General features: G+C 38.3%; 2 protein-coding genes across 10 annotated transcripts in view; one reads left to right on the top strand and one right to left on the bottom strand.

The window, feature by feature from the left end:
- The first annotated feature begins 6,382 nt into the window (after positions 1-6,382).
- On the top strand, positions 6,383-210,028 carry BMPR1B (bone morphogenetic protein receptor type 1B). Of its 6 annotated transcripts, none has more exons than XM_087875291.1 (14): positions 6,394-6,500; positions 83,032-83,110; positions 86,623-86,694; positions 127,728-127,922; positions 170,529-170,688; positions 177,273-177,375; positions 178,442-178,544; positions 183,394-183,490; positions 187,450-187,597; positions 188,893-189,085; positions 192,449-192,746; positions 195,336-195,511; positions 199,182-199,312; positions 208,292-210,028. In XM_087875291.1, exons 4-14 carry the CDS (start codon positions 127,850-127,852, stop codon positions 208,415-208,417), a joined length of 1,608 nt encoding a protein of 535 aa, XP_087731417.1. In that variant the 5' UTR covers positions 6,394-6,500; positions 83,032-83,110; positions 86,623-86,694; positions 127,728-127,849; the 3' UTR covers positions 208,418-210,028. The 6 variants fall into 6 exon arrangements, with proteins under 6 accessions (XP_034296392.1, XP_087731417.1, XP_034296394.1 ...); XM_034440505.3 differs by lacking the exon at positions 6,394-6,500 and adding an exon at positions 6,631-6,953; XM_087875292.1 differs by lacking the exon at positions 6,394-6,500 and adding an exon at positions 7,250-7,371.
- Positions 210,029-214,873: 4,845 nt separating this feature from the next.
- Positions 214,874-288,358, bottom strand: part of UNC5C (unc-5 netrin receptor C) — a 377,791-nt gene continuing 304,306 nt past the window's right edge. For 2 of the 4 annotated variants that reach the window (XM_034440509.3, XM_034440507.3), the window contains 10 exons: positions 272,252-272,308; positions 269,219-269,410; positions 265,574-265,918; positions 262,628-262,715; positions 253,757-253,925; positions 247,828-248,061; positions 241,860-242,009; positions 239,914-240,078; positions 230,112-230,290; positions 214,874-226,927 (listed from right to left, as the gene is read on the bottom strand). In XM_034440509.3, the coding sequence (XP_034296400.1) occupies positions 226,762-226,927; positions 230,112-230,290; positions 239,914-240,078; positions 241,860-242,009; positions 247,828-248,061; positions 253,757-253,925; positions 262,628-262,715; positions 265,574-265,918; positions 269,219-269,410; positions 272,252-272,308 (1,745 nt within the window). In that variant the 3' untranslated portion in view covers positions 214,874-226,761. The remainder of the gene's footprint in view (positions 226,928-230,111; positions 230,291-239,913; positions 240,079-241,859; positions 242,010-247,827; positions 248,062-253,756; positions 253,926-262,627; positions 262,716-265,573; positions 265,919-269,218; positions 269,411-272,251; positions 272,309-288,358) is intronic. The other 2 variants (XM_034440510.3, XM_034440508.3) reach the window with 1 other exon arrangement.

Here is a 288,358-nt window from a genome sequence, read left to right on the forward strand (position 1 = left end):
CAAAGACTAACAGGTACTTCTGGCTTGCTGGCATCATGAGTTTAAATACAATTTTCAGAGAAAAAACATTGGGAGAAGTCTCCAATTTCTGTATAGGAGCATTCCGGAAGCATCTGGTTGGCCACTGTGAGAAACCAAATGCTGGATTAAGCTACTTACCCTGATCAAATCAGGGCTATTCTTAGGCTCTAATGTGATGGCATCTAGATTTGCGAACATCTTTCCAAGCTTGCTTTCTGTGGGACATTTAAGACCTATTACTTTCTCCAGGCATTTTGTTGCAGATTTAACTACAATCTCTTGAGACTTTTGGTGTTCTTTTTTTAAACACACGCTGCTCTGTGAAAGTTGAATATGGAGAAGCAAGTAAACAACAGCATAAAATGTACTATGAGGGGAGAGGCAAGGATAAAATGCCTTTTCTTATTTTCTGCTCTGGCTTGGCATAAAACTGAATAATCCTTCGCTTCCAACACATTGCATTCTTCCAATTATACAACAATATTAATTGTGGTCTAAGTCTAATTGTGGTCTATAAGTCTAAGTGCTATTGCTGTTGCTATTGTGTAATAAACTTGAACCATTGTTTATTTAAAAACAACAGCAAGCTAGAACTAAGAAGAAATTTAGTTAGAACAATTAATCAGTGGAACAACTTGCCTCCAGAATTTGTGAATGCTCCAACACTGGAAGTTTTAAAGAAGAGATTGAATAACCATTTTGGTATGGGGCTTCCTGCCTAAGGAGGGGGTTGGACTAGATGATCTCCAAGGTCCCTTCCAACTCTGTTATTCTAAATATAAGTGGGAAGATTATTATCTCATTTTTACTTTGCTAGGAAATGAGGCTATCATAAAATGTCAATACATTTGGGAAAAAGTAACCTGTATGAGACAGGTAGTAATTGTAGGTTGCATTTAGTTTTAATACTTACATAATGGTTTTCAATAAACAAAAGTAACACAAGGTAGAGTAATATCAGAAGCTGATGAGATAATACTGGCATCTTAATGAAGTAGGATAAGAATACCCTAAAACAATAATCAGAATAAATTAGCTCTAAAGAAATAAAATCTGTCTGAACAAACCAAGGTTAATATTTAAAATAATTTTGCAGAAGATGAAACAAAGAACTTAGAACTCAGAATTTTTTTTCTAAAAATCTCTGGACCAGGGGATAAGAACACTTGTTGCTACCAGTACAGGTTTATCAATCTTCAGATGTTGATAGAATATATATTTTTAAAAGGTGTTAATGCATCTTGTAATCTTTAGAAAGAGGTTAAGTCTCAGCTTTCTGGAGCTGTGGGTGTTTGTGTCAGCAAGTGCTGATATCTCTTTTATTTCATTTTTATGGCTCTGGGTAGGAATCTTGACTTAATAGGACATCTGAAGGAGCTCAGAATACCTCTCAACACTTTGAGATCATAGAGGTGAAATCACTCAAAAAAACAAACAAACCAAAAACCTCTTGAGAGCTTGAGTGTTTTTTCCGCTTTTGTCTGATTGCTTTGGAAATCATTTTAGATTTAGATAGTTCTTTACTACTTTTGTAGCTGACAACTCCACCACCAGCAGCAATGGCAACCAGTATATTGTAAATGAAGTAGTCCTTCAAGAAAATAAAACAAAACAATCACAATCCTCTAATCACACAAGCAATTTCCTTGATTCAGAATCTTGTGTGGACAAGAGTTTTCCCAAGGGATAATGAAAGTGTAGGCATGAACTTCATGTGTGCATGGATGGATCATTTCACTTCATTTCAGGCACAGAGGTGCCTTCTACTGTTCTTATTTTTCTGTCACTATAAGCAGGAAGTGTGAAGTAATGTGATGAGCTTTAAATGTAGAGGCACAGTACACATGTTTTGTAGTGCTTCACGGCACACGTTTTCCATGCTTCATTCTACAAGAGAGATGGGGAAATCAGTGTTTGGAAAATAAGTGCTTCTCATTAGTAATCTCAAAGGTGCTTTTCCAAAAGGCAACTGGACTTTCTTGTTTTTCCTTGAAGATGTTTTGCTTCTCATCCAAGAAGCAGTTCTGAATACTGGATGAGAAGCAATATTTGAGGGGCTGTCACAAAGAAGAGGGTGGGGGTGGGGGTTCAACTTATTTTCCAAAGCGCAAGAAAGCAAGACAAGAAACAATGAATGGAAACTAATTAAGAAGAAAAGCAATCTGGAATTAAGGAGAAATTTCCTAACAGTGAGAACAATTAACTAGTGGAAGAGTTTGCCTTCAGAAGTTGTGAGTGCTTCATCACTGGATGCTTTTAAGAAGAGACTGGACAGCCACTTGTCTCAAATTGTATAGGGACCCCTGCTTGAGCAGGAAGTTGGACTAGAAGACATCCAAGATTTCTTCCAGAAGTATTCTGTATTCTGATTGATCTTCAAGGAAAAACAGGGAGGACCTCCTTGGGGTGCCGTCCACCCCAAAAACAGGAGGCCCTACACAGGGAGGGCCTCCTTGGGGTGCCATCGGCCAGACAATGTCGGCTGACGACCCCTAGGGAGCAGGCTTTCTCTGTGGGTGCACCTACCCTGTGGAATCAGCTCCCCCTGGAGCTCCGGGTGGCCCCTAACCTTCACTCTTTCCGCCGTGACCTTAAAACATGGTTATTTCGCCCGGCTGGTTTGGACTGAAGGGGTTTTAAAGGGGATTTTAATGGTCTTTTATAATCTTATTGGGTATTTTTAACATTGATTTTGCTTGTTTTTATTGTTGTGAGCCGCCCTGAGTCCTTTTGGAGATAGGGCAGCAGTTCAAATAATAAATAAATAAAAACCAAAGAAAGTCTAGTTGCCTTTTGAAAAATCACCTTTGGGACAAATCATAACCTGGATGACTGAGAATCTCCACAGACATTCCCATTGGTAATGAGACAACAGCATCTCTACTGAAAAAGACATATGATGGTATTTTTATATAGAAAACAAGGGAGGCTGCAGAACATTTTCCCCAGGATTGTAAAGATAAAAGGGACCTTTATTTTTACTCACTCTCTCCCTCCCTCCTTCCCTCCCTCCCTCCCTCCCTCCCTCCCTCCCTCCCTCCCCCCTCTCTCTCTAGCCATCTCCTAACTAAATATATACAACATCACATTTTCTGCAATCGAGTTTGGAGCGGTTTACCTTGAGTTTGTATCTCAAGGTAAACCATGCTCGTGTATTGTTGTGGTTGAAGCTGAAGTAGGCAAAGAAAACCTTCTGGGAGACACCAGAGCTTCTGAAATAATGCATGAAGATAACGTGGGAACTCAGATTTTGCCAACATAAGACTCACAAATCAAACAAGAGCAAATTTTCTTGTCATGCTTCCAGTATTTCCGCTTCTAGGCTCAGTCAATGTTAAACTTTCTTTGCACGCTTTGAACAGTCCTGGCTTGGATCCCAACAGGTAAGGCCTACAAGCTCAAAGGTGCATGAAAGGCGAAGGCAAACAAGATTTCACTGAACATGTCAAGGACTTAATCAAAGGCTTAGTCCTCAAAGTGGGTGACAGGTCAGGTAGAGGCACTTTTTGTTTCTCTGTGTTTGCTTTTGAACTGGTTTGCACGCTCCTTGGTCTGTTTCAGTATCCTAAAATCTTGAGACACCTTCTTTGTTTCCTTCTCAAATTTCCTTCATCACAGAGAAAGGAAAAAAAATGATTTGTGTGACTCGGACCCGTATCAATAATGCTGTAAGACTAGGTGGGTTAGAACAGTGGTGAGATTCAAGTAATTTAACAATCGGTTCTCTGCCCTAATGATTTCTTCCAACAACCACTTTGCCAAACTGCTCAGAAAGTTAACAACCGGTTCTCATGAAATAGTGTGAACTGGCTGAATCCCACCACTGGGTTAGAATATGAAATCTCAAATGAGTCTTCAATAATCAATCTTTTGAGAAAAATTCCTTTCCAGGTAGCTTTTACACTGAGAACTAATTGAGTCACTATGGAAAAGCATGAATGGAAATTTTGGCACAAGGTAGGGTCTTTGGGGAAAAAGCAGTTTGGAAATGAATGCACCACTTGGGTGGGACAGTGATCCTACTAAGTTAGGAAGACACATTTTCTTGTAAAGGGAGTATTGCTCCAAGGAAAACCTGAATAGACTTATGAATGCAGAACTGGAAGGTTTCAGATTAACAAAGTTGGAAGGGACCTTGTAGGTCATCTAGTCCAACCCCCTGCCCAAGCAGGAGAGCCTATACCATTTCTGATAGATGGCAGTCCAGTCTCTTCTTGAAAGCTTCCAGTGATGAAGCTCCCACAACTTCTGAAGGAAAGCTGTTCCATTGGTTGATTGTTCTCACTGTCAGAAAATTTCTCCTTATTTCTGGGTTGAATTTCTCCTTGTTCAGTTTCCATCCATTATTCCTTGTCTGGCCTTCAGGTGCTTTGAAAATAGCTTGAAAATAGTTTAAGAGTCTTACACCTGTCCAGATCGTGTAGGTTAAAAATAAGACTTCTCCCAAAAATGCATTACTGGTCTAAACAGCACCCAGCCCAAATTCAGACCATTGATTTTTACTTCTAATTCGGTTGGCAGGAGCAATACAGAAGACAAAAGACAAAATTTAAGTTTTTGTGGCTGGTCACACTCAAGAAGCTGAGATCTGAGAAAGTGAATGAATAAAATCGTATTAGATTTGCCGTGCCAGAATTGTTCTGCTGGCAGAGAGTTTAAACGAGGTATTAAACTGATTGGCTGCTCATTCATGTAGGTTCTTCTGCCATAAGTTATCTATGCATTATTTTCTCCATGCAAATACAGTATGTACAAATAGCTGTGCCAAACTCACATCCATTGCATTATGTGCTCAAAAACAAAAATACAGGTAGGAGAAGAGTTCCCATCTCTCCTAAAGGATCAGGGAGTGCAATAAAATATTTCCTGGGTAAAGTTCAGCATCTTGGGGTTCTTCAGCACAAAACACACAAGGAGGTAGCCAAGATTGATTGAGGTGAGAACTCTACCATATTAAGAATGCTGGGGAATGAACCTTTATCTATTATTTAAAAAAAAAAAAGGATGAAAAAGAAAAATCAGCAGAGAACTGGGGTATTTTAGTTAAAATTGAAAGTGGAAACTTGCAGTTTCCTAGATGTTCCTAAATTGTACCTCTTTGTTACTCAAACCTGCATAGTTAAAAGTAGCAACTGACTCTTGGTAAGTTCTGGAAAAACTACATATGTTACCTCTTGTTATTATTCTTATTATCCAAATAGCTTATGGCAGGGGTGGTTCTACTTACCTCTGCTACAAGTTTGCAATGGGAGCGTGCTTGCGCACTTCTCCGCATGCGCAGATCGTTCATGATAACGTCCGGGTGGGTGGGCGGAGCCTCCCACCGCCATTACTACCGGTTCGGAAGAACCGGACCGAACTGGGAACAATCCACCACTGGCTTACGGTATAAGATTGCTTTTTTAAATTGCAGTATTTTTGCAGCCCAATTAGATTTTCATCAAGAGTTGAAATGAGAGTGCTACTGTTTCTGGCTGCACAATACACGTAGTCTTTGACTTACGACCGCAACTGAGCCCAGCATTTATGTCACTAAACAAGAAATTTGTTAAGTAAGTTTTGCTCCATTTTACGACTTTTCTTGCCACCTTGGTTAAGTGAATCACTGCCGTTGTTAAATTAGTAATAGGGTTATTATGTGACTCGGGCTTCCCCTTTGACTTTGCTTGTCAAAAGGTCACAAAAAGACCTGACCCTGGAACACTGCAACCGTCATAAATATGAATCGGTTGACAAGCATCGGAATGCAAATCATGTGATTACAAATCATGCTGCAACGGTCATAAGTGTGCAAAATGGTTACGGGGCACTTCTTTCAGTGGCGTTGTTAACGTCCAACGGTCACTAAAAGTACTGTTGTAAATCGAGAACAACCTGTCTGTAGAGATTCTCCGTCATCCAGGTCATGTTTGTCCCAAAGGTGCTTTTTCTGGAGGCAACTGGACTACCTTGTTTTTTTTTCTTTTTGAAGACGTTTCCCTTCTCACCCAAGAAGCTTCTTCAGCTCTTCCATTCCCCATTAGCCTGCCAGAACTGAAGAAGCTTCTTGGATGAAAAGGGAAACCTCTTCAAAAAGAAGAAAAAAAAAAACAAGAAAGTCCAGAAAAAGCACCTTTGGGACCTCTTATTCCACGTATTGACTACCTTCACTGGATCCTGGTTTATTAGCAGAGAGCGGGTCAAACCTGCAAAACACAAAGCCAGCCACGCAGATTTTTGGCTTTTAACCTCTCAGCCAGCAGGGAAACCCAGGGAGGCTGCCTAACAACCCAGCTGACCTCCCCGCTTGTCCGCGCCATTCCACGTTTTTGCAGCCGCCGGTCTCCGACGCCCGCCAGTAGCCTAAAAAGCCACAGAACCAGAACGCGGAGCTTATCCCGAAGCGCGCCACCCGGCGAAGTTGCTCGCAAGCGACAGCGCTCGCTTTCTCACGGCGGACGGCGCGGATTCCCTAACACGTGCACCAGCCCTAAGTTAAGGTAGCCGCCTGTTCTCAACGGGGTGTGTGTATGTGCGTGTGTATGTGGGTAGAAGAAGCCGAGCCCGGCTTTAAAGAGACTTTTTCCCTTTGCAAAAAAAAAAAAAAAAAAAAAGCGCTTGGCTCTCGGCATTCACTAGTGGGAGCTGCAGAGGGTACGGAAACCGAATCCAGCAGCGCTCCCTCTTTCTCTCTTTCTGTCTCTTTCTCTCTTTCTGTCCCTCTGCACCGGAGTCCGGGAGCAGCTGCGAGAGCCGAGCGGGTGAGAAAGAAGAGAAGCCAGAAGCGGTGCCGAGACCAGCTCAAGGATCGGGAGAAAGGGAGGAGGGGGGGGGACCCAAAACAAAACGCCATCGCTTTTGCCACGATCTCCCTTCTGCTGGCCACCGGGGTGTGTGGAAAAAAATAAAACTCGGCGGCTCGGAAAACTTTCATCAGCTCCTCAGATTGGCAAGTGAGTTTCGGCGCTCGGGCGTTTTGGTGCGGGCGGCCGGACGAAACTCGCCTCAGCGTCCGTTCCCTTCGCGCGGTTCGCGGCGCCTTCGGGAGAGTGGGGGGGGGGGAATGGCTGCTGCTCCTCCTTCCCTCCCCCTCTCCGTTTTCCCGACTCTCCCCCCATTACCTCAGAGGGGGCTTTGGCATGGGGGCAGCTGGGGGAAGGAAGGGGGAGGGGGCGAGGCCGGGTTCTCTCAGGGGCCGGATTAGATGCACGTTGTGGGGAAGGGAGGAGAATTTTTGAGTCTGGGGTTTGCGAGGGGTTTGTTTGAGGGGAAAGTCAAGCCCTCCGGCTTGGGGGGAGACGGAGCCTCCTGCCTTTCTGCACCGACCCAGAAGCTCCGCAGGGTCGAGAATGGCAAGAGGTTTTTAGGCGGGTGAGTAAAAACGCGAGGGACGGTCGAAAGCCCTTCGTAAGATGAGGGGGGGTGTTTGAGACGGCGCGGAAAGTTTGGTGGACGTTGCTAAGAAGGGAGCGAAACGACTTCAGTTGCAGAATCACGTGGAGACAGATGTGAAATATCTGGAGTGCGGGTTGGAAAAGAGCGGGACTTACTCTTTTATGTTTTGCGAGTGGAGCTCCCTAAATTGGGGTGGGTGGGTGGGTGGGGGAGAAAGGGGGGACTTTTTTTAACCGGTGGAAAGGAATAATCTAGAATGCCTCGGGGAATTCGACTTTGGAAATGGTATTGAAAGGTACCCTTGGAATAGCAGAAAGCATCTATCTATCTATCTATCTATCTATCTATCTATCTATCTATCTCTACCTACCTACCTACCTACCTACCCCTCCCAACTGGGATAAGAATACTGGGATAAAAAGTACATTTTTGGGGCGTTATTTTATTCCAGGGGCCAATCACATGCAGAGGGAAAAAGACTAAAACTGGACAAGTGACAGTAACTCTCCATTCTGCAGTTTAAATGGGAGCTTTCTTGTCTTCATATTTTTAAGAGAAAGTTGCTTTTCTTGTTCCCCTGCAGTTGACTAACAATATTAACCTCCTTCACGTTGCATGGGTGTGTGTTACATGAATTTGAGAGAGATGGTGCTCTCTGTGCGGTTTTTTTTTAAATGTCTTTTAATTGTTTTGGAATTGTAATTTGTAAGGCGCAAGAGCCCATGGGAGTGGGCAACTATGATGCTTTTAAATAAATAAGGCTTAAGCAGTTTCAGGAAAAGCAAAGCTACATCCTGCAGGTTGGACCTGTGATAGTAAATAGGTTGTGGTGTGTATGGTAGGTGTAGTTTTGTGTAAGGAGAAGAAAGAGAAAAGAAAATACGCTGGATAAATCAGTACTGTAAACTCCAACTGTAGTTGCAATTTGACAGCAGTTAAATCAGGGGTGCCACATTTCAAAGTTACAGTTAGAGTACTGGGACTGCAGCTGCTCTCTTGCAGGTATGTGGGAATGGCATGAGACCCACAAGTTTTGCAAAGTGAAGAGAGGAAATTGGTCACAGCTTATTAGGAAAGATAAAATAGACAATTGGGAATGCTTTACTGATCATTCTTCATCCAGATTTTATATTAGTTGCATCTGCTGATACAGGTGTTCGGCTTCACCCTTCTCTGTTATTTTCAGCATCTGATAAAACGAATAAGTACTTTTTTCAACAACCTGTAAAATCCAAGGCAGTGTGCTTTCATTGTTTAATTCCTCTCCTTCAAGGAGCAGAGCGAAATTTAAATTGACTGCTCTTTCTGGGGTTAAAAACCAGTTGGGAGAACTAAACTGTTAGTTCTTGAATGAAGATTGTTTTGAGTACAAGGGAGTGAATGACTTCATATTCATAATTTCACAGTGATGAATCTGTGAGACGAAGCCGTGTGAGGAACATCTTAAAATTGTCATAAGTAGCTACAAATAAACTGGTGGGGGATTATTATTTTTTTTATTTATTGAGCTGTGCCTGTTTATTGATATTTAAAAGTGGACCTGTGACTCACTGCTAAAAGTACAGAAATTTCAAGTTTAATCTGCCAAGTGTCCAAACAAAAGGTAACAAAACGGAGAAAATGTGACTTGGACCTGGGGAAGCCTCTGGTCTAAAGGACAGTGGTGGGAAACATGAACATGTCCAATTTATGCTGAATCGGTTTCTGGTGTTTAACTGTCCAAAGTGCTATAAGGGTGTTCTGTGTTTATAAGGGCAAAAGTGTTATTTTTAAATGTTTTAAAAGTCCTACTATTTGTTTAAATTCCACATGTGTTTTCCAGAACACTTTCTAACATATAGAAAAAAAATATAAAGGTAGCAGTTTTTGTGGAAATAGCTGGAAAAGTTATTTTTCATTCCTGACCTAATAAGTTTATACAAAGTTTCTAGCTAGTGTAATACTAGAACAGATATATTAGAATAGCATGCATGGTTTGATGTTGTCTCTGTATAAAGTACAAAACCATCGCTTGATTTCTGAAGAGTTTATATTGCAATAAACGTAGAAATCTTGTTGAAGTTTGATCTGCTCAAGATTGCTATTTTCCTGTTGCTGTTCCTTGTGGAAGGGCATTAATCCAGATATTTGGGGAAGCAAATAAAATTTCTTCCTAATGGTATATAAGTTCGGCTGGTGGGATAGGAGAATGAGAGTATGTATAAATGATTGTGTACGTGTATAGTTATGCATAGTTGCCCAAGGATTATATAGGAGCAACTGTAATCTTCGCTCTTTAAAAAGTTGCTCCTATCTGTTGTTTGGGAACTCATGAGTATTTAAGTGGAAGAGTACTTTCATACTGAGGACCCTGACTATATACATGAATCTCAGGCCCCCAACCAGTGCAATATGCCATATTTTCATTCTGGTGATTCTTTTAGTTGGAGAAAAATAAAGTTATAAAGGGCAGATGTCATAATCTTGATTATCCATTACTTTTTATGTATGAGACAAGGTGATTGCACAATATAAGCCATGCCTGGTAACATCTTCTGCTTTGCAAATTTCTGGTTTCTCATTGATTTACCAGTTCTTTTGACTCACAGGTTCAGAGAAATGGAGATATAATACTGATATAAAATAATATCACTAATCCTTGGTGGTGCAGTGGTTAGAATGCAGTATTGCAGGCTAACTCTGCCCACAGCCTGGAGTTCGATCCTGATGGGGCTCAAGGTTGACTGCCTCCTATCCTTCCAAGGTAGGAAAATAAGGACCCAGATGGTTGGGAGAAATATGCTGATATTGCTGGCCTGCGGTGCTTCTGCCAGCAAAAACGGAGCTTGGGGCTGCAGGTTCCTCTCCGAGCTTAATTTTTGCTGACAGAAGGCTGCAGGAGGCCGTTGTGGCCGAAAACGGAACTCGGGAGCCCGTTTTCATTGGCAAAGTGCTCAGCCACCACAGGTGCCCCCAACATGAGTGACGTCGACTGGCCAAGCCAACCATGGCATGTCCACCTCAGCCCCCCCCCCAAGGTCAAACACAACCCTGATGTGGCCCTCAATGAAATTGAGTTTGACACCCCTGACTTAGATGAATGCTTCTGTTACATTGTAAGGATATGTGAATACATAACTTGATTCCCCTCTCCCCATGAATAAAATAAGAGTGGGAGAAGGAAACTTAGTACCATTGGGGACAATTTTCAAAATCCACACCTGCCCTTATATAGAAATTACTACTTTAATACACTTAAGGATTCCAAGTGTGGTAAAATACACAAGATCCTATTGGTCAGTATTAGTTAGTTTTATTGGTTTTACATAGAAGAATACTGAAATATTCTAAACTGTTAATACTGACACGCCATAATTTAGAGTCATTTTATAATAGACTACTTGTTCTAAAAAAAAGAGTGGCATTTATTGTATATATAGAGATTCTCAATCATCCAAGTCATGGTTGTCCCAAAAGACAACTGGACTTTCCTGGTTTTTTTTCCCTGGAAAACATTTTGCTTCTCATCTAAGAAGCTTCTTCAGAACTGAAGATGAGAAGTGAAACATTTTCAAGGGGAAAAAAAGCCAAGATCCCGGTTGCCTTTGGGAAAAGCACCTTGTTGTGGCATTTATTACTTCATAGAAAATTTCACAAAAGCATACGAAATATGCTCATCTTTATGAGTTCTGAAACCCATAGTTTTTGTAAAGGCAGTTGAATGCCAATTTCTAATAGATTTTATAGAATGATTTCAACCATGATTTTATAGAATGATTCAATCTATAAAACGATTTCAATCATGAAATCATTTTATAGAATGATTTCAATCAATATAGAATGATGGCTCAGAGGTTAAACATACTGAGCTTGTCAGCTGGAAAGCTGACAGCTTGGGTTCGAGACCCTAGCTCTGCATGTTGGGGTAAGCTGCCGTCCTTGCCCCAGCTTCTGTCCACCTAGTAGTTCAAAAGTATACAAATATGAATAGATAAATAGGTACCACTTCAGTGGGAAGGTAACAGTGGTTTTTGCACTTTGGCGTATAATCATGCTAGCCAAATGATCATTAAAAGAGTCTTTGGACAGTGATGGCTCCCTTGGCTAAGAAATGTAGATGAGCACTGGCCCTTAGAGTCACACACAACTGGACAGGAGAAACCTTCATCTTTATGGTTTAGATCTACTGTACTTCCTTCCATATGGACCTTCTAATTCTGAACAGTGGCTAGAAGGACCCTCATCTGTCACTTACTTGTGATAGAATCTATTGGGATGACAGGACATTGGATTGTCTCACTCATTGCATTTAGTCTTTTATTGTGAGATGAGATTTCTGCTTACCTTACATTTGTTAATCTTTTGTTCTCTGAGTGTTTCAGATTCCATCAACCTTCTACCAGTTGATCAATGGCAAAAGGTTGAGGCAACCAATCAAAAGTTAAAATGGGAACATTCATGAGGCTTGTAGTAGGCAGGGATTTCACAAAAATATTAAATTTTACTATTGCATAAGAAACAGCCAGAATGAGATAGCATTTCTTTGAAGAAATAAATGGTATGTTCTTGCAGTTGACTTTAATCAGAATCACAATTTTTATCTTCCTGGTTTTGTATTCATTTCACTGATATCTCTGACTTGGTAAGATTAACCAGACATGAAACTACCTGTTTTGACTACAGTTCTTGTCCATGATTCTAAGGATAAATATTATATTTTGCTGGAAAGCTGATGAAATGTGAATATCATTTTTATTACAAATGAAGCTTCTAGTATGTCAAATATATACAGAGCTCAGAAAGGAAGGAAATTAATCTAATGGCTGATAAAAATTCTGGAATTTTCAATTTTTTCTTATGTCACCTTTTTTGTGCGCAGATAATAAAGTTACTCAGAATACTAAAAAGTGGCTAAACTTGTTAAAAACTTTTTATGAAAGGAATAAATTACGATATATCATAGATTTTATATCTTATATAATTTCTACTTCATTGGAGTGCAACCAAGTATAAAAATGCCTGGCAGAAGAGAAATGGAACAGCCCTATGCAATCAATATGGTAACAGGTTAGCCTCTACTTCCCTCTGTATGCATTGGTACAGTTTCAAACAAGAGATTATACAGTATATAATCGGCATGCACATGAAAATCCAAATATTGGAAGCATATCTAGGTTTGTTCTTATTGCAACATATTATACAACACGGAAGAAAACATCCTAGATCTTACCAGATGAATATTTGATACATTTAACCTGGGTAAAAGTTGAGATGGAATCTCAGTTTTTACAAATTTTTATGGGCTTGCTAACTTCAGCGTAAGATTTTGATATTATACAGGGTTATGCTAAGAGATGATGCAGCTACAAATTGCAGTTCGTTTGTTGTATTAGTTCAGTACCTGGTTTGTTTATTTATCAGAATTTAGTCCTATCTAGTGTGTGTGTGTGTGTGTGTTTGTGCATGTGTCTATACATCCATCCATCGATCCATCCATCCATCCATATATATATATATATATATATATATATATATATATATATATATAAACCCATCTAGTGTGTATATATATACTGTATATATTAAAGACATCATGAAACAGCTATTTTCAGTTGTACACAAATCCAAATACTATTGAGAATGTCCAGACCATCTGTAATTTTATTATTTTGTTCCTTAGAATCACCATTAGAAAAGAAACGAGACGCAAACTGAATAAGCAAAATAAATCTCTATAGTAGTTTTGACTCCATGGGCCTTTGGGACTAATTCAGTTGTTTCTGAATTATTTCCTTGCTTACAGCTTGGTTCATTTTCATTTTTCAGTGCATAATTAAAAGCAGAAGATGGAACAATCTCTTCCTAACAAGGAAAACTTGCACGTATTTCTTAATACAGGAAATGCAGATGTATTTCAGTATAATCTGTATGGGGTCAAGTAGCACAAGCCCTATTTCTATGTGTATTAAGTGATCAGCTGTTTTCCTGACTGCTCCAATTTCCAATCCTTTTCTAAAAGGGATTAACCAACACAATGTATCTTCTGTTGTTCATCTGTTTTCCTTTTGGATTCATCTTGTATCCCCTGAGAAACTATCTATATATCCTATTTTATAAAGGCCTTCCAGAGGACAGTCCATTGTTTTGAAAGTACCTTCCATCTGAGGGACCTTTGAATTTATTTATTTATTTATATTTTATTTAGTTTGTCAAAACATGTATGAGATAACAGGTATAAGTATAAACATGGATATGAACATTGGAAATGGGTATGAATAAATGGGGACAGTAGAACAGGGATAGTAGGCACGCTGGTGCGCTTATGCATGCCCCTGACAGACCTCTTAGGAATGGGGTGAGGCCCACAGTAGACAGTTTAAGGTTAAAGGTTAAGGTTTAAGGGGCCGTTGATCTCGTTATAGTGATCTTGCGAGACCTGGCCACAAATTGGAGTGTATGTGTTTTAACGTTTTAATGTTTTAATGTCTTCTTTTAACTTTTGTATGGGATATTGTTGCATTGTTTTATTCTCTGTTGTAAGCCGACCAGAGTCCCTTGGGAGTTGGGTGGCATAGAAATGTGACTAACTAACTAACTAACTAACTAACTAACTAACTAACTAACTAACTAACTAAATAAATAAATAAATAAATAAATAAATAAATAAATAATAAAGTAAGTAAGTAAGTAAGTAAGTAAGTAAGTAAGTAAGTAAGTAAATAAGTAAATAAGTAAGTAAATAAGTTATGGGGGTTTCAGGGTATAACAACAGAGTTAGGTAGTGCATTCCAGAAGTTGACCACTCTGTTGCTAAAGTTGTTTTTTCTGCAATCGAGTTTGGAGCTGTTTACCTTGAGTTTGTATCTATTGTTTGCTCTGTATTGTTGTGGTTGAAACTGAAGTAGTCATTGACAGGTAGGACATTGTGGCAGGTAATTTTATGTACTATGCTTAGGTCACTGAAGGCGGTGTAGTTCTAAGTTGTCTAAGCCCAAAATTTCAAGTCAAAAATTTCAAGTTGATTACCGGTATATACATTAAGAACTAAAATAATTTATTTGAAACACATACTAACATTTGTCACCCCCTCTAATATATGCAATATTCAGATATATGCAATATTCATTTCAAACCTCTAGATACAGTAAAATGTTATATATAGAATAAAAAACCAAAACTGCAGGAAGCAAAATTCTATTAAAATTATTTGAAATAATTAAATTGAATTGTTGAATTGTTCCGTGGTGAATTGTCCCATGGCAAGTTGGGCATGGTGAGTTGTCCCATTCTGACATGAAAGATGCCATATGCAAAATATTTTTCAGCTGATTTAAAACAAATATTTAAAAATTCAGACAGCATTAAAATAAAATTTCGAGTTACCAAAGGCACATATGAAATATCTTTCAACCTTCATATGCATAGCTTCTTTGAATGTAATTTTGATAAATTTTATGCTATAGATAAATTACCTTTGTGAATTAGGAACATGCAATCTTTACAACAGCATGTTTTGGGCTTAAGGAGAAAGATGCCTTAAAGTTTGCTTATTTAGAGTAAAATTTAGAAATGCACAATTGTTATAATTTATCTTAATGAAACTGAAATTAAAATAAATAAGCACCTGGACAGCTGATTGAGCAGACACATACTGGTAAATTGCTTAACAATCATTTCTAATTGATTGTATAATAGGATATGTTGGGGTGATGTTTGAATCTACTAATTTATATCTACATTTTAATTTAAAATATAAATTAGAATATGCCATGCAAATGTGTCTGCTTTTGCTCTTTCTTCCTGTCTCTTTCTAAGTGAAAGGCACTATTTCATGAAATTGTATACATTAGTTTGATTAAAGCCAAAAAGCAGGAAATATAAGCTGAGTCATCTGTACATATTATTAGAGGAATAGTGGGCCGCACATCCCATGAATTGTTTTGGCAACATTTGTCCAGTGCTTCTTAATTAGAATGGGGAAGAATAGGGCAATAAGAAGATACCATCAAAACTGAATTTTCTTTTTAAAAAAATATTGTAGCGTGGCAAGACACTGAAGCATTACCACCCTCCTCTTCAGTAGCAAAAATGTGATCTAACTTTTGTTGACAGTCTTGAAGATAGGAGTGTGTGCTCTATTGAAAGGAACATACTATAGTAATTAAATAAAAATATTAAAAAATAAAGTGGTGGTGCGGTGGCTCAGGAGTTAAGATGCTGGCCTTATCATCTGGAAAGCTGACAGCCCAGATTTGAAATCTGAGCTCCGTGCAATGGGGTGAACTCCTAGCAGTTTGAAAGCATAAAAAAATGCAAGAAGATAAATAGGTACCAATTTGGTGGAAAGGTAACAGCGCTGTGTGATGTCATGCTGGCCACATGACCACAGAAATGTCTTTGGAGAGCACTGGCTCAATGCTCTTGAAATGGAAATGAACATTGCACCCTATAATCATCAACAACTAATGGAATAAAATCCGCAGGCTTCGCTTACTAAGGATAAAACATCTGGCCTTGGCTATATAACATGGAAAACTTGCCAAATTTCATGGGCAACTGAAAGAAGGAGAGTCTCTTTCAGACACTGAGTAAGAAATAATGAAATATTTCATATGAAAGATTAATCCATATTATGCCAACCAGTAGTATTCGAGACGTTGAATTACAACTCATGTCTTCACTACAGGCTACATTTCCTAGAAACTTGGCAAGTTGAGCCACATCTGGAGTGTCACTGGTTTATCTTTTATACTATTCTACATCGTGGCTTGTTTTGTTTTGACGTAGCATTTTCCATGAACTGAGCTTTTGTTATTTGTAAATCATGCTTTATGATTAGGGCATGTATGAACCCAGCCAGTAGTAAAATATGTCATGGCTCAGTATATGAACCTGATAATTTTCAAATAAATTCTTTGTAGTCCTGATGTAGGCAAGACAGAATTTAGGAAAAGTTTGTATTTACAGTGGTTTGAATTCTTCTGTGAATGAGTTGGTAAACTTCAAATTGATTGCTAAATGAAATAGCAATCTGTTTATTATGCAAAAGAGATAGTAGATCTTTGAATGAAGAAGAAAAGTAATGCCCTATTCAAATGGCACACTTCAAACAGCTCATGGGTTTGAAGTTGTTGTGAAAATAATTGAATTATACAAATGCTCATGAGTGTGTTGTCATCATTTGTACTTTCCTTGGTGACTTTCCATTTTCTTATAGACTTCTCTGTAATTGCTCAGCTGTTTGGCAATATTGTAAGTCATCCATGTCCTTAACTATAATGCCATTATGAGATATGAGATAACTATTTAATTGTATCTTATTTTAAACAAATATGAGGAGGCATAATGGGAGCATCCACTAAACTGTCTTAAAACCTAGCATAATAATAATTTCAGACAAAAATAAAAATATAGGGGTTTTCCAAGGTTCTTCCTAGCACTCCTGCTTAGTTTAGCTGCTCAAGAAGCTTTTTTCATGGGGAAGAATCATTCAAATTGTTTTGAATACCAGAATATCAGGACATTGAAATTGTAGCAGTATAACAATGAAGTTTTTGATGTAGGTTAATAAGATGCTCTGTTTTTAATTATATTGCTGATGCTATGAATTATAAATGGTGAAGGCATAAAATTTTAGTCTTGCTTCATGACTAAGGAGACCTTTTGAATAATTGAGTCACTGTCTGGGTGAGTTCATGGAGGAATATTTGTTGGAAAATGTGGTAATAGCCTTAACTCTGGTTTTCACAATTACATCATCCTTCTCAATAATCCAGGTCAAATATACACGTTTTAGAGTGTATACAGCTAAGGGAAAAGACTTTTTAAAAGCAAGCTTTGTACTTTGCTTCTTATATTTGGATCCATTTGTGAGAATATACTTAAAACTTTTTGGATAGTGCAATTAGGCTTAAATGTGACTTTTGTTTAAAAATTTCAAAGAGTTCAGAATGTGTGGGCTACAAGAATCATACATTGTGTGTTTTAGGAAAATATGGACCTCCTTACACTTAGGGAGACTTAGAATGATCTAGAAGCAGTGGTTGGCACTGACTCTTAAATGCGAGTATTAAATGTTTGGACATGTATGAGAAACACTAGCATAAATCTGGCAAATGCATCTAGTTCTATAAAATATGAACTGTCAGTATGTAGGTTCAAACATTCTTCCTTCTTTTTATGACTACTAGCCATAATAGTTGTCAGATGGTGTATTTTTGGTCAAGTAAGACCTGATCTTCAAACAAACCTAAGCTAAAGCTTTTCCAGGTGTGTTGTGCTGTCAAGCAATGATCAGTCCTTCAGACTGTGTTGATTAGAATAGCTTGTATCTTTAACTATTGTTATGCCATTTTTATGTGTAAGACATCCTGAGGCAGCTGAGGTGAGCATTTAATGATAAATAACAAAAAACACTAACATTCAAAGCCTAAAATGACAAATGGAGAAACACTGTTCAGATAATGAAGATCTTGGAAAAACAATATGGGAGTGAATTTTCGAGGGGGGGAGAGTGTCCCCAAAAGTTTGTAACATTGTGTGGAAAATCCATATAACTGGAGACTGTAGCGCAAGCTGAGACGGATTCCGGTGATTGTCAATATCTCTCACAGACAAGGAATTTTTCCTCAAAAGCTTTGTCTCAAGTAGTTCAATACCTCAGATGCTTTATTTGCTGATTTTTTTTAGAGGAAGAACACACTCCCATAAGAAACTTCTTGATCTTTGATTTGATATTCAAAGGTGAAATGAGGATGACTTCAGAGGATGACTTCTCGATGCCTTTTCACAGTTTAAAGAAGTTTATTCTCCGCTGAATCTTTTGTGAAAGAAGGATTAGATTTTGAATTGACAGATAGGGCCTACTATAGAGGTAGAGGCAGGATCTTGTGATGGATGGCAAAAGGCGTTTTATTTGTATTACATTTATACAATTGGGAGAGGCTATTAACATCTCTTTTTTGCTCTGGCTGACTCATGTAAGATATTAGCTGCTCAGATCACTGGGAACAATTGCTTTGCATAAACTCCCGGCTTAAGGATCTTGTCCAAAATGTTTTATATGTGAGGTTTGCATGCACTCAAGTAGTTCATGGATATATTATCTGAAAATTACATCGATTTTAAGTATATCTCATATTTTCAATACTATGTATTGTTTCTTCTAATTATGGGGTTTTTTGGGGTCATATTTATGCTTCAGAGCATTTTACACAATTGAAAAGCAGAAAAATATAATTAACAAAAGTTCATAAACTGTCTCTCAGTAGGAAAACCCAAATACCATGGTATGTTGTAGTAGGGGAAAATATATGCTGGAAAATGATCTGATACTTACACTAATTAGACATGGAAGACCAGGGGTGAAATTCAGCTGGAGAACCAGTAGTAGAAATTTTGAGTAGTTTGGAGAACTGGCAAATACCACCTCTGGCTGGCCCCAGAGTGAGGTGGGAATGGAGATTTTGCAGTATTCTTCCTCAGGAGTGGGGTGGGAGTGGAGATTTTGTAGTACCCTTCCCCTGGAGTGGGGTGGGAATGGAAATTTTACAGTATCCTTCCCCTGGAGTGGGGTGGGAATGGAGATTTTGCAGTATCCTTCCCCTGCCACGCCCACCCAGCCACGCCCACAGAACCGTGGTAAAAATTTTTGAATTCGACCACTGTGGAAAACTCATAGCTTCATTTTGGAAGGTTGTCCTGTAACTTAAGTCCTCTTTCTCTCCCGTTCCAACAAATTAAACATTCATAGGTCACACAGTGAAAATTATCTTGATTGATAATGTATTTCACAAATCCTACCAATTTCCAAATAGAAACTCCTTTTACAAAATAATGCTTATTTATAAACTAATGCACACATACAAAGAGAATATGGAATTAAAACTTAAATTATGGAGTTATGCTAGATATTTAGCTAGAAAATTTTGATGGATCAAGACAATATTTGAGCACTTTTCTTTCATTTGATGCCAACTTCTAAAAATTGAGGTTGAGTTCACATATACTGCCCTAAGCCATATTATGGTTTGCTTAGATTTGGCTTTGAGTGATCCATAAATTTAAGTATGTTTTATTGAGTAAATCATAGTTTATGGCTTTGTGTGAATACAGTCTACGTTAAATACTCACATTAAACCAGCCAAGCTGTGTTTTTCTGGATAATCTTGATACATATATCAACAATTCTGAGAAGAAATCAACTTAAAAAAAAATAAACTTATGGTTTCTATAAACTGTTATTTTTAGAAGAGACTGGATTCCATGACAATATCAGCATCAAACAGGGCTTCAAATACAACTTTAAAGTTAATACTTTTCCTTTCTTCTTTTACATTGTGACATTTTCAATTAACCAGCAGATCTTCTCTTTAGGGATTTTTTTTAAAAAAAGAGTATTATGTTTGAGATTCCCTTAAGTGAAGGTGTGTCAAATTCATATTGCTATTTTAAGAGTTTATTTTAAAAGCTTGTTTGATCCATTACAGAAGATTGTAAGTAATTTATTGTTATAGTTGGTTCTTTATTTGTGTTATATTTTTCCACAACTACCTAGCTTAACAAGCCAAACCTAACTATTTTTTGGGATTTTTTCCTCTCTTAATTTGTGTATTTTATCATTCATTAAGAATCTTACTAACTTTGTATAAAGTGACGCTGGACCAAATCCAGCAGAATTGAAATCCCATTGTTTTAATACTTATAAATTAAGCATATGCTTTTTCTTCCATTGAATCAATAATGAATTCTGTTTGATTTATTCCATTAGCAGGAAATGGTGCATGAGCCTGGGTATGACTAAGGCTGGTAACCTAGTTTCGCCTTTTCTGTAGTATTAAAAAGCCATATAAATGCCTCTTTTGTCCAATGCTGTGATTGGCTATGGAAGTCAATACCTTTGGGCTCATTTGGTGAGGATTATAACAAATGGAATCTTTCAAGTTGAATGAAAGAAGTAAATGGAATGAAAAGAAAAAAGTAGAATAAGTGCCGTAGGAATCTATAGGTTGATGATGGTTGCATGTCAACTCCAGTAAATTCTGATGACAGAAGAACCCAAAATAAATGTTGGGAAAAAATATGCAACTTGAATGTATTCAGTGGGTTATTTTTTTTTGGGGGGGGAATGTATTGAAGGATAGAAATAAGGAAAAATATTTATAAAGTGATCAACTATTTGTAGATTCAAGAATACAAAGGAAGGATCACATAGGTAAGAATTTAATTTGAAAAAAATGTTTTAAATGTCTGCTTTATGTTTTTCTTTGCACATGTAACAAATTAAGATTAATATAAAACTACGATGTGCTTTTTTAAATGAAAGACAAAAGAATTGTGAAGGATATAAGAATCAGGAGGAAGTTCTGAAGTTAATCTTGGGAAAATGGATTTGGAAGAAGAAAAGAAGTGACCCCCCCCCACAATACATCCAGGAAGACAAAGTATGAATCCTTTATAAAAAAGGATTAGAATATATGAATGCTGATGGACACTAGGAAAGAGAATATAAAAGCTGCTTGGAATAGAGTGACAATAATCCAGAATGCCACAGAAGATTATGAAAATTCATCAATTCAAAATATGAAAAAGGAACGATAAAGTGAAAGAGTCTGTGGATGAAAAAAATGCATGTAATAGAATTATAGCTTCAAAAATTATGAAAAAAGATATACTAAGATGGATATATAATGAAAAACAGATGCAAAAATATGTAATCTGATAGAGTAAAAGTTATTATTAAGAGACATAGAAAATGTGGAGTGATTTAAATTGGAACAATTATTTTGATAGTGGATGAAGTGTACTGAGCAAGGAGGCTTCTGCAGAAAAAGAAAGGTTTGGACCATGATTTATGAAAAACTTCCTTCAATAGCATTATGTTCTTTTTATTATTAATGTTGACCAAGCTCTTAAAAAAGCCAGTGGAACATAAACTATGCTGTGTAGGGTACCTTTGGCTTCAACCCTTAGCCTTTGTTACACCTCATTTCTCTGTCTTGATGTCTTTGCTTTGCGTATTTGTATTTACTTTGGATTTCATTACTTGCTTTTGGCATATTTGGCTCAGTGAACAGGTTTTTTTTTTTTGTCAAATTTGCATGTCAGTGCAAAAGGTTGTATACAAGGAATGTATGACCAAGGCAACTGGTGGCCTGTGCTGTTGACGGAAGGAAAGGTACTGCCAGCCAGGTTGCTGATTTATTAGTAAGACTAGCATCCTTTTCCAGGATAGACGGTTTCTGATGTGGTTTTTAGCATCATCCAAATTAATTGGCCTCTCGCTGTGTGTGTGTTAGTGTTACGTGGGCTGACATCTTTGGAAACAAGGAGAAGCAACAGGCACTGAATGCTACACCTTTCTTCAGGAAGGTCATGTCTCATCTGTGATGAGTCAGTGGTACAATCCTCATTTTTTGCAGCAAAATGACCCACTGCTACACTTTGTCTGTTCCTGAGACAGAGATGCAATTTTGCTTCTTTTGACGTTCTTGATTTTCATTCCAAGTTTTAAAATCCCATCAATATGAAATAACCTATTTAAATTGGTTAGAACCCTGCATGTCTTCTGTATCTTGACCAATCAGTAGAACTGCTTCTGTTAGAGGTAGCCTTCTCCTACTTAAATGGGAGAAAAGACAAGCTCTATATTTTCTGAAGTGCCATCTTTTTAATTCTTTAGCAACAGCAGCAGTTGGGATATTAATAGTAATACTGTCATCCCTACACCTAGGAAGCGTTGTTGTTGTTATTAGTTGCGAAGTCGTGTCCAACCCATCGCAACCCCATGGACAACGTTCCTCCAGGCTTTCCTGTCCTCTACCATCCTCTGGAGTCCATTTAAGCTCACACCAACTGCTTCAGTGACTCTATCCAGCCATTTCGTTCTCTGCCGTCCCCTTCTTTTGCCCTCAATCTTTCCCAGCATTAGGCTCTTCTCCAGTGAGTCCTTCCTTCTCATTAGGTGGCCAAAATATTTGAGTTTCATCTTCAGGATCTGGCCTTCTAAAGAGCAGTCAGGGTTGATCTCCTCTAGGACTGACCAGTTGGATCGCCTTGCAGTCCAAGGGACTCGCAGGAGTCTTCTCCAGCACCAGAGTTCAAAGGCCTCCATTCTTTGGCGCTCAGCCTTCCTTATAGTCCAACTTTCACAGCCATCCATTGCAACTGGGAAAACCATCGCCTTGACTATACGCTCTTTTGTTGGCAGGGTGATGTCTCTGCTTTTTAGTCTGCTGTCCAACTTTCACATCCATATATTGCATAGGAAGCTAGGTTAAGGAAAATTAAACCTGCATTTCTTCTTGAAAATCATATAAAAGTACACAGAAATCATGGTTTGATATAGGTAGGCAGTCCATTGGTTGGCAAACCATTGGTTGCCCCCTAACACCATTGGATGACGTCACCAGATCTTGCTGTTTCAGCAGAGAAAGGAAGATACTTAGGGATGATTCACACCCTGGCTGGTGTCTCTTTTCACTTTTACCATCGAGCAGAAGACACAGAAGTATAGTCATCTGGACAAACAGGTTTAAAAACAGCTTCTACCCATGGACTGACAGACTCCTAAACACAATATAGCACCACAACCAGATTAATATGATGAATTTCACTGGTGCTAGTGTAGTGTGCAATATGTATATACCATGATATAAGATCATACACCAGAGTAATATACATGTTGCACAATATGACGTACATATGGAAACGTATGACTAGTTTTTTTTCCTTAACTACTTGTATAAGGATTATTCTTTATATTATTCATGTTGTCTTGTATGGACTGCACCAGTAGAGGCTAAACCCAGAGGAGGGCTGCTGCCAGTTCAGACCAGTTTGGATGAACTGGTAGTTGCGACCTGCGAATCGCGCCCCCCCCGGCGCTATTCTGTCCTATATTGCCGGATTTTTGAAGCTACATGCACGTGCGGAATGCATGCGTGGAAGACGCAAACTGGTTGTTACAACCAGCAGCAGCCCACCACTGGCTAAACCAATTTCATTGTATACATGATGTATAATGACAATAAAGACTTTGAATTCCAGTTATGCTATGGGGCAAATCATGGCATTAGTGTATGTTTTCAGTACAGCTTCTAACCTCTTGCTATTTTCCCTATTTTCCTCCACTTTAGTTATTTTAAAAATTGTATGTTTGAGCATGGGAATGATTGAAGGATGTCCTTGGAGCCCCAGATGAGCATTCATTTCTAGGTGCACATATACAAACTTCTTAACAGTTATTTCTGTTTAATTCTACAATAAACTTTATGACTTTCCCAGTTTAGCATCTCTCATAGTCTCTCACTGTTTTATGTGTTAAAATAAAAATAAGAAGTATATGAATGTTACTCATAAATTGCATGTATGTAATCTTTACGGAAAAGTTGATACTGTTAGAACAAACAAAATTTCCTAGCATCAAGCTTCACTTCTCAAACAGCTTGCATAAATTCACAGCCAACTTGTTGGCACACTTAGCAACCCATTATATGGTGGCCTAATTCAGAAGCAAATAGCAAGCAAATGTACCTAGGTGTTTAGAGCAAATACAGAAACATTAATTTAAAGACCATCTCTTTCCTTCTGACAATTAAGTGAAAATCTTCAATTCATCCCATTTAGGAAGTCTCTACTAGTTCCTTCCAGCTGTCACAGTGCGAAATTCTTATCAGAAATCTGTTTGCAAAAAGATAACACTGTGATCTTGATGAAAATTTGTCTTTTCCCCTACATTTAGAATGATATATTTGAAAAACCTAGACAAGGATGCAAACCATACATTTAATGAAATACATGATTAGATGTATAGTTTGTGAAAAGAAACATGCTTTCCTTAACCCTGAATTGGAGTTCCTTTGCTGCAAAGTCCAGTTTATATATGTGTTTTTTTAAGTCTGAAAATAATTGCCAAAATTGTAAACATTTTCCTTTAGCAAATAAGGTATTTGGAACTTGACTTTTTTGATGTAAGAATCTGATCGGCAATATTCGTATGAAATTCATATACTCATATGAAAATCTTTGCTGAACTTCTGATATCCCTAGTAATAAAATCAGATGTTATAATCCCAATGTATAATATTCTTCTTATTTCTTAATATGAACAATAAAAATGGATTTCATTGCAGTAATTCAATTCAAATAAAGGACAAGACCTTTCTAAAAGAATTCATTGCGACAGTGGATCTCTGATGTATGTAGAGCATGTAACCATCTATCTAATGCCTACCAGCTACTTTTGCTCATGAAAGGCTCTTAATATCTATTTAAACAATTTAAAAATTACTAAAACAATATGTGAAAGGAGACATGTATAAATTTCAACAGCTGTTCTCTTTGGCTGAAGTTTCTTAGAGAAGACAAAAATGTACTTTTCCTTTCCTTGGCTCAGACCTCCCTTCCTTTGATGAGCTCACCTTTAAGTAGTTGGTTTTAAAATTATCTTTAGAATCCAATATTGTGTCTCATGGATAAGGCAAGGCCCTATCACAACGAATATATATTTAAAAAAATAAATAAAAGAAGGCTACCTTTTCACTATTCCTTTCATCTTAGCATTTTCTGCGCTTCTTTTTCTAAAGGTTCAAGGTTTTTGAGTTTGTTTCAAAATTACTATAATGAAGAGTGTACTCAGCATTTTTTAAATTAGTTCTAATTTGAGAGTAGCTGTGTTGCTGCCAATGTATGTGAAAATCCAGGAAGAATGCAATTTTTTGTTGTATATTATCGTATCTTAGGGTTTATGGGAACAGCTGCTGTGCAGATTTGCTTAAGAGCCAAGATCCAGCACCACCTCTAAGAGCACTCATGGATTTGCACTTATTCTTTGCGATTGTCAACATTGCAAGATCCAATCTTGAGTCAGTCACCAGGACCAGAGACTTTGTCTTCAAGATGGGCTCCATCATGAGTCTGAAAGCTCAGAAGACAAAGCCTCTTGTCTTGGTGACCAACCCAAATTGGATCCTGCAACATTATCCTGGGACACGTACATTTGTGATTGTCAACATTATAGTGTGAAAATATATTATAATGATAGGTTCCTTCTGATATTTTTAGAAGTGGTTTGCTATGTGAAATAGAGGTCTGTTGGCAGTAAATTCAACCAAAAATCCATTGGCAGGTTGAAATTTTTAATTCTAAGGAAGGGGTGTTCCTTGAAAGCCATCAAACATCGTCACAATTTAGTTTCTTTTTTTTCTTCTCTTTGTGACATTTCTATACTTGCGAGTGAGTCTCAACTAGCTTTAAAGCAGGAGTGGGATTCAGCCGGTTTGGACTGGTTTGACAAACCAGTAGTTACGGCCAGTGGCTGGGTCGATCGCCCCGCCCTGTTGCTATCCCATCTTATACAATCACTGTGCTTTTGACGCAGCGCGCATGTGTGCAAGGCACGCAGTCTCTCACATTTTTGATTCTGGCTGAACTGGTTGTTAAATTATTTGAAGCCCATCTCTGCTTTAAAGAGAATTGGGGTTAAGCCTACTATGATAGCGATTTTGTTTTCTCTTATTTAATGCGGCCGCGTGGGTGGTTACGGGAGCGACGTGGCGCTCCCATGTGACTCCGCTCCTGCGCGAGCTGCACTGGCTCCCGGTAGTCTTCCGGGTGCGCTTAAAGGTTTTGGTTACCACCTTTAGAGGCTTAGGACCGGGGTACCTACGAGACCGCCTTCTGCCACCAATAGCCTCTCACCGACCAGTACGCTCCCATAGAGAGGGTCTTTTCAGAGTGCCGTCGGTCAAACAATGTCGACTGGTGGCCCCCAGGGGGAGAGCCTTCTCTGTGGGGGCACCTGCCATCTGGAACAAGCTCCCCCCGGAGATACGGAGGATCCCGGATCTGCGCACTTTCTGCCGCGCCCTGAAAACATTCTTATTCCAGCAGGCTGGTCTGGCCTAACCTCCCTTTCTAATTGCTTTTAAATTGGTTTTATAATTGGGGTGTTTTAAATCTGGCCAAAGTTTTGTTTTTTTTTTAATTTGATTTATATGCCGCCCTTCTCCAGAGACTCAGGGCAGCTTACAATGCGTTAAGCAATAACCTTCATACTTTTGTATATTTTATACAAAGTCAGCTTATTGCCCCCACAAACTGGGTCCTCAATTTACCTACCTTAGAAAGGATGGAAGGCTGAGTCAACCTTGAGCCTTGGTGAGATTCGAACCTGCAGTAATTGCAGGCAGCTGGATGTTAATAACAGGCTATTAGTCTGCTGCGCCACCAGGCTCATTTAATGTATTTTAAATGGTTTTTAATGTTTGTATTATGTATATTTTACTTTCTGGCTGCTCTCCGCCCTGAGTCTTTCAGGAGTAGGGTGGTATATAAATTTAATTATAAATAAATAAATAAAATAAAAATAATGTCTTGTCAGTGTGTTTGCAAATTGTGTCTGAAATATTTATTGGAATACAAATTCCCAATGGCATAACATATTGGACAAAACATAATTTTTTGGTCTTGTAGATTTAATACTTCTGGGAACAAAGACATTGAATTAGATATATTTTTTAAAAAACCTAAGTATCACAGAATTGCAACTTCAATGGAAGACTTTAAAGGACGTGTCTGAGGAAGTAAAATATGCTTCTTGTCAGGCAGCAATCTGTATGTTCAACATAATTTTGATTTATATAACATCTTTCCCTTGTACTTCAATCTTATAGTGGTATCCCTTTCTTGCTCTTATTCTAATATTTTTTTTTAAAAAAAGATCAACACACCAATCTATTTGAAAGTTAGTTTCTATAAGTGCATATTTTTAAAAAGTATGCAAAATAGTTTTATTGGGCATTCTTAAGAGATGTTCTTTGATCCCAGTATCTTCCGACTGATGTTTTGCAGTACAGATAAGGAATAGAAAGGCAAAGATGAAAATATTTATGAAATACTTCATGTCTGGGGAGACTGTCAGTTCCTTAGGAATGTGTCTGTGGAACTGGAATTGGCAAGACATCACTGCTCTTTTAGTTGCATTAAGACTCAGAATTTTGCTTCCATGTTACTGAGAAATATATTAGGTGATAACATTAAATATTGTACATGTTGTCCTTCCCTATATCTGGTTTTAATTTCTTTCATTCCTTAAAGATTGGATTTAAAAAAAAAAAGAACAACAACAACTGCTTCTGAGAAAAGAGAGAGAGAGATTAGGATTGCTCATCCTAATGATGAGCCCTCATGCCCTGTTTTCATGCAGTTAAGTAAACCAAAATTAAATCTGCAAAAGAATAGTTGGATTCAATCCATTTTTGAGGGGAAGGATTTACCATTTTGGTTGAATCGTAATCTATCAACAGTGTGTAGATTTATCTGCCTTGTGATTGGTTCGTTGTGGTAATGGGTCTTCCAAAACAGATTAGTAGGCTTTGCAGGGTTAGTAATATTGCCTTGGAAAACTGATTCAGACTTTGGAATGTTTTTCCTAATTCAGCTCCCCTTTGTCAGCATTTCTTAGTTTAGTAGTAGTAGTAGTAGTAGTAGTAGTAGTAGTAGTAGTAGTTGTCGTAGTCGTCCCCTACCCATCAACTAAAAGAACAAAACAAAAACAAAGCCAGATAAACTATAACCTTGGGTTCAGGCTAACATGTTTTGCAATGATACACATTGCTATAAACACAAGCCATTAGTTTCTAATCATAGGTGATGTAAGTTAACTTTACTTTATTGTCATTGCACCTCGTACAACGAAATTAAATGTGACATTTAAAATATAAATTCGCCTCTGAACAGAACATTGCCATTATGTCTCCCACAGTTTTATGCTTACAGGAAGCTCGGAAATAAAATTAATTTGGAAATACGTATCGGTGCTGAATTGTTAACATGACTTAACCATTTCTTTAAGAATTTCATCATCACTTCTAGAGAAGTTTTTGAGTTACTAAGAAGATAAAGGTGGAATTAATGCTTTAATTGCTACTTAGAAATATGACAGAGAATACCTGATTTACCAGTAGAAGATCTGTTATACTTTATATAACAGGAACTGGTTATGTTTAGTTTAGTGAAAAGAAGGACTAGGGGAGACATGATAGCAGTGTTCCAATATCTCAGGGACTGCCACAAAGAAGAGGGAGTCAAGCTGTTCTCCAAAGCACCTGAGGGTAGGACAAGAAGCAATGGGTGGAAACTAATCAAGGAGAGAAGCAACTTAGAACTAAGGAGAAATTTCCTGATAGTTAGAACAATGAATCAGTGGAACAACTTGCCTCCAGGAGTTGTGAATGTTCCAACACTAGAAGTTTTTAAGAAGATGTTGGATAACCATTTGTTTGAAGTGGTGTAAGGTTTCCTGCCTAAGCAGGGGGTTGGACTAGAAGACCTCCAAGGTCCCTTCCAACTCTGTTATTCTATTCTATATCAGATATATCAAGTTGTACTATACTGTAGGAAGAGCTTTCAGCACATTTGAATTGCTAGCTATATGAAATTAAACTTTCCTGGTATTGAAATTGATAACATTTATATTATAAATGAAATCACTTTCTTGGCACACTGAATTTCAACTCACTGAAAGCTAAATTACAATATAATTAGGCATCATTTCATTGTAACTTCTGTATATCAGATTAAAAAAAGAAATATTATATCCAGAAGTTAAAGGTGAAAAATTACAAAGATCTGCTTGCAATAACACATAACTTTAAACATACACCCTTGTGTTTCAAATTTGGGGATTTTGACTAAAGAACAATCGGTTAACATTGGTGCCATTCTCTACAGAAGAAAAAAGATCTTATTTAATATTGTGGCTGTTTCTAATCATGTTTTCTTCTGGCATCTTTGTACATTTACCTCCACAAGCTAGGAATATTATAAAACACAGTTGGTTTATGATTATTATTTTTACTGTTTCCAAAATTCAAAAAGAAAAGATTGAAGTGAAATACAGACTTAACTTTATAAGGGGATGGACATTTAATATTTCTTCTCTGTCTGCCTTTGTCTCAGTGTATTAATGACTGAGAAATCATTGAAAGGAGTCAGTTGATCATAAGGTGCACATTTTCAAGAAATTACAATATTGTAGAGCACTCAAAGGTCTGGCAAATGGATGTTTTCATATTTTTTATTACTTTTTAATTTAAATTGCAAGGTTTTTTTAGAATGAAAATTGTAGTTTTGAGAAATAGTATAATATTTAACCACTACTCCTGAGCTTCCACTAGTGAAGTCCCATTATTATTTCATCTGTTTGTGATAAACAGTGCATGTGGTATATAACTGTAAAAAAAAAAGCAAATGAAATTTCAGACTGTGTCAGTAAAAGTCACACTTTAAGAAGAATTCTGAGACATTGGAACAGTTTCCAATGGAAATTGGAATAAGTTCAAGAGTCCTAGAAACAGGAAAAGGCAACAAGGATGATGTAGATGCTAGAAAGGGGGGATATGATTGCACTCTTCAAATATCTAAGGGGACATCATATAGAAGGGAGGTCAAGATTTCTAATTCAAAATTCCAGGATATGGAATAATGGAATTATAAAATGCTAGCTGCAATGAAATATTAGAAAACAAATGCTTATCACTATGATCAGTTTGAGATTGGAACTAATCATCTAGAGCAGTGTTTCCCAAACTTGACCGTTTGAAGATGTATGGAGTTCAACTCCCAGAATTCCTCAACCAGGCATACTGGCTGGGGAATTCTGGGAGTTGAAGTCCATGCATCTTAAAATAGCCAAGTTTGGGAAACACTGATCTAGAGCAGGAATCACCTATTCCGTTGAGAACCATTCCTTCCTCCTTACCACTGCCCCCACTATAGTCTGCGGAACTGGAAAGGCTGGGGACCACAGATTGCATGGTGAGTTTTCCTTCTTTGATAGGCTGAAGCTACTCTGATAACTGACAGTACAGATGAACTGCAAGCTTTATAAAAGTTGAGCACAGTAAGAAAATGAAACTACAATTAAATATAAAGACCAAATTAATGACAACAGTTGCAGCAGTCCTTACAATTGACAATGAAGTGGTGGATAGCTTCTGCCTTTTAGGACTGACATTGACAATAAAGAAATCAGCAGCCAAGAAATAAGTCACAGACAAGCTCTTGGTAAGGTAGCAATAAAAAGATATTCAGATGCCATGATACAATAATCTGTATCTATAAAGTTCAAAACTGTACATGCAGTGATTTTCTTTGTGACATTGTATGGGATATGAAAATTGGATTTTAAAAAAAAAACAGAATAGAAAGGTGCTTTTCAACTTGAGTGTTGAAGATTGTTGAAAATACCATGGATAGCCAACACACTAATGGAACATCAAACAAAAAGTGTTCTCATTCAAGGCACAAATGACCAGGCTGTAACTAATGTGTTTTGGGCATATTAGAGCAAACACCCACCTTTCTTGGGAAGTCTATAATACTGGGAAAAGTGGAAAGAAAGAAAGAGGACAACCAGCAGTAAGGTAGATAGTCTCAATTACAGTAGTTATGGATACAGTATTGAATTCAAGGACCAGATTGGGAAGAGATGATCGTGGAGAATGTTATCTATGTGGTTGCTAAGAGTTGAGACTGACTTGAAGGGATATAACAATCAGCAGGATATGGAAGCCAAGCATTAAATATTACATTTAGTTGACCAAATGTATTTGTTGTAAGCAAGATCCACATGCTAGAGGGAAGTACGGGACTTGAAATTGTAATTTAAATTTTCCATCCTTATGTTCCTTGCTGGGCTCAATAGGATATTGCTGCTTCAATTCCTAATTAGGTAAATTACCCAATTTGTAGTTGGGTAATTACTTTATTAGGAAGTATCAAAATGGCACAAAAGAGTATAAGGGTTTGATCTCCCAGAGCCCTTCACACACAGCATATTAAGAAATACAGTTTGATGAAGAAATTCATATAGTTACAAAGTTCAAAAATCAGGCTATTTCTTTCAGTCATTTTCAGAATGAAGGCTGTAGACTGGATCCATTTGTTCATGGCAGGTGTCAGGGGTGTCAGGCTACACGTTCATGGATTATTTTTTTTTTTAAAAAAAACAGACTACCCCAATTTTGATTTTTGTATATGACTAAATAAGCAGATTGTACAAAGCTTGATTTCTTAACCAGAACTGCTGGCTGAAGAATCCTGGAAATTCATATTAAAAGACTTGCCTGCTTTGCCCTCAAATTACAAGCATGACTTTTCAGCGTGCGAGAATAATCAACGGCTGTTTAGTGTGATATAATCAAATCTGTCATCCCTTAAAAGAGATGTTTTTACTTTGACCTTTGCTTATTGAGCAAGAAACATTTTTGATCCTTGGGTAGACTTTTATGTGAAGAAAGGAGCTCTTGCTGGAGGCATTCACAAGTGTAATCCGCAGTGCTTCAGCTCTGAATACTGTTCAGTATGCTCCAGCAGGCAATCATTCTCCTTACAATGAGATATTATATTGTGATTTTTCTGGCAGCTGTGACTATACCCTTTTAATTTCCCAGACTTGGGAGCACATCTGTTTCTAAGTGTGGCTGAGCTAGAGGTAATCCTATATATAAGCTGTTCATTCGGCCACCCAAGTGACTGTTCCAGAAAATAAAATACAGACACTTGTGATCACCTATTTGCCTTTCCTTTCCCCATCTTTATACCCCTTCCATCCTTATTGGTATCTGGACATAGTCTATGAATCGTATATTTTTAATTTTTTTAGCAGAATCCTCAAGTGTGTTTAAATTTTGCAGAGGTTTTAATTATAGTGCATTGTTGGAAAAATTAACTCCTGCTCAGCTATGTCCCCTTTGGAAGGGTAATAGGCTTTTTAAAAAGAAATTATGTCAATGATTTGGTCATCAGGAACTCCAATTCATTTAGGAGTGGTAGAAAAGGTTTGATATAGAATTGCTTTTACCTGCCCCTTAAACTATTGTAGTGTTATTTCTAACAATGATTTTAATCACAGTAAAAAGGTTTTTAATATATGGTGTAGTGTTGAAACAAGTGTTTCCAAAGGCTAAGTTGAAGAATTCACTTTTGTATAAAAGGGCTTAATTTTCACTTTATTATACTGTGTGGACTATACTGATAGAATGAATATATCTCATCACTGAAACCTTCTGGTGGAAAGTTATTTCTATAAAATATACCAAAGGAAATACAGGTAGTCTTCAACTTATGTATGACCAAATTTTTGTTGCTAACTGAGACATTGGTTAAATTAGTTTTGCCCCATTTTATGGCTTCTCTTGTTACAGTTGTTAAGTGAGTCCTGCAGTTGTTAAGATAGTAACAAGGTTATTAAATGAATATGGCTTTCCCATTGACTCTGCTTGTCAGAAGGTGGCAAAAGGCAATCACATGATTCTGGGGCATTGCAAACGTCATAAATATGAGTCAATTGCCAAGCAGTCAAATTTTGATCATGTGACCATGGGGATGCTGCAAGAGTCATGTGACAAACAGTTACGGTACGTCATTTTTTTCAGTGCTGTTGTAACTTTGAATGGTATCTAAATAAACTTGTAAGTCGAGAACTACCTATAATTACTTTAGATTGGGAAACTAGTGACTGTTACTGCACTACATATCTCCCAGGTAATCAAGGTAACCTGGCCAATAACAACATTACTTAGACTTATATACCACTTCATAGTACTTTACAGCTCTCTCTAAGCCCGTGATGGCGAGCCTATGGCATGCATGCCAGAAGTGGCACACAGCGCTCTCTCTGTGGGCACGCAAACCATCACCCCAGTTCAGCCCCGCTGCGCATGCGCGCTTGCCTCTGCCAGCCAGCTGGTCTTCAGGTCTCTGCCACGCATGCGCAGGGTGCATGTGGGGCCACGTGTGCCGCACACGTATTGCATTTTGGGGGTTTGCTTGTGCACGCATTCGCACACGCATGCTTTTGGCACTCGGTTCGGAAAAAGTTAGCCATCACTGCTTCAAGCGGTTTATCGAGTCAGCATATTGCCCCCAACACTCTGGGTCCTCATTTTACCGACCTTGCTAGAATGGAAGGCTGAATCAACCTCGAGCCAGTCAGGATCAAACTCCTGGCAGTCGGCAGAGTTAGCTTGCAGTACTGCATTCTAATCCCTGCGCCACCATGGCTCTTGCAAATTTAGGTATCTGAAGAAGGACCAACAGGAACAAATGATAAAATGTGAATCATGTCACAGATTCTGTTGACATTGTCTTCTGCTTTCACATGTGAATACATAAAGGGAGGAGCTTGTGGTGTGACACCATGATGCAAGTTTCATCACTTCGGGTTGCTGTGGATGCCTGTATGAAGATTAATGTGGAGAACAGAGCGTTCCCAAAGAAAGTGGAAAGGTCAGTTTGTGCACAAAAGTTAGCAAAGGTCAATATGCAAAGTATTTGAGATGACCTGTTCAGGCAGCCTTAAAGGTCAAAGGCAAAAAGCAGAATTAATGGCTAAATTGAAGGCAAGCTAGGGCAAGGTACCAAGAGCAGTGTTTCATTAGAAAAAATGTACAATGTATGAATCCTTAGCATTGGCAGAAAAAGTGGATGTTACTAAATCATTTAAGTGACAATATATGAGGAGTTAGAATTGGTAGAGGTTTGTCCTTTTGCAGCAAAGGCTCCATGTGGGATGAATAAGGGTTTGGATGTTCTTCATAATTTCCCTTTTATAAGAACAGCGGGGAAGTCAGTTTGACACAGCATTGTTCTACAGAATTATTCTATTGTGTTTGCTCATAGTTAAGGTTTGAAATGTACTTTTGATTTCTGGACGGCTTCCCTTTTTGGATCACTAGAAACGGTCACTGATCAGTGCCTTGGCCACTGACCCGATTTGAAAAGAGTGCTTTTCTCTGCTTGATAATCTATAGAAGTTTAATGTGCGTGCAAAGATGAGCAGGACGTACAGGTGTAGCAACTTAAGTTAAGATTGGCAACTTGGTCATTTAAATGGATCGTTGGTCTTACCTGATACGTTCCTTCTCGTTGAGTGGAGACAGCAGCCAGCGTGGGTAGTGCCCATCCAATCAGCTTGAAGGACTGAGCCTGCCAATTATTCTTAGTCCCGCCTCTGTTGCCGGGCAGGCCAGCTTTGGCGAAGACTGGAAGACAGACTCGGTGTGTGGGACAAAGAAGAAACCAAGATAGAAAGACAGAAACATGCCGAGTCCAGCTCAAAGGAACAAAAGGGGAAGGGTCTGGCTGCTGTCTCCACTCAACGAGAAGGAACGTATCAGGTAAGACCAACGATCCTTCTCCATTGAGAGTGGAGACAGCAGCCAGCGTGGGATGTACCCAAGTTCACTGTCCCGATGTCAGGGGGGGATCACGCTGGACCGCATTGTCCTCCCCGGCAACAACCCGTTGTAGAACCCGGCGACCAAAAGAGGCTTCGGCCGACGCAAACTGGTCGAGTTTGTAGTGCCGGATGAAAGGGCTAGGAGAAGTCCACGTGGCTGCCCTACAAATTTCTAGCAAGGGAGCCTGTGTTGCCCAAGCTGCCGTCGTAGCTGCGCTTCGGGTGGAATGAGCTGTCAAACCTGAAGGACGCGGAAGGGATCTAATGTCATAGGCTGTGGCAATCGTCTGGCGAATCCAACGACCGATAGTTGAAGACGAGACCTTACTGCCTTGAGATGTAGGTAAGAAGGAGACAAAAAGTGACTCCGAACGACGGAAAGGGGCTGTCCTCTTTAGATAAATTCGCAGAGCCCGCCGGACATCAAGGGAGTGCCAACGACGTTCCCGAGGGTGAGAAGGCCGGGGGCAGAAATTTGGCAAGACCAGCTCCTGTGCACGATGAAAGACGGAGTTCACCTTCGGCACGAATGTCGGGTCCAAACGGAGTACCACTCGATCTGCGTGGAAAACACAAAGGTCCGAACGAGTGGACAAAGCGGCGAGCTCGGATATACGGCGAGCCGAAGTGATGGCCACTAGGAAAGCAACCTTGCAGGTGAGAAGTCTGAGACTGGTAGTCCGAAGTGGTTCGTACGGAGGACTCGTAAGAGACTGTAAGACCAGAGGGAGATCCCAGGTCGGGTAGCGATGCAGAACAGGAGGGCATAAGTTCTTTGCTCCCCGGAGAAAACGCCGGATCAAAGGGTGGTGAGCCAGAGACGGCAAGGAGCCGCAGGTAAGTACTGAAGATAAAGCCGCAATGTGTCGGCGGAGAGTGTTGGGGGAGAGACCCTGGGAGAGACCCTTCTGCAAAAACATCAGAATATGTATAATAGACGGTTGTAAAGGCGAGACACCGACCTGACTACACCAGCTGTAGAAACTCCGCCAGGTGGCAGAGTAAATGCGTTCCGTAGAAGGCCGTCGGGAGGAAAGCAAGGTATGCACAACGTCTGCCGGAACTTGAACTTCCCTCAAAGTGCACCGCTCAACCTCCAAGCGGTTAGATTGAGCCAGGCCGGGTCTGGGTGCTTCAGGGCGCCTTGCGAGAGAATATTGTCCGAGAGAGGAATGCGCCACGATGGGGTCACCGATAGGGACACGAGGTCCGCAAACCAGGGTCTCCGAGGCCAATGAGGAGCCACAAGGATCACTTCCGCTCACTCGGATAGAATCTTGCGTATGACCCTGGGAAGGAGAGCCGTCGGGGGAAATGCGTACAGAAGGCCCGACGGCCATGGAGTTCGAAGAGCGTCGACACCGGCTGCTCGAGGATGAGGGTATCGCGAGAAGAACAGCGGAAGTTGGGAGTTCTCGTGAGTCGCGAACAGGTCGATCACAGGATGGCCGAAGCGGAGAGACAGCTCCTGGAAGAGGAGCGGAAGGAGACGCCATTCCGCATTGTCTATCTGACGGCGACTCAACCAGTCCGCTTGAACATTCTGCACCCCGGAGATGTGTTCCGCCCGAAGGGAACACAGGTGACGCTCTGACCAGATACCCAACGCGACTGCCAGGGTCAGAAGAGACCTCGATCTGGTGCCCCCCAGTTTGTTCAAATGAGCCTTTGCGGCGACATTGTCCGTAAGGACGAGGACGTGAGCTCCGGAGACCAGACTGCGGAACGACTTTAGAGCCAAGAAGACAGCCTTCAGTTCCAGCCAATTGATGGGATGTCGAGCTTCCGAGGGGTTCCAAGTCCCTTGAGCCAGTTGACCCTGGCAATGGGCTCCCCAGCCCAGGAGACTGGCATCTGTCGTCACCACCACCCTCGTGGGCTCGAGGAAGAAGCAACCTGCCGAGAGAGTGGGGGAGCGCCACCACCGAAGGGATCTTCGTACCGCAGGAGGGAGAGGGATCGGCTTCGATGAAGTGCCTCTGCCGGCCTTCTGCAAGGGTAAGAGAAACCATTGGAGTTCCCTGGCGTGCAGTTGAGCCCAGGGAACAATAGCTATCGCAGATATCATCTTACCTAAGAGTTGAGACAAAACATAGGGAGAAACCACCCGACTCCCCTCAACCCGGGAAACCAACTGCCTCAGACTAGCTTGTCTGTCGGGAGAAAGAAAAACTTTGCCCTGAACAGAGTCAATCAGGGCACCCAAATGTACTAATCTAGTGGAGGGAGAGAGATGGCTCTTTTCCAAATTAACAGAAAATCCGTGAGCCGCCAGTGTCTCAACCGTCAGACGAATATCTAAAACAGCTTGCTGTACAGAAGGGGACAACAAAAGAATATCATCTAAGTAACACAGGAGACGAACTGAACGGATACGGAGTTGGGCCGCCAAGGAAGCCAACACCTTCGTAAAGGTGCGGGGGGCCGAAGAAAGGCCAAATGGGAGAGCCCTATATTGGTAGTGAGCCCCGTCATAACAAAACCTTAAGAACCGTCTATGGGAAGGGAGGATAGGGATATGAAGGTAGGCCTCGGTTAGGTCAATGGAGGAGAGGAGATCGCCCCTCCGAACACCGTCCAGAATTGATTTTAATGATTGCATTTTAAATTTTCGGTACACAACGTATCTGTTTAAACGTTTGAGGTCCAGAATGGGACGCCACCCCCCCGATGACTTAGGGACTAGAAACACCCTTGAATAGAATCCCAAACCCTCTTGACCGGGAGGCACAGGTTGGATAGCCCTGATGGTCAGGAGATGCTGAACCGATGAGTCCATAAGGGACTTCTTGACTGGATTACGAGAAATCGGACAGCGGACAAAGGTGTGAGGGGGGGGGCAACAAATTCAATGGCCAAGCCGGATCTTAAGGTGGCGTGGACCCACTTGTCCGAGGTGGATTCTTCCCAGATAGCAGCAAAGAGACCCAACCTACCGCCAATGGGAGGATCCAAAGGGCAATCAGCGACGGCGACGGGCGAAACGACCTCCTCCCCCTCGAAAGGGCCGCTTAAAGTTAAAGGGGCGTCCTCTGAATGATCTATCGGAGGAACCCCTCTGCCTGCTGAAAGACCCATCTCTCCTAAAAGTGGGAAAGGGAGAAGAAGAGGAGGACCCGCCATCCGCACCTCTTGAGTAAGAACGAGAAGGGTAGGGTGAGAAACGGGGCGCTCCTCTCCGGAAAACAGCAGCTAAAACCTTCTTTTTGTCCCTGGTTTCTGTGAGGAAAGGATCTAAAGCATCCCCGAAGAGCTTCGTGCCTTTAAAGGGGACCGAGGCCAAACGCCACTTATGTCTGGCATCAGCCTGCCAGTGACGGAGATACAACAAACGCCTAGCCGTGACTGTCGAAGCTAGAGCTTTCGCTGAAAACCTGGCAGCGTTCAGAGTAGAATCGGCTGAAAATTGGACGGCAGCTACGATTTTATTCAGGTCTTGTCTGATACGAGCATCTCCGGGGGCAAGTTTATCTTGTAACTGACGCAGCCAAAGCAACGTTGTTCGATTAAAGAAGGATGCTGTAGTGGTAGCTTTAATCGTCCAGGAGGAGCTTTGAAAGGCCTTTTGAAGAACCTGATCAGATCTGCGTTCATCAGGACGGAGACCTTCGTCCGGCTCACCCGGAACATTGGAGTTAGGAAGAAGAGCAGCAACCGGGGCATCCACTGAAGGAATTTGAAGAAGAGCCTCCAGATCCGAGGAAACTTGAAAATTTCTCTTGTCATTAGCCGAAGGTAGGGGAGCAGAAGCCAGAGATTCCCACTGTCGTTTTACGACGTCCAGAAAGAGAGGAGGGGTAGGAACGGATGTTATAGGCCTAGCTGGTTCCGCGAACATCGGGTCCAGAGATCCAGAGGAAGACGAGGGAGGTACCGGATCCGCATTCGGAGAGGATAAACGGGCCGTATTGACGGCCTTGAAGAGCAACGATTTGAACAAGGCTTGAGGAAAAAGACCTGTGAAAGCCGGCTGATCCGGGGGAAGGTTCTCATCCTCCGACAGGTCAGAATCAGGATCTCCTTCGTCGATGAAGGCTGAAGGATGGCTGTAATGGGAAGAAGTAGGAGACACGGAGCGAACAGACCGTGAACATCCTTCCTCACTGCGGCCAGCCGAAAAGGGGGAAGTCTCTCTCACCGAACCATGTCGACTGGATAGGCCCGAACGGGCGGCCAAGGACCGTTGAACCGCCGCCTCGATCATTTGTTGCAGCTGATCTGGAAAAAGGGAAGGATCCAAGGATCGGGCAGGAACAGGGTCAGATGAAGGAGCCTCCTGTACTATTGCTGGATCAGGAACCGGTTGTTGAGAAACTGAGTCAGGGCCCCACAAATTTTCCTCGGAAATAGTCACTGGACAATCTTGCAGGGAAAGCTGGTCAGGAGAAGGCGAATGAACGGCGACTGGAGGTTGATTAGAAGAGGCAGGAGGTTGAAGAGTGGATGGAGACAACTGGGCACATGCCTTGTCACATAACCTGGTCAAAACTTTGTCTCTACGTTTTTCCACTTTAGAAGAAGAGGATGACACCTCACGAGTGGACGACTTGTGATGAGAACGTGAGGATTGAGAAGTTCTAGAATGAGATCTGGAATCTTCCATGGCAGAATGCTGGGTAACAGACGTGGAGTCTGATTGGCCAACTTTACCTGCACTGGCCTTACGGCCGTGCTTAGACTTAGAAAGGGCCTTAGGCATGGTAGCCAAAAAGGATAGGAAATGTAACCCCTCACACACCAGACTGTGTCTCACTTATCAACCCTGAATAGATAAGAGGGAGCGAGAGGAACTCCACACGAGGAAGCCTCGAATAAGCTGTAACTAATTATTATAGACCAAGGCCAGAGAAATCAAATGGGAGCGTAGCAACTCCACGGTCTGGAAGTGTGTGGGAGGGGAGAGGGGCCTGTAGAAATGTCTCAGGAGGAAGAAATCAATCAATCCAGCCAATAGACCAATCAAGGCCACAGTCTTGTGACCGTTATAAAACAAGAACACAAGCGGGGGCGCGAAGCTCCACTAATCTGTTATGTCAGACAGCGCCCCAAACCACAATGGCTGCAATAAAGAAGGGGGCGTAAAGCCCCACTGGGCAGAATTGAAGGCCTCCGAATCAGGGTCTCTGTAGAACAAAAAAGGGGGGGGGAGGGGGGCGCGAAGCCCCTCAGCTGCAGAGCGCAGCCAGCAATCCGATTAAATTGCGCAGAGTGGCCACGAGGTAAATTCAATTAGCCGCAGATGCCAGCCGCAGTAGCGCAGAGGTGGGGGCGCGAGGCTCCTCAGCAGAATAAACAGGCCCGCCACTCTTAAATACTTAAATCAATTCGGCCGCAAAAGGAGCGTTTCGGCAGGAAATGAGGCTAGCAGGCCGCAAAACTGGTGCTCTCCCCCCCAACGGTTTGAAATTAGTAATTCAAAATGGCGGGCGCCACTGATTGAAAGCCCGCCGAAACTGCCGATCACGAAAGGGAAGCGAGGAACGGAATTGAACAAGGGGAAGGAGGAGATCCTAATAGGTAGACTGTCCCTCGAAGATCAGATTAACGGACAACAGAATCTTCCTTGAGAGGACGGAGGGAGAGGAATCCCACGCCCCTGGCAAGGCCAGGGGAGGCCGATGTTAACGAGGCCTGTTATCGTACTCACAAAACCTTCCAACTCGATGTCAGCACAGTCCAGGTCAGCCGAAAAATGCAGAAAAAGCCCAATCGAATCACCAAAGAATAGCCAAACAGTCCAAGTCAAGAAAAACCGAAGGAAATCCAACACGAAAGAGGTAAAAGGAAAATTTTTAGCAGAGAGCAGTCCCACACACCAGCCAGCGCTGAAGGACTGAGCCAAAAGCTGGCCTGCCCGGCAACAGAGGCGGGACTAAGAATAATTGGCAGGCTCAGTCCTTCAAGCTGATTGGATGGGCACTACCCACGCTGGCTGCTGTCTCCACTCTCAATGGAGAAGAAACAGTTCAGGGGGGTATTCACTCACCTTCGCTACCGGTTCTCAAATGGGAGGGCGTGCGCGCTCACTTTGTTTGTGCACGCCACCTCTGCATGCGCAGGACCTGCGCATGCACAGAGCATCAAAAACGGGACGTGATGACATCTGGGCAGGTGGGTGGAGCCTCCCGCAGCCGCCGCTACCAGTTTGCCCGAACCAGATAGAAACAGCTGAATACTACCACTGAAGCTGTTGCTAAGTGAAATTGTGATTGTCCTTTCCTTTGGTTTACAGAGCTGTGAAGGTCAATATATGTGAAGATTGGTAGTAAAGTTACTTTCATCACTGTTGTAACTGCTGTAGTTGCTGTACAAGGCAGTCGCTAAGTAAGGACCACATGTATTTTATGCCTCTTCTGCTGGTTAATAGACAGCAGTTGTTTGTAATGGATTCTCTTCTCTTTCTGCAAAGGTCAAGGGAAGATTCTTCTAGGAAAGGATCTCTGGTTTGGATAAATCTCTAGTTGTTACAATAATTTTCCCATAAGTAAATTTATTTATTTAGTAAACTTATATGCTACCCATCTCATCTAGAGATTTAGCTCTTGTAAACTGGAATTAAACTGTACTTGGTATGCTTCATTCAAAGGCAGCCCTCAGAACCATAGCTTTTCAAGTTCAGCAGCAATGATATATTCAATATGAGTTGAATTCTGTTCAGTGTAGTGGTTAAAGCATCAGGCTTCAGACCGGAAGACCATGAGTTCTAGTCCTGCTTTGGCCAGGAAGCTAGCTACGCGATCTAGACCTAGTTACTTTCTCTCATCCATAGGAAGGAGGCAATGGCAAACAATGTCTGAAAATCTTGATAAGAAAACTACAGGAGATTGTCCAGCGTTCCCCCAAAATTGGACACGATTGAAAAGAAAAATATGTGTATATGGATAAAAACGTAAATGTCTAACTGCAAAGAAAAGAAGGAAGAAGGGGATTTTGGAGTTGTTTGGGATATCATTAGCTTTACAAATCCTATTTGTAAAATACATATAATATACATTAAAATCAGTGTATGAAGAATGATCCTATTCATGTTGCACTGCTAGATTAGTGTATAATTTTATAGTTTATTATAGCTATCTGAAAATTTATTTCTAGTTAAAGTTGGAGAACTTTATATTACATTTTATACTGCATTTCATTTTATACTACACAGAATTAGAACTAACAGCCTTAAGAGATGCTGTATATAAGTAAACATTTCATCTATATGTATTTAAACAGGATTAAGAAAAAGTGTGAGTAATAGGAGGAGAGAATTAAATTGTGTTGATTGGATTAACTAAATTTCAACTGTAAATATTTGTTAAGGTAAGAAATGTCAGGATGTTAGTTGATTGGCAATGGAATACTTAGGGGCCACAAAGACCAACTGATACAAAAAAATATAGAGTTCACTATACACAGGTATACATACATTTACACCCCACACACACATTGTTGCCTAGGAATTAATGAGAATTGATGTCAGTGCATTTGGAACATACTGATATTGTATATTAATTTTATTCCCAGTGATCAATGCTTGTGTGTATATGTGTCTGTAAATACCCTCATCTTTTTACAATCCTGCAATCCCTTAATTCTGGGTAGAATCGTGCAACTGGATGGACCTGTGGATTTACTGGCCAGATGCCCTTCCTGACACTACACGGAGTTGGCAGCAGATACTTTTTCTTTGTACCCTAGGAGATAGAAACATCTGACACTATCTAGGATTGAACTCTCAACCTTCCAAGTGGGAGGCGAGTGTCTTAACCACTGCTGCTGCTGAGTGTGTATGTGTGTATTTGGGGAGGCAAATGTTGACTGGTCTCAAATCTTATTAATTGTATACCAACATTTTACTCATCTGGGCAAAATTTGAAATTAGTAGCTAATAGCTTTATATTTAAAGAAGTGACCATACGAGTGTCTGCAGATTCGGTCCACAGTAAACAGTTTATACAGGTGTATATGTGTCTGAAGATGTGGAACAAGCCTACCTGCATGCCAAACATTTGTGATTTTTTTTTTAGTAGAGGAACTATTTCAGAACAGGTTGTGCTTATACAAAGAATTGTATTTATTTATTGTAGTTAGATGTTGAAAAGATAATAATTGGAGTTTTGACTGTATCACATTTTACCGCATTTCCCTGAAAATAAGACCCTGTCTTATATTTTTTTGAACCCTGAAATAAACGCTTGGCCTTATTGCCATGCGCTCAAAAGCCCAATCAGGCTTATTATCAGGGGATGTCTTATTTTGGGGGAAAGAGAGTATCTTCTAACCTCTTATTTCTTCTAACTCTTAATGTAAAGACACCTTTTCATTTTTGCCATCATACGTGTGATGTAACTGCTGGAAGCAATACATATCTCTCATATCTGTGCCTATTTCTGTAAATGCTTCAACCTTACCTTACTCCATATAGGACTCGGATCACAATTCCAGCAATTCTATATTGTATAGAAGGAAAGTCAGAATTACAGTTCCATACACCATTTAGAAATTTTGCCTTCACGTAATTAAATTGATTTAATTAAACACATATCAACAGGTTCACACATAGTAACCTTGCTTATTGAATAAACCACGGTTGGCTAGTTTACACAGTATATTATACACAATACATTAAGAAAGTCTTTTCCCAGTACACCAAGGTTAAGCGTTTAACTACAATAAGCACAGTATCAATATCACAGTAAACTAGACTAAGCTATTTATCACAGTTTATAGACCAGTGCTGGGTTTACACTATGCAGTTAAATTCAGTTTGTCTCGGCCATGATGTTTTCAGCATGTTGCTGAAAAGCTAGTGTTTAAACTTTTTCAAAGATCTTGGGTAGATATCATTTTCTAACTGATCAGGAAAGGATAAAATTGCCATCTTAGAAAGTTTTATACTTTAGGGGATACAGGATTAGATTTGGAACAATCCCTGTTCAGTTATCAAGTTGTCATTGACTTGGCATTTCCTTTCTTACTCTCTAATACATTATATGGATTCCAAAAACAAACAGGGAAAAGATGAGGTGTCTTAAAGCCTTGCCTTGGCAAAGAAAGTAAACTAAAACAACAATAAAAAGAATGAAAAGGAAGTTAATGGGTCGATACGAGTACATTTGGTTTTGTCCCTGAACTTATAGTTACTTATTTACATGTATTTAAAATCATCATGCCCAGTAGTGTTCCTCAGTATTTTGAACAGGACACTGTTAAATTAGAATATACCTTGCTAGCTTCCTTCTTCAGTAAATAAATCATTTTGATAATAATATAGTGTAAAAATCAAGAGGTTTTTCTTTGCAAATATTTAAATATTAGTAGAGAGAGGTGAAGTGAAAACTTGGCCTTATTTTTTTTATTGAAATGAGGACTTCAATTTCTCCCACTGGACTTACTTTCTTCAAGCAGTTATTACCAGACCTGGCCAATTCGTGTGTTGTGTGTGTGAGAGAGAGAAAGAGAGAGGGAGGGATGGGACGGAGAAAGAGAGAGAAAAGAAGAGGAGGATGAGGAGGAGAGGGAGGGAGAGAGGAAGGGAGAGAGAGAGATATTTACGCCTTTACGGAAGGCCAGGTGAGTGGGGGCCCACCTCAGCTCTGAGTGATGCATATTCCATATAAAGGGAGCATTTCTTTAAAAATGAAAAGGTTGCTTCTAAATGTTAACATTTTGGGATGCAATGGAATTACAAATGGAATGCTAGAGAATTGTATAAAATCCTCAGACTGAACGTGGGATGTACTATTCATGTGGGCACATCTCTCCAGGCTACTAACAGATTTTGTATTTTGTCATTCCCCCACTTCCAACTAGTCTGTACATTGAAAAAAAATGTAGACTGTGCCTGGGCTAGTGTTAACAAGAGAGATAAATGACATCTATTGACTTTACTGTTGATTGTATGTCAAAACATTAATGGGAAGAAACCACCAAGCCTAATTTACAGGTCTCTGCTCTCTATCTTAACTGTTAGTTGTATTTTGTTTAATGGAAGTTCCTGTAAACAAACTCAGAAAGAATTGAACTTCATTTTAATCCTCCTCATTGAAATAATAATGTTCATTGGTTAATTTATGTATTTATTATCCCATGTGTCATATAGGTCAACCTGCCAGAGAGCACTTTTAAAGGCATTGCCAGTACTGACATGATAAATTTCATTTAGAGAATGATTACATTTCCTTCTCAGGGATTTTTAAAAAGGTTAAGCTATTGTATTGAGAAAAGCAACTGAAGAGCAACAGCAACAGAAGAATTCAGTATGGTATCAGTGGTGTCACCCTTTAATGCTTAGGGCGCCATCCCCTTAATGTTCATTATGCTTCTCATATCAACTGATGTAAGTTGGGTTTTTAAAGGCTGTTTTACTTTAAAAATAAAATGGGAAGGTAGCATATTGTTCCCCTCCTCCTCCCCAAATCTGCATGATCTTTATTTCCAGAACTTCCTCTGACCCTAACATGGGCCTAATAGGTATTCTCCTAAAATGGAAAGGATCGTTGTTAGAACCATCTCAGCTTAATGGGATTGGCTCACCCAATTTATTTCAACAGAAAGGGGCCTTTTGAGGACCCAGCTGGTCAAGGAAGCGTTTTCTGCTGTGGCCTTACTCCTTTGGAGCATCTTGCCACTGGAAGTAAGGTCCACCCCCCACTCTGTTGGCCTTCTGGAATGATCTTAAAAGTTGGCTCTGCTGGTTGGCTTGGCGTGCTTTACATTGGAGGTAACTGAAAGGATCGCTTGTACTCTTGATTCTTAATTGTATCTAATTCTTGTTAATTTTTTATCTTTATGATTTTACTATATATTGTAAGAGTCGTGTTGGATAGAAAGATGGGCAAATATAAATTCATTAAATAGATAGCTTAGGTCAGGGGTGTCAAACTTGATTTCATTGAGGACCGCATCAGGATTGTGGGGGCCCGGAATGGGAATGGCCAGGCTGGGCATGGCCAGCTCAATGTCACTCGTGTCGATGCCTGTGGTCGCCCAAGCGCTCTGCCAGAGAAAACGGGCTCCCAAGCTCTGTTTTCGGTTGGGACGGCCTCCTGCAGCCCTCTGCCAGCAAAACAGAGCTCGGGAGGGCTGCCCGTGGCCCTCCTGAGTTCTGTTTTTGGCTGCAACGGTCTCCTGCAACCCTCTGCCAGTGAAAACACATGCCTCTCCTGACCTCTCTCTTTGCTAGCAGAGGCACAGTAGACCAGTCTCTCGTTATTTCCAGGGTGTTCCCATGGGCCAGATCTAAGCACCCCATGGGCCAGATCCGGCCCCCGGGCTTTGAGTTTGACACCCCTGGCTTAGGTAAAGCCTGGTGGGTGCCTGGTTTTGGATTCCACAGGGACTTGGATTCAACTAATACTGGGTAGGACAAGAAAGGTCAGAAGAGAGGGTCCTTAGCAATTCACTTTTTAGTACTATAGATAAATATATATGACTGACCATACCCACCCTGGTTAACTATTTTGTGATTTATTGGATCCCTCACCATCCAGGTCTTTGTGATGCTACTAAAACATGCAGTCAAAATTCTAAATGTGCCCATGAATTTTAAAAAAATATTGGGAGAACTCTGATCTAATAATGCAGTAATAAATAGAGCAATATGCTCATCTTTACTGTTTCCAGGGGAAAGAGTCTGTGTTCATGGAACGTAAATAGTAAATCAGTATGATTTATGACTTTCCATATCTGCTGTTATGGATCTATAATGAAAAAGAGGTAATTTAACTGGTCTTAAATTACAGGGCTTTTTTTAAACTGGTAAAACGTAATTTGCTAAATAGTTTTATTTAAAGCTGATCCCTTCATCATAAATTAATCTCATTTAAAAAAAAAAAACCTGAGCTACAGGTAGGAAATTGCAAAGTTACATAATGTTTTGTTGCCTGTTGGCTGCACCAGGTTAATTTATAATTTCAAGCTGTTTAAAAATAAGATCAAGTTAAACCTTAAACTTGGTATTTCATGCTAAATGATTAGGGAATGCAAAAATGATCCCAATGAAAAAGCTGATTATTAATAGAATTGTTGTAAAGAATTACTGCCTTTTGCCTTGGAAAAAAAACCCAAGAAAGTCCAGTTGCCTTTTGAAAAGCACCTTGAAGCAACCTTGATTTGGATGATTGATAATCTCCATAGACATTAGACCAGGGGTGAAATCCAGCAGGTTCTGACAGGTTCTGGAGAACCGATAGCAGAAATTTTGAGCAGTTTGGAGAATCGGTAGCGGAAATTTTCAACAGTTCGGAGAACTGGCAAATACCACCTCTGGCTGGCCCCAGAGTGGGGTGAGAATGGAGATTTTGCACTATCCTTCCCCCAGGAGTGGATCTGTAGACTTTTGCTTTCCTCTCTCTAAAATTTATACACAGGATGGGGTATTGCAGACACTTACCTTTCACAATTGCTGCTATAATAGCTACTCCAAGGAGATTTCCATGACTATCTCTACAACAGGTTTTCAATCAAGATAATATTTAATTATTCATTCAGTTTACCTGTACAAGACTCAATACGAAGGAGATTAAGAGATGGTTGTCCATATAATGGTGTTTAACCATAACCATATGCCTAATGATCAAAGCACTAGTTTCACATGCCTCTCTTTTTGTTGAATAACTAGACATAGAATGTCTACATTGGGAAAAAAAAATCTTGAATAGCTTGGAGACCAGTTGAATACACACACACACACACACACACACGTATACATAAATATATATATATATATATATATATATATATATATATATATATATATATATATATATGTCTTCTTAAGTTTTTGCGGGTGTGCATATGCAAAAAATTAAAATCTTGGGTGTTTTCCCATGTCATTGTAAATAAATTGGTTAAAATATTTAAAATCCTGGTTAAAATCCCAGCTTAAGATCTTCTAAAAATCCTTACAGAGCACTCTGCAAGGTCCTTTAAAACCTCAGCTAAAATCCTACCAGTGACTTTAAAAGTTTTTCTTAAAGCAACGTTTCGACAGGCTCACAACCCTGTCATCTTCAGGCTCTGTTTCATGTAGAAGCAATGGGTTCTCTGTTGCGAGGTCGGAGCTGTCGCTTATCTATATTTGCTGCTGCTGACGTATGCTGGCTAGCCTGCAACTCTGTGTTCCGATTGAAGGACAACAGTTTTTCTTCCTGCTTCCTCATCCTAGCTGCTTGGCTTCGTGTTACAGGCCCAGCTTTCTCAGATTCTCTATTATTATCTGTCTGCTGTAGAGGGAAAGGATTCTGGTAGGCATCACAGCACCCTTGATTGTTAGTTGAGATCTCAGCCTGTTTTCTGGCTCAGTTTATTTATTTACAATGATGTGGGAAAACACCCAAGATTTTAATTTTTTGCATATACATACATACATACATACATACATACATACATACATACTTACTTTGGCAACTTGTACAGCAAGTACCCCAGGATAAGAAATGCAGACTACCCTATCACTTTAGAAAAAGTACTGATAGTAGGAGATTATTCTCCAGAGAGTATAATAAAACTATAATAAAAGTCTGAGGAAGACCCTTATGGGAAGGAGCGATACCTTGTCAACATTGTTAATCTCAATAATAGTTTAATTTGCTTGTACTTCTAGCATGGCAGCAGGTTTTGCTCCTGTGTGTGTTTCTCTTACCTTACCTATTTATTTATTTTAATAATTTCATTAAATTTATCCAAAATACAGATGAAAATGAAAATAGTAGGAAACTAGGGAAGGGAAAGAGAGAAATAAAGAAGTATAGGATAAAAGGGGAAAAAACAATGAAAAGCATTGACTTCTGATATGGAAGGATGCTGTCAGTAGAAACAAATGTTAATTTTATATTATACTTGGCATGATCCTAAACAATGGTTCTGTTTCGGTATTTGATTAATGTGCATTGGCATTGCCTGTTTGGGACATTGTACTAAAATGGACAAGATTCTCCGAAGCACCTGAGGGCAGGGCAAGAAGCAATGGGTGGAAACTAATCAAGGAGAGAAGCAACTTAGAACTAAGGAGAAGTTTCCTGACAGTTAGAACAATTAATCAGTGGAACGACTTGCCTCCAGAAGCTGTGAATGCTCCAACACTGGAAGTTGTTAAGAAAATGTTGGATAACCATTTGTCTGAAATCGTATAGGACAGTGATGACGAACCTTTTCAGCACTGAGTGCCAAAAAGGGAGCACTTCGTGCACGCTTGTCTGGACCGAGACCAGGAATAGGAGTTGTCCAGGGGCGTGCACGCACCGGAGAATGTACTTGCGGTATCTTCAGATTACTGCCAGCAATTCTACAGGTTATTGCCGTGCATGCATATGCGCCGATCTGCTGACGAGCACATGCTGGAAAATGTATTTACGGTTTCCGACTGTCAGCAAGTCTTCAGGTTACTGCCACCCATGCGCACATGCCAATCAGCTGGGCAGCGCACATGCTCATGCTGGAAAATGGAAGACCAGCTCTTCTGATTTCCAGTACTGATGCATGCACAAAGGCCAGGTGATCATCACACACGCATACGTGCCAGAAACCTGGAAGAGGAACGGGTGACGTCGCACATGCCAGGTGACATGGCTCTGCGTGCCACTTCGGGCATGCGTGCCATAGGTTCGCCATCATGGATATAGGGTTTCCTGCCTAAGCAAGGGGTTGGATTAGAAGACCTCCAAGATTCCTTCCAACTCTGTTATTCTAAGATTAATTTATTTTCCTTTGATAATGATGCCTTACATGTGTTCTGATTGCTACAGGATGTGAAAAGTGTGTGCAACGCTTTGGCAACATCAACTGCTGTATAACATTAGGATCTTGCAGTATTCTTAAAGGAGGAAGATGGGTGAAATTAGTTGCAGTGAATTGTAACACTTCAATTGGTAAATAGTATATTAAATTATCTTTCCCCCCATCTTTAAAAGGAAATAAATTGGCAAGCCTGTGGTCTGCGGTCCATTGGGCATCATTTCTAAAACGTGATGCGAAGCAGGCAGAACAAATTTTGAAGGCAGCAAAATTAACTTGGTAATGATTAACTTTGAAGCACATGTAGTTGTTTCGTGTATTTGGAGTGGTTGCTGTAGGTCAGGGGTGTCAAACTCGAGGCCCACGGGCCAGATCACAAGATGAGCATAGAAGTATCAACGTGCTTCTCAATCTCTTGTAGTTGTGAATAACCTATAGTGTAATTGAGACCATTCTTCTTTGTTTAATCTCAGCACACCTTACCAAAATCAGTGACTCGAAGTTTTTGTTAGCTTATTGTTACGTGTGCCACAATATTTTGAAATATGGCTGTTTTAGCAATCAGTGTCTTTATCTGTATTTGCTTTTATTTTATTTTTTACCTAGAAGCAGACTTATTATCTAGTATTGCTACAATGATGTCTAATTGATTAGGCTTGGCCAATATTTGTATAAGGACCAATTCGTGTTTAGATTTGTTTAAAAACAATACTTTAATTTAATTTTATTTTTTTAAAAACAAATATACAAATTTTATTGTGGATGGCCAGCCTATTGGCTGAATTACTCTCTCTGAATTTTTTGTTATTCTGTTCTTTGTAAATAAGGAGGATAAACATTATTTTTTCTTAATTTTCAATTTATGGCTTATTTTGGAACAGCAGAAAAGGATCCGGAATTTAGATGGCGCCCCAAAATTTTCAGATTTCTGATGAAGTTTTGTAAATTGGCTACATTCAACAGACCCATTTTAATATAAACACTGCAGAATTACCTTAAGCAATACAGAAAAGAATTACACCATAAATATTCAACACTGGTTAACTATTAACAATACATCCAAAATAATCCAGCCATTCCTAATTACATTTTAACTGTATTTTTGTTTGATTTTCACTAGCAAAAAGTTGCAGTTTGGGATCTGTCAGACAAGAACAATGTAATAAAAATTAGATCTACCTGATAATAATTTTTAATTTAAGCCAGATCAAATCTTGGTGAATCTCTATATAAAAATAGCAGACCAGGAGAATATTCTCCAGCAGTTTGCCTTTTTGCTGTTTCATGAACAAAATCTTTGTGCAATAGAGACCTTTTGCAAATCTTCATGTAGTGTATGGGATCATATAACATTTAATCTAGCCTTTGTAAAAGCAATCCAGTATTTACCAGTGTAAGATTATTTAGATAAGAAACCATCTGGAAGACGTATTTAAAATGATGCCTAAATTCTGTATGAACAAAATGGTTTAGCTTTGCCGATTGGCTCCAGTTCACAAAATAGACAAAAGTATACAACGATACCTTGATACTCAACTGCTTTGAAACTTATCAAATTTAGTACTTAATGCACTTTGACATGAAAATTTTGTCCTAGTAATCATTGTTTGTTTGGTATTCAACATACAAGCTTCAACTTGTTGTGTCAAATGCTTTGGGACTCACTACATTATTCCTTATGGGAAAAATTTGTTTGGTACTCAGCATTTTTGGTACTCATTGTGCCTCCTGGAACCAATTAATGATGAGTAGCAAGGTATCACTGTGATAAAAAATGAAGAAACTAAAGTGCTCTGGAATTTAGAATTCAAACAGACAAAGACCTGCCATGTAACATCCCACACTTAACAATTATAATAAGAAAGACAACAAAGTCTGGATAATGAACATTTCAGTACCTGGAGATAGCAAAAAAGAAGAAAGAGAACTGGGGGAGGGGGGAATCACAAAATGCAAAGACTGTCAAATACAAGTAGAAATATTATGGACAAGCAAAGCAAAAAAGAAAAAAGAAAAGAAAAGAAAAAGGAAGTAATAGATAACTTCAGAATAATCACAAAACAACAGGAGCACCACTTCAGTACAATTAGCATTGACAAAATCACCATCAGTCAATTGCAGAAGGCAGTTTTACTTGGAACAGCTTACATCCTGAGATGAAACCTTTAACACCATCAAACAACTTCTGTCTGTCCTAAGTCTTTGGGAAGGACTACATAGATGGATAAAAATGCCAAATTCAGTTTAAACACATTGACGGTGTGACCAACTATAATAATAATAGGAATGATAAAATTCTGTGAATTGGGTTTCCCCCCCCCATTTGGTTATTGAAAATTGTGATGTGGAAAATAGATGTGGAAATTTTAGTAAAAATATTAAATATTTAATTACAGTAGAATTGAGAGGGTTTCACTAATTATTTCCCACATGCTCAGTTAGAATAGTCCTTAAAATTATAGTTATTATAGGAGACAATTTTTGCTGTCAAGAACAATAGATTTTTATTCCTTTTATTTATTTATTTTTTAAAATTGATTTTTAGACCAAAGAAAAGAAAAACAAAATCTGGTATTGTTTTCTGGAGATGCATTGTGCCTTTTCTTTCTCCTACACCCTCACACACACACAACCTGTCTAAGTGTCTTGTGTATTATAATGCACACTTCTTTTTGATACAAACATTCTTACTTATTTTGGTGTGTAATGGGAAACATTTCATAAACTACCTGGAGAACCGTCTTCATCTTGTAACACTTTTCTTGTAATTTGCTCTACTCTCAGAAGTTTAATGATAGATTCTTATCATTTCAAATGTTTTTTTGAAGTCTATCGATTTTAAGTAATTTCCTTAATTACCTTAATGCTACCTCCGTAATTATTCCAATGTGTTCCTCTTTATCCGAATTTGTCTGGTGGGGCATGTAATTGGCCTAGCAGGATAAAGGCCAATTTGCTTTATTAGGTTGCCTTGATTTCGCTTCTGCGGGATTATTCACAGCGGATTAAGTTTTAAAGGCTGGCATTTTCTTTTCTTTTCAAATGTTGTTTGGTGAGGGCCCAAAAGCAAACCTCTAATAATACAGAAGTACACTGAGAAATCTCTGCAAAACATATCTGTCTGCCTTCTGTGCTTTTGAAAAAGTACAGGATTAATAAAGAGGCTTTAATCATTATTGTTTTGGTGTTACAAATGTTTGATTTTACCTGAGCTTCTCTAATATTTGACTGCAGGGAAATTTGGAGGAATTCAGGCTACCTAGGTGGTTAATGAAGTAATTTGTTCCTGGTGTTAGAACTTGAAAGCTCAAGTGGTGGCCCTTTTCCTGTTAGTGATGCTACTGCTAATACTCCTGCCTCTTTGTTCTATTAGAGAATTAGAAGTTCCTTCAACAGAGAAAACAATTTCAAAGAAAGTGCGTTAAAGATTCCTGTATTTCATTCATTATGAAGAAGCCAAGAGTAAGTGGTGTGTATTTGATCTGGAGTTGTGGCTTCTTCAGTACAGGTACCCCTTGACTTATGAGCACAATTGATCCTAAAATTTCTGTTTCTTAACATTTGTTAAGTGAGTTTTGACCCATTTTCACTACCTTTCTTGCCACAGTTATTAAGTGAATCACTGCTGAATCACATAGTTATTAAGTAAGTAATACGGTCATTAAATGAATCTGGTTTCCCCATTGACTTTGCTTGTCAGAAGGTTGCAAAAGGTGATCACGTGACCCCAGGACACTGCAAAACCGTCATAAATATGAGCCAGTTGCCAAGCAACTGAATTTTGATCATGACCATGGGGATGCTGCAATGGTTCTAAGTGTGAAAAACTGCCATAAGTCCCTTTTTTCAGTGCTGTTGTAACTTTGAACGGTCACTAAATGAACTGTTGTAAGGACATTTCATTTAGTTCATTTAGTTGTAAGAACAGTTCATTTAGGGATGTGGTGGCTCAGTGGCTAAGACACTGAGCTTGTCAATCAAAAGGTCGGCAGTTTAGCGGTTTGAATCCCTAGTGCCGCATAACGGGGTGAGCTCCTGTTACTTGTCCCAGCTTCTGCTAACCTAGCAGTTCGAAAGCACGTAAAAAATGCAAGTAGAAAAATAGGGACCACCTTTGGTGGGAAGGTAACAGCGTTCTGTGTGCCTTTGGCGTTTAATTATGCCGGCCACATGACCACAGAGACTTCTTTGGACAGCACTGGCTCTTTGGCTTTGAAATGGAGTTGAGCACCACCCCCTAGAGTCGGGAACGACTAGCACATATGTGCAAGAGGAACCTTTACCTTTACCTTTAAGAAGGGGACTACCTGTAGTGGTGTTACGAGCACTGTTAAGAAGGAGCCTTGCTCTGGAGAAATGGGTGGAGAATTTCTGAAGAAGACATTAAAAAATTCAATTAACCAATTTCCCTAGAGAATTTTGAAACCCTATTTGCTTTCAGCTGTAGCTTCTATCATTGCTGTAGCTTCTGTAAGTACTGTAAGCTGATGGACATCGTGGGCTTTCATTTTTATCTCCTTTCTTATTCCTCAACACTAAATATACTACAAAAACAAAAATAAGATTGTATCCTGAAAATCCTGTGTATAAGGAGGCTCATGGATTGAATTTTTTCCTCTTGTTTCCCATTTTATCACATTTCCTACAGAACGTGAGGGGTATTGTCCAAGAATTTGTCATGACCCCCCCCCCAATTTTGGATAGTCTCTTACCCTCAATAGCTGCCCTAGTTCCCATTATTCAGGAGATTCTTCCCCCAAACCATTTGGAAAAGATTTTCAAAAGAATGAAGGTGACTGAGGGAAACTAAATATTATAAAGCGCAGTAGCGTTCAAGACAAAGCAAAAGACTTACCACCTGTTTTTCAGTCAACTTGATACTGCACTTAACTTTTCTTGTGGCAGACTATGGATTAATGCCCGAGTTGTAATAAGCAAAAGAGAAATAAATGGATAATGCTAAACGCTACCGAAATCACTCAATCATTGTAAAAGATGGATAGCATTTATTTATGTATTTATTTAATTTGTACTTCACTTTTTATTTAGGAATTGAAAGCACCATGCATAACACTCCTCCATCTATATTTTTTCACAGCAGGATAGGTTGTGTCAGAATCACCTAGCGGGTTTCTATGACAGAGCATGGATTCAAACTTTGGTCTGCCCAATGCTAATCCAACTTCTTAACCACAACATCATACAGGTTCTGCAAACTACTGGTTCAGAATTATTTTCTTTCAGGGGTCTTTTTTGTGGGGTCTTAGTTTTAACACAACAGAAATCTCTTAAGTTTCTTATTTGAAGCACTCTGTCCTAATGCGATAACCGTTAATCAGGTGCTTTGGAATTCTGAGTATTATAGTTCTATTAGAAAAGGTTAAGTGAAGAAGGATTTGTTCACGCCCCTTATCTTTTCTTAAATTGAATTTCAATTAGCCCTTCATAAAGCACATATTATGCTTAGTGGTCTGTTTAAAATCCCTAGCACCTTCTGTCAGGATTACCTATTTAATTTCTCATGCTTTTTTTTTAAGAAGGAAAAAAACCGGCTTTAATGTTTATTTAAATAAAGATCTATGGCTTAGCTGGCAGTTGTGCAGCAGAGTACACAATAGGTTCAGTGTTCATTATGTATATATTGGTGTTCTTCACAGATTACTTTAGAGCTGACTCATAATCTCGTGAACTCCCTTTCTTGTTTTAAAAGTTGTGATTCCATCCAGATACTTCTTAAACGTTTAGCTGCACATTCACTTTCCTCAGATCTGTCTACCTATTTAATCTGCCAGTCAGTCAGTCAGTCAGTGTCACTCAGTCAGACCGTCTCTCTCTCTCTCTCTCTCTCTCTCTCTCTCTCTCTCTCTCTCTCTCTCTCTCTCTCACACACACACACACACACACACACACACACACACACCTATCAATGATCTACCATTTGCCTAGTTGTTATCCAATTCCAACTCTGTCTGTCTGTCTCCATCCATCCACCCATCCACCCACCCAATAGAGGGTGTAATTCTTCCAAAGATATCTTTTGAGATAAGTAAGTGGCTGTATTTAGTAAATTAAATGAATATTATTTGAATATATAATCAGTTCTGGGCATTTCCACACTCTGTTTAATTTTAAATATTGGCCTTATTCAGAGTAGTCATAAAATTGTATGGGAAGCATACAATTAATATGTTAAATATATTTGTTGTTAATGAGGCACTTTAAATCAGATTGGAATGGAATATGGAACTGTCAGTGCTTTAGTAAACAAAAATGACTGGTTTTCTCAAGCTAATAGGTGAAGAATACAAATAGCTGTTTCAGAATTTTGTCAAATTATAGCATATGTTCTACAATTTTGGCAAAAATATCGTCTACTTAAAGTTTTTTTGGATTCTATTGAAACTGGTGTTCAGATTTTTTTCTAGAAGCCATATTATTAAATCTGATTGGCAAAAATACCGACTGCCACTTGATGGCAGTAGAAACCTACAGAAACTTCTTACTCTTTCCTGCCTTCCAGTGGTCATGCAGATTGCTACAGTCCAACACTAGTTTTTCACCAACAAATAAAGGGTAAACCACTTAAAAAATCTAAGCAAACAAATCCTACATCCCAAAAACACATTATTATTTTCCAAATAAAGGAAACAGAATACTCTTCCAGCAAAGCAAAAACCACACCTATCTAAAGTAATATTAGATTGATGGTTGAGTTGACTTCAACATAGGTTACCAGCTTAAAATACTTTTTCTTTTTTAATTTAAAAATTTGGGCAACTGGAGCTTAACAAGCACTTGCATTTCCAGTTTCAACATTAAATAGTACTTGATGCTGAGAATCTTCTCTTTTGCAAAAATATTTTGTTTTATTTTCAGCAGGTTAAGTTTGCTCCTGATTCAGAACTCTTGGAATCCTACATGTCTGTCTGACAAATGTTCTTTCTTGTAATTTTGTCAAGCAATTTTATTCTCATTTGCTGTGACCATTTACTTGGCAGGGAAGTAATGACAGAGATACGGCACATGACTTTCTGAATGCAATGGATGGATTGCTGCAGATCACAGATTAGAGATTATAACTTGGACATTTCTTTCAGAGCAAAAATCATAACTGGCTTGTTTCGGGCATTATTCTAAAACCTGTGTAACCTTGAATTATGGAACAAGTCCTGTTGGCTGAGTTAATGTAACATTTAAACTATAAACCATGGTTTAAAAGCAGATGATTTAAACCAAAACTGTGGAAAACATTTTTTGGCTCAATGCAATGTGTGATCCCAGCCAGCATGGTTTAAATGTTAGCATTCATAGAAGCTTCATAATTATGGTATCCTAGTTTATGAGATGAAACAGGTATTCCTCCTTCAGTGATTGTCTCATATGGTTCACCATTACAACCAATTCAATCAATCCTTGCCTTTACAACTTTTGCTAAAGCAAAGGAAAGATGAAGTAAAACCATAAAGACAGTCACTGTTTGACTTAGCGAACACTTTGCTTAACAACTGAGTTTCTAGCTACCAATTGTGGCTGCTTGTATGAATAGTTATGTACAGTAAACCAGTTGCTGCTAGAATGGAAACTACTGTATTTTTCAGAGTATAAGATGCACCAGAGTTTAAGACGCACCTACCTTTTTTGGTTGTTGTTTTTTTAAAAAAGGTTTTTTTTTATTTTTTAGACAAACACACATACAAACATACAATGTATTTTCTTTGAACAGAGTATTTGGCTGGTTCACAAATTTAAACAGTGTTTAGTCATTTCAATTAAATTTACAATTTCTATATTTCCTTTTTGCCATATTTATTCCTCATCTATTTTTTTTTAAAAAACCAATATTACGCTTCATTCTCATCTCTAATCTTAATCAAATTCAATTTTCCCCTTCTATTCTATATTATACCCCTTCCCATTGTCATCTATTTTTATATCCATCCTCACATTGGTTAATTATTTAATATTACAATTGTTTAATACAAATTCAACATTTTTATATAAATCAATTAGTTATAACTATCTTTTTTGTATATTAATCAATATGAACATGAATATTCCAATTATTTCCATGCAATCCAATTTCTTACAAATCAATTAATTATATTTACCAATAATAATAAACCAAATAATTTTCCCCATATATTCCTCCAAACCACAACTTAACCATTTCTGCTTTCAACACAATGTACAATTAATAGTATCTCAATTATTACAATTCCCTAGTTAAATAGAGCTTTTTTTCTTTTGTGTTTTAAAATCTTGAACTCTCCTCTTTTCCCCTAAATTTCCCATTGTTTGCACCTACCTTTCTTGGTGAGGAAAAAGAAAAAGAAATCTCTTTCTGCCTCATTTTGTCACGTTGTAGCAGAGCTTGCTTTACTTTGTTTCGTTTTTTCAGCAGAGTTAGAAAAAAAAAATCTGCTCCAGCACTTTTTGCAGCTAGCAACAGAGCTCTGTGCAAATCAGCTGAGAGCAAATCAGCTGAGAGTTGGGAGGCCAATCTAATCAACTTGTGCTAATTAACCTATGCTGAAGCTGAAAGGGGCTGTTTTTTTCTTGCTGTTTGCTTGCAAGAAGGTAACTGCTGCGAGGCACAGGCCAAAGGGTGGAGGCCAGTGGGTGGGCAGGGCTACATTCGGTGTATAAGACGCACCTAAATTTTCACCCCCTTTTGGGGGGTAAAAAGGTGCATCTTATACTCCGAAAAATACGGTAGCTGCATTCAGATGGATAGTAACATTAATTACATGGTCAGTTGGCCAGATGTTTAGACTGCATTTGGCATTTTTATCTAACTATTTGGATCCTTCCCTGGGTTAGGAAGATGTTGTTGTTTGATGGTGTTAAAGTTATTGTTGCAGGATGTAAACTGTTCCAAGTAAAGCTGCCTTTGCAATTGGCTGATGAATTGGGGAATAATAATATTGTTACCTCAAGATGAGAAATAGCAGAAATAGGCTCTCTTAGGGATGGAAGACCATTTTTCAAAAACTGACTGGGACATATAAGTGCTTGGATAACAAACAGTAATTACTTCCCATTTGGTGCTCCAAATTAACACCATATGGAAGCAGCATTCATGCTTTGATGCTTCAGTATGTGTTTGTTTACATATTCATTCAAATTTTCACACTAGATCTTAGGATCTAGTGTCCCTTTACTTTTATTTACCTTGTCCCTTTACCTTTATTTTTCACATCTGAAATGGGACAAAAGAAGAACAAGAAAGATATTTTATTATTCTCCAGAATGAAGTGGTTTGGTTGCTTGCTTGCCACTAACTCAGAGGAGGTAAATTTTGCAGAACTTCATGTTTTTTTCTTGAGTGTCACATTGGAGTCTGATATTAGATTGTTAGCTTTAAGCATACAAATATATATTATTAAGTAGTTTCACTATGTATTTCTGCATGAATCTTTGAAATATAATATTGAATCTCTGAATCCAGAATAATAATATGGAATGCATATTTATAATATACCTTAAAACACATAAAATGGGTGGGGGAAAATCTATTTCTCTATTTTATATGTTTTAAGGTACTTTATAAACATTATTTTCCCCCTCCCTGGAACTTTAATTTGGTTCTTGCTTTGTTTTGTTTTTTTGGTCCATAGGACATTTTGTGATTTACAGAAAAGTTGCTGGGTGTTATGTGCACACAAAATCTTTGACCATTTGTTTGAGAATTTTACCATACCTTTTCCAAGTGTTTTTTTCATTTTGGAAAAGAAAAAAAAAAGTGATGCCCCAAAATCACCATTTACCACCAGTAAACTTACTTGGCATTCTTGGAAGGGGAATGGGTGGGATATTGCAAAAATTGGGTTGGAAATTCAACAATGTATAATTTGTAACTAAAATGTATTTGGTCAACCAATGAAATGTTCGCTATTGTGATGCAATATAATAAAATACTATCTATAATTTAAGGATCAATACCATTACCGGGTAAAATCTTTTGAGTGATGAGAATCTTTTGACATCTACCATATAGCATATTTGATGGCAACATATTTAATTGACTTTTGAAAGGCTACTCTGCATTTACTTAATTATAAACTATTCAAATATTTAATTATGGCTACAAAAACAAGGCTTTTAATAGCAAATTAATGAGACTGATATCCCACTTTTCAGCAGCAACCATGGACTAAAACTATAGGAATCCATACTCCACAAATATCTGCAGTATCTAAAGTACAATTTGTCTCTGGCTACTGTGGAAATTTGGAGGAAATGTGATACTCGAAGTTGTAGGTAGGTATAGGGGGAGCCAGTTAAAGTACTATATCAAGAGTCATTGAGATAGTGATTTATATACTTTATAAATATATTTTATATTACACATGATCTGTATTGTTTAACTCTTCTTCTTCTTGTGCCACATTTATCATCAGATGTTGGCGATCATGTTGGCAATCTTATTTTTATCTACAGCCAGACAAAAAAGTGCTGTTGAATTTTGTCCAAACCAGTCCCTTAGATCTTGAAGCCATGATGTTCTTCTTTTACCTGGACCTCGTTTGCCTTCAATCTTTCTTGGAAGATTAAGTGAAGTATGTCGTATTTTTCTGGGTGTTGATCACCTGTCCGAAATATTCTAACTTTCGCTTTTTAATGGTTTTGATGATTTTCCTTGGCTTTCCCTGTTTCAAAAATACAGAGGCCTTTTGGGGGAATGGAAATCAATTTCTAATTAGCGTATCATTCCAATGTACAGTTTAGAGCCACCACTGAAATCAGTGCTGAAGTTTCCTGTACAATGTAGGTGAAATACATATGGGCTGATATTCAAGATAATAAGAACCTGAAACCTGCATACTTATGGTGGAAAGCTGGAAACAAAGAATGAGTTAAACTTTACTGCTTACTGATGAGAGTTCCAGACACATTTTGCACAGATTTAGAAATTTACCAGTGAACACTAAAAGTCATCTATTCATGATTGATTAGTAGTAGCAAATATATATTTCCTTTTGAACTAAACTGAGCTCATCCACTGTAGACTGGAGTCTTAATTGAAAAAAAGACCACCTGCATATTTCTGCAAAACACAATTTTTCTTTAGCAGCATGTTTAGACCTGAGATTTTCTTAGATGTTCAGGATGTAGTTCCTGACATGGAGAATATTGGAATATCAAAAAAGAAGTTCCCCTCGCACATATGTGCTAGTTGTCCCCAACTCTAGGGGGCGGTGCTCATCTCCGTTTCACAGCCAAAGAGCCACCACTGTCTGAAGACATCCCCATGGTCATGTGGCCGGCATGACTAAATGCCAAAGGTACACGGAACGCTGTTACCTTCCCCACCAAAGGTGGTCCCTATTTTTCTACTTGCATTTTTTACATGCTTTAGAACTGCTAGGTTGGCAGAAGCTGGGATTCGAACCGCTGAACTGCCAACCTTTCAATTGACAAGCTCAGCGTCTTAGCCACTGAGCCACCGCATCATTGTAAATAAAAATCACCTTGAGTTGGAGTAGAAATTGGTTTGAAAGTTTTTCAAGATTCTCAAAGCAAAATAAAAAAAAATACTAAAATATCTTCTGTTTTCTATTTCTCCTTTTCTAGAGAAATGCTTCACATATTGTTTATTCCCATGTACATGTAGTGATACAATCGAAGGATAAAATGCCAAAAACAACAACTTGAATTGGAATTGGATTGGAAAGCAGAAGAAAATAATGGTTTGCTAGTTAAATATTTCACAATGATTTGAAAGAGAACATTGGGTTAAGTTCAGTTATCTATATTGGGTCCAGGCAAACAATTCTAAATCAATTTATTATAAAGATTTCTTATACTTAAACTGGAATAGGCCTTTTTTTTTTTCAGAAAATTAATGTTGACACATTAACTACATTTGTCAGATTGAGTTGTAGTGGAAGTTTTGTACGGTTAGCTTTATTTCTCCACCACAGTGTTTGATGCACATATACTTTCTCATATTCAGTATAATGATTTATTACCATTTTCTTTTTTAATGAGCAACTGTAGAAGGTGAATGATTGGCATTTTTAAATGTGGGTGGGTATTAGGTGACCGTGAGCTGTCTGAAAAGAAAAAGCTGGAGCAGCAGGACTAGAAATAAAATACTATATGAAGAAGAGAACAATTCAGGCTATGTTTCAAAAGCAAGTCTACCTCAGAATGTTTGACAGGATATTCATTTGATCACTGTCATGCTGAATTTCATGTGTGAGGATCAAAATACAATTGAGTAAACTGTGTAAAGAGTGGTAACTTTGGTGTCCAGAATATCAATCTTGCCAAATTTAAACAACAGATAGGATTGGAACCAAGATTAAGATTATAGAATTTGTTTGTTTTATATATTCATCAATCTAATCACACATTTCTAACCAATTCTGGGTGTCTTGTCAATCAACAGTTAAACAATGTATAAAACTACAAGTAGTCCTTGACTTACATTAGTTTGTTTAGTTACCGTTCAAAGTTACAACATCATTGAAAAATGTGACTTATGACCGGCTTTTATACTTATGACAGTTGTAGTATCCCCATGGTCACAAGATCAAAATTCAGATGCTTGACAATTGGTTCATATTTATGATGGTTGCAGTGTCCCAGGATCAAATGATCACTTTTTGTAACGTCCTGAAAAGCAATGGGGAACCCAGATTCACTTAAGAACCATGTCACTAACTTAACAACTGCAGTGATTCACTTAACAACCACAGCAAGAAAGGTCTCAAAATGGAGTAAAATTCACTTAACAAATGTCTCACTTAGGAACAGAAATTTTGGGCTCAATTGTGGTCGTAAATTGAGGACCACCTGTACATTAAAACTAAGCATATTAAAACATTAAAAGAGATAAAACCATGATGCCAAGTCAAACTGACCTATCCAATCTGTGCTTGGGGGAACCCCCCCTCCCACTCCCAGATCTTCAAACTATAAAGAAGGCTAGGAAGGTAGAGGCCTGCCAAATTTCAGGAGACAGAGTGTCACACTACCAAGCTCCCATCAGATGGCAATATTTAGGGGAAGGGACTAGGAGCATGCCTATCCTATCTGTCCTGGTAGGATGGGTAGATGTCTTTATGGAAAGATGTTCCTGTAGATAATCTGGCTTTAGGCCATATAGGAATGAACTCAGGAACTGTATTTCCTGTATTTAATGGTGATAGAAACAAAGTTTTTGTTCTGAGTCAATAAATGAAAATATGAAGGTGGGGGGGAAACCCCAACAAAATTATATATTGCAAACCTTCTTCTCCTCAAGGTTAATTTGAATGGATAGTTTTTACTAATCTCCAAAATTATTATCAGGCAACAGTCATTTATATAAATCTGTTTTTGTGTATACCAGGGGTGTCAAACTCAAGGCCTGGCGGCCAGATCTGGCCCTGGGGTGCTTAGATTTGGCTCACGGGGCTGCCCTGAAAACAGCAAAGGACCGGCCCACGGTGCCTCTGCCAGCGAAAATGGAGCAAACCCGGTTTTGCTTGCAGAGCGCTAGGGCCACCACAGGTGCCCCCAATACGTGATATCAAGCTGACCATGCCCACCCTGGCCATGCCCCCCCCAAGGTCAAACACAACCCTGATGTGGCCTTCAATGAAATTGAGTTTGACACTCCTGGTGTATACTATTCTGCATATAAAACAAATATAGCAATGTTGGATGACCAAAAAACTAAAACTGGGCAAAACATTTATTGGAGCAAACCAAACTTGGTTGCAAGATTTCACATTTTCTAGTTCTCTGTAAGGTTGGATACAAGTATAAAATGCAAGGCATGAGGGCAAAGCGACAATTGTTCAGAACAAGTTGAAATCTGACATTGCAGCTATGAGTTCTGCTTTTAGTTCCTTTTAAATTTGATCTTAAGACCCCTTGTAAATTGATTTAATTAGACTTCCAATTTTCCTGTTAGGGAAATTAGGAAGAATTTTCTAGTGTTGCCCTAATTTTGGATCTGGTCCCAAGCTGGGTGGCTATCAATAGATGCAATTACAGAAATACATAGATGCATTTGAAATTAGCTTTTTTGTTATATTTCACAACAAATGTAAGATTACTGTTAATGATTCAGAAGCCACAATAACAAATACTCAAAGTTTTAATTTGAAGTTTTAATTCTGAACAAAATTAGCAATTTTATTAAATAGATAATGTAATATTGCCTCTGTTTCAGCATAAATATTAGATATGCAAATATGCTTATAGACATTTTACTTCAAGGCAAATATAGATAGAGCTAAAATCTAAATAGAACTATATCAGCAAAACTATATAATGTTATAGTGGCTGGAAATGTGAAAGTATTTAAGATAAGGTTAATGTTAGTGGTTGAATACCTTTGGTCCTTCTTAGAAATACATTTTTCCTTCACAGGTTAACACTTGATATTGTACTGAATGGATTTAGTGTCAAGGAAAATGGCTGTGAATGTATTTTTCTATTATGCATTTTTCTTAGCTTCAAAACAGCTGTGTATAAAGGCAAAGGGTATTACTCAGGTTGCTTTCTGTCTTTAAAAAAGCTAAATATAACTTCTTATTATTTTAGTCTAGAATTTTTAACTGGATATTGCTTGAGTGATTGTATTTGTTCTGGTCTCTGTTGTTTGATTATAATAAACTTAATTTGATTTGCTTTGAAGTTCCTTGTGGGAAAATTGTTTGAGAAAGTATTATGATTTAGAGGCTTTTTATTTATTTTTTTAAATATATAAATGTTCTAAATAGTGACTTTTATAGTTGAATAATTGGTGCAAATATAATCAGTGTAGATTCAGACTTGTAGACTGAAAAGGAAGCACTGTTTGATTCAAAAGTCAAGATATCTCTATGCAAAATGTATTAAGTGTTGTAGTTGTTATTTTGTTATACATATATACAGTATAGCAGTGATGGTGAACCTATGGCACGTGTGCCGGAAGTGGCATGCTAGCCATTGCCCATTGCTCTTCCGGGTTCTGACGCATGAATGTGCGCTGGCTAGCTGGTCTTCGCACATGCATGCGCTCCAGAAACCGGAAGAGCAGGTGACTGGCACGCATGCACTTGCCAGAAACCAAAAAGTCAGATTCCTGGCGTGCGCATGTGTGCTGGGGAACTGCTCTTCTGGTTTTCTGTGCTTCTGCGCATGCATACTGGGGAGCTGCTCTTCCGTTTTTGGCACTCCCCCATGCGCGCGCTCCTGTTTCAGCTCTCGGTGCCGAATAGGTTCACCAATACTGCAGTATAGTCCAGATATATCCATGCAAAATGTATTAAATATTGTAGTTGTTATTTTGTTATACAGGTATACAGTATAGTCCAGATATATCCATGCAAACGTTGTAGTTGTACAAGGTTAAGGGTTGTAGTTGTTATTTTGTTATATACATTTACAGTGTAGTGTAGACTAAGCTAGTCTTTCTGTCTTGGAAAATAAGATGTTGGAAACCATCATATTCTAAAAATGGAACATGAAGAATGCCTTTTCTTTACACACTCTTCTCTGATCTCCTTTATACCATTTATCATGCGCTAGCTTTTAACCTTTAGAGGTGTAAAGTTGGAGTAGTATAGTCAGAAAATAATTGCGCCATGTGTGTGGCTGATCATCTGGGTTAGTTCTCAGACAATTGGGAAAGATACGTAGGCATTTAAAGCAGACTTCCTGGGCTTATGATTAATGTTGGCTCATTAGCTCTGCTTATTAACTGGAGTCAATAACTTTTCTGATTCAGAAGGCAGTTTGACCAATCTTGATCTAATCTAGGCCACATCAAAGAAGCCCTTGGGCAGGAAGCGACCATGATATGAAATGCTAAAGGAACCCTGGAGATTTGTGAAGGAAGAATTTAGCAAATGCAAAGTCAAAATAGTTTTGCCTTTCTAAGCGAATATTAAGATAATTCAGAATCAATTATATTTATATTGAACAATTAAAATATATTAAAATTTATTTAAAAAAATATACAACAATATATTTATATGCCACCTGATTTCCAGCAACCCTGGGCAATTTGCAGTTGTTAACATTTAAAAACAAAAAACAGTACAAGACAAACAAACAAACAAAGGTGGCTAAGAAAGGCATGTTAGTGCCATACCAACTGATCTCATCATGTTGGCACATCATACTGGCATATATTTATTATCCCAGTAGCTCATAACAGAGTGCAAAGAACAACAAGCTTTCCAGCCCACCATTGTTTCATGCAGGGGTGGGATTCTACCACTTTGGACTGGTTCAGGCAAACTGGTAGCTCCAACTATCAGTGGGACCGCCTACCAGCCTGTGTGCTTTACTGACCTATATCTTGTCAGCTGATTCGCGCGGCAGAGCAGATTGCTGTGCCTCAGCTGTGTTACTTCCCAGCAGCAATGCAGAAGGTAAGTTTTCGTAAAAATGCGCACACATGTGCAGCGTGCGTGATCACCGAACCGGTTGTTAAACTGGCAGGATCCCACCACTGGTTTCATGGTACGGTATTTTGAAGAATAGATTAGGTTATGAGGCAGCTCAGTATTCCCCCACCCCCCCAGGCAATTTCTGTGTTTGTTAATTAAGAAAATAAATATTGCTCCTTCACAATCTTCACCATTAAGTGTGGTGGTGTTTAAGCTAGAGCCTGAGAGAAATATACAGTTCTTTGCTACAGTTCATGACATCACAAAGAATGCTATGTTTGTTAAACCCAGGAAAAGTAATTTTAAAAGCAATTTGGTTAGGTACATTTTGTGCATTTTAGTTACCAGATTCTAACCCCAAAAAAGTCATTATTTTTAAAAATATTAGTTCGTCAAGAAATGAAAGTTTTGGCCTTTAAGTGACTGACTTCCTTGTAATACTGTGTCACTGGTTACACAAAGGCTTATAATGTCCCTAAATCTTTTCTTTGGTACTTATTTAATTTTGCTCATTGAAGCATTTGACATTCAAGATGGAAGGCATCAACTTTGGGGTTCAGGGACTCTGGCTATCAAAGGATTTTTTGTTAGCATATGAAGAGGGCTCCTGCTGCAGGAAATGTTGTGACAAGGGCAGACATTTGTTCCTTTACGTTGGGTCCGTTAGTTTGAATAGTCTTCAGTCTTCTCTTTATGCAAAGGACAATATGATATATGCATGCAGCTGGGTTAATTTTCTTGTTTGCTAGATTACTTACATCCTAACTTTTTACCTTAAAAAAATGAAGGAATTCAGGGCGATTTTTAATATAGACTACTAATAGAAGAGAATATTTGTATTTCAGGGTTGAACTGTGAGGTCCTTGTTGCTCTGAGCTTGGTTGTTTTTTTGTAGATATTTCATTATCAAACTATGTAACATAATCAGTGATAGTAGAGGGTGGGGTTTGCTCTTATTTTATATTCTAGTGGCTTGCCCTGTCAGTGCTGGTAGGAGTGGCCTTGGTGGTTCCTTGATTGGGCTACTGTGTACTGTTAAATTGTTCTTTTATTGAGTTATTGTTTGCTTCTTGATTGTTTGTCTAATGTTAATCTTGATGTAATCTCTGCTCATCTGGGTGTTGTTTATTGGTGAGGTAGTGTTTTCATCTTTTTGCTTCCTTTTTGGCTTTTTGATTCTTTTTTTAATGGTATGTAGATGTTGTTTAATTCTATGTGTCTGTTGATGATTGAGGCTTCCAGGAATTTTATAGCGTTTTTGTACTTGGCTTTGTCTAGTTCTTAGTCTACTGTAGTTGAAACGATGGCTAAGAATAGAATAGAATAGAATTTTATTGGCCAAGTGTGATTGGACACACAAGGAATTTGTCTTGGTGCATATGCTCTCAGTGTACATAAAAGAAAATATACATTCATCAAGAATCATAAGGTACAACACTTAATGGTAGTCATAAGATACAAATAAGCAATCAAATCATATTAGGAAACAATCAATATAAATCGTAAGGATACGAGCAACAAGGTTATAGTCATACAGTCATTCAGTGGAAGGAGATGGGTGATAGGAACGATGACAAGATTAACAGTAGTGCAGACTTAGTAAATAGTTTGACAGTGTTGACGGAATTATTTGTTTAGCAGAGTGATGGCGTTCGGAGAAAAACTGTTCTTGTGTCTTCTTGTATGTAGTGTTCTATAGCATTGTTTTGAGGGTAGGAGTTGAAACAGTTCATGTCCAGGATGTGAGGGGTCTAATCATGTTTTGTGAAATTAAGGCTTCTTAAGCAGTCTTGTGCTAGTTTCACTCTGCTAGCATTAAATTACATCAAATATATTTTTTGGCATAAAAGTTTTGTTATGAATGTTTCTTAGAAATTTCAGTTGAGGGATTTTAAAGGCATCTTTTACATACAGTTTTCTATTGATTCAAACATGTTTGTAGTTAAAACAATGCTATGAACACAGGCTCACCTTGCAATGGCATTATAAGCATGTTGTGGTTAAGGATCTCCCTTTTTTGTGTAAGTATGATGAACAAATTGTCATAATAGGGCAGTGTCTATGATCTTCTCCAAACTCCAGGTGAGGTGGGACGCCCATAATTTTCATATTGGAGAAGAACGTTTAATTTTTTTTTAATTCATAGCACATGAAATGCTATATCTGGGTATACAATAACTTTTTCAAATAGGAGTGGTGCAGTGGCCTAGAGGTGGAGCTCTGGCCTCACAATCAGGAGGCTGTGAGTTTGATCCTAGGTAGAGACAGATATTTCTCTCTCTGGGCACAGTGAGACTATATCTGCTGAACAAAACTCTGCATTGGCAACAGGAAGGGGATCCGGCCTTTAAACACTCTACTAACTCAATTCAGTTGCCCAGACTCCACCCGGCAAGGGATTATGGGGTCATTGAACGATGATGATGATGATGATAACAACTTTTTCAAATAGTTGAGTCTCATTACAAGTTACCAATTTACAAAGGCCAATTCAGAATGATTTCCATGAGTTGAAATTCAATCTGATGCACAGATATTGATTATAGTGAGAATTTCCTCTCCTTCTGTGACAATCTTTCTGAAAGTTTTAATCATAGAGAGATTACTAAAATAATATCTCAAGCCTCATTCCTCTTTGTCTTAAAAGTTAATTTTCTCAGTTCAGGGCAGGTCACCAAACTGGGAAGAATGAGCAGCAAACAAATAAGCCAGTGAAACTGCAATAAAGATATAATCAGTCCAAATCTTGAGGATTAGTTTAGTGTAAAATTAACAGACTGTGTTAACACTGGAACACTAGGAAAAAAAATAAAGTAAAATGGCAAACTACATTAATGTGGCCAGAACATGACATGATGTTGGTTACATGATGGACATGATCACCTCCAAACTACTAAAAGTATGGATATCGGATAGAAGTCTAGCGCTGCCACTATTTAAGGCATGGAAATTGAAGTGTGAAACCTCATGTGATTTATGCACATTTTGGTTTATAAAGAACATATTTTGAATATCTTAAAGTATGAGCTTGCTTTAGTTCTTAATAGTGTTCCATGCCTCATTAATCAGCTGGCATAAGAGAAAGTGTGATTTTGTAGGTTTATATGCTTTGGATAAATGGGTAATTGAGCAAAAGTTTAAGCCATTGGTTTTGATGTAGAACTGATCTTCAGTGCCAAAATCAAGTGTTTCATTTTTTAAAATTAATAATTGTGATGCTACTGGTGCCAAGAAAAAAAACCCTTTCTTTTATATCATGGTTTTGACATTTAACTGGAACGTGCTATTGAAAGCACGATGAATTTTCACTGCCTTTCTACTCTTAAGAAAGATGATCATAGAATCTAACAATTGTAGAATTGGAAGGGACAACCAATGTCAGTGGCCCCCCAATTTTTCGGGCACAGGGACCGGTTCCACGGAGGGCATTTTTTCAGTAGACTGGTAGGCGCAGTTTTGCGTATTGCCTGGATCCCGTCTGTGTGTGGATAGGGCTTCACTTACTTGTGCGACCCAGTTCCAGATGGGCCATAGACCGGTGCCAGTCTATGGCCCAGTGGTTGGGGATCTCTGATTTGTCCAGCTTTGTTCAATGGGCATGACACTATACTCAGGAGGTTGTTGTTTAACCCCTTAAAAACATCAAAAGATGAAAGAACAATCTCTATATTCTTATATATAGGTAGAGTGTTTGTCACTATTGTATAGATATTATTGTTAGGAATTTTCTGATACTTAAATGACATATAGGTTGCTGAATCTTATACCTGATATTCTTGGTCCTTGTTGTTCCAACTGTGGAAAATAGTTCTTGAACATCTTCTCTGTGACACCCTTCCTACAAATATGCAAAACCAATTTTCTTAGCTTTTTTTTAACCAATTTGGAATCATACCAACCTAATTTGACAGTTCAGTTCAGACACCAACATTGGATCAATTTTCTGAATTGGTTTGATTCATCAGATTAAATCAGTAATCAATTCAGAACCTTACTTACATACCTATACTCTGTGGTAACTTTTCATACGAACATACCTGTGCATTACAATTGAATTAAGATGGATTTACGGGGGTTGTTGGGCTTTATGAGTTATTGTACTTAAACTGAAAACATTTAAATTTTACCAGGAAAAAAATAGTGTCTTCTTGCAAATGTTGATGTTTGAGCAATATCTTAGCAATTTCCATAGGAAATTTGTCATGTTTTAAGTACTGAAACTGATCACTTTTTTAATACATCTTTTTTTGTAATTGCTTTTTAAAAATTAGTATTACAAACTAATTTCATTTTGTTTACTATGATGAATCGTGCACCCGCATCAGAAAGGTGACATGAAAGTTTATACTAACAACTATTCTGTGGTAGGTAAGACTCCATATCTACATGCATTCTTCAGTATTATTTTCCTTCTAAACTTCATTTTTTTTAGGCTAAACCTTACTTTGAAGGGTTTTAGCAGCTGTTCAGGGTTTTATGATAGTTTTAATGCAAAAGAATGCTGCATTGCCACACTAAGATCTCATTCAAAGAATTTATAGAAATAGTTTAACCAAGATTTATTGCTGAAAATGTATTGAAGATTATGCTGGACACCTCAAAAATATATTTCATTCTTCCATATGTTATGATTAGAAAATATTACATTATTTTACTTCGGGAATAGGAATGAGTTGGCTCACCCCGCGTTTTTTAAAGTTCTGCATAAACTTGTAAAAATCTCCCCTGCTGGCCTCTCTTACAACCTACTGTTTGCAGTTAGCTGTATAATATATCCCATATATTTTCAGTCCACAGCTCTGGTGATAATATTGGCTGGGAATCATGAGTAGTGTAGTCCAGGGGTCCCCAACCTTTCAGACCTCAGGGACCAGTAAATCAATTATCTTAAATCCCACTAATATGATCTGCCTAATGACCGGCTGGGTGGGTGTGGCTAGGTCGTCATTAATTAGGGCATCTTTCAGAAATTTCACAGTCATGTGACTGGATGGGCATGGCCAACTCGATGGCCAACTCGATGTCACTCATGTCGAGGGGCGCCTCACCGGCCTCTATTTACCCCCCTCCTGCTAGCCATTCCTTGTCTCCCCGCCCAGCCCCCTTAGGGCCCCAACAGGAAGCAGTTGTTGGAGCTAAGCAGCTACCACGAGAAAGAGTTGGTAAAACAGCTGGCTCAGTTCAAATTGGATCTGACCGAGAAGGAGGCTCAGCTGATGCACCTCACTCAGGATTACGAGCATAGGCTTTCCAAGCAGAGGGAATACCTGAGGAGTGCAAGGCCGGGTACTGGGACCTGGAGGCTCAGCAGCTGAGATGGTCAGCCAGTTCCAGGCCATGATGCAGTCCTACTAGAACAAGGCCCTCCATCTCCTTGCCACCAGCGGCACTTTCCTCCAGCCTTCGCCCAAAGCCCCACACCAAGGGGCTGAAGCAGACCCAAAGTTGGAATTTCTGGCCCCCTCCAACCAACACAAGAAGACCCCGAAGGGGGAGACTCTCTGCAGCAACACAAGTGTTCATTACACGTATCCGGCCCAGGGGCCATGGTTTGAGGACCCCTAATTTAGTGCAATATAAAAAAATGCAAATAATTTTTCTGTGGACCACCAAAATTTTCTTGCAGACCACCAGTGGTCCACGGACCACCAATTGGTGACCGCTGGTGTAGTCAGTATTGGAAGGTGCCAGGTTTAAGAAAACTGGCACCTATCTAATTCTATCTAGTAGAAGAAAAAAATGTTTCATCTGCTAAATGAAGGCAGGTTTGATCTTCTGAATGTATACTAATGCTGATTATGGCATAATTTACTGTCAAAATTCTAGCAGTTGGATTTTATGTATGATATGGGCTGTTTCACCGATTCACTATATTCTTGGTAACACAGTTGTCTGTGCTTTTCTCTGTATGAAGAATAGAAGCATTCAAGATCTTTGACTAAGTAGGATAATGATACAAAAACATTTGTACGCCTTTCGTCGCACCTGTCTTAATCAGGACCTCGCAGACTGTTTTGATTCATGGTGTGCTTAAACTTGTCTTCCAATTTCCTGAAAACTTTTCCAGCAAAAGAGACAACAGGTGTCATCCTATCTTATTTCTCAGAGCAATGGAGAATTTCTTTGGAATCCTTTGGTAATTGATTTTAAGCTTTTAATGTTGAAATTTCCCATTTGAAAAAAAAAATCTCTCCATAAGACAACATCCAGTCTGAATGAGTTTGTGAAATAGAGGTCAGTGCCTGTAAATTCTTGGGAGTATGAGAAATTGGGCCTGCTTAGTTGATTGCATTACTCAAATGCCTATCAATGCAGAGGAGCATTTAGCTGTAGAAAAGTTATTTCTAAAGGTCTGTGTGTGTTGCAAATAATTTGGGAAAAAATGCTTGTGGTGTTACTTCGTTGGCTAAAATGGACATACATTTCTGTGTCACTATCATTTTCTCTTAATTATTGTTTTTATATGTTTTCAACATTGCACAATGCCGGGAATTGGACAAACCCACAAATCCATTACATAAATTTATAAAACAATATAATCAAAATTATGTTTTGAATAAATAAAATCAGTTTTGGCCACCATATAAAAATATATATTGAGACTCTGGAAAGAGTTCAGAAAAGAAAAACAAAAATGATTAGGGGCTAGAGGCTAAAAACATACGAAGAATGGTTGCAGGAATTAGGTATTTGTATCTAGTGAAAAGAAGAACTGATAGCAGTGTTTCAATATTTGTGGGGCTGCCACAAAGACGAGGAAGTCAAACTATTCTCCAAAGCACCTGAGGGAGGACAAGAAGCAATGGATGGAAATTAATCAAGGAGAGAAGCAACTTAGAACTAAGGAGAAATTTCCCAACAGTGAGAACAATTAACCAGTGGAACAGTGTGCCTTCAAAAGTTGTGAGTGGTCCATCACTGGAGGCTTTTAAGAAGTGACTGGACAGCCAGTTTTCTGAAATGGTATAGGGCCATGATGGCGAACCTATGGCACCCATGCCAGAGGTGGCACGCAAAGCCCTCTCTGTGGTCACGTGCGCCATTGCCAGCTGCTCTTCCAGGTTCCATCGTGTACATGCACGCCAGTCAGCTGCTCTCTTCTGGGTTCCGGCGCTCCAGCACGCACTCCATCACTGGTATAGGGTCTTCTGATTGAGCAGAAGTTGGACTAGAAGACATCCAAGATTCATTCCAGCTCTGTTTTAAAGCATAAGCATATAAACTTTCCAAATGAAAATATGGTAACATTTTCTCCAAATCCTGAGATTTATTACAAATACTGAAACAAATATTATCCTTTGGTTAAAAGCTCTCTCCCATACTGGCAGTAGTATGTATGTATTATGTATGTATGTAAGTATGTATGTATGTTATTAATTAATTAATTCATTCATTCATTCATTCATTCATTTCTCACATTTACATTGCAATATATTAAATGGACCGAAGTGGGGATTTAGCTGAAAGCAGAATGCTTTTCAATATTTCACTTGTGGCAACTGTGACCTCACTGTACAGGAATTGATTACCAAAATTAAATGTTGAAAAAAAAAATACTGTTTCTTGAAGTAATCTTATAGGATTACTGAGAGTTAGAAGAATTGTGTAATCTCATGAGATTTCAGCATTTTTTGTCATTCAGAGAAAAATTCTGCCTTCTTGGTAAACTGTGAATAGCTGTAATCTCTGATATATGATGGCCTGCATGTACTGCTCTGTATAGTAAAGATATTAATTATTTAAAAGTATTTTTCAAGGCTGTCTTTGTACCACACTACAATTACATATTTATGCAGAGTAGACAAGAATGTCAAGATAACTATATCACGTGAATTTCATACAGAGCATCCTTTCCCTTCATGACACCCACTAGATGTATTAGAATGTCAATTTATTTGGAATCCTAGGAATTATAATCCTAACACAGTTAAAAAACACCATTTTGGAAGAAGTCAGTGAATGATTAGTAGCTCTTTTGAACTTCCTAGATCTGCCAGTCTTTCTTTCTTCCAACCAGTTTCCTGATTGATTGCTTTTGCTCACATATGGTAAAGAAACTAGTAATATTCTTAGACTAAGAGTCTGGAGAGATTTCCTACTCTTTAGTATGTCATATCATTTCAATGATTTTGCTAATGTTAATTGACTCCCAGTTGAGTATTCTCTAGCTAGGAATCCCATTTACATCTACTTATCATTTCCTGTCTCTTTAAGGCTGATGTATGATGGTTGAGAGAAGCTCTAAGGGAAATATAGCTTCTCTGCTGGATATTAACCTTAGCTGTACTAGATGTAATGTGATAATTGTTACAGATTTTCCTCATGGATTATGAGGAAAGAGTTTTGCTGACTTTGACAGAAGAATTATATTACACCTCAAAACAGATTCTGTAGAATTACTTTTATTGATTCAATACAGTTGCAGTTCGGTTGTAGCTTGATTTCTTGCAGTGTGCTCAAGAGAATTTATTAATTGGTTAATTTCTTTAGAGCCAGACCTAGTCTTCAGTCTTGCAGAGTTCCTATGCTTAAAGAACTAAGCAAGAATAGCTTTGAGAGAGTTAATTTTTTCTCTTACTCTCATGTAATACTCATCAGATGTGTTTGTCATTATTTTCTTTGTTTGTTGAACGTCTGTAGACTGAAATGAGACTGGAAAGGTGAAGACCCTTCAATACATTTGCAAAGACATAAAGATGAATATAAAATTTTAAAATGATAAAATTTATTTTAAAAGCCATAAATATGATTGCTTTTCAAACCAACCTTGGATTCTTGCTTGATGTAAGCAAAGTGCTAAAGTTGTTTCATAAATTGAAACAATAAGTACACTTTTGTAATAAATAAGCAGGATTGGGAATTCAAAGGTTAGACTTTTCAAATCAATTAATTCTGTCTGATTGTAAACATTTTTATTCCCAGTATTTCACCAGCTTTCTTTGGAACGGAGATGGATAATTCAACTTAAAAAACTCCCTAGAAGCTTCATGCATTGCTATAAACACATAGTACATGCATGTGTTGTTAAAAGTTAAAAGGTTGGCCTTTTTTTTTTCTTGATTGGATGATGAATGCCAAGCCACTCGTTTAACAGTTTTGAGACTTTTAGCTTTGCATATTTATTACTATATGGTTACAAGCAGAGTTTTATTAAATGAAACTACTAAAGCATGACAATTGCCCTCTCTCCAATGGTAATCTTTTAAAGGGAACTATTCTTCATTGCTCTGAGCTTTAATGCAGATGGTGGAATATGTGAACATGTATTGTTCAAGAGATTGAATAGCTTAACTGTCTTGATACATTTTAATCAATTCCAGATTTTTTTCCATGACATCATTGCTATAACATACTTTCCTAGCAAGTATGAACAGCTGCTGTGTACTTGTTAGATGTTTTATGTTACAGAATGTGGCAGCTTTTCTGACAGTGAGATCATAGAAGCCTAGCTTTTAACTAGGCAAAATGATGAGTCAGAATACTTTGAACGGATTCTGTGATTTTAAAAAGGATATTAGCATAAGGAGTATCTCTTAAATGCATTACAGGTTAATAAATTGCAGCTTCAACTGACATATTAAAATTTATTCTGCATGGGTCTCTCAACTGTTTTTGAAATTAAATGCAACTTGGAAGGTCACAACAAGTGGTATTGTATCAGAGATGTTCCAAAACCTTTTATCTAATTTAAGTCATGTGTTTTGTTTACACTTTTATGGAATGGTCCATCAAGTCCCACATGATGACTACAGGAATACTACCTTCTTCTTAGGGCTAAGAAAGTGACTGGCCAAAGATCGCCCAACTGATTTTCAGGACTAGAATTTATGGCCTCTTACTTTCTAATCCAGTGTCTTTAACTTTAACTATTACATTGGTTCTGTTTTAAAACTTCTATAATTTTTATATTATTTTAAGCTGATGTTCCATCACTGGAGGTTTTTAAGAAGAGATTGAATGGCATTTGTCTGAAATGGTTTAGGGCAGGATTGTCAAACACAAGGCCTGCGGGCTGGATTTGGTCCGCGATGTTGGCCTGGGAAAATGTAAGGGGCTGGCCTGCGTTGCTTTGGCCCGGTCTACTCAATGTGAAGAGGAAACATTGGGCCAGTGTGGCTTCAGCCCGATCTACCAAATGCAAAGAGCAATCATTGGGCCAGTGTGGCTTCGCCCCAGTCTACCCAATGCGAAGAGAAAACATTGGGTCAGCGTGACTTCGGCCTGGTCTACCAAAGAAGAAGCATGCCAGCAGTTTGGGAAGTGGCATCAAGTTGGCCATGCCCGCCAGTTGACTATGCCCGCCCGGCCCCCCAAGGTGAATCACAGCCCTGATGTAGCCCTTAATGAAATTGAGTTTGACACCCCTGGTATAGGGTCTCCGGGTTGAACAGGGGATTGGACCATGAAGACTGCCATGGTCTCAGCTTTGTTATTATTCTGTTATTCTTTTATATTTCTATCTCCTAAAAACAGGCTTCAGATTTGACTATCAGTGATATTGCAGTTTACTTCCTATGTCTTAATGTTCATTCCCTACATAATTACACGTGTGTAAAGAATACTCAGACTCTTCATTGATTTCTCTATATTTATAATGCATGGTAAGTTGCATTAGGTAACAATAGCAATGTCCATGTTTCTACAGCTTTTGCATTGGTAAACCCAGTGTTTTTCTGGGAGAGGAGTACTTGTTATTAACATATCCTATATACTATTATAATTTTAAGTTAATCTTTTCCTTCAGGGTTCCCATACTTTCATATTTCAGAACAGCTACCTTAACCACAACCTCTTTTAACTGTAGGTCAGTGATGGCTAACCCTTTTGCCATTGTGTGCCAAAAGCGGGGATTGCACAGGAGGTCGCGTGTGTGCGTGCCCACACATAATTATATGCACCCCACTCATGAGCGTGTGACCCTCCCGCACTCCCACCACTTTTAGCATGCAATGGCATATTGGGCCCAGTAAGCCTGTTTTTTGCTTTCCCTCTCTAGGAGCCTCTCTAGAGCCTCTCTAGGAGCCTGGGGTGGGTGAAAACGGCCTTCCCCACTCCCCGGACACCCTCTGGAGGCTGGAAATGAACCATTTGCCGACTTCCGGTCCCACCAGAAGTTGGCAAACGGGCCGTTTCCGGCCTCCAGGGGGCTTTCAGGGGAGGGAGGCCATTTTTGCCCTTCCCAGGCTCCTAGAGAGGCTCTGGAGCCTGGAGAGAGCAAAAAAAATGGGCCTTCCCCACCCTCTACGTCCTCTGGAGGCAGGAAACAGCCGTTTCGCTAGTTCTGGTGGGCCCAGAAGGCCCGAAAGTCAGCTGGCTGGAGCTGAGCTCGCATGCCCACTGATATGGCTCTGCATGCCATAGGTTCGCCATCACGGTACTAGGTTATTCATAGTAATGTCATGGCCACTGCCATTCTCCTTTATTCCATACATCCCTTACCAGAATGATGTCAGATATCATATCCTAAATGTCACTAAATCAGCTGGCATCATCAGATATGTGTGATTTAAACTCAAAAATTGAGGATTTAAATCCAAGATTAGTTTTGGGGAAGCCTACAGGAGATGATATTAGGTATAAAGAAAAATAGAAGATTGATACTAGTCCTCTGTTTTTTTTAGGTCTCCCATATGATTGTAATTCATGATGCAATTAGTGTAAAAATTGCTGTGAATTAGTTTAATTTTATTGTGATCTATACCATAAAAATTCACAAATGGAAAAGTTATTAACTTTGAGTATACTGTGACTCAACGATCTGCTATGCCATGGTACCTGTTTAATAGAGATCAGCTTTTGTTTTAACCAAACTTTATTGTTTTAACAGAAATGCAGTCTTTTGGGTTTGTTCTGTCTAATAAATAATTATAGAAAGATGACTTCAAGTACAGTTTTTTTTTTATTAGACATTGCCCTAGAAGTTTAAGAGCCAATACAGCTACGTAAAAAATAAATACTTTCAGAGTAAACAAAAGGCAATAGTTTTTCATTAAAAAAAAAGCTGGAAAATAGTAATACTCCTTCTAAAGGCTACATTTATATAATATTTTTCCCCAAATGCTACTTTTGTAATCCCTTTTCAGGGATTTTCAGTTTATAATTTTATTCATAAAGATAACTTGTATTTTTTATTTCCTGATTAATTTGTGAAAAATATAACATTACTGTAGGCAAATTTTCTCCAAGGAAAGAATTAAACATATCAGCACTTGATCCTGAGAACCTTTTTAGTTGTTAATATGTGTTGGGGGTGTAGGTCATTCACCCATTTTATGTTTGGAGCTATCAGTAACATCCATTGTTGCCACCATGAATTGTTATGATTTGTTTTGTGCCCTACTTTATCTTAGCTAATAAAAACAAAGCTTAAGGAGAAAAATAAATTCTTTAAAGTGCATTGATTTATTTCACAAGAAGCCCATAAAAATTCTTGAAGTCTTTTAGATATGGTTGTTCTGTGGTTATTGATTTTAACTTAATCAACTTTTAATGATTAGGATTTTGTTGCACTGAAGAAAAATTGAGATACAAACTTATAAGTAAATTTTCAGTGTCATGTCATCTTTTTTCCAGAAATAAGTATTGAGCATTTTAATGTGTATATCATGAGTGAGGGCTCATTATGCAAACTACATATTTCCCCCCAAATAAGACCTAACTGGAAAATAAACCATAGCATGATTTTTCAGGATTCTCATAATATAAGTCCTACCCCCAAAATAAGCCCCAGTTACAATCATCAGCCAGACGGACACATTTAGTACATCCGTTACAACCAGGGTGGATAAAAATCAATGATTTTTTTTTAAATAAAAAAAAACAGATTTTTTTGATTTAAATCGGATTTTTTTGATTTAAATCGGATTTTTTTGATTTTTATCAAATTTATTTTAATAAAAAACTTTTGGGGTAAAAATCTATCTTAAGATAGTTTTCTATTTAGGATACATAAATAATTTAGTTTATTCAGCATGAAAGGGAGCTTAGTTATGTAGCATGAGGCTGTATATTCTGCAACACTGGGACTATCTGTAAGTCAACAGTGGGTCAAAGGAGTAGCAGAGATGACAGTTGCTCTTTAAAAATTATGATTTAAATCGATTTGATTTAAATCAAGCCTTTTTACTAGTGATTTAAATCATGATTTAAATTGTGATTTAAATCAATTCGATTTAAATCAAATCCACCCTGGTTAGAACACATGACGGATTTATTGAATTATAAAATAAGCCCTTAATATGTCCCTTGGAGCAAAAATTAATACAAGACACAGTCTTATTTTCGGAGAAATACGGTATATATTGATGATTTGTATCTGAACATGGGTGTGAAGAAAATTAAAAAAAAAAAGTCAGTTAGAAACCAACTTGTTTTTTAAAATTATTATCATATTACCTATGGTGGCCCGGGTGGGGATGGGAGGATCCATTGTCTTCCTTCCCTCTTCCTTCTCCTTTTTTCTTTCTTCTTCCTTCCCCTCTTTCCTTTTTCCTTCCTTGCTCTCTTCCCATCTTTTTCTTTGTTTTTCCTTTTTCCCTTTCTCCCTTCTTGGATGCTCAAATGCAAAAGGGAAAACATTTCTCCTTTTGTTTTGTTTTGATTTTAGTTTGTTTTGCTAGCCCTTTGCCAGTGAAAACCGAGCTTGGGGGAGTGCGTGCCCTGTTTTCAACCACGACGAACTCCTGCAGCCCTCTGCCAGCAAAAATGGAGCTCAGGGGACCACGTGTGGCCACCCTGAGCTTTGTTTTTGCTGGCAGAGGCACCGCTGGCCGGTCCTTCGCTGTTTCCAGGGCAGCCCTGCAGGCCAGTTCTAAGCATGGATCCGGCCCACGGGTTTGTGCATTTGTGAAAGCGAGCGCACAAGAAACCATCGGGTCTCCCCCCCCTTCCGCCACCTCTACTGGTTCATCAAGCTGGAAGGGTTGGAGACCACTGGTCTATAGACATAGATTATAGATCAAGGATTTAAATCTTAAGATAGTTTTTCTCCTGTTCTCCTTCAAGTCACTGAATTATTGATCCTTCTTTTACTTTATGAAACTTTATTCACTCTATGTTTCTGCTTGAGGTGAGTTGCCATGGTTCCTGCTTCAGCTGTTATAAACACCTTTCTGTCCTTGTAAAACATCCTTGTCGTTCACCATGCCTGTATAAACAGTTTATACATTGCTTTTTGTTCTTTTGTTCTCAACGGTCTCTTTTAGAGGAGTCACTGCCATTCAGCTACAACTTTTTCCAGTTTTGCCCCCCCCTTTTTTTCCAAACCATCAACTGAATATTCTTGTTTTGCAATTAAGTTTTCTTCAGTTCACTCTAAATGACTAGACCACTTAACATGCTACTTTTGTAATGACTCACTTTGCTATTCAATCAACATTGATTCAGCATCCATTCACTCCTAAGCAGAATCGCTCTCCCTTTTCATTCTGCTACATGCACTTCTGCATTCCTGCTGAATTCAACTATTTCCTCTCGTGTACACAATGCTCGCTTCCACACTATAAAGTGTGCAATTGACTGCTCTTACACAATGCCATTTTCAGTTTTTGAACAACTATTGTGTGCAACAGGTCACATAATAACAAATACTTTTCTTCCAGCAGTCACAATTCATAAAATTTGTTTATCCAGTCCTTCATTTTTAGCAACATTCTTCCCATATTCAGGTAGCCCTTGACTTATGACTACAACTGAGCCCAAAATTTATGTTGCTAGGTGAGACAGTTGTTAAGTGAGTTTTGCCCCATTTTGTGACCTATCTTGTCACAACTGTAAAGTGAATCACTGCAGCGGTTAAGTTAATAAAATGGTTGTTAATGAATCTGGCTTCCCCATTTGTTTGTCAGAAGGTTGCAAAAATGATCATATGATCTCAGGACACTGCAATCATCGTCAATATCATCCAGTTGCCAAGCATCTGAATTTTGATCTGTGACCCAAAGGATGCTGCAACAGTTGTAAGTGTGAAAAAAGTCCTATGTCACTTTTTTCAATGCTATTGTAACTTTGAGTAGTCCCTAAATGAACTGTAGTAAATCGAGGATTATCTGTACACAAATGTATCTGTTTGCTAATTTTCTGGAACTTATATGTAACTTTCAACTGATTGTACCATTTTCCTGTCAAATGGTGTTTGATAAATTTACTGTATTTTTATGTCCTTATTTTGTTACATAATAACAATCAAAATCCACTACATCTGAGTTTTCTGGCAACAGCAATGCATTATTTCTATAAAAGTACATGCAATTTGTATCTCCAACCAGCAGCTCCCTTGATTGTAAGTCAAAAACTACCTGTATTAATTTGAACTATTATAATTCAATTCTTAATAAAATGTATGTATAAGTTCACTTTGTGAAGTGATACTTATTTTTCTACTCGCATTTGCGAGCTTTCGAACTACTAGGTGATCAGGAGGTAGGCGAAGATGTGTCGCACGACACTCGGGTCTCAAACTCGGGCTGTTGGTTTTCCTGCCCAGGAACCCAAGCATCTTAACGTTCCTCAATGTCATGTTGGCCAAATGACTATGGAAAAATCTTCGGACAGTGCTGGCTCATGGTGTTGTGGCCCCGCCCTCTGAGCCTATCTCATCGGAGGAAGAAAGCTCTGAACATGAGGGAGAGGAGTCAGCCAGGCCTCCCTCTCCAGGCCCCTCCCTTCTGGCACTGCCTCAGGTGCCGGCCGAGGGAGAGGAGATTAGCCAGGTGTCTCTGATGAGAGCGAAGAAGGAGAGCCGTCGTTCCTGGATGCACGCCAACGAAGGCGTGATAAACGGTTGCAGCAGTTAAGGAGGCGTGCTAGGGATTAGAACTGAGTCACTGGACCACACCCCAGAGACTATATAAGAGAGGGTGGTGGCTGGTAAAACTCGGTGACGAACAAAAACTAACTCTGGCTAGTCACTTGAACAACGTCTGAAGCTGCCGAAGGGATATTGTTTTGCTGGACTATTTGCAATGCGTATGTAATTTTATGTTATCTGTTGCAGTAAAGCTCTTGGCAGACGGTGCTTATATTGTTGCCAAGTTTGAGATAACGACCTGTGTGCGTGCCAAGTACTTTCTTAACCCTCGGCTGGCTGTGTTTGTGCGTGTGTGTAGACGGGGACAGATCACATGGTCCCTTGAAACAGGGATGAGCACTGTAATGACTAGTGGAGTAAAATCTGAAGGGGTCCCTTTCCCCTTCCCCCTTCTCCTTCTCCTTCCCCTTCCCCCTTTCCCTTCCCCTTCTTTCCCTTTCCCTTTCCCCTTTTCTTTCCCCTCCCCTTCCCTTTTGCCTTCCCCTTCATCTCCCCTCCCCTCTTCTCCATCTGGAAGGCACATGATTGAGAAAAGTTGTTTTGCAATACGTATTAACCTGGAACACGAACATTTGCAATGTTCCATTATTTCACAGATAAAACTTCGGGATCTTTTTTGGTTTAGTGGCCACTAGGGATCCATGTCTTGCGCTGTATTTCATATAATCTGAAAGTAATTTTCTGGGTCACTACAACTTGATGTATTGAGAACTGTGAATAGAAGGTGTTTTCCATACAATTTTTTTAGGGGGGGAAGATAAAACTATCGTAGTTCTTGGAAGAAAACACGCAAAGTCCCCAGCTGATCAATACTTTCACAAGGATCAATCCTTGAGGGAGAAAAAATGGTGTAAGCTTTTCAGTTCATGTAAGCTTTTGAGTTCTCAGTTGGTGAGGTATTTAAAAAATAGAGAGGAAGGAAAGATGGAATTTTATATATACCCTTTAGCCCTGTTGACAGTGGCATTATACATCCATTCAATTTTATGAGCCTAATTAATAATAATTATATATGTGAAGTTGTGAAGAGAATGGGAGAATAGCTAGTTTCCTCCACCTCCTCTGCTTTCTTGTTTTCCCCCTCTCCCCTGTTCCCCCACAGAGTTTTCTTTCTTCAGAGGAGTCTTATAATTAGTCTTCCGTGCCTGATCTGAGTCTTCATGAAAAGGCCTACAGCCTCTGTAAAACTGGCAGCAAAATGGTATTTTCCAGCCTGGCGGAAAGTGGCAGGTAGAGAGCCAATTCATGCCTTTGTCTGAGCAGCTGAGAGACTTGGCCACCGAGTCATTCTGAGGTGTACAATAACACAGACCAGTCTCACGTGCAAGTGAAGGAATGAGCAAGTGCCTGGAAATAATCTTTATAGACCTATGTAGCAGTACTACAAAAGAGGAGAGACACCCATATATGAAGCAATCAACAGCAACTATGGACTTAATTTTAACCTGGATTTGGAGCAGTCCTTTGTACTTCATTGGGCTTAAACCTATGTTCTTTTCCTCTATTAGGTTCAAAGGGCTTCTTATGGTTAAGGAGAACAGTCTTCTAGCAACACAGTAGAAATTGGCTAAAGGAAAGATTGTGAAGGTATGTAACCACTTTTTTATTTTGTTGTTTGTTTTCACTTCTTTCATCTAGCTGCCTTTGTAGGTTTGTGGTGTACTGCAGTTGTTTCCATTCATGGGATTACTGTATGAAAACTGTTTTCTTACACCTGCAGTTTCATAGCTTCTGCTTTCAAGAACCAGTTGTCATTCTTTTGCATATGTACTGGGTGCATCTGGATGGAATGGGACAGGGGTGAGAAGCTTGGTTTCATTGAGGGCTGTATCAGGGTTCTGTTTGACCTTGAGGAGCATGGATAAGGGTAGGCATGGCAAATTCGACATCACTCACCGAGGCTCCTTTTTTGGCTGCAACAGCCTCTGCAGCCCTCTGCTAGCGAAAATGGAGCTCGGGGGGGGGGGGCAGAGGGCTGCAGGAGGCTGTCTTAGCTGAAAATGGGGCTAACGCACCCCTTGAGCTCTGTTTTCACTGGTAGAGAGCTGCAGGAAACTGTCGCGGCTGAAAACACGTGGTCCTCCCAAGCTCCATTTTCCCTGGCAGAAGCACCGTGGGCCAGTCCTTTGCTGTTTCTGGGGTGACCCCGTGGACCAGATCTAACCACCCCGCGGGCCAAATTTAGCCCATGGGCCGTGAGTTTGACACCCCTGGAATGAGACAACTTGGCACAGTCAACTCGCCAAAGCCAATTCATTGCGGCTCATTGTGGCCAATTTGCAGTGGGGCAACTTGCTACGGCCAACTTGCCATGAGACAACACACTGTGGGACAATTCAACAATTTAAATTATTTAAAATAATTAGGAAATGATTTGAATTTTTGTCATTCACATTTAATTTTGTTCTCCCTTTTGCATCCTTTCTTAATGATTCTGTTCCATCATTTCTTTGGTATTAGTGCAACTCTTGTCCTGCGGGGAGTTGTGCTGTGGCGAGTTAGCCATGGTGATTTGACCCACCACATATCAATTTCTGGTAACCAAATCTCTTTTCAAATATCAGGTTTTTTTAAAAAATGGGAATAATGTCCAAAATGCCACTACTTTATTTCTTCTCAAGATGTATTCTTTTCATCTAAATTCCAGTGAACTTGACAGGCAAAAAAAAAAAAAAAATTCTTCAAAAGACTGAAGCATTCTATCATTCTCTTGCATGTATTTTTCTTTTGCTTGACTCAACCACTTACTAGTGTGTTTTAGACTTGATTAAGATTAAATTGAACTTAAACAAATGTGTCTGCATGTCTTGGATCATTTCTGGGTCTGGTGTTGTCAATAATGCTAATATAAATTGACCCTAAAGGATTGGAAGAATAGCCCAGTTATAGTAATTTTGGAAGAAAAAAAGAACCTAGCTTCATTTTATAGGATGTTGTAGGGAATATAGATTCTGTAGGAAGGCTTATATCAAAAGATAAGGCTAATAAAATTCATGTATACATTTCACAGTGGGAGAAAATCCACTCTTCATTGTGCAAATGTTTTAGACTATCTATTTGGATAGCCAGTCATTGTGAATTATTGTTAGTTACAGGTAGTCCTGTAAGTAAGGGACGTGGTTGCTAAGTGGCTAAGATGCTGAGCTTGTTGATCAAAAGGTTGTCAGTTCAGCAGTTCGAATCCCTAGTGCTGTGTAATGGGGTGAGCTCCCGGTACTTGTCAGAACTGTCCCAGTTTAAAAGCATGTAAAAAATGCAAGTAGAAAAATAGGGACCACCTTTGGTGGGAAGGTAACAGCGTTCCATGCGCCTTTGCCATTTAGTCATGCCAGCCACATGACCACGGAGACAGCTTTGGACAGCGCTGGCTCTTCGGCTTTGAAACGGAGATGAGCGCCACCCCCTAGAGCTGGAAATGACTAGCATGCATGTACAGGGGAACCTTTACCTTTATCTTTACAGGTAGTCCTCGACTTACGACCACAATTGAGCCCAACATTTCTGTTAAGTGAAATATTTGTTAGGTGTGTTTGCCCCACTTTGCGAGCTTTCTTGCCAAATTATTAAGTGAATCACTGTAGTTGATAAGTTAGTAACAGGGTTGTTAAGTGAATCTGGCTTTCCCGGTCAGAAAGTCGTAAAAGGTGATCATATGACTTTGGGACATAACAACGGTCATAAATACGAACCAGTTATCAAGCATCTGAATTTTGATCATTTCACCATAGGGATGCTGCAATGGTCCTAAGTGTGAAAAATGTCATAAGTCATTTTTTCAGTGCCATTGTAACTTTGAACGGTCACTAAATTAACTGTTGTCAGTCAAAGACTACCTATACCCATGATGGCGAGCCTATGGCATGCACAGGTGGCATGCATAGGCATATCGGCGGGCACGCAAGCTCAGCTCTGGCGTGCATGCACGTACCGGCCAGCTGATTTTCAGACCTTCTGGGCCCACCAGAAGTAGGCAAACAGGCTGTTTCCTGCCTCTGGAGGGCCTCAGGGGGTGGTGGGGAAGGCCCGTTTTTCTCTCTCCCCAGTTTCTAGAGCCTTTCTAGGAGTCTGGGGAGGGTGAAAACGGCCTTCTCCACCCTCCTGGAGGCCCTCCAGATGCCAGAAATGGCCCATTTGTCAACTTCCAGTGGGACCGGAAGGCCCATTTTTCTCTCTCCCCAGGCTCCAGAGCCTTTCTAGGAACCTGGGGAGGGTGAAAATGGCCTTCCCCACTCCCCCAGAGTCCCTCCGGAGGCCAGAAATGGCCTGTTTGCCGACCCCCTCTCCGCTTCTGGCATGTGATGGCAAAAAGATTAGCCATCACAGACCTTTACTATTGTCTGAAGCAGTCCCATTCATGAGACAGCAAGCAATTTTGTCGCCAAGATCTGTGACACCTTGACAAGAAAAGGTCTGAAATATGAAGAGGATTTAAAACTTCCTTTAATTCCAGTTAAAAATTGTATCCTGTAGAAAGTGCGATTTCAGAAAGCTACAGTACAAATGTGTAAAATACATTACAATCCTGGTGACTGAAAAATTGTCACTCATGACATTTTAAAATGCTGTATCACAGCTATTAATGGTGTTAAATCCTTCTTGTTTAATACTGCGTGCTTGTTGTGTTCTTCATTTTACCTTATGTAAGAGCTTTCAATTTATGGAAAACAATAGCAGCTGAAAAAATGGGAGCAACACTGTGATTTATTCAACTGATTGAAAATCAATTTTCCCTTCAATTGGAAGCACCGACATTATAAAAAAAGTAAAAAAAACCATGTGTAGAAGTGAAACCTTTAATTTGAGGTTTAATTTTAAAGTATTTCCAAACTTCTATTTTATCAAAATGGCAATAATGTATATGAGAAAGTAGGAGAAATTATCCTGTTCATGAAGCATCCAACCCATACCAAAATCAGGATGATAAAAATTGATGGTGTGAATACCCTTTTGAGACATGCATTTTGATTTGGGAAGATAAATTGCCCCTTGAGAATAACCATTTCATTTAGCAGAGATCCAGTTATGTTTCTATATTCTTTATGGTCCGGATCAACTTACCACAAACCCTTATGTTTAAAAATTTCTTCCCCACCCTGAAGGTCAGCATATCCTTTACTTAGTGCCAAAGCATTGAAGCAGGACCTGCTTTTGTTGAGGACTGAAATAAACCAGTGAGTAGCGGTTATTTATTACATATCTCCCTGCTTCCAGAAGTGTAAAGTATAAAGTATGACTTTTAATTAACAAGCACATTGTCCCTGTGCCTTGATGTGGAAAATTACATATCAGTTTCTGTACTGGTTAGCTGACGATGCCATCGTTCCCGGTGACAATGTATAATCACTTTCTTCGTTTTCCATCATCTGTTTTTGGTCTTTTCCCACTACATTGTTAATTAGCAAACTGTAACAAATGACCAAAGATGATTGTATGCAAGAAGTGACCATATTCCATCACATGCTGTTGGGCTGCAATCATTTGCCAGCCCATTGATGTTTGCTAATCTTTTGAAATGTGATTTCCATGTTTATATTCTGCTAGTAAATCGAGTTTGGCAAGTCAAATAACGTTGGCAAAGTCAAATAAGTTGGAGAAGCGAAGCGACCTGAATTTTGTTGGAAGCTTTTGAAGGCTGCTTCACTTTGTAATGAGATTCATTATAATGGAAAAAATCTGGCTAATTATTAATAGGGAGCCTTTGAGGAATTGTGGTTTATAAACTATTTCTTGGTGCCAACTTAAGAAATATGGTAGCTGCTAATATTTAGCTACTAAATCCCTAAGACAGGCAGGGGCAAGGAAGAAAAATGGAAGTACAAGCATGTGGAGAATTGAAAGAAGGTATTTAGGTGGAGTTGGTGTCATTCTTTCTTGAGTTTGTGTTAATTAAATACAGAAAAATAACATTCATGAATGCTACAGCAAGATTCATATGAGAAAATTAACCAAGCATAACATACTGAAAATCTACGCAGGTGATATTTAGAGCTATTGGTTGTAGATTAGATGACAGCAAATCTACTGCCTTTCAGATGAGCTAATATTCCTATACATTTTTGAGGGATGAGGGCACATTCCCTCATGGACCTTGGCAGCTATATGGACAAATATTGACAATTATTTGGGAAGTGGTTTATCTTTGCTTTCTTCCTAGGGCTAAGAGGAAATGATTGGCCCAAAATCATTGAGTTGATTTCCATCTTTAAGACAGGACGAGACCTCACAATCTCCTTACTTTTAGTACAGCATCTTTAACCTTTAAATTAAACTGGTTCGGTTTTTTAAAAATAATTCTGAGAAATACAGTCCAAACACATCAGAAAGTTTCCAGGTGTAGATTAGGTAGACTTCATCAGTAAGTAGGCAGATGGGAGAATCTGTAATAATATTAGGAATGAACTGAGAATGTGCTTCCTTCCAACAGATGCTGCCTGGGGAAACAGCTTAGTCCACAGCTAGATAGTGGGAGGGGTAAGAGGCTCAGATAACACCCTCCCTAATTTCTCAGGGTGAAAAGGAGGGGGGGCGGAATTGGAATTTCAGACGTGCAAGAATTTGTTAATGTGGCCTTACAATGAAGTAGAATTAACTCATCTGGTGGTGTTTCTTGTCTGATCCACCTGATCAGGCTGACAGGATCTTTCTAGTGGGCAGTCAGTGAGTACTAAGGACACTGTTTCAAGAATCATCATCATCATCATCATCATCATCATCATCATCATCATAGTAAAACTCTCTTTTTACGACCCTGTAATCCATTAATTTTGAGTCATAAATTTCAAAGTCATCATTTTTGAAACAGAACCAAGTTCAGATAATCTCTTTTAATAAAATTTTATACAATTTCACTAAGAAAGCGGTGTCTATTGTCTCTTGCAGTTAAACAAGGAGTTGTAACATACCATTTGGAAACAAGGAAACTAATTTATTTTTGGCTTATTCTGTCTGTTCTATAATTTAGCCTGCCTCCTAGTCTACTCCAGTTGCTTCTAAGTTGGTACTAAAAGAGATTCATAAGGCAAGTTGTCAGCAGAAGTCTGATCCAAGGGCTGATAACTGAAATGCTTTATATCAGGGGTGTCAAACTCAAGGCCTGGGGACCAGATCCGGCCCGCGGGATACTTAGATCTGGCCCATGGGGCTGTCCTGGAAACAGTGAAGGACCAGCCTGTGATGCTTCTACCAGCAAAAACGGAACTCCATTTTCACTGGCAGAGGGTTGCAGGAGGCTGTGGCAGCCGAAAACTGAGCTCAGGAGCCCATTTTTGCTGTCGGAGCACTCGGGCCACCATAGGCGCCCCCCAACATGAGTGACGTTGAGCTGGCCATGCCCATCCCAGTCCCCCAAGATCAAACACAACCCTAATGCAGCCCTCAATGAAATTGAGTTTCACAGCCTGGCTTACATCTTGTTCCTACAAACTTTGATAGTGAACCTGAATGATCTTTATGAGCTTTTAAATTCTCCTTTTTATTCTTTACTTTTAAGCATCAGTTTATTCTTTACTTTTAAGCATCAGTTTATTTTTTTACTTTTAAGCATCAAGTCTGCCTTGCAAGGTGCTGTAATTTTAAAGTTTTGGGCGTCCTCTACATATGTTATATTACATCTCTGAGATGTACCGTGTTTCCCCAAAAATAAGACTCTGTCATTTTTTTGAATCCTGAAATAAACGCTTGGCCTTATTGCCATGAGCTCAAAAGCCCGATTGGGCTTATAATTAAGGGATGTCTTATTTTGGGGGAAACGGTATTATGCTCCCTGGGAATTGTGAGTTAATCACGTTTACAAAGACAACACATAGGTCAGTGTTTCTCAACCTTGGGAACTTTAAGGAATGTGGACTTCAACTCCCAGAATTCCTCAGCCAACTATGGCTGACTGGGGAATTCTGGGAGTTGAAATCAACATGCCTTAAAGTTCCCAAGATTGAGAAACACTGACATAAGCTTATGGCTGAAAGCAACATTTAAGACCGAATCAGTGATTTTGAATTTGTGTTATATTTGAGCTTCTTTTTTAAAAATCAACCATGCACATTCACGCACACCCACATTATGTTTAATCAGCCTATTTATGACCTAAATAAATTGTAAATACACCACCTAGTGGTTAGATAACTAAAATACGTAAGTAAAGATACAGATTTGATCATAGAATTTTTCTTCCTGCAGTTTTGGTTTTTTACTCTATATATACATTCTACTGTACCTAGAGGTTTGAAATGAATATTGCATATATCTGAATACTGCATATATTAGAGGGGTGACAAGTGTTAGTATGTGTTTCAAATAACATTATTTTAGTTCTTAATGTATATACTGGTAATCAACTTGAAATTTTTGACTTGAAATTTTGGGCTTAGACAATTTAGAACTACGCCGCCTTCAGTCTGACCTAAGCGTAGTACATAAAATTATCTGCTACAATGTCCTACCTGTCAATGATTGCTTCAGCTTCACAACAATACACAAGCAAGTAATAGATACAAACTCAAGGTAAACCGCTCCAAACTCGATTGCAGAAAATATGATTTCAGCAACAGAGTGGAATGCACTACCTGACTCTGTGGTTTCATTCCCAAGCCCCCAAAACTTTAACCTTAGACTGTCTACTGTCGACCTCACCCCATTCCTAAGAGATTTTTAAGGGGCGTATATAAGCGCACCAACATGCCTGCCGTCCCTGTCCTAATGTTTTCTTTTATATGTATCCATCTCATGTGTTCATAATTATGTTTATATATATGTTATCTAATACATGATTGACAAAATAAATAAATAAAATAAAATAGATAAATTTTTATCAATTATTTTAAGATGGTGGAGATTTTACTTCTTAACTCCATATTTTATATTTATTTTTCTGAATTGTGATATCTTCATCACAAGCTTATCTGAAATTAAGATGCTTACCTTTGCAAAAATAAGCATTTGAGTCATTATGGTTTAAAAGTCTCCAATAGCAAATTACAATTAAACCTTTATATTCTTTGTGTGCTGGCAATTAGGGGTTGGGTGTTCATCATAATGTCTTCTACAAATTAAATTAATGACACATTTAGATATTTTGTGTTGTGGCCTGTCGGCCGCCGGCCCCTCCAGCAGCCGAATCAGAGGAGGAGGAGGCGTGGGAGTCAGGGTCAGCATCAGGGCAACCTGTGAGCTCCGAGGCGGAAGAGAGAATGGAGCTGGCAGAGAGAGAGAGACAGAGGCGGAGCCTGGGCCATCAATCCTGGCCCTCAGATGGAAAGTCAGCAGCCCCCAGGTCTGGAGGTGGTTGATGAAGAAGAAGAGGAACAGCTGGGTCCAGTGCCTGACGCGCGGATGCGCAGAAGGCAGAGGAGAGGAGAGCAGTGGAAAGCCATGGGCCGATCCTCGGGAAGGAAGAGCTACCGCTGCGAGTGAGGTCCCACCCTAACTCTGGGGTAAAAGGCAGGGGGCGGAGATGAATAGGTGTAGCCGACAATAGTAATCTTCCGGGCCAGCCAGTTTTGGTAGCCTGCGAGATAAACGTTTTGCCAGGGCTGCCAGTATTCCTAATAAAGGAATCTTTTGAGTTCATGTCAGAGCTGGGTCAAAACATTTTGTTGTTATGCCTTGGAAATAATATGGATGTCATTTTGTCAAAGATACATTTTGAAAAAAAGATGATGCCAATACAGTGACAGTGTTCTTTACATAACCAACATTCGAAATTACTTTGACAAATGACCACTCCTTTCCTTTTTCTTGACTGCTGTCTTGGACTTCAAATTGGCACCTTATTCTGTATCTTATTTTTCAGCTTTTTATGGTTAGGGATAGGGTTTTGCAGCTTTGATCCTCAATTACTTGATGTGGTGGTTGAATGTTAGTTTCATCATAACCGTGTATTTTGCCTATATTTTTGTTTTGTTTCCTGATCTAGACTTTGAACGTCTGTAGTATTTAACAGATAGGACCTCCCAACCTGGATGCCATCTAAATATGTGGACTTTACCCACAGAATTCTCTAGCCAGCAGGGCCACTGCTGAGAATTATAAGGGATTAAGTATAAAACTTCATTAAAAATGGAGTATGATAAAGGCTTTAGTATTTGAATGTGTGGATATTCTGCAGCTATCTCTGAATAGCTATCTCTGAATCCCAGAATTTTTTTTTCTGATAGTAAAGATGCCTTGGTAGAATTACTTTAAAAACTGGGTGGTTTAATGCAAAAGGCAGAGGTGAGGGAGGGAGCCAAGAATAAATGTCCTTTTACAAAACATAATACTGTGTTTAGAAAATCTATACTCAAGTCCTTAAGAAATATTAGCTGTTCATAGCTGTTTACTAAAGTCTTCCTTTCTTGATAGAGGTAGTACTAAGTTCTTTTTCAATACAGGTAGTACTGAATTCTTTTTGACCTTGAATAAAGCTATTAAACCACTCTCAATATAAATACCGTGCTTTTAGTTTTCAGAGATATATTGTCTATGCCAACAAATCTCAATATACATTTGAAAATGTTCTAAAATTCCATGCCACTTACAAACGATGATCTGTTTAGCACGTAATCACACACAGTTGTTAATACACTAGCTCAGGAAAAGCTTAAGTTCCAGTTGGAATTGGAACTTAGATACCTTGAACTTTCAAAAGTACAAGATATATTTTTTCTGCTTGTCTGCCAGTGGCTATTTATGCTGGAAGTGCAATACAGAATTCTTGTTTTAAAATCAAGACTGTCATAAATCAGAATTAATAAATGAAACTAATACTTAAAGACTAAATCAGTGTCTTGTACAGGGGTGGGTTCTAAGTTTTTTTACTACCGGTTCTGTGGGCGTGGCTTATTTTGTGGGCGTGGCTTGATGGTCGTGTGACAATTATTTAGGATTTAGCAGAGGTACTGGTCTACTAGGCTTTTAACTGCTTGCAGAGCTGTACCAATCTACCCATTTATTTTTGCAGGCACTGATCTACTCATGTATTTTTTTTTATTTTTTTTAAAAATTTGATTTATATGCCGCCCTTCTCCGAAGACTCAGGGCGGCTTACAGTGCGTTAAGCAATAGCCTTCATACTTTTGTATATTTTATACAAAGTCAGCTTATTGCCCCCACAAACTGGGTCCTCAATTTACCTACCTTAGAAAGGATGGAAGGCTGAGTCAACCTTGAGCCTGGCAAGATTCAAACTTACTTTAATTGCAGACAGCTGGTGTTAAATTACAGTGCCTTGTCTGCAGAGCTATCCAGGCTCCTCCTTTTTGCAGGCACTGGTCTACTCATTTGTTTTCTTTTAACACTGATCAGCTGTAGGGCGGCCCTTTGAAGCCCCACGGCAAGAGTTTAAACGGTTTTTTTTTCCTCTAGCCATCAACTGGGACTCAGGAGGCAGCAATAGATTGGGGGTGGGGCCAAATAAAAACTAAGAATAAGGGGGGTTGGGGGGAGCATGGGGGGGGCAGAACTGGTTCGGTGACATCATATCATCACTGCTACTGGCTCAGAAGAACCGGGCCGAACCAGGAGAAACACACCACTGCTCTTGTCGTTCACATACTTAGTAATATGCTATTCAGAAGAATGATAAAACCGACACCGCAATTTCTGATTTTTTATCCCCACTGTTTTCTGTTTTACTGTAGAAACCAAGAAAAGTTGCAAGGCATCTGATTGGTGGGCCAAGTGAACCTTTTATGAACAGGAAAACATTCATTATTTTACATGTATCTTTTTGACTTATTTCTAGGGAAATTCCTCTAGAAGAATTCCAGTGAGACAAATGGAATTATGCTATTGTGTTCTTTGATTTTTTGCATTAAAGTTTAGTGCTTCATCTACCCCAATTATTACAATTCAGGGAAGTAGTGACAGGCATTTTGGTTAATAGTAATTGTGTAAAATGGTACTTGCGAAACACTTAAATGCCTGTTCTATTCCATGGACTGAAAAACAGTTTTGATAAGTTCTGGAAATCTAGTTTTCCTGTTTTACATTAGAGTATTATTATACGATAAAAAATAAAATTAGATTCCAAGATTTTGCTTTACTGTACAAGAGATTATCTGGAACGGGTGAAATCCAAATTTTTTCCCTACCGGTTCTGTGGGCGTGGCTTGGTGGGTGTGGCAGGGGAAGGATATTGCAAAATCTTCCCACCCCACTCCAGGAGAAGGATACTACAAAATCTCCATTCCCACCCCATTCTGGGGCCAGCCAGAGGCGGTATTTGCCGGTTCTCCAAACTACTCAAAATTTCCGCTACCGGTTCTCTAGAACCTGTTAGAACCTGCTGGATTTCACCCCTGATCTGGAAGCCTGTAAATAAGATGTGTCATTATATTATAGGGAACATTTTTCATGTCTTAGATGCTGGTGATCAAATGACTGTCCCAAGTTACCACTGAATAAATTGAATATGCAATTTATGCAAAATGTAGATTTGAAGATTTAGCTTTCTTAGAATGAAAAAGAATGAGGGTGAAAGTTGGTTCTCTGAGCTTTAAACAGAAGAACACTGAGAGTGACATCCCCTAAACTCCACTGAAGATGTTACCTAGCCTGGTAACGAAATATTTGGAAACCAACCCACAAGCTTGGAGAACTTCACCCTCATACTACACCTGAGCTATAGATATTCGCTACTATTGCAGGAAAAAGTGTGTGTGTGGGTAGGTGGTTGTGTGTGTGAGAGAGAGAGGGGGGGAGAGGGAGAGAGTTTAGTTACAATGATATAATTGTATAATCATGGGACCAAAACTTCTGTATTATTATTTTTTTACCAATTCATATGGCAGTACTCATTTAAGTTTACTTAAAGTGAGTGTCTAACAAAGCTATAGTTGAACTCATTTGAGCCTCATGGGTTACTATTACAGAAGTAAATGTTGATTTTACTGTAAGCAAAATACATTTTTAGAAAAGTACGACCCGGTATCCTGGGTGGGGGACACTGCTTCCCCCCCCCCAAAATCACTCAATCATTCAACTCCTGAATGCTTTGAAGATATTCATTTGGGCTAATTTTGACTACTCTTGGGCAGATGAACTATTCGGCTGAAAAGTATTGAATCTGTTTTTAGTACATTTATTTGATTAATTTTATATTACTACTAGAACAGAGACAGTAACTATTTATACAATTGTGAAGATACGCTTCTTGAAAACATAATAATACTATTTTTTTCTATTAAATGTATAAATGTCAGACTCCCAAACCCCATTTCAAACATTTTATATATAAAAGAACATGGATGCAATTATTACTGCTTATAGAAAGGTGTTGTTTCTTTTATTGTGGATTTTAAAAAAATCTACCAAATCTAACTCAAGATGTTTCTGTGAAAAGAGAAAATTGTGAGTACTTTTTTATATGAATCATTTATTTATTTATTTATTTATTTGTTTCCATTTCTATACCGCCCTTCTCCAATAGGACTCAGGGTGGTGAACAGCCAGAGTAAAAAACAGAACATACAAAATTTAAAAGCAGTTTAAAATGATTAAATATTTTTGGCCGTAATTTAAAAACAACCCAATTTAAAATCAGTTTAAAATTTAACTCAAGCCAGCCCAGCTAGTTGAAATAAATAAGTTTTCAGGGCCCGACGAAAAATCCGGAGGTCTGTTATTGTACGTATCTCTGGGGGGAGGTTGTTCCAGAGGGTGGGCGCCGCCACAGAGAAGGCTCTCCCCCTGGGGGTCGCCAGCTGACATTGTCTGGCGGACGGCACCCTGAGGAGGCCCACTCTGGGGCCATTTATAATGTAACTCATATAAATAAATAAATATACAGCCCATTTTGTAGGGCCTTTTATCTTGAAAAAAAGTGTAAGAAAAAAAATGTTACTGTTAATGTACAGTTTGTCCTTGACTTACAACCACACTTGAGGCCAACATTTCTGCTGTAAGTGAATTGTGCCCCATTTTAAGACAATTCTCACCACAGTTGTTAAGCTAGTCACTGCAGTTGTTAAATTAGTAACACGGTTGTTCAGTGAATCTGTCTTCCCCATTGACTTTGCTTGTCAGAAGGTCACAAAAGGTGATCACATGACCCCCCAGGACACTGCAACAGTCATAAGTACATGCCAGTTGCCAAGCGTCTTAATTTTGTTCACATGATCATGGGGATGCTGCAATGATCATAAGTGTGAAGAATGGTCCTAAATCAGTTTTTAAAAATAATTTTGAATAGTCACGAAATGAATGGTTGTAAGTCAAAGGCTATCTGTAGAAGGAAAAGTCCCAAATTTGGATCGTAGATGAAACTGAGTGGGTGGTAAAGGGAACCAGTTTTACTTGGCACTTACTTGAATTGAACAATGTAGCTTTATTATTTATTATCTATTCACAATAATTTAAAATCACGGATAACAGTTCTTTAGCTGGTATTGGCCTTCATATGTCTCAAGTTCTTCCCAAGAATCTAGGATGTCATAATGTTTATGTGCAGTTTACATATAAATGGCATAGTATATATGCAGATATAAGCAGTATGGACCTTGGCAATTGACTGATGGAAATTTTGTCAATATGCAGATTTTCTAAGCACTGCTCAAGAGTTTTTGTAATGGCACTCAGTTTGCCATTAACTACTGGTATATTCAGCAGTAGTTAACCGTCACAGCTGGTTTATGCCATAATCTTTCAATTTCGATTTTCAGATTTGTTTTTTAAATTTTATATTGTATGTGTTTTATCTTTGGCTGTTTGCCGCCCTGAGTCCTTCGGGAGAAGGGTGGTATATAAATCCAAACAAATAAACAAACAAAACAGATCTTGATATTTTGTGTTTTTCTCCAATTCTTTGAGTTCTATTCTATTATACCTTGATATTGCCACATCAGTTATTCACATTTTCTTCTTTTCAACCACCGTTAAATCTTGTTATGAGCCAAGATTTTATCAGTTTGTATTCAGAAATCCTACAGTATTTTAACCTTATTATGGTTCATTAGCCAAACATTTAGACTAGATTTTGTATTATTATCCACCTAATCTTATTATTATTATTATTAATAAAAGGATATCAATAATCCATCTGAATTAACACTATTTGCTCTGATAGTGTAAGACTTGCTCAGAGTGTAAGACTTTTTATTTCTATTTCAATCCATATATTGCAGTACAAGTCACCACAATTAAAACTTAAGGGCCTAAATTTTGAGCTGTATTCTACTACACCCATGATACTCTGATCTTGTGCAACAGAAATTGGTAGCATTCAAAGGACAATATAGTTTGGGTAGGGCTGTTTTTCCCAAGAAAAAGTAGATTTGCAGTGTGAGAATATTTTGTTTTATCCTCTGTTGTCACTGGATGTCAGCAACAGTAGATAGACTAGACCAGATAATTAACTCCATAATAACAGAATCGTGCCAGTCGGATTGTGCTATAGCCCCTCCCCCTTCTTATATTCCAGTAAATCATGAATGTGCCTGAGTCACTTCCAAATGATAATGTTAATCTTTTTATTGTTCAGAAATAATGGGAATATTGGTTTGATGCACACTTATCAGTGAATAGTTCTTTAACTGATATTTTGTAATACGAATTGCCTTTGGTGCAGCGGTTATTATCTTTTCAGGAGAAAAAGGCAGACCATTAACTCTGTACTTAACTAGGCAAATATAAGCAAGACTTGGCTTTCCTTAACATCTGTTGCATGACCTCCAGGAAGCAATGAGGTGAGTTTGAAGCTTGGCTGGAAGGTTGTTCGAATCATGCTAATAATTATCTTTGAAAGACGTTTTGTGTTTCATGGCTGCATCAGCAAATATACGCCTTACAATAAAGCAGTCCATAGGAATTTGAGAACATGTTTCATCCAGAGGTTAGCCGTTATTTAAGCCTCGGGAATTTTACACCATATTGACTAATGAAGTATCTTCTTGGGTGGAGGAAAATATGGGAAGACTTCTTTATATGGCTGGTTGCAATCTGAATGCTGCATACTTTAAATATGCAGCATATAGGAATGTGTGTGTGTGTGTGTGTGTGTGTGTCCATATATGCACATACACACACATACACAGAGAGAAAGAGACAGGTAGACAGACAGACAGACAGACAGACACTAGCTGGATGCCTGTGCTTCGCTACGCAACTATGTGATCGGGCGTGATAAATTGGCACTTAAAGCCTGAAACTTAATGTAGAATGTGTTAACTTTGTAGCATCAGGGTGTGTTAATATAAGGAACTGGGAGTTGGAACAGAGTTCTTTTCAGGTGGGGAGGGGAGTAGAACGTCTAACTCCATAGCATCAGAGCACGTGAATATAATACTGTATATGAAATACTCATGATCTGATGGTCATGTTGAAAAATCCTTTCTTAGTGAGTACCTAGAGGCCAAGAGGAACATATGTGCCAAATTTCAAGTTTGTAGCTTTACCGTTGTGGAGATTTCATGATGAGTGAGTGGTATTTGGCTTGTGTGTGAGTGTGAGTATGTGTATAAATAATTTACAGGTTAATACATGTGTATAGTTTTATTCAGGATTATTAACAAAAGTTTAAAACTGTAGATTGGAGAGAAAGAACCATGCAGTGTAATAAAAGTTTCCAGACCCTGGATATAGCTATAGGACATTAGAGACCATACATACACTATCTGATCAACTCACCAAATTCCAGTTTGGCTTGTTTCATAATTTTCTTATAATTTTCTTTTTTATTTCTTTGTTAGCCAGTATTCAGCTCTTACAATGACTCTTTGAGGATTTAGTTGTCATTATTTTTAGATGAGAGATTTACACTAGGAGAAATCAGCTCCTAAATTCTAGAACAAAGGTTGACAATGTTTTTGTCTGTAAAGCCTGTGAGCTGTTATGGATTATGAGCAAATTTATAGTAGCAAATAAGCAAATCATAGGCAAATTGATAGTAGAAAACTGGACTCACCAAGTGAAGGCCCCTGCTCACTTAAATGTCTTGCTGAGCAACAGAAATGTTGGACTCAATTGTGGTCAAATCTCGAGGACTACCTGTACCGCTCAGCTTATCATTAATGCATATTGGGGGTTTGTATATGTATATACATATATATCCTAAATAAACAAGAATGCTTGGGCATTCAGAAAGTTGGTTTATTTGAAAATATCACCTAAAATGTATTTAAAACTGGCACGTAATTGAAATACATATTTCAGCATTTGTCATATGTGTGTTTTGGGGGAAAGGTAACCCTAACTATGGAAGAGAGTCAAGGTGGCATGTTAATGTAACTTTATTGGCCTTTGGCCTTCTGTTATTCTCTTTCTCATCATATTGTTCTATGTTTTGAGGTCAAAATCCCATGTGCAATTGGTAACCCGACAAGCCGATTAAATGCAGAGAATGGCTGAATAAATAAATATATCACCAAAGACAAATGTTTCTTCAGTGTTTTATATAGCCTTGGGAAAGGAGAAAATGTTTGTGGGACATGACATGAGTAGAGAATGAAATGGTCAGTTGAATCTAAAGTACTAATGAGTTAATCCGTCATTATTTGATGGGTCCCGTAGTTGCCAGAGGACAAGGAGAATAACTACGTCCTGTAATCGTTCTGTTAATTCTCATTTGAAAGACAAATAAATCAAACTAAGAAAGTGTCAAAATGTATATGTGGTATTTACCAGAAAGGAGCACAGCTTGAAGGGTGTGTGTGTGTGTGTGTGTGTGTGTGTGTGTGTGTTGCTCCTACTATCTTCACTGTTTCAACTTATGGTTGCTTACTCTGAAAGTAATCCTGGTGATTTCCCCAGGAAATGCATTAAAATATCACACTTGTATATACATTTATGTATTCTCAAAAAATTGATAAGCTCTGTACATATTAAAAGAAGTTATAATTACCAATAAAATTAGTTTGTAAAATAAGCTATTGCATTAGATGTTTGTATACTAATCAGTCTATCTGAAATAGAAACCACTCTTACATGGAAGGATGGACAGACAGACATACCTACTGCCTTATTTCTTTTTAATGTAGAACAAGGGTAAATTTTTACTGGTGGAAAAAAGCAACATGATGAAATGTTGGAAGGAGAAGAGGTGGGAAAAGGGATAAAGGAAGGAAGGAAGGAAGGAAGGAAGGAAGGAAGGAAGGAAGGAAGGAAGGAAGGACTGACTGACTGACTTTGCACCTTCATAACTGCAGTTACCAATTATGTTCCCATCAGTAAAAGCCCCTTTTGGATATTTAGGAAAAAATTATCCATGTAAATATGGTATTAACCAGCTGTCTTCATTCTTGCTTTTTCTAACATGAAACACTTCCGTTGGCTAAATGACCATTTTTAAGTACTCCTTTGATCCAGTGGATTTTTGAACCGAGTAATAGAAAAATGCTACAGGAATGTTAATCAAGTATTTGTTTAGATAATTTGTTCAAATAATATTTAGAATACTTAGAATAACAGACTTGGGAGGTACCTAGTAGGTCATCTAGTCCAACCCCCCACCCAAGCAGGAGACCTTACATCAGTGTTGGAGAACCTTTTCAGCGCTGAGTGCTGAAATGGGAGCGTGCGTGAGGGAGTGCTGGAAACCGGAACAGCAGCTCCCTGGTGCGCATGCGCAGGACCACTGAAAAACAGAAGAGCAGTTCATGCCACTTCTGGCATGTGTGCCATAGGTTTGGCATCATGGCCCTACACCATATCTGACAGATGGCAGTCCAGTCTCTTCTTGAAAGCTTCCAGTAATGAAGCACCCACAACTTCTGTAGGAAAGCTTTTCCATTGGTTGATTATTCCACTGTCAGAAATTTTTTCTGTATTTCTAGGTTAAATCTCTCCTTGATCAGTTTCCATCCATTGTTTCTTGCCTGGCCTTCCAAGTGCTTCTCTGTGATAGCCCCTCAAATATTGGAATCAAGCCATGCCCAATTCTTGTAATTGTTCTTCATATGTTTTAGCCTCCAGGCCCCTAATCATCTTTGTTGTCATTATTGTCATTGTACGTGTATACACAGTATACCCATACAACGAAATTCACTTAACACTCAAAGACCAGGTCCAACACACATAACAATCCTCAAACACACCCCCACCCACCACAAATTCCCCACCCCTAAGCCACCCAAACATCCACACAACAGACCAAGTAATTTAATTGATTGTCCACTATTGTCTCACAGTTACTGCTATTGAGCCAGATTTCATCTAATCTGTACGTGTACTTTTGGTTTGTCTTGCCTAAGTGGAAGACTTTACTTTGCTCTATGTTGAATTTTATTTTGTTAGATAGGACTCAATATTCAAGTTTGTCGAGATCCATCTGGATCTTGCGCCTACCATCTAGGCCACAAATTTTGTACTGCTGTAACATGCCGTGTGGATTCCCACTGCTTTAAGCCTGGCCTACTAAATGGATTATCCAGGAAGATTTCCAACATGCATTTAGCACATGAATTGTTACGTTGGCTTCCATATTTGACTGGCATGCTTGAAACCTGTAAATGACTGTGTATTCAGCAAATGCATAGATGTTATTCATGTAAAGCTGATATGGCACTATCCCTTTAGGCCTTAAGAACAAAACACTGGGACGTAGGTTGCTGTGTCAAGAAAATAGTGAGATTCTTATCTGAGGTACTATAGTCCTTGACTTACATCTACAATTGAGCCCCAAATTTCTGTTTCTAAGAGAGACAGTTGAATTTTGATCCATTTGATGACCTTTCTTGCCACAGTTGTTAAGCGAATCATTGCAGTTGTTAAGTTAATGACATGGTTATTAAGTGAATCTGACTTCCCCATTGACTTTGCTTGTCAGAAGTTCACAAAAAGGGATCATGTGACCCTGGGACACTACAACCGTCATAAATGTGAGCCAGTTGCCAAGCATCCAAATTTTGATCATGTGACTGTGGGCATGCTGCAATGGTCATGTTTGTTTATTCATGTCATAAGCATCTATAGGACCAGAGGTGGTATTCAGCAGGTTCTGACCAGTTCTGGAGAACCAGTAGCGGAAATTTTGAGTAGTTCGGAGAACCGGTAGTAAAAATTCTAATCTATTTGCCCCCATCTATTCTCTGCCTCCCGAGTCCCAGCTGATTGGGAGGAAATGGGGATTTTGTAGTAACCTTTCTCTGGAGTGGGGAGGGAATGGGGATTTTACAATATCCTTTCCCTGCCACGCCCACCAAGCCACGCCCACAGAACCAGTAGTAAAAAGTTTGGAATCCCACCACTGTAATAGGACATAAAATTTAAAATATAAAATACCAGATTAAAATATGTACAAGTTAAACAGATCTTGCCAAGGAAACAGTCGTGTGAAAAATAGTCATATTTCAGTGCCGTTTTTTCTTTGAACGGTCCCTAACTGAATGTTTGTAAGTCAAGGACTACCTGTAGTTTAAAAGAAAGGGAAAGGGAGAAGGTGAAATTATTAAATGCAAAGGAAGTTAATTGCCTTGGATGAATGCTGTTAATTACATTTAAATTACCTTTCATTACAAATTAGTTTCTATTCTCCTCTTGCCCAGTTCTCTGTAGTCTTAATTTCAATCATGCCACTCAGAGGCTGGAAAAAAGTGTTGCCTTCCGGTTCAAATGCACAATGCAGATCGTTTTCTCTGCCTTTCTTTAGCTGAGAAGCCCATAGAAAATGTCTTTTCTTTTTACCCAAACCACACAGAAGTTTCTCTTTTGTCCTGCTTGGAATGCAAGCGAGAGAGGCAAAACTGACAATGGAAATATGTCATGCCACAAAAGATACTTTCAAAACTCTGAAACCCTGAAACTTTTATTTAGAGCCCCTCTTCTGAAATAATGGCAGCAAATGCTTTGTGCTCAGCGTGAAATGGTTGGCCTTGAACTATGTTTGCTGACCCCCACCTGCTTTTTCTGTTAATTGGTACCTCAGATTCAGTACCAATTAGTGAGGTTGCAGAGGGCAGGTGCTGCCATTCTGTTTTGATAATCCTTGTCAGCAGCATCTGTATAATCTCTTTGTTTAGTTAAAACAAATGTGGGCTCACAAACTTCGATAGGTTATTGCTGTTGGTTTAGTTCCCAGGTTAAAGCCCCATTGTGGAATTGTCACAGCGAGTGGAGACACACTACCATTCTTTGTTTGCCAAAATCTGTATGAAAATATTCAACTCCCTAATATGCATAATTTCGATTACGAATGCGGCTTTCACTTTGGTCTTAAAATTCTTCAAAGGAACCTTCATGAACGATCTTGACATGATAAAAAAATAAAAGTGTGGAAGGCATAGAAATAATGGGAAATCATTGGGCAATCTTAACTTCTATGAAAACTACACTAATATGCATTTCTGTCTTGAGTTTTTCAATGCCTCTCTTGTTTTAGTAGCATCCAAAGTAGAGCATTTGTACAGGTAGTCCTCAACTTACAACCACAATTGAGCCCAACGTTTCTCTTGCTAAGTGAGACATTGGTTAAGTGAGTTTTGCCCAATTTTACGACCTTTCTTGCCATATTTGTTAAGCGAATCAGTGTATTTGTTAAGTTAGTAACACAGTTATTAAGTGAATCTAGCTTCCCCATTGACTTTGTTTGTCCAAAGGCCACAAAAGGTGATCACACGACCCTGGGATACTGCAGTGTGTTCATATTTATGAGAGATATACTGTATTTCCCCCAAAATAAGACCAGGTCTTATATTAATTTTTGTTCCAAAAGACGCATTAGGGCTTATTTTCTGGTTAGGTCTTATTTTTGGAGAAATACAGTGCAGTACTAAATGCATCCATCTGGCTGACTCTTAACTGGGGTTTATTTTTGGGGTAGGGCTTATATTACAAGCATCCTGAAAAATTATGCTAGGGCTTATTTTCTGGTTGGATCTTATTTTCAGGGAAACGGGGTATTTATACCTTTATGAATCAGTTGTCAAGCATCTGAATTTTGATCACGTGACCACCGGGATGCTGCAATGGTCATAAGTCTGAAAAACCATCATAAGTCACTTTTTTCAGTGCCTTTGTAACTTTTAACAGTCACTAAAGGAACCGTTGTAAGTCAAGGACTACCTATATTAGGATACTGATTTGAGTTGTTATGTAAACCGGACAGTCCCTGTTGAACTTTCCTTTCTATATGAAAGACAGACGTAATGACTGCTTGCCATTTCCCTCATAGGGAACAGCACAGTCAGTGTTGCCAGCTTCCATCCCATAATTTTTGGGGAAAGGGATAGAGCATTTAAAATCTAATTGTCTCTGTAGCCATTGCATACAGCACCCGTAAGTGTAGCTCATGCTCCTGAAAAGATATCATTCAAGGTCTTAGAGCTTCTAAAATAAAGCTTTGGTAGTGGGTAAGTTTGATACAGCTAGGCCTCAAAACAGTCCTAAGCAAGGCAAGTTGTTAAGTGACTTTTCCATTTTACAACTTTTTTTTGCCACCGTTGTTAAGCAAATCACTGAAAATGGTAAGTGACCCACGCGTTCATTAAGTGAATCTGACTTCCCCTTTGCTTGTTGGAAAGCGACAGGGAAAGTTACAAGTTGTGATCACATGACTCTGGGACAGTGCAATTGTCATAAATACATGCCAGTTGCCAAACACCCGAATTTTGGTTATGTGACCATGGGGATTGCTACAACGGTCATAAATAGTCATATCTCTTGTTTCAGTGCAGTTATTTTGAATGGTCAATAAATGAACGGTTGTAAATCAAGTTTCTTACTTGTAGTAAGAAAAGGTCTCCGAGTCTTGGTAGGCAAACAGACATGTGCTTCCTATCACTTTAGCAAATTAGAAAGAAATATGAAAAGCTGGCATTCCCATCTTATAAAAATATAAAACAAAAGACAACTTAATTTCATATATTACTAGGTTTCGTTTGGATGCTGAAGATTCACCGGTTTCCTTTTCCCACAGTGTATAACTGGAATAGCTATTCTCCTAGAGGCAATTTGGGTGGAAAGATTATATGTAGAATTCTCCATGATAATGGATCATTTTTTAAAAAAAAAATGATTTATATGCTGCCCTTCTCCGGAGACTCAGGGCGGCTTACAATGCGTTAAGCAATAGCTTTCATACTTTTTGTATATTTATACAAAGTCAGCTTATTGCCCCCACAAACTGGGTCCTCATTTTACCTACCTTAGAAAGGATGGAAGGCTGAGTCAACCTTGAGCCTGATGAGATTCGAACTTACAGTAATTGCAGAGAGCTGGTGTTAATCACAATGCTTTTAGTCTACTGAGCCACCAGGCCCCTTTATTTTATTCTCTGTGTGCCAGAACCAACTGTTCTATCTTTTGAATAATTGTTCTTTTGCTTCCTTTTATTTTTTATTTTTTAAGACAGACAAACATTTAGTACATCATTCGTTTCTTCCATGTGACATTTCGGTGTTATCTTCAAAAGTTTCTTTTCTCCTCTTCTGTCTTCAATCTCACCAAATCCATTACAAAGATTTCCACTAATTATTATTCTAATTAGAACCAATTTTTTAAAATCTCTTTTAAAAACTTATTTGTATCTCTTTTTTAACCAATAGTAAACTTTATTCCATATCTTAAAATATTCTGTATCTTCTCTTTCCTTTATCATCATAGTTAATCTATTCATTTCTGCACAATCTTAAGATATTTTAAATTACTTCTCCCTCCAAAGGTATATTCTCTGCTTTCCACTTTTCTGCATAAACAATCCTTGCTGCTGTTATTACATGTATAATCATTTATTAGTTTTCTCTGGTAAGATACCCAATAGGAATAGCTCCGGTTTTAAATCTATACGTGCTGTATCATTTCCTCCATCCATAACTTAATTTTATTCCAATAGTTTTTTGCTTCAGGACATATCCACCACATACGGTAATATGAACTTGGTAACTGGTGACATTTCCAACATTTAGCTGATTTATCTTTAAACATTTTTGCCAGTTACTCAGGGGGCATATGCCATCTATAAAACATTTTGCTTCCTTTTTGGATTGCAAATCATAATTGATATCAGCCCATAACTAGAAGAAAAACAGCAAACGGCAAAGACACAAATATTTCAGGTGATGCAGTATCTAGCAGTGTTTCCAGGCACAAGAACTTATTCTATAAGTCCTTGAAAGCTATTCAGCTGGCAAATCCTTTCTGGAGAATCAGAAGGACAAGTAACCTTTTAGTCACCTTCCTGTCTCAAATGCATTACTTGAGGATGCCCTTCAAATTGATACTGACGAAAGATACAGGTCTCCCAGGAGTTGTGAGTGAATTTAAATTTCCTCATCTGACCTCTCTTTTTCTGTAGAAGATTTCTTCTCTGAAAATACAAATCCAGTATTTGAATGTACTGTATGTAGATAATACAAAGGTGGAAAAGCTTCAAAATGCTATTGTAATTGGTATGATTTAAATAAATGCCAAGTGAGTAAAAGGAAGCTTAATATTTCAAACATGACCTAGAAGTACATGAGAATCTACCACTAAATTTACAACCAGTTTGTCATTTTCCTTGGAAATATAAACATGATGCACAGTTTGCTGCACTGGTGCTTTGAATTTTATAATGTCTGACATGCAACATGTAAATTGTGCAGTCAAAAACATAGCATTACTGTATGTTAGTTTCTAAGTTTTTGCTGGACGTGTTGGTATTTGGTGACAAATTTTAAATGGCAGCACTCTGATTTGGTAATAAATGCCCAATAGCCCCATTGGCAAGCCATTTCTTTTTAAATTGGGCAATCAGCGTTGAAATTTATATCGTATTTGACTGTATTGTTCTTTTATTGATATGTCTGGAAGATCAGGGAAATTTAATTCTTCTCTTACATTTATATGTGACAAACTTCCTGTATTTGGTGCCACCTAAATATGTTTGATTTCAGTTCCCAGCAAGCCTTGCTGGTGGCATCACAGTGGGCTAACTGGTCTATGCATTTCCAACATCATATGTTCTTCCTACTAACTACATAGCTGTTGACCATTTCTCTGCTCCTGAATTTATGGAGATTTTTTTTTTCTTTCCTTACATTCTTGACATTTGTTGATAATTTATGGAGGTAAGCTAGATTCTAGGAACCATGGAAAAAATATTTTTTTGGTGCTGACCTCTCTTAAGAGTTCTGGACATCGTATTCTACTACCCATTCAAAGGGGACACTGCCAACCCAAATCAAATTTACTGATTAGGAAAACAGAAGCATTTTTTAAAAAACATCCAACCTGTGCACAAAGAGGCTCAATGTCTTGGCACACATTGACTGATAGGAATGAACAAAAGAAGGGTCAAACAAGCAGTCAGACTTGCAAGTTTCTGTTACAGTTCACTTTACAGTGAAAGTAGTATCATCCTTTGTAACACTGACTTCCTAGTCTAGCCTACTTAGAAAGAGCGACATCACTGCTTCATCAGTTGATTACTAGTAGACTTTCAGGTGGAATTCAAGGGTTTGGTTGACATCTATAAAGCCTTTCATGGTCTATGATCCAGATACTCACCTCTTTGGTAGGTTTGCTTGGCCCTATCCCTGTATCAGGGGTGTCAAACTGGCAGCCCGCATAGGCCACGCCCACCCCAGCTCCACGAATGGGACAAACATCACGGAATGTCACGTGACAGCAATGTGATGCGTTTGACACCTGTGCTCTAGGTTGTATAAAGCCATTCCCACCCTCACAGTCTTGTAGCTAGAACTCTAGTAGGACTCTTAGAAATAGGATGGTGGTGGCTGGAAATGTTTGTTTAGTTAACTTCCCTGATGCATGCTATGTATTGTACAGCTAAATTTCTGCTTTGTTATTGTTATTTGTTATTCTTAGTTGACGTTTCAGTCCTATTGGGTAAGCAGCCTAGAGTCATCTAGGCATACAAATTGATAAATAAATTGATATCATACAATAGTCCCTATAGCTGCTTTTCCTTCCTAATCTGAAAAAGTCTGACTAGAGTTCCTTTGAGATTTGATTGAAGTATGAGAAGCCAGGGAAATTACAGTCAGCTGGGCAAACAATAGCAATAGCACTTAGACTTACTGTATATACCGCTTCATAGTGCTTTTACAGCCCTCTCTAAGTAGTTTACAGAGTCAGCATATTGTCCCCAACAATTTGTGTCCTCATTTTACTAACCTCAGAAGGATGGAAGGCTGAGTCAACCTTGAGCCTGGTGATACTTGAACTGCCGAACTGTAGCTAGCAGTCAGCTGAAGTAGCCTGCAGTACTGCACTCTAACCACTGCGCCACCTCGGCTATCTATCTATCTATCTATCTATCTATCTATCTATCTATCTATCTATCTTTATGTATTTATTTTTATCTCAGTTTTATTATTTTTACAAATAACTCATATGTTAGGCAACTAACATATGTAATGCTCTTCCTTTCTCCTCCTTTCCTCACAATCCTGTGAGGTGGGTTAGATAGGCTAAGAGAGAGTGACTGGTCCAAAGTCACCCAGCTGGCTTTCATGGCTAAGGTATGACTTGAACTCAGAGTCTTCCATTTTCTAGCCTGGTGCCTTAAGCATTAGACCAAACTGGTCTATATCAGTTTATATATTGCTTGATGTAAGCAGTGTTGTCACGTATGCAAGAGCTCTATAATCCACCCAGGAAAATATTACTGCATTTTCTCTTTTCCCGCAAAAAAGTACAAGAATAATTATATTTCCAACACATTGAAGGTGAATGTTGTTTTAACTGAATAATAAATTTCTGGCATCAAAGTGCCTAAGCAACGATATCTCACTTGATTTGGCTTATTTCATTAACTGATATATATAGGGAGGACAAATACAGACTTTTGCATTGAAAAGGTTTGGCTGTCAAAATAGGGCTAGGATGGACTCTAGTCAGAAATCCTAGAGAGTGGTTTTGAGTCTTCTTTAAGTGGATTAGTGTTCTAATTTGATATGTGACAATTACAAATATTCTTGTCCTCCCTTGTATATAAGATATGACAATAAAATTGTCTTCTAATCCTGGAATATTGCAATCTGCATTTACTTATGACCTCATTCTGAAGGGTGACATAGTTAATTGTTCGTTGTCTATTTTTATTTCACTGGAAATCAAGGATGATTTTTTTTTCCCCATATGATTTAAAGAGGAGCGAGATGTTCACTCAGAGATGTCCTGGGAGATTGCTTCCCAGAACTTCTGGGACTTATCAAGAAAATAGTTCAGTGTGACCTCTTGGTATGAGATTAAAGTAAATAAAAATGGTGTGGGAGGATGTAATTTGAGGAGCCAGTTCCAGGTGTGGTGGGTAGGAAAAGCTGGAAACTTATACACAGACGAGAGTATAATCTCTAGAGAATTTTAAATGGAAGAGTGTGTTTTGTTTATTAGTCATGTGTTCATAATTTGGAAATGGATCTGCTAAAATGTACAAATTGTGAGCGCAGTTTTATTTAAAAGAAAATGGAATTAGGTTACCTAAATCCAGACAGCTGGGTACATTTAATTTAGAATCCAATTTATTTGGAAATTCATTATGGCACAGATTTCTCGATTCTCTTGCTAATATCTTTTATTGGTGCACTAGAAAGGTGTTTCCCTATTTTCCTGTAAAGGATGAATATGAAAATATTCTGTACTTACAGGTAGTGAATAAAAATAGTCCCTGACTTACGACCACAATGGAGCCCAAAATTCTAAGCAAGACAGTTGTTAAGTGAGTTTTACTTCATTTTACAACCTTTTTTGCCACAGTTGTTAAGTGAATTACAGCAGTTGTTATGTTAGTAATATGGTTGTTAAATGAATCCGGCTTCCCATTGACTTTGCTCATCAGAAGGTTACAAAAGGTGATCACCTGGAAACTTCAACCATTATAAATACATACCAATTGCCAAGAGTCTGAATTTTGATCACATGACCATGGGAATGCTGGAATGGCCGTGTGAAAAATGACCATAAATCACTTTTGAAAATGCCATTGTTACTTTGAATGGTCACTAAATGAATGGCTGTAAGTCAAGGACTACCTGTACTTGAATGACCCTGTTAATTAAAGAATCATTAGCCTAGACCACGGGTGTCAAACTCTCTGTGTCACATTGCCGTCATGTGATGTATCGTGATGTTTTTCCCCTGGAAAAACAGCGGAGCTGAGGTAGGCATGGCCTGCACCTGACGCCTTTGGCTCGCAGGCCACCAGTTTGACACCCCTGGCCTAGACTGTGTCATTAGTAAACTGCGCTAAAAAAATACATTGGAAAGTGAGAAAAGTGAAGTATATGTTCTTTTGGTAGAAGAATAGGGAAATTTTAGGGAGGGGCACTAGTATAGATCAAGATTTGGTTCATAGCAAGTAACAGAGAAACATTCTCTATGATCCATCAGCTCACTGAATGCAGCATGTGTTGATTTTAAGTCAGAATTTCATTCTGTTCATAAAAACAATCTGCAATAAAACCTGGAAGGTTCTGCATTTAACCATTGACTGATACTTTTGATTATACATTATTAAAAGTTAGATGTAATCTGGAAAGACATTTCACAACTATTCTGCTAGCTCTTGAAAGGAAGCTAAGTAAGGCTACAGTTCTATTCCCCCCCCTTCTATTCAACTGTTATATAAATAATTTAATCAACAATAATCTATTTTTATACCTTTCTAAGATGAAGAAAAGACTTGTTGTACAAATGATGCAGCTATTTCCTCCAAAAGGAACCATGAGGGCCCTTACACAATTGTAATATTAACACAGAAGTTGTATATTAATTCTTGAAAAGCTAAAATTAGAAATCTGGAAGTAGAGACAGCTTTTATATCACTGCGTGTACCTGTCCATTGTTGTGGTGGAACGTGTAAGATTCCATATGTGGAATGTTGATGGTCTTGTATGAAGGTAGGACTGTGGAGAAGATCTTTTTTCATTGCCAGAAGCCAGATGTATAGAGACATACATAAATATTTTATCTCCTTGATGCTGTCAAGACTTCCAGAACATGCTGATTGTGCAGATTTGCAAATGCTGTGGATATTACAATCCCTTTTAACAGGCAAAAGTTCCTCATTTTTGTGTTGCAACATAGAAAAACTGATCAGGAAATGACTAAAAAAAAGAGCAAATCATTAAATAATATTATGTAAAGTTTGTATGTTATAAATTATAGCTGAAATAATACTGGGTATCTGATTGATATTAAAATATCTTTTTAAATGTTTATTATTTCACATTTTTATCTTTTATAGATAATGACACCATTGAATGTAGAACTGTAATCTTTTATATTAGGTCATTAAAATTAAACTTATTTATTGCTACAATATCTGCAGTTCTTATAGATTTGCATTTTATATTGATTTTTGAATGAGCTAAAGATTCTTATTTTTATTAAATGGAACAACTGTAATTTTTTGTAATATTTCCAAAATGGACAATAGTATTTTCTAATTGCATATCTGAAAATCTGAAAAGTCAAATAGATTATTTGTATTAGGGACAACTTTTTAAATAAGCCATCTTTATGATCTCTTATTGTTAATTGCCCTATGTACTGTAAGTTGCTGAGTAAATCATGAGATTGTTGTGACACATGTTTCTGGTTATTGATGGCTTGTCATGTGCCCCCTTGAACCGGAACTGATGGTTGTGCACTGCCTGGAGTGTAGCAGTGATGGTATTTATCCTTGACAACTGTGGATTATTTATTTGTTTGGCTTCTGTTGTGGTTTTTAATAGTGAGTTTTGCCTTACAACTTCTCTTTAGACCTCAATGTTCATTCAAGTTGCTCTTTCACAGAATGAAATTTAATAGCCCCTGTATTTCAAATTCCAAATATTTGTGACCAAATTCTACTAATTTGGAAATCTTGAGTGACAATCCATATCTCACTATGAATGTGAGCAAAACATTGCAAGAAGATATTTTGAGACTATGCTATATTGTTATAGGACAGTGATGGCTAACCTTTTTGCCATTGCGTGCCAAAAGTGGGGGGAGTGTGGTGGGGGGTCACTCACGTACGTGCCCACACCCATAATTCTATGTGCCCCCCCCACATGCGTGTGCAACTCCCCCGCACTCCCCCCACTTTTGGCATGTGATGGCAAGGTAGGCCCGTTTTTTGCTCTCCCCAGGCTCCAGAGCCTTTCTAGGAGGCTGGAGAAGGCAAAGATGGCCTTCCCCATTTCCCCAGAGGGCCTCTGGAGGCCGGAAACAGCCTTTTTCCTGACTTCCAGTGGGCCCAAACGGCCCGAAAATCAGCTGGCTGGCACATGTATGCATGCCAGAGCTGAGCTTGCGTGTCCACTGATATGGCTCTGCGTGCCACTTCTGGCACATGTGTCATAGGTTTGCCATCACGGTTATAGGATCAGTCAGGGGAATGCTAATGTATTTGCTGGGAATACAACTTTAAGGCCCCCAGTTTATTATTACTATTTTAAATGCTCTATATCTCATGTGATTGTCAAAACTTGAAAACTTTCAACTGTTTGAATAAGATTTCTGGAAAGATTTCAGGTAAGCAAGTTGAAATGGTGGACTATTCCTCTCTTAAGCATGGAAGCTGGCTTGGTGACTTTTGGCCAGTCACTCTGTCAAGTCTAGACTGGGTTGTAAAACAACAACAGCAACAACTGTCTACCAAATTGTACTGGATTAGTATGATAGATCAGGGCCCACCTCCATCAATCAACAAAGAAGCTTTTATTGTACAGATTCAGGCTGATAATGATGGATAATGTATGTATATATGCATGTACATGTCATCATGAAAGGATGCTCAGATCACAAAAAAAAATTGCTAAATCCCGTTAACTATTAAATGACTTTGTCTCTGAATAAACATGCGTAACATTTTACCTTAATTGTGTGAGCTTGGAGCTTGCAATTCAGGTTTCATATCAGACATGAATTCGTATGCCACTCTCTCTTAATCCACTTATTAGAAAAATAGGGACAATAATACTTTTGTGCTATATAATGTGGCTGTGGTTGCTGCTTGGCAGTGTGTGCATGTCAAAGTTGTTTTAAATCTTTCTGCCTAAGAATGAAAGCAATGGATGTGAAGTACTTTTCAGCTCCAGCGCACTTTTGTTTATGTAGCCAAGGAAACTATATGTGTAAAGCTTATAAAGTCTATGTGGACATTGTTTGCAGAGTTGACTGAGAAACATGGAGCTGCACTCCAACTCAGCTTGATGGCAGCAAGTTAGGGATGGCTGGTTTCCATAATTAGGATACCAATAATTAGTTAAAAGTAGATGAAAAGGTGACAATATTCACTCTTTTTCATGTGGTGTATGCGGTCCTGTGGATTACAGCTCTTGCACATCTTTTCTGTTGGAAAAAAATCCATTCTTTGTTCAGAGATTTTTTTTTTGAGTAATAAGCATATGTTAAAATGTTAATTAAACCAAATAGCTTACAGAATTGGATACAAGTAGAATTTTAAGCATATTTTATGATTAACTTGAGGTGGCTTTTCAGTCCATTTAATAGATTTGCATTCATTTTCTTTATTAACGAGTTCAAATTGGTGAGTGCAGCTGACAGCATTGTAGCCAACAATGATGCATTGACAAACAGTGAAGCAGAAGACTTGAAGGAGGCTCAAGGTTTGTAAAAATATCAATAGATATTTACTTCTTTGAGTAGCCATCTTATACTGAGTTTGGTGGAAAGCAAGAGAAAAGTGGGCAAATCCAGAATTCTTAAATTTAAGTTCAAGAATCTATATAGTTGGTTACAAATTTTTCCATTGTTGCTGGTGACTCATGTTTATTTAAGTTTTCTGAATGGAGATGGGGAAGGCAAAAGGTTCCTATATGATTCCTATATTTCATGCAGGTTTTAGGAGAATATGGGATGAGGAATCCCATTAAGCTTGCCCTCTTTTCTTCAGGTTAGATGCTTTTGATACAGGTAGTCCTCTACTTACGACCACAATTGTGTCCAAAATTTCTGTTGTTATGTGAAACTTTGAGTTTTGCCCCATTCTATGACCTTTCTTGGGTGGTTGAGTGAATCACTGCAGTTGATAAGTTAGTAACCCGGTTGTTAACTGAATCTGGCTTCCCCGTTGACTTTGCTTGTCAGAAGGTCATAAAAGGGGAATCACATGATCTTGGGACACTGCAACAGTCATAAATATGAGTCAGTTGCCAAGCGTCTGAATTTTGATCATGTGACCATGGGGATGCTGCAAAGGTCATAACTGTGAAAAATGGTCATAAGTCACATTTTTTGGTGCCGTTGAAACTTTGATCTTACGAACTTTTGTAAGTTGAGGACTACCTGTTTCGAGGCTCTTTGTGACACATTTTCTCTAGGTATTTTAGCAGTCCCGAGTGGCAAATCTATCTAATTTTGCAAGTAAGAATATCAACATTACCTTGTTGATTATCATTAACCTAATCATTAATCAAATCTCAGACCATAAACTTCTAAATCTTAGATTCTCTTATTTCTTAACAACATCCATTTCTTTCATTCAAACCTAACAGCAGACAGAAAAATACAATTTAAAATCAGGCAGTTCCACGGTTTTTCTTGTCTTTGCAACTGGGAGAATGTTATATTTAACCCTTGTGTTTTTTCCTCCTGCTGTAAAAATCTGGCTATGTTCCCACTATTTAAGTGGTACATCAATTGTCAAAGCAGTTATTGTAAATAACTCATTCATTTATATTGCACAAATTCGTCTCAACAATGACAACTAATTTTTCCCCATCTTAGTAAATTTGTGCCATATGTGTTTTGGTGGAGTTCATTTTTTTTTTTTTTTTGCAAAACATATTCAAAAATGTTTATATATTTTTGTATAAGAAGTTGATAATCATAATTTTCCATTTAGTCCTAAGTGTTCTTTGTTCAGAATTTTTAATTCCATGATTAAAGCAACAGAAAACTGTAAATAGAATGTTTATTACAGATTTAGATCAGATTTGATACAGCTGCAAATCTGCCCTTCTACATGTATTTCAGTTCTTATTTTTCAACTTTTCTAAAGACTTTACATTTCAGTAACTGTGATAAAGATTTCTTTGATTCAACACCACTTTTTAGATATTTTGTATATTTGAGTCATGTAAGATTTCATAATTTTGTATAATTATGCATCTTAGAATTATCCTAATTTAAAAAGAAAAAATCCTACAGGACTGTCCTTTTTTTTTCTTTCCTAGTGTTTTCTCGTAAATGTAGGGTTTATTTTTTTCAGATTAATCACATGTTGATTCTGCAGGATTTTCTGCATATCAACAAAAATGCATTTTCCTTCCATAAAACAACTCGGTAGGAAGTGAATTGGGTTACTTTCATCTTAGGACAAATCAAATGTTTGTGAAATTCACAGAAGTAGCATGAATACTGAGGTTATAAAATACCCTGGTACACTTATTTTTTGGCTGCTTCCTTTTTTAAAAAACTTGAGTTGAATTTGAGTTATACTCTTTTGGTATAAAAAAGCCAAGCAATATGCAAGAACCTCAAGACCTAAACAATCTCAATATGGAATTATGATCTCTCAAGTTTTTTATTGTTTCTACCCTGTTTCTCCCAAAATAAGACATCTGCTGATAATAAGCCCAATCGGGCTTTTGAGCGCATGGCAATAAGGCCAAGCGCTTATTTCAGGGTTCAAAAAAAATATAAGATGGGGTCTTATTTTCGGGAAAACACGGTAGCATTTAGTAACACAATATCTGTTTCATAACATAGTTTAGCTTAGTTTATTACGTTGTAACTTCCATCCATTGTGGTTTGTAGGCCTACTGTACTGTGTGATTACCAGTGATGATCCTTTAAAAATTTCCTTGAATAGTTAAAAGTGCTTTTAAAAACATTTGAACACACTTTTTGGGGGTAACCAATATTTTGATATGATTTATGGTTTATGGTGCTTTAAAAATATTCTGATCCAGACTGTTTTATTGACATTTATAATCTCTCTAAAAGTTAGCTGATGATTTAGATTTTCATAATGCATAGCCCTATGTTGTTTAGAAAACGTACATGGCCATTGACCACACAAGATGCAAATAAGTAAAAAAAAAACCCATACAATTGAAATGCAGTTATGTATCTTAGAAGCCTCTCCTGCCCTCCGTTGGGTCTCAACTTCTAGGGAAAAACCAGGTTTTCACAGCTTTCTGTAAAGTCAGCAAGATATTAAAAATAAATATATATGAAGATGTTAGCTCCGAATAAGTGAAAATTGTAAGCACTTTAATATTTCCATCAACCTGTTTAATTTTAAGAGTACAATATGATCAAAATTAAGTCTACTGAGTGGCACTCATTGAAAAGAGAATGGCAACTTTGGAAAATTCAGCTATCGTACTTGTAAAATTAAGGTTGCCCTTGTCTCAACTTTAAATTAGGAGTGGAGAAAATAAATAGGTATCTCCCTAAATGAATAAGCTCAAATTTGTAACTCAAAATCTATTGAATTTGAATTTTATGTTCCATGTTAATGGAATCCTAGAAGAACACTTCACTTAAAACAAACACTGGACAAGATATTTTAGATTAAGTAAGAAAACAACATTGCAGCTTTGTTAGTTTTTTTAAAAGAAATATCAATTAAGAATCCAACACCATCTGAAGGACAACCAGCTTGTTATAAGATAAACTTCTAGGGCACAGTGAACTATGATCCTTGAAAGCAAACAGTGACTAATGATCCTTGGATAAAGGATTTATGCGTCATACCTTGGAGGAGATGGGGGTGTATCTTCTCAAGATTACATTTGATTACATTTGCCATCTTAAATAGAATTCCTTTGGAATAACCATTTTGAAAATACTGACATTCATTGCCTAATAATGTAATCAATTGTAAATACATTGTAAATACTGCAAAATAAGGACATGATATCAATATTCCAGTATTTGAGGGGCTGCCACAAAGAAGAGGAGGTCAACGTATTTTCCAAAGCACCAGAAGGCAAGACAAGAAACGGTGGATATAAACTAATCAAGGAGAGAAGCAACCTGGAATTAAGGAGAAACTTCCTAACAGTGAAGACAATTAACCAGTGGGGCTGCTTGCCTTCAGAAATTGTAGGTGCTTCATCACTGGAGCTTTTTAGGAAAAGACTGGACAGTCACGTATCTGAAATGGTATAGGATCTCCTGCTTGAACAGGGGGTTAGACTAGAAGACCTCCAAGATCCCTTCCAGCTCTAATTCTGATTTGATCTAATTGATTGATCCTAATCATGAATAGGATGATATCTTTGTTCATGCATGCAAATGGTAGATAGAATAAGATGTTTAAACGTTTTTTTCAACATTTCTTCCTTTTGTAATTTGTACATTGTATTTTTTTAAAGGCAAGTGCAATAAAAGTGGAACTAAGGTACTATAGGAAATGTTTGCCACAAAAGCTGCGTCCAAAAAGAAGATAGAAAAAAGGTGAACCAGGAAAGAAAGCAGCAGGGGAAGCACATGGTTGCTGGTTTGTTGGGTGGGCTGGGGAGCATTTGGGGTGTGGGTGGGAAGAGAAGGCAGTTGGGCAAATATATGCTGGCTGGCGGGGGGGCTGGGGCCACTGGGGTTTCCTGGAGCATCACAAGCAGCCCCAGAGTCGCCCTTTCTGGGGTTGTTTGCCGCCCTTGAGGCAGAGTGCAGGGAGGCTAAAAGGAGATAAATGGGAGGGCAGGAGATAGATAGGTAGGAAGTAATTGAAATGCCCATGCAGTTGTACGTTTTGGCTGCCAAGCACCCAAAATTTGATCATGTGATCTTAGTGTATACATGTGATCATGTGTACGACGGCCATAGGAAGGATCAAGAGTTTTATTTTTCAGTGCTGTCCCTGAACAAATGGTCATAAATCGAGGAGTACTAATACTAAATCCTTTTTCCCCTTGCTAATATTTTTTCCACTTTATCCCTATCGTATCTTTTTTTAATCTACTCAGTTTAAATGATTTTTAAACGCAAAATTTAGGCCACATGCTCCCGAGCTGAAGAAGATTTAGCATAATACATAAAATTATCTGCTACAATGTCCTACCTGTCAGTGACTACTTCAGCTTCAAACACAACAATACACGAGCAAACAATAGATGCAAGCTCATGGTAAACCGCTCCAAACTCAATTGCAGAAAATACGACTTCAGCAACAGAGTGCTCAATGCCTGGAATGTTCTACCTGACTCTGTGATTTCTTCCCCAAAGCCCCAAAACTTTAACCTTAGACTGTCTACTGTTGATCTCACCCTATTCCTAAGAGGTCCGTAAAGGGGGCGTGCATAAGTGCACCAATGTGCCTACCGTCCCTATCCTACTGTCCCCATTTATTCATATCCATTTACTGTATTCCTAATCATGTTTATACTTATATCTGTTCTTATACATGCATAAATAAATAAATAAATAAAGATTCCCATCTGAACTAGAAAGTGTTAGAAACTATTTAAAGGAGATTATTTTAAGTCTGTTTCTCACAAAAGCACTTTAGACATTTTCTAAACTCCTGTGATCCAAGAGGCTGCACTCTTTGAAGAAGAATGGGAAAACAGAAGCCAAGAGAAGAGGAAAGAGTTTTATTTTGAATTGGAAACAATAACAGTTTTTTTTAAAAAAATAGAATTACTGTTTGTATAAGGCAAAGTTCATGGGATTGCGCCTAGAGAAGACAATGAGTTTGAAAAACATCCAATTCACTCAAGTTGGAGTAAATATGAGAGTATATACGTCTGTATGATTGTATTTGGGGTGTATGTGTGAAAAAGTACAGATACCCAACCTCCACTTTTCTTTGGTTATGAAAACAAAAATGAAATGAAATAAAATTGGACCCTCCCAATTGAAATCCATAACCTTCTTACAGCTTCAGCCGATTTGTTTATCCTGCCAAGGAAGCAAGGTATTTATAGGTATCATGTCAGAACCATCTGTATGTATTATTTTGGATAAAGGATAGAGTCATATGTAACTTTAGGATAATTTTAATAGAGTCAATCTTCTTCAGTAGCATTGCTATCATTTTGCAAAGTGTTAAAATCCCTTAAACATGAAACTTAACAACCATAAGAGATGTGTGGGGTGTATGTGTGAAAAAGTCCAGATATCTACCAACCCATACTTTTCTTTGGCTATGCCTATTTGCTGTGTATGCAAATGTTTACAAAGAACTAGTCCTTGGACTGAAAAATATTCATCTTCCTAATTAATGTATCCTGAGATCCTTAAACTTCCCGGCTTCTCTCAGTGGCTTCTGTCATCCTCCACCCCTCCACCCTCTCAATCCCTGTCTCAGAATATTAATGCAGCGGATAATTGGGTTCAGTTTTGGATTCTCTAGATGGCTTATTGCGGGTGCTAATCCTCACAGAGGCATCTGGGAAAGTGAAAGGTTAGCCATGGCCTTTGATCTGGATTATGGAATTTGAAAAAAGAAAAAAAAAAAAGACTTCTGCAGTCATGCAAATCATCCTTGTTCGATTCCTAGAATGGGTACTGCTGAATTGGCTTTTTTCTCCCCCCAGTTATTGTGTGGGATTGCCATTTTTTTAAAAAAAAAACTCTCAGTGTTGGCAGTTGTTGCCCCCACAACATCTGGAGGATATCAGATTGCAGAAGCCTGCCTTACTGTTTTAAAAATCTACTATTGTTGCTCAATGGAATGGATAGGACTCTCTCGGTTGTCTGAAATCTAAAGGCATTCTAGTGGTGGAAAGCTTAGTGGTGTTAATTCCCTTTTTCTCCCCCTGTTTCCTAATCAAAAGATGTAATTATCTTGGTGTTTTTTTTTTCCTTTAAGAGAAACCGACTGATGCTTATTACTGAAAGTCCATGAGAACGGTACTAAAGCGTCTTTTGCCATTCTATTCTTTGACTTTTTCTTAGCTAACTGTCTTTAAGACATTTGTTGCCAGCAGCAATGGTGAGAATTTGTTGAAAAACACACTTTTAGTAGACAATTGTACCTAAGTCTACGATGACACGGCTTTAAACTTTATTAAGTCTGTCTTGGACTCTTCTTTCCTCTCCGAAGTTAAATGGAAGAAGGCTTTGGCAGTCGCCCTGCTGTGAGCTTGATTGATGCAGAAAACATCTGAGGGACTTTTGTTTCCCTGCTTGTTCTTCATGAGTGCATAATGTGTGAATACTCAAATAAGGTCAGCCCTTATCCCATGTAATCTAGGCCTGAAAGCAGATCAAGAGTGACAGTCATACCCCATAAGTGAGAACACAAATCATCCTTTGCAGATTTGTGAGGTGTTTTTTTTTTTTAAAAAAAAACCTCCCTTTCTCCTTCCATCTTGGAGACGGGTGGGAGGGGAATGAACCAACTTCTTCTTGAAAAGAAAGAGAATACATGCTTGGAATGTAATACTGCTCCTTCAAGGCAGATCTGGGGGGACTGGAGGGCAGATTTTTGTTTGTTTGTTTGTAATGAAGCATTAGTCTTTTCACTGGAAGATTCAAGAAACGGTTTCAGTTTTGGGTTCTTCCTGGCTAGCAACATGGAATACTGCAAATTGGGAACGGAGTGAGGAGAAATTCTTTCCCCATTTGAAGTTGGGGAAAGAAAGGCTTACTGAATTTTCCTTCAGAATAATTGAAAAAAAAAAACCCCAACAGCAACCTTGGGTGGGTTTTTATTGTTGTTTTGGTTAACCAATCAACAGATTGCTAATCTTTTGAATATGGACATTATGTGATCCTATAAAATGAATCTTGATGGGAAAAAAAATATTTCCATTGGACCTGGCCTGATTTTAAAGCAACACCAGACATGGATAAGGATAGGAAAACTATCCTGATACCCCCGCACCAAGTTGATATATAAAATAGAGTCAGTCAGCTCTTTTTATGTCCTCTTTTAGGACATGGTAGTTTGGTCGTTGATTGAGACAAAGTGATTTAAATTTGAATTGGGTAAATATTTCTATTTGGAGAAGGCAAAGTTTGAATGCAATTTGTAGCTGGTTTATTACTATTATCTCGTTTATTCATTAAACATGAAATTCAGTCAACTGAACATTTAAAAATGTGTCACAAATATGATTGACTGGTACTAATGGTTGATCGGATTGCTGCCAGCGTCCTAGGTATCAACCAAGTACCTTAATAATAATAGTATTATTATATCATCATCATCATCATCATCATCATCATCATCGCCCAGTCAGCCAGATGTTCAGACTGGATTTGGCATTTTTGTGTACTATTGAGTCCTTACCAAGGACTTGGGGTAGGCAGATCTGGATGTTTGATAGTGTTACAGATGCCGCAGGATGGAAGCTATTCCAGGTAAAGCTGCCTTCTGCAATTGATTGACAGTGAATCTGTCAATGCCAGTGGTGTTCAAGTGGTGCTCCAATTGCTTTGAGATTGCATCCAAGGTGTCTATTACTATCCTTGCTTGCTTTTGCCACAGTCGTTCTAGTTCTATTTTTGGTCTTTGTATTTTGTTATCTTCTCCAGTTCTTTCTCTTCTATTCTGCTGTCTCCAGGCACTGCCACATGCACTATCCGGACTTTTTTGTTTTTTTTTATCGACAGTTGTTAAGTCTCGGATGTTATGTGGCCAGTGCCTGTTTTTTTTTTTTTAATTTTAATTTTTATTATTATTATAAACTTTTATTCATTAAACATGAAACTTGTTATTCTCCTCCTCTTCCTCCTTCTCATCCATTGTACAGTCAGTATCTGATATTAGTAGATATAGGCAGGTAGTGGATTTGGCGTTTTTGTTATTATCAAATTTATATGCCGTCCATCTCATGGCTTAAGGTTCATATTACATTACGCCATGGTTTGTTGTACTTTAAAGAAAATGTCACAATTGTTTGGATTGGCACCACATCTTAGGTCAAACCAAAGAAACCATATTAAGACTATAATAAATAAAATGTCAGGGAAATACATACATACATACATACATACATACATACATACATACATACATACATATATATATGTAGATCTTTGGTTATTCGGGTTTTCTCCCGCGTAAAATTGGAGGTTTCTTGGCAACGTTTCGACGAAGTCTCATTCGTCATCTTCAGGCTGGTGTTCTCGGCTTCGTGCTTCTAGGAGCAATGTGTGTGATCGCAGCTGTTTGCTCCTAGAAGCACGAAGCCGAGAACACCAGCCTGAAGATGACGAATGAGACTTCGTCGAAACGTTGCCAAGAAACTTCCAATTTTATGCAGGAGAAAACCCGAATAACCAAAGACCTACATACAAACACCCGCGAAAACCTCAGAAAACATATGTGTGTGTGTGTGTGTGTGTGTGTGTGTTTCCTTTTCGTAGGCTTTATGTGTATTTCTCTTTAGCCAGGTTCTTCCTATGTAAACCAAGATTTTTCTGCAGCCCTAATTCAGTGAAATCACAATCCACTAGTTTCTAGGCTTTTTTTCTGGCAGCCAGCAAACACTCTGCTGCCCATTGGGAGACTAAGGAGACTAAGATAGATCTATTTCGGACTTATAAGTCCTCATCAATTAGTCACACCCTCATCCCATGTATCCTCCCTGTAAAGGTACAGTATTTGTTTTCTTTCATTTTCGTAGGCTTTATGTGTACTTTTGCTGGCTGCCAGAAAAAAAGCCTAGAAACTAGTGGATTGTGATTTCACTGAACTAGGGCTGCATAAAAATCTTGGTTTACGTAGGAAGAATCTGGCTAAAGAGAAATACACATAAAGCCTCATAAAGCGTCATATCGTCACTGCTACCAGCTCGGCGGAATCGGGCGGAACCCATCACTGGTGCTAAGGTCTTATCATTTTCTTTCCTATTTTATTTTTCCTTCAGGAACAAAAAACAGCATATTTACCCTTCCCTTATATTTCTAATAAAAATAAGCCTGTGGGGGAGGCTGGGCTTACAGTGATTGGCCTGGTGTTAGGCCAATCCAATGAGATTCTATAACTCAAAGTGGATTAGAAAATGGATACCACCATTTTAATTTAAACATCTTAACCCTGCACCACTGTCTCTCTCTGTAACCAACAAAACTGGGTTTTTTGTGTGTGAAACAAACTAACATTTAAAAAAAAAACCCAGAACCAATCATTAACCTCTACAGAATTTTTATAATTTACTGGTTTCCATATCAGCGAGAGAACAGTAATATTCAGCTCTTGGTTTATGCCATTTTTAATGCTGTCAGACCTTTCCAATAGGCTAATTAGAAATAGGGAGGTAGAATTACACCACTGACAGGATTAAAAAGCACGGACACAATGTTGATTTTTCATTTATATATACTTTTAAAGACTTTTATTGATGAAATCCTCCCTACAGAATTGAATATTTATCCTAGCAATATGTAATTGAATGATGTAATATAGATTATATCAAAATGAAAAAAAAAATCTAAAAACTAAGAAGTCTTCTTATTCTGGCATAATTAGAGTAGCTTCACATACTATTTATTTTGAATTGTGCTGCTGTTATTATAGAGGGCCTAAAGTGTTTATTTAGATGAAGCCTGAGTCTCAGGACTATGAAAACAAAAATAAAATGAAATAAAATTGGATCCTCCCAATAGAATTCCTTAAGCTTCTTACAGTTCAGCCGACTTATTTACCCTGCCAAGGAGGCAAGGTATTTTACTGGTATTGTGTCAGAACCTTCTGTATATACAGTATTATTTCGGATAAAGGATGGAGTCATATGTAACATTAGGATAATTTTTATTAGAGCCATCTTCTTCAGTAGCATTGCTATCATTTTGCAAATTGTTAAATATCCCTTAAATATGAAACTTATAACCATAAGAGATGTTGCCTCCTTAAATCAGATTTCCTTTCAATGTTGTGCCTTAAACTTTAGGTCACTGAAGTTTAGCACAGTAAGTTACTAAGTAAGTTGAAATGTAGGAACAAATGCATCATATGCTTTTATCCATATGGATGTCTTGCCCCTTTCCTTTTCTTTTCTTCTTTCAAAAAAAGTATGTCAGTGGTTGATAAAAACCACCTTTTTGCAAACTTTCTACAATGACGAGTATTTATGAAAAAAAAATTCGAAGTGGTTTTGAAACAAAGCAGACACACATTCAAGATACATTAAGAACGGTAATAGAATCACTTTTGTGACACGAAAAATGTTGTATGGTAGGACATAGATTTGTGGAAGGAGATTGAGAAAATAGTTTTCTAGTATCTCCAGATAAAATCACACCTCTTCAAAAACAAAAAGGATCAACATGAGGAACTCTACGAATGCAATGTATCACTTTTTCTAGTTTGTTCCAAATTTTTAATTTAAAATTTTCATGACCTTTATAGAATTAAGTATATGCAGCCTTTCCAGAAAGCTGTTACTGTGTGAGTTTTCCTTAGCATGTTTAGATTACATGAGCCCTGATCATATGAACTGAGCCTTGAATGAATGAACAAATATAATTAATGTTTGCAGAATTCTGTTCCTGGTTTTCTTTAAAATCATATAGTATTCAATAGTTTGTGATTGGCCTATGAACAGAACAGAACAGAACAGAACAGAACAGAATAGAATAACAGAGTTGGAAGGGACCTTGGAGGTCTTCTAGTCCAACCCCCTGCTCAGACAGGAAACCCTATCCCATTTCAGACAAATGGTTGTCCAATCTCTTCTTTAAAACTTCCAGTGTTGGAGAATTCACAATTTCTGGAGGCAAGTTGTTCCACTGATTAATTGTTCTAACTGCAGGAAAATTCTCCTTAGTTCTAGGTTGCTTCTCTCCTTGATTAGTTTCCATCCATTGCTTGTTGTCCTACCCTCAGGTACTTTGGAGAATAGCTTGACTCCTTATTCTTGGTGGCAACCCTTGATATCAGAACACTGCTATCATGTCACCCCTAGTGACATACTCAAGGTTTGAACCAGAGGAATCTAGTTTCTTTTTCACAGATTTGATTCCTATACCATAATGCAGGATATAGCATTATATTTTTTTAAGCAAATTGATATGATTTATTTTTTGTATCCTATATTTTCAATATGTACAACAGCATATAATCTAAGTGTTAAGATAGTATTATATAACTAAATGAACAGATATGACATATGTGATTCACTGGGTTCTTTCTGCAATATAGAATTTTCCTGAAAACACTGAAGACATATTGGCAGGTCTAGTTTAGGATAAAATGTAAACATAAAGATAAATGTTTCTTCTGGCTAGTTGTGTCCAACTGTAGGGCTGGTGCTCATCTCCATTCCTTAGCTGATGGAGCCAGCATTGTCCAAAGACATTTTCGTGGCCACCATGGCCAGCATGATTATAAGCCAAAGGTGCACAGAACCCTGTTACTTTCTCACCAAAGTGATACCTATTTATCTACTTACATTTGCATGCTTTCAAACTACTAGGCGGCCAGGAACTGGGACAAGTAATGGGAGCTCATCCTGTTGTTTAGCGCTCTGGTCTCAAATCCGGGCTGTTAGCTTTCCAACTGATAAGCTTAGCGTCTTTTACTGCTGAGCCACCGTGCCCCCTAGTTTATGAAATGTAGTATGGTCAAAACAACTTCAGTGCTTTTAAATTTAAGAGGCCATAAAAAAGCTTTTAAACCAGTTTAAATGCTGGACAAAACTTCCTCAAAGCAACTATCTGCCTTTCACAACAAGCTTGAAGATCCATTGTTTTTCCCAAAATTGAACAGAAAGATATACAGGCAGTCTTCAGTTCAAACCATTCCTTTAGTGACCATTTGAAATTACAATAGTATGGGGGAAAGTGACTTATAGGTGATTCTCACTCATTGCAGCACCCATGGTCATGTGATCAAGACCTGCTTGGCAACCAGCATATATTTATGACGGTTTGAGAATCCCAGGGTCACATGATTGCCATTTGCCATCCTCCCAGTCAACAAGCAAAATCAGTGGGGGAAGTTGAACCCATTTAACAACTGCAGTGATTCACATAACAACCATGGTAAAATTGAGCACAACTCCCTTAATTGCCTTGCTTAGCAATTGTGATTCTAGTCCCAGTTACGTCATAAGTCAAGGACTACCTGTACTTTTCCAAAATTATATTAAAAAAGCGTATAGATGTCAAATCTGCAGAATGGGGGTGGGGTGGGGGTTGGAGAGAGAGAATGTTAAAACATGAATTCTTTTATAGGATTGAACTGAAGTTTGGAACAAGTATGGACCACTTTAACTAGAGACTATGTGCTAAATTCCAAGTTATTTTTTTGATGTTTCAATTTTTTTTTACAAGCAGTAAAATAGTAAGGCTTTTTTTCTTATAATCCTTGACTGAAGCAGGACATGCTTCTCTGGCAATGCTCTCCAGAGAAATAGAGGAGAAAAGTTTGTGTTTTAATATAGTCCAGCAGAAGAACACTAAACTAATTATCCCAAAGGTGCTTTTTTCAAGACGTAACTGGACTTTTTGTTTTTCTTTGAAGACTTTTTGCTTCTCACTCGAGAAGCTTCTTCAAAGCTGAAGAAGAACCATGACCTGGATGACTGACAATTTCCATAGACACTAAACTAATTACGATCACTAAACTAATGGACCTAGATGAAAGATATAATTTAATTTATTTATTAGTTTTATAACTCTTTTCTACAAGAAGTCAAAGATGACTTGTTATCTTGTTATCCCCGTGGCAGCCACCCCTGTACACAGACATGTCTGCAGGTGGGGTCATGGGAGTTTGAGGGAGGACAAGTGACAAAAACAGCAACGGTGCAATGCCACCTTTACAAAAGGGTGTGAGCTTGTATTGGGATGGACCTTGAATTTCTGTCATTGAGAGAAAAGCATTTGATCCTGTAGATCAGGGGTGTCAAAATCGATTTAATTGAGGGCCGCATCAGGGTTGTGTTTGACCTCGGGTTGGGGTGGATGTGGCCAGGGTGGGCATAGCCAGCTCGACATCATTTGTGTTGGGGGCGTCTGTGGTGGCCTGAGCGCTCTGCCAGCGAAAATGGGCTCTTGAGCTCTGTTTGCGACGGCCTCCTGCAACCCTCTGCCAGCGAAAATGGACCTCGGGAGGGCTGCATGCGGCCCTCCCGAGCTCCATTTTCGCTGGCAGAGGCACCACGGACCAGTCCTGTGCTGTTTCCAGGGTGGCGCCGTGGGCCACATCTAAGCACCCCACGGGGCGGATCAGGCCCCTGGGCCTTGAGTTTGAAATCCCTGCTGTAGATATTTATGCATATAAGCTTTGTTAGGCTGAACAAGAGAGGGGGACTGGCCTCTGAGTATCCATGGATGATAAGGGTAGATTTGAATCTGGATCTTTCCATCCTATCCCAATACTTTCACTATGGATCCCTTTACCAAAGGATAAACTCCCTCTGATAGAATGGAATTTGCTTCTAAGAAAACACGTACAGGGTTTTGTGATGAGACTGGGTTACTTACATAGGAGAGCAGGGTGGATAAAAATCAATGATTTTTTTAAAAAAAAATTAAAAAAAATCAGATTTTTTTGATTTAAGTCGGATTTTTTTTATTTAAATCAGATTTTTTTGATTTTTATTGAATTTATTTTAATAAAAAACTTTTGGGGTAAAAATCTATCGTAGGATAGTTTTCTATTTAAGATACATAAATAATTTAGTTTATTCAGCATGAAATGGAGCTTAGTTATGTCGCATGAGGCTGTATATTCTGCAACACTGGGACTATCGGTGAGTCAACAGTGGGTCAAAGGAGTAGCAGAGATGACAGTTGCTCTTTAAAAATTATGATTTAAATCGAGTTGATTTAAATCAAGCCTTTTTACTAGTGATTTAAATCATGATTTAAATTGTGATTTAAATCAACTCGATTTAAATCAAATCCACCCTGTAGGAGAGAGCAGCCTGTTGACCTCAGGGGGCTTCTAGGTGGCCTAGAAACTTATAAATAATAGTGGAAGTAAGATTTGATTTATTTATTATCGTTCCTTTGTGTGTGTGTGGGGGGGTGCTGTCAGAAAAGGGCAATTGCCAGTGTAATACATTCTGTGAAACAATATTTTTAAAAAAAAAATTACAGTTACATTTGTGGAGGTGAATAAAATAGACTTACTTTTGTTTCTGGATCATCCCTGGCAGAATTATACATCTTGTTAGAAACTACGTGTTTGATTTTTGAACCAGCATGGCTTTGTTTTGCGAACATGAGTGTGAAATTGACAAGGGAGCTGAGATTCTTTCTCATTCTATCTGAGTTTCTCTCCTCCCTCTTTCTCCTGATTTGCTGCAACTTCTAAGTTTACATGAATTCCCTGTGTGGGCAGCAATCAGTCCATGCTCCTGTCTCAGGAATCCAGTCCTGCTTGGAGTCCTGCTGCCCTTTTGTTGTCCTTCCTCCAAGGGTGATCAGTTGAGGACTATGTGGTGACAGAACCAGTTTGTAACAGGCTTGTCTTTCAACTTCTCTTCTTTAGGCTCTGCTGCCACAACTCATCTGAATTGCTGAGAGGCGGGATCACGAGAGCCTCTCTGGGAACGAAGCAAGCGAAAAAGAAGAGAACTGCTAGAGCTGCTGCCGCTATTGCTTCTTGCTGAAATGAACTGGCTAGATGAACCGAATTGGCAACTTCACATTTCCTTCCTTGTGCTGCTCTCCATTCACACGAAGGGTAAGAAGATAAAATGCTATGCAATGTATCTCTCATAGGGGGCTGAACTAAAAAGTGCAACTTAGGCAGAATCTCTGAGCTTCTTGGGTTATTAAAAAAAAAAAAGATTTGTGTTCAAGGTTCCACAAGGTTTATAGTGTTGTGCATGGAAAGGCTTAATTTAGAATTAGATGGATGTTTCTAACTTGCCAGGCTTCTCCTTTGTTTTTCTGCCTTTTAAAAATACTGCTGTGTGGTTCTTTGAATAATATTTCAAATAGAATGATGCGGTGCTCCAGAGAGCCCTTTCAAAATCAGTAGCAAGTGCTGCTTAATGATGCCATTTTAAAAGAGCTATTGGAAAGAATTAAAAAGACAGTATTAAGAGATTTGGGCTCTTAGCATTTTTAAGGTACAGTAGCTAATTAATGCAAATGACACTTGAGGAACAGCAAACTTTTTTCCCCCTCAGAAGCACTAAGAAATGACTGAAAAGGAAGAAAGGAAATTTAATGACCTCTTCTGGGATCAAATGTTTGATGTGCTTCAAAAATCTAGAAACAGATATATAACCAAAGAAAGAAAACAGACTGATTTAAATAAATTATATTAGCAATTAGTACATTTCCATGAAGTCAGTTGTATACACAGCTGTGGAACTACTCTGGTCAAAAATAGAACATTTCTACTAATTTGAACAATACTGTTCAGCTAAACTTAACTGGTAGTTGAGAAATTAATTTTCAAAACTTTATGTAACTTAAAGTGGTATACATTTTTTTGACCTATTGAAATCAATTAATTTGAAAATATCCAGCTCTCACAGTTGTCTGGTAACAAACCAGTGTCTTAAATATACCACTTTGGTTTATGAAGGCTTACCTTACATGCTCTTTGAGGATACATTGCCTGTATTTACACACTCTACCTGAAATATGGTGACATAGCCTTATATTTTACTTGTAGCATTATCTGGCTGGTATCCAACACAAGGAGAAAAGAATTTTGTATACTCACTTAGATAAAACAATCCAAGGAATTGCTTACGGAAGATAAATCCAGTTTTCATAATTAGTTCTTTTGGTCCATTCTTGGTCCTCTACCCCAGTGTCCCCCCATGTGTAGGTCCCATTCCGGTGAAGAAGATCAGCATTTACACACTTAATGTAATGTATTACTTGAGTAATGTGAGCTTTGGGGCAGTAACTGCTGTGTCTTCTGGTTTCAACAAGATGGTATTTGCAGTATAATACATTTTAATGTTTGGTGGTCCCCATGGCACTTGCCATACCCTCTCATTGCATGCTTTTCACTTGTGTCCCCCTTGAAATATCCTTGTTTTCCCACGTTATTGAGGAAGTTCAAGGGTGACTTTTGAAGAATTAAAGACTTAAACAGATTTTGGATAGTTTATATTCCATTCCCAGATGGCATGCAGCTCTTCCCACCTTAAAATGCAGATTCTTAATGGTTTGGCTGATACTCAAGGGAAATAGATCTGTACTGAGATACGAACATCTGTAAGGGTGTGGAGAGATTTATGCAGGAAACCTGCAGTGAACTGCTGAAAGACTAATACTGACAATGTTTCCATCCAAAGGAACTGAATATTGTTTTTTGATTAGAATATTAAAAATGGGAAACACGAGCAAAACTTAAACAAATATGAATACAGAATCTGAACTAAAAATGGTTTCTTTCTTTTCCTTTTCCTTTTCCTGAGTCTGTATATAAAGCATATATATAGATCTTACTTTCATCTCTACTTCAATTATTAATATTATCCAGGTATTTTACAGGGAAATAAGGCTATGGAATTCATATCTATTATTCAGATTCTCCAGAGAGCAGGGTATTTTCTACATTTCTTATATGGAGATAACTATTTCTTTCCATGTTTGGTCAAATGATATTTATTGGCATGTAGAAATATGCCACTTGGTACTTAGGTAAAGGTAAAGATTTCCCCACACATGCGTGCTAGTTGTTTCCGGCTCTAGGGGGCGCTGCTCATCTCCGTTTGTAAACCAAAGAACCAGTGCTATCCGAAGGCGACTCCATGGTCATGTGGCCGGCATGACTAAACACTGAAGGTGCATGGAGCCCTGTTACCTTCCCACCAAAGTGGTCCCTATTTTTCTACTTGCATTTTTTACGTGCTTTTGAACTGCTAGGTTGGCAGAAGCTGGGACAAGTAATGGGAGCTCACTCCATTATGCGGTGCTAGCGATTCAAACTGCTGACCTTCTGATCGACAAGCTCATTGTCTTAGCCACTGAGCCACTGCGTTCCTAACTTGGTACTTACAAAGCCCAAATTATTATTTTCAGAAAAATCTTTCTTACTCAGAAAAATATACTTATTTGTATATCTCATCCTAGAATCGGAGAACATTTTGCATCTCAGAATGAATGATCTTGTTTATCTCAAACAAGATTAAAAATCACTTGGTGTACACGTTGCCCAAGGCCAAACTGAACAAGAAGCTAAATGTATATGGATTTTCCTTGAAATCAGATAGAGTGGAAATGGGATGGACTATCTGTTGATGTTTGTCCTTCACAGATTTTTCGCAACTGAAATGGATATATCTGAGCTTCTGTTGCTTTCATTAGAGAAAATATATATAGTTGTAACTTTTCCATAACAAATCAAGTAATAATTTGATAGAGTTTTAATTATATTGGGAAAATAAAAGAGGAGGGAAGAGCTTAATAGATTCTAATCCAGTTATGATCCAGGCGTCTTCCTGAATCTAAAATGTTTGGGAGATCTATTCATATATCTCCAGCATTTTAGTAGTTTAGCAAAAGACCGCCATTGTAGAATGAAGCATTCTGTTTCTTTTATTTATAAATGAAGAATAAAAAAAATCATCCATGTATATTGCAGGTAGCTAAAATAAGAGATATTTGAATAAAACAAAGATATGGTAGCTCAGTTTCAGTTTATGTCATCATGAGAATTTGCCTTACACAAAAGTTGCTTTGTTTCTTTATCCCCTTAGTATTCAGTATAACGTGGAAAAAAAAAACTTCAATCATTTAGAATGCTAATCAATAACAGTTCTAAATTCGGAGGGGAGCTTCACAAATACAGAAGAATGAGGTTATGCCTGGAATAGCAGATGTAGACATTGTTTGTAGTTAGAATTTATTTATTTATTTGTATACCATTTTTATTATTTTTACAAATAACAAAAAGTGGCAAACATATCCAACATACCGTACCTTCCTTTTTTTTTTTTTTAATTTGATTTATATGCTGCCCTTCTCCGGAGACTCAGGTGGCTTACAATGTGCTCAGCAATAGCCTTCATCCTTTTGTATATTTATACAAAGTCAGCTTATTGCCCCCACAACTGGGTCCTCAATTTACCTACCTTAGAAAGGATGGAAGGCTGAGTCAACCTTGAGCCTTGGCGAGATTCAAACCTGCAGTAATTGCAGGCAGCTGGTCTTAATAACCAGCTTAATAACAGGGTGCCTTAGACCACTGTACTACCAAGGCTCTTTTCATCACAACAACAGCCTTGTAAGGTGCGGTTGGGCTGCAAGGGAATGACTGGGCCAAAATCACCCAGCTGGTTTTCATGGCTAAGGCAGGACTAGAACTCATGATCTTCTGCTTTCTAGCCAGGTACCTTAACTACTAGACAGAACTGTCTCTCGGTTAGGCACACAGCTACATTTTACACACTCATTAATTCGCAGAAATAATTTATGACGAGGAACTTACAAGTAAATACAAGTTAGTGTCCTGAGGCATGAAAAAAACCTTAAATTTCAGATTATGAGGTCAGAATTGATTTTAAATACTTGGAAAAGACTGAGAATATAATGATCAGCTTGTGGATAAGCTATTTAGTTCAGTTGGGCTTTTGAAGACACAGTCATATAACTTAACCAGTTTCTTCCCCTTCTCTTTGAACTTAAGTTGAAGGAGTGTTAAGAGACAGGTTACTGCTTCAGTACTTTCTAAGCTATGTGCAAACTTACTTCTGAAGTGAATTTCAGAGGGGGTGATTAGTAGCACTCTCTTTTGGATTTGTTATGTTGTTCACAGCTGCTGTACTTTATCTCACTTTTTCCTGTTTACCCAGATGTTTTTCTACAAAGCAAAGACAGTTTGGTTTGATGCTAGTAAAGGGTTGACAGGATTTACATGGCACATCTATTTTAGCCATCTTTAAAATCACTCCAAAATAGGTCACATAACTAAAAGTACAAATGGTAATTATTTTTAAATATATATTCATAAGGAAAATCTGTATAACCCAGTAAAGTTAAATTAGTACATATTGTAAGGTAGGGGAAAAAAAACTTAAATTGATTAAGATTGTTGGTATTTGGGGATGGTAGTGATCAAAATGGAATTGGTAAGTGACTGAGGTGTTTTTTCTATTCCTTATGGGAACTTAAAAATATCTAAAATATTGGGTTCTTCTCCCACTCAATTTTAGAAGGCATCTCTTATCATGCCATATAAACCTGATTTAGCCCTTTAGCCAGAGGAAAGCTGCTCATCTCTGTTTAGGAGCAACTATAAATTATTCTGAATATCTCCATGACAAGAGTTAGGCTTTTACAATGGTTCTGATACAGTCGCTGCTGATTCTCATCTGTTGCATACAATTACACAAACTAATCCAGCTACTTAAATAACTATTTAAGCAAAATATGAATCTTAATTTTGTCCAGGTAAACTCAGTGGACATAGAGGAAAATAAAAATTGCCTTGATTTGGATTATGTAAATCCTATTCTGGGCTGTGTTTTGGGGTGGGGGATCAGTTAAAACAATCCAGTGTCTTAGAGTTGCTCCTTCCTTAAATTTACTATTCGTAAGTAATTCTATTCAGAAATGTAAAAAAAATAATTCCGCAAACTTTCCGCATACTTTTTGTTTAATAACTTGAAAGATAGTTCTCTATATTGTGATTGTCCAAATTCATTGGAACTGCTAGTGGAAAATTTTGGGAGGTGTAACTCAAATATTACTAAGGCTACTAAATTTGGGAAGGTGAGCTGAAACTCTGGGCTAAATAGATATAAGGATGTATATCACGAGAAAAAAATCAGGTTGGAACAATATTCAGAGTTCCATGAATTGTGCTTTAGGGATTCAGAATATAGTATTTGGTATCTTAAATTAAAATTTCCCCTTTTACATCCAAATCAGGAATCTCTTGTTAATAGTAGTTAACAAATTGGGATAGTAAAAATATGTCACTTGGGTTTACTAATTAATTTGATTTATTATCCTGGTATAAACCCAAAATTCCTTTATTTATCCACAAGGAATCCTTCCTTAATACAAATTGAACTAAAAACCCTTGACAAAATTCACTTAGCAAAAAACGTGAGAGGCTAAAAATGAATGTTTTGTTTTACGATTTATTGTGGCTCAGTTGCTCATGATGCTGTAAGTTTCAAACAATGGCCAAAATCATAATAATAATTTGTTGTTTTATGGCACATTCTTTAATAATACTTCATAAAGATATCAAATTGCAAATGTAGTGGAAATCTCATTAGTTGGGACAGACAAAATATCCCGAAAATATTTTTGAATATTTAGAACTGGTAAATTATCTTGTAAAGATAATGGGTTTGTTCTATTGATTTAAAAACTAATTCCCCAAAGTATAATATGAAATTTATTCCACAGCACTACTGGTTTTATTCTCAACTACACATTCAGTAAATACAGCAGTTTTAATGCTCACCATAGGCGGTGTGATGGATCAGCGGTTAAGAAGCTGGGCTTGTTAGCTGGAAAGCCTTCAGGTCAGGTTCAAGACCCAAGTGCCACGTGATGGGCTGAGCTCCTGCCAACCTAACAGTTTGAAAGCACGCAATTTCGAATACATAAATAGGTACCCTGTTTTCCCCAAAATAAGACATCCCCTGATAATAAACCCAATCAGGCTTTTGAGCGCATGGCAATAAGGCCAAGCGCTTATTTCAGAGTTCAAAAAAATATAAGACAGGGTCTTATTTTCGGGGAAACATGGTACCACTTCAGTGGGAAGGTAACAACACTCCGTGACATCATGCTGGCCACAAGACTGCAGAAATGTCTTTGGACAGCATTGGGTCAATGGCCTTAAAACAGAGATGAACATCACTCCCTATAGTTGACAGTGACTAGCAGAGTAAAATTCTCAGGGACTCCTTCACCTCCTCCTTATGATAGATCTTGCCAAATGTATCTATCATCTCTTGAAAAAATTTCCAAAAACTTGGTATTGTTTTACATTGCCTTTCCCTTTTTTGCTGTGAAAAGGGATGTAGTATTCCAAGACAAATTCCTAATTAGGGTGTGCTTTTTCACATTTTGCCATAGGTCAGAGCTATTAATACTTCATAATAATTATGTTTATTACTTACAGCATACTGCCCATAACTGGGTAGTGTACAAAAATGAAGGTAACAGGTCCCTAAATGCAAATCTACAATCTAATATTCCAGGCTCCCTCATTGTAACTGTCTGGCAACGTTTGACAAAGTTTATTACTATATTTTTATAATCATTTCTAAAGGATTGTATTAAGTGGATACTTTAAACTGATTTATTTAGAGTTAAATGAAAGTTGATCTCTCATTATATTATCTAAAAAGCTTATCTTCCTTTCTCGGTTGTGGTGTTCCGCAGCACTCCAATAAATATGTTGTTTTGTGTAAGATTGATGTCATGTTGGTGCATTACTTGAAAAGAATGTAAATTATCCTAAAACCTCAAACATTTAACCTTCTTGAGGTGGAGGAAGCTAACACTTTAGCCGGTCATTCCAGTCTTTGGCAGATACTGCATGTCCTGTAGAGATAATATTTAGAAGGTTAAAGCTGTGACGTGTTTTGCATATCTTAACTCATGGAGACAATAATCCGAGGCGTTCTAGGGTCAGCAGAACAGAAGAAAATCAGTAGCATTCGAAGGGCAAGTTCCAAGGTAGAATAACTACAATGAGATATCTCTCCACTCTTTATTTTTCCCTGAACGTTTTTTCTCCAAGGTGTACTTTTAAGTGATATGTAGCTTCCTGAGAGAGCACATCATGGGGTAGGAAAGAAATCAGGATCTTGTGTACTATCCTTTTTTCTTTTGTTCACCTGTATAACTCAGCCTGCTTTCATCCTCAAATCATTTTTCTACTTTGGTTAAAATGGCTATTACTTTCATGTACTTGAAGGTGTTTCTCGTGGCCAGCCTCTCTTCTGTGATGTAGCTCAGTTCTGAAAAAGTATGGTATGAGATATAGATACCGTTTCCCCCCTAAAAATAGGACCTACCTCGAAAGTAAGTCCTAGCTTGATTTTTATATGTGTGCCCAATATAAGCCCTAATTAAGACCCCACCCTCTCCAGGGTGCATGGGTAAAAATTAAGCTAAGGTGGGGATAGGGGAGTGCAAGTGCCCTACTACTTATCTTTGCACAGTTGCAGCCAGGCCTTGCACACCCTGACACCTGCCTTGCCGGCCCATTTCTTCTGCAGCTGGCAAGGCTTTCCTAAAGGCTTCTGCAGCCAATAACAGAGCTCCAGATCGATCTGGAGCTCTGTTATCGACTACAGACGCCTTCAGGAAAGCCTTGCTGGCCACAGAAGTTTCTGAAGGCCTCTGACAGTGAAAAGGAGGTTGGGGGTGCAAGTGAGGTGAATCAGTGGATGATATTTCCCCACCCCCAAAATAGGACGTGCCTTTTTTGGTGACAAAAAAAATATAAGACAGGGTCTTATTTTCAGGGAAACACGGGTAGTTCTGGATTTATGACCTACTTTGGCCTGGAATTTCGATTGCTAAGTGATGTGATCATTAAGCAAGTCATCATTGACTCAATTTTACAACTGTTTTTAATGCAGTTGTTAAGAAAATCACATGGTCATTAAGCAAACTTTTCCCATTGCTTCTTGAATGTTAGTGGGACAGTTGTAATTTGCAAACGTGTGACTTAAGGATTCTGCAATTATTGTAAATGTGAGCCACTTGCCAAGCACCTAAATCACTATCGTGTGACCACAGGAATGGTGCAGTGGTCATAAGTTTGAGAATGGGTTGTAAATTGCATTTTTTAGGACCATTGTAAATTTAAACCATTTGTAAATGAATGGTTGTAAATCAAGGACTACCTGTAATATCATTTTACTGCCTTTTGCGAATATATTTGAGAATGTTAGAACAATAGAATGTTCCAGTCTTTGATCCTAATCTTATCAAAATGATTACTTCTTTTAAATTAAAAACAAACGAACAGTGCAAATTGCAGAGAACAAGAACATTGTTAATCCAATCAAATACTGTTTTTTTAAAAAATCCTCATCCTTTGCACTTCTGAAGTTTGGGGAACCCAGAGCAAAGCTGAAAGTTAACAATGTAGTTTTGAGGCATCTATTTTGTAGGCCAGACATGTCAAACATGTGGCCCACGGGCCAGATACGGGCTGTGATAGGCCCAGAATTGTCCCTTGAGGCCATCCTAGAGATGGCGAGGGACCGGCCTATGCGGCCCCAGCCTACCCTGGCCACGCCCACCAAGTTGGCCATGACAACCAGGCCATGCCCACTCCGGCCCCCCAAGGGCAAACAAAAGCCAGATACAGCTTGCACAGGTTGTAAATGATTTCTTTAAAAAAAAAAAAAGAACATAGAGTATAAGGACTGTAACAGCCACTATGTAGGACAGACAGGAAGAAGACTAGCAGAGTGCTAGGAGTCAGGAGACCCTGTGAAAACTCCTTAATAGGACAACGCATTGACAGACTCAACCATAGTTTCAATTGGAAACACTGAACATTCTGGACCAAGCGAAATCCAAAAATGCGATGGTTTTCCTGGAAGCTTGGCCATCAATAGACACATAGAGATAAACCACATTTACAGATGGTTCAAAACAGATAATAAAAAAAGTTAAGAAAGGGACAAAAAGACCATCATCTAACACCCAGATAAGCAGGGGTTAAACTATTCAAATAATCAAGCAGAAAGCAATAATCAAGGAATTACCAAGGAGAAAATCACACCAACAACACTGGCAGGGCAAGCTACTATACCAAATTCCTCACTCACTGACACTGATGATGTTACCTAGTCTGGTAATAAAACATCTGCAAACAATCACCCAAGAGCACCAAGAACTCCATAGACCCCAGCCTGAGATACATACGGTATATTTTTTTCTATGGAATAGAAGTCAGTGCTGAATACAAAGAAATTACATTCCCTATACAAATTATAAATAATAAGAACAAATTGAAAAGTTGATTGACCATGAAGTATTCCCTCGCTCCCAATAAAGATTTAGAATAGAATAGAATAACAGAGTTGGAAGGAACTTTGGAGGTCTTCTAGTCCAACCCCCTGCTTAGGCTTGAAACCCTATACCATTTCAGTCAAATGGTTATACAATTTCTTCTTTAAAACTTCCTATCAGAACGAATGCTTTGATTTGTTATCTGGGTAATTTGCTCCCCAAATTCCTGACATGTAGCCCACATGTAAAGGTATGTGCTCATTCCAACTAATACATAGGAGATATGCGAGACAATATTCAAAATGGTTGTGTAAGTGTTATACACCCTATATCTTCAATAGAGTCAACTTAATTGAGCTTAGGTTGTTTGAAAGCTGAAGGCTATATCATAATGAGTCATTTATGAAATATTAAATTCCCCTTTCCACAAAGACTTAAGTTGTTTTCCACCTTCAGCTTGGGCAAACCTGGAGCTACTCAGCTTTGATTCTTGAAATTGTCTAAGCATTTATCCCTACATAAATTGTGTACTTAATGATCTTTCTCAGGCAACACTGAAGCTACACCTAGGATGAAAAAAAGAAACACCTACAGGAGTATAACATTTTCAGTCATTCATGATTATTATTACATTGATAATTTCTATCCACTTTCAGAAGTAGCTGTGGAAGTTATCTGGGGAAAAATAGTTTGACCTGAATGTGAACAAACTAACCTTTAAAATTATTTCAACCATAATTTTAGTAGTAGCAGGATGTTACATTCTGTTTTGCAACATAGTGAATAACTTCAAATGCAATAATGTAAGTGGAAAATACATGTATAAAAAGTTATTTTCTTTTTGTTACTTTGTTTAATCCGTTTGTTTGACTTTTTCCATTTTATAGTTATGTTAAAATAGATAGTTTATATGCATATCTTCCCTCCTAATTTGTAAAACTCCAGGAAGCATTTTCTTTCTCTTTGTTACTAAAGTCTCTTTCTGCCTATCGGATATTATTTAAGCTGAATTCTAATATTGCAATATTAATTCTATCCCATTTAATAACGTAAGTATAATTAGTTCCATTTTTCTATGAGAAATATATACTTGTGCACATTGACATATTGTTTTAAAAATTAAATCTCTTCCCCTGGAGCTTGCAAATCTCCTTTCCAATTCTGTGCTTTAACTTCTAGCGGCTGTATATATCTTGGCTGCAGCTTTTGAATGAATATGCACTTTGGCTTTGTGGTTGAGCTTTTAAATCCCATGTTCGATAAGTGAAGGGCTTTAAAGAGCTAATTAAAGATGTGGTACAGTTGCTATATAACATTTTGTCTTTACAAGGCTATTAGTGAAAATGACAAGATTTACCTTTCACTCCTAGTATCTTGGATAGAAGGGTGAGCATACTGAAAAATAGTCACTGCGGTTTTGAATGTTTTGCTAAGTGGTGCAACAGAAAAGGAAAAAACAAAAAAACAAAAAATGAAGGGCAAAATATTCATTGCAGTTGCCTTAATAATTGGTCAACAAACAATATGCTTCCTGAATACTTTTGGGTAAAATCTTATAGATTTTTGGCTACTATTTCTTATTTCTCAAGATTCCTATAGGACTGTGATGGCAAACTTCTGGCACGCGTGCCAGGGGTGGCACACAGAGCCCTCTCTGTAAGCATATGCACCATTGCCTCAGCTAAGCCAGCTAATGGTTGGAATTCTGAGGGGCGAATGTGTGCCAGCCAGCTGGTTGTTGGGTTTCTGAGGCGTGCATGTGCACTGGCCAGCTGGTCGTCGGTTTCCGGTGCTCTGGCGTATGTGTGCGTGCGCATGCGTGCACGTCTTCCAGTTTGGGCACTCTGTACCTAAAAGGTTCGCCTTCACTGCTATAGGATACAGTCATTCTGAAATTATTTTTGGGTTCAGTTTGAAGGGATCTATCATAATCACCAAAAGTTTTTCAGGAAGGAAAACTCTTGGGAAAAATCATTCTTTTTCATTGTTGTACATGAGATATTTTCTTACACTTTTGGTCAACAGCTGAGTCCTATATGGAACTGTTTCAGTTTTTAATACATGCATCAAGTCTGCACAGTCTTTTTTTTTTAATTTGGTTTTTGGATGAACACCTTGGGTCCACATTAAAGAAAGAAGATTTCATTTCATTCAGGTAAATAACATTGCAGTTAAAAAATGTTATCACTAATTTGATATAATTAACCCTATGCAATCAATTTTCTACATCAGTAATTAAGAGATAGTCCTTGAAATTTCTACAGGACTTCTGATGACCAAATTAAAAGCTTTTTGATGATATAATATCTGGGCCTTCCAATTACACACCTGTTATCCCACATGCTCCAAAACTTTGTTTTAGAGATTAAATCAAAAGTATTGCATGGCTGTATATAAGCCTTTGGACAAAAATGGTAGGTAGCTTAAAAATCTGACATTTTGTGCATTACTATGACTCCATATTTTTTTAGAATTTTAACACTTTACAGTTTAATGACTGCTTTTGAAGAATCAAAAGGCAATTTGTAGAAAGATTCGGTGTGAACTTTGGGACCTCTTTAGGTATAACGGAGACTAGACACATGACATTTTAGGATTCAGTTTTTCAGTTTTACCTGGTCCTTTTGATAAGATTTTTTTCCAGTGTTGGAGCATGCACAATTTCTGGAGGCAAGTTGTTCCACTGATTAATTGTTCTAACTGTCAGGAAATTTCTCCTTAGTTCTAAGTTGCTTCTCTCCTTGATTAGTTTCCACCCATTGCTGCTGGTAGGTCTGTAGTTTCCTGGATCTATTTTTTTTTTCCTTTTTTGAAGATGGGAAATACATCAGCTCTTTTCCAGTCCTCTGGCAGTTCCCTGGTGCGCCAGGATCTTTGAAAGAATAGTTCAGTGGTTCTGAGATCTCATCTGCCAGTTCCTTCAGAACCCTGGGATGTAATCCATCCAGTCCTGGTGACTTGAACTCATCTAGGGTAGACAGGTGTTCACTTACCATTTTCCTCTTCTTGTAGATAAGTGTTGAGAAGGACATACCTGAAAAGTACAATTGCTTATGAGACTGGCTGTGTTGTGAATATTATTTTTTACAAGTCGATTTATAAAAGTTATCTATATGTTTACTAATCAGACCTCACCTAGGTTATCACTGTAATTATTTCAGTACAACTTCTTGGATTTAATACTATAAAGATTTGCACTTATTCCAATTCATCCTTTAATAAGACTTCAGGATTACTTTTTCCTATTTCTGTTTTCATTCCTATGAAGAGGATTAGTAGAGCAGAAAGTTCTTAGGTGTACGTATATTCCATAACTGTGTTAGAATTGCTTGCTCTGATATATGCAGCAGAAGTGGAAAAGTCTTTTATTTCACCAGCATAAGAAAATCAAAGTTAAGGAAATCGGGATTAAAACTATCCTGCGTATCTGCATAAGCAGAGTTTGTAAAATTTTAATCATCCCTTCTCTTTTCTTCTTCTCATTTCACTGTCCCATAATTTATTATATCTTTATAGTAATTTAAAATTCCCCATAACATGGACTTTTACAGTAATAACTTGGGGTAGAGGAGAGAATGCAAGATCAAAATGTGTAAATAGAGTTGAAGGTTCTTGAAAACCATTTCCAAAACCAGCAACAGCATCTTGGTGCCAAGTTGAGATGAGTTGTTTGTTTCAAAGATCATCTACGTCCTTCCCAAAGAATAATGCTGAATTCAGTGTCCTTTTTGAAAATATGCAGAATTATTGTTAAACTATGTTTGTTAGGATTATTGTTGCTGAAATTCTTTTTGACACAGACCATAGTAATATTCAAAGCATTTTAGAAATGCTTAAAATGCAAGCATTTGTTTCTTTTCTCATCTCACATTAGGGAAAAACGAATGAATATCTGGAAGTGGTAAAGTCTGCTGTTACAATAAGAGAGATGAATATAGAATAGAATATACCAGCGATCGTGAACCTTTTCAAGGTGCCAAAAAGGGAGCATGCACACGCACACACTTTGTGCTTTGCACACACTCATCTGGGCCGCAACCTGAAAGAGGAGCTGCCCAGGGTGCATGCGTGTGCCAGAAAATGAACCTCCGGTTTCCGGTACGCATGCCAACTACTCTTCCGGGTTTCTGGCATGCATGCATGCGCAATGATCAGCTGGCTGGCTCGTATGCTCATGCAGGAAAACGGAAGACCAGCTCATCCAGTTTCCGGCACTGCCACAAGCAAAAAGGCCAGCTGATTGTTGCACACGCATGCATGCCGGAAACCTGGAAGAGGAATGGGCAATGCCACATGTGCCAGGCAACATGGCTCCACATGCCATTTCAGGCACGCGTGCTATCATGGGAATATACAATAGAATATTCTTTATTGGCCAAGTGTAATTGGACACACAAGGAATTTGTCTCCGGTGCATAAGCTCTCAGTGTACATACAAACAATAAAATAATATAATGATAAGATATCAATAGTAGAAGGTAATAGGAAAGATGAGAAAGATAATAGTAATAGCAATTTTTGAGGTATCATTTATTTGCTGTGCAGTTTTTCTATATGTCTGCTTTGCCCTTTTCATTCTTCCACTGGAATGCTCATGGAATTTAGAATTGTATGTAATTTGCCATACTTGGGTATCCTTCTCCTCCATCATTTTTTAAGATATAGCTTGCTGTAATTAAGCCCCCCCCCCCTTGAATACTGAAGGTTTTAGTCTCTCAATTCAGGAATGCACAAGGTCAGAGAAAGATAGTTTGGAATATTTTTATGGGTTTTTTTCCCTTCCAGAATCCATGGAAATCATAATGATGTGTATCCATGTAACATGTTATCATCCTATTTCATTGCCTGTACCTTGGACATAAATAGACATAAATCTGTTATGATGAATTGCCTTGTAATGTGAGTTTTAGATAATAGGGTTATCATATGATGAGTACAGTCATTAACTGTTAATGATTGTACTCATGTACACAATATAACTCTATAATGATATTGATTTCTTAAAGAAAAAGAAATATATTCCCCTATCCATTGGTCTACTGGGAATGATTTGTTGATGATCATCACATTTTGACCTATTATTGATGGGCAGATCACATACAAAGACTGCATAATTCTATCAGATTTAATATGCTCCTTATGTTCAGTGATCCATTCTCTTCGAGCACGTATTTGCAGCCATCATGATAATGAAGTTGCATCTAGATTCTGATGTAATCAGAAAGTACTTAAGTACATTTTAGTTTCTCTTAAGCCTATTGTCCTCCTGACAGGCATTGTCTGTGGCCTAAAGCAAAACTTATCCCCGTAGCTGTTTATAATCACGATATTGTGGTGTCGTGTTTCTCTTCATTGGCGTAGAGTGATATAGCAAGTCACCTGCTGCAGATACATTTTTTTTTCCATGGGTAAAATAATTTATCTTAAATCAAGAGCCCCTAGCTTCGTTCTGAAATGACAGCTTTCTGGGAGAGGATGCAGTTTATTACTGTGCATTATCTATCCCTAGAGTAGAGCTGCTTTATGCATGCAAGGGATATGCAATTTATCATTCTGAGGCCATGGTTTTGATATATCCAAGGTGAGTTATTGTTAAGCTTGTGTGTTGATCACACACAGCTCAGCATTTAATCTTATAAAAAGTCATGATTTCAAATATTTCATAATTGTACCATTTGCAGAATGGCAGGCAGCCAACAAAGCTCTGAATAGTTGTTTCTATCCATCCCCTTGTCTGTCTAACAATGTGTGCTGGGTTTTGTCTTGTAGACATTACACAGCCCTGTGTCAAGGAAACCTACTTTATATTTAGACCTACAATAAATTACCTTCGGAAAAGGACCAAGCTGTTCAGTTATATTTCTATGCACGCAGGCTGTATATTGTGGGGGTTTTTTGGATATGATGTTTTCTCTTATTTTCACCTGTTTAATACTGAATCTTTAAAAGAAAATGTAAACAAAGTTTATGTTAAAGAATGTTGGTTGGAATGACTTCTATTTTATGCATTTATATTTTCCCCTTTAACTTTACTTCGTATTATTATGATAAAATAAAGAAATGAGGGGAGGGATATTTTAAGTAGTCAGATTTTGTCTTTGTTTGGCAAGAAATAGGTACTAGAACACGATAAGGGAATATGGCATTGAAAAGTGACAATCACATTCTTGCATCCTTACTTACTTCTGTCCTCAAAAATATTTCTGTCTTACTGATTATTTTAAAAAAGTCTGTAATATCTATCAATCTATAAAATGGTAAAGAAGCTTATAGAACATCTACCAAGAGAGGGAACATAATATCTGCCCCCAAAGAAACATGTATGATTCTTCTCTAGGAAAGGAAAAGCCACGGTGGAGCAATGGTTAGAGTGCAGTACTGCAGGCTACTTCTGCTGACTGCCAGCTGCCTGCAATTTGGCAGTTCAAATCTCACCAGGCTCAAGGTTGACTCAGTCTTCCATCCTTCTGAGGTGGGTAAAATGAGGACCCAGATTGTTGGGGGCAATACGCTGACTCTGTAAACCGCTTAGAGAGGGCTGTAAAGCACTTTGAAGCGGTATAAAAGTCTAAGTGCTATTGCTATTGCTATTCTGGGTAAGGAATGGCAGACTAAGACATTTCTGAATGATGGCTAAGACTGAAGACTGGTAAGTAGATTGATCCCGCAGAAACTCTGATCCCAAAGAATAGATACGGAGAAGATGGGAGATTGCCCACATCTGTTCCAGATGGCTACTCCATACAATGACACTACAGGACAGCTGGTTTGAGTGCTGAGAGACAAAGGGAACCATCATGCTTTCAACTAGAGTTGAGCCTTTTAAAGAACATTGAGTTTGATAACTCATGTTCTATTCACTTTCAGAAATTATTCAATTAGCCTTGGATTACTAATAATAATAATAATAATTTTATTTCTATACCGCCCTTCTCCCGAAGGACTCAGGGCGGTGTACAGCCTATTTAAAAACACAGAGACAAAACAACAATTAAAATTTAAAATCATTAAATAATTAGGCTCCAATTTAAAATCCCAGAAATTTAAAATACCCCAATTTAAAACGTTATGTTAATAGCCCGGCCTGGCGGAACAACATGGTCTTCAGAGCGCAGCGAAACACCCGGAGGTCGGAGATCTTACGTATTTCCGGGGGCAGTTCATTCCACAGGGCTGGGGCTCCCACAGAGAAGGCCCTCCCCCTGGGTGTTGCCAGCCGACATAACTTGGCCGATGGCACCCTGAGGAGACCCTCTCTGTGGGAGCGGACTGGTCGGTGGGAGGCTATTGGTGGCAGAAGTCGGTCTCGAAGGTACCTGGGTCCTATGCCATGGAGCGCTTTAAAGGTGGTAACCAACAACTTGAATCGCACCCGGAAGACCACTGGGAGCCAGTGCAGCTCGCGCAGGAGGGGTGTCACGTGGGCGCAACAAGTTGCACCCATAACAATTTACTAGAGGTCTTCAGAATGATAAATTAGAAATATCAACTGGCAAGTTTACCTTTGTTCTTGAATAAAATAAAAAAAAAAATAGAAGCTTAATAATATAAAGAATCAGAAATAAAAAAGCTAAACATTGACCTGGGTAAGGACTTTTTCCAAGACTTACAAAAAGGGACTGGTTTAAGCCTTGAAGGAATCTTCAAGATGAGAAAAAGAAAAATGGAAGAGAGACCAAATCATGTGAATATTCAGATGCTGTCACATGATTCAGATTGATAGAAGCAAAAGGAAGTTTGGTTGGTTTGATCAAAGTTAAAATAAGACACGTTGGTAAAAATCTGGGATGCCTTTATGGACTTTCTGATAACATTAGGACTAAAATGTTAATAATCTATGTATTTGCATATGGATAAGGGATGGGTTATGGGAAGAAGAGATATCTTGTCAGGGTTTCACATTATCTTACCGGTTTGCTGCGTATGTGCACGCTCGCTTCGTACGCGCACATACCTGGTTCATTCGCGCGCCTACCTTCCGCGCATGCGCCCAGCCTCAAAAACATGCCTAAATAGTATGGCATAGAGCTGGGGTGGGTGGGCAGGCCGATTCACAATTTCTGCTATCGGTTCGGGCAAATTGGTCTGAACCGGCTGAATACCACCTCTGATCTCTATGTAATGTTATAAGTGTACTTATTACGTAAAAGTATTAAATTCATTTATACTTGTGATGGAGACTAGAAGCTATATGTTTTTCTTCTTTTTTCTATATCTTTCTATATTTTTTTTATTTTTCCTTATTTCTGAGTTTAGTTTGTATTTTCTTATACTTTTTATTATTAAAAACTTTCATTAAAATGATCTTTTTTTAAAAAAATATGCTTACACATGTTTTCCTCTTTACAGTTGTGAATGAGTATTCTGAGCTTAGAATCTGAGTGTGGGGGAAAAATTAGGGTTGAACACAGGTCTTTTGTCTGATTTGTTATGACAAATCACTTGCAGTTCTCTATTTAGCTAAGAGATTACAGTTTGGGACAACTATTTGAATTTCTGGGAGGAAAAAAATACAGGCAGTTCTTGACTTAAAACAGTTGAATTAATGACCATTCAAAGTTGCAATGGCATTGAAAAAAGTGACTTATGACCGTTTTTCGCAGTTGCAACCTTTGCAGCATCCCCATGATCATGTGATCAAAATTCAGATGCTTGGCAACTGGTTCATATTTATGACACTTACAGTGTCCCCAGGTCATGTGATTCCCCCATCAGTGGAGAAGCCAGATTCATTTAACAACTGGGTTGTTAATTTATCAGCTGCAGGGATTCACTAAACAACTGTGGCAAGAAGGGTCATAAAATAGGGCAAAATTCACTTAGCAAATGTCTCGCTTAACAACAGAAATTTTGAGCTCTGTTGTGGTTGCAAGTCGAGGGCTACCTGTATGCAATAAATAAGAAATCAACTTTTTTTAAAAAAAAATCTATTTCAGAGAAAATTTTAATTGTTAAATGCTGGTGGTTCCTACTTTACTAAAACAACAATTCGCTGCTACACAGAAAATGCATTTACTGAATTTTGTTGCTGTCCTGAGAATAGTGGTATAGTTCAGGTGTATGCTTAAACATATTGACAGCATCTTAAATCTCGGGACTTACTGCAAGTCTATGGTAGGTTATTTCCTTAGGAAGCTTTTTTTTTTTTGAGTCAAAGAAGAGATTTAGCATTATTTTGCCCAGAAGCATTTTGAGATAATACTTCTAGCTATCTTCCTTGGGAGAGTAGGGAGTTGATAAACTAAATTTTAGCTCTTGTGGGAATAAAGAAACAAAATGTTGTAGTGTTTGCTCTGATAGTGATAAGTAAAATGTATTTGAGTGACCCTTAATGACATTAAATTGCACAAGTTCTTATCTTGCCTGTGACTCACTGGGATCAGTATATGGATAGTAGAGGATCTACTGGCTTTGCCAGACAAATTAACAATATCCATCTTCTGAAGTAGTGCTTGGAGCACGAATAATGCCGACATATTTGGCTATGCTAATAATTGTGTTACAAATTTGTGCACTAAATCTAAATGCATTAAAATGGTAAAGAGGTCCATTGTTAAACAGATCTGCAATTTTTATTAGGCAGCTTATCAACATAAATATAAACTTAATTTGACAGCAATTTTGGGAAGCAATATCTTATAAAAAAAAGCCAGAATCCATAGAAAAACAAGGAATATCCAAAACAGGGTTGTTTGTATGTAATTCTGTTTGTGCTTGTATGTGCTTGTGCACATGTGTGTGTAGGGCTAAGAAGAGATATTTTTCCTTATGATAGAAAAAACATGTGGGCATATTAAAACCCAAATAAACCCAAGTAAATGGCTTCCAGCGTCTTCAACGACATCACCAGAAGACGTAGGCTGAAATTTGCAGCCCAACAGTCAAACATCTGATATAACACCGTGTTTCTCAAGTATATAAATAAATACTAATGGATATCTGGAACTTTTTGGAAGTTTCAGGTATCCATATGAATATTAAAATGCTACAATACCATAGAAGGGAAAGAACTACATCCATATGAAAGCACTGAGTTTTACAATTAGCTGAAAGTGAAGTTAATGGCATAGCATCTGTTTATGTGGTGCTTGTTCTAATGCTATCATGTACAATATATTTGTACGTAAACTGTTATGGTAATAAACCTGCTTGCTGTGGTATGTTTTTCCTTATGTGTCCATCGTTTATACTTCTTTTTGACTTTATATGTATACATGCAAAGTTCCTAGAAGTTTAAAAGCAGTTTGAAAATAAAAGAATAAATAGTGTGTATCGTTTAATTCACATCTGCCATGAATAGTATTTGGAAATCTCTTCCCTCCACCCAACTAATCACTTTGCCATAACACCAGATCCTTTAATTCCAGCCCATCTTTCTTTCCCTTTTAACTCTGAGCCATTACCCATGTGCATAGTACAATTATAGCATTTAACAAGTAAAATCACTCATATATATTTATTAAAGAGGAAACTATTTTCATGGTGAACATGATTAATCACACAAGATTGCATTGGCGGCCAATAAATGCAATTTCATGCAAATCTACTTAACTCTGTGCAGACCATAAGAATAATGATATTTGTTTAATTAAAAGAACAAAATCTAATAATTGTATGAGAGTAGATAAATGGTTGTGCTCAGGAGCTGTCCAGAGCTATTTTGTGAGCTAAAAAAATAGCATAACTGAAAACATAACTGACAACCAATTTTATAACAACATCAGTGATGTAAATAGGGGGAAAAAAACTATCTAGAGCTATTATTGATCTTACAGCTGCTGTCCTTTTAACCACATTAGCATATGCCTCTTCCATTCTTTGGTTATTTTCCTTTTTCAAAGAAAGTCAGCAAATGAAAGAAGCCTGAAGAGCTTCCAGACATGTGTAGAGTACACAATTATTCATGACATTTCCAAAATGTTTGGCCCTTCCAAGTCTGCTGGAGTTTCTCTTAGGAGTTTCAGGAGCTACCTCTAGAGTTACTTTTTTGTATCAAGATCTTGTAAAATGCTTCCCTTGAGAATGTTTTGATGACAGATATCTTTCAACACTCTTACCAGCTTTTATAACTGGTGCCAACACTGACAAACCAAATAGTGTTCTGAACTACACCACACAGTCAGCCATGATGGGCATAATATATGCTTCTCTGAACCATTGCATGCACATCTGTCTTAGTGTCCCTTGCAATTCAAATTTTGGTCGTGAAAATGAACTTTACCGTTCTCAGTATTATTATTACTTGGAGAGGAACTATGTAGAAACCTAGTTATGTCTTCCAGCTTGATCATTTTCAGGGTCTCATATAATCAGGTGGGCTTCACATAATTTAACAACCAGCTCGCCTAGTGCAGAACTGAAAATGTGAGCACGTATGTGCGTGCCTTCCACACTTGTGCACAGCTTCAAATATATGGTGATTTTATGTGCGCGGCTTCCAGCACACCTTCTTGGGCAGCCACGGTGAGTAGAGCAGGCAAGGCACGGAAATCAGCTGGGCTGCGTGGGCTGGGCGAGCGAGCCAGGAAGTGAGATATATAGGATGGGATAGCACTGGGGCGGGTGGGCAGGCTAGCCGGTGGTCAGAACTACCGGTACGGGCGAACCAGTCCAAACTGGCAGAAGCCCACCTCTGCATATAATGAGGTTTATTTTTTCTGGAAATAGAAGATTGGCCAATAGTCTATGTCAGTGATGGCTAACCTTTTTTTCGTCGTGTGCCAAAAGCAGGAAGAATGTGGGGGGAGGTCATGCACCCGCATGCCCACATCCATAATTCAATTCCTCCCCATGCCCCGCCCCCCTGTACATGCACTCGTGACCCTTCCGCACTCCCCCCGCTTTTGGCACACGACAGCAAAAAGGTTACTGGTGGGCCCAGTAGGCCCGTTTTTACCCTTCCCAGGCTCCAGAGGCTTTCTTGGAGCCTGGGGAAGGCGAAAATGGCCTTCCCCACCCCTCCAGAGGCCGGAAACAGCCGTTTCCTGACTTCCGGTGGGCCTAGAAGGCCCGAAAATCAGCTGACGTGCTGGAACTGAGCTAGGGCAACGCTCCGTGGCTGTGCCATAGGTTTGCCATCACGGGTCTATGTCATGTAAGACACCATATATAAATGAGTCTGAAGGATTCCATTAAAGCTTCTTTAGGTGATCACATTGGGGAAAGGGGTATATAACATTTGATTTATTATAAACCTGAAGTAAGTAAGATCAGAATATTAAGACTTTCTCCCTCTCTGTCTGTCTCTCAGATAGAAGACATATGCTCCAGCAATGCATATGTTTTCTCAATATTTTCTGCCTTTTGTCTCGAATGCCATTTGCATGAGATGTGTGGTTATAGAAATTGAATAAAAATAAATAAATAAACAAAGTTCACTTATTACCACATTTAAAGCGCTCCATGGCTTAGGACCTGGTTATTTACGGGACCGCCTACTACCACCAATAGCCTCCCACCGGCCAGTACGCTCTCATAGAGAGCGACTCCTCCGGGTGCCGTCAGCCAAACAGTGTCGACTGGCGGCCCCTAGGGGGAGAGCCTTCTCTGTGAGGGCACCTATCATCTGGAATGAGCTCCCCCCGGAGATACGGAGGATCCCGGATCTGCGCTCCTTCCGCCGTGCTGTGAAGACCTTTTTATTCCATCAAGCGGGCTTGGCCTAATCTCTTCCCTTTTTAAATATGTAAATTTTAATCTGTTTTTAAATTATTGGGGTATTTTAATTTGTCTGGGCCAAATAATTTAATTTGATTTTATCGGGTTTTTAAATTTTGTGTATTCATGTATTTTATTGTTAGCTGTTCACCGCCCTGAGTCCTTCGGGAGTAGGGCGGTATACAAATCAAATAAACTAAACTAAACTAAACTTATGGAAGAGCTATTTAGATATGGGAGAAAAAAAGAAGGACATATATTAATTAGCAATCTACTTTGGTGGCAGTTATCTTAAATGGGCACAATTCCTGCAAAAGTTATTCTTGGTTAAGCCTGCATTGTTTTAAGTGGGGGGCACAGTGAAATCTTGAGCCTTTGGTATATTTACTGTATATGTTCTTGGGAGGTGGGGAACACCTAATCCCAATAGTATTTATCTCAGGAGTTTTTTCTCCCTCTGACAGTATAAATCAAACAGAGATACTCTTCTGGTTAAAAACATTCAGCTTCCTTTCCTGAGCGTTTCTTCTGTGGGAGTGTTAGAAATATTTGAAATATAAGCAAAACAAAGTGCAGGAAGGTTTTTGGAATGTAGTCAGAAAAAGAAATTTACAGCAAGAGCTTCTGTAGTTTACTTCTCTTCAGAACGCTGGATTGAAGCGTGGCACCAGAAGCTGAGAAGAAGGAAGCTTCCTTCATTAACAACAAGAATAAGAATAACAATCCCTCAGCTTCTTTTTGGGATGATACATTTGTTTTTATAAAAAATTTTTATTTATTTGTTTAGTTGGAAGCAAAGGCATCTGCAAATATTCTGCTTTCTGTTCAGTTGGTTCTGAGTGTGACCAGATTATTTTGTTTTCTGTCACTACTTACTTTGTAGTGGATACTTTAAGTATCCAAAATGCTGCCTTACTGGGAGCATGTTATTGTAACAGCATTAAAAACCAATCAGATAATTCCATATTTGTTCTGTCACAAAGAACAGTTTGTGTTTGAAAAACAAAGGGGGACAAGTAGTTTTTTTTTTTAAGCAAAATCTTTGGGGATGAGTGGGGTTTGATAGAAACATGTTTCATGCGTGAAACATGCAAAGAGCATTTTTCTGCTCACCTCATTTTCTTTAACTTTGGGAAAGTGGAAAAAATGTTCTTCCATGTTGAATTTCGGTTTTCAGCTCTCAGAATTCTTGTTGGATATGACCAATTTTTAATATTAAGGCCTTAGAGTGGCATGTCCAAGTATTTTCATGATATTATGCAATTTTGCTAGAGAAGGTTCCTTCACAAGTTACAGAGAAACAGAGGAATCTGCCTTCTATTGGTGCAGATCACTTATTCTCAAGCTAAATATTGTTTGTGCTTTTCAAAGGTGCTCAGCAGGATTTTGGGGGCTTTACCTGGATATGTTAAGATTGAATTCAAGACCTTCTTCATGTATGCATGCAAAAGAAAGAAAAAAGAAAAGAAAGATCATCCTTCTGCACTGAACCAAGCTTTCCTTCATCTTTAAGTAATGTATCATTGGTACTCACAGAATAAGAGATGATGAAGTCAGAAAAAATTGGTGCTTCAGGTTTTTCTATACTCAGGTAGCCCTTATTTATAGACTCCTTTGTTTAACAATTGCTCAAAATTATGACAGTATTAAAATATAAAAAGCCTTAGGGCCAATGCATGCATTTACAACCACCACTGTATGCTGTGGTCATGTGATTGTCATTTGAATGTTTCACAATGGCAAGCAGAGTTAATAGAATAGGTGGAAATAAAATCAAAAGTCGCACTCACATCATATTTCATTTAATAAGCAAAAGGGATGTGAGCAGGGGTGAAATATAGCAGGTTCTGACAGGTTCTGGAGAGCTGGTAGTGGAAATTTTGAGCAGTTCTGAGACCCGGCAAATACCACCTCTGGCTGGCCCCAGAGTGGGGTGGGAATGGAGATTTTGCAATATCCTTCCCCCAGGAGTGGGGAGGGAATGGAGATTTTGCAGTATCCTTCCTCTGGAGTGTAGTGGGAATGGAGATTTTGCAGTATCCTTCCCCTGCCAATGACTACCAAGCAACACCACACCCACCAAGCCACGCCCACAGAACCGGTAGTAAAAAAAAATGGATTTCACCACTGGATGTGAGGTTGTAAGTTTGTTCCAATTATGTGATGTTTCATTTAATGACCAAAGAGAAAATGAGGTGGTAAGCCCATTGCAGTCACATGATATTTTGCTTAGCAACCCCAGCACTTAGTGATGGAGTTTCTAGTCACAGTTGTGGTTGCTGAACAAGGACTACCCATATTGCTTAGTAAGAGAGGAAGATTCCCTAATATGTGTAGTAAGATTTTAATATCAAATAACTTTGCAGTTGTGTTTTCTCTATTAATAATCTTCTAAAGTGGGCTGAAAAGAGTTTACCTTTGAATGATAATTGATTGGTTAAATGTGATTTTGAAACCTACCGTATTTTTTGGAGTATAAGATACACCTACCTTTTTTGGTGAGGAAAACAAGAAAAAGAAATCTGCCTCTGCCTCCCAGCAATTTTGCCTCGTTACAGCAAACAGCCTGCTTTATTTTCATTTTCGTTTTCAGCATAGCTTGATCAGCTCAAGGAAAAAAAAATCTGCTCCAGCAATTTACCTCCTTGCAGCAAGCAGCAAAGGCCTGTGCAAAACAGCTGAGAGCAAAACAGCTGAGAGTCGGGAGGCCGATCCAATCAACTTGTGCTAATTAGGCTGTGCTGAACTTAAAAGCAGCTGTTTCTTCTTGCTGTTTGCTGCAAGGAGGTAACTGCTGGGAGGAAGAGGCCAAAGGGTGGGGGCCAGAGGGTGGCCGGAGCTACATTTGGTGTATAAGACGCACCTAAATTTTCACCACCTTTTGGGGGGGGGAAAGTGCATTTTATACTCCGAAAAATATGGTAGTGTCATAATTATGGTGATTCTAAACTTGTTGCCAGTTATAGTGAAGAGTGGGAATGACAGTTTTTTTCACTGTAGATCAGGTTGAATGAATCTCTTTGATATTTGTCACAGTCCCTTTTGAAAATATTCCAGAATCCTACACATTTTTGTAAGGATCCATTGTGCTTTCCACACATTTTTTTTTGAATTGTCATGCCTGTTATTTCAGGCAGGTTTGTATAAAACTTGAAAATTTTTCAGTGCAAATATCAACCAGAAATGCCATAACCCAGACAAACAGATTTAATAAAAGGAACTTTATGTTTTCGATTTGACTAACTTAATTAGAATGAATCTTGGTAAGTGTAACTGATTTGCCCATTTGCTAACAAATACTTTAAAGACATGTAATATAAATGTTAGCATTCATTTCTCTGCCAGGAGAAAAAACGAAATGAAAGTATCAGCTGCAATAAAAGGTGTTTTCATTTGGGTAAAATACAGTGTAATATAAACCTAAGGGATACTAATCTTTAGCATAGTTACTTCATTTGAATATGCCACTGCTTTTATTGTAGCGAATGAATATTGGCATTCAGATAGCATTTCTACTGAGTTCATTAAAAGAATTCAAATACATTTGGGTAAAAAAAATGAAAGGGTATGTTACTTGTAGGAACTATCTTAATAATCTTTTATTATTATTTTCTTCTGAACTTAGTCTACACAGCTTAATAGGCAATTAAACTTCATTTTCAGAGTCCTTTGCATAATTACTGTGGAGAGTATATGAAAGTGCATGGTTCATATTTAGAAATTATTTGTGGTGCTGCAGGAACTGTGAAATGCTCCAGATAAAATTCAGGAAAAAATTGCTTAGGAATATGCAGTACATGAACACTACACTTAAAATATACATCAACTCTGGAAACAAATCTAGCGGTTTTAAGGAGTACAGACTTTCATGTGCCAATGTGTTCTAAAGCAACTTTTCAGAAATGTTGCATGGCTTTACTCATCTTTTTCTCCCAGTTTCTTCTTTAATACTAAAATCTATCAACGTCTTTCATGCTCTTCACTTCTTATGTACTAGATTTTTTTAAAACTGCAATTTTAAAAAAGCTGCAATTCTTCAAAGCCACCTTTTATTCATGTGACTGCGTATGTGTTTTCATTTGTATTTTTAGATTATTATAAATAGATATCAAAGAGAAAATTACACAATGGTAAAAGTACCTTGTGCCTTTTGCCAGTTCATAAAAGAGTCCTGAGAATACCATGTTCCTTCATATTCTTTCTTTGAAATGTCCCAATCTGCACTTCTCTTTATTGTTCTTAGCTTCCAATATTCTGTGAAGTCTTTACAAATGAACTTCCTGTTGAAATCATTGATAATTTTTCCCCAGAATATTCATTTCCCCAATTAATTTTTTTTCTATTATTAAAGCTTACCTTGGGATATGTTTATGAAGAGTAGGATGCAGATAATGAGGCTGTATTCCTGTAGCAGATGCCCTCAAACTGTTTTGAATCCATCTGGGGGTTGAGAACAAATTAGAGTTAGTTCTTAATTGGGAGAGTTATATATGCAAAGTGGGATCACTGTTACCCCTGCTCTGCTTGGACAGGTAAAGTAAGAAGGAAAGTCTGGTTTTGTGTGTACAATCTTAGACCACTGTAGATTATGTCTCATTCTGGCTGAACCGCTGTGTAGGATCAACAGGCAAGACTAGCATAATGCATCCATAAACATCAACTAGCAGTCAAAAGACATGATGAAAACTTCTTAATATCACAACACATGGGCAAGCTCAACCATAATTTCAGTTTGGCATTCAGATATTGTCTCAAAAGTGACAATAAAAAGTGTCAAGAAAGAAACAAAAACACCAAAAGTGATGCTGTCCAACAGCCTACAACCAGATTAGACTTAGATTTAGAACAGGGATGTCAAAGTGGATTACATTAAGGGCCACATCAGAGTTGTGTTTGACCTCAGGGGCCGTGGTGGGCGGGGCCAGCTTGACATCACTCATGTCGGGGTTGCCTGTGGTGGCCTGAGCGCTCTGCCAGCGAAAACGGGCTCCCGAGCTTTGTTTCCGACTGCGACGGCCTCCTGCGACCCTTTGCCAGTGAAAATGGAGCTCGGCAGGGCTGCATGCAGCCTTCCTGAGTTCCATTTTCTCTGGTAGAGGTACTGCGGGCCAATCCTTCACTGTTCCCAGGGTATTGTCACTTTGAATGTATACTACTTGGCATACATTAAAATGAAATTTCATTGCCTACGGCTCTCAAAGGGTCTCCACCTCTAATATGCACTACATAAAATCATAAATAGATCAGCAGGGATTAAAACCAGTCAAACAATCAAGCAGAAATACCCTAATCAAGGGCCACCAAAGAGAAGGCCACTCTCCCAACAACCCTGCAAGGCAAGCTACTGTATCTAAATATGGGGAAAATCCCACATTCAGAAGCACTGATGATGTTACCTAGACAGGTAAATGACACATTTGCAAGCAAACAGCAAAGCTCAGAGAGCACCAAGGACACAGAAAATAGTGTAAACTGAAGCTACCATGTTTTTCTACAATAAAAGAATGGCAAGGAACAAGTTGTAAAAAGGGAGATAAAATGTTAGTGGTATGCCATAATGCCAACTACCTAGCTGTATTGTGTGAAGAAAACAGTTTGTTTCTATCCCTGCAGGAGAAAACATAAAGGAAGGTGAAAATACCTTAACTGTAATTATCACTAAAGTACAATGATTTATCCTATGCTTAAAGGAGTAACAGTTAATGTAAATAGGACTTCTGAGAATGGGTTGGAAGGTATTAAGCGTACTATTTTATTAGGATAAACCAGTGATGGTGAACCTTTTAGACACCAAGGGCCCAAACTGTGCACGCATGCCCAAACTGAAAGGTGCACGTACATGTGCCGGTATGCCCAGACATGCATGCGTGCATCTGACATGCACACATGTGCACCAGTGACCTGAAGACCAGTTGGCTGGCGGGAGGTGGGGCATCCCAACACCGGCAGCGCAGCAAGAGGTAAAGATCTTTTTCTTTCGTGAGCTTCTGTTTCATTGTTTGCAGGGAAACAGAAGCTCACAAAAGAAACACCACGGAGATCTGAACTGGGGCGATGATGCGGGTGCCAGCAGAGAGGGCTCTATGTGCCACCTCTGGCACGCGTGCCATAGGTTCGCCATCACAGGAATACACACTTGATTTTGTTAAACTACATTATCTCGATCACTAAGAATCCGGCTGTCTTCTTTCCACCTACCATTTTACTTGTGATCATCAGATGTGGCTCACTGCATTCATCTAACATTGTTTTGTTATAGCTACTTAATACTAATCCTTGTTTCTGCTCAATTCATTTAAAAAACAAAACAAAACAATGAGTAAGTCATCAATAGAAAGGCAATACTAGGACTTTCCACCTTACAGAAAAGAAATCCTTATGTTCTCAGGGAAAGAATTACCTCTAGCATTTGTGTGTTTGTTGATAGCTCAGGCATTCATACGTGGGGAAAATAATTGAACACAGACAAAAGGAGATATTGGTTAGCTCTGTGGATAACATGAAATGACGTAATGAAATGATTGTGTGATGACAAAAATATGTAGAGTGACTTGGTTAGGGTTTTTGGTTTTTCTCTTCCATATGGCCTTGTGATATGTAACTTGCGCATTTTAAAAAAAAAATATTTTGGACTTGGTTTTACAGAAATCAAGTTTCTGTAAACAAAATACTTTTCCATCTACAAAATACTGTAGATAAGATTTTTTCAACCTAGTTCCATCCAGATGCATTAGCAGTTGAATTTTTAATTCATCATAAACTAATATGTGCACAAAGGACAATAAATTGACTCCACTTTCGCAAGCCAAAATTGCACTTATGTTATCTTAGCAAATATGTGTATCTGCAGCATTTTTTTTAAATTATTTTTTTTAAATTTGATTTATATGCCGCCCTTCTCCAGAGACTCAGGGTGGCTTACAATGTGTTAAGCATTTGTTTAGGAAAAGAAGCCATTGCCTTCTGTCATTATAAGAAGACAATAGGACTTCAGTTACATTTGTGATTTATATACCAGTGTATTTCAAGACACTAGGACAGGGGTCTGCAAACTTAAACACTCAAAGAGCTATTTAAACCCGCTTCCCACAGAAAAGAAAACACCAGGAGCCACAAAACCCTTCCCGTGCCTGACTATTTTTTGAGCGGCCACAAAACTAGCATATGTAGTTGAATTAAATGTTCTGTTTCCTTCTGAAACTTTTCTTTTCTTGGATTTATCCATGGTTGGCCTACCGGGAATTGAAAAGCTCAATAAATCATGTGCCGGCAGGTGTCACACATTGGCGGTTGTGACACATATTTTGAGTGACAGGGAGCCACAGCAGAGGGGTGAAAGAGCCACATCCGGCTCCAGAGCCACAGGTTGCTGACCCCTGAACTAGGAAGATACCATACTATAAATTGAAATAACAACTGAGTCAATAGGGAAATGTTTTTAAAAGAGATTGTGCATTGCATGTCCAGAAGAACTGACTGAAAAGAGCATAAAAACCCTTCAGGTGAACAGTCTCCACATTTCGAGGCTTTGTACAATCTAGGGAAAGGAGGAGGTATGGTTTGTAAAGATGTTTGTAAGAAGTCGGCAGCATTAGTGTAATATTCCTTTAGGGAGGGTTGTGTAATGCCCAGAGGAATGTGTGGGTAGTGGGATCAGATTCCAGACAACCTGAGTTGTTTTCAGTTAGTGACATAATGTACACCTGGGCATTCTCACTTCTGGCCTGCCATTGTAACACCTGACACTTGCAATAGGAGAGTAGATCTTGTGCAAGGTTTGGGTTCTTTGTTGTTGGAGAAATAGGAATTATAATTCGGTTTATTTCAACTGATAATACTGCAGTCTTTTTCCAGGCTGGTGTGTATGTGTGTGTGTGTGTATGTGTGTGTATGTGTGTGTTCCAGATTAATTGCAATTTCAGCTCTCAGAGTTTCTACAAAAAGTGATATTGAGAACATAACCGATAGGAGAAATATAATTTCAGCAGTCATGTATTCCTTGTTTGAGTTTATCGTGAAGCAGAGTAATGATCATCTTGAGACAGCCAGTTGGAATTTTAAAAAAAGGATTTAATGAGATGATAATTTTGGAGATAGTCCAACATTTGGCACAGTTTTGCAGGATTATACAATTTACAGATCTCCAAATGCTGGACACAAATAGCTCTAGTGAGTATGATTTAGGTTGAAATTTAAAATGCTGATCTATAGGCATATGGATTGAATAGCTTTAGAAGCAATAGCAAAGCAATATGGTCAAAGGTAGAATCCAGACAAACTGGGACAAAATATAAAACAAATCTTTTCTACTGGGTCTGTCCTAAATTCATTGAAAAGGAGGTAAAGCATCAAAAAATTTAAATTAAAGCATAGAGAAGTGATAGTGTCTGAATTGGTTATGAAAGTGATCCTCAACAGAAACATCAGTTCAATCCATTGCAGCTGAAGGAGAAGATAATTTAAAATATGATTAGGCCATATTCCATTTTTTTTACACAGAGCCCTTGGGGTAGGTTCAGTGATGAAATTCAAATTTTTTTACTACCGGTTCTGTGGGCGTGGTTTGGTGGGCATGGTTTGGTGGGCGTGGCAGGGGAAGGATACTGCAAAATCTCCATTTCCACCCCACTCCAGAGGAAGGATACTGCAAAATCCCCATTCCCTCCCCACTCCTGGGGGAAGGATATTGCAAATTCTCCATTCCCACCCCACTCTGGGACCAGCTAGAGGTGGTATTTGCCAGTTCTCTGAACTACTCAAAATTTCCACTACCAGTTCTCCAAACTGCTCACAATTTCTGCTACCAGTTCTCCAGAACCTGCTGGATTTCACCCCTGGGTAGGTCTACAATAACCCATCTCCAAACTATCCAGATTCAAATTATCTTAATTTGGACACATTGTGTGAGACCGTACATCCCATGTGTGATTGAAGATGGAAGAGGAAGAGAAGAAGAAGAAAAAAAAGATGAATTCAGTTATAGCAACAGTGACTGCAGCATTGAAGAAATAAAGCACGCATGTCAAACTCGATTGCGTCACAGCCTGGACTGTGATGTATCGTGACATTTTTTGCCTAAGCGGAGCCGGGGTGGGTGTGGCCTATGCATGGTGTATGTGGCCCACGGGCCGCCAATTTGACAGGCCTGACCTAAAGGATGAAGTTGAGAATAGATCCACCTGAGGAAACTGTATTGCTGTAGTTGCTAAAAGTCAGCACTGACTAAAGATATATAAGTTGTGCTAGTTGTTCCTGACTCTAGGGGGCGGTGCTCATCTCTGTTTCAAAGCCAAAGAGCCAGCGCTGTCCGAAGAAGTCTCCGTGGTCATGTGACCGGCATGACTCAACGCCAAAGGCGCATGGAATGCTGTTACCTTCCCACCAAAGGGGGTCCCTATTTTTCTACTTGCATTTTTTACATGCTTTCAAACTGCTAGGTTGGCAGAAGCTGGGACAAGTAACAAGAGCTCACCCCGTTATTCAGTACTAGGGATTTGAACCGTTGAACTGCCGACCTTTCGATCGACAAGCTCAGTGTTTTAGCCACTGAGCCACCACGTCCCTAACTATCCCTAAAAGATATATATCCAGTTTCTAAAAGAACTCCTATGAAAGATTGAAAAGAAGCCAACCAAAATTATCATGACTACTTCCTTACAAGAAAATGAATTGCTATTAAAAATGATAAATATGAAGATAAATGAATGAAATCAAAGTCTTCACTCAGAAAAGCAGATCCCTGCATGCTTTAGAGCTGTCATTGTTTCTCAGTCCCACCTACCTGACCGAGTTGTTATTACGGGAATAAATTTAGGTGAAACCCTCCTTTTGACCTCGGAACAGAGGATACAGTATAGATACAGTAAACAATAAATTCAATACATAAATTGTTTTTATATTTTGAATGTAAAATATTTAATATTGGATGCTATTGGATAAGGAAGAGCTGGTATATCTTATTTATTTTCGATAGGAAAGAACTACGTTGAACCTTGAGGATAAAGTCAGAGAAAAAAGGGTGCATGAATTGTAGGCATCACAGTTGGGATCACAAACGTAGTATGGAAAGGAAATATTATTAATTTGCTTGTCCTCCTAAGTTTAGAGATTTTTAAACACTATCCAAAGAAAATACTTCATTGAGTATCCAATTGTGCTAGAAAAGCAGGAAGGGATCTCTGGCACAGAGTTTATAATTTCAAAGAAGTAGAAGTTCTATTGTCCAATTTTTCCAGGATCTTGACTATGTGATCTCTATTCTCTAAATTCCCTTATTTTGGATTGGTTTTCATAAGACCTCAACATTTAAAGTTTGCCCATGAACCTAAAATATTACAGTGGGTCTTATATGGAAAATATCATCATGCTAATGAATGTGTAGTTACTCTAAAATACAGTAGCTGCAGAATAGAATAGCACTTAGACTTATATACTGCTCGATAGTACTTTACAATCCTCTCTAAGTGTTTTACAGAATCAGTATATTGCCCCCAGCAATCTCATTTTATTAACCTCGGAAGGATGGAAGGCTGAGTCAAACTTGAGCCGGTCAGGATCGAAATCCTGGCAGTGGCAGAGTCAGCTCGCAATACTATATTCTAACCACTGCACCACTATAGGTCTTATACGTGAACGTGAATCTTAGAAACATTATTGAAATAACATAGTATAGAAAGTTAAATCAGTACTTGAGATGTATAGAGAAGCCGAGAGAAATGGGTGACAAGGCAGAGGACAGGTGTAATATGCTCCTTTGTTTAATGACTCTACTTAATTTCTTTATCCTAAAGTGAAAACATTTTGAGTTTCAAAATAATTAGATGCATTTAAAAATCTACAATAGTCTTTTCCAGAATATAGTATGTGCAATTAAAAAGAGTAGGATTTTTGAAAACAAAAGCTTTGCTTTCTAAACCATGGTTTCAAGCAAAGCCGTAGCACCCAGCAAATTCACCTTTTAACATTTCTAGACTCAGATAGGCAAGTCTGTTTCTGGCGGGTTTTTTGTCCTTGGCATATCTTGTTACTTAATACTTACTTAGTGATTTAGTCTTTTGAATGGTGCTTTCCACTGTGGATTTTCTAAATGAATTGTCATGACAAATGGACCTTTTGTGGGTACAGCAGCTTAGTTATTTACTGACCTACTATTTATTTATCTCTGGCGAGACTGCATCAGTTAAAAACACATTATTCGCACTCTCTTTTAAACTTACTACTGTGGAATGACAAGAGTAACTATTTTTTGCACTTTTGAATAGAATGACTCCTGTTTATGCTAAAAAAATGTAGATAGGTAGCTTTCAAAACACTGCAGTAAAATTGCTCCTGAGGCTAAAATAAAATAAAATAAATCAACATATTATCTTTGAGACCCTGCTAGTCATAACTACTGGTTGCAACTCAGAAGAAATCAGGATAAACTCTTCATACAGTAGGTGGATAGTATGAAATAGTGGTCCTTGTTTAGGAGTTTCACTGTCTGCCTTTATTAGAACAGAATGTGATAAATACTCCCTTCACCTCTAACTTACTGTAATTGAACAATTAACTGTAAAGGAAACGCTGCTTAAGGCAAGGCAACTTTAAAAAAAGTGCACCCACAACATAATTGTATTGATTTGTTAGACCATACACACCAAAGCTTTTTACTTCATTGTCTCTATAAACTTTTTATTCTCCCATTTATTATTAAAAAAATAAAGTGAGGCACAATTCATCATAACTATGTAAATTATCTGTAGTAAAGACCTAAAAACATCTCCACCCCCATGTTGGCTGTCTTCTTGGTTTCTTGAACTTTTATTTTTCTGAATTTTTAATTGTTTTGAATAATCTTGTTCTCATTTTATATGCCGTAAGCATAATAATATGCTTAGTGGCATACAAATGTAAAAGTGTGTGCGTGTGTGAGTATGTGTGTATGAATGATGTAATTCATGAAGTGGGGTCTAATGGCCTAGCACAGAAGCCCCCAACCTTTGGGGCACCAGGGACTAGTTCTGTGGAGCAAAGTTTTTCTGCGGACCGGAGGGGGCATGATTTTACGTGCTGCCTGCATCCCACAGATGGGGTTTCGCTTTGCGCAACTCAATTTATGGCACATGCTGCAGACCGGTGCCAGGCTATGATGGAGGGTTGGGGACCCCTGGCCTAGTGGTTAAAATGTTGGGCTTATTAACTGGAAGATTGGCAGTTCAAGATCCAACCACTGGATGATGCCATGAGCTCCCATTCTTGCTCCAGCTCCTAGCAATTTAGCAGTTCGAAAGCATGCAAATGTAAGTAGATAAATAGGTACCACTTCAGTGGGAAGGCAACAGTGTTCAGTGTGCCTTGGCATATAGTCATGCCTGCCACTTGATCATGGAAGCTTCCTTGGACAATGCTGGCTCCTTTGACTAGGAAACATCTCCTAGAGTTTACCTTTTTGTAACTCAAGAAAAAGGTTTTCTAAATCATAGCTGGGACAACCTTTCTAAAATTTTCATATTTCAGGTATCAGTTAAGAGTTTTAAAGATGTATTTATTTTTCTTTCCTAATGAAATGGAGAGCTTACATTTATTATGGAATCTGTGTAGAACATCTATGCATCATTTGTAAAGCCATTATACATTCTAATGTTCACTTACTGCCGACATATTTATAAAATAAAGTACATTGGCAACCTAATTGCAGACAGCTGTAAAACAAATAAAACGCACCATATAGTTAAGTTTAGTAGCATAAATGAAAGGAAACCTTGGAATGAAAACAAGGTTTGCCTAATACTTGAAAAATATTGTGCTTGGTGTGAAACGATTTAAAATGCACGGCAAGCATTCTAGAGATGGCACACCATTATGGAAGGTGTTATTTATGATGCCTTCAGGGGAAAGCACTTGGTGAAAGATTCTTTATTCCTTGTAATCCAAATAATTGCTCTTAGTATTTTCAAGAGCAAATATTTCGAATTCTTTAGGCAGAAAAACTGCAAATATGGTATCTGGATGACTATAACAAGTCTTTGAGGAGGAGAAGGAGAAAATCTATGTGGGGCTTTCCTTGAAGACTACCTAGAACAGAGGTCTTCAAACTTGGCAGCTTTAAGTCTTGTGGACTTCAACTTCAGCATAGCTGGCTGGAGAATTCTGGGAATTGAAGTCCACAAGTCTTAAAGCTGCCAAGTTTGGGGACCCCTGACCTAGAAGATCCAACTATTCCAGGTGCCAGTGGCATAGATAGTGATGGACATGCTTTTGTATTCCCATGTAACACTTCTGTTCAAGGTGCTGATTACTACCTATAATGCCCTATACAGCATACAGTCTACTCGAAGGAACATCTATCTCCCATAATAACTACCCTGCTGATGATGGCAGGGTTGCCATGCTCCAAGTTCCTTCAATTAAACACTGCTATCTATAGGGAACTCAGAGTGCATCTTTTCTGTAGCAGTGTCTGCCCTGTCCAGTATTCAAATGGTCCTTACCTATTGGTGTTTTGAAGGAATCTGAAGAAGTGGCCCTTTCCCCAGGTCTTTGGCAAACATGATTGAAACCTCCTTTCCTTATTTTACAGAGTGGCTGCCCAGGCAGCATATAAATTTTATTATTATGGTTGTCTGCACAGTTAACCAGATGTTTAGACCAGAATTGGCATCTTTATCTGTCTATCGCAAGGGTGTCAAACTCAATTTCATTGTGGGCTGCATCAGGGTTGTGTTTGACCTTGAGGGGCTGCAATGGGCATGGCCAAGGTGGGCATGGCCAGCTCGACATCACTCGTGTTGTGGTGGCCTGAGCACTCTGCCAGCGAAAACGGGCTCCCGAACTCTGTGTTCAGCTGGGATGGCCTCCTGCAATCGTCTGCCAGAGAAAATGGACCTTGTGTTGTGGCCCGCCAGCGGCCTGCATGGATTGTGGCTGATCCCAACGACGAGGAGGCTGGTGTGGTGCAGCCTGTGCAGCGGCGCTCGACTCGGACAGCGAGGAGGCTGAAGAGGATGTGGTGCCAGAGGCAGAGACTCCAGAGGCTCCTTCAAGTGAAGAGAGTGAAGTGAAGGAACCTCGTCTCAATGCTCAAGCACGCAGGGCTGCCAAAAGGCAGGAGTGGCTACTCAGGAGGAGGTCTCCTCAAGAGTAAGGCTTGGGGCTAATTGGCCACTCCCTTAGCCTATTTAAGTTCGCTCACAGATAGCAAACGCTGCTTGAAACAATGTTTAATTACTACACAGAGCATTTTGAGAGTGAGTTTCTTGTTGCATCGTAGTTTCTGGGCTGGTTGCCAACCCTTGTCGGACTTTGTTTATTCTCTGTAATTCATAGCAGGCTGATAAGGACATTTGCACTGAAAGCCTGCATTTTGAAAGGGGTCTGTTTGTATTAAACGGAGTTTTTGGAGCTTTGTGTGTGTCATACTCCTTGGGATCTGGAGCTGGGGCAGAACACCTTGGGTGTGCCGCCCACGATCCTCCCGAGCTCAGTTTTCGTGGCAGAGGCACTGCGGGCCGGTCCTTTGCTGTTTCCAGGATGGTCCCGCAGGCCAGATCTGGCCCCTGGGCCTTGAGTTTGACACCCCTGGTCTATTGAGTCCTTTCTAAGGACCTGGGATAGGCAATTCGATGGTGTTGAAGGTATCATTGCAAGATGTAAGCTGTTTCAAGCAAACAGCAATTCCCTTTTGCAATTGATTGATGAGGATTTTGCCCATGGTTGTTCTCAAGTGATGCTCCAGATGTTTTAGGGTTGCACCCAAAGGTCTTATTACTATTGGTACTATGTTTGCTTTCTTTTGCTACAGTTGTTCTACTTTGTTCTACGTAGGTCTTTGCATTTTGTGATTTTTTTCCAGTTTTTTTCTCTTCTATTCATTATTTATTACTACTACATTATATTTGCTTCCAGACTGAATATAAATACATACAGGTAGGTAAGTAGGTATCTTATATTTTAGCTAATATTTCTCATGGGTGCCTTATTTTATTTATGTGCATCATGTGTATAGTTTTATTAGAAACATACGTTATCTACCTATCTATCAGTCTTTTTCTCAATATTATTACAGCTGGTCTATAAAATTCCACATGGACTTAATAGGCATTTTGCAATCCCTCTACATTACGGGTATCAAATTCGTAGTGTTACGTTGCCATCACGTGACGTTTGGCAACCTTTTCCCCATTCGCAGAGCTGGGGTGGGCGTGGCCTGCGCATGACGCATCCGGCCCGCAGGCCGCCAGTTTGACACATCTGCTCTATATTTTTCCACAGTATATTCTTTTTCTTTCATCTTTCTTTTGTCATTTAGTCAATTTTCCATGATGGAGGAGGTGGCTGATGGAGTAAGAAGATCTCATCCCTGTCCTGTCGCCTCTTTGTACTGGTTTCAGTATAGTTTTAAAATCTTAATCTGTGTAGTTTTAATATTTTAGAATTATTTTTCCACTTGTTTTATCAGTTGCAAGCTGTCCAGATTTACCTTATAAGGAAGATGGGAGGCCTAAAAATGTAATAAATAAATAAATTAGCATAAAAATCACACATGTGGTTCTTTGCCTAGTCAAACAGGTTTCCGCTTGCCAACTGTGCAATCAAAGAGAAGAGAGGCTGGGGAGAGAACAGCTGAGGTGGATTAAGCACCCAAGCCTGGGCTGCATTTCTTAACTGGTGAATAACTGATCACAGGTGCAGGCTTAACCTAACATACGGCGCTCTGTTTTGTTAATGGAAACCCCCTTAGCAGCAGTACAGTCGTTTTACAGTCTGGTCACGTGGTTTTCATTGGGGATGGAGATTTGGCAAGGTTGTAACAAGCCAATGTAAAATGACTGTAAATAGGCAAGGTCTAAACTATAGTTTTTTTTCCTTAAAAATATACACAGGAAGTTTTTTTTTAAAAAGAATTATATATTCTTGATATATTAGGAGCCTGCTTCCCCTAAAATAAGCCCAATCGGGCTTTTGATTGCATGCGCTAAAATAAGCCCCCCCCAAATAAGCCCTCCCCGAAAATATTTAAACGCATGCACAGCCGGTCTCCACTATTTTCTCTGGTTACGGTTAGGGAGACAGCTAGAAATCAGGTAAAATGGCTAGATGAGCCCCATTTTGCTCCATGCACCCCAAGATAATAAGACATCCCTGCAAATAAGGCCAAGCACTTATTTTGAGGTTCAAAAAAAGATAAGACAGGGCCTTATTTTCGGGAAAACACGGTATATATCAGAGTACACTGTGGAGGAAGGAGAAAGACGGTCAGAAGCATTTTGTTTAAAAAAACCAGGCATGGTGGTATTATGACAGGAGAGAAGTTATTTCATCTGAAGCAACCTTTTGCAGCATCCAGAAAACTTGACTGTTTTCAGTAGCTAACCTCTTGGGAGGTTCTGTAGAACGACTATCCATTTCTGTGCCTGGTGAGATGTGACAATGGCTAAATGCTCATTTTTGACTGCATCTTTTTGGGTGAATCACTGTCCTGGCCAAGACTTTCTCATTATCTGAGAAAGTCAGGCTTCAATCAGAAGTTGTATTGATTGCAGATGATAGGCCATAGACAACCCAAGTGGTAGGTAAGTTGATCAGGGGCCAAAGCCGTAATAAATAATAAAGAACAGGTCATAGGAGTGAAAAGAGTTAGCACCATTACAAGATAAATTGGTCAAATCGGCCAAACAATGTCAGCTGTCGGCCCCTAGGGGGAGAGCCTTCTCTGTGGGGGCACCGACGATCTGGAATGAGCTCCCCCCAGAGATACGGAGGATCCCGGATCTGCGCACCTTCCGCCGCGAGTTGAAGACGCTTTTATTTCATCAAGCGGGCCTTGCCTAAATCTTCTCCCTTTTAAGTGTAAATTTTAAATTTTTAATGTATTTTAAAATTATGGGTATTTTAAATTATGGGTATTAATTCAGCCAAATTTATTTAATTCATTTTATTCGATTTTAAATTTTGTATATTTATGTGTTTTATTTCATGGCTGTACACCGCCCTGAGTCCTTCGGGAGTAGGGCGGTATAGAAATTCAATAAATAAATAAATAAATAAATAAAGGTTTTTTTTTTAAGTATTTCAAACACAGTGAGATGCCAGTCACAAGATTCTTACCATTTATCTAAGGTATCTTTAGATAAATGGTATCTTTAGAACTCGGGAGTCCATTTTCACTGGCAGAACGCTCGGGCCTCCATATGCACCCCCGACATGAGTGATGTCGAGCTGCCCATGCCCACACTGGCCACGCCCCCTGCCCACCCAAAGGTCAATCACAACCCTGATGCGTCCCTCAATGAAACCCCTGATTTAAATGCAATATTCCTTACAATGCTTGGACAAGTCTGACTGTTATGCCTTTTCTTCTATGCACCAGCTCTTTAGATCAGTGTTTCTCAACTTTGGCAGCTTCAAAATGTGCGGACTTCAACTCTTGGAATTCCCCAGTCAGCCATACTGGGAGTTGAAATCCACACAATCTTTAGTGGCCATTGTTGAGAAATACCTCTTTAGACACTTGGAAACAGCTATCCCACCTTCTTCAGTTTTCTCATCTCCAGATTAGACATACCTTCATATAAGTTTTTCTTTCCTGGTCGTTGATTACTTTGGTCGCTCTCCTTTGAACATGTTATAGCTCAGGGGTCGGCAACTTTAAACACTCAAAGAGCCATGAAAGTCCTAACCGGAAGCCCCCCCATTTAATTTTGGAGCTGACTGGAAGTTCGGTTCCCCCACCATAGAGTCTCCTCCTAGTGCAGTGTCTTTTTACCTCTGCTGACCAGAAGTCCAGTTCCCTCACCATTGAGTCTCTCCCTAGAGCGGTGTCATTTTTCCTTTTACTGACCGGCGACTAGCAGCCGCAGTAGAGGGATGAAAGAGCCAAATGAGGCTTCAGAGCCACGGGTTGCCGACCTCTGTTCTAGTTTGTCAATATCCTTTCTAAAAATCTGATGTTCAGACCTGAATGTACTAGTCCCCTTTCACTCTCTCCATCAGCTTCCAAGATTTGTCTCTTATACGCAGCGTTCTCCAGAAGAAGCTAAAATATTGTTAATTTACAGTAATCTGGTGTTTCTATCAGGCAAAAGCAGTGCTGCTGGTTTTCTAGGGCTAAAATAAAGCAAGTACTTAGAGCACAGGAAACCTGATGTCGCTTCAGTAATTTCTTGATAGGATTGATGAGATCCTGTGTTTAGATAAATGTAGGATATCTGATTCCAGTTCTTTCTTTCTTTCTCCTTGTAGTGTGGAAAAGTGCAGAAGCAATAACAAAAGCCACTTCTACTTCTTTGTGCTTGGATTCTTTATGTCTGAACCTTGTGACCTAGATCTTCAGTTAAATTGCCTTGTTTTATAGATAAGCATTTGTTTCATATTTTAATTCAAATTTCTGAGATTTTCTTCTCCAAAATCTGCATATAAACGTTTACACACATCCATGCAAACAGGGCTTTGTAGATTGAAAAACAAATGAAAAGATCTGACATACATTTGTTTTCCTTCTGTCTGGAGCTAAGTATTATGAACTAGTTAGTTGACACAGCACTTTTTTGTATGGCTTCAGTGTTCTTCTTAACAACCACCTCTTTTCCAACTTTGTTGGCTGTCTGCCAAAAGAGCAAAGAGATTTCACTGAATTCCTGTTAGAATATTAGAAAGCCAGGGTGCTTCCAGCATAACCAAACTTAGCAGCTGCTCTGAATTTCTGAAAAGCAGAAATATTTGTACAGTTTGGGAGTGAATTTGGCAGATTATGTTGGGTGAAAGCTCATTGTTGTTTCTTGCAGTCATTAAGATTTGCAGTAGGAAACATTTTCTGCCATTATAACAGATTCCACATTAAGCCGGTGGATTTAGGCTCTCTCCTCCTGATCCTGCTTCGCTATCTTGTCAATAAAATTACACATCCTATTTCCTTACATTGAAATTAATAGCCTGTTGTGCTATCATCATCACAAATACAACAAAACGAGAAAACTGGGGTATAATATTAAAACAAACCATTCTAATCGGTGCAGCACATCACACAGAAAAACGTTAACACAATAATAGTTCTGTTATTAAATTAATCATCTGGAAAATTATTCATACAAGTTTATAACTGTCTCCTGAATGTAAGGATGGATGAACATCAGTGGAACTCTCTGGGGAAATTGCCTTAACAAAGTAAACTCCGAATATGTTTCTCTAGTAGCTACTCTTCTCTAGACTTTAGATGGTGTCTAACATTTGTCTTTGTTTCTTTGTTTTTTTTGCAAGAGCTATTTTAGTTTAGTAGCCAAGTCTGAATTACATAAGGGTCTGGATTATAGATTATTTGCTACAGTCAGTGACCTGTCTATACTAAATTGCTGCTCTGGGAAGTTGCTTTCTAAAGAGTGCTTTAAATCTTATAGGACTTAAAAAGTGCCTAACCTTGATTAGTTTGGGTTCCTAAATGTTTGTGGTGATTGTGTGTGAGAGGTACTTATGTACAAAATAGATTGAATCTGCTTGCTCTATAAATTTCAGAAAAGTGAGAAAATATTCACATCTTTTAAAAAGGCATGTACATGGCTGGCCTTTTTATTCTTCATTATTATTATTATTTAAATATTTTTTTATTTCACTTTGCCAGATGTCTGAAACTTCTGCCTAGAACATTTGTAAAAAGTCAGTCTTCTGTCCATAAATAACAATGTTAGTCACAATCCCAGTTTTGTGCTTATTTGCTGAAAATGGAGCTTTAGTTTTAAAAGGCTCTGTTCCACTGACCCAAAAAGCTAACATTTATTGATGTTAAATTCTTCTTTGTAGGTTGGAATTTAAAATGCCCTAAATTAATTCATTGCTGGTTATTGTGTGTGAGAGAGGTTTTCTAAAAGAAGTACCTGTTTGGTTCTGCAACCCAACAAGACAGACACAGACTTCAGAGGATAATTAGAACTGCAGAAAAAACAATTGCTACCAACCTGCCTTCCATTGAGGACCTGTATCCTGCACGAGTCAAAAAGAGGGCTGTGAAAATATTTACAGACCCCTCACATCCTGGACATAAATTGTTTCAACTCCTACCCTCAAAATGACACTATAGAGCACTGCACACCAGAACAACTAGACACAAGAACAGTTTTTTCCTGAATGCCATCACTCTGCTAAACAAATAATTCCCTCAACACTGTCAAACTATTTACTAAATCTGCACTACTATTAATCTCATCGTTGCTAGTATCTTTACGATTTATATTGACTGTTTCCTAATATGATTTGATTGCTTATTTGTACCCTATGACTATCATTAAGTGTTGTACCTTATGATTTTTTGACGAATGTATCTTTTCTTTTATGTACACCGAGAGTGTATGCACCAAGACATACGTTCTCAGTGTGCACAGTATTCCTTGTGTGTCCAATCACACTTGGCCAATAAAGAATTCTATTCTATTCTATTCTATTCTATTCTATTCTATTCTATTCTATTCTATTCTATTCTATTCTATTCTATTCTATTCTAATACAGATAGATAAGTTATAATGATGGGTAGTAAATTTTATATAATCAATAGTAAAGAAAATTAAAATTTAAAATAAATATTCATGTTGCTATGAATTAGAAAAAGTTATAATATTTCAACAGTGAATATATCTAACATTTGTATGTATGAGTCCTTCATAACCTAAATCTTGACATCTTCCAGAACTATGGACTGCCGACTCAACATTCTTAGTCTTATTTGCATTGTTGTTTTCTTTTCCTGTGCAGCAAACTTCCTAGACAGCAGGCCCTTGAGGAATTCTGGGAAAGGAAACATAGATGCTAGGAAAGAAGATGGGGGGAGCACAGCAGCTGCTCCTACCCAGAAGAAGCTGTGGTGTCACTGTCATCACTACTGTCCTGAAAATTCAAAAAACAACACTTGCAGGTTGGTGGGGAAATCTTCACACAAATTTACCTAATTTGCTGCATCTATGATTTAAATTGGTATCATGTCCATTTGACTTAAATGCATATAAAAGATTAAACCAAATCATGAGAAATGCATCTGTAAATGATTGCTAATTTTGCTACCCAAATAAATACTGAGATTTTAGGAACAGTAAATATCAGTTGCTAAAGAAAGGGATAATCTGATAAGGAAAATTTTGTCTAACTGTTGTTTAACTCAGGGGTCTCCAATCTTGGCAACTTTACGAGTTGTGGACTTCAACTCCCAGAATTCCTCAGCCAGCATATGGAATGTCAGAGGAATTCTGGGAGTTGGAGTCCACAACTTGTAAAGTTGCCAAGGTTGGAGACCCCAGGTTTAACTCATGTTCCTGCTTAACATATCTGATGGTGGCCTTTGTGCAGGTTATTTTTTTCTCCTCCTAAGCTCATTTTCCTATTTTGGTATTCTTTCTGGATAATGCTTTCTACATTTCTGAAAATACAGAAATATTTTCTTGGCAGAAAAAGAAAACAAATGTCTTTCCATATGGTGTTGATTCTGTTAACCTTTTAAACTTTATATTTGGTATTTGGAGTTAATACTGATTAATACATGACAAAATATTAAGTATATTTGTTCTGTGCCAACACATTTTCCTACAAGTCTTAGGCCCAGAGACACCCAAGTCATACATAGAGTTTACACTGATTTAAGGGAGAATGGCTCTTGATAGAATAAAAAGGCAAGTACATTTTAGACGCATGTTGTTTACGTTTTTCATTCAGTTAAGATGATGGCTTGAATGGCTCTCAAGTTGCCCTCCTTCTTTTCTTAACAATACACTTGCTGTCTTGGGTTACTTAAAAAAAACACCTTTGGGTTAAAAAAAAAGTCTATTGTTAAAATTACATGGTAAATCAAGGAACAAACTTCATAGTTTGAAAATATAGTTTACTCAATATTCTATAGAGGCAGAATTTAAAACACTTGTAATATTTGACTCTTTTACAGAATAATATGTTTGTACATGTAAACACTCAGTTCTTTCAAAAGACATTAGGTTGTCTGCATTGTTGAATGTGAAAATGACTTTTATAAACTCACCTTTTCAGGAACTTTTAAAAAAGTGTTCCCCTCTGTTTCTAACTTTCTTAAGAGGTTGCCCGCCTTTGTGTCATAGAAAGTGTAACTTCAGTTATTCCTTTTGTGCAACTTCACACAGATAAGGGCTGTACGGTGAAGAATGCAAACATGAAACATCTAACTGCAAATATTTACTTGAGTACATAATACACCACAATGTCTGTCCAAGTGCCACATAGTGAGGGCTGGCAATTTGAATTCTGCTTGGAGAATTTCACAAGAAGGGGACAAGATTTGTTTAAAGCATTTAATTTTAGCTCAGAATGAAACCCTCAGACTCTGGTATATTTTTAAGGCCGTGGTGTAGGGTTTCATTGTTACCTTGCATCACCACAAAGAATATGTAAATACTGTCAACCTACCTGCAGGAGGAGGAGATGGCTGAGTGCACAGGTGTGTCTGTTGGATGGATTAACAAGGACCTTTTCCTGGGAGAGGTGAAAGCTATTGAAAGCATTTCCTAAACCCGGGCTTGTAAAGGTTATGTTAACCTTCAGCCTTTGGAAACCCTAACCATCATCATGTAAACGTCCTGCACCTGGGAAGTTCCAAACGCACATTTATTTTCCTAGCTCTTTAGGAACAACTTTCTGTAATAAAAACTTGGATGTTGTCAAAGCACTCACACATCTCTTTAAAAGCATTGAATTGTGAATAATTCCAGCCAAGCGAATGATCATTTTAGGGAGCTGGCCATGTTTAAAAACATGATGCTTATCTGAGATGCTGAATTTGAGACATCTTCTTAAAGATGCTTATAAAAAGTAGCCAACAACAACTGTCCTCACAGAGTTAAGTGTGCTTTTCATCTTGAAGCAGCTCTATATTTAAAAAATTGAAAGGAAAGGAATTTAGGAAATGTTGACATAGCCCCATAATTATAAAGGCACTTTTGAGCAAGGAAAAAAATATGTTTATCAATTTTAAAAACTGGCATGTTTTGTCCTCATAATAAGAAAGAGCAGTTGTGTAATTTATTTCTGTCAAAAATGTTTTAGTCACTATCCTTTTGTTAAAAACAATCTAAATATAAAAAGCACGGATTTAAAATACCTTGCTTCTACAGTTAGTCCCCACTTAATGGATACAGTTGGGAAACCTCATGTGACTGTGACATCATTTTCTCTGCACTCATAAAGTCAATCTTTAAGCAAGACATCATATGACAGGAATTTGTGATTTCACTGCCAACTTCATTGATTTGCTTCATCTGAATCCAGCTGTGAAGTGTACAAATAGTGATCAATGACCATGGGATGCTGCAATGGTAAAGTTATTTTCTCAGCACTATTGTAACTTCAAATGGTCACTAAACAGGGCAGTTGTTAAGCAAGGACTATCTGTATTTGTTTATAAGTTAACCAAAAAGTTAACTTCTTCATACAGAAGTTTTATTTCTTTATTAGTTTAGTCCCACCTATATTGTTTTTACAAATGACATGTTCACTACTCCTCTTATTTTTCCCACAACAACAATCCTGTGGGTTGGGCTAAGAGTTATTATTTGCTCTTATTAGTCAGTGAGGGAAATGGAATATTAGATTTTTAAAAAATCTCATTTTGGATAATCTAATTAAATGCTCTGGGATTCGAATCTACTACTTTCATTGATTTATTTAATTGCCCAGTCAAAGACTTAACTGGATCTTTAGGTATTTACAAATAAAAAGAGAAAGTGGTATTTGTGGTGTTTTAAAGAAAAAGAGAAGAGAAAGTATAGTAGATAAATCCAGATTAAATTGAAGATTTTTGTCATCTTAATTGACAAGGGTCCTTATTTTGTAAAATTAAGAGTGTATATTTTATAAAACCTCAGATGCTGAGCTATTTTACCTGGGCTCTTGTTAACTATTTTATATGTTTAGTAAATTTATACAGTCGTCCATCTCACATAAAGTGACTCTGGGAGGCTTAGAAGCAAAATAACAAAACCATATCACAATATAAAAAAAAATCAGGCATAAATAAGAAAAATAAAAGAAAAACATAACGGATAAAGCAAAAGAAGAGTAGAACCTCATGATCCAGAAATGGGCACATGAAATTCTGCAGGCCCTGTTAGCCATGATTTTCACCTGTTCCTTAAACAGGGATAGATCCACCTGTCTGGTATTACCATTTCTTTTCTGAAAAGAGCTTTTTGAGGTACCTTTTTAGAGAACCCATTTTTATATCTGTTCCAAACTCTTGGGACTGCAGGTCTAACAAACTGATTCTTAAAATCAACATTTATTTTTACCTTAACATTTACCTTACCATAAGTAGGCTTGCTGTCTTAATCATAGTTCATGACTGTCTAATTCAAATAATCTCTTGTTTTACAGAATCACTCATCCAGATCAAACAGCAGGCATCAAAGTAAAATTTCAAATCTAGTAAACTCAAACTTTCTCTTTCTTTAGCATCTTGCAGGTTTATATCTAATTATTGGGGGAGGGGGTTTCCTGTGCCGTATAAATGTAGAAATATCCTTTTGCCATTGTTGAAATGGACTGTCAGTTGTTAATATTGGTAAACTCTGAAATAAAAATAACATCTTTGGTAAAATATTCATCTTATTTACATAGATTCTGTCCAATGAGGATAATTGCAAGTTATCTCATGTTTAATATCATTCCATGCAGCTACAAAATTGTTTTGAAACAATTTAGAATTTATATTCATCAATATAATCCCAAAATATTTAACCCTTTTCTCCAACTTGAACCCACTTTCTGCTTTTTTATATGCCCAAAATAAAGAACTTATCTTCTCTGTCCTATTGATTTCTTTGTCTATACTAGACAGAAGACATGTGACCCAGTAATAAACCATACATGTTAATTTATATACAAGGAATTTTTTGACACAATGGGCTTCTTTCATATGGATTTTGTAGCCTTCAAAGTGGCTACAAAGCCTTTCAGTAGTGAAATCTATTTACCATAGATTTCATTATTCTAACTTGGGTGTATTGATTTAGTAGATTTATTGCACTTTAAGAGAGTAATTTCTCGTGCCAAATATATATGTAAGTAGTGTTGTAAGGGCTTCTCAGTTTAGAAGGATTGTGTCTAATCCAAAACAAGTTTTAAACTGAATTTAGGTCTTATTCACAGACTTCTGAGATAAATGGTATAAACATTTCTTCAGGGCATAGTTCCGTTTAAATGTAATCACTAACAAATTAAACTTCTTTTACTTTAGGCAATATATATATTTCTGAAAATTAAAGCAAGGATGTTTAGCATCTTATAGTTACAAATTATCATACCATATCCAGGAGCTATGTGGTATGTTTGAAGAATATGTATATATTGAAATATATGGTATTTAAAGCCTATATCAGTAGTAGTGTATCTGTTGCACGTGGCTAAAATTTCAGTAGCTTGCAGCAGCTGCCCACTTTAGATTCTGCTTCACTCAGTCCCAAAGATTCCTATGAAAAAGAGACTGCAAAGTTTTCAAAATGTGTCTCCAGGAGGATGAAGTTTCAATTTGCTTGATGGGGGTCAGTGCAGAAAAGAAGGGTGAGCTTTGAAAATCTTTGCTTGAAGTGGAAACCAGTTGTTGGAAAAAAAGGAGAAAAGGCATGGAGTGGGGAGTGGGGGGAGGAAAGAAGAAAGAGCAAAAACAGATGGCAGAGAGAGAAGGCGAGAACAAAAGAAAAAAAGTGGACTAAATAGAGAGAAATGACAGTAATTTTATTGTTTCAAGGTTCTCTGTGTTACTCAAAGTGATTCCATTTGAAAAAGTTCTCTTTCCAACCACAGCGTGGAAAAGAATCATATATGTTGTCCTCTGGGGATCAGAATTGAAAATCCTTTGGAGATTTTTAAAAAATTATCTTCCGAATTCTTTCATCATGATCAATATTTAAGATATTACAACTTGTTGAATGGAAACAGGATAATGATGCTGGTTAAACAGCTGCAAAGCCTCTGGGTTATGTCCCCCCTTTCTTATATTTAGTTAACATTTTTAGTTAAAATCACACCATGGGCTAGGTAATCTTTAATTAAAACTTTGCCTTTTATTTTCAGGGTCTGTCAGTAATTCTATTACATGTTTTATTATTTTTCCCCCAGTTGTTTACTTTGGCAATTAAAAAATTACTATTGACCATAGAACACAATATACACAATATATTTCATTTCTGCTTTCTTAGTTGTTCTATGCAACGCAAGACTGTAAAATAGTAATAAACCGGTTTCCATTCAGTCTTGATTGTATGTGTGCACACTTGAACATGTATACATCAATGCTAAAATATGTCAATATTTTAAAAAAAAACAAACCAGGAATATTTGAGTTCAGCTGGTAAGTCATGATTAAGTTATTCTTTTTTTGGTTATTCGTCTTGTCTTACTTTGTTTTCATATTGTAGATTGTTGGAAACCTTTAAAAAAAATCTCAGTTTCCTTATTTTGACTTTGTAGAGCATCCTAGTTTTTAATAAGATTAGAATGACAACACAAAAGTTCGTCTCCTGAGGAAAGGAAGTGCCTGGGTGGGTATTTATTTGCTTTCAGTTCATGGATCCCTGATTAATACCTGAACTGGCTCAGTTAGTGCCTCTTTCTAATGTAATTAAATGTTGTATCTTTCATCCTGAATTCCAGGACAGTCATAACAACATATTAAAAATCAGACTGTTTGCCAAAAAACCAGTGATGCTACTTCCTCACACTTGGAAGCAGGAAACAGTATTGTAGCGCTGTAGTATAAAACATATTGTAAGCTTAACATAAACTGGGGGGAAAAAATCCTCCACCAAAAAGATGTTTTAAAAAAATGAATATCGGAGCCCCGTGTAGTTTGCCTAATTGTACAGTTTATTGAAACCCAAACATTTTGGCTCTCCATTCATCACGTTTGCTCTGTGATAGGCAGTTCTGGCTGGAGATATGCCAATTCTTCCTTAGTGAACAGTCTAAATTGGAAAGTTGATTTTCCTTGCTCTGATAAAGTTGGCTGTGGTTTTTTGCAACATTCTCTGCCAAAGTTAAGGATGATGTGAACAAACCGTAGCATGACCCAACTTGTGCATTGCTCTACCTCTTTCTGATCCGTTTTCCCGGCAGTCCCCAGAGAAATAGGAACGAGAAGTCACTAACAGAAAGCTCATACTAACAGTTTGTCAAATAATTGAATATAGTAATAATCATTAGAAGTCAACAAATGCTGCACATTTGGTCTTCCTTACTCTTTTCTAGTCAAACACCAGTGGAAAATAACTCCCAAATAACAGAAGTACCAGATTTTTGGACAAAAAGCGATTTTCTGCAAAGAATGGCTAACCACAGAGCATCATGCTGTTTGGTTTTTAACAAACGTTTACTGCAGTTAATTGAATGATTTCCAGGTTAAGATGCTTCTGAATTATGAACAACGCTTATGAGAATCATGAATATTAAAGGCTAAATGAAACATCTTTGTCTTTTTCTTGTATTCAGCACGGATGGCTATTGTTTTGCAATGGTGGAAGATGAAGATACGGGAGGACAGAGTTTTACTACAGGCTGCATAGGTTTAGAAGGTTCTGACTTCCAATGCCGAGTAAGAAGATGTTTTGAACTCAACCTGAACTTTCAGAATCGATCTGAATATTGTCGGGAATTAAAATATTAATGTTTTCCATTATTTTTACAAGGTCAAAGAAACAAATTGAGAATGTTATTGCCATTAATATGATCAGCAGAAATATTCTGTTGTGTTTGACCAACAATGCTAAGGAAAGACCAGCTCAGAATTGTAAAAGTAGAAAACTTGAATACAGTAGTCCTCGATTTATGACCAAAATTTCCGTTGCTAAGCAAGACAGTTGTTAAGTGAATTTTGCCCCATTTTACAACCTTTCTTGACATAGTTATTAAATGAATCACTGCCGTTGTTAAGTTAGTAACATGGTTGTTAAGTAAATCTGGCTTCCCCATTGACTTTGCTTGTCAGAAGGTTGGAAAAGGCGATAAAGACACTGCAACTGAAGACAGTTGCCAAGCATCTGAATTTTGGTCATGTGACCACGGAATTGTAAATGTGAAAAATGGTCATGAGTCATTTTTTTCAGTGCCATTTTAATTTCAGTCACTAAGCAAATGGACCTTAACGTATATCCACAATTGGAGCTGGAATTTCTACCCTAAGTTGTCGCAGTTGTAACTCGAGTCGGATCCAGTTTTACAATTTTTGTCACTCGTTAAACAAATCCAACTTCTCCAAGGTTTTTGCTGGAAATTGGCAAAACAGGGTAGCAAATCACCAGCAGGTAGCTGCAATACATTGCATCTGGCTCTAAATGCCAATTTTGTCATTAGTAAAGTCTTCACTATATTGGGGCCCTTGGTTTTTAATACAAACTCAAATCCTAATTTGTGTGTGTTTTTTTTTTAACATTTTCTCATAATTGGAATTAAACTGCACATGTTAAAAAATATCCAAAAGAGTTTGATAATGATAAGCATTGCATCTATATTGAAATAGTTGCACTCTTAATTTTTTTAAGACAAGCACCTTGAACTGTTTGCATGTACACACTTTTTCTTTATGTTTCTCTTTATAGTTTAAAATTGTGATGAACTGTTTCATAGCTATTTTATATAAATCTTATCTATAATTATTACAGGACACTCCATTATCTCAACCAAGGAGATTAATTGCATGCTGCACAGATCAGGATTTCTGTAATAAAGATCTTCACCCTACTCTGCCACCATTAGAACACCCAGGTAACAAAGATTACTAAATCCTAATATCTAACACATATCTATTTTGAAAAAGACTATGTAAGTTTGTCAATGATGATAGGACAATGTAAGGATTTTGTATGCTGCCCTTTTTCATTCAACCTAAGATGATATCCTAAATAGTCTGCTCCTCTGAAATCAGAAAAACTTACCTAATAACATAGCCTCACTAGAACCTGTGACTAAAGTCTAAAAGCAACCATAGCAATCTTTGTCTAAGTCCGTGATGGCGAACCTGTGGCACGCGGAGCCATATTGGTGGGCACGCAAGCGTTGCCCTAGCTCAGCTCCAGCATGCATGCACACGCTGGCCAGCTGATTTTTTGGCCTTCTGGGCCACCAGAAGTCGTCAAACAGGCTGTTTCCGGCCTCCATAGGGCCTCCGGTGGGGTGGGGAAGGCTGTTTTTGCCCTCCCCAGGCTCCTAGAAAGCCTCTTGAGCCTGGGCAGGGCAAAAAAAACCAGGCCTACCATGCCCACCGTGCCATCACATGCCAAAAGCAGGGGACCATGGGGGGGTCACATGTGCATGCACGGGGGGCAGGGCACATAGAATTATGGGTGTGGGCACGTGCGCTTGCAACTATCCTGTACTCCCCCAGTTTTTGGCACGCGATGGCAAAAAGGTTAGCCATCACTGGTCTAAGTTATAAGTATAATGGTATGACATAACATTACATAAAATATGATACAGGTAGTCCTTGACTACGACCAGATTTGAGCTCAAATTTCTGTTGCTAAGCGACAAAGTTATTAAGTGAGTTTTGGTCCAGTTTACAACTTTTCTTCCCACAGTTGTTAAGTGAGTCACTGCTGTTATTAAGTTAGTAATATGGTTATAGAGTGAATCTGGCTTCCAGATTAATTTTGCTTGTCAGAAAGTCGCAAAAGGTGATCAAATAACCCTAGGATACTGCAGCTGTTACTAATAGGAGCCAGTGACCAACTGTCCAAATTTTAATCACGTGACCATGGGGATGGTCATAAGTGTGAAAAAAGGTCATTAAAAGGTCATTACTTTTTTCAGTGCTGTTGTAACTTTGAATGATCACTAAACAAAAGGTTATAATTCGAGGGCTACTTGCAATGTCTAAAATTACAAAAGTGATAATAATTTATGTGGGTGATAACATCTAAAATTGCAGAAAAGTTAATAATAGTTGAAATAACATAAATATATATCTATGTAGCAGGAGCTTGACCTTACAAAGTGCAAAACCTATCCACTATAGTAAAAGGCAATTAATTTCTAAGCAGCTTCAGAGCTGAGTCAGAGCAATAAAAGAGCAAATGTCTCTATGAAAGGAGCAACAAAGAACATATTCTGTGGTTTCTACCTATCCACAATCACAGAAGCAGACTTGATGTCACAGCTCTTTAGCTCATTGTGCTCTTTATGAAGTGATATTTGTTTTTCAAGAAATCTACAATGTGCTGAGAAGTAATGGCAATGGCACTTAGACTTATATACTGCTTCACCGAGCTTTCCAGCCATCTCTAAGCAATTTATAGAGTCAATATATTGCTCCCAACAATCTGGTCCTCATTTTACCCAACCTCGGAAGGATGGAAGGCTGAGTCAACCTTGAACCGGTGAGAATCGAACTGCCGAACTGCTGGCAGTCAGCAGAAATAGCCTGAAGTACATGGCTCAAGTAAGAAGAGCACCTGGAAATTTTACCAAACCTTTGAACAGTTTTGATTTATCAATTGTCAGCTGTCCAAAATTCTTAAATTCATTATTCTGAAAATCAAAAATTTAAATCCCCAGCTCAATATTTTTCTTTAAAGGGAAACAGCCTGACCAAAATCGATTTCCATTTTTCACTTGTCATTGGAAAAATAGTTGTTTCTGATTCGGAAAGCTTATGACCCATGGTCATATCTCAAGGAAAAGCACAGTCTAAAGAAATTCTAGTAGTAGGTTCCTTAAACTACAAATTAACTCAGATACAGAAGAGATGGTAGGAAAAATAAAAATGCTGTACTTTCCATGTGCTAGCAATGGAAACGATCATTTTCTAAATATGAAAGAAATGTGTATACACGGATATGTCAGAGTGAAAGCTAACCAAACAAAGGCCAAAAAAAAAAAAAGTCTTAATTTACTGGAAACAAGATAAAAACAGAACATTCACCCCCACCCAATGTTCCTCATTTTAAACAGCTTTCCTACGCAGTAAAATGAAATGTCTTTGTAAGAACAAGAAGACCCTATAATGGTTAGGCAGGATGCTTATTAGACAAGCAGGAAAAAACAGTTAATTCCCATTATAACTTTGGAAAGAATAAAAATATTGGAAGTGAAAAAAGCAGGTTTCAGGCAGAACAGATAAAAAAAATGTCTTTACTGATTTTATGCTCTTGCAAACAGAAATGGTGGTGCCACTATGTCTGGGTCTCAGGCTGGCGATGAAATAAGTGGGGACACGAAATTGAGTTTGATAGGCTTTCATCGCACAGTTAGACTGCAACCATAGTAAACCTGAATGCTTCTAGTTTGTGAATGGAGAAAATTAGTTGGAAAAGATTAGGTATTTCCGAAATGTAGAGGGGTCTCTAGATACATTTTTACAGGAGGTTGTATAGAATCTATCTCAGAAATATTCAAACTGCCTTCAAGGAGAGGCATGGCAAATGGAAGACATTTCTCTGAAAGCAGAGCTGATAACTGTAGCAAGGACCAAACAAACCAGGGAATAAACTGATTCTCAAAGCCTCTCCGGAAAAGAGAGGACATGAGATGACCCACATATACTCTACATCAGGGGTGCTATTCAGCAGGTTCTGATAGGTTCTAGAGAACCGGTAGCGGAAATTTTGAGTAGTTCAGAGAACTGGCAAATACCACTTGTGGTTGGCCCCAGAGTGGGGTGGGAATGGAGGTTTTGCAGTATCCTTTCCCTGGAGTGGGGCGGGAATGGAGATTTTGTAGTATCCTTCCTCTGCTATGCCCACCAAGCCATGCCCACAGAACCGGTAGTAAAAAAATATTTGCTACATGGCTGCTTCTCTTTAGGACAGCGGTCCCCAACCCCCAAGCTGTGGCCCACTACTGGGCCACGGCCTATTCAGAACTGGGCTACGTGAGCAACGAGCCGGTGTGCACATGCCCGCAGCTTGACTTGTGTGAACAGTGGGCCAGTGTGTACATGTGCACAGCTCATTTTGTGCAAGCTCTAGGACACTGCAGGATAGTAGTCTTTCATGGGTTTGAGTGCCAGGAGATATAGGAATGTAGTCTTCGACTTACAACCTTGATTTACAATTGGGACCAGAATTTTCATTGTTAAGCAAAGCAGCGGTTAAGTGAGTTCTGCCCAATTTTACGACTTTTTTTTTATTCTTGCTATGGACACTAAAAGTATTTTTTCACATGGTAAGAAATTTCAAAATCATCAGCCTTGTTTGGTCTCTACGCTAATAGTAGATACTATAAAATGAAAACATTAAACCTGATGCAAACTGAAGATAGATTCCTTGTCTGCCTCTCCCATTAGAGGCAAACCAGAAAGGAAATGTTGTTCGGGGGGCCAAAATAGAAGATGAAATCAGAGCTTGGAAGTAAACGTGCTTAATAAGAAAGCTAAGAGTCCCTTAGGCACCTCCTTGTTGTATCATGCTGGTAGATCCGAAATACAATAGCCGTATTCCAAGACTGATCAATAAGGATAGAGGACTTGCAGCTTATGGTGTTATTTCTCTTCATCTTGTCTTGCTCTATAGAACACCAAAAGAGATCCTCTTACTCTCAAACAGCCAGATGCATGCTGGATCAGTTTGCAGTTCACAGATAAAGAAATGTATACTTGAAATGGAGACCATAATCCCCTAAAGTCTTATTCATATTTGTGATGGTGGCTATTAGAGATACATAAATCACAGTAAATCTTTTTTGCTGCTACTATATTAATTGGACAGTACTTCAGGATGAAATATTCTTTCTGCCTAATTTTCCCACATCCCAACATTTCCTAATAAAAAAGCATAAATTTTCATAGTTGCTAATAACAATTACACTAGAAACATTTACAAATGTCATGATTTATTGTGTGGATGTTCTGATGTAACTTTCATAAAAACATGTTTCTAATTTTTAAGCTACGTTTTGATCAGTCCTTTATGATGTTGTTTATTTGCAGACTCTGCTAATATTCAGCCCTGGAAATCCCACTGCTGATACGTTTGATTTTTTATGCATTTCTTTGTTAAATTTATGTGCCACTAAATCCGTGTAGAGTCAAGGTTTCTTATGGAAAAATGTTAATGGTGGTAGAAAGTTAGAATAGAATATGATCGAATTTGTAAACTTTTAACTTCCACTCATTTTTTTCTAGAGATAAGTTGCCTATCTCACAATGTGTATATTTGATAATTACACAATACTATGATGGTAGTATTGCAGATTCGTGGAAGTGATGGTAAAGTATTTTACCATGCATACTTTACGGTCACTTCTGCATTAGCGACTATCTCAGAATTGTGCAATACTCAAACTATTAAAAAAGAAGAACAGATTTCCTTGTAATTAACAAGGAAATCTGAATTTAAAAGTGATTCAGCCTATTACAAAACTGTGGTTGAATCCAAAAAGTTCAGGACAGACATATTTTTGAACCAATGTGATTTTGTTCCAGCTCCTATTCTGAATAGCAATGGGTAATGTGAGAAACTTTATAAGTTACATCCGGGTACTTCAATTTTTAATGTCATCACTGCCTTGATTTTATCATTCCCTCCTGTGTGGGGCTCATAAAACCGTGCGAACTGAAGTTAAATATGATAAGTAACATTATCTCTGATTGATAAAAGCTTTTGTTTTCTTATTTAAGCTTTTTCAAAGGGAAATGTTCACCAGAAGGCTCTGCTAATTTCAGTGATTGTCTGTAGCGTACTCTTGGTGTGCATCATCATATTCTGTTACTTCAGGTATGTCTGGAAAAGAAAATCATACTTTCTTCCTTAACTGTTTCTTTACAGCACAATTTGACATGAACAATCATTTTAATGTGTTCTAATTTCTTGGGTTTGTATGATGATTGAGAGAACAATTTGTTTTTAATAATACTTTTGACATGGCTTCGTCAGTCAGAATAATTCCAAAAGTATTTGATATTCAGGCATAGATTGAAATGTCGAAAATGTTCAGATTTATCTGTTAAACTTGATTAGACATCAAATTGTAATTTTCTTTTGGTTAATGATGAATTTTAAAAGTTTTATTACTTTTCCGGTTTGTGCCAGAGTTTAAATAAACATTGCGGAATTGTTTTGTGAATTAGGCTCATGGAAATAATACTCTAGCATACAGTGGGTTCTACTCAAAGGGATCTTTCATAAAATTAATTTTTCTACCGTATTTCCCTGAAAATAAGACATCGCCTGATAATAAGCCCAATCGGGCTTTTTAGCGCATGTGCTAAAATAAGCCCCCCTCCCCGAAAATAAGCCCTCCCTGAAAATATTTAAATGCATGTGTAATCAGTCCCTGCCATTTCCTCTGGTTAGAGTTAGGGAGACAGAGCTGGAAATCAGGTAAGACGGCAAGAGGAGCCCCATCTTGCTTCATGCGCCCCAAAATAATAAGACCTCTCCGAAAATAAGGCCAAGCGTTTATTTCAGGGTTCAAAAAAATATAAGACAAGGTCTTATTTTTGGGGAAACACAGTATATGTTTATTAGCTGACATGCTTAGAGGCATATATCCCATTATATATGATTTGAGATTTACTTAAGTACTTGTATGACACACACCCGGACCACCCCAATGATGCCCTTAAAGTGATGTCCCAGTGCCTGGAGGCTGTACGGATCTGGATGGGGAGGAACAGACTCAGGCTCAACCCATCCAAGACCGAGTGGCTGTGGTTTCCGACGTCCCGATATAGTCAATTGGTGCCATCACTGACTATTGGGGATGAGTCATTGCCCCCCACGGAGAGGGTTCGCAACTTAGGCGTCCTCTTGGACTCACGGCTGTCTTTAGAAGAACACTTGACAGCTGTGGCCGGGAGGTCTTTTTATCATGTTCGCCTGATTCGCCAGTTGCGTCCCTTTCTGGATCGGGACTCGTTAAAAACGGTCACTCATGCCCTCGTCACTTCACGCCTGGACTACTGTAATGCTCTCTACATGGGGCTCCCCTTGAAGAGCACCCGGAGGCTCCAGCTGGTCCAGAATGCGGCCGCGCGGGTAGTTATGGGAGCAGCATGGCGCTCCCATGTGGCTCCCCTCCTGCGCGAGCTGCACTGGCTCCCTGTGGTCTTCCGGGTGCGCTTCAAGGTCTTAGTTACCACCTTTAGAGCGCTCCATGGCTTAGGACCGGGGTACTTACGAGACCGCCTTCTGCCACCAATAGCCTCTCACCGCCCAGTACGCTCCCATAGAGAGGGGCTTCTCAGGGTGCCGTCAGCCAAACAATGTCGACTGGCGGCCCCCAGGGGGAGAGCCTTTTCTGTGGGGGCACCCACCATCTGGAACGAACTCCCCCCAGAGATACAGAAGATTCCGGATCTGCGCACTTTCCGCCGTGCCCTCAAAACATTCCTGTTTCAGCAGGCCGGCCTGGGCTAACTTTCCCTTTATATTGCTTTTTGATTTTATTTTAAACTGGGTTGTCTTGAATTATCTAGGACCAGAATGTTTAGTATATTTTAATTGGTTTTTTATTATTAACGTTTGTATTACATGTATTTTTATCGTTCGCTGTTCACCGCCCTGAGTCCCTTAGGAATAGGGCAGTATATAAATTTAATAAATAAATAAATAAATAAATAAATAAATAAATATTGGGACATCCTGGTTGAACTTTGCTTCTTTTCTTGGATATATGCCACTATGCCTCATGGTCTTGGGAAACATATTTTGGATTTAAGAAGGTGCTAGCAGATGTACCATATTTGCCCATAGGTAATTCAGATCACCCTTTTTCCTATTGAATTTGGGTCATTGTACATTCTTAATGCTTAAGTCTTTGTGATTTCTGTTTTTTCTTTCTTTCTGAGTAACACAGTGTCTTAGAAAAAGAGGCTGGCCAGCCTTTCTTTCTTTCTTTCTTTCTTTCTTTCTTTCTTCCTTCCTTCCTTCCTTCCTTCCTTCCTTCCTTCCTTCCTTCCTTCCTTCCTTCCTTCTTTCCTTCCTTCCCATGGTTTACAATAACTCATAGAGCAAGTACATCTATCCAAGAGACAAAACCCTTATCAAGTTGTGTATATCTACCATTAGCATGTATGTGTATAATTAGCATCATTCCCAAATCATCTTGGATAAGGCAGTGACAAATAAAGTAGCATAAGCTCTGTTGGATATTACCAAGAAGGTTATGTTTTCTGAACACACTTTCTCAACCTGGGGACCCTTAGGACATGTGGACTTCAGTTCCCCAGGTAGCACAACCACTGCTGATAATTTGGGGAGCTAAATTGCTCACATCTGGAAGATACACAAATTAGGCAAAGCTGCTGGCCTGCAGAATGAAAAGACAGATTTTTTAAAACCGGTTTTAATATTTAATTATTATGTTCCTCTGGACAGCTGTACCACCAACATAGCATGATAATAAAGCACTTTCATTCACAGGGGGAAGAACTGACCAAACTTCCTTTGAAATACATTGTTTTCTTCCATCGATTTAATTAGGATGGATTCCCATTTGGCTCTTCCATTCATAAAAGTATTTCCTGCAGCTCCACTGTGTAATTTTATTAGATTGCATGGTATACCTTGGCACCTTTGAATGGATTTTTCTTTTTTTATTCCTGTCACTTTCTTCCTTTTCTATTGAGTCTCTGAGATATTTTATGTAACATATAAACCTGCTTTTACTTTAATCCCTTTATGTACTTTTGTACATTACTTATATTTTCAGGTCATGACCACTCACGAAGGGATAAGTTGGTGTGAAAAATGTACTAGAAAATAGTGTTGTCCACTAGCCCTATCCATAATTTAATTGTGAATGAGAGGATAGACTGGTATATTACTGAAATCTGCCGATGGTGAAGAATTTCCCCTCATGGAGGCCTATTTAGTTAGTCTCTGTGCATCAATCTTGACCCCAGAGCAGGGGGAAAATTGTGCGGGAATTGTATACTGGGACTAGGGCTTGCTTATTATACTCAGAACAAACTCAGAGAGCTTGTATTTACCATTCTCCCAGCTGCATGGCAGCATATGTTTTTCAATTTCATTGCAAGGATGGTTATGATTTCGTCCAGGCTGCTAGTAGTACTGAGTAATTTTAGCCTCCTTTCCCTCAGATAGGAGGCAGAGTTAATGTTTGTCATGACAGCCATGTGCTTGTCCCTGTTTATTACAAAGGTAATAATTTTTTGCTCATTTTTAAACGTAATCAGATAGTTATAATATATGTATATAATGATGGTAATGAGAAGGGCACAAATTTACAAAGAGACAAACAATGTCATGAGGGCCCTAAAATGCTAATTATTCATAGCATTTAACGATGGAAAAATGGTAGCAAACAATGGTAGAAATCAGGGGTGAAATGCTACCGGTTCGGACCAGTTCAGACGAACCGGTAGTAAAAATGCTACCGATTCAGGCAAATCGGTATTTCTGACAATCAGCTGGGCAACGATCAGCTGTGACACGTGATTTATATTAGCTAGAATCATAGGATTTCCTGCTTTCTATATAATCTAAATCGCGTGGCACAGTGGATCCCCCCCCCCCCGCTGTTCTACTTACCTTTGCAGACTTGGAAGGCTTCAAAATGTTTCTTTTTTAGCATTAATCGTACACTTGGTAGCAGACTCACAGAACCAGTAACAGACTTCACCGCTGGTAGAAATATATTCTTTTGCTTGCTCTCATGACCTGCCAGTATTGGTAGCATCACCTGTAGTTATTCTTATATATACCTGCAGGTATAAAAGGCTAGAAAGGAGACGGCAACCTCCTCATTACAGTATTGGACTTGAACAAGATGAGACTTACATTCCACCAGGAGAATCCTTGAAAGACCTGATTGAGCAGTCACAGAGTTCAGGAAGTGGTTCAGGGCTCCCTCTATTGGTAAGAAAAGAGTACTGAGATCATAATTATAATGGTCAACCTATAATATAAGAATTGTCATCCTTTGCACACTTTGTTTGCGTTGTATCTCAACTAAAGAAAATAACAGCATTAGTATTTCATGAAAAATATAGGACAAAATCTGTAGGATACAGGTGAACACTAAGAAGAACCCTGTTTTGTAGGTTCTCAGTTCATGCTTTCGTTTTATTATTTTGATAGGATTTTGTCCATTTTTAAAACTACAGAAACTTCATTTTAATTTTGTATTCTTAAACTTCATTTTCATTTCAAAACAAATTGAAAGAATTTGAATCTTATAGGTGAGCTTTGTCCTCATTTTCCAACTGAATATTCACAACTGAATGAATTGAATATTCAGGGTAAACTTGATATAAAAACACTTGAGATGCATCTTAAGATAGACAGCTTTAGACTAGGAATTCCGGGAGTTGAAATTCAGACATCTTAATGTTGCTAAAGTTGAGAAATATTCGGTTAAGGAGTTGACTAAGACCAGGGAAGTCCAATTGCATATCTCTACTTAATCATAGAAGCTCACTAGATATCTGAGCATCATTTGTTAGTGAACACAACTCAAAGTATATTTTGTCCTGATTTTGACCTATTCAAGATATTTGTTGGCCACTGAGAGAAAAGAATCCTGGACTAGATAGGGCAGATCTGCAAGATCAGATCAAAGATCTACCATATTTTTTGGCATATAAGACGCACCGGAGTATAAGACGTACCTTAGTTTTTGTGGAGGAAAATAAGAAAAAAGGTGATTGGTAGGTGGATCGGCATCCTGGAATACCCCCAATCAGCTGTTCCCAGAGGTGAATTTTAGCAAAAGTTTCCTTGGTTGTGAGTTCTGTGCCTTGCTTTTTTTCTTTTTCTTTTTTTCTTTTTTTTTCTGTCTCTGAAACTCTGTTCCAGAAAAAAACTTTTTTTCTTGCCTCTGAAAGCCTCCAAAACAGAGCTTCAGAAAAAAAGCCTCTGAAGCTCTGTTTGGGGGCTTCTTTTCTGAAGCTTTGTTTCTGATGCTTTTTTCAGCCTCTGAAACCTCCGTTTGAGAAGCTGGGCGGGGCTACATTCAGAGTGTAAAACGCACCCAGATTTTCACCCTCTTTTTTGGGGAAAAAAGGTGCATCTTATACTCTGAAAAATACGGTAATACTATTAGCCCAAGAAGAAATATCAATTCTTGAAAATGGTTCCAACTTTTGAAAAATTACAAAAATTGTGTCTAGTTGGAAGTAGGTATAATTCCAACGTCTTATGTCTCTTAACAGGTACAGAGGACTATAGCGAAACAGATTCAGATGGTGAAGCAGATTGGCAAAGGTCGCTATGGGGAGGTTTGGATGGGAAAGTGGAGAGGAGAAAAAGTGGCTGTCAAAGTTTTCTTCACCACCGAGGAAGCCAGCTGGTTTCGAGAGACAGAAATCTATCAGACTGTCCTGATGAGGCATGAAAATATTTTGGGTGAGTGGCACGGCTAAATGTAATCTCTTGCATTGTCCAATCTTGTCTCGCCTGAGGTGAAGTTTGCCTCCTTCCTTCTGATCTTTTGAAGGTCTCTATTGTTAACATGTCTTCCTCTACTTTTTACTTCAGCAAAAGTTTTTTTTTATATACTTTTTGATATTTTAATTGTACATAATTATAAATATTTTTAGTAATTTAAGAGTAGAGCTAGGTTTTTCAGATAAGTACATTGCTGGGGTTATATATCCCATCATTAGCATCCTTCAGTCTCAAGAGACTATGGTATTGTGCTCTGGAAAGAGGTCCTAAAACAGCATCTAGTGTGACTAAAAAGACCAATTCGAGAGTGGCAATCCCTTCCGCATTGAGGGCAGATACATTCTGTCCCCTGCCCAGCCCCCAGATTTCGCTGGTTCTGGGACTGCCTCTTTGCCTCAGCCTGCCGAACAAGTGTCTCTTCGAATTGGAGAAGGCCATGCTGCGTCTTTAGCCTCCAAGCTGAACGATCGGAGGTCAAGGTTTCCCACTTATTAATGTCCATTCCCAGGGCCTTTAGGCAATTATATATCCCATTGCTACTTTATTATGATGAAGTAGCTCCTACTGTTTTGTAGCTGGTCTTCCACTAGTTTGGCTGAATCGTCGTCCATTTCTCAGCTCAGCTTGCTGAAAAGCCCATTAACTATCCTAAATTTATGACCTAGAGCAGGGGTGTCATACTAAAGGCCCGGGGGTGCTTAGATCTGGCCCACGGGATCTCCCTGGAAACAGCAAAGCACTGGCCCACGGTGCCTCTGCCAGCAAAAACGGAGCTCGGGAGGGCCGCATGCTGCTTTCCCGAGCTCCGTTTTTGCTGCCAGAAGGCTGGCAGGAGACCGTTGCAGCTGAAAACGGATCTCAGGAGCCCGTTTTCACTGGCAGAGCACTCGGGCCCCACCTGCGCCCCTGACATGAGTGATACCGAGTTGGCCACACCTACAGTACCCTTGCCACGCCCACCCCGGCTCCCTGAGATCAAACACAACCCTGATGTGGCCCTCAATGAAATCAAGTTTGACACCTCTGGCCTAGAGCATCACTTCCAGTGCAAAGCTGGGTCTCCACATCTACATTGAAAGTTTTTGTAGAACATTTTAAATGTGTTTCAATGATTTGTAACCACTATCCGGAGGTGAACATGTTGGTTGTTATTTCTTCAAAAAGAGGTAAAAACAGAACAGATGGTTTGCGAGAGATAGAGAGAGAGACAGACAGAGATGGATAAATATAGATAGAGGAGAGAGAGAGATCTGTTGTCTATTTTCTTTGCTTTAACAAACCCTCTAACCTGTCAGCTTATTATTTTAGAAAAAGCCACATGACATGCTACTGCAGTACTGCAGCAGAGCAAGTACACACTAGGTGTTTTTGTGTGGGTTTTGAAGATTAGGTGCTAGACCAGGTACTTTAATTTGTTTTCCCAAAATAGACAAACTGGTCACTGCTGCGAACCATATGCATGAAATACTTGACATTTATTCTATGCAAGTAATTTTCATATTGTAGCTTAATTTTCCCAATTCATTTTCAATATTGATTGTTGATTGTTTCCTGATTGCTTATTTGTACCCTATGACTATCATTAAGTGTTGTACCTTATGATTCTTGATGAACGTATCTTTTCTTTTATGTACTTTGAAAGCATATGCACCAAGACAATTCCTTGTGTGTCCAATCACACTTGGCCAATAAAAATTGACTATTGACTATTAAGTCACAAGTGAGATAATTGGAAAGGTACAAGTGAATTTATGTTTCTTGTGTTGCAAGTTTTAGTCACAACACTATACATTATACTCAGCTGAGAGACAACAAAGGGAAATAATAAATTTATCAAATAATTATTAAAATTTAGATTTAATAATATAGATAATCTATATTTATCTGTTCTGAGCCAAATTTCAGGTTTGGATAATAAACCTTAAAAACCCCAATGTGCTTCTAATTTTGAACATGTAAAGTTTTGTATTTAGAAATGTACAGTATGGAGCAATCTGAGCTGTTCCTAGAGAAAGCAGGATGACTTTGGTGAAAATGTTGTAGTTCAGCATCTTGGCCTTAAAATTCTCTAATTCAGAAAGGTGCAGTACAAACCGTTCTCATCTGTGACAGTAAACGAATCGTACTTTTGATGACTTCCTTCAGCATAGAGACCAGAAATGGATTCCAGGTCTTAATACTTTGGGACCTTTGGAAAATGCAGATAGATTTCTCTAACTCCTAATTTAATCCCAGAATTCAGGGCATTTTTATTTAAATTGAATTTTGAAGAAAAAATCATTACCAGAAGCACCAATACCACTAGTAAATATTTTGGCCAGCATTATCTTCCCTTAAGGTGAAATTCTTGAATAGAAAACAAAGAAGGTAATGATAGTTCCAGATTTTCCTCTACAGAAGAAGCTTTCATTGGTTCAGAAGCAGATCACCTGGCAATTAAATAAAATTAATTGAAAACACATCAGTTTTCCTGATGTGGCTGAGTTAAAATTATTGTAAATTACATGAATAAAAATCCTGGAACAATAATAAAAAATTCCATGTTAAGAAACCAATGGCTAGTGGCTAAAAGACTATCAAATATGTGATACTGTGATATTAAGATGAGACTAACATTTTTTTCCCCAGATGTATTGGACACTAAAGATAATGTTTAAAAAATGTTTGCTGCTAATCTGACTCTTAATATAAATCTATCCTACTATTTCTTCATATCCTTAAGTATAAATAATAGGATGTTGAAAAATGAATATAATTTAATATATTCATGTACTTTTGGATTAAATACAAAACATTCAGAATCTTATCACATCCCAATGAACTGTACTGAGCATTGGGTGCTGCATGCAATGCTATGTATTTGTTTTATTTATTAAATTTTTATGCCTATTAAATTTTTATGTGCTAGGGAATCTGGGTTTGCTGTTTCTTAAAAATTACTAATGACATTAGAAAAATCTTAAGGAGGCGCAATGGCTCGGCAGTTAAAGACGCTGAGCTTGTCAGCTGGAAAGCTGACAGACGGGATTCAAGACCTGAGCGCTGTGTGAAGGGGGGGGGCTCCATTACCCACCCCAGCTCCTGTTCACTTAGCAGTTTGAAAACATACGAATGCAAGTAGATAAATAGGTACCACTTCAGTAGGCTCCTTTGGCTGGCCACATGATAATGGAAGTGTCTTTGGACTATGATGGCTCCCTTAGTTAAGAAATGGAGATGAGCACTGCCCCCTAGTGATGGACATGATTGGATAGGGGAAACCTTTACTTTTACCTTTTAGAAAAGTCTTGTTTTAATTTTGTCTTTAAATTTGTCTTGTAGGATTCATTGCTGCAGATATTAAAGGTACTGGATCTTGGACACAACTTTATCTGATCACCGATTATCATGAAAATGGATCTCTGTATGATTATCTAAAATCTACTACCTTGGATACAAAAGCGATGCTGAAACTGGCCTATTCCTCTATCAGTGGATTGTGCCACTTGCATACCGAGATCTTCAGCACCCAAGGCAAACCAGCAATTGCTCACCGGGACCTCAAAAGTAAAAACATTCTGGTGAAGAAAAATGGAACTTGCTGTGTAGCAGATCTTGGTCTGGCAGTTAAATTCATTAGGTAGGTAAAATCTTGCATATCTTAATGAAGCTGAGTCTGTTAAACATTTTTAAGGGGAAAAAAGTTCATCCTCTCTAGCAGCCAATCTGTTGTGGTAGGAAGGAACAATTTTGAGGAGTTGAATACCACAGCTAATGTTGTGGTCTGTCAGCCGCCGGCCCCTCCAGCAGCCAAATCACATGAGGTGGCATGGGAGTCAAGGCCAGCAGCCTGAGAGCTCCAAGAGGAAAGAGGGAATGGAGCTGTGGAGGTGGAACCTGGGCCATCTATCAGCTCTAAGATGGAGAGTCAACAGCCCCCAGGTTTGGAGGTGGCTGATGAGGAAGAGGAGGAACAACTGGGTCCAGTGCCTGATGCGCTGATGCGCAGAAGGCAGAAGAGAGGAGAGCAGTGGAAATCTATGGGCCGATCCTTGGCATGGAAGAGCCACTGCTGCTAGCGAAGCCCCACCCTAGCTCTGGGGATAAAAGGCAGGGGGCGGGGAGATGAATAGGTGTGGCAGATCTCTCTGCTGGACAGACTTGTTAGCCTGCTGTGAGAGAGAGAGAGACTTTTTGCCGGGGCTGCTGGCGCTCCTAATAAAGGAAACACTTATTTAACTACAGAGGTTTTGTCGTGTTTGGGAGCCGGGTCAGAAAAGCTAACTTTGCAACCATTTCAAAAGGTCACCATCATCCTATGATGATATTACCCACTGGAACAGTGATGGCAAATCTTTTCGGCACCGAGTGCCCAAATCAAAATCCTCATGCATGCATGTGTGTGTGCACATTGCCAGAGCCCCGGAAACCTGAAGACCAGCTGGCTGGCACACGCATGCCTGTTTTTTGGGCCATTTTCAGGCCGTTTTTCGGACTGTTTTCAGGCCATTTTCTGGCGCTTTGGCACCCATGAAGACCAGCTTGCCAGTGTGCATGTGCATGTCGGAAAGCAGCTCTGCGTGCCACCTCTGGCATGGATGCCATAGAGTCGCCATCACGGCACTAGAAGGAGTAGAGAGAGGATGTGTGAATTTTGTGGCATCATGAGAATAAACCAGTTTCATCTAATATGTTTTCAAATGGAAGACGGTCCTTTTCAGTAGTTTGAATTATACTGCCAGGGCACAGGTGCCTATGAGATAAGACCACACCTAGAATAATACTAGCAACCAGTTTTGGTCATGACGTTACAAAAAAAGATACTCAGACTTTGGAAAAAGTGCAGAGAACAGCAACTAAGATGATTAGTTTAGTTTAGTTTAGTTTAGTTTATTTGTATACCGCCCTACTCCCGAAGGACTCAGGGCGGTGAACAGCCAACAATAAAATACATAAATACACAAAATTTAAAAACCCGATAAAATCAAATTAAATTATTTGGCCCAGACAAATTAAAATACCCCAATAATTTAAAAACAGATTAAAATTTACATATTTAAAAAGGGAAGAGATTAGGCCAAGCCCGCTTGATGGAATAAAAAGGTCTTCACAGCACGGCGGAAGGAGCGCAGATCCGGGATCCTCCGTATCTCCAGGGGGAGCTCATTCCAGATGGTAGGTGCTCCCACAGAGAAGGCTCTCCCCCTAGGGGCCGCCAGTCGACACTGTTTGGCTGACGGCACCCGGAGGAGTCCCTCTCTATGAGAGCGTACTGGCCGGTGGGAGGCTATTGGTGGTAGTAGGATTAAGGGCCTGGATGCTAAAACATATGAATAACGGTTACAAGAATTGGGTTTGACTAGTCTAGAGAAAAGAAGGACTAGGGGTGACATGATAGCAGTATTCCAGTATTTGAATAGTATTCCAGTATCTGCCACAAAGATTGGGGGGGGGGGTCAACGTATTTTCCAAAGCACCTAAAGGCAGGACAAGAAACAATGGATGGAAACTAATCAAGGAGAGAAGCAACCTGGAACTAAGGAGAAACTTCCTAACAGTGAGGATAATTAACCAATGGAATGGCTTGCCTTCAGAAATTGTGAGTGCTTCATTACTGGAGGTTTTTAAGAAGAGACTAGACAGTCACTTGTCTGAAATGGTATAGGGACTCCTGCTTGAGTAGGGGCTGGACTAGAAGACCTCCAATGTCCCTTCCAGCTTGATTCTGATTGTGATGCAGAGACACATTAATATAAATGGTTCTGTTCCTAAACATTTTTATTAGCTAAGCATCGTATGTCTTGATTAAGATCATGAATAGTAATTCTTTAGTTTTTTGTTTCTCGCCATGAAAGCCTTAGCATCTGAGGTGTCTTAAGATACTTGTAAGAGAAATATAATTGTAACTCTCAGTATCAGAATTCCAATTTATTGCTAGCAAACTCTCAGAAAAGTCTCCAGCATCCTCTGCTGAATTCTGAATTTTGCAATTGAATGCTTAATGTAACATTTGGTATGGATTGTGTTGAGCATTTGGTTAACACTTGACAAGCTTTCTCTGTAAGAATAATTTCCATTGAGATTATCTGATAATTCTGATTTGCATAGATATAATTTTAATTTGAAAAGGAGTGGGCGTTTCTCTTTTAATAGCAGTTTTCGAAGAGAAACTGCTTACATACTTAATTTTTATGTCTCTTTCCCCTCACCACCCTTCTCCATCTTCCAGTGATACAAATGAAGTGGATATCCCACCAAACACCAGAGTAGGAACAAAACGTTACATGCCCCCAGAAGTGCTGGATGAAAGTTTGAATCGAAATCACTTTCAGTCATATATTATGGCTGACATGTACAGCTTTGGGCTCATCCTTTGGGAAATAGCAAGGAAATGTGTTTCTGGAGGTAAATATTTTAGGCATGGCTCCATGCCTTTAACATTATATTATCATCTTTTAGTATCTACAAAATTTGTGTTGGAATGTATTATGTGTCGTCCTCGACTTAGGAACACAAGTAGGAACAGAACTTCCAATGTTAAGCAAGGTGGTGGTTAAACAAGTCACACCTGACTTTTATGACCTTATTTGCCCCAGTTGTAAAGTGAATCACAGCAGTGGTTAATGTAATCATGTGGTCGTTAACCAAGTCCGTTTTCCCCCATTGACTTAAAGTAGTGACCAAAATTTGGGAAAAGTGTATTTTCTAAAACTAGCTAATAACACCACTTTTTTTTTTTTTTTTGGAGTAGTACCATAAAATTATGTATCGATGGAAAGATAATTTAATCAAGAATGTAATGCAATAACTTTTATGAAGGATTTGATACTAGAATTCCAGTTACAGTATAAAGAAGAAAAGTGAAACACGTAGAAAAAACGAGATATACAAAAATTATCACCATGTCAGTTAATACTTAGTTGGGTAACCTTTAGCATGAATTACAGCCTTACAACATCTTCCCATGGAGTGAACCAAGTCTTTTAGTTCTGCAACTGTTATAATGTGAAACCAAGATGGAATGATTGCTTCTATTAAAGGTAAAGGTAAAGGTTCCCCTCGCACATATGTGCTAGCCATTCCTGACTCTAGGGGGCGGTGCTCATCAAAGCCGAAGAACCAGCGCTGTCCTAAAATGGCTCCATGGTCATGTGGCCGGCATGACTAAACGCCAAAGATGCACGGAACGCTGTTACTTTCCCACCAAAGGTGGTCCCTATTTTTCTACTTGCATTTTTTATGTGCTTTCGAACTGCTAGGTTGGCAGAAGCTGGGACAAGTAACAGGAGCTCACCCCGTTATGCAGCACTAGGGATTCGAACCGCTGAACTGCTGACCTTTCGATCAACAAACTCAGTGTCTTAGCCGCTGAGCCACCACGTCCCTTTGCTTCTATTAACTGGGTTTTATTGCTGGGTCGTTTCTGACTAACAAGATTATTTAGTTGGCTCCATAAATTTTCAATTGGGTTAAGGTCTGGGCTATTCCCAGGCCATTCCAGCAGTAGAATATGATTATCTTGAAACTCCAAAAAAAAAAAAAAAGGAAAGAAAGAAAGAAAGAAAGAAAAGAAAGTGGTGTTATTAGCCATCAAACCTCAAAAATACACTTTTCCCAAAAGGTTTCCACAATTTTGGCCACTACTGTAGTTGTTGGAAGTTGGCTGGGAAGATCACAAAAGGCAATTTACATGACCTCAGGATGCTGAAACTATCATAAATACATGCCAGCTGCCAAGAGGCCAGATTTTGATCATATGGCTATGGGGATCATAGGGGATCATAAGTACAAGGACCACTTACAAGTAACTTTTTTCAGTGTCCTTGTAACTTCGAGTGGTTCCTAATAAATGGTTTGTAACCTCAGGACTACCTGTAGTTAGATTTTTAAGGTGCCATAAAATTTATTTTTGCTGCAACCTGTTAACCCAAGCTATTCTCCAGAAAATGTTTGTGTATTTTTTTTTAAACAAGAACGAAAAAGAATTATAATAGCTTTTTAAAAATAATTGGTGGCACTAAACTAAGTCCCTTTATACTCTTGGGACTTATTATTCCTTTTCTGGAAGGTCTTACTTAGCCTATAAAGATTTATTCTCTATTTTAATAGACTCTTTTAAAGATGCAATATTTCATAATTGTAGTGGGAATTTGGAGTTCATTTATGGGAACTCTTGTGGTTATAAAAATTACTGCTTAAAGCAAGAGCACAGCTGCTGTTTGAGCAAAAATACAATGAGGTTGATTTTGCTGAGGTACCATGATTAACAAGGAGATTAGTTAGATTTAAGAGCAGAAATATAGAAAATACAGGTGTTACTTGGCTTTAGAAGGCCTGCAAGTCTGTAGGAAGGAACACATTATCCTGATAAAAAATTAATTCTGGATTCAGAAAGATTTGGAATGCTAACCTTTTAAAAACATTTTAATTTATTGTATTCTTTGTCTTTTGACTGTTTAATGTTTAAATGTTTGTAAAGTGAAATCAGCATATTGTGGTATCCTTTTTAAAGGGGCATAGCATGAAGATCTATTCTAATAATCTGAAGTTATGTAAAAAAGGAAGTTGGACATTTTGGTAGTACCTTTTATTACTAAAAAATCAGAGGACAGCTTAATCTTGGGAAAGACCAGGTTCTAATTTTCTTTCTAAAGTTTTCATCGTGAGACTTATAAACCCATTACTGGAAAAGGACCTTCAGCTTTAGCTGGTTTATATACCACCCCACAGTGCTTTATAGCATTTTTTGGGGGGGTGGGGGAGGTGTTACAAATGTCAGCATATTGCTCCTAACAATCTGGGTCCTCATTTTATTGACCTTGGAAGGATGGAAGGCTGAGTCAATTGTGACTCATCCCATCAGGATCGAACTCCAGACTATGGGCAGAGTTTGCATGCAATACTGCATTCTAACCAGTGGTGGGTTCCTCCCGGTTCGGTCCAGTTCGGCCGAGCCGGTAGCGGTGATGATATGATGTCACCGAACTGGTTCTCCCCCTCCCGCCCTCCCACTCCCCCACGTTATTTTTATCTTTATTTGGTCCCACCCCCAATCTATTGCTGCCTCCTGAGTCCCAGCTGATGACTAGAGGGAAAAAAACTGTTTAAACTCTTGCTGCGGGGCTTCAAAGGGCCGTCCTACAGCTGATCAGTGTTAAAAGCCAACAAATGAGTTGGGTCGTAAGTGCGAGGACTGGTCGTAAGTGCGAGGACCTTCCAGAAATGACTCTGACCAGCTAGCCACGCCCACCTAGTCACATGACCTCCAAGCCACACCCACAGAACCGGTAGTAAAAAAATTTAGAACCCACCCCTGATTCTAACCACCAGGACTCATCAGCTATGATGAGGAATGATCAGGGAGGGATGAAGACAGCTCCTCCCTGATAGTTCCCAGAGCATATATTTCATGTATGTGTAGTCTGCTTTAGTGTGGCAAGATTTTGTTTATAGATATGAATTGATAAACAAATCTGCTTCAAAGAATCACTATGAGTCTTTCTTGATTTCTGAACCCCAGCAACTTTCTAAATCAGGGGTGTCAAACTCAAGGCCCGAGAGGCCGGATCCAGCCTGTGGGATGCTTAGATCTAGCCTGTGGGGGCTGCCCTGGAAACAGTGAAGAACCGGCCCGCAGTAACTCTGCCAGTGAAAATGGAGCTCGGGAGGGCTGCATGTGGCCCTCCCAAGATCCATTTTCGTTGGCACAGGATTGCAGAAGGCCGTCGCAGTTGAAAACAGCTCAGGAGCCCATTTTCGCTGGCAGAGCGCTCGGGCCACCACAGGCGCCCTGACACGAGTGATGTCGAGCTGGCCACGCCCACCCTGGTCACACCCATCCCGGCCCCGCAAGGTCAAACACAACCCTGATGCGGCCCTCAATGAAATCGAGTTTGATACCCCTGTTCTAAATAAATTCTCTTTCACCGTATTGATCAGAATAAAATATAGCTTGATCTTTTTCCTGCCGCTATCCATATCTGTTTTGAGCTTAGTTAAATTTCTAAGTTCTTAGTCTCACAGGAATGTTTAATTGGACATGATTTATATATTTGCCAAATGGTTTCCTTGCTAGGTATTTTTGAGGAATACCAGCTTCCTTATCATGACCTTGTTTCCAGTGATCCTTCATATGAAGACATGAGGGAAATAGTATGTATCAAGAGATTACGACCTTCATTTCCCAATAGGTGGAGCAGTGATGAGGTAAGGAGACCATTTTCAAAAATAAGATTGTTTTGTCCCAATTATGTTTTTTTTTTTTTAAATTTGAATCACGTGTTTTAAAAGAAGAAAAGGAATACCTAAACGTTAGGACACTATTCTTACTTTAGGGAGGTATTTTCTCTTCAGTCCATCCATTACAGGTAGTCCTCGACTTACGACTACAATTGAACCCAAAATGTATGTTGCTGAGACATTTGTTAAGTGAATGTTGCCCCATTTTACAACATTTCTTGCCACAGTCGTTAAGTGAATCAGTGACAGTTGTTAAATGAATCAGGTTCCCCCACTGACTTCGCTTGACAAGGAGGTTGAAAAGGGGGATCACATGACCCTGGGACATTACGCCCGTTACAAATATGAGTCAGTTGCCAAGCGCCTGAATTTTGATCATGTGACCATGGGGATGCTGCAAAGGTCATAAGTGTGAAAAAAAGGTCATAAGTCACTTTTTTTCAAAGCTGTTGAAAATTCGAATGGTCACTACACGAATGGTTATAAGTCGAGGATTACCTGTACTGAATGCTTTTGAAAATTATTGAATAAAATATAGGCACAAAAAAGAGATTCCTAACCCTAATAACGGAAAACCAGAGGTGTAGCTTAGAGAGAGAAATTTAAAAAAAAAAAAGATTCTAGAAAAAGGAAGTAGAAAAGCCACTTTTAAAGCATCGATGGATTGTTGTTAAGTAGGAATCAGGTTGAATTTAAGAGCACTATTTTTACCTCAAAAATAGTTGTAACTTTTATATTCTAATCTGTTCCAGTGGTTTGACATATTTGCTTGAAATATTGTTAATAGTTTTTTCTCATGAACAACGCAACCATCCAACCAACCCATTTCTAGGCATGGCTAACTTTTAAGTACACTGTTGACTGGATCGGTCTAATTCTTCAACTTCGGTGTTTGCGGAATTCTTAACCCTATGAATCCCTAACTAGGATGGCCAAAATTTGTGTGATAAGGAATGGAGATGGATTGATAAGTGGGAAGACAAGAATATGGACTGGATAACTACTGGATCATATGATATATGATCCAAAGAGGGTATCTAGGGAATTGTGTTTTTTTTCTATGCCCTTTATATTCTCCCAAATACAGTCCTAGATAAATTCTTTGTAGAATATGTCCCAAAGGTGCTTTTTCAGGAGGCAACTGGACTTTCTTGTTTTTTCTTTGAAGATGTTTCGCTTTTCATCCAAGAAGCTTCTTCAGCTCTGACAGGATAATGGGAATGGAAGGATTTATATTCCTTGCAGACAGCCGATCTAAGCACTTGGAGGTTTATCTGTGCCCTCAGGGTCACCTGAGTAGTGCTCCTGGTTCCTGTAATCTGCAATTTTTTTCTCTGGAAATCCATTCCTACTCCCACACCATTCAAAGGGTGTTCATCCCAAATTGTATAGCTAATTGTATAGCTCACTACTCACGTGGCCCTGAGGACACAGGTAAGCCTCCAAGTGCTTCAACGACCCTCTAAAAGGATGCAAATGACCAGCTGTCTGCAAGGAATATAAATCTTTCCATTCCCCACCATCCAGTCAGAGCTGAAGAAGCATCTTGGATGAGAAGTGAAATGTCTTCAAAGAAAAAACCAGAAAGTCCAGTTGCCTCCTGAAAAAAACACCTTGGGGACAACCATGAGCTGGGTGACTGAGAATAATCTCTTGTTACAGATGAAAATACCTAACCTGATATCTGTAAATATGTGTGCTTGTTTATATGTCATTGTGTGATGTCATTGTGTCACTTACCATTGGTTAGTACTTACCATTAGCCCCGCCTTCTCTGTATATAAGTTCTTGCTCCTCCCAGATTAGTGCCTGTCTAATTGTGTTCCTGAGGAAGAAAAGAAATAAATATTACTATTACAAGAAAGCCTACAGTCTCTTATATATGGGCCTAACCAGGATAACCAAACTAGCAACAAATTGGTAGCAAGAGGATGGTTTGGTAGGCCCAACCGAACATAAAGATGCAAGACTCACATAACGACAAAAGAAGACCTGCCACCAGATACATAACGAAAAGAATGGCAGCTCAACTAACTCCTGACAAATATACACCACTTGAAAATATTAAGAAACAAACGCAATTACAAGAAAATGAACTGCTAACACCAAACAAAGAAGATGAGGTAAAAAGAAAAATACTAGAATTAATAGAAACAACTACAGCTGAATCAAATCTGCTTGTGAAAATCCGCAGCATAATAAACGACCACGGAACAGCAGCAGATAACGAAAATAACAAACAAGAAAACTGCAAGGTAAGAAATTCAACCCCTGACTTCAAAAATGACACCAAAGATGGCGACAGCTTCCCGCCTTTTTCATGGCAGCCATCTTACCCACCTAATACCTCTAAAATGCCTGACCAATTACTAAAAGAATTCCAAACCTCAAACTACGAAATAAAAAACAAAACCTACCAAGAAGATGATTACCCGAGTCCAAAAACAAATAAAAAACAATTATTTAAACAAAACAAAGCTCAACCTACTGAAGTAGAAATAGACAATGCTATACAGGTGCTAACTGCAGCACTCGGGACTAAACTAACAATACCAAACAAACAACCAGAAAATGAAATAGAAAATTCTAAACTACCATCTACCAAAGGCCAAAAAGAAATAGACTGTCTAAAGAAAGGCCTAGCCACCCGAAGAAAGACAAGCTGGCAATCATACTTACCTACTGAAGAGCAGCTCCCTGAACAACCCGGCTCCATTGGCAATGGCGGCCCGCCTCAAGCTCCACTTACTGACGACCTCAGAGAAGACTCCCCGATGAGCAGAGCAGCACCCCAGGCATTCTTCAGTCACCAGAGGCCCTCCGGAAACAAAGCAGAGCAACAGAAGGCCGTCTGGGACTTCACCCCAGGAGCTGCAGACACAGGAACCTCCCTCATCGACTGCTGGAGAAAAATGAGGACTGAGCATGCCCAGAACGAGCCTGCAAAGAAAGAAGAAGGAAACATAAATACAAGTCAGCGCAACATAGAGATAAGTAAATACAGACATACATCTACCATACCCAGGCCTTATTGTGAGTATGCTAAGGTCTTAAATCATGGACAGCTACTAAACATGAATAACACCTCACTACACTCAGGGACAATACCTCCAGACTTTATAAAATTGAAATTAGATGGAAGCAACTTAATGGAATGGGATCAGTGTTTACAGATTGTATATATGAAAGAAAATGTTTTATTTTTTATTGATAACCCACCAAATAAGCCTTGGACCTATGAAATAGACTGCCTCCACCACAAAGCATACTATATGTTAATTGTTTCTATTTCCCCAAGTATACTCCCCAGTATAGAGCATAATTTAACTGTATTTGAAGTATATCAAAAATTATTCAGACTGTTCTATAGCAAAAATGTAGCCACTACCACAAAAATCTCTAGGGAATTCTATTCTGCCAAACTAAAACATGATACATCCATGAGTGAGCATATCTTGAATTTAAACGCTGTAAGAGCAGACCTTATTCAAAGGGGAGAAACCATTTCTGACAACACCATGAAAAGCATTATAATTAACTCACTAGATCACAGCTGGGATAACTACATTACACTAATAGATAACCTAAGTATAGAGCAAATTACTTTAGAAAACCTTACCAATAAGCTTATTACTGAAGATAGACTTAGAAGAGAGCGATATACACAACAAAGAGAAGGTAGAAATCAAAGAAGGACTGATTTCAGGGCCAGAGACAGATACCCACATGAATGTCTCACATGTGGATCTGAAAGACATCAGAGTAGAGACTGTCCCAAGAATATAGGATACAGTGACTCATATAAACACAAGGATAGAAGAATACACTTTTTAGACAGAACCTCCCCAGATTACAGGTATAAGAGAAGAGAATCACCACACTCTAGAGAAAGACAAACATACAGAAATAACCCTAGAGAAAATAAGAAAGGATCACTATATGGAATAAGAAATAATAACACTTTGATATCTGATTCACTCAACACCTGGCTCATAGATTCAGGAGCCACATGCCATACAACTCATAATAGAGAAATATTAAGTAACTTCACTGAAAAGAAATATTATATTAAAGTAGCAAACCAAAATAGAGTCCTAGTGAGAGGAATAGGAGACACGCATATAAAAGGTATAGGAAAAATAGAGGGGGTACTATTTGTGCCCGAAATTCCAAATAACATATTGGCAACCCTAAAGTTAAGCTTAGACAATGCAATAGAAACCACTTTCAGAGGTGGAAAGGTATTCATGACTAAGAACAACAGAAACATAGGTAAACTATTTACAAATGATGGACTAACATACCTACTGCCACAAGATAACGAACTAGTCTATGCAAACTATCAATTAAGAAACAAAAAACCAAATTCAGATAGCCATGATGAAAATAATGATAAGAATGCATCAAACACTGATACTAATATGTCTGAAAATTTAAACAATGGAAAACCTATTCACGATAATTGTAGTCACTTACTCCACAGAAAGCTAGGACACGCGAGCTTTCCAGTCATACGAAAAATGTTAGAGTGTTCCGAAGATTTAAAAATAAAGAACTGTAAAAATTACTTAGAATGCTCTGTATGCAATTCTTCCAAAATTAAAAACAAGCCAAAACCCAAAAAAGCCACCCGCACCACACAATCAACCTTTCAACTAATTCATATGGATGTAGTAGGCCCATTAAAACCTTCAATTAAATACAAAAAAAGATACTTCCTGACCATAGTCGATGACTATAGTAGATTTGGTTTTATATACACCCTTAACCACAAAAGTGAGGTTTTCAAAAAATTTAAGGAGTTCTTTAAAATGGTAGAAACACAATACAATACCAAAATCAAACAAATAATGACTGACAGGGGGTTGGAATTCCTATCCAACGAATTTTCAATTTGGCTAAAATCACAAGGAATATTGCACTTTAAATCTTGTCCATTTTCCCCATTCCAAAATGGAGTCTCTGAAAGGAAGAATGGTTTGCTACAAACCATGGTTAAATGTGTGTTAGATGATGCTGGTTTAAACCAGTCATTCTGGGCTGAAGCCCTTAATTATTCCAATTACACTATAAATCGCTTATGGTCCAGTACAATCAATAAGACCCCATACGAACTCATGTATGGAAGGAAACCAAAAATTGGGCATTTACACGTATTTGGTGTATCTGCTGATGTATATGTGCCCTCACAGTTAAGACGCAAAGGAGAGAAAGTATCCAAAAGACTGATATTTATGGGGTACGAATCAGGAACCAAGGGATATCGCTTCATTGATAAAAATAATCACTTCATTGTATCCAGATCTGCCGTGTTTCATGAACACATGAACTGGTCAAAATTACATCTCAATGAAATTTACCCAGAATCAAAAAATATTACACACACGCACGCAAAACATCACACATCAGATACGAACCCCAAATCCACATCTACTAACAGAATCAAATGCCCAGTAATAGTTAATGATGAATGGAAAAAAGGACACCCCACTTTGAAAGTAGATCAATTAACCGAAAAAGAAGCTAAGTATATGCATAGCGATGAACATCCCCAGAATAGGCCCACTAGATCCAATAGGGGCATAATTCCTAAAAGATTAGATGATTACGTACTGTCTATCCAAGCTAAACACCTGACTCCTAACACATATGATGACATACTTAAGCTACCCCTAGAAGAAAAAAGTAAGTGGGAGGAAGCAATGAAAAAAGAGATGGACAGTTTGAGAGAACTAAATGTATATACACCAACAGACCTGCCCACTGAGAAATCCCCTATTGGCACTAGGTGGATCTATAAAATCAAGGAGCTAGAGGATGGTAAATTCCTATACAAAGCCAGGTTGGTGGCTCAAGGCTTTGCCCAAAGATTTCCGGATGACTATGAAGACACTTATTCCCCAACCGTTAGATCAGAAAGCGTGAAAACAGCACTAGTGTTAGCTTCTATCTTAAATCTGGAAGTATATCAATTTGACGTGCAGACAGCCTATCTGCACGCTGATCTAGATAAAGAAATTTATGTGAAAGCACCCCCAGGAAAGGATACAAAAAAGGGAGAAATTTGGCTATTAAACAAGAGCCTTTATGGACTAAAACAGTCCGGTAAGCGGTGGTATGAGTGCTTATCAAAGATACTTAAAAATATGGGTTTTGTAGCTACTTCACCTGATTTTTGTTTTTTCACAAAAAAAAATAATGATTCTATTGAATATGTTTTGATTTATGTTGATGATATATTGTATTTTGGACACGACAAAATTAAATGTGATAATTTCGCTGAACAACTAGGCAAAAATTTCAACTTAAAAATATTAGGAAAGGTAAATAAGTATCTAGGAGTCCAAATTGACAAAACAGATAAGGGGTTCAAATTATCTCAGAAAGACAAGATTATGGAACTCATACAAAAATGTAATTTAATTAATTCAAAAATTTGTGATACTCCTATGTCAACTGATTTTTATAGGAATGTGTATAATGAGTACGAACCATTCAAGGATAACACGTTATATCGATCAATTATTGGGTCCTTATTATACATATCTAATTGGACCAGGCCTGATATCACCCTTGCTGTAAATTTGTTGTCAAGACATGTAAGCAATCCTAACTCATACCACTGGGAAGGAATTAAGAGGATTCTAAAATATCTAAAGTCTAGCATTGATATGTGCTTATTCTTAGAACCATTCATTTCTGAAAAACCAACTTTGACCTGCTACGCTGATGCTGATTGGGCTACTGATTCAAAAACCAGAAAAAGTACTTCTGGATATGTTTTTCTTATAAATGGCTGTGCGGTGCACTGGTACACAGGCAAACAGAATTTAATTGCCACTTCCACAGCGGAAGCCGAATATGTTTGTTTATCCAAAGCGGTCAACAATCTAACTTGGTTCGATGACTTGTTAACCAATGTGTGGGATGAACCTGTTTATCCAATTATTATCAATGAGGACAATAAGGCAGCAATTGATATATCAGCTTCCGAAGCAATAGGTCAACGATCTCGACATATCGATATAAAATATAAACATGTAAGACAACTGTCAAGTATAGGATTTATTAAAGCTATCCATTGCAATACTAGTGAACAAATTGCTGATATCCTCACTAAGCCATTGCCAACCAAACAACATATGTATTTGACTTCCAAACTTGATGTGCATATATAATCTTAATAACCCACCATTAGTTAGGTATTTTAGAGGGGGATTTGTTACAGATGAAAATACCTAACCTGATATCTGTAAATATGTGTGCTTGTTTATATGTCATTGTGTGATGTCATTGTGTCACTTACCATTGGTTAGTACTTACCATTAGCCCCGCCTTCTCTGTATATAAGTTCTTGCTCCTCCCAGATTAGTGCCTGTCTAATTGTGTTCCTGAGGAAGAAAAGAAATAAATATTACTATTACAAGAAAGCCTACAGTCTCTTATATATGGGCCTAACCAGGATAACCAAACTAGCAACATCTCTACAGACTTTGTAGAATATGGATACATATAAATTATTTTACAAACTGGCTAAACAGCAAGTAGCTCTGCAAAAGATAGTCTGGGGATGCTGAGAGTCTTCTGCTCCTTGTTTCCACTTTTGTAAATTAATATGGGAAATTGCTTTTCTGAAGCTGATATACTGATATTTTCCTTTAGGGGAAGGAGGGAGAAAGTAGTCTGTACACTTTCCACTGAGAATTTATAATGAAGCAAAATTGTGTTTTGGAATCAGTAGACCAGTAATTGATGTATTGCAGACAAAACTGCCGACAGTTATGGCGATGCTATGCAGAGGTCATTAATCTTGTTAAGTGGTACAGTGTAATGCTATTATTGTAGGAGACAGCTGTGATTTGGGAATAGCAGTCTTCACTTAAGTATTCTGCAATTAGATTTAAAAAGACTTAAAAATGGCAAGAGTTGTAAACAATCTTGAGTGAGTGATGGTGGGGGCATGGGCAAACTGGACTTTTTTTAAAAAGTGGGAAAAAAATAGAGTAAATTGCAGGAATTCCACAGAGACGTTTGCTTACTACATTTACTGACTTCTTGGTAATCTTCAGTAACTTAACCCAATTCAGGTTTAAAATAGCACGAAACTGAGTAGTTATGTTATATAAATTGCAGATCTCTTATTGTAAGTTCAAATCAGCCCCAGAAATATCTTCCTATCCCCAACATTTTAAGAGATACGATGCGATTGAACCAGAGGTGGTTTCACATATTCTTACCACCAGTTCACCATACGCACACTCGCTTCTTGCGTGCGCACACCTTCTGCACATGCACCCGGTCTTCCACGCACGCGCTTTGCTCGCGCATATGCCTTTTGTGCATGTGCCCAGCTTCAAAAACGTGGCTAAATAGGATGGTATTACATCGGGGGTGAGGGAGAAAGAAGAGCCACCCGCAGTCACCGCTACCGGTTTGTTCGAACCAGTCCGAACCGGCTGAATCCAATCTGGATTGAATCCAGATTGGAAGAGAACTGGAGCAGGATATTTGTTCTAACAACAGTTTTAGGTGTAATCTTCAGATATTGCTATTCGATGAAAAAAAATACATATCATCAAATGCTGAGAGAACAAATATATCGTCTGAATGTTATTAATCCCACTGATCTAGTTTCATTTTGAAGGAGAATGAGATTCTCTCAGAGGCCAAGTCTAAACAGAACTATAGACAAAGATCTAGTAACCTCTACATAATCAGAGCAAAGAGCAAAATAAGGTGACTTTTTCATGTAAGTTTCCTTGCTCACATGAGTTCTTTTATTTAGAATAGATTTTTCAGTAATATTGAAGTGTTCTGTCTATAATGCCAAATAGGTAATACTGCCCTATGAAATATTCTTCATATATGTTTGTGTGTGTGTGAGAGAGGGAGGGCGAATGCTTGTATATAGATGTAAATATATGTATACCTATTTCTTTTTCACAGTGCCTACGACAAATGAGAAAATTAATGAATGAATGCTGGGCTCATAACCCTGCTTCTCGGCTCACAGCCCTACGAGTAAAGAAAACACTTGCCAAAATGTCAGAGTCACAGGACATTAAGCTTTGATTCAGCTAACAAAAGCTAAAGCTCAGAGAAAAAATGGACTTTCCTTCTGTGTTTCAAAGAGACAGGAAGAAGAATGACATGCCTTCAGTAATATGAACCTTGAATACAGATTTTTGGCAAAGCATTTTGCACACTGGGGCAGAAACCTTTCCAGGGGAAAGAAATGTGGCTCAGTCAAGAATTTTTGGTTCCTGTATGACCGACCAGACAAGAAGACTTTTAGCCTACTTGGAGATTAATGCAAGAAAATGTATCGATAATTGTTTCTAGAATATGTATGCTGCTTTCTGTGAAAGCCTTTATTATTAATATTGTTATTAATATTTGAAGTTTTTAATTTTCATGGGAATGAACCATTGCAGTTGCAAAGTCCAAGGAAAGAATTATTTTCTAATGCTAAAAAAATACAAAATTGCATCCAAAGTCCTATTACAGTGATGGCTAACCTTTTTGCCATCGCATGCCAGGAAGGGGGCGTGGGGGAGGTTCGTGTGTGCATGTGCCCACACCCATAATTCTATGCGCCCCGCACATGCGCGCATGACCCCCCTCCCCCCTGCTCCTGGCATGTGATGGCCCAGTAGGACCGTTTTTCTTTTGGTTGGACAGGAAGTGATTTTTTTGCTGTCCCCAACCTCCAGAGACTTCTAGACAGGCTCTGGAAGCTGGGGATAACAAAAAACGTCACTTCCTGTCCAACCGGGAGTTGGGAAATGGGCCATTTCAGGCCTCCAGAGGGCCTCTGAGGGGGTGAGGAAGGCTGTTTTCGCACTCCCCAGATGCATAGAGAGGATATGGAGCCAGGTGAGAAAAACGGGCCTTCTCCCCCCTACCCCCAGGCCTTCCGGAGGCAGGAAATAGCCTGTTTCCCTACTTCTGGTAGGCTAGAAGGCCCGAAAATTAGCTGGCCGGCACGCACATGCACACCGTAACAGACCTGGTGGGCCAGGCGACATGGCTCCACATGCCACCTCTGGCACACGTGCCATAGGTTCACCATCACGGTCCTATTATTTCCTACGGATAGAAAAAAAAATTGTTGCACTCTTAAAATGACCCAAACCCAATTTTAACTTGTTATGCAGGATGCATGCTACACCTGAAAAAAAAAAAAGGCTCACCCATGAATTTGCAACCAAGCAGTGCCTTGAATAAAGGAGATACTGTCATGCAGTTCCTTGTGCATAACTTTTAATATTTTACATTTATGAAACTTGCAGGAGCATGTCATCAAAACAAATTTCTCTTGGCCAATTTTAAATTGTCATACTTGTAGAAACATGGACTTTGGTCATACCCACGGGGTGTATGCTCTGCTCATGGAAATATGGGAGTGATATCAGCATATAGTTATTCACTTAATGAGACTTATGCAAGTTATTCTGACAGAGGACTGTGCCTTTGAGGGCTTTTTGACACTTTCTGGCCTTTTTACACGTGGTGTTTTCAAAGGAATGTCTTATAGAAGGTTTGTTAAAAGTTGAACTTGTGTATTCTCACTAGCATTTCAATGGTAAATGAAGCTGTTCCCAAAATTGCATTAAAAACCTTTTGCCTTAAGGTAATTGACTTAAAATAAACTCTGTTGATAGAAATGTTTCTAGAGAAAAATTAAGGTACTGTTTCCTTTTTTTTATTTATTTTTAAATATATATATATAAATTGGACACCAATAATCCCTTTCCAGCATCCGGTAGTGTAGGTGGAAAAGGATAATGTTATTTAAAACTTTTAGCCAAGATGCAAAAGTCTGCATATTTCGGAATTCCTGTGGTACTTTCTCCCAATTTTGCATTTTTAAACAGCAAAAATAGATTCAGTATATTGCAGAAATAATTTTGAACATGGATCTCAGCCTGTCTTAATCTTTAAACTTTGTACACTTTCTACCTTTTAATCTTAAATTTGAATTGCTCATTTAAAGAAATTCACAAAACAGTAATAAGAGCTATAAATGGGATACATATAAGAAAGATACGTCTTTGTGACCTGGTTATGCCCGCTCCAAATATTTCTAAGCTGCTCTAGACAGCGAGATGGAAGCATATACATTTTAATAAAAGATTTTCATATTCATATTAATTTTGATGCAATCTTTAAAACAATTTGTCTGAGGAGTAATTTTAAATGACAGAACCACAGTTGTTTCAGAACAGGTTGGGAAAATATAGATTTGAGGACTTGAGATTTTCTGCCGTGCCCTTCACAGAGAGAAATTGAAAACTTGGGAAGCACTATGGATTTTCTCATTCTAAAAGCAATGTATTTAATAGGACATTTTTGAATCCAATCTTCTTCCTCTATGAAATTGTTAGAATTCTACTATTGAACTTCCTGTCTCTTTGTAAGATGCATGGATATTATTGGAATGAAAGCAAATATAAATGATAGTTAAACATTATTTCCAACACCAAATTTCAGAGAAGAATATGATGCATTTGGATGGATCGTGTTCATTAGTGTATCCTTTTACAATGGCACTTTTAGTAATATGAAGGAATTTCTACATTCAGTTCCCTAAGAAGATCCCACAAAGCTATCTAGAAAGATTCATTAATTAAATACAGCATAGAGCCTCCATGCTTTTAAAACCAGCATGGACTTATTGCTGCGTTCAGTTAAGCATGGCTGATTCTCATTGATTTAGAGTAATTTATAGGCTATTCTAAAAGCAATTCGACTTCTGAAGCTATTAGCTGTCTTTACACGAACACTTCTGTTCCAAAGCAGAGTTGATCATGCACAAAACCAGTCTCTTCATAAGTTGTACTCTTCTTTCTCCTGGGTGCCTGATGTCTTGACAGCTGGCTTCCATAAATTACCCAAGTCATGATTGTGATTAGCTTAATGGAAGCTAAGAATGCAAAGCTATAAAGAATCTTCTACATGGTTTGAACCAAGAGATATATAACCAGTTTAAGCTCTGACTACATCATACATGGGTTAAACTATTGCAATTAAACTGCAGATCTCCAAGACATCTTTCATTCCTCAGAGGCATAAATTCCTCAGTTTCATTTGGACATATCCTGTAACTTATACATGTTAATAACTTGTAGAAAATACTCCATTTCAAAGCAGAAGAAACTTAAGGAAACCTATTGGCCCCTACACAATATTTATAGTCAAGTTGCATTATTTTCATAGTTTCCATTTGCAGTTACTCTTTACCACTTAGTCTTAGGTTGATTAGCAAACAACCAGAATTTGCAGGTGTTATTTAGAAATTTTGGAATAAATGTCCACACTAGTTGGAGCTTTCAAGAAACCATTGGATGCCTGAATGATGAAGTCAAATCCTCTCAGGGCTCAAAGAAAGTTCTTTATGCCCTGGTCTCAAAATGTTCCTAAAAGTCTCAAAATCTGTAAATCATTTCACTTCTAACCTTAAAGCTGATTTTTTTAAAAAAATCTGTTTTTGAAAGAAATGGTCTTCAAGTGATATTATCCTCGAGTTGAATATTTGTGTGATTTACATCTGTCCAGGTGCCTGGATTTAAATATATATGTGGTTGTATCTCACACTGTTGGGAATTGGAATAAATCCACCATGCATATTAAATGTAAGGCGTTATATAATAGCCAATAACAGCTGCAAATAAAACTTTAATTTATGAAAACACTATAGGTAATTTTCACAGTGATACTGTGATCTGAAAACAAGACATGAAAAAGGTACAATAATTTTTCTTTGTTTTGCTCCAAAAGTGAATTGCACATTCACAGAGTCAGGTATGAATGATTCAAAATGCTGTCTACAAGAGATATTTTATTTAAGGATCTATTATATTTCATGACTACAGATTTATATCAGGCCAAAGGGGAGAATACCTGGACACAATTGTTCGAGTTTCTTCAAAGAATACCAAGTTAAAAAAATGTCCAGAAAGTTGTATTGACTATCAAGGTACATTGAGAGGAAAGGAAGTTTGAGATGAATAATGATTTAATGTTTGTTAATGTAGTTCAAGGAAGGTTGGTGATGTGATTTTTTTTAACGATACTGATTTGTGTTCTTGTGAGAACCAGTGCCTTATTCGATCTGTAATTATAAAACAAACAGAAACATAGGGAACAGGCCTGGGTTGTGATTGTTCATAATGTTGTATTTCATTTTAACATTCCCCAAATAAAATGTTTTCAATACCTCATTAAAAAAAAAAGTCTTTTCAAACAGCTAGCTTCATTGCAACTTTTACCAATATTTGTCATTCTTCCATTTATAAGCAGTCAGAAAGCTGACCAAAATGCTTTAGTGTTCCTTTTATCAGCATCAAGTGTAAATTAGTAAACTATAAAAACAATACTTTGAGGAAAGTATCACAATACTCTATAATGCATCAAAGAATTTTGCCTTCCATATAAGAGCCAAGTTGAAAAATTATTGAACAATGGAGAAACATTTTTATGTAGGATGTAGGATAATTCTACAGTAGGAGTAATTCCTTGTTCCTGGCCAGATTGCTAGAGATTACTAGCTGTAACATTTGTAGTTATCATGAAAGTTGTTCATCCTGTTCCACAATTTATACTTCTCATGTTTAAAATACAATAGAGTTCTGCTACAGGACAATAGGAAAAAGTATAAAGTTTATCATTCTTCTGAAAGTTTTAAATAGTGGTGGATGATCTTTTCTCCATCCTATTGAATGTGATTTCCTCTGTTTGTTATTGTGTCATTCATTCTCCAAATTTGTTAACATAGTTTGGTTAGAACCTTTTCTGATTCTTGTTTTGTTGCTTGCCATATTATTTTAGATAAAAGCCTTTCAGAGGCTTTTTTTCTGAAGCTTCTTTCAGAGGCTTTCTTCAGCCTCTGAAACCTCTGTTTGAGAAGCTGGGCGGGGCTACATTCGGAGTATAAGATGCACCCAGATTTTCACCCTCTTTTTTGGGGGGGAAAAGTGCGTCCTATACTCCGAAAAATATGGTAATTATTTAAAACAAGATGACAGTGTTAGCATTTGGATAGGCCGAACATTCACTTTTTACAAATACTTTTTATGTGTGCATTTAAATTGATTTATGCTTCCAACAACCTGATTTTCATCCTCCAGTATTTTATTGCAGCTGTAGGGAGAAAATTGTACTTCATCATTAGCTCTGCTGGAATGGAAAATCATTTGAAATGCTTTCATAAAATTAGCTGGTGGTGGATTTGTTATGAATAGGCAGTTATATTTATTTGTGAATTTACTTTGTATCAAAAAGTAAATTAATATGTTTGCAATGAGTAAACATTGGGGTTTTTTTTGATAGTTGAGTGGAAAAACTGAAGTTGTGAAAGAAAACATACAGTGCGTAGTCTTTAAAATATTGAGAAGAACTTCTAAATACTTTATATTTCTCACTGTTACTGTTATTTGTTTTCTGTCGAGTTATGACAGGTTATTTACCCCATGCATGAGGCAATTTTTAAGATTGCAGTAGACAATCCATAATCCATTGGGTCATCTTTGTTGACAGGTGTAATCTAGGCTGGCGTCATTTCCCGTTTCCTCATGACCTTCAGCAGAGCTCCACTGAAATCATTTTTTCCTTCTCCTCCAACCTGTAGAACTGCCTGCCACTTTACTGGAGGGAAAGGAAACAAGGGAAGTCATGGACCACAAGGAGAACTACAATCCTATTCCTTATCCCAAAGCCCCCCCCCCCCTTCCAGGGAGGACGAGACCTTGCCAGTCGACCTCAGTTTCAAAGCACACAATTGCTACTCATCCATCAGGTCTTGTTGCTAGCTGATTGGGTGGGGGTCGGAGGGAGGTAGAGGCCAGAGGAAAGTGGAAAATAGGATGGAGAATCTGTCCCTCCCATCTTCCTTTACACCTCACAACCAGGTTTCAGGGAAGTGTAGCTGGAAATCCCAATCACGTGACCGTGGCTAATTGCACACAACTATGAACAGTACTAGTATGAAGATTCTCAAAATTTCAATTCCATGGGCATCATGGGTCTCAGATTTTGGAACCATTATTTAAATTAGTCCTTTTGAGGTATCTTGATTCAAAAACTGTTGCCCTGTGATGCAACGTTTCACCCAACTGAATGTTACAAATCCATAAACAGGAGAATTTTAGCATAGAGAAAATATTTTCTTTAATTTCAGCCAATAAAAATAAACATATCCATCCAAGCACCATGAAATTTAGTACACATCATAAAAGGCATAACCATAATTAGTTGTCTAGATTGGATAATATGTGAGAAAAAGTGATTAGTTTATGAAATGCTGGCATATGGTGTGGGTGGAAAAACAGAAATTGATTTTATTTTTGTGGCTAGAATAACTTATAGATTCCCACAGCTTATTTTTTAATTTTGCAGTTTGGGAAACATGCAAAGAGATTCCTGATCAGCGTTAAATTGGCAGAAAGGCTTATTTTAATAGGCATGAATTATAGGCAAAATAGAAATGCAGAGTTTAAGATTTATTTTAAAATTGCAGATTGTCATTAGGAAAAATGTTTTTCAACACAATTTTTTTTGACAAGTTTTAAAAGTATGAAGTTTCCTTATTCCTGGTTTATTGCACTTAGTATTTAAATTGCTTCTTAATCTTAATCTATTAAAGAAAAAATGGGGGGGGATTTGATTTCTTATGAGCGGTGTGGTGGCCTAGTGGTGACGAGGCTTGCCACCCACTTGGAAGGTTGAGTGTTCAATCCTAGGTAGATGTTTTTCTCTCAGAGTGCAAAGAAAAAAAAAACAGCTACTGTGAACTCCATGTGGTGTCAGGAAGGGCATCAGGTCAGTAAATGCTCACCTCCATAACTAAGACATTACAAGGTTGTAAAAAGGAAGTTATTGATTCAGTATATGCAATCAAGTTCTTGTTGACTCTTAACCACATATATTTTCCCCATGTTTTCTAGACTAAAAATAAAAATATTTAGATGAGAACCCAAGGGGTACACAAATTGGTTGAGATATTCAGAGATTTATTTACTCAATTAAAAAACCCTACAGAATTTAATAGTTTAGTTGGGTTTGCTAAACTTACATTGAATTATTGCCTGGAAAAACTAGTTCATTCCTTCTTTAGGAACCTATTGCAGCCAAACTGTAGTCACTCTGAAATGACCATACAGAATTTCTACAGGACTTTAATGCAGCTAAACATTTATTTTCTTAGAATCATTAAAAGCAGAAAAAGAATGTAGTTAGACTTACGTTAGCCCTTGTAATAAAGTAAATGTAAACCTTATTTACTGATCACCTTGTTTAGTAACTTGAAAGTTAGGTAAAGGTAAAGATTCCCCTCGCACATATGTGCTAGTCGTTCCTGACCCTAGGGGGCGGTGTTCATCTCTGTTTCAAAGCCGAAGAACCAGTGCTGTCCGAAGACGTCTCCGTGGTTATGACTAAACACCAAAGGCGCACGGAACACTGTTACCTCTCCACTAAAGGTGGTCCCTATTTTTCTACTTGCAATTTTTACATACTAGGTTGGCAGAAGCTGGGATAGGTAATGGGAGCTCACCCCCTTACACAGCAGTAGGGATTCGAACTGCTGACCTTTCAATCGACAAGCTCAGCGTCTTAGCCACCGAGCCACCGTGTCCTTACTGGAAAGTTACAACAGTGTAAAAAAAATCTTTGTGATCAATCCTCACTTTTACAACAATCACAATGTTCTGTGGCCATCAGATCATTCATTGCGACAAGAATTAGTAGAGAACACAGATGTCAGGTTGTAAGGTCTTAGAATGTTCTGTTTAATGACCAAAGGGGAAGTGAAATCATGAATCTGATTTTTCCACTTAATGACCGTAGCACTTAGCACCAGATTGGCCTGTCTCCATTGTGGTTGCTAGTCTCTCTTTTAACATTAGTACTTGCCATGTGCACTGAGCCTGTGGAGATATAGAAAAAGGAGAGGAGGTACTTAGCTGCCTTTCACTTTTGAAATTGGAACTGCAAATTCATTTTGAAGAGGAAGATGTAGCAACAAGAATGCTTTAGAAAACAGCAAAGACTCTTTCATCCAAGACACAATAGTGAGACAGGTAACAAATTATGCATTTCCATCTCCATTTTTCTCCTTTTTGGAATAAAGTAATTCGTGTAACTACATTCCACATGGTATTACATGGGAACAAGGCAGTAACTTAAGAGTGTTATTGTCATTGATTGATTTAACTCCCATTCCAATTCTTGTCTGGCTTTTTAGCGGCCTTTATTATGCTTTTAGTGTGCTTTATGAAGATATTTTTCCTTAGTACTGGTTGTCCGATCATTGAAATGTCCATTCTAGTGCAATGTCTTCTTCTTGGTTACCATATGGATTGGTGTTTTGCAATGATTTGATCAGCAAGATCCCAACTTCTCTGTCCAATCAGAAAGGCCCCCAAGGAAAATATAAGAATACCTGCCCACCATTAATTGCTCCAAAGACTTACCTTTAATTTGCTTAAATCTAGTATATGATGAAATTTTAATATGCTCCTTTGAACACCCAATATTTTTGCGAGGCATACAACCTTTGGCCATGGCATGACATGTCAGAAAAAAAAAACCAATTCTGGGTTCATGAAGCAAATGGTTTCATTTGTGAATTGTGGTTTGCAAAGCAGTTAATGTCTTGAAATATGTATATTTTCCAATGCATTTGTATGTGTCATTCTCTGCAGTGACTCTCTTGAGGCGGAGGCATAAATGTGAATGTGAACAAGTTGGGCTATAATATTAGAAAACCCAAACTGCTTTCCCACCAACAAGAAAAACCGAAAATGCTTTTACTAAATGAAAAGACACACACAGTTTTTTTTTCACTTGCTTATAAATATAATTTATAACCTGTTTAAAAATTCTTTCTTACACTTTGTACATGTCAGGCTGACAGCATAAATGCAGGCATTTACAAACAGAGGGCTGAAGGAAAAAGGGAGAAGGGGACAGAGGCACACTCTGAACTAGTAAACTACACCTCCACTGTACAGCAATACAAAGAATGCAATGGCTAGCACTTTGCTCTGTTAGTCATAGTAATTCTTTAGAAAAAGAATTGCATAGAAGATACAGCGATAAGGGAGATCAAAATCAAACCACACCCGTTCCCTTAAACTGGTTCAACAAAACAAATGCAAGCCCAAAAATCTACTCCTAGCATAAACCTAAAGCAAATATTCTTGCGGTTCAACTGTGAGATGTGAAAAGTTAAGAAACAAGATTCTCCTCTCAAATTGTACGTTGTTTCCTCTTTTCTCTCCTGCTTTTAAGCAGGGATGTCTTAGCCCAGGTTTAAACCAGTATCAAGTGTCTGCTTTCTTTCTGCTACTGCTCAGTAATAGATGGAAAGAGCATCTCAGTTAAGATGTAGATGCTCTACTATCAGCCCCAAGAGAATCATATTTCTTACCAATGATTATGTTCAGTGCCCGCTCACAGAATGAGGGGTTAGAAGGTGATGTATTGTGGTAGTGATGGTTATTATTTTAGAAGGGATAATCAGCAAAGGCCACAAAGGGGGAATAAAAATGAACATCAGGCATTTTTGCTTCATTCTACCTTGTCTACTTAATTTGGTTATTATTTCTTTCTTTCTTTGTTTGTTTGTTCCTTCTGGGTTTATTTTAGTTCGTTTGTCGAAGCACAACCAGTGGTGGGTTGTCCCTGGTTCGCACCAGTTCTATAGAACTGGTAGTAAAATCGGCGGGAGGCTCCGCCCATCGACCCCAACGTCATCAAAACGCAGAAACTTCTGCGCATGCGCAGAAGACCGGGCGGCCCCGCTGCGAACCGGTAGTAAAGGTAAGTAGAACCCACCCCTGAGCACAACATATGGAAACCAACAAGCTCAACTAAACTTTTCCAGCCCAGCAAAAGGCATTTATCTGAATCCCAGCAGGCCCAAATGGAACTGCCAAAGAAGTGAAATTTTAATTAAAAATCAAAACTATCAGATAAGGGCACCATAAAGATCATAATCTTACCTAACAAAGCTTACATCAATCACACAATTTGTACTTTATAAAAAGAAGATAAGAAAGAGGGAGTTGAGGAATGAATATATTTGTCAGTTAAAATCAATACTAAAACCACAATATACATTTTCACTGTTGTCACAGAGGGTTGAATTATTATTTTTTTCCCCCAGTAAGATACATCCGGCTGTCTTGATCTTTTTCAAAGACGCAGTTAAGAGAATTGAACTATAATAGCAGCGAAGTCACAAACTGCTACATTTTAAAAAATATCTTCATAAAGAAACAGCCTAGTATATTGTGATCAGATCAAAGTTCAAAGTCTTTAACCAATAATGCAAAGTGTACTACTGATCGTTTCTTTCACTTTAGATAGTCTGAACCATTGATCTTCAACCAATGGCTTTGAGTGAGGCCTATTTAATCAAATAAGGAATCAAGTCCATGAGGAGCAACAGTCAGCCATAAAAAATGGTGGTTTTGTATGGACTTAACCTCCATTTGTCTAAAAAGCTATCCAACTAATTTAATAGGGAATTGATCATACATCCAAAATATGCCTACACTGTCACTACTTGAATCACAAGGAATAACTATGGCGATATGAAAGCAGCTATTACCTGAAGATAAAGGGTGGAAAAGGTTATTCATCACATACACAAACAATGATCTTCTATGAATGACCTGTGCCTTTACATTTTTATGCCCTTTTATCCTTGCTAAAGATGGATGCATTGAATGACATGCTATAATCACCAATACTGTTGCTAATGTGTTTTCCCGAAAATACGACCTACCCCCAAAATAAGTCCTAGCCTGATTTTTTGGGGTGGGCCTAATATACGCCCTATCCCAAAAATAAGCCCTAGTGAAGGGGGTGGGCATGGCCAGCACAGGAGGCAGCCCTTCCCTTCCCTGGTCACTTCATGGCTGCTGGACCCCTTAACAGCAGCCTGCGGATCAGCTGATCCAGCGAGGACTGGTACTTCTGTCTCTTCAGGTGTCTGGAGATATTTCCAGCACACTCTTGCTATGCAGCCAAGGGCCCCTCTGTTCCGTAGCTGATCTGCGGGCCGCAGTTAAGGGGCCCAGCAGCAATGAAGTGACTGTGCTTCCCGCCTCCTTCACCTCAAAAAAAAAAAAAAAAAAAAAAAAGACCTCCCTGAAAATAAGCCCAAGTGCTTATTTTCAAGCCTAAAAGATAATAAGACTCGGTCTTAATTTTGGGGAAACACGGTATTCCTATTTTAGTATTCCATTTTGGAAATGAGTTTATGTTCTATGAAAACAATTCAACTTCAACCTTGCCCTGAGTTTTAGGACTAGGCTACTATTGTCCAAGAAGAAAGATCAAACATGTCTTCCACTCATCGTTATTCCATAAACCAAAAACAACAGGCCTTAAAACGGAATTGACACTGACAAGGGGACAGATGCAGAACATAAAAATCAGCAGGCTTGCTTCAAGGTTTCAAGTTACGTTGTTTGATGGACACAATTGGTATCCATACTTCTACCATAGGCTTATAATTCTATTCTGGCTCTATCTACTCAAATAATTGCTGTAATGCTGATGTGTATAATGTGATCAGTTGCAGCACTGCTTGTCTTCTTAAATACATTACTCAGACTGGGCATATATTTGCCTGATCAGACTGATATCTTCATTCACACAATGTAATATACTGAAGAAAGATAAGTAGGTAATTCAGCCTGCCAGCAAACAAGCTATGTTTCCTACTGGGCTCAAGTTGTAGATTTCTTAAAGCCATTGTGTAGCATAGGTAGTAATTACCTTCAAGAAAGATATATTGATTATATTTGCCATCCAGAGATGCTGGTCATGATATTGAGGATCAGAGAAAGAAATCCTCAAAAATTTGTGAAAGTCGAACAGAAAGTCTGCTTATCCTAATAAATCTAAGCAGAAAAAGAACGTATTTTCTACAAAATTCTTGACAGTTTTACATTTATTGCTGCTGATTGATAAAAAATCACTCCCATAATTAATGGAATAGTATACTTAAAATTTCATACCGCTGTTGATGAGTCAAGGGATTATTTATCTCTGTTATTTGACCAATAAGATGGACAATGTCATGTCAGACAAGGAATTGAGATTGTAGCTACTGGCATGCATAGAGCCTTTTAATGGGAGCCCAATTCAGTTTTTTTCCCCCAAAGGTGCTTTTTCAAGAGGCAACTGGACTTTCTGGTTTTTCTTTGAAGATGTTTTGCTTCTCATCCAAGAAGCTTCTTCAGCTCTGACTGGATGGTGGGGAATGGAAGGATCTATACTCCTTGCAGACAGCTGGTCATGTTCATAAAACACCCAGACACAATCTAAGCAACGTGGTATATGCAGTACAATGCAGCGAGGCATGTGCAGATCTGTACATTGGGGAAACAAAACAACCACTTCATAAAAGCATGGCACAACATAGGAGAACAAACCCACCAGGGCTAGATTCAGCAGTCCATCTGCATTTAAAATACAAAGGCCACTCTTTTGAAGACAGCAAATTCTACATTTTGGACAGAAAGGGCCACTGGTATGAAAGGGACCATCTATGTCAAAACTGAACAGCCCTTTCTTAACAGAGGAGGAGGGATATGGCATCATCTCACTCCAGTCTACAACATAGTCCTTTCAGCAGTTCCAAGAAGGCTCCACACCCATTTGCAGCATTCAGATCAGTGGTGGGTTGCTCCTGGTTCGGACCGGTTCGCAAGAACTGGTAGTAAAACCAGCAGGAGGCTCTACCCACTGACCCGGATGTCATCATAGGTGATCTGCAGAGGAGAGGAGCGCGCATGCGGGTGTGATGCAAATGGGTAGTAAAGGTAAGTAGAACCCACCCCTGACTCAGATGACTCAGATGACACAGATAAACCTCCAGGTGGCCTTAACATCTCACTAAAAGAATGCAAATGACCAGCTGTCTGCCAGGTGTATAAATCCTTCCATTCCCCACCATGCAGTCAGAACGGAAGAAGCTTCTCGGATAAGAAGCAAAATGTCTTCAAAGAAAAACCAGAAAGTCCAGTTGCCTCTTGAAAAAGCACCTTTGGATGCTGGATGACTGACAACTCTCCATAGACAACTCAGTTTTTTAGCCATTGCACTCCACAATGCATAAAAGTAATCATTGAAAAATGCTTCTGGGTGAGTCTTTGATATTACTACAAAAACAATAGCTCATAGGGAAAGGTAATGATGAATCGGGGAAAGTTGTAGGCTTTCATGGGGACTAACTATGAAACTAGTTCACGGCAGAAATTCTAAACATTATCTCAGTATTTGCACAGTCACTCCATGGATTGGTTCACACAATATGCTCAATGTGGACAGTGAATTGAATCACATCTTACACATTTGCTAGAATATAGGCTGAGTTCAAGGAACAGACTGGATATAGTCTAACATATTCAAACTTAGCGTGTTACATGAATGCAGCCGCTATATCTTATAACTGATCTAGATAAGTGTACTGTGCAAACCAAGTCCGTACATCCCTATGTGAGATTCCCCCTTCCTCAAGACTGAATTGGGATACGTGAGTTTTCCTCCGTTCAAGCAGTGAATGCAAAGCTGCATAATTATTCTCTTGATCATAATCCAACGGTAACATCCAATTCAATGAATTGTGCAGAAATGCATATTATTTCTGCACCAGCCAAAAAAGGAAGTTACTGCTAAGCATTCCAGTAATGTTTGAGAATGAGTTAAATTCATACATTCTAGCAATATGAATATTATAATTCACTTCATATGAGTATTTTGAGAATCACTTTCTCAAGAAAAAAAAATAGCAAAACATAAACAAAAACAAACAAACCATCAAACACCCTTAAATGCTTTTTCATTATAGGACTTTTTTTTTTTAAAAAAGAGAAAAACTAAAATGTTTTAAATATATTTAGTTACCTTTATATAACTGTATAGGTATAGTATTTATATATTTTACTTCTATCACTAGTATTTGATATATCACTGTGAGGACCTGTATGCACAATACCTATATATTGTGTATACCTGTATGCACAACAGACACATCTGCAGAATTCTTCAAAGGCGAGAAAACTTACAAATTCCTTTAATAAGTACCCAAAGTCTCTAGAACCTTAAGTGGGAAGTTGTAGCAGATAGTCCTTATTTTTTTTCTATAGGTCTCAAAAAAAAACAAAACACATGTATCTCATAAATGCTGTTTTGAAGACCTTACTACTAGATCTCAATATAGTTTAAAAAAAAAATCAAGGATAAACAAAATTACATTCAATGCTAAGACAAAAACTGGTTTTCAATATTTCTAAAATGCATTTAGATGGTCTACTACGCCACTAGATGGCAGTAGGCTCAAACATATTCAAACTGAGAATCTGTTTTCCCTTATAAACTCCACCATTCTTTTTGCTTCCACAAACAATGTTTCCTATTGAAATATGAAGTGTGTGTCAAGCTGCATCTTGGGGATTAACTCTATGTACTTTAAACTACAGGGCAACCTGAAGGTTATTTGGTCACACTCATCTACTGCACAAGTCTTACTTCAGAATAGTCTGAAGAGAATGTTTCTTTTCCATAACTGCTTTACAGTAACTTAAAAACCTTTGATCAATATCAGAACAACTATGACGATAGGTGTATTTCCTAGTTTGCTGAGCATTGATGGACTGTAAGTCCACATCACAGAAATACACATTCATCCCTATAATCATGGATTTTCTATACACACTTCAGCCAGACACATTTTTCAAATTTTTAAAGTAGGAATTCATGGCCAGCTTGTCTTTTCTAAATTTACAAATAGTGAGTCTATGTATGTGTATATTTGCTGTTCACTGCATCCACTGTAAAGCTGACAGCAGAAAATGACTTTTCAGACACTGTATCGTTTGTGTGGTATTACTATTTATAAAAAAAAATATTTTAAAAATAAAAATGCAAAAACTTAGTAGATCTCGAGAGAATTGATTTAAAATGTGTTAAGTTAGTTTTATTTTTTATTTGAGGTTTCTGCTAATAGGCACCATCTTGCCAATTCTAAATAATGGTCCAATTAAAAAGAAATAGATCAGATAATGAAAGTATGTGTGTGTTTTAAAACGATGGCTTCCCTTTTAATAATATCTCAGGTTTCTTAGATGGAATCTCTAGGCACAGAGAGAAAAACTGTGGTTCCATCAGCCTCCTTTAGATACCCACTTTTCTCTCTCTCACCTGTATGTTATCAGGCCTACTTCATTTCACGATAGCTATTTTTTTGGCATGGGTACTTGAAAAAAAAAATCACATAGATCATTTATTAGTGAATATGTTTAACATGATTATTAGGCAGTGATAACAAAACTGAAACTAGATAGATGACAGAGATAGATAGACAGACAGACAGATAGAAAGATGTCTGAGAGAGATGGATGATGGATAGAGATAGATGCTAGATAGATATAAACAGAGATAGATAAGAGATAGAGGCTAGATATAGATGAAAGATGGATGGATAGATAGCAGAGGTGGTATTCAGCAGGTTCTGACCAGTTCTGGAGAACCGGTAGCGGAAATTCTGAGTAGTTTGGAGAACCGGTAAATACCACCTCTGACTGGCCCCGCCCCCATCTATTCTCTGCCTCCTGAGTCCCAGCTGATTGGGAGGAAATGGGGATTTTACAGTATCCTTCCCCTGCCACGCTCACCAAGCCAGGCCCACTAAGCCACGCCGACAGAACTGGTAGTAAAAAATTTTGAATGCCCCCACTGATAGATAGGCAGATAATAGATATAGATAGATGGATAAATATAGAGAGATGAGAGAGAGGGAGGGAGGGAGGGAGGGAGAGGGAGAGAGAGAGAGAGAGAGGGAGGGAGGGAGAGAAAGAGAGAGATGTGTGAAAGGAGGCATTAGGAATGACTTCATCTAAATTCAATGGTTGTTGAAGAGCCAGAACTGGATTAAACACAAGGAGGCAACTGTACCAGATCAAAAGTTACTTTTAAAGCCCAACTAGGACGTTCCATGACCAAATGTTAACTACCCTTTCAAAACAAAATCCACATTAACTTTGATCAAAACCTGTTCACTGCTTCTGATTACTGAAAGACGAATGTCTGAGTTTCCTAACGGTATGTTTTATGAATGGTGCTCTGTGTTTAATAAAGCTTAGTCACTGGATGGATAATAAAACTCTGTGGAAATGTCAAAATGAAGAAAAGGTCAGGCAAAATTCACCTTCCCTGCTAACCAACAGTATTTCCATGGTTACTTTTAGAAATGCAGATTTAAGAAGCTTCACAGAAAATATTACGAGCACATACGTACAGTATGCAGAATCTTAAGCAAGTGAAGATGGTAAATAACATTTTTTTAAGATGGAAAGGGAGAAAAACGAAAGGGAAGGCTAGAAACAAAATTCCACGATATTGTTTTTGTAAGAGAAAAATGTACCAAACCTGGACAATTACCAGGTTTGCTAATTACCATTTGCTAACAGGCCATCAAAACCTATCCAAGACACCATGCATGTAAAACAGGACCCAACTCAAGTACTTAAAACTCAACAATGCATAGGGATTTTTATTCCTAACAATAAATATGAAACACCCAAATGAAATTATTGTGTCCTTTAGCTTCAAACTTTGCAATTACTTGCATGAAATACTTTTTCATCTTTGGATAAAAACCAGTATCTGGAGGGACACTTCTCTCTGAAAGAATAGTAAATAAGGAGCGATATGCATAGAACCAGAGATGGGTTTCAGCAGATTCTGACCAGTTCTGGAGAACCGGTAGCGGAAATTTGGAGTAGTTTGGAGAACCGGTAAATACCACCTCTGACTGTCCCCACTCCTATCTATTCTCTGCTTCCCGAGTCCTAGCTGATTGGGAGGAAATGGGGATTTTGCAGTAACCTTCCCCTGGATTTGGGAGGGAATGGAGATTTTACAGTATCCTTCCCATGCCACGCCCACCAAGCCACACCCACACAACCGGTAGTAAAATTTTTTGAAACCCATCACTGCATAAGAACAGATTGTAAATATTCAGACACAGAAAATTAATCCAGGTCCCATGGACATGCATGAAGTTTTGATGGCTTACAGCAAAGAGAAAAAGCATCTAATATCAAAACTACTAAATAAGCAGGAGTAACGTGCGGTGTTTCTTGCGAAACATCTTGTCTGGGTAAAATAATCCATTTTAGGCTGAATTTTCTTTATCAAGATGAATGCACTGTTACTCATCTGAAAAAGAAAACTTGTCAGGAGAAAGTGAATTGCATGAGAGTAATTCATGCAGCAATTCACTGAAATTGATAGGGGGTGGGTGGGGGAAGGCAGAGAGGGAGCCCCAGGGCCAGGAAAGAGAGGGGTAGACTCTCCCTCTTAAAGGGATTAGAAGGCCCAAGGCAGCCATCAACAGCTTTTAGGGAGGGTGCTGCCATTGCTGAAATGATTAATGCTGCAGATAATTTTGGTAAACAAAAATACTACTACTAAAAGAAATATAATATTATTTGTACTAAATACTATTCAGTTACGGTCATCGTACAAGTAACTTTTTTCTTTTTTAGGGAGGGTTCTTCTCAAAGCACACCAAAGTGAGTATTTCTCTCTCTCTCTCTCTCTCTCTCTCTCTCTCTCTTACACACACACACACTTTAAAGATGAAGGCAGGGCATATTGTAAACTGGGGGAGGGAAGAGGGAATCCCTGCAGTTGAAGTCACCAAGGGACACAAGCTACCTTGGTGAAGGTAGAGAGGGAACATGCATACCTGATCAGCTTTCAGATTATTTTCTTGCCAGATGCAGAAGTTTTAAAATTCTGTCTTAACTCATTCTAGGAAACGGAATAGGTAGGTTAGTTTAAGACATCTAATGGGCAAATTTGCAATTATGAAATTGTCTGAAAAGTGTGTTGGAGACCGATTCATCAGAAAAATAGCCAGAACCCTGCTTTGTCCACAGCTTGGTGTAGAATGGCTTTCAACAAAAGAAGAAAAAAAAACACCAATATATAAAAAGATAGCCATGGACAGTCATTTTCCATCCTGCTGCCCAGGATTTGATGTAAACAACGTTCATAGAAACTGGGATTGTTAAGAAAGTTTATCCATATATCTGGATAGCAATAAAAAGCGTTTCCTAGGAAACTGTAAAATCCTGCACTAAGCAGTGTACAGCCAAGCTGAGAGGAATGTTAGGTTGAATTATACTATAAAGGTAACAACTTTGCATGGTTTCTTTCAAATCCTGTGATAATATACAAAAAAGGGATGCATGTGAAAAGGCAGGATTCTGTGTCTTGTCCCTCAGGAATGCCTCTTGCTATGAAACACATTGGTTTGGGGGGTGCTTGGTTTGTGTTAGTCACAGCTGACGCGATGGTTAGCATTCCTTCATTCTCATTCCAAGGTCAGTTCAGTACTTTTCTTCTGCTACCAATGAAACAACTGTCTCGTGTCTTCCCATCTCTTCGAGGACGGTGGCCAGCATGCTCAAATTTCCATCGGGAAAATTTTGGGCTTCCCAAAGGTCTAAGATCACACCGGTGGGACTTGATTTTGTAGCAAAATAATTGAGGTACCTGCAGTGAGAAATCAGCTGCTATTAAAACTGTACTCTTTGCTATATATATCAGTTACGATCACACAGTTTGCCCATAAGCACCAAACAGAGAACTTCAGCCAGAAGATGACGAATGCGATTTCGTCGAAACGTCGCTACTACCCTTTTAAGGATATGTTTACAATTACACGGGAAGAAACCTGCGATATTAACTGTACACACATATATACCTGTGAAATATATATATATATATATATAAAAATAACTTCTACCTTATATATAAATGTAATTTACAGGGAGCAAAATATGAAATATCTTACATTTTGCTTCAGGTAAAAGGTTAGAGGTGAGCATTGTTAGGCATGGTTTCTAATCTCATCAGAGATTGGAGACTATAGTAGATGGAGTACTTTACAGAATCATTGCCGGGGGTTACTATGCAGTCATTTATATTTGGGGGCATCAACAAAATGCTGCAAAGACAAGATATGGGACTGGAACACATAGTTGTCTGACAGGTAACAGGACCAGATGGATATGTTATTGCTGTTGCTTCTTCTCACCTCTACCATAGTAATAGCAATAGCACCTAGGCTTATATACCTAGTGTTTTACAGCCCTCTCTAAGTGATTTACAGAGTCAGCATATTGCCCCAACCATCTGGGTCCTCATTTTACTGACCTCGGAAAGATGGAAGGCTGAGTCAACCCTGAGTCTGGTGAGATTCGATCTGCCAAATTGCTGGCAGCCGGTGATCAGCAGAAGTAGCCTGCAATACTGCACTCTAACCACTGTGCCACCGCAGTGACGCAGATACCATAGCATCACTTTGCCATGTTTTGATATGGGTTGGTGATTGAGACGACTAGGTTGATATTCAAGTTTATCATCTCTAACCTCGAGCGTTCTCAGGGGGCTCAAGATTTCATGGCCACCATGACAACCAAGGACTCATCTCAAGTCACCGCCAGCCTGACACACATTTGAGGCACACATTTATACCTCAGGACACTTGAAATAATCTGTTAGTGGGGGGATATAAGAACTATGTCCTTATTATGGACTTTGTTATGACTATGGAATTGACTAAGGGTGCAAACTTTGGAGAGAGATTGGTCAATTGGATCTCTCCAGGCATTTGATGTATCCAGGGGTGGGCTTCAAAAATTTTAGCAAGGGGTTCTCTGCCCGGTTGCTGAGTGGGCGTGGACATGGTGATCATGGCCTAGTCAGCCTCCTGCACCATGGTGGGATGGGGGTTCTCTCCCTGGGCTCTGGAGGCTTTCTTTGAGCCTCCAGGAGAGTGAAAATGGCCTCCCCAGGTTGCTGCAAAGAGGTAAATTGCTGGAGCAGATTTTTTTTCCCTTGTGCTAATCAAACTATGCTGAAAACGAAAATGAAAGTAAAGCGGGATGTTTGCTGCAACGAGACAAAATTGCTCAGAGGCAGAGGGAGATTTCTTTTTCTTCTTTTCCTCACCAAAAAAGGTAGGTGCGTCTTATACTCCGGTGCATCTTATATTCCGAAAAATACGGTATTTATTATTATTGCATCTGATATGTCTGATTAATTTTAAATTATTGTAATGCATTAAAATATATACAGTATGTTATATATAAGTGAGAATCAAGTGAAGGATACAGAAACAGTTGCAATTAATAAGCGTATAAAATAAGCCACCTGGAAACACAGACATTATTTCTGCATGTCCTTCTGCTGTCTCCAGGTATACCATGTTAATAAGGACATTGTGTCCTTCTTCCCTTCAACTGTCATTTATTAACAATCCAGAATATTATGTTCTTCCCTACTGTTTGATCTGTAACTCCGTTATAATAGTGGTCACTCCAAAAGTGAAAAGAAGAAAAGGAAGAAAATGAACCATCTTTTTTAAACAGGTTTTTTTTTCCAGATCAGTAGAATAATATAATTAAAATGCACCAGAGGCCATCACTGAATCTTCAATTGTCACATGCTACACATTTTAAAGAACACAGAACATAATTAGAACTTTTACAGAGTGCTTTCTACTCTGGTGTGTGTATATGGGAATGTGTAAAGAAGTGAAAAATACCAAACTAATGCCCAGGAACTATATCTTAACGTATTAATTTTACTGTTTTGGATGAAAAGATTTGACCATTTGGTATACTAAGCCCTCAGCTACAATTTGGATGGGTTCCCCAGTGTCGATTGAGACAATTGTTTCCAAAGACCAGGGGTGTCAAACTCGATTTTATTGAGGGCCGCACCAGGGTTGTATCTGACCGTGGGAGGCCGGGGTGGGTGTGGCCAGGGTAGGCGTGGCCAGCTCAACCTCACTCGTATCAGGAGTGCCTGTGGTGGCTCAAGTGCTCTGCCAGTGAAATTGGGTTCCCAAGCTTTGTTTTCGGCTGGGACAGTCTCCTGCAACTCTCTGCCAGTAAAAACAGAGCACGGGAGGGCAGCAAGCTGCCCTCTCGAGCTCTGTTTTTGCTGCAGAGGCACCGCAAGCCAGTCCTTGCTGTTTGCAGGGCAGCCCCGCAGGCCAGATCTAAGCACCCCGTGGCCCGGATCTGGGCTCTGGGCCTTGAGTTTGACAACCCTGCCATGGATTGTAAGTCAGTGATGGCGTGGAAATGTTGCACGTATGGCCACACACTTGTCGGGGCTGTGGTCTGGAAAAGCCAAACTTTCGGGTTCTAGCGCACATGTGCGCCCAATGATCAGCTGGCTAGCGGGCATGCGTAGGCCAGTTTTTGGTACTGCTGCACGCACAAAGGGATCACGCTCTGTAAAAGCCAAACTTCTGGATTCTATCGCGCATGCGTGCCCGACAATCAGCTAGCCAGCGCGCATGCACACACTGGTTTTTGGCACTGTCACACGTGCGAAGGGCAGCTGATCATCACATGCGCATGCACACCAGAAACCCGGAAGACAAACAGGCAAGGCCATGCGTGCCGTGCGACATGGCTTCGCGTGCCACTTTGGGCAAGCGTGCCATAGGTTCGCCATCATGGCCATAAGTCATTATATTACTTACTCCTACACAATACCCATGGTTATTGACACAAACGTCTGTGGAAGGAACTTTTTGAAGAGCAGATTTCAACGGTAAGTCTCTCTTACGAGTTTCAGAAGGATCAGCAATGCACTGCTAGCACAGATGAAAATGTTACTCAACTAATTTCAAATTTACTTTGACAATATGCTTGCTTACCTGTCCAATTTTAGTTTGTGGGCCAACATTCTCCAATCGTGGCCTCTTGTTTGAGGAGCATCTAGGCTACTGCAAAGCTTCTGACGGATAGGAAGAGGGATGCTGAATGCACAGGGTCCTACTACGGTTGTAATGGTACTTGCTGGATCCATAAGTGGATATTCAATGCCAGTTGGTTCCTGCATATATGAAAAGTAGAAAATATGGCCAGACAATAAGCGAGGGGAGAGAATTAGATTAACAAAGAAGCAATCTGTGAAATATAAACCCTTTGGGTTGTATTAGACGTAACCTAATGGCCATGAATCTTTGGAAGTTCTACTTTTATATTGCTTTTCTACAGTACCTTTTACTAGAAAGGCAACATAAAATCTTTTAAAATAAACTTTTAAAATTACTAGTATCCTCAGATACCTCATACGAGCCACAGCATCCAGGGAATTTTACCACTGTCTGATGCAGCTTCCCCTATATAGTGTCATAACAACTTAATAAATTAAGCATAGTCTTAATTTTAGGAAACGGCCTGAGACACAGTCATATAGTTCTCTACAATCTGGTGGTTGTAACAATGAATGTTTATTACCATCCCAGTGGAACCATAATGGGGCATTCATGTAACAATGAATAAATGAAGCGAAGTTGGTGTTTGGCTTTCAAATACCAGCTTCCTATTTATTTGCTTACTTTTTTTTATTTAAAAGATTATCTGGAACAAATTGGGTACTACATTCTCTCCTATGCTTATATAGTCCTCATATATAGTAGGACTTTGATTTTTTAAGTTGCAATTGATAATTAATATGCCAGGAATGACTTGAGGTATTTTCAGTATTCTTTAGCGGAATATCCTTGAGTAAACCCAAAGGTATTTTTTTCAAGAGTCAACTGGAGAAGCGAAACGTCTTCAAAGAAAAACCATGACAATACAGTTGCCTCTTGAAAAAAAAAATCACCTTTGGGACGACCATGACCTGGATGACTGAGAATCTCCATAGACATCCTTGAGTAAAGGTAAAAGAGTCCCTGCAGATTTGCTAGTCGTTGCCAACTATAGGAAATGGTGTTCATCTCCGTTTCAAGGCCGTTGAGCTGGTGCTGTCCGGAGACATTTCCTTGATCATGTGGCCAACATGACGTCACAGAACACTGTTTCCTTCCCATCGAAGTGGTACCTATTTATCTACTTGCATTTGCATGCTTTCAAACTACTAGGCTGTCAAAAGCTGAGTCAAGGATGGGAGCTCACCCGGTCGCATGGAGCTAGGGTCTTGAATACAAACTGTCGCCTTTACAGCTAACAAGCCCAGTGTCTTAACCTCTAAGCCACCATGCTGTCCATATCCTTGAATACCACTAGTAAATCATTCCTTGTGTTGCCCTTGAGAGAATTCCTCTGTGTTGCTGCTAGAGAACAATCCTTGGTCAAAAGATGCTCTTGCTATCAATGCTGAATGTAAAAAGCTTAAGGTTCTAATTCTGGTTTTTCATGTAGGTTTTTCAGAGTTGGCAACACTCCTCTCTTTAAATTTGTAAAGTTAATGTCAGTCATTGCCATAGTCCTGAACCAGATAGATGAATCTTCTAATCCAGGGGTGAAATCTACTTACCTTCCCTACCGATTCAGAAGTGTACATGCCCTGCATGCGTGCTGTAATTTTGGACCCTCTGCACATACGCAAAGCCTTCTGGGCATGTCCAGAGGGTAAAAACAGGTTACTTCCTGGTTAAAACCAGGAGGTAATGACATCTGGGTGGGTAGGTGGAGCCTTGCGCTGCCACTGCTACAGGTTCTCTGAACCACCCGCCGCCACTACCAGTGCAAACCGGTAGCATTTCACCATGTTCTAATCTATTATAGAACAATTCCTTCAGTCCTAGGAATCACCCATTTTCCCCACAAACAAAAGTATTGGTAAGCATCAACAAAGCTGAGAAAAGGACAAGTAAGATCATACTTCAGACATGATAGGTGGACGTATGCAGAGTTTGTTACGATATTTAAAAATTGCAGTGAGAGTAGTGCCTAAATATTTCAGCCCAAAATGCTACTATCATCACTATATTTTTGCAGATTGTTTTTGCCCATAAAAGATAAAATTCACAAGTCTTTAAAAAAAAAAAAGACATTTCTGCAACAGGAAATGTCATAATATAATGAAGATTTGAAATCCATTGGTTATACTATATTGAGAAACCAAATACCCCCCCCCCAATGAAATACAAATAACAGTGTAAACACAACTCTGGGAATCCTGATAACCCTGAAAATGCTCCCATAACTAATGGACACATAAGATGTAATATTCCAAATCAATTTACAAGGTGTAATTATCTCCATTTAGAGACAATTCATTTAGAAATGTGGAAATTAAGAGTAAAACACTATCATCACCACTTCCTCCTCCTTTATAATACAGCCCTACTATGTCATTGCTTTTTGCTTCTTTTCTTGAGAAAAGTACTATACTGCTTGGAAAACAAGATTATGTATAAGCCGGGTAGAAGCAGAAGTGTGTTATCAAAAATCTGTATTGTGGTAATACATATACAGTATGCACACACACACACATACAAGAAAACCTTAGATGACATTTACAGGAGATGAAACCAATAAAAACTTATTGTTTCAGGATCTTCTATCTCTAGCAAAGCAAAGGTTATGTTGTTGGTAAACTACTAAATAATAAAAAGGAATCTGCTTTGAATGTCAGTTTCTTTATTTTTCATCTACAGGTTTGAGTACAGCAGTGTTCCAGAACTCATTTCGACAAATAAAACCAATGTTAGACCTTGTCAGTGTCACAGTATAGTCAACACCTGAGAATGTAAATAAATTTCACCTGTGTAGTGAATGAAGCCTGACATAGGTGGATGTGGTTGGATCAAAGTGATTACTCACAGTCTATATTCTATACATTAGAATTGCTAGAGTAATTTTTCCAAACAGACGACAGCAAGAATTTCAGGGACATAGAAAAGGGATGAGGTTTTATAGATGCTATAACAATAAAGACTGATCCCATATTCCTACTTGGACTAAATTCCATAGCAGAGAAGGAAGACCAGTTTTACTGGCTGATAGGCATTTTGCATACTCTCAGCCAAATTTTTCGTGTGGGTGCTACTGACTTTGCAAAGTAGGAATTATGTGCCTAATGATGCCAGGCTGCTGGGTTACAGCGCCTCTAGCAGTGTTTTGAAACCTTGGCAATTTTAAGAGGGATAGACTTTCCAGAAATTTCCAGCCAGCCATGCTGGGAGTTGAATTCTGGGAATCGAAGTCCATGCCTCCTAAAGTTGCCAAGGTTGAGAAACACTACACTAGACTTTAAAGCGGCCAAATCAAAAAGTAAGAAAAAGGCCAACCTTGAAAAGCCAAATTCATTCTCTGGTTTTCTAGCATGTTCTTCTCTTCTTCAAAGGGCTCAAAGGGTCCACTGTATTATTGTACCACTGTATTATTTTAAAAGTTCGGGCCAGATGTCATTTCCGATCCTCTGTCCCCAAGGTACTTTTTCAGCTCTAAGAAGCTGATGAGCTAAAGAAACTTCTTGGACGAGAAGCAAAACGTCTCCAAAGAAAAAAACAAGAAAGTCCAGTTGCAAACATGATCTGGATGACTGAGAATCTCTACAGATTTCCAATCCTCTGATTTTATCATTTTTTCAATTATTTAACACTTAACAGAACAACAGAGTTGGAAGGGATCTTGGAGGTCTTCTAGCCCAACCCTCTGCTTAGGCAAGAAACCCTAAAACATTTCAGATAAATGGTTGTCCAATCTCTTCTTAAAATCTTCCAGTTTTGGAGCATTCACAACTAATTGTTCTAACTGTACAGGAAATTTCTCCTTAGTTGAGATTGCTTATCTCCTTAATTACTTTCCATCCATTGCTTCTTGTCCTGCCCTCAGGTGCTTTGGAGACTAGTTTGACTCCCTCTTCTCTGTGGTAACTCCTGAGATATCGGAACACAGATGTCATGTCACACCTAGTCCTTCTTTTCATTAAATTAGTCATACCCAATTCCAGCAACCGTTCGTTATATGTTTTAGCCTCCAGTCCCCTAATCATCTTTTTGTTCTCCTCTGCACTCTTTCTAGAGTCTCCACATCTTTTTTACATCATGGCAACCAAAACTTCTGAGGTCTTTTTCCATGTCCCTCTTGATTACCCCTTTCTTTCCATGTTTTAAAAAAATTTATTGCTTTCCTGTACTCTAAAATTTGAAGTGGCTAAAAAGAATCTTTAAAATGCCTTTTCTCTCAAGGCGCTAAAGCAAAGTTAATAGCAAATGATACCTTTATCCTCTTCCTTGGTTATTCTACATTATTGGGCAGGGGTGTACATGGAGAAGACGGAAGGGTTCTTGTTAGAGCAGAGGTGTCCAACCTTGTCAACTTTAAAATTTTGGGACTTCAATTCTCAGAATTCCCCGGCCAGCATGAATGGCTGCAGAATTGTGGAAGTTGAAGTCCACATGTCTCAAAGTTGACAAGGTTGGTCACCCCTATTTTAGAGTGACAAAAAGGGACATAGACAGCCACGGAGAAAAGAAAATGATGAAATATCACGACTTCATGACACAACCATGACTTGCATACTCGTGTCAGATGGAGGAGAGCAAGAGTGAAGTTTGCTGCATGTCATCACTGTGGACATGTCATAATTTAGACACAATCCTTGTTTCATGTAGAAACCTAAGAGGAGAGTAGGCAGAAATTATTATGCTCTGATTTTAATCAAAAACAGAAAAAAAAAAAAACCATGAGAACTGGTAAAACATTTCAAAATATAATTAGAAATGGTTTTCCTAATTCATTCATTCATCAAATTAGCACCAGTATTTTTCATTCGACAAAAATTAACAAAACATTGATGCTTCTTTGCCTGTAGCATTGCATTTGGGTGTCTGGGCTTCACAGGGAAGTGACACTGTAGCAATAGGAAAGGACTATCTCAATAATATAATACAATGACAGCATTGGTGCAAAAATCAGTTACTGCTTTTTGAAAGGTGAACTTCATCAACAAGACAACTATATAATGTAATATGGATTTTCTGAGGTGAAAATGAGTCTGCCATAGTGGTTGGAAGCAGCAACTGAAAGGAATTGTAAAGTTTGTGCTTTCCCAACTGGAAACTTAATCTTCAAATCCTGACACTCCCTTCATGCCCCCAAGTGTACGTTCTGGTGGAGTGAAGCAAATAGTTGCTTTTTCTCCTTTTCAAATGCCACAATGCAATTAAGATAAAGGACAAAATGGCACAACTTTGTATGCCCTATAACAGTGATGGCTAACCTTTTTGCCATCGCGTGCCAGGAGGGGGTGGGGTGGGGGAGGTTCATGCGTGTGCGTGTCCACACCCATTATTCTATGTGCCCTGCCCTGTGCATGCATGTGCAACCCCCCTCCCCCCCTGCTCATAGCATGTGATGGCCCAGTAGGCCCATTTTTCTTTCTCACCTGGCTCCAGATCCTCTCTGTGCATCTGGGGAGGGCGAAAACAGCCTTTCCCACTCCCTCGGAGGCCCTCCGGAGATCTGAAATGGCCCATTTCCCAACTCCCGGTGGGACAGGAAGTGACTTTTTTGCTGTCCCCAGCCTCCAAAGACTCCTAGAGAGGCATGGGAAAGGCTGTTTTCACCCTCCCCAGATGCACAGAGAGAATCTGGAGCCAGGTGAGAAAGAAAAACGAGCCTTCCCCACACACCCCAGGCCCTCCAGAGGCAGGAAACACCTGTTTCCCTACTTCTGGTCGGCCCAGAAGGCCCGAAAATCAGTTGGCCAGCGCGCACATGTGCGCCAGAGCTGAGCTGGTGTGCCCACTGATATGGCTATGTGTGCCACCTGTGGAACATGTGCCATAGGTTCGCCATCACGGCCCTATAATATATAACCAGTCTGCTATTCTAATGAATTTATATATAACTTCATACTTAAGTGGTCAGTAGAGGAGGTGTGCATAAGTGCACTAACATGCCTATCGTCATTGTATTTTTATTCTCTTATTCTCTTATTCTTGTTCTCGTTTTTGTTTGACAAATTCCAATAAATAAATAAATAAATAAAAATATAATAGCTTTTTCAGGGTGATTAAGAAAAAAAATGAACAAATGAACAGAGATTCTTCTGAAAGGCAAAAAAAAAAAAAGTTCAGCAATTCTGCAGATTTCTTTTAACTGCTTGAGAAATAAATATTATATATAAATATAATAAATATAGACCTGTGGTGGCACAGTGGTTAGAATTCAGTATTGCAGGCTAGCTCTGCTGACTGCCAGCAGTTCAATCCTGATTGGCTCAAGGTTGACTCAGCCTTCCATCTTTCGAGGTCGGTAAAATGAGGACCCAGATTGTTGGGGACAAAATGCTGACTCTGTAAAACGCTTAGAGGGTGTCTGTAAAGCACTATATAAGTTTAAGTTCTACATTACTATTGCTAAATAGAGTCTCAGCAGAAGCCAGGAGATAGGATCGATGATCAGATGAAAATTAACTTGACTTCATGATCTGACCATATCAAATCTTAAACTTAAAACCACCTAATAGGGCCTTCTGAAGAATTAATTCTCATACTTAATAATTAGACCACCTTTTTCATATGTTTTGTAATATTTACACCAATATCTTGAGAATGCCTATATGATCAGCTTTGATTAGTTATTGCTTTAAAATAATTCAAAATAACTTTTAACTTCTTAGACTTTTCCAGCTTGAGGATTTGTTCCAGTTACACTGATTTCAAAGTTATAAGTTTCAAGAATTATATTCACTGATTAGAATTTTAATACATTTAAATACATCCATCAAGGTCATTGGTCACTAGACCAGAAAATGGATTTTAAAAATATAACTAAAGGTATAAATCCGTAAAATCCGTGGGACGATAATGAAATGAGTTGGAGAATGGTGGCTCATTATTTCTGGTTTTCACCAAAAGTCCACTTGACAGAGAGATAATTGCAGATGACCAAAAGTTATGTGATTTATGATGGATGGGATGGGATGGGATGGGATGGGATGGGATGGGATGGGATGGGATAGGATAGAATAGAATAGAATAGAATAGAATAGAATAGAATAGAATAGAATAGAATATTTTATTGGTCACATAAAAATTTGTCTTTGATGCAGAAACTCTCAGTGTACATACAAACAACCAAGTAATATAATCATAAGATACCAAAAGGAGAAAATAATAGAAAAGATAACAAGGATAATAGTAATACAGACATACTACATAGGTAAATATCCTTAGACATAGGATAGTATTGTGGTAATTAGGTGTTCAGCAGAGTGATGGCTCAAGGGAAAAAACTATTTTTGTGTCTAATGTTTTGACATACAACACCCAATAGCAGCATCCTGAGGGAAGGAGTTGAAACAATTTATGTCCAGGATGTGAGGGGTCTGTAGATATTTTCTCAGCTCTCATTCTGACCGGCGCAACATACAAGTCCTAAATGGAAGACAGGCTGGTTGCAGTTATTTTTTCTGCAGTCCTAACTATCCATTGAAGTCTGTAGGTGTCCTGTTTGGTTGTTGTACCAAACCAGACAGTTACAGAAGTACAAATGACAGACTCAACAATTCCTCTGTAGAACTGTATCAACATCTCCTGGGGCAGTTTGAACTTTCTGAGTTGACACAGGAAGAACATTCTTTGTTGTGCCTTTTTAATGATGGTTCTAATGTTAGGTGCCTGTTTCAAATCCTGGGAGATTACAGAACCCAGAAAACCTGAATGACTCTACTATTGATACTGTGTTGTTTAGTATTGTAAGAAGTGGTAGAACAGAAGGTCTCGTCCTAAAATCCACTATCTTCGCTATAGTTTTCAGTAGTAAGGATTGGCAAGCACATTTGTTTCATTCATACAATTAAAGACATATTTTCCAAAAAAGACACACCACTATGTATGTCATTCTGAGTGGCTTCACACACTTGTGAGAAGTTTGTGATATGGCTCTTGGGTGTTTCTACTCCTCCTTGATGACAAGGAAGAAAAAAGCTACTTCCCTATTCCTCATTTCCCTTCCAGTCAATACTTTGCACTATCATAATTTTTAGATATGGTGTCATCTGCTGCTACGCAATCCTTATCAGCATTTTTCCTAGCCGCTGCTGCATATAGAAGCTTACACTGTTAACAGAATCATGAAATAAACCTTACTAAATCTCACATAAAGTCTTTACACTGATGCCACTGTCCCCTTTGAGGAAACAAAAATGCCCACAAAAGGGGGATTTTTAAAATCTTTTCATTTGTTTCTCTGTCTGATCCATTTTTTTTCTTTATCCCATCAGCACTTGCAGACAGAGGCAGCATTTATCAGAAGGACCGCTGGGTCTTTTTCCTATCCTGAATTTCTGTTCCTCCGGTTGTTGTTGGAGTTGTGCGGTTATTGAATGACACAGACCTGCTGGGCTCAGAAATAAAAACACCATCCAAAGCCAGCAGGGGTGGAGCAGTGTGGCTCAGAGATATGGCCAGCAGAACGAAACTGATGGTTGGTTGCTATGGCGCTGAGACTCCAGGATCATTCCTTATTAATGTCAGTGAGGTCTTTCATTGGAGTTGTTTTTAACTGAAAAGGCTAGTGAAAGTCAGAAAGAGAGCACCCATTCTGCCACTGCATGAAGCAAAAAGAAGGCCAAGGAAGTGATTTTTAAGGCTAGCACTTCATTCTGGGAGATAGAAATGAAAAGGATCATTTTTTTTTGTCCCGATTGTATAGCAACAATGGCAGGACTTAAAACACTTTCAAAATAAAATTACATTTTAATAAGGGTCGCCCTGCTTTTATCCCATCGCCCTGCTTTTATCCCATCACAGCCAAGAGATCCATTCCACTGCTCAGGTTTAAGTCTGAATTAAAACTCCCCAAACAAATTGGATTGTCCGTGGTCAACTTAACACTATGGCATTTTTTTACTGATTATGCTAGTGTGCAGTCAGATCTGCATAAGACAAATCTGAATTGCAATAGTGGTGAATAGTGGCAAATCTCAATGTTACCCTACTATGGATAACAGTCACCAAGGCCATCTCTATATAGGAGGGGCTGCAACTAGCAGAAATTGCTGCATATCAGAAATGGCAATGGAACATCTAAATTTAACATCTCAGTTGTGCTGAAAACCTTCATGGGAAAAGTGAAGTTATATAACGGAACAACTGTCTTTCAGCCTTAGACAAACCCTTGTTTCTCTCCTGCCAATATTATCTTTCCTTTCCTTATGTGTTCATTATATAAAAGCATTTCCAGACAAAATCATCCTTCTGTCATGTTGCTTGATGGTTTTATTTCATTAACTTCAATGAAACAATAACACACGTCAATCCTAGTTGGTCAAATCAAGAACTTTTGCATACTCTCAGTTTCTACGCTAAGAGCCTTGGTGGCATAGCAGACTAAAGCACTGTTAAGTAACACCAGCTGCCTGCAATTACTTCGTTCAAATCTCACCAGGCTCAAGGTTGACTCAGCCTTCCATCCTTTCGAGGTAGGTAAAATGAGAACCCGGTTTGTGGGGGCAATAAGCTGACTTTGTATAAAAAAGAACACCGCGGGGGGGCGGGGGGGTGAAAGCCCTACTAAGCAGGTATATACAAAAGTATGAAGGCTATTGCTTAACACATTGTAAGCCGCCCTGAGTCTCTGGAAAAGGGCAGCATATAAATCGAACCAATCAATCAATCAATCAATATTTCTTTGATCTGAAGGCAATGAATATCTTCCTCTGAGGATTTACCCAGTCATGAGAAAAGTGAGAGTGGAGGGATGCCTCACCTCAGACACCACACAGTTGAGTTGGAATATCTGTCCCTCTCCTTCCACCTGCCGTATGCAGAGTTTGCATACCAACTCCAGCGTGTTCAGGCTGAACCTTTCCAGGGTGAAGGTACAATGCAAATTTCTTTGACATCCACTCCAGATATGGTAAAAGGGAATTTCCTGAAGAAGAAATAACACTGATAATAAAAATGAATTTCCTATTTTTCACTTAGTCAAATCTATGTTGGAATGTAAATCTCACATGACTAGGTTAATGTAATAATTGATGAAATATAGTTAAGAGTAGAATGGAAAGAAATAAGAGAGTAATAGTTCCATAATAAAATGCATAATTAAGGTAAGTATATATTTAGCACGTTTGTTCTCCAGACAAATATGCTCCAGAATTTTATCGATAGCCTGGGAATTCTGGGAATAGAAATCCCAATTCTTTCAAATGGTATCTGAGAGTCTAAAACAAGAAAAAGTTTCTAACTTAAATTTAACTTAATGCCAAACAACTGAGATTTATGTAACTGATACTTATTAAATTCCCACCACTTCATTTTTATGTAAATTCCCATATAGATTTCTATCGTTATATAATATTTGCATTATAAAAAAGAGGTTAATTCTTGGGATTAAGAGCAATGAAACTGGGCAGGCAGGTAGATAGATTCTAGCTATGTTATAGGTGTTTCATTTGTTGTTTATATATATATAATTTCATATACAATCATTTTCTATACTATCATACATTTCTTCATTGTTTCTGTGATCATTATATAAATCATCAACTGCAAATTTTATTTATTCATTTTTACCCCACCTTATTATTTTATAAGTAATGCAAGGCAGCGAACATACATTATACTCCTACTTCTTCTATTTTCCCCATAACAAGAAACCTGCGAGGTAGTTTGGGCCAAAACAGTAATTGGTGCAAAGTCACCCATCTGGCTTTATGCCTAAAGTGGGACTAGAACTCACAGTCTCCCAGTTTATAGGCTAGAATTCTAACCAGTGGTGGGATTCAAGTAATTTAACAACCGGTTCTCTGCCCTAATGATTTCTTCCAACAACCAGTTTCCAAACTGCTCAGAAAGTTAACAACCGGTTCTCCCGAAGTGGTGCGAACTGGTTGAATCCCTCCACTGATTCTAACCACTCACAAGACTGGCTCTCTCACCTAATGTTCAAGATCTGTGGAAAGATGATGGTACACCTCTCAATAATTATAATGAGTACAACACTTAAGAATAGTTCTGTTGAACTAGGCCAAGGGACATTTTGATTCTCATTAGCCGACTATACTTCGGGATAATTGCATATAGGAGTCTCAGTCTAAAGTACTCTCAAACAACAGATAGTAGTGAGCCATCAAGATTAATAGTAGTTGGCAGATCTGTCTTCTATTGGTTTTCCCTATTCATTTTAAAAATAAAAGTACCTAAATTAGTGGCTATCATCACATCTTGTGGTAATGACATCCGCAGCTTAATTATACATGGGTCAGTCATACAGTCTATTAACCCACTAGTTCTTTTTCACCTACTGCTCACAACCCCTTAGTGTGCATGTGAAGTTAGTGATACTTTTGCCTCAATATGCATCAGTTTACACTTACTTAAATGAAATGGATATGCTGTTAGGTTGACCCTTCATCTAGTTTAAAAAGATCCCATTGCTATCCGGTTGAGATCTTCAGCGAACCTGGTCTGTTTACTGTGTATTCCGTATCAAGATCCTTTATGAGCATTTAAAAATACAAACCCCAATACACATACCAACAATGCAAATAGAATCATTTAACCAAACAAGGTAGCAGCAGGTGTTAAACATTCTTTTATCCTTATCAAGTATTCAGCAATTTCAGTATTCCCATTTGACTTTGAAATACTGGATGATGCTTAATATTGCAAGAGGGCTCATGAATTCTTATAGAATTTGGCAATTCTTACCTGGTATTTTGCTAGTAGTTTACTCTTCCATAGGGAATGAGTAATATCATGAATAGATAAGCGAAGATTATGAGTGCTACCCTTAAAATGTAAAGCCTTTGGGTCCTCCAATAATTGTCCGCCCATTTGCCTCTCCAACTGCAGCACTTCCTGAATGTTGGAAGAAAGACAAAATATATTTAGCATGGTATTAAAAGAATCATTGATAAGAAATAAATTAAAACAAAGTGGTGCACCTAGTCTGTTTTGTGAAGCTGAAGATCACATAAATTAGTCATTCATTCATTCATTCATTCATTCATTCATTCATTCATCATTTTTTATAGCACCCACTTAGCCAAGTGACTTTGGGTGGCTTACAATTCTAAAACATTAAAAAAATATTAAATATTAAAATAATAAAATATTAAAACAATAAAAAACTCAGAAAATAAATTCGTACTGTGATGTACGAGTGATATACGTACAGTGATGTACAGCAGCAGTGATGATTAATCAACTAATAGTAAAACCAAGTAAGGGGGCCCTAAATACATTAGGAGTTCCAAGCCCAGCTACATAGACAACTCTTTAAAGCTTTGCAAAATGTCAATAGGGTTGGACCCATTCTGAGGGAAGATTCTCTAAGGGCTACAGCAGAAAAACCCCATCAGCTGTATCGCTGAAATATCCACCAGAAATACTCACCAACTATATCTCTGAAACAATGTTATTAGCTACGGTACTCTGTTTTATAGATGAAAGGAGATTTGAACCCAGATCTCATTGCTCTAAGTTTAGTCTTCTGTTCTGTACACTGAAGGCTCACTGGAGAAGAGCCTAATACTGGGAAAGACTGAGGGCAAAAGAAGAAGGGGACAGCAGAGAATGAGGTGGCTGGGTAGAGTCACTGAAGCAGTCGGCGTGAGCTTAAATGGTCTCCGGGGATGGTATAGGACAGGAAGGCCTGGAGGAACGTTGTCTATGGGGTCGCGATGGGTCGGACATGACTTCGCAACTAACAACAACAAATTCTGATTCAAACAGGAAGTACCTGATAGGATGAATTATACTGCATATTTACAATGATTTTGCAAATTGATTCCACAAATCAAAATTAATGTAATTTCTATTTGAATGTTCATCAGCAGACAAATCTTTTTTCTGTACAAGGCTGAACTTTCTTACATCACCAGTAATAATCCAAAGCAGAGGAAGACTCCCTTCCTTCCTACTAAAATCATAATTAGAGGAGCAATGCTGCACTTCATAAATGAAGGTAAAAAGGGACTGTAGGGCACATATGTAACACCTGTCACAACTCCTGGAACCAAACTCATCTTTGGTCCTGGAAAATGTAACCATTTCAGAGACTTCCAGATAGGTGCTACGTGAGCATCTCCACGTGCAGTCCAGTGGTGGGTTGCCCCCGGTTCGCACCGGTTCTATAGAACCAGTAGTAAAACCAGCAGGAGGTCCTGCCCACCGACCCTGATGTCATCAAAACGCGCAGAAGAGCGCGCGTGCAGCCCCACTGTGAACCAGTAGTAAAGGTAAGTAGAACCCACCCCTGATGCAGTCCTGTTAGTTCATTGATTGGATTTTACACATCCACAGTCCCACCCCCACCCTCAGCCTGGTGTACGCATGCACACTCCACACATAAAAGAAAGGAAAATATGTCTTTTCTTCAACATATAAGATCATGCTTACAAACTATTTAGCATAACTGAGAAGGCTGTTGTCTCCAACTAACCTGACAATTCTTAAAGTCAAAATGGTGTTTGCATTTAAATGGGGGGGGGGGTCGACCGGACGCTAATTAGAAAGCTTTTAGAATTATACTCTGCCAGTCAGTTTTAGCTTATTCCAAGAACACCTTAATTATCTTGTGAAGATGCCTAAAAACCAAAGCAACAATAATAATTTGATCGCTATCAATGTTAATTACACCCAAATTATATTCCTGAGTTGTGAGAAGAAAAATTCGCTGTATCTCCTTATGGTAGTTCACTGATATATTCCTCATACTGTTGTGCATAATTAAGATTCACTTAACCAGGAAAATTTAATAACACTGTGATCATTCTTATCTAGTAATCCTACTCAACGTTTCAAAGCAATTCAATACAAGCTTGAAAGGAATATGGATAGACAGTATTTCTAGTTTCATGTTACAAGCAACGGAATGAACATTTTAAGGTTTTCCTTGCTTTTTCTTCCTCTAAAATTTGGAAAATTTGACATTAGGGATTTTTTTTCCTGAGCGAATAAGGCAATAGATCACAGAAAGAGTAAAGTTTTTTCTTGGTTAATGAATTAGATTACATGTAGGAAGGATTAGATTCAAATCCCGTTTGAATCATCAACGCTGACTAGGTAACACTATTAATAATTATGTAATAATAATAATAAGCAATTTTACTTGGAATAGCTTGTATTCTGAGACAATACCTTTACATCACCAATACTGTATCTGCCTATCCCAGATCCTTGGGAACGACTTGGTAGTGTCAGGCTCCATTAAAATGCAAAATTCCAGGTCCACTCTGAACATCTGGTTGACCATGCAACCAACATAACAACAATAATATTCTTTCTTTCTTTCTTTCTTTCTTTCTTTCTTTCTTTCTTTCTTTCTCTCTCTCTCTTCCTTCCTTTCTTTTTACTAAAGTTCAAAACAATTTTAGCATGTTTCAACTTGCTCAAAAGAAACATGTAGTGTTGTAAGTTTCAGAAGGCTGATTTAATCTGAACGCCTCACAGTGTTTGTATGGTGCTGTCTTGTTTTTTTTTGTCAAACACATGTTTGACATAAAACTAGAATAAGTAGGCAACTGTACTGCTAACTTCTTTTGAGACACCTATCCTTACTTTCATCTCGTGTTACAGTACTAAAAACAGCTATAAATGGACCTGCTGTTTGGATACACGTTTATGGAAGTTTGCTTGAAGGTCTCCTTGGTGCTATGCACAACACTCCTGGAATGTACTATGGCTTGCCAAATGTTTCATAATGCTTGTGTTGTCCTGCCTGGTCAAATGTATGGTAAAGTATGACAGGGGGCTTTTATGCTACTCAATCCCAGGATAAGGCTATATAAAGTAAGCTTTGGATTTATTTAATCAGATTGGAGTACATTAACTTGCATATTATTATATATTATACTCTTTTATATATTAATGAATGCAACATTAAAAAAATAGGATGTGTATCTATATTAAGTACCTAAATTCCTAAAAAACCATTTGGCTCCATGGAAAACCCAAAAAACTTTGGAACAGCTTCACAGATTTCCTTGCATAAGCCTGCAGCTTAGTTGCCTCTATTACTAATTCCCAGAAGACATTTGTTTGCACATAAAAAAATCTGGGGAGTACGAGGAAACACGCCTACCGATTCTGTGGGCCAAAATGGGCAGATAAGAAAAAAATAATTTATCTCTGGGAGACTAAAACCTTGACACTGCTTAGAACTTAATCCCCTTTTAATGAGTTTGAGATGCAAGCAATAATATTCTAATGAATAAAATGCAGTCATTTTCTAACCACCAGATACTGCCCAAAGAAACCACATGTGCTTCAGAAAAGTTTTGCCAGCAATGTATTCCATTGCTACAGGCAGATAATTGTTTGTAAAAGTTTAAGGTCCTATGGTACTATCAGGTTTGGTCTATTGTTTCTATTCAAATAGGGGCTGTGCGTTTTTGAAACACTATTAAGCCCTAAAATTGCTGTTGTAAGGTGCCAGACTAAAGAGGATTTTTTAAAAGCTATTTCCTTTGCCTTTAAACGTGTATATGACTTGTTTTTATTGTTCTGTGGAGTCTTTGTTGGTTTCTGAGCTTGGTTGTTTGTTTGTACACATTTCATTACCCCACTAGATAACATCATAATGAAAGCACCAAGGACTACGCAGCGAACACTGAATTACAGATATTCTCTTCTACTTTACAGTTGTATCAAACGTTTCCTTATTGTGTTTAAAACAGTTGCAGAAATCAAACCGTTACCCATTATGTTACACACCCCAACCACTGTATCAACTGAGACATGAAATGTAAATGGCGTATTATCAGAGTGTACTACTACCACTATTACTAGCGGTGCAATAGTAATAACAACAGTAATAATTTGTTCTATTCTATAAAAGGCATTGCCAATGGCAGCTGGAGTCACATGGATTTGCAAGCAATGCACAACAATTCAGTTTTAGGAAGACTTTATGGATATATTTACTAAATCCTTATGTAAACCCGTTCAGAAAAATCCACTTAATAGACAACCTACAAATAAAGACTCAGATATCAATAATGCTGTGCTTAATGATGGAGATTATAACTGCACCCATAGATTCCAATGACAAAAGAGGTGATAAGCTGTATCTGATGAGCCGCGGTGGCGCAGTGGTTAGAGTGCAGTACTGCAGGCTACTTCTGCTGCCTGCCGGCAGTCTGCAATTTGGCAGATCAAATTTCACCAGGCTCAAGGTTGACTCAGCCTTCCACCCTTCCGAGGTGGGTAAAATGAGGACTCAAATTGTTGGGGGCAATAAGCTAACTCTGTAAACCGCTTAGAGAGGGCTGTTAAGCACTGTAAAGCGGTATGTAAGTCTAAGTGCTATTGCTACCTCTTGGTGCGGAAACCCTTGAGTTGAATTCACATGAATGGATAAGATTGTGTGTAGGAATACAGAAAGCACCAACGTTGGATCACTTATGTTGCAAATTCTCAGTGCAAACACTGCAGACAAAGTTATCTAACTAAGCAATACAACAGCAGGCATTGCATTAACAACCCTGGAGGTTCTTTTATCATTATAAAGTATTTACAAAGAGGCATTTATATGTTTTGTTCCTCTGGGGAGCTGGCACTTTGCATCAAAAATACATGAGCCAGCAATTAAGTTTTTGAGCACCTTATGGCCTTTTCCTAATGCAAATATTGTGGAATCCAGATTACATGGCAGGTAAACAAAAGAATAAGGTATTCTGGGAACAGAATTAGCTTATAATATGGGGGAAATGACGATGAAAAGGTCATTGTTACATTTTAATCTGCATTTTTTTTGTCTTACTTATAAAACAGATTGGTGGACATTTGCAAGCAAGCAAAGGTAAAGTCCAAAAGTAAATATTAAAGCAATCATCATGTCCTTTTAATGACCCCTTAATCTCAGTGTTTACTGGCTGGATGCCATTCCTGTCGCCAATGCGGAATTTTATTCAGCAGATATATTATACTGTTACGTATAAACTGGCTTAACAAAATCACAAATGAGGACGTGATAAGCCACCTGGGAAAGCAAAGGGAAATAATCAAAGCCATTAAAAAGCAAACGTTAGAATATTTTGGACGTGTGATGCGACACCCAGAAAAATATGGCATCCTTCACTTAATCCTCCAGGAAAAGATTGAAGGCAAATGAGGTCCAGGCAGAAGAACATCATGGCTTCAAAACCTAAGGGACTGGTTTGGACAAAACTCAGCAGCACTTTTTCATGCGGCTGTTGATAAAAACAGGATTACCAACATGATCGTCAATGAACCCACAGCTTCCTGATTGTGAGGTGAGAGCTCCACCTCTAAGCCGCCGCACCAATGCTATAATAATAATAATAATAATAATAATAATAATAATAATAATAATAATAATAGCAATAGCACTTAGACTTATATACTGCTTCACAGTGTCTCACAGCCCTTTCAAATCAGTTTACAAAGTCAGCATATTGCCCCCAACAATCTGGGTCCTCATTTTACTGACCTTGGAAGGATGGAAAGCTGAATCAACCTTGAGCCAGGTGAGATTCAAACTGCCAAATTGCAGTCAGCCGGCAGTCAGCAGAAGTAACCTGCAGTACTGCATTCTAACCATTGTTGCCACCATGGCTCTTGGTGGCAAGATATAATAATAATGAGAGTAATAGCAAAAACAAGAAATGGAGGATGAAAGGGAGAGCATGATGATATCAAAAATGAAAATTACTTTGAGGGCATCTTGGGTGTCATCCAGACAGTAGACACGGATGTTGTATTCCAAGGATGAGCAGATCAGTGGCCCAAATATGGCCAACTTCAGACGTTTTGTGGCTGCTTTGGTGACTGACTGCCCTACTAAGGCATAGGTGCTAAGAGTTTCTGTGAGTATATGGCATGCCTCTGGATCCAACTGGATATAACATGGAGTAGTGAAGTTTTCTTCTCCAACTGCTACAACATCCTTAAAAGATCAAAGACAATCGAATAAGAACAATTTAAAGGCTTGGACAATGTTGACATCAGTACATCAGTGCATATTATTCAGGCAATAGTATTGCTTTTCCAGTTACAATACCATGGATACATTTAAAGTATTTGGAGAAATCTGAGAGTAATTGATATCAAGCGAAGTGTGTTTCAGAAAATAGAATTCAAATAAATCAGGGATATATACTAGCTTTCAAAATACTTGCTCACTTATTTACTCTATATTTGACTATTATTTATAAAATATATAATTAATATAGTTTATTAGTTTTACTAATATTTCAAGTATGGGTGGCCCCAACTTATTTTGATTTTCAGAAGCAAATTAAATTACTGTATGTTTGAAGCAGTTAACACTTTTCCATGCAAGGATTCAAATCCAAAGTTTTAATAAAAGCATACATTCATATTTCATTAACGAGAAATATTCACTCAATAAGTTACAATAATAAGTATCATGACATATACATTACAAATATATAATAATTTTAACATGGAGACAAATAAAGATGGAAATTGACATTTGCCAAGAATGGTGTAAGCAGAACCATATACAATCAGGGCTGTCAAACTCTTGGCCCATGGGCTGGATGTGTCATGCTCTGGCCACGCCCACGCCCGGTTTAGCGAAGGGAAAAAAAGTCCCAATATTCCAATACGTCAGGTGATGGCCGCTGTGATGCCGTGAGTTTGACACCCCTGATATACATCTGAACAAATCTGAATGAGGAAAATGGGCAAAAATTAGAGAGAAAAAGAAAAACAGCTATAATTAGAGGTTCAGCATTAGCTCATATAAAAGGTACTTTCAAATATTAGAAAGATACTTCCCATTTGATTAAAGACCTTAAAGGAAGGCAAACTGGTTAGAGAATCTGGAAATGTAGATACCCAAAGACAGCTATCAGATATGCAGTGATAATGGGGAAGACCACTGAAATATCAAATTCATGAACATTTTTCCTGTTGCCTCAAAGTAAGGTACCTAGTAATCTTGATCTTATAAATGAATCACTAGGTTCAATGTTTCCTGAATTGGGGAAAGACTTAAAATTCCTTTGTTGAGGATAACAAGGTGATCTTGCATGTATGCAAAGTGACACCATCCTTCCTGAAGAATAGGAAGAAACAGGTAATCAGTAATGAGATCTTACCAACCATTGCTGGCCAAGCTATAAAACAATTGCGTTGGCACTTTCAAAACTCATCTGCCTTGAGGAGTTCTCAATGGAAGGAAAGAAAATCAGAATGGCATTAAAAATAGGGAGAGAATAAGCATATAGATCAGTGGTGGGTTGTCCCCGGTTTGGACCGGTTCGCAAGAACCAGTAGTAAAACTGGCAGAATGCTCTGCTCACTGACCCGGACGTCATCCTAGGTGATCTGTGCATGCGCAGAAGCTTCTGCACATGCGCAGAAGAGCATGCATGGGCGCGATGTGAACAGGTTGAAGTGGGGTCTAACTTTGCTGGGATTGTGTAGAAGAGAAATGGAGGCAGAGTTAAATGCATCATCAGTTTAGAGACTTTGTGTTGCCAGAAGAGATCCAAGTCCAGCCCTCCCCCCTTGAATTCTGTTGACCTTTATTTAGTGCCAATTTGTTGCTGACTGTTAGTTGAGTTCTAACAGATTGCTGATCTCTCTGATCATGACACTGGAAACCAAGGAGATGAAAACTATCATGATCACTAATGCTTTAAGGATGTCAAGACCAGTAGTGGGTTCCACTTACCTTCGCTACCGGTTCGGAACCGGGAGCGTGTGTGTGTGCACATTCGCTTCACTTGCACGCAGCGCTTCTGTGGGTGGGCGGAGCCTCCCACCACTGCCACTACTGGTTCGCCCGAACCAGGGCGAACCAGTAGAAACCTACCACTGGTCTAGACCCAACCAGATCAGTCACAAAAGAGGCACTCCCATAACTTTTCTATAACTGAAAAAAAAATATCCCCGTGTCAAAATAAGGCAACATTGGCAACAGAAAAATGCATTTGCACTGGGTATTGAATGTGCCATCACATGCAAGTGTACTTATGAAAGTGTGCTTTCATTGCTCAAACCCTACAGTTAGGTAGGAGACTGATGTACTGTAGCTAAAAGGCATGAAAAACAGCCCATATGAGAATATCTTCATCTTCCTGTTTGTCTTCTACGGAAGAGGATATAGAGAAGGACAAACAGAAGGAGAAAACATACACAAGAAAATTTCCTATCTTGTTGCTTGTGTAGCACTTGAAAAGGAACAGAGGAAGAAGTAGGAACATCTCTTAAACGTATACAATGGGACCAAGCATCATGTGAAAAAAAATCTGTTTTGAAGAGTACTGGTATACTTGCCTGAAACTCAATGCAGATATAACACCCAAGTGGGTGTTGCATACAGGCCACAAAGAGGAATAATACATGGTGTCAGAAGCTTGTTCAAGATTGCATGCTCACATGTACAACAATAGACTGAACCAAAATAATGAGTACATATAACCCAATTCTGACCATATCAGCAAGAGTTTTCCTAGGTTTGATGTTTGATAAATTGGAAATAAAATGTGGATCCTTATTTTTATATATGTAATGTTTGATATTCTTTCATAGCAAAGTGTTCCAAATGGTTTACAAGAATATTCAATACTGAAATCAAAGGTGTAGAAAATAACGAAACATCGTGTACAGATAAAAGTTAATAGCATGGTAAAACATCAAAGGGAAAACATGACATGAATCTTAACTTGATCAAAAGCAAGAAAAAATAAACAGAAAAGAGTCTACCAAATAGAGCTCCCTAGGCAGGATGACAGTACTATGAAATCTCTAAATGTAATTTCCATATATCTTACTTTAGATAGTAAAAGTATTTCACAAAAATACTGCTCAGTACAAATGGAGAAAATGATCATGACTCCTTAACTGGGCCCAGAAACTGATAATCAATGCAAGCAGGAAGCATTAGATATTCTTAAATACAAGGTCTTCCAAGATAAGTATAATACATATCTTATCACAGAACTAGTGTTTGAAAGAGCTTTTAGGACATTCTCTACTGTCAAATCCCCATACAAGAAGCAAGAAATAAAAAACCTATTGTAAAAATTTACCTGACAAGATTTGATCACTTGTCAAGATACCCTCAGTCAACAAGTGTTCAGTTTATGTATGTTGAGTGTGTATGCAAGTACACACATACTTTAGTTTATCTCCTGTTTTTCTGTATGTACAGTACTCAAGGTAGCTATCAACATTAAAAATAACATGGATAAAACAACTCCACATATACCGTAGTAATATCCTTCATATTCAAAGGGGCATCTATAAAGATCTTATGTGAAGTTAAGCAAAGAATGGCTACTCCAGTGACAATTTAGGTTCTCAATTTTGTAAGTTTAGTTTCTAGATAGTGAATAAAGCAAGCTGTTTATTTTACAACTCCATTGCTTTATATTCTGAACATTAATGGAAATATGGAACATATTTCCATATGGAATATTAATGGAAACAAAGCAAATATTTAAATATAAAACCAGTATATTAAAGCCTAGACATGATTTTAGAACTGGAGTATCTGGTGTTTTATTCAGTTGCTATTGCTATACAAGTAGCAAACAATTCAAATTATTATGTCAAATGCATTTTACAAAAAGTAATTATACAAAAAAAAAAAGGTCAGATTTTTGACAGAATTGCAACACCTATGTTTTCCTTTTTTCATATCAATATGCTACCAGGAGTAAATCTAAAAGGAAACAGTATGTTTTTCTTTAGCAAATAAGTATAAAGGTAAAGGTAAATGTTCCCCTCGCACATATGTGCTTGTCGCTCCCGACTCTACGGGGCGGTGCTCATCTCCGTTTCAAAGCCGAAGAGCCAGCACTGTCCGAAGACATCTCTGTGGTCATGTGGCCAGCATGACTAAACGCCAATGGCACACGGAGCTGTTACCTTCCCACCAAACGTGGTCCCTATTTTTCTACTTGCATTTTTTACGTGCTTTCGAACTGCTAGGTTTAGCAAATTAGTACAATATTAACCAGGCATGTCCCCAAACTAACAGCAAAACAATGCTGACTACTTTAAGGAAGGTACAGATTTATAAGCAGGTGCCTATTGCAAAGCAACATGCAGATTGTAGTCCTCCACTTATAACAGTTCATTAAGTTACAACAGCACTGGGGAGAGAGGGGGAAAGACCATTTTTCACACTTACGACCATTGCAGCATCCCCATGGTCACGTGATCAAAATTCAGATGCATGACAGCTGACTCATATTTATGATGGTATTGGTGTCCCGGGGTCATGTTATTACCTTTTCTGACCTTCTGAGAAGCAACATCAATGGGGAAGCCAGATTCACTTAACAACTATGTTACTAATTTAACAACTCCAGTGCATTCACTTAACGATTGTGGTAAGAAAGGCCATAAAATGGGGCAAAATTCACTTAACAACTGTCTTGCTTAGCAACAGAAATACTGGCTCAGTTGTGGCCATAAGTTAAAGACTACCTATATTCTTTCATACAAAACCTGTTTGGTCACATTTCCAACCACTTAGCACCACTAAATAGATAAAAAGAGTTATTAATACTATAAAACTGGCTTTTTTTTAAAAAAAGAAAGCCCAATCATACCTTATCTTTTTTTCCAGTGACTTTCAAGTATAAAGTTAATGTTAGATTATAAAAAAGATAAAAACATTTCAAGTAATCATAAATTATTTAAGATGGAAATGTCTGAACCAGATGTGCCACTTTTACATTTGTGTTATTGATAGGGAAAGTCTAAAGAAGAACTGTTTTAATACTTGGTTGAATGTGATCACTGTATTTTGTTTGATCGGGTCTTATCTCTGGGACTATATCAAAATTTTCAAGTTCATAAAAGGCTGTAGTGTTTATTTATTTATTTATTTATTTGTTTAAATTTCTATACCGCCCTTCTCCAAATAGGACTCAGGGCGGTGCACAGCCTAAGTAAAAACAAAGCATACAAAATTTAAAAAACAGTATTAAAATAATTAGATATTCTGGCCGTAAATTAAAACAACCCAATTTAAAACCAATTTAAAATTTAGCTCAAGCCAGCCCAGCTAGTGTTCATATGAATATCATTACATTCCTCTTCAAACTTTCCATATCAAGATGGAAGAATCAAATGTATATGGAGTATAACTAGATAGCTCCTATTTCTCCTTCATGCTTTTAAGAGTTTATGAATTAAGAAAAGGGCTTAAAATGACCAAAGGTGTTCCAGAAAGAAAAGAAATGCTCCAAGCAATACCAACTTCTAATAAACATTCAGAATTTTTTAAAAACCCATTTATCTATCTGAAATCTGCTTAATACTGATGGCGTTAATTCTTATTTGATATTTTTGACATGAATCATACTTTTTCCCCTCTAACATACCAAATGATTTTAGTATCAGGAATAACACAATATACTATCTACTATCCTTCGGAATTCATAGCTCTTCCCTTAATATAGTACTGTATCCTGCCAAGATGCAAGTATTACAACTCAAAACACTCCATGGAAATTGCAGTCCCAACGCTCAGTTGGGAAATGTGAATGAAATGATTAAAAACTGGCAACGATACATACGTTTCAGGAAAATATATTTTAATGGATATTTGATCAGACAATGTGAACCATGCCGGTAAAGGGCAAGAACCTCACCTCCCATTGTCCCTGGGCTGCTTGGTTCTTCAACTGAATTTTCCAGTCTTCGGTGTTTGGTTCTGCACAGTGGTGCATTGTTAGAATGATAGGCCGAGTTAGTAATGCTCCTGGAGGCCCACAACTCACTACAGGGGTCAAAAGGGTTTGACAATCTTCTACTGGTGGCCTGAATGGATTACAAAGGAAGAAGAAAAGATATATTCATCGGGTATCATTGAAATGGATTCATTTTAAACCCTGTTATTGTTTATCCCTGAATTGATATCAAAGTGAAGTTTGGCATTATTTATCATTTAAACGATAATGTATTAACAGTTATTTGTGCTTAAAATCTGCAAAAGAATAAGAAAGAAAATCAGAAAAAACAGGGGGAAAATAACTCTCAAATTATGGCAGGCAATATCTATGATAAATATTGATGAAAAAACTAATTAACGAGTAAGCTGCTACACATTCTATAGTAATTTGAAATAGTAATTCCTCTGTATTTTATTTATGTATCCTTGTAAATGACATTACTTCCACCACATAGATAAAAGAATTCATGTACCATCTTGTTCCTTGAGGATAATATAAGAACATATAGTGTGAGCTGAAAGGGAAACGTTGGACTCAGGACAATCTATTGAAACTAAATGCAGAATAATTCAAAAATACCTCAACACAAAACACAACACAAAATAAAATTTGTCCTAATTTGTTTTACAGTTTATGCTGAGATTAAAAATAAAAATAAGGTGTTATAACACATAGATTTTTGTCTTGTTCTTTTTTGTCTTGTCCTTGTTTAGTGTTGTTCATTTTTCATTTTCATTTTGAGTTACTCTATTGTACTGATGTTTTGGTGTTTTTACAATTTTTTTTACAGTTTATGCTGAAATTAAAAATAAAAATAAGAAGTGGTGTTATAACTCATCAAATCATAATTTTTAAGTTTTTTTCCCCTTTCTCCCAACACATTCACTCTTTCTTATATATTAGTTTTGCAATTTATTCTTTGTCTCTATAGATGGCCAAACATCTCAAACTATTACTGGTAACCAGCTCTATATTAAATCTAGAATGCAATGATTATTAGCGATCCATTATTATCTTTCCAATAGTATTTGTCCATTTTAGAAGGCTTTCTTTTATTTTCCCATACTTCGTAAACATTTTACCAAAGTATATCAATACATTTCCTTGCTCTAATTTCTCCCATTTCTATAATGCACCTGTGCATGCGCGCACACACATACAGACACATGTAACTATAAAATCACTTGATTTTCTGTCAAACACAACACTCCAAAGAACAACTATGTTTGTTCTTTGACAGATTAATTTTCAGATTCACACTCCTTGCTACAATTTATGAACATTCTATCGAATATTCATTGCAAATCATTCAGATTGTCAGTCCACAAAATAGCAAATGCTACATGGAAAAGTACATGTACATTTATTTTTGCAGCCAACACATCTCTAATGTCACAAGAGCAATTGCTTATATATTGACCAAAATACATCATAAAGCAAGGAGACATGACAAATCCTTGTCTTACTCTTTCTTTGTGCTGAACCATTTCTTAAGCATTTTCATTCCTAGCTAAGCTTTGCCTTTAAATGACTCTTATCATATTAGCAGCCAAATTTAAAACTCATATTCACCCAAAGCATTCCATACTCTGGGCCTAATCATTTTATTGTACATACAACATCTTCTTTCATCAACTTTTTTTCGTTCTTCAAGATTAATCTGCTTTATAATACAGGATTTATACTTTTGCTTCCTGAAACAAAGCATAACATTATGCGGATTCCTACAAATTCTTCATGCAAAAATTCACCCTAGCAATAATGCAAATATTTTCCTTATTGAAACCCTCAGTTTGAGCCAGAAACAGTAATACGAGGCTGCCACTAATCATAAAATCCAATCTAATGCTCATCCTCATGCTAAAATTATGCGGAGGCATACTGCTTGATTACTCAGCTGATCGCTCATGCTGTCAGTAGGACTAGCTAACCCAGATAGGAAATCTGCCTGCAGTTTGTTTAGCATTAGGTGTAACCTGTGATTCCTTGTTTGTCCCTCTACACAAGCCAGAAATAAGAAGCTGGGGGCGATTATGGGGGGGGAGGGGCAGAATCAAACTAGAATTCAGGTTTCAGTTTCTTAAAAAATAATCCACAATCACTAATTGGAATGTAGGCCTTGGTTGGAGGACTATCAAGAGGAATCAAGTAGAAGATATGAGCTGGGAGATTTCTGCTAATACAGGTTTTTGTGTCGATGTTCTGTATTGCGCTCTATAGAGGCATATTTTGATTGACTGACTGACTGATTGATCTGTATGTTGCCGAACCCATAAAGTGTCACTGTGACATATGAATGACAACTGGAACTACAGTGCCGCTCAGGTATATTTTATGGCCTTATTCAGATATATTTATAACTCTTCCCTTCTTGCCCCCAGCCAACACTACTCAAATGATGTTAACTGCAGAAAAGACTTGGGTATTCGATACAAATACACACAAGAGAAAAACTACATAGACTTCTTCATTAGGAAGAACCCTGACAATGGTTCTGGCTCATGTGGTAACCAATGCATGTACTGAGATACCCTCAACAGTTTTACTCTTGCAGACAGTTCTGCTCTACAAAAGTCTCTATCTTTTGAACAACGTTGCCTGCAGATTCTTGCGAATTTCCTATGGTAAATATCCCAAATACTGAATAGTGCTCATGAAACTGACTGAAATCTCTCTCTCTGAGTGGCACTGTAGTCCAGTTGTGTGTGTATATATCTGTATGTAAGAGAGAGAAAGAGGAGAGAGAGGAGGGGTGGGAGAGAGGGAGAGGGAGGGAGGGAGAGGGAGAGGGAGAGGGAGGGAGGAAGAGAGAGAGAGAGAGAGAGAGAGAGAGAGAGAGAGAGGGAGGGAGGGAGAAATGAACTTAATTCATGAACATATTTAGCCATAATGCGCCATTAAACGTTGTTGTTTCTGTATAGATAAATATTCATTACCAGACACAGAACACAGTAGAACTAAGTAAGCCATTTAAATATTGCAATGCTGTTGATACCACATTAGTCATATTTTGCAACACAGATTTAAGAATGGTCAAAACAGTAGATTGAGAAGACAAAACGTAAAATATCTTCTGTTATTCTAGGCTAGTTCTTGTTTGCAGGCTAAAATCTAGGATTATGTTACAAATGCAGTTAGTATCGGGAAATGTCACAAAGTGCATCTTCAGTGTAATTGAAAAGTGTATTAAAAATACCCATGAACTGTTATTATTGAACCCCTTCAAGATTTTTAATGACCCCCCACTTCCCATTTTCATAGACTAATGACTTAGGTTATTCATTCCACAAAGTTTTGGGCGGTGTTTACTATTCTCATTAGAATGCATTGAAAATAGTTTAAGAAATAACAGCTGTGAACTCCAGCAATGACATTGCTTCATTTGAAGAGCATAAACCAGAATAAATTTTTAATGGGCAGGGAACGATTTATAGTGATCTGCTGTTGGTTCCTCAGAAATATGTGGTGAATGTCATGTACAACTTAAGATGACATTCACTTATGTACTACAATTACCTATGTTACATCTCTTGAAACTTGGTAGGAATCTCTTTTTTTTTTCTATGTATTTATCCTAGAGGGCATCATTACTATATTAAGCATTCATCTATGAAAATCAAACTCAGTAAACAGTTATTAGGACTTTTCCCAAGGAACCTGGTGTCTGTAGTTATGATTTCTGAGAACGCTATTAATGATTCTCTCTAATCTAAATTACAATATTGGGTTCTCCTCAGGGGAAGCCATGCTGGCAATTAGTATGCTTGCAGAAGTTTATAGTATATATAATTCTGAGTGACATACAGATTTCATTATTTCAATTGTGTCCTCTGTGTTATTGTGCCAATTATTCGGTTTGCTGGAATAAAATACTATACTTTGATTAACACAGAATTTAAAGGGGGGAAAAAGAATATAGAGTGGAAGAATTGAGATGAATAAGGAGAAGCAAGACGGTTATCCTTCCAGACATGTTGAGTACTTTGCAATTTTTTTAACTTTTTGGTATTTCACTGAAGTTTTGCTTCATGCAAATGTTTATACAGATGTATTGTCTTCTCCAAATTGGCATGATCAAAAATGTTTTGGGCAGCCTCCACCAATCCTACATTTGTACTTCTTTATTTTGCCCAGAAATGCCATATGCTAGATTCAGTACTTTTTAATTTTTATTATTTTTTTTATTATAACAAATATTCATTTGAAAGAACAATGCCAGATTATTGTAGGTGGCAAAAAAAAACCCAAAACAAATTGCACCTGTAATAGCAAAATCCATGTTACATAAGAACTAAAAAAAGAAATGTGAAGATATTATAATAGAAACTGTTGTTATGTGTTCTTGATAATTAGGACAAAACTTTATTTATCTGACATTAGTCATCTACGTGAGACTTCCATAAATTGACACTCAACGTAATTTTGGCCAAGAAAGTACATACTGTTAACATTGTTCATAACACAAGAAAAGCTTTCTGGGTCCATCTAATCTACTATTGCCAAAAATGCACTCAGAAAACACATAAACCTAAACATATTTCAGATAATCTTTCAGGAAAATTATTATACTTATACAAGATAGGATGATACCAGAGATGTCGCACTGAACTTGCAAAATTATTCTTGTCTCAAAACTATCTTTTGAGAACAGCAAAACAAGATTATGTAGTGTCAGGGGGGAACACATACATTTCATGAAATAATGTAAATACATTTTACAATCCAGTCCTGAAGATTTAGCCTAATGAGCTATTACATGTAATGTTCTTTCCACGTTGACATATATTCATTATCAGACTGTACATAGTGAAATTCTAAACTATCAATGCTTTTGAGAGTGTTATTCCTTGTCTTTCCCAAATCTCCTTTTTTAAAAATTCCCCAATCCAGCTAATGCCCCTAAATTTATATGTCATTCCCTTCTACTAATAATGTAGAATTCATTATTAAGAGAGCTTAATTTCCCATGAATCTGTGTAGTCCCTTTTTAAAACCTTCTAAATTGATTATCATCATACCATTTGGCAGCAAATTCCATATTTAACTACATTTTTATTGTTTATATTTATGTTATTACATTTATATGACCTCCCATCTTGCGTATGTGGTCCATTTAAAACATCAGTACAATACAGTAACTCAAAATGAAAATGAAAAATGAACAACACTAAATAAGGACAAGACAAAAAAGAACAAAACAAAAACCTACATGTTATAACACCTTATTTTTAATCTCAGCATAAACTGTAAAAAAAATTAGGACAAAGAACTTGTTGCGTTATTCCTGAATTATTTTGCATTTAGTTTCAATACATTGCCCTGAGTTCAATATTTTCAAAGATAAAAACATTTCCCTTTCAGCTCACACTATATGTTCCTACTTTGGAAAAAGTGCAAAGAAGAGCAACTAAGATGATTAGAAGCCTGGAGCCAAAAAAAAAATGAAGAATGATTGCAGGAATTGGGTTTGGCTAGTCTAGAGAAAAGAAGGACTAGGGGAGACATGATAGCAGTATTCCAGTATTTGAGAGGCTGCCACAAAGAAGAGTGGATCAACCTATTTTCCAAAGCACCAGAAGGCAAGACAAGAAACAATGGATGGGAACTAATCAAGGAGAGAAGCAACCTGGAATTAAGAAGAAACTTCCTAACAGTGAGGACAATTAACCAGTGGAACAGCTTGCCTTCAGAAATTGTGGGTGCTTCATTACTGCAGGTTTTTAAGAAAAGACTGGACAGCAACCTGTCTGAAATGGTATAGGGCCTCCTGCTTGAGTAGTGGGTTGAACTATAAGACTTCCAAGGTCTTTTTCAGCTCTATTCTGATTAAATATCTCTTCTTACTATCCTACATCCAAGGGAAAAAAAAATCGAACATTTTCATCTTCCCATCTAGGAGAGTTATTTAAGCCCCTGATGCTCTGATTGCTCTTTTGCAACTCTACTATACCCTTTTTTAAAGAGACAATAACATTATAGTTGTGATTTCCATTTGAAAGGCTAATGTTTGTTTCTTAAAACAAAACGGGTGTTTTTATTTAATACGTCACTACAAAAGCAGAGGGGAAAAGCACAGGGCCAAATGTGTACCATAGGCAATCAACAGTGTATTTGTGTCAAGGTACATTTGAGGTGGGCTGAGTGTGAAGAAATTGTAGCTGTGATGACCTATTAGATCAGGGGTGAAATGCTCCCGGATTGGACCGGATCGCCCGGTCCGGTAGCGATCTTGGCCGGTGGTTCGGGGATCCGGTAGCGATGGCGGAGCAAAGCTCCGCCCACCTGCCCAGGTGTCATTTCTTCCTGGTTTTACCTCCAGGTGTTTTTTACCTTCTGCACATGCGCAGAAGGTTTTGCGCATGTGCAGAAAGTCTGTGTGTGCATGTGATGCGCGCAGGCGTGGCATGTGCGCTTCTGAACCGGTAAGGAAGGTAAGTAGATTTCACCCCTGTATTACATGTTGACTGAATAAAATTGGGCTAGATTCTACCTTCCTGCAACAGATATAGGGACAGCATTTATTTAAAATTTGACCTGCATTGGAAATTAGGCTTATGAAGATGGAGGGAATAGGTAGTACTTTATGAAATAACTGGCAAATAGTCACACAGTCAGACCTTTGTTATAATTCCCTGTTTCTAAAATATAAGTGATATATTTCTCTTATAATTAATTTTCTGAAGCAATTAGTTTAGGGATAGAGAACAGATTATCAGATTATAGAAGTGAGTCTAGCTGCAGCTGAGAACAGAACAGGCTGTCACTGGAGAAAGTCAGAGAAAGCTGAAATGATCAGATCAGAATGCAGGGCTTTTTGGACCCACTGTTCTAAAACGGAAAAGAAGTGTGCAAAATACACATCACCTTCAGTAGTTCTAGTTCAATGAACACTTGTTCAGCAATTGTTCTAAATTACAGTACTGTGGTCCATGCATCCCCATGGTCACATAATTGCGATCTGGCTCACACTTATGATGGTGGCAGCATTGTACAGTCATGTGATTGCTCTTTGCAATCTTCTATGCCCATCTTCCCACAAGTAAAGTCAATGGGGAAGTTAGCCAGGAAAGTCAAAAGTCCTTCTGGCAGCAGCCACTCCAGTCTTCCTCACCTGACAGCAGTCACCCCTGGCTCTGCTGTAGTCATGATGCAGCTTGTGGGTTACCCTGCATCCCCTCCTCTCTGGCAGCAACCATTCCTTTGCCTGTTGTGAGCCTCTCGACACTCCATTCAATGTTTACATTCATGCCCTCTCATTTCAGATGCTCAGAATAACACAGTTGGAAGGGACCTTGTAGGTTATCTAGTGCAGCCCCCTGCTCAAGTAGGGGACCCTATACCACTTCTGACAAGTGGCTGTCCAGTCCTTCTTGAAAGCTTCCAGTGATGAAGCTCCCACAACTTCTGAAGGAAAGCTGTTCCATTGGTTGATTGTTCTCACGTCAGAAAATTTATTCTTATTTTTAGGTTGAATCTCTCCTTGACCAGGTTCCATCTATTGTTTCCTGTTTTGCCTTCCTATGCTTTGGAAAATAGGTTGTCCCCCTCCTCTCTGTAACAGCCCCTCAAATATCATGTCACCCCTTGTCCTTCTCTTCAGTTGACTAGTTATGCCCAGTTCTTGCAGCCGTTCTTCATGTTTTAGCCTCCAGCTCCTAATCATATTTGGTTGCTCTTCTCTGCGCTATTTCTAGATCCTCTACATCTTTTTATAGTGTGGTGACCAAAACTCGATGCAGTAGTCTAGGTGTGGCTTTATAGAGCGATATTAGTACATCACATGACCTTGATTCAATCCCTGTGTTAATGCAATTTAGGATTGCTTTGTCTTTTTTCGCTGCTGCCACACGCTGCTGCTGGTTCCTTTAACTTCTTTAACAGTCTGAATTCCTTGCTTAATGACGGGAATGAGGAATGCCAGAAGTGCTGTCACTAAGCAATGTGGTCACATGACATTATGCTTTACAAACTTATGACAGAGTGATAGAAATGTCAGTGCCAATTACTGTCATTAACTAAGGACAACCTGTATGTAAGGGAATAAGATGCAGAATATAAAGTTTGCATGATCGAGAAAACCATCCACACTTTCCTCTGCCTTGGGAACGGTACCCTTACAGTTGCGACTTTCCTTCCTTATTTTGATACCGCTCCCAAACAGCTATTAACTACTCAAGCTGTTCAATTAATAGTCTAGAACAGGGGTGTCAAACTCAATTTCATTGAGGAGCGCATCAGGATTGTGTTTGACCTCGGGGGGCCGGGGGGGGGGCATGGCCAAAGTGGGCATGGCCAGCTCGACGTCACTCATGTCAGGGAGCACTCTGCCAGCAAAAACAGGCTCCTGAGCTCCGTTTTCAGCTGCGACGGCCTCCTGCAACCCTCTGCACGTGGCCCTCCCGACCTCCATTTTTGCCGGCAGAGGCACTGTCGTTTGCTGTTTCCAGGGTCAGTTCTAAGCACCTTGCGGGCCAGATCCGGTCCCCGGGCCTTGAGTTTGACACCTGTTATCTAGAATCACACTGTGAGTGAGAGGGGTGGTATCTAAATTTGACAAATTAAAAAAAAAACCCAGCTAGGGTGAAAGATCTCATCGCTTGCTCCTGTCTCAGACCATAGAGAAGAGACATCATTTCCTCAGCAAGGCTTCTCAGTTTGTTCACAAACCGTTTTACGGCCTCAGCATCTCTTCAGGCTTGCCTCAATCCAAGCAGATATGCTGATCAGCACAAACAGCCTCCTCCCTTCAGCAAGCACTCAAGCAAATGCAAACAGCAGAATCTCTTTTACCTCATGTTCTCCTTTCGGTGAACCGTCACATACATTTCATAGACTCTCCCCTGAGGAATCGCCCCCGCAGGAATCAGCAAACTTACTCCTATAGAACAAGATGACAAAAAAAAAAAAAAGCTGAAGCAAATGAAAGAGAAGGGGGGAGACAGTCTGACCTTTTGAATAATATGTGGGGTTTTCTTGGAGATTGACAGAATTTTACCCATACTCTTGAAACACAACTGGGATTTTTGCAGCCATCTTAATAGATGTAGTTTTCTGACTTGGTGGTGCCACAGTGTTTGCTTTATGCATTCTAGGAGTCTGAAACGGCTTTTGTTTTATTTAAGAAATGAGCAGATGGTTGCTCTGCTGCTTAGATTGTAAAAATGAAGAGGGGAAAACCAAGAGTTGCATTTACTATTCCAAACAGTGGTAATGGGATCATTGTTCTTGGCAATTCTTATTTAATGAAACCTGGGAAAAAAGGGCAACGAAACATTGCTCGTGAAACAACAGGAGTCTCTTTCATGTTCCTGAGGATATCAGTGTTATTTGGTCATTATTCACCATTTGGATGAACTAATGTAAGTTTTGTTATGAAGAATGGGGAATCTTTGTTAACGTTTTTGTATTGCCAGCAGCTTGGACTATTTATTGGATTACAACTTAAAAACACAGCCTGTAAAAGTATGCTATCAAAATGCAATTAAATTGTAATCATTTTAAGATTCAGCAGCTGCAAAATTAAAGGTACTGTTAAAATCTCTCAACTAGTTTTAGAATCCTTACCGGATCTTCTCCTCTGAGAGGAAGACTTTAGACAGGTGTGGTTGGGATGCTAAATGTACCAAAACTGCTTTTTCAAAAGGCAACTGGATTTCCTTGAAGATGTTTCGCTTCTCATCTAAGAAGCTTTTTCAGTTTTCAGTTCATTCAGTTTTTGCAACTGAAGAAGTTTCTTGGATGAGAAGAGAAATGTCTTCCAGGAAAAACAAAGTTCAGCTGCCTTTTGAAAAAGCACCTTCGGGACAACCATGACCTGGATGACTCAGAATCTCCATAGACATTTAGGGATCCTAAAGTTTCCCTTGGTGAACATTCTTGTCAGTTCAGGAACCAATCACGTTTCCATTGGTATCCTTCCATTTCAGATATTCTACATGGTAAGAAGAGCATCTGTGTGATGAGAGGAAAATGATGCGTTATCCCTTTGACCCTGATCAATATATGCTTATGAGAATGTTTGCAAGCTCCAAGACAGAGGGATAAATAGGCAAAGAGTTTGCTAGTGGTTAAGTCCTGTCCTCATGACCATCCAGATTCTGACACCAACAAACTCCTTTAACGTCACCCTGGCCTGTTGGTCTTGCCCTGCTATGCTTTGTATATACAGACTATGATGTGGCCTCAGAAGCTAAATAAGCACATTAATTAACAATGATTATAATACATTGAATATTCCCCACCTTCCCTTTCTAAAATCCCTCCTGTATGGGAAGGTCCCCAGTGCCTCCCAAAGTCTGGTAAGAACTTCAGTCCAACTAAGAGCTGTGGTGATGCAGTGGTTAGAATGCAATGTTGCAGACTAATTCACATTGCCAGGACTTTGATTCCTTCGATCCTAACCGGCTCAAGGTTGACTCAGCTTTCCATTATTCTGAGGTTGGTAAAATGAGGACCCAGATTGTTGGGGGCAATATGCTGACTCTGTACACCTGCTTAGAGATATACCATATTTTTCAGACTATAAGATGCACCGGTGTATAAGACGCACCAAGATTTCAAAAAGATAATCAAGGAAAAAAAAGGTTTTTGCTCTCCCCGGCACCCTGGAGCACTCTGTAGGCCTCTCAAACCCTCTGTGTGTCCGGTTTTTCACAAAAACGGGGTGCGCAGAGGCTTTGGAAAGCCTGCAGAGTGCTCCTGGGGGCTGAGGAGGGCAAAAATGCAATATATGCAAAAATGCAATATATGGGGGGTTTGGGAGGCCAAAAACGGGTGCCACAAAAATTGGTGCGTTTTTGCCCTCCCCAGCCCCCAGGAGCACTCTGCAGGCCTCCCAAAGCCTCTGTGTGCCCTATTTTTGTGAAAAACGGGCCCGTTTTTGCAAAAAAGGGACACGCGGGGTGGGGCTTTGGGAGGCCAAAAATGGCTGTATTCGGTGTATAAGACGCACCAACATTTCCACCGTCTTTTAGGGGGGGGGGAAGTGTATCTTATACTCCGAAAGGAACGGTAAGTCAAAGTGCTATTGCTACATTGTTCTGTGTCATAACATCTCTTCTTATGAGGAGATGGAACTTCACACACAAATAAGTTTATTGGAATACCTGCAAATGGTCATTATAATTGTGGAAGATAATTAATTTAATTGCACAATGGATCTTCTTTTTTATTGTTCCCCCACCCATTTGACCGCCAAAGAGTTCATTTATCTTTAAATATATAAATAAAAAAAATTCTGAGGTTGCAAATGCAGAGAGAAAGAACTATTGCATTATAAACACCTGCCTTCTTACTGAGCTGGAGGAAACAAACTGAAATTTGGAACGGATTTCTTTCTTATAATTAGTTTGTTCTTTTTATGTCAAGTGACATAAAAACCTTCAAGGTTTTCTCCCTCGTCCCTCTTTTTTTTAATTGTGATACATGAAAGAAAAAAAAAGCCAAAGGGTTGAGCATCCTACTTCAAATAAGTTGACAGTAGAAGGTCTCTATCTGATGGCAACAACTCAGAGTTCTGCATTTTTCTCCTTCAGAAGAAGTTAGAAGTTAGTGAGAAGAATATGTATAATAGCCAAGTAAAATCTAATGGGAGAAAAATATTTCTCTGATTTAAATGTAAGATACAGCTTTCTATAATGACCCAAACCTTTGCTAGAGGGGGAAAAAAAACCAACCTCCGATAACTCTGGAACTACGTGAGAAATGTTATTTAAATGGCTGTAAATAATAATTTACCTGAATTAGGTACAATCAGATGACCTCCAAGAGAATTGAAGGTCCCAAAAGCAGTGCACGATGGATCTGTTTGCCGCGCGAGGCTCTGGTTTTTAATGTTTAATGCTTCATTATCCAGTAGGGATTGAGTAATCTGTGGAGAGAGTTTGGATGAAAAATCGGACAGCTCATCCTGGGGTGTGACTGCACCCGAATTATTGTAAACTTTGATCTTCAAGTTGGGCAGTGGATCCAGGATTGGAGAGTTGGTCATTGGAATTTTATCAGAGACGTCATGCAAGGCATAGACCGGGCCTCTATACATAGCTGCTGCAGACGTAAGGTCAGGAGGAACAGCAAGGAGATCTGTTTTAAAGAGAGAAAAAAAAGCACCGTTAAAATCAAGAAGCTATGGCCTTAACAACAACAGCATTCCCAACAGGCCCTCTCTGGATTTGATATGAATAAAACCCTCAGAGTTCCATATTCAACCTGGCCTTCTAGGGCAACTTTGAACATATTCTGTTAAAAAAAAATAAGGTGCTCATAAACTACAAATTAAAGGTAATTTCTATTACCCTGTTTTCCCCCAAAATAAGACATCCCCTGATAATAAGCCCAATCGGGCTTTTGAGCACATGGCAATAAGGCCAAGCGCTTATTTCAGGGTTCAAAAAAATATAAGGCAGGGTCTTATTTTTGGGGAAACACGGTAGTCAGGAAAGGCTTCACTAAATCATGACTGAGGTATGCGGAACTTGAAATCCGAAAATGTTTGAAAATATTAAGCTGCTGCATGCTAAAATTATGTGAGTGGTAATGTAGGCAGTCATACTAAGGCATTTCACATATGAAGATTCACCTTTACAGGTAAGGACTTGATGATATCTGCTTATGGGTGAAGAACATGATTAATTGTTCCTAAGATAGGATGGAAGGGAACGGGGCTATGTAACAGAAGCAGCTTAAATATTTGAACTACTTCTAAACAATGATTTCTCATAGATGCATTATATCAACCTGCACTTCTGGAGATGTCCCAAAGTAAGACTTTTTGCAGAAAGGGAAGCAAAAGCTTTGGCAGCATGACTTTTGACTTTGCACAGCAATTGTAGACTAGCAAAGTGAACAACAAAATTGACAGAAATGTTGGGAAGAGACAAGAAAGCTACTGCAATGTCAGCATGGCAGGAAACAGATGTAGGAGATTGTAAAGGTTTAAGATCTAGCCAATGAAAAGAAATCCCCAGGAGGCTGATAGGGCTGAGAAAAGATGTGAAAAGTGCTATATCCTGACTCTTTGAAAAGTGGAAAATACTTTGTAGAAGTTTAATCAAGATGGAGGACAACCTTGTCAACATTATACCATACAATATAGAAAGCATCCTGTTATAGTACTCATTAGTCTGACAAGCACAAATTATTACCTATCTGGCAGAGTACTTGGGGGCTTTAAATTTTAGCATGCTTACATCTGTGGGCTAAAAATTGCTACAGGACTAAGAGTTCACTTGTATTTTAGCAGCAGGGGTCTCCTGAGAATGGATTCTAGAAGATTTCAAGAACTTGGGAAGCAAACTGAGAGTAGAAAGGTTTTCCAACTAATGCAATCAATACAAGAGCAACCTAAGTTCAGGATCAAGTTCTCTTTTGCTTCTTTATATAAAAGATAGTTGTCAGGCTATACGTGTTTTAGAAGTAGGCAGAATTGAAGTTCTATGATATGAAGGTTCCTTTCTTCAAAAGTTCATAAAGCTGAAATCTGATGGGGCCCACAATCTGTCCCTTCCAGTCAGTCTATTGTGTTTATCTGCAGTAGATGTGATCTGAAGTGTCCTTACAAGCTAGATGTCACACCTGCCTCTAGATGTCACAGCTTAAACCTCTAATTAGAAACGATCCTTGATTCCATTTGTTGAGAAAGGTATAGTTTATTAGAAGTCAAGCGTATTGCAGTAAAGGATATCCAGAACTGAGAATGGCATGCCAAAATCCCTAAATTCAACTTTTCTCTCCCTTAATTGACTCTCCCATAACCAATCAGGTTTAAGCAAGATGTTTTCAGAACGGTCACTTCAAGCATAGGTTGATATGTAGCTGCCTTCTTCTCCCAGCCAGGTGACCTTGAAGCAGCATCTTGAGGAGATACAGAAGTTACTTTCACTTTCCCCCTCCCATCTACCCTCCTTAAAGTTCATGGCAGACTGTCATTGCAAGACTGCGAGGCACAGGCAAACATGAGGTGGCAACTGACAGTAGATTGCATTGATTTCCCTGCTAAGTAAAGGACTCAATAGAGAGTAAGGCAGAATGACAAAAAAGCTGCTGCAACAAAACCCATAGAAACCAGTTGTGGAGAGAATGAAGCCAGAAAGGATGAGAGAAAAAATAAACAGGTATCATATAGGCCATAGGCCAGTAAACATTTAATCATGGAATGCTCCCAACTTCAGGTTGGCCATTCAAAGCATTCTGGTCTTGAAACTAGTGTTGGAAAATGTTCCAGGCCTTTTGGAAAGTTTCATTTTGGGGTTGAAGTACCTATTTACAGGTCAGACTTTCATGACAAAATACACTGCAGAACCATAATGAATTTTTGAAGGAGAGCAGAAGCATGTCAGGAAATAGATTCTATGTTATTTTCCTCCCCAAAACGAGTTTTTTAAGGCTATGAATTATTGGAAAGCACATGACTACCATGTAGCTGCCACAACTTGGAACGATTTAATTATATTGCTTTCCTCCTATTAAAATTCACAAGGAGCAAATTCGGGTCATTTTTTAATTTTTATTTCCCATCTTCTAAAAAGTTTCTTTTAATAGACATGGGATGGGACTTTTCCCACACAGAAGAAGGAAATGCGAAGTGGCAGCAGTGATAATAGAATAAATTGGAAGAACTGGAAGAAGTGAGAAAATTAAACAGATTCTTTCTTATTTAGTATTGTATATAGGAGATTATCAGAACATTCCAAGCTTCTGAGGGAAATTCAAAAGAATCAAAATGTTTTGGATGTTTTATAGTTTTCTTATTCATTTGGCATTTCTTATTGTTCAAATTATTTATCTTTTTTTTCTTCTACAGCATAGAAAAAGGTAATCCTTGCATGGCTGAATTCCATGGGTAATGCAGATCTTCATGGAACAAATTTATTCCCAAAAACAAATCCTGAAAAATGGCCAACCACAGATTCTCTCATATAGTTCTCTAGTAAATAAACTTATCACAAATAAATCTACAGACCAAACTAATGGAAGTTATCTTGGCACTGCAAGGTTAAATAGAAAAGGGAAAGAAAGCTGGAAGGGGCTGCATTTCACCACCCAAATTATTTTTTCTTAGAATCCTATACAGGATATTTAATTAATGAAATGTCCTAAAGTCATTTAATGTCCTAAATGACTAAAGAACTTACAATTTAGATTGGATAAGAGGAAAAGATAGGTAATGATTTTTTTTAACAAAAGGAGGATGCAGAAGAGGGCCAAATTACATTAGTTCTTATAGATTAAGTTTTGTAGATAAATTTATCTACAGGGTATTTAGTTAGAGAAATCTGTTTTATGGCATATCTCTAAATTTTGTTAATAGTGACTGGAAACAAACAAACGAACCCTGTCTTTCAGCTTTTGTTTAAATTTTGTTAATAGTGACTGGAAACAAACCTTGTCTTGCAGCTTTTATATTTACAGGCTGAAATCCACCATTTAGTGCTGAGGAATCTATAATATCTGACTCGAAGTCTCGATGGTTCTTCCGGTAGATGAATAATGCAACAGTTACCGAAATAGCCAAGCACACAATCACGGCTATCACAATACCGACGTAGAGAGCGACATCATCCGAATCAGGAGCAGCTAGGGGGGGCAGGAAAGAAAAAAAAAATTGGGACACAAAGCTAGAACATATTAATTGTCCCACATACTTCTATCAGCTCTTATAGGTGTTTATTATAGTTTTGCAAGTTAATTTGAAATCGAATGCTCTGCCACATGATTTTGGAAGGAGGAAAAAACATTCGAGGCTTTAGTCATAACTGTTTTCTTACTTTTTTTTTTTTGTCTTGGAAGCAAGGAAAATAACACATTGTTTGTAACTAGACTGTCAAGGCAAATTTAATCAAAAGAGCCATTTAGCACTCTTTGCAGTGCTAATTTATTCAGTGGGGCACCTGTTAATAAAAGAGGCTATATTTCCTTTTGGCATACCGAAGCTTTCCTTTTAAAAGTAAACAAATCTTAAAAGAAAATAAATGGGAAATGGTGACATGTCAGATAGACAGCTTGCCTACTTCTTAAAGAAAATACTTTGAGGACAGAGCTCCGTAATATGGAGACATAGAAGTAACTGTATGCTAATACTTTTCAAAAGTGCACGTGTATTTTATTTATTTGAGTCTCTGTCGATCAGTATGTGCATCTGTATGTATGTATAAGTTGGAGGGGCTGCTTATACTTTGCCTAAAGAAAATTTAAATATCTACATATTGTTGATGTTGCCCCCCAGATAAGCTGTGGGGAATCTATTTTTTTAAGTCCCAAATATGCAATTCTGCTCTTAGGCTCTAGGTGACTATTGAAAAGGCTAGTGGCACATTAAAGCTCGGAGGAAAGTATCATAATGTCAGAAAATGCAAAACATATTTCTAATACATTGATTTTTTTTGTTGTTGTTAAAAAAAATCACATTTTCTATTTTTTTGTGTGATTTTAGTAAGTTTCGGATTTGAGAACATCGCTGTTTTATGCATGCTGACAGAATTCAAGAAGTCTGCAATCTGTCAGAGAGCCTACGGCAGCTGTCCAAATCAGATTTGTTCCTCCTGTTTCAAACATGGTCTGACATGAAAATCCAAACAGCCTCTGCTTTAGACAACTTTCAAGAACAAAACAACAATTAACAGCGACAGAACAAGCTGATACCTCAACATGCCTTGGATAGCTTGCTGGAATGTACTGAGATGAAGGATGAAATAAGAAAACCAAAGCCGTCTAAGCTCAATAATATTTGAGGCATTGTATTTTTTGCTGTATGAATATCTTTCATGCATTATCAGCCTCCTTCCCTGGAGCCTATTCCTCCAAATGAAGTGACCGGGTGACCAGTGATGTGTTCTTTGATTGCCTTGAAGCACTGTCGTCATTTGAATGTCTTTAATTTGAAGTTAAACTTAAATTTAAAGCATCGGGCACAATTCTTCTTTTCTACCAGTCTTTTAAAATACAACTGAACTCCAATTGGTTTGTAAGCATGTTTGTGTGTGTGTGTGTGTGTGCACTCTTTGACGATCTCTTATTGTTCTGTTTTCATTTTAGAATTGTGGTTTTGTGAAGTTGCTGTCTGTTGGAGTTATTTTTAGTTGGATTGTGAGCTGCCCTTCAAGTTTTATGTTTGGTTTGATTTAATTTGGCTTGTACTGAAAGACCGGATAGAACTTCGACAAGCATATAGTTATCCATGAATTCATTAGGTGGGTGTTGTGTCTTTTCTCCGAGAGCTCAAGACAATGGTTATGAACTAACCCTTCCTTTTATCCAACAAACTCCTGTATCTAGGTTTGGGCTGAACGCAAGTGACTGTCTCAAAGTCCCCAATTTTCCATAAATAAGGCTGGATTAGAATCCAGGTCTGTCTGATCTATCTCATTATAATCCAGCATTTTAACTACTACACCATACTGGCTTTATTGGATGTTAAGAGTCCTTCACTTATTCCCAAATACAGTGCTATAAGGTAGGCCAGTATGATCATGTCCACAACACTTGTGAGGTGAGGCTGAATATAATCATTATTTACCTACTGTGTTCATAGTTTATTCTTCATTTATTCTAAATATCTAAATATTTATCCTCTAAATTTTCCAGTTTACTGATTTTCACAATGCAGATGAGCAAACTGCAAAAACAATAATAGCAAGGTAGAATTTTCTATGGTTCTGCTGTAGGAATCAGAGCAGCTTTGGTGATCTTTTCTCTTATATGTTTGTAATACATCCTTTCATTAAACCCACTGTAATATTATTACATGCCAACCCATTGCTTCCCTCAGTAAGTCTTTCCCCCCCAAAAACTGCCTATGTGACATAAATATGATGCAAACTTTTTCATGAACAGAAAATATTTTACTTATGTTTAAATAGACCAATATTACAATATTTAAATGTACTGATATGCTTAAATAGTAAGCCTTTGGATTCGTTATGTACATAGGCAATACCTTCTTAAAAGAAAATCTCATGTTCTAAAAATACTTGGTTTTCTTTAACTCCTAATAGCACAGATGAACACCAATAGATGACCAAAGGACATCAGGTTCAATATATTCTGCCTAATGGAACTCAAAAGGTGCATTTGAAAATGCTACTATTTTATTCTATCTTTCAGAAATGGCTTTCATGGAAAAAAAAGTGTGAGAAAAATCACCAAGGGAACCATTCTCTCTCATTGTTTTATGCTCTTTAATCAAATTAAAAAGTTGCAATTGCTCCATGCTTTGCTGGAATCTTAGTTGGTTTCTTTTAATTTCTTTTATCTTCCTTCCCTAAATTTGTTCTCCAAGTGTGGACTCTCTCTTAAACAAGCAAAACATAACCCTGGAGAAGTTAAATCTCTCTTCCCCAATGGATATACAACCTAGTGGAAAGTAACTCTTGGATCAGCTAATCAGAATCCAAGCACATATTATCAAGCAACACTTACAAGAAAATCCATATTCATTCTGGGTTCTCTGTTCAGTTGAAATAGGGTAAATGAAACCTTTAAAAGAAAACAAAAATGGGAATAAAATCAAATTAACACAGGGAGCTTTTAAACACACACATTCACACATACACACAATTGCACCCAAATGTTTTAATTTAAAAATAAAACAAAAGGAATGGAAAAGGAAAAAAAAGAAGGAAAAGAAAAGGAAACTAATGGCATTTTAGAATTCAGATTCAGCACACTATTATAATTTTGCCTCTCCTGTCTGCTCAATAGTCTTACTCAGAATTAATAAGTAGACAGATTGAATTTCAAAGCCAAAAATTGGTCTCGAGTCACTAACTTTGGAGTGCTTAAAGTCTTTCTTTTATTGAGCATAAACTCTAATGGATCTAATTTATTTCAGACATCAAGGATCATTAGCATATGGAAAGTCTTCTTCCTCCCAATTCCTGCCATATGCTTTAATTCCCAGGATATATTCAGCAGAGCTCTGAATAGTTTTTTATTTAATTATAGAAGCTAAGCTGCTGGTCTAATAGAACTCCAAGATGCTTGCCTTCAACGGTCAAAGGTTAAATATCCATTTACCAAGTGTTCAACCCATGGAAAAGCATCATTCCCTCCACTCTTCCTTTTCCCCTAGATTTCAGGGGAATGGTTTTTAACCTTCCCTTTAATAGAAATCCAATTCTGTTCTCCGGGGAGCAAGCAATTTGCCAGAGAGTTGGAAAAGGCATGTGTTCCATTTGAAATCATTAGAAAATCAATAGGAACCTTGACATCATAAAGTAATTTATTTCAGATTTTGAAGCTTTGTGTAATATTGACAAAATCATAACACAATTTTTTTCCCCCTACAAGAAACAAATAGAAAGAAAAGTGACTTTCCCCTGATTTTTAGTGATAATGCAATCTATTTTTTTTCTTTGAGCAATTTGCTCTGAAGCTGTGCAGTGAAAGAAAAAAAAAAGTGTTGTTTTTTTGGTCTATGCCAACGGTGAAACATTTAGCTGGAACCAAATTTCCACTGTAATGAGTGGAAATTTTACTTCTAAGTAAGCATGTTCAGAATCAAGGAAACAGCTGGGGGGGGGGGGGAAAGCTGGCTTAACTTTTTTTTAAAAAAAGGAACCAAACCCCAAAGAAATCTGAAATATTGGATTTTTTTTTCATCTAAAATATTGCATTCCAGGCAATTAAATTTTGAAGACATTTTAAAATACCATGAGAATGAGATTGAAAAACAAAAGACACTTTTGCAATAGAGGAAAACTATTGAGAAGCCATAACATAAATTTCAATATAATATTACTTAGTATTTAATGATTAAAAAAGGTTTTTTTAATCGAGGTAGGCTACACTGATATAGAGAAATGGCAATCAACTTTATCCACCTTGTTAAAGAATCACCACAGCGTGGATCTATTATCTTCAAGGCCGACATAGTTCAAAGTATGAAAACCAACAACTTTCCCCACTTTCATGCTTTAGCATGATTTTCAATAAGGAAAGCACAATTTATAATATTTTTACTTTCAAGTTTTCAATTTCTCTTGACCAAGTAGAGCAAGACCGTTTCTGCAGTTATCTTCATGAACTAGGGACATGATACACATTAAGCAAGGGAATTCCGCTGCATATGTAAAATGGCTGATGCTCTAATGTTGCTCTACAGCAGAGGTGTCAAACTCTCGCGTCATGTCGTCACGTGATGTATCGCAACTCTTTTCTCCTTTGCTAAACCAGGATGGGCGTGGCCAGCGCATGACGCATCCAGCCCTCAGGCTGTGAGTTTGTCACCTCTGCTCTACAAGTAGCGTTTGGAAAGACAGGATATGCTTCTCCAAGGCACCAACCTTTTTATAATTGTGGCTTCTTGCACATGGATTTCAACATCAGTATGTAAAACAATGATGCATATTGTGGTATCTTACATTAATTACAATAAGCTTCAAGAGATGTACAACTTTCTTTTTAACAAAAAAAAAAAAAAAGGAAAGTGGGAGAAACCTATGAATTGCTGCAATTGAATCAGCATTAGTTTTGAAAACACGGTACATCATTCTGAGAATCTGCGTGGCCTGCTCCTTAATAAAAAATTGATTTCAGCTAACAGCATTTGGAAATATCCAGTGCCTATTCCAATATACTTCCATTATGAAATGCTTCTAACTATGTATTTTTCGGTTTCCCAATTTTGTTTGTTATGCCACTGATATTGGCATTGGCACGCGTTGCCATGTAGTTCCTCAGACACTCATTCTTTTCTCTTTGTCTCTCTCTCTTTCTCTCTTTTGCAGCTCAGCTGAGAAGTGCTGTTTTGCTCAAAAGTATGTAGCGTTGCCAGCAGCAATCACAGTCAATCCATTTCTTATTACAAGAATTGCTAAACAAATGTTACATTGCTATGCTGGCTTTACAGAACTGCTGCTTCAATTCTGAGGTGCTGTGGTTTACTTTGATATTACGTCCAGATAAGTCATACTCCAAAAGTCAACTTCCTGAATAAAGACAACAAATAAATCCACATTGGGAAGCCCCAAGCCATGCACAAATTCAAAGTATAGCTACAAGTAGTCCTGGATTTAATATTGTAATTGAGCCCAGAATTACGGTCATAAATAAGTCATCACATAACAGACATGATTTTACTTTTTTTTTGGCAGTGGTCATTAAGCAAACAAAGGACTTGTTAAGTTGAAGCCATTGCTGGTTTCTGGCAAAAAATGTCATTAATGCAGACCAGTTGCCGACTGCTCAAAGTATGATCACAGGGTAGCCATCGGAGCTTTGAATCTAGATCATATATTTTTTTTTGGGGGGGGGGCGAGGCAGTACATCATAACTAAACCATGGATTATAAATCAAGGACTATCTGTAGTTATTAAATGGAATGTGTAAGGGGTTTTTTAAACCTTTTATGTATGATCTTTTGAGATTTCAAAATGATTCCTGGGTACAGAGGCATAGAGCAAGCATTGTGTACAGGAATCAGCACTAGTTCTAACATAGTTGTGTGGACGCTGTTGCTCATGTCGTCTACATCACATTGTTTTGTCTCAGCCCACTGAGAAGAGTATAACAACTATAGGTCTTCACTACACGGGCCAGGCAACTCTACGTATGGACTCACTTCTTCAGGTTCCCAGATCTAAACTACAAAATGGTAAAAAAAACCCAACCTCTTTGTTGCCCTCTAGTGATAGTTCAGATTTTTGCAGTCCAATCTGACAGGCCTATGCTTCTTATATTGTTGTCATCAAAATGTATGTCAGTGTTGGATTTATGTTCCCCGGCTCCCCCCCAAATGTTATTGCAGATGTGTTCAGCAAGAGATATTTTAACTATTGCTTTGGCAAAAACTATTGCTTTAGACCAAAAACCTTGGTCTAGATATTATCAGTTAGTATCCTAAACAGCTGCCATGTTTGCATGATTTTCTTCCCATGTAGCCATGAAAAATTGGTAGCTATAACGTATGAGGAACCAGCTTAGCTCTGAACTTTGGCTCTTAATATATATCAGCAGATCTAACTGCCTATTGGTGCTATAGACAGGGTTCCCAATTTTGACAACTTTAAGATGCGTGGGCTTCAACTCCCAGAATTTCCAAACCAGCCATGCTAGCTGGGGAATTCTGGGAGTTGAAATTCACATGTTTTAAAGGTGCCTCAAAACATTATTTTTTTCATCTGGGATTGTCACTTTGGGAAATTCACTATTAACTTAACTGACTTCATAACTTGAAATGGCTACTTATGATAAATGAAATCTGCATAGCTTAGTTGGGTTTTCCATTCCCGTTTTAAGTTGCCAACAATGGTAAAGAAGCTGCTTCTTCATCTTTGTTTCACATATAAAGAGCAACATACACATAGCTTTTTGCCCACTCGTTCACATTGGCTTCTGTTTCTCGCACAGACACACCTCCTTCGTTCATAAGAAGATTGTTTTCTAACAACTGGAATAACTGAGTAGTGAACTCAAAAGGAAGGAAAAGCCATACAATATAAATGTAGAGAACTATGGAAGGAATGATTCTAACAATGGTTTTAATTGTGCTGCTCTCACCCTCTAAAATATTGACACAATGAACATGAATTTGTGTAAAATTTGGGAGACAGGATAGAGGAATCTGGCATGATATGGTCCATAGAGTTGGACATGACTTAGCGACTTAACATCTTTTAAAGAGTTGTTTGGTGAACTGGACAATACAATTAGGCTAAAAAAAGGACATGCAATGAATCATACAGTGTTTTCCTGAAAATAAGACCTCTCTGGATAATAAGCCCAATCAGGCTTTTGAGCGCATACTCTAAAAGAAGCCCCCCCAAAAAATAAGCCCTCCCTGAAAATAAGCCCTCCCCGAAAATATTTAACTGCATGTGCAGCCGATCCGCCATTTCCTCTGGTTAGGGTTAGAGAGACAGAGCCTGAAATCAGGTAAGATGGCATGAGGATCCCTGTCTTGCTCCATGCGCCCCAAAATAATAAGACCTCCCTGAAAATAAGGCCAAGCGCTTATTTTGGGGTTCAAAAAAAATATAAGACAGGGTCTTATTTTCAGGAAAACACAGTATTTTGTATCATACTTCTATTGCTTTCCCTATAAAAACTGCAGCTTCCCTAACTGCCAAACATCCAACAGCCAAAATGTTTCAGGACTGACTGAAGCATACTCAAAGGTTACATAGAAAGAAACTCAACAAGTTCTGATGTGTTAACCAAGTTTTGGATTTTGAGATCAAATTTTTAAACTTGTATAAAATGGAAGGAGTAGCCAATCGGAGACTAGAGAAAGGGAATTTGCGGGCTGTCTTAATCTTTAAGATGCTCTGGGGTCCTTGGTGCTCTCTGAGGTTGCTTGTTTTATTGCAGAGATTTCATTATTAAATTTGGTAATGTCATTAGTGCGAATAGGGAGTGGGATTACTCCCATTTCATATTCTAGTGACTTGCCCTGTCAGTGGTGTTGGGTGTGGTCTTGGAGGTTCCTTGGTAGGGCTGTCATTTACTGTTAGATAGTTCGGTAGTTCCTTGATTGTTTGCTTCTTGTTGGTCTGTTAATGTTGGTGTTAAACTCTGCTTATCAGGATGTTGATTACTGGTGAGATTTTTTTTTTCATTCTTGGCTTTTTGATCGTCTCTTTGGAATGGTATGTAGCAGGGATGAAATGCTCTGAAGTCTGCTACCGGTTTGCTTTGCTACCGGTTTGCTTCACGGGTGCATGTGTGGTGCGCACCAAACGTGCACATGCACACCGCAGGTGCTACTGCGCAGTGCTGAAAAAGGAGGATTAAGAAGCCTTTTCTGAGTCTTCAAAGGTAAGTAGAACAGCAAGGGGGGGAAAACAACTGTGCCGCACAATTTAGATTCGCTAGAAAGCAGGATTTCCTGCTTTCTAGCGAATATGAATCGTGCGGCACAGCTGATTGTCAGAAATACCGGTTCGCTTGAACTGGTAGCATTTTTTTTTTTGTGCTACCAGTTCACATGAACCGGTAGCATTTATTACTACTGGTTCGGGCGAACCGGTCCGAACTGGTAGCATTTCACCCCTGGTATATAGATATTGTTTATGTCTATGTGCCTGTTGATGGCCAATGTGTCATCTTTAAGATGGTCTCTATCACATAAGCAGTTTTTCTTTGCCCATTTTAAACCAAAGCACTGGTCTGAAGCAAACAACCATTTTATGTTTTCTAAGGATACCTTTGTGGTTTTTGACGTGGGTACTTTCTTTTCTTGAATAATAGTATTCATTTCCATTTTTTTCCTCCAAAAATAATGAAGTGGGTAAAAAAAGGCTGGCGAGTATGAAGAAGGTGACATCATGAATATGTATTACTCCAGGGGATCCTAGTTTCAATATTGCTACTGATAGATCACCTATGCCCAGAAGACTGCTACATATGTGCTTGAGTGATTTTTTTTTCTGCATGTAGATGCAACAGATAGAATTGGAAAGACATAAGAGGTTATGTGATAAAAATATCTAAAATCATTTTAGCTGACAGATTGACGATCACACCAAAATTCAAATTGCTGCTGATAAGTGCAAACCTGATTTTTGTAGCTCTGTGGGACTGGAGAAACAAAATGTCCTAAACCCCAGAAACTAAAACAGTTATTGCCTGTTTTATTAACTATTCTGGGGGAAAATTAACTTAACAAACTTGATTCTCTTCATTGCTGTTCCTGCACATATACGCCTTGGAGAACAGGGATTGATTTTAAGAATTTGTCATATATCAAAAATATTTTTTCCTAGGGCATTTAAAGAGATTTGGACCAGCAAAGAAAATATTATGAGGATACACTGCACAAATATAAGAATTTCAAAAGCTGCATTTTCCCCTCTTCCGCTTCCCTATCTGATCTTTACATAATAAGAAAGGGCATTTTCCTCAGATAATGAGGCAAATCTGGTGAGATTAGTACCTGTAATAACAGAAAAATGACTTTTCTCTGAGCTTCAAGGCGAGAACAGTGCAAAGCAGGGATTTGTTCTTCTTCCTTGATCTATTTTGCTCATGGTCTCAGCACTATTGCATGGTAAGTACCTGGGATTCTTCTGATAACACTATCACATTAAAAAAAAAAACAACTCAGGTAAATATATAAAAAGCTGCTGCTTAATTTGACTCCACAATAATTTCTGGGCACTGTTGCTCTGAGATTTGAGCTGCTGAGTTTACAGTCAGTAACTTGCCTTGAGAAAAAAATGTAATTTAAAAAGCCTCAAGGGTTCTTTTTTTTTTTTAAAGAAGCAATACATTTTCCACGGATTTTGTAATTTTTTTTTCTTCAACTTTTTTTTTTTATTAAAGAGTTTTACAAAAACCCAAGACCCAAGAAATGATTGCCAACAACCATGAGGAGACCAAAAGAAACCTTGATGACCTGAAATCTGATGTGGGTACAGAATAGATGGTACCTTGACTCAGCAGTAGTAATCGTGAGGAGGATATAGGTGTCCTAGTGGGTCACCACTTAATACGAGCCAGCAGTGTGCTGCAATTGCTAAAAAGGCTAACACAATCCTAGATTGCCTCAACAGAAGGATAACATCAACATCTCAAAATGTGATACTACCACTTTATACTGCACTAGTGAGGACACACTAGGAATACTGAATCCAATTCTCATCATCAAGATAAAAAAAAAGATGTTGAGGTCTTAGAAAAAGTGGGAAGAAGAGCAACAAAGATTATAAGAGGTCTGTAGGCTAAATTATTCAATGAATAGTTAAGGGAACTAGGTATGGTTAGCCTAATGAAGAGAAGGCTTTGGGGTGGCATGATAGCTGTCTTCTGGTACTTGAAGGGCTCTCACAGAGAAGAAAGGGTGTTGTGGTCTGCCAGCAGCCTGCGGAGATGGTAGCTGAGTCAGACAGTGAGGAGGCTGGGGAGAACAATGGGCCAGTCCTGGAGTCAGGGGAAGGCCCGGACGAGGCAGAGATGGGGCCAGGGCCATCTGGAAGCAATGCGTGGATTCCAGAGCCTCCAGAGGCGGGCAGCAGAGAGGCACAGGAACAGGAGGAACCTGTTCCTAGTGCACGCATGCGAAGAGCAGCCAGAAGGCAAGAGCAGCTAAAGCAAAAAGGATGACTCGGGAGACGATTGGCCCCACCAAGAAGGCTTAAAAGAGCAGCAACGGCTCTTGGGATCTTTGTAGGAAAGTAACGTTGCTACATTTGTTTCTGGGATTGCAACATTTGTTTCTTGTCAGCGTCTCCTGCTTCTGAACTTTTGCCAAGAAAAGCCTATGGCAGGGTGCCAAAGTAAACAAAGGTTGGTGATAAGGCCAAAGGACTGTTTATGAAGAATTTGTTTTGGATTTAATTTGGACTAAGATGAGAATGAAGTAATTCTCAGCTGTTCTAATAAAATGTGTTTGTTTAGGACTGATTGTCTCTGGTAATAACTACTTGGGCCTAGGTCACAACAAAGGGTGACTTCTTCTTCAAAGCATCTGAGGATAGGACAAGAAGCAATTTGTGGAAGCTCATCAAAGAGAGGTCCAACTTGTAACTAAGGACAAATTTCCTGACAGTAAGAACTATTAATCAATGGAAGAGCTTGCCTCCTGGAGTTGTGAGTGCTCCATTGTTGGAAGTTTGGACATCCATTTGTCCAGGGTGGTATAAGGTTTCCTGCCTTTGGCAGGAGGTTGACTAGAAGACCTCGAAGATTTCTTCCAAACCCTATGATTCTATGAATCAAAGGTAAAGCATTCTACTTCCCAAGTAGAACGGAAAAGTATCCAGAAACCTTTGGAAAAATATCCAGAAACTTCTGGAAAAGTATCCAGAAACATCTGGAAAAAAATTCCAGAAACTTCTGGAGAAGTATCTAGAAACTTCTGGAGAAGTATCCAGAAACTTCTGGAGAAGTATCCAGAAACTTCTGGAAAAGTATCCAGAAATTTCAACTGGCGCAGAAAGTGGCTACATGAGCCATACTGGGTACTCAAAAGAAGGGCACATTTAATACCTTTGCTCCATGAACTGCATGACAGTATGGGTGCCAGTTTGCTTCCGGGTCTAATTCATAGAGCCAGGGTATCTACAGAACCTGGAAGGGAGATGAGCGGTTAAAAATAAATAAATAAATAAATAAATAAATAAATAAATAAATAAATAAATAAATAATAAACAGGGCACATTCGAAACTATCACCATCTGCTTAGCTAAATGTGTACTTTTTTAAAAAACAAACAAACTAATATCGATCTTTAAATTTGAAGTACATGAACTTTAAAACCAGGTTTCAAAGCATCATGAGGTTTGCATAATAATAATGATCAGGATCACTTTAGTCACGACAGAGCTATTTCTGGAAAACGCTAAGGCAGGGCTGTCAAAGTCGCGTCGTCATATCACGATTTTTCCCCCAGCAAGTGGGATAGAGTCAATTATACAAGGAATGGGTGAACCATTGGAAGACCTGAAGGTCCAGGCTGAGGACAGAGCTTCCTAGAGAAAATCTATCTATTTATGTGATCACTAAGAGTCAACACTGACTTGAAGGTACATAATCACCATCAATCAGAAAGACTTTGGTTTGCACTAATGATGCCATAGGTCAGTGCTGACACTAGATATGCTAGCCATAAATCACATACATTTATCTTCTTTCTGAATAGCTAATTATTGCCAACTACAGGATGAGAGATCACCTTGGAATATGAGGCCCAGGAGATTCTCCAGCTAGTTACTCATCTATTTGATACTCATTTTTTTTTCCTGAGGGGTAAGCTTAAGTGAATCCTGCCTTTCAAGCAATGGAAATGACATCCCACACTTTAGAGACAAATAAATAAATAAAAATGCACATAGTTAGGCATATGTTGTCTTTTGAAATAATCACATAATAGCTATTAAACCTCCCACCCACCAAAAAAATCAAACTAAATATTACTATTATTTTAAAATCTTTCTCTTGATAAAGGAATGATACATTTCTCTCTGGAGAAATGCAAAGCATGCATATGTATAATATTGTAAAAAAACCTCATGGTGCTTTTCAACAGCGATCAGCTTTGATGCTTTGTGATTGACCACAGACCAGGTATTAAAGCAATTTGTATGTTCAAAAAGAAAAAAAGAAAAGAAAAGAAAAGAAAAAAATTCAAGGATTCCAAAAGCAAGATGAATAGGTTAAGACTATAAAGGAAAATGAAAGACAAGTTTGTTGAGCAGCCTTTAATTAAAAGTCATTTGGGAAGAGAATGAAATGCCCTTTTTGAAATGCCAGTAGGATATTAACGTCTCATCAAATAGGGTTAAATCTTTGTTCAAATCTCCATCCAGTCACAAGACTCATAGAGAGCTTTAAGAAGAGTCATTATACACAAAAGAGAGCTATGAAGATGAAAGAGAAAAGAAGAACTATGTACGCCGACTTGGGCAACTTGGAAATGGACAAGCTCTAGAAGTAGCAACGTGAATGGGACTTTTCAGATAAAACAAATGCAATAGCAATAGCACTTAGACTTATATACCGCTTCACAGGGCTTTACAGCCCTTTCTAAGCGGTTTACAGAGTCAGCATATGGCCCCCAACAATCTGGGTCCTCATTTTACCTATCTCAGAAGGATGGAAAGCTGAGTCAACCTTGAACTTGGTGAGATTTGAACTGCCAAATTTGCAGGCAGCCCGGCAGTCAACAGAAGTAGCCTGCAGTACTGTACTCTAACCACTGCGCCACTACGGCTCATATACAAGGTGGCTCATCCTCATGAGCAGCCAAGACATGTGCATCCGTATGTTCATACCCTCCATGAGTACTTATATACAGTGGATCTATAGAGGACTTTAACCTGCCTGTGAGAACCGATTTTATCTGACTTTTGTGTTCATTAATTTTTATATTTGCTATCTCTCCATCCTTCTGTCTCCTCATGATGTGTTGCTCCATTATCTTATTATAGCAGGATTTTTCTGGCCCTTGAAATTATTTTACCACTGCATCTTACTCTTTAAATAGAAGCTGCAGAGAATGTTCCCTCTTGGCCCAGATTGCCTGCAAGGAGAAGGAAAGTGTGTTGCAACCTCCAGGTTCTTTGTTGTCTCCTCGCTGCCTGTGGGAAACTTCTGTACATAATTAATCAATGACTTATATGAGGGAATAGAAGGGAAACTTACCAAATTTGTGGATGATACTAAACTGGCAGGAATAGCTAGCACCCTAGATGATAGGCTCAAGATCCAGATGGATCTTGAAAAGACTTGAGCACTGGGCCCTATCTAACAAAATGAAATTCAATGTAGTGAAAAGTAAAGTCTTGCACTTAGGCAGGAAAAACCAAAGGTACACATATAGACTGGGTGAAACCAGGCTTAATAGCAGTAACTGTAACAGGGATCTTGGATTTGAGCCAACAGTGTGTGGCAGCAGCCAAAAAAGCCAAGGCAATCCTAAACTGCATTAACAGAGGGATTCAATCAAGATTGAGTGAAGTACCAATATCACTCTATAAAGCCTTAGTAAGACCACATTTTAGATCACCACACTATATAAAAAGACGCTGAGACTCTAGAAAGAGTGCAGAGAAGAGCAACAAAGATGATTAGGGGCCCAGAGGCTAAAACATATGAAGAACATGAAGAAGTTTCAGGAACTGGGCATGGCTAGTCTAGTGAAGAGAAGGACCCGGGGGGACATGACAGCAGTGTTCCAATATTTGAGGGGCTGCCATAGAGAGGAGGGGGGTCAACTTATTTTCCAAAGCACCTGAAGGCCAGGCAAGGAATAATGGTTGGAAATTGATCAAGGAGACATTTAACCTAGAAGTTTTCTGACAGTGAGAACCGATGGAACAGCTTGCCTTCAGAAGTTGTGGGAGCTTCATCACTGGAGGCTTTCAAGAAAAGACCTGACTGCCATCTGTCAGAAATGGTGTAGGGTCTCCCGCTTGGGCGGCAGGTTGAACTAGATGATTTACAAAGTCTCTTCCAACTCATTTAATCTGTTAATCCTTGTCCTGCTTCAAGCTTCATGGGATAAGGCTTAAAAGAATCAATGTTTGGGGTACTGAAGTTGCAGCTGGCAAGGTCAGCATCAAAGGGCTACTCCAACAGAGGACATTCCTTTGGACTTTTGACAGGGACAGAGCTGAAAAAAATATGGGTGACGGCTGGAATCTTGTTTGTCATGAAGTTTGTTAAGATCTGGGTTAGGAAACTGATGCAGAATGGACCATGGGAAGTGGTGGCTGACTGAAATCAATGAAAAACCTGGCAGGGACAGAAATGGTGACAAACTACAATTGAGCCATTGGGTAGAAAGGTTAGAGAAAGATGAGTTTACTCTATTTTTCTGAACAAAACTTGTTGCTATTTTGTTTCTAGTCAGTCCTAAATATTTTAACTACCATTTTGTTATCTCTGACATCAACATTGGTATAAACCAGGATTGGTTTGGATTTCAGCAGGTTCTGACCAGTTCTGGAGAACCGGTAGCGGAAATTTTGAGTAATTTGGAGAACTGGTAGTAAAAATTCTGACTGGCCCCGCCCCCATCTATTCTCTGTCTCCCAAGTCCCTGCTGATGGGGAGGAAATGGGGATTTTGCAGTAACCTTCTCCTGGATTGGGGAGGAATAGAGATTTTACAGTATCCATCCCCTGCCACGCCCATTAAGCCACACCCACCAAGCCATGCCACACCCACCAAGCCACACCCACAGAACCCATAGTAAATTTTTTTGAAACCCATCACTGGTATAAACGTAATTTAATATAAAGTTATATTTATTAAACTTTACCCCAAAAGATTCCTCTAGCCCTTTTACAACTAGCTCTTTTTATTGAGCTATACTGCATTGATACCCTGGTATTATTTGCAAAAAAAAAAGTGCATAGTAAAATAAATTCTTCTGGACGGCAACTGAATAGTTTTTAATATGTTGGTCAACATACAATATGGGCAAAATCTACTTAAATCCCTTATAACAAATAATTGTAAGGGTTTCACTTTAATGTTGTTGTCTACTTAGGCAGCCTCCTCTAGTAATGGCACTATAGTTGGTTTTCTAATTCAGCTTCTGTGAAGGAATTGGCTTATTGACTATTCATCCTTTCACATTAGGAGGGAAATACTAACTACAGAATGAGAGAGAGCCAGTGTATGGGCAAGATCATTAGTCTGAATAAATGTGACAGCTAAGTTGCACCAGAAATACCACAGTTAGCAGTAAGCAGAAACTACAGCTTTGGGTGAAAAATACAGTAATTACAAGCAATGGAGAGCGGAAAGGAAAGCTCCATAGTTTTTATTCTAAGAGAAATCAATACCGGTTCAGATTGCTATTTTACACAGGAATAGGGATAGATGTATGAAGGAGCTTATTGATTGCCTGAGTGATATAACTGTAGTGAATAATAAACTGCAAAGAAAATACTTCTAAATGTGACCAAGGTTTACTAGGATATCTTGTTTATATAGCAGCCCTTCTTGTTGATAGTGCAAGAAAGGTGCGATTGATTGTACAGAAAAGATGAGGCTGTTTGGTGATTCTTTTGCCGGTTCATTTAAATTGGCTTGGATGATGATATGGTTACTTACATTACTTCCTCAGTAATGGTTGCACACATATAAAAGTGCTGTCAGAATAGAGGTAAGCAGCTGTCACCATCACTGTAATTCAGATGATGTGGAAGGTAGTAAGGGTAGGTAAGAGAGGAATGGAAAATGACTGGAAAAGAGATAATAGAAGTTGGCGGGATCCATACAGTGCTGGTTTGAGCTCTTGGATTTTTAGAGATACCCAGTCATTCTGACTACTTCCTGTCCTGTTTCCTTCAACACAAATATAGAATTCAGATTAATATGAATATCTAATAAGTTACATCCAGCAAGTACGATGAACATTTTTTCTATCAGAACTCACATTAATCTTTGATTATCTCGAACAAGCTCACAAGTAGCATACATTAATTTGAACGTAACTGGAAACTGAGGAAAAGTGTATGGTTTGATACCTCATGTTAAAGTAGGCATTTGATAGCAATAGCAATAGCAATAGCACTTAGATTCATATACCGCTTCTCAGTGCTTTGCAGCTCTCTCTAAGCAGTTTACAGAGTCACTATATTGCCCCCAACAATTTGGATCCTCATTTTACCGACCTCGGAAGGATGGAAGGCGGAGTCAACTTTGAGCCTGGTGAGACTCGAATTGCCAAACTGCTGGCAGCCGGCAGTCTGCAGAAGTTGCCTGCAGTACTGCATTCTAACCACTGCACCACCATGGCTCCTATACAAGGTTATCTTAAACCAAGATTATCTTTACTGGTTGCACAATTGGAAGAACTTCTCAGCACGATGGAACAGTAGAAATTTAACTGTGTGACAGATGATGCTATCTAGGAAAGCACTGAGTCTTCTTGTATTGGATATATTTAAACTGACATTGAAAAGCTAACCCTAAATGACTGCATTATTCTCTAATTCAGATGGACAATCTAGAATGTAGACTTTTAAAACGTCGAAACAACATGGTTCGTGCTTAAAATGAATGGCTTAAGAGTCTGTTTGAATTAGTCAAGATAGCCAAGAATAGGAATTAACAACTGCAGAAAAGAGGCAAGTATACTAGGAAAGATACTTGACAAAGCTGGAGGAACAAAGTGCACTAATTCTTTCTCTTGATTTGACTTGATTTGATAAGCGTTAGATGTTATCTGTTTCATTTGGCTATTTATGATCAGCCAAACAAATCTAAATTCCTTGTTCTGCTCCTGTAAATTATACGAAAGACTCAGTGGTGGTATTCTGCCGGTTCTATCTGGTTCGGGAGAACTGGTAGCGGTGGCGGCAGGAGGCTCCGCCCACCAGCCCAGATGTAATCATGTCCCTGTGCATACACAGAGGTGGCACGGGCGCTCACATTTGCGAACCGGTAGCGAAGATATGTGAATACCACCCCTGGAAAAGTTATAACTTACATTCTTGCAGAGTCTTTAACAACTGCATGCTTTTAAAAATTGGGGGAAAAAATAGCGGTGATCACATTATGGCCACCTGCAGTACTTGTAAGAGAGATTCTTGAAGGGAAAAAGAAGGAGGAAGGTACAAGAAGCCTGTTTCATTAAAGTTATTCGTTCTTCATTGTATCAATGGACCACTGATATTAATAGGCCATTTCCACCAGTGAAAAATTGTTGTTTGTAAGAAATCTTAGCATATTTAGTATCCCGTAGTATAATTACTAGGTGGAATAATAAATAATTAGATAAATTCACAATCACCTAGACATGCTGATATGTATGGCTTCTTGTTACATGTGAATATTAAGGCATTAAACAAACCATTGCTTAGCTCAAGATTATAATCTAGCTTTAGTTTGACTTTGATTAATCTAATAATAATGCATGCAGTGTAGCAAATTACATATTACTTTTAATGTACCATATTTAGTGAAATTTGTTTGGGAAACCCATGGGAGATGAAGTAGGCTGGTGCTTTATTCTGCAAGCAAAAAAGACCCCTTCATTTGCTTCAATGGGGGTTTTTTGGTTTCTTATTCAGGAAAAAAGTCCCAGCATGTTACGCATTAAAGGCAGTGTTTATTTTGTCTCTAGGCAGAATTGCACTCTGTGGCTGAAAAGAATAGCCTCTATTTAGTTAATCACCTGTCTTGAAGTGATATCTATATTGGTAGATATGAAAAGTGGAAGGGGGAGCAACTGTGGGTGGCAAATCAAAACTTTTAGAGGTCTCATTAAGGAGTGATTAAAAAGTCAAGATGATGGCTGCAATGTTGCAATAGAACAGGGGTGACAAACTCAGGTCGTCACAGTGGCGTCATGTGACGTATTGGGACTTCTTTCGCCTTCGCTAAACCAGGCATCGGCATGGCCAGCACGTGACGGATCCAGATTGCGGGCCACGAGTTTGACAGCCATGCAATAGACGATCCACTTGTTTTTTATCTGAGATGCAGAGATGATATTTTAACTTTTTTTTTATTATAGTCTGTAGACACCCCTGGGTTGGCTTTGCTTGTCAGAAGGATGCAAAAGGTTATCACATGACTGGGACACTGCAAAGGTCATAAATCTGTCAGTTGCCAAGTATCTGAATTTTCATCACATGATAATGGGGATGCTGCAAAGGTTGTAACTGTGTAAAATAGTCATGTCACTTTTGTCAGTGCCATTGTAACTTTGAATGGCCACTAAATGAACTGTTGTAAATCGAGGACTAGCTGTATTGAAGTGATGCCTAATTTGCCGTATTATAAAAGTCAGACTTTTTTTCTCCATCTAATATTACCAAAGTTTGACACTTTTGAAAATCATCTAATTGTTGTCTTCCTTTCTAGAGATTCCTTTCCTTCCTTTATATTGGTGAAATGCAAAATAAAATGGCTATCAACATCAGAAGAACACTTTGAAATGAATATGAATTATGAGCCTGATTGTTTTTTTCTTTACAATACCTTGAACATAAAAAAGGAGCAAAGGTGTAAAGGAATTATCTGAAATGTGTTCATTGTTGTAATATTTCAAAAACTTTCATAATTTGTATGACTAAAGACTATAAGAGAACATAAACAATGATATGTTTCTTAATAAGCAATAATTCT

This window comes from Pantherophis guttatus, chromosome 8 (genome assembly GCF_059756535.1).
Source record: "Pantherophis guttatus breed Tessera chromosome 8, ASM5975653v1, whole genome shotgun sequence".
Classification (NCBI taxonomy): domain Eukaryota; kingdom Metazoa; phylum Chordata; class Lepidosauria; order Squamata; family Colubridae; genus Pantherophis; species Pantherophis guttatus.

Coding starts and splice junctions, on each gene's coding strand:
- BMPR1B (XM_034440501.3), top strand. CDS start 127,850: ATGAACTGGCTAGATGAACCGAATTGGCAACTTCACATTTCCTTCCTT. Junction 192,747..195,335: donor CTGGCAGTTAAATTCATTAG/GTAGGTAAAATC, acceptor TCCATCTTCCAG/TGATACAAATGAAGTGGATA. Junction 195,512..199,181: donor AAGGAAATGTGTTTCTGGAG/GTAAATATTTTA, acceptor TTTCCTTGCTAG/GTATTTTTGAGGAATACCAG.